This window comes from Rhinopithecus roxellana, chromosome 14 (genome assembly GCF_007565055.1).
Source record: "Rhinopithecus roxellana isolate Shanxi Qingling chromosome 14, ASM756505v1, whole genome shotgun sequence".
NCBI classification, from domain to species: domain Eukaryota; kingdom Metazoa; phylum Chordata; class Mammalia; order Primates; family Cercopithecidae; genus Rhinopithecus; species Rhinopithecus roxellana.
This window is the reverse complement of record NC_044562.1, coordinates 121693965-121937757: the sequence shown is the minus strand read 5'-3', so window position 1 is coordinate 121937757 and position 243793 is coordinate 121693965. Positions and strand designations below refer to the sequence as shown.

Sequence of the window (243793 nt, the reverse complement as noted above, 5' to 3'; positions counted from 1 at the left end):
ATGAGCCATCACACCCAGCCTCAAATATTACTTTTTCCTGTTACTGAAGTGATACATATTCATGAAAGAAAATTTGGAAAATGCAGAAAAGTAGAGAAAAGAAATGTCATCCACAGTCCCATCACTCAGAGAGAATATGTTAGTGTATTTTTGGGTACTCCAAACTCAAACCCTGAAAGATCCCTAAGACTCACCCTGAAGGTGGTCAGGGCTAGTATAGCCTTAATGAGGCCTGATCAAGAAGCCTGGTGATGTCAGGCAACTTACCCAAGCTCATCCAGGAGCAGCAGAACCAGGAAGAACCCCACGTGACACCAATCTCTGAACTCTTGTGTTGACTAAGCCATAATATCTTGCAAAAGATGGGATTACAGGCATCACAGGACTCCCTACCCTGCATTTTTTTATTTTCCCCAAAGAGGAGCTGGGTTAAGACAGGGGCCCTGACTGGCAGAATTTGCGGTTTTGAAGACCAATAACAATAGGGCTCTTTCAAAGGTTTTTTTTTTTTTTTTTTTATTTAAGTTTTTTCCCTTTAAAATTTAGATGTAATTTATACACAGAAAAATGTACAAATCTATTTATTTATTTATTTATTTATTTATTTATTTATTTTTAGACCGAGTCTCTCTCTGTTGTCCAGGCTGGAGTGCAGTGGCGTGCTCTCGGCTCACTGCAACCTCCACCTCCTGGGTTCACGCCATTCTCCTGCCTCAGCCTCCCTGGTACCTGGTACTACAGGTGCTCACTGCCAGGCCCAGCTAATTTTTGTATTTTTAGTGGAGATGAGGTTTCACCGTGTTAGCTAGGGCGGTCTCGATCTCCTGACCTGGTGATCAGCCCACCTCAGCCTCCCAAAGTGCTGGGATTACAGGCGTGAGCCACCACTCCCAGCCTTTTTTTTTTTTTTTTTTGAGATGGAGTCTTGCTCTGTCACCCAGGCTGGAGTGCAGGGGCAGGATCTCGGCTCACTGCAACCTACGCCTCCCGGGTTGAGGCGATTCTCCTGCCTCAGTCTCCTTAGTAGCTGGGACTATAGGCGCGTGCCACCATGCCCGACTAATTTTCTTTTGTATTTTTGGTAGAGGTGGTGTTTCACCACGTTGGTCAGGCTGGTCTTGAACTCCTCACCTCATGATCTGCCAGCCTCAACCTCCCAAAGTGCTGGGATAACAGGTGTGAGTCACCGTGCCTGGCCAAAAATGTACATATCTTTTTTATTTTTTGAGATGGAGTCTCTTTCTGTCGCCCAGGCTGGAGCGCAGTGGCTAGATCTCAGCTCACTGCAAGCTCCGCCTCCTGGGTTTACACCATTCTCCTGCCTCAGCCTCCCGAGTAGCTGGGACTACAGGCGCCCGCCACCTCGCCCAGCTAGTTTTTTTCTATTTTTAGTAGAGACGGGGTTTTACCGTGTTAGCCAGGATGGTCTGCGATCTCCTGACCTCGTGATCCGCCCCTTTTCGGCCTCCTAAAGTGCTGGGATTACAGGCTTGAGCCACCGCGCCTGGCCACAAATCTTAAGTATAGTGTTCAGCTTGATAAAATTTTACTTACACACACGTACCCACCATTCAGATCAATGTATAGAACATTTTCAGCACCCCAGGATTGGAGTTGCCAGGAGGCTCTCTCAAGCCTCTTTCCAGGCAGTACTCCTGCACCACCACCCCCCAACCCCTGCTAGGCTGGAATGCAGTGGCTTGATTATAGGCCAAATTTCTGGGCTCAAGTAATCCTCCTGCCTCTGCCTCGCAAAGCTCTGGGATTACCGGCATGAACCACTTCAACTGGCCAACGTTTCTTTTCCCTCTATTGCCTTAAGAAAACCCCCAACTTCTTATTTTGAATAATTTTAGACTACGAAAAAGTTACAAAGCTAGTATACCCTTCACACAATTTCTCCTAACGTTAACCATTATACATTTGTCAAAACTAAAAACTATTACCTAAACTTAAACTTTTTTTTTTTTTTTTTTTTTGAGACTGAGTCTCACTCTGTCGCCCGGGCTGGAGTGCAGTGGCCGGATCTCAGCTCACTGCAAGCTCCGCCTCCCGGGTTTACGCCATTCTCCTGCCTCAGCCTCCCGAGTAGCTGGGACTACAGGCGCCCGCCACCTCACCCGGCTAGTTTTTTGTATTTTTTAGTAGAGACGGGGTTTCACCATGTTAGCCAGGATGGTCTCGATCTTCTGACCTCGTGATCTGCCCGTCTCGGCCTCCCAAAGCGCTGGGATTACAGGCTTGAGCCACCGCGCCCGGCCTAAACTTAAACTTTTATTTGAAGTTTATATCCTAGCTACATCACCATGTTGCATATGACAGTTTCTCAGTGTTTTTCTTGCTTTTGATTACCTTGATAGTTTGAGGAGTATTGGTGAGGTGTTCTGAGGAATATCCCACAAATGAGATTTGTCTGAGGTTTATCTTTCAGTTAGACTGAGCTCACTTTTTTTTTTTTTTTTTAAATCACATCATGTCAAGGGCAAATGCAGTGACTAATCACTTTGATTTTCACGTGAAGTGCCTCGGCTGTGAAGTTACAGCCCTTTCCATACTGTGCTCTTGGAAAGGGCGTCCCCAGGCACTGGCCACACTCTGGGTGGGTGCAGACGGATTACCACACCCCTCTGGATGAGGAATTATTAGAATTCCTCTGCAAGGAAGATTATCCCTTCTCCCTCATTTATTTAATCAGGTATTTATATCAGCACGGGCTCTGGGATGTTTTATACTCTAGGTTATAACTTAATGCAATGTACTTTATATTGCTGCTCAAATTATACCAGGCGCGGTCCCCGGGAGCTCTCTGGGTAGATCCCTGAGCCCTTGGACGCCCGGTCCTTCCGTTTTTTGAGCACCTTGAGCTTCTGGCCTACAAAACGCTCCTGGCTCAGCTAGAGCTTTCTGAGCCCGGGTCCTAGAGTCGCTCATTTCTCTAAGGCTTTATTAAAATATTAAATAAAATATTAAAATATTAAATATCTCCAATTTCTCTGAACTTTATCAAAATTTTACTTTTTTTTTTTTTTGGCTGGGCGCGGTGGCTCATGCCTGTAATTATTATTTTTTTTTAGGCAGGGTCTCATACTTTTGCTCAACCTGGAGTGCAGTGACACAATCATGACTCACTGCACCCTTGACCTCCCGGGTTCTAGTGAAGCTTCCCTCTCAGCCTCTCAAGCAGCTGGGACTACAGATGCAAGCCACCACGCCAGACTAATTATTTTTATTTTTATTTTTTTGTAGAGAAAGTGTCCCACTGTGTTGCTCAGGCTGGTCTTGAACTCCTGGGCTCAAGCGATTCTCAAACAGGCCTTGGCCCTGTTTTTAGAGAGCGGTATTTAGAAATCAAGATTAGGGTGCTAACAATTTTTTTTGTTGTTGTTTTGTTTTGATTTTTATATTTTTAAGGCGGGATCTCACTCGGTAACACTTCCTTTTAGTGGAAGCGCCGACCTCCTGGGAGATCCACACCCGCTGCCTCCTCCCGCCCCGTTTCTCGGGAAACCACCCAGACACCCCGCCCCACCCGCCGGGGCCCGCCGCGCATGCGTACCGTGGCGTGACGTCAGCTCGGCGGCCAGGACGCCGGACGTGCGGCAGTCGAGGTCTAGGAGACTAGAAGCTTTTGCGGCGTCTGACAGTTGTCCGCTCTGGTTCGCAGGTGAGTGTCTCTGTTTGGTCCGGACGACCCTAGCTCCTTTCCCCTCCGGCCCGCGCCCCTCCACATTCTCCCTTAGAGCTGCCCAGCCTCGCGCTTCTCCGAGGGGACCCCGCACCGCGCCACCTCCCCAGCGTACCCACTCCGTAATTTCCCCTGAGGCGCCTGGCCACGGGTCCTCCCGCCTCCCTGGACCCCTGCCCTTCTCCAGGTCCGTCCTTTCAGCCTCCCCTAGAACAGCCCATCCGGGAGCCCTCCCATGGGCCCCCCCGTCTCTCGGGCCCCCTCCCGTCGCTTCCCGGGCGTCCCCTCTCCGGGCCTTTCCCCGAGCCCCTCCCCTCCGGCCCTGCGGACCCTCTGCCTTTCCCGACTGCGGCCTCCGCCTTGCATCCTTTCTGGCCGCTCGGGAGTGTCCCACACGTCTGACCGTCGGGACCTGCTGCGGCCCCCCCCACCTGAGGTCTTCTGGCGTCCAATCTCCACCCCTCCTGCTCCCTCTGCTCCAGGGAACTTGCCTTCTCAGTTCTCCTGCCCAGAGGTCTCCCCACCTTAAGTCCTGGGGGGCATCGAGGCTTTACCCTCGCGGTGCGGTCCGCCCCCGCTTCATTTCACCTGCTCTTGGCCTTGCAGTGTCTTTAGTCGTAAGTGCTTGGTGTACGTTATCTTACATATCTCTCTTCGTGTTTGTTTCTCTTACTCAACTAGATAGAAATCTCCGGAGGTCAGTGATTTGCGTAGGGATCCCCCCCCCCCCGCCTTGCTTAAATCTCAAATGTAGACTGGTTCACATAGAAAAGGCTTCATAAATGAGCGAATAGTAAATTTCCGATGTTTCAGGGTGGGTGGAGGAAAGGAATGAGGTGCAGTGGTCACTGTAAACATTTAGGGGAACACGGTTAATTCAAAATAATACTGACTCATGGTCTCAGCTTTTAAATTTTTAGTGCTTAGGAAAGGGTGGAACCACCACCGAAGGAGGAGGGCTGACAGCTGAGGGGAGAAATATTCCAAGGTCTTCTGTGGCCTTTGATAGAACCAGTACCAATGCAGGAAGTATCTTCTCCGAAGTCACATGAGGAATTAGGACCCGAGCTGGCCCTGTTAACTGCGTTTAGTATGGCCCTCAATATTTGTTGAATAAAAACATGTATGCGCAGACACAGCTGTGCGTCTGTGCCCATGCAGTGGGTGTGTCTGCCTAAGGACCTGTGGGTGTGTGGGAATACTGCTGTGACCGGTTCAGTTGTGCTCAAGAGTGTTCAGTAGTTTCAGAAAGTTCCTAACCGTGGGCTGGTTGGCTGGATATTGATAGGACTGGCGCTTGTCTCGGCTTCCTTTGTGCCTGGTGTTTACTCTCTGTGGTGGTGATCTCTTTACTCGATTCTTACCCATTCATACTGATCTCCCTGAGGACAAGAATCAAACTGTGTTGTAGCGTTTCCCTAATAAACAGCATAGTGTTTGGCACTTTGTAGGTGGTCAGTAAATGCTTATTGAAGAAGGCTGCAGAAAAGAACTCAGAACCTGACAGCAGTTCTTTGCTAGCATTATATTTTAAAGGCGTTGGGACATTCTGTAAGTAAATTTCCTGATATTCTCAAGGACTGAGTTGATTAAATGTGTACAGCAGTGGTATAGAGAGGACAGATACTCTTGTGTTAGTCCTTGGGAAGGTGGAGGTTTTTCTCAGCTCTTTCTGAAAGCTTTGCTAATGCTTTTCAGCTTGCATTAATATTTTTCTTTCTCCTTTTCTTTGCCTGCCTTCTTACTGTTTGTCTAAAGAAATTGAAGAATTACCTTATTAATAACAGTAACTACCAAAAACTGCAAAACACACTGTTAAAAATGCTCCCAAAGTGGGGGCTCATTGACCCCGTTGTTTTGTTGGTTGTATATTTGCTTCCACAGTGGATCATGGAAACGGAAAGTTGGACTTTCTTGCCTCTTTGCTTTCTTGGCCTGTCTACCCTTTGATGGTGCTGGTATTAGGCTTGTTGTCAAGAAGTGGTTCCCAACTGGAAAGGGCCAGTGTCACATGGGGACTGACCTCTACTTGATGATGGGTCGCGTAAGCTTCTTTCCCTTCTGTTTCCGAATGTACCTGTGACATCTCTTTGACTGTCCATGGTTGTCCTCGAAGAACAGAGATGAGTTTTCTTCCTTTTTGTTAAGGAAGCCACTTTTATAGCTAAAGAGAGCTAGAGAACTGGGATATCATGAGGAGTTGTAGACAGTTAAACCTGAATTCCAGCTTTTTGAACGAAATACTGTTATTGTAGCAGTTCTCACTTTTTTTTTCGAGACGGAGTTTCACTCTTGTTGCTTAGGCTGGAGTACAATGGCGCAATCTTGGCTCACTGCAACCTCTGCCGCCCAGGTTCAAGGGAGTCCTGCCCCCTCAAGTAGCTGGGATTACAGGCGTATGCCACCATCCTTGGCTAATTTTTTGTATTTTTAGTAGAGATGGGGTTTCACTATGTTGGTCAACCTGGTCTCGAACTTGTGACCTCAGGTGATCCACCTGCCTCGGCCTCCCAAAGTGTTGGAATTACAGTCGTGAGCCACTGCGCCTGGCCAGTTCTCACTTCTGGACAATCTACTACAGGGCTGTTTGGACATATCTCCTTTAATTGTCACAATAACCCCATGAAGTAATTGGTTGTGCCTTGTCATACAGGTAAGAAAACTAGGCTTAGACAGGTTTAGAATCTTGATCAAGGTCATACTAGTGAGTAGAAGGCAAAGTAGGCTTCAGGCTTAGAACTGTCCGATTCCAAAGGTGGTATTTTTTGTCCATCTGTTGTCTGTTTCGATTCAATGCTTTCAAGGAGATACAAATTCAAATTTAAAATAATTTAAATTGTTTAATATGGCTTATATTTTAAAGCTTTGTATAGGTTTTATTGGCATAAAAACAATGTTCTTTTGCAGCTAGTTTGCTGGTATTTTATTCTCTAGAGACCAACAGCTAGGGCTTAGTGTTTATCTGATGAGTTTTAGTTGATGCATTCCGTTTTGCTCCACTATATAAATAGTGAAATGTTGAAATACGTTATGGAGTGGTGTGAAATTCAGCATGCTAAGGCAAACAAACAGAAGTCTTCTGAGCCATTTGAGAAGCAGCTTGATGTCCTTGTTTCTTCTGGAACAGGGCTGTCCAGTCTTTCGGCTTTCTTGGGCCACATTGGAAGAAGGCCACACATAAAATACACTAACACTAATAATAGCTGATGCACTAAAAAATAAAAATTTAAAAAAATCTCATAATGTTTTAAGAAAGTTTACAAATTTGTATTGGGCTGCATTCACAGCTGTCCTGGGCTGGGGCCACGAGTCGGACGAGCTTGTTCTAGAGTATTTTAGGCAAATTTTGGTCGGGGGAAAATAAGTAAGTGAGAGTAATAATAGTAGTAAATAGTAATAATTGCTGTCAAAGCAGCTACCATTTATCGAGTTCTAGTAACTGAGGCATCATGCCAAATACTTATGTATTATTTCACCCAATTTTCTAAACATCCTGTCAAGTAGGTGGTGGGAATTCTCATTTTATAGATCAGAAAACTAGACTTGGAAAAGTAACTTGCCCAATTGAGTCAGGATTTGAACATAGGTCTTTTAACTCTAAAGCTTATACCCAAACACTAGTTTCCGTGAATTTTCAAAAGCATATGATGGGCTGGCTGCGGTGGCTTATACCTGTAATCCCAGAACTTTGGGAGGCTGAGATGGAAGACCTTGAGCCCAGGAGTTCGAGACCAGCTTGGACAACATAGTGAAACCTCGTCTCTACAGAAACAAAACAAAATGTGATCCAAATCATGCTTTATGATTTTTGGTTTCTAAAGATACTCTCTAAATTTATCTCCCCAATTTAAAGACGAAAGCAGGGCACTGTTGGAAGCTTCAAGTAGGTAGATGAATTTAGGTTGGTTTTTTGTTTTGGTATAGTTGAAGATAATTCAGGTTATTGCTGACATGTTTACATTTATCAAAATAATACATGTACATAGATTGAAAGACCAAAGAAGCCAGGTGTGGTGGCTGACGCCTGTAATCCCAGCACTTTGGGAGGCTGAGGCGGGTGGATCGCCTGAGGTCAGTAGTTTGAAACCAGCCTGGCTAACATGGTGAAACCCCGTCTCTACTAAACATACAAAAACATTAGCCGGGTGTGGTGGCGGTGCCTGTAGTGCCAGCTACTTGGGAGGCTGAGGCAGGAGAATGGCGTGAACCCGGAGGTGGAGTCTGCAGTGAGCCGAGATCGCCCCACTGCACTCCAGCCTGGGTGACAGACCGAGACTCTGTCTCAAAAAAAAAAAAAAAAATAGTATTTTATTTTTGTGGATATGGTAAAATTGCTATTGATTTATATGTAATCTTTTCACTTCTGATCATAGAAGACTTTTGCTGCCTTGTAAAACTCTTCAGTTCACCAATGAGTCAAAAACTTGTGGGAAATTTGTCAGTGACTTTTTTTCCACCCTGTAGTACTCGGTCCCTCTCCAGTCTGGACTGTTTTTTTTTTCTTTCCCCAGTCCTTCTGCACAGCTGCCTTTCTGGGAATTTCCTCCCCTGCCAGCTGAAGACAGAGTCCTACTCTGTCACCCAGGCTGGAGTGCAGTGACATGATGATTCATGGCTCACTGTGCTTCAACCTCCTGGGTTCAAGCGATCTTCCCACCTCTGTCTCCCGTGTAGGTGGGACTACAGGCATGCGCCACTATGCCCAGCTAACTTCTTAATTTTTTGTTGAGATAGTGTCTCACTGTGTTGCTGGGTTGGTCTCAAACTCCTGGGCTGAAGCGATTCTCCCACCTTGGCCTCCCAAAGTGTTGGGATTACAGACAAGAGCCACCATGCCTGGCCTTGATTAATAATTTGACTGGGTATGGAATTCTGACTTGGAAATAACTATTTTCCCTTAACATTTTGAAGGTATTGCTCTAGATGTCCTGTGCCTTGCTGATTGTTGATTCTTTATATATGCTTTTTTCTTTGGGAAGTTTTTAGGTTCTCTTCTTTGTCCCTAATGTTCCGAAATTTCAGTCATCCTGCTTACGGAGGATCTTTTAAAATTCATCATGCTGTATACTCATTGGAGCTTTTGAATCTAGAAATGTGTTATCCTGTTGCGGGAAATGGCTTTATGTTATGGTATGATTTCTCTGCTCCTTTCCTCTGTGGTTTATTTAGGAAATTCTCCTATAAGCAGAATTTTTTTTTGAGATGGAGTCTCACTGTGATGCCCAGGCTGGAGTGCAGTGGTGTGATCTCAGCTCACTGCAACCTCCGTCTCTTGGGTTCAAGTGATTCTTCTGCCTCAGCCTCCCAAGTAGCTGGGACTACAGGTGTGCGCCACCATGCCTGGCTAATTTTTGTATTTTTAGTAGAGACAAGGTTTCACCATATTGGCCAGGCTTGTCTTGAACTCCTGACCCCAAGTGATCTACCCGCCTCGGCCTCCCAAAGTGCTGTTATTAACAGGTGTGAGCCACTGTGCCCAGCCAGCAGAATATTTTATATTCCAGGCCCATCCTGTACTTTTTTTCCGTCTCTTGGTCTTTTTTTTTTTCACTCTTCATTTCAGAGAGATTTCTTTCATCTTGATCTTTTCAACTCTTGTATTGAATTTTTAATTTTGGTTATTTTTAATTGAGAGCTCTGAATATTTCTTTTTTGTTTGTTTGTTTTTTGTTTTTTTTGAAATGGAGTCTCGCTCTGTTGCCTGGGCTGGAGTGCAGTGGCACGATTGCAGCTCACTGCAACCTCTGCCTCCCTGGTTCTAGCGATTATTCTGCCTCAGCCTCCTGAGTAGCTGGGACTACAGGAGCCTGCCACCATGCCTGGCTAATTTTTGTGTTTTTAGTAGAGACAAGGTTTCACCATGTTGGCCAGGCTGGTCTCGAACTCCTGACCTCAAGTCATCCACCCGCCTTGGCCTCCTAAAGTGTTGAAATTACAGGCGTGAACCACTGTGACTGGCTGTAAAGTAATATTTTGAAAGTTTCCTTTTGTACCGAGCATTGTCTCTGATTCTTGTGAGGTATTTTTTCTTTAAAACTTTATTTTCTTTAATCTCTATCTTTTTTTTTTTTTTTTTTTTTTTTTTTGAGACGGAGTCTTGCTCTGTTGCTCAGGCTGGAGTGCAGTGGCCAATCTCAGCTCACTGCAAGCTCTGCCTCCCAGGTTTACGCCATTCTCCTCTGCCTCAGCCTCCCGAGTAGCTGGGACTACAGGCGCCCGCCACCTCGCCTGGCTAGTTTTTTGTATTTTTTTAGTAGAGATGGGGTTTCACCGTGTTAGCCAGGATGGTCTTGATCTCCTGACCTCGTGATCCGCCCGTCTCGGCCTCCCAAAGTGCTGGGATTACAGGCTTGAGCCACCGCGCCGGGCCTTTAATCTCTATCTTTTGTGGTCTAGATTTTTCTCCAATGTCTGATTGGGATACTGTGAAATGTTTATTTGGTCTTTGACCTCATTTCCTGCCTTACAACTCCTATTTAATACAATCCTTAAACTCTCCAAAATGATGTCTTTTTGTATGCTAGTGATTGATTGACGGACTGCAGGCTCCCTTCAGGATGGGGGCTGATCATCTGAAACACCCATGCAGCATTCGAGGGCTGGAACTTTCATGTCTGCTCCCCAGCCTTTGAGGAAGGAGAGAAGGGTTCAAGGTGATGTTGACCACCAGTGGCCCTTGGTTTAATCAGTCATGCTAACATAATGAAGCCTCCATAAAAACCCAAAAGGATTGGGTTCGGAGAACTTCTGGAATAGCTGAACACCTGGCGGTTCCTGGAGGGAGGGTGGTGTGCCTGGAGAGGCCTGAACACTAACACCTTGCCGTACGCCTCTCTTCGTCTGTGTCCTTGTAATACCCTTTGTAATAAACTGGTAAATGTAAGTCATTGTTTACCTGAATTTTGTGAGCTGCTCTAGCAAATTAAACACAGGGAGGTATGGGAATTCTAATAGACCTAAAGAAAGAACTAAAGCAAAACTTACTATAAATAGAGAGTTTATTTAGGCCAGATTTGAGGACAGCATCCTGGGAAGCATAGATTCAAGTTGCCCTGAATATATGCTTCGAGTAGCAACAGTTATAAGTGGGATTTTAAAGGGCAAAAATGGGGAGAGTTTCTAAGTTGAACATAAACTATTGGTTGGCTGTATATTGTTCTTTGTATCACACATTCCAGGAACATGAAGAAAATGGTTGAGGGTCACATTGTGTAACTTGTTGTAACTGTCTTGGTAATTTATCAGCTTGTCTGGAAACTACAGGAAAGGGAAGATAGAAAAAACCCCAAGTCCCTTTACACAGTTAACCCTGAGTATGGTTGGGGCTGTGGTAACTAAAGACCCGTTTTCTACACTTTGCCGGCTGTATGTTCTTCAGATTGCTCTGAGCTACTTTTCTTTCTCACTGACTTGAAGCTAGTTGATCACATGTTCCAGAGGCCCTGGCTTGCAGCTAGTGTCTGAAGGGTGGGCAGTCTTGTGGGACTGAGCCTCACGTTTGGGATCTGATGCTATCTCCAGGTAGGTAGTGTGACAATTGAATTGCAGAACACCTAGTTGGTGTTCGCTGCAGAATTTTTTGTTGTTGTTGTTGAGACTGGGTCTCACTCTTGCCCAGGCTGGAATGTAGTGGTGTGATCACGGCTCACTGCAACCTCCCCATCCCAGGCTCAAGTGGTCCTCTTACCTCAGCCCCAGAGTAGCTGGGACTACAGGTGTGCGCCACCATGGCCCGCTAATTTTTGTATGTTTTTGTATGGTTGGGGTTTCACCTTGTTGCCCAGGCTGGTCTCAAACTCCTGAGCTCAAGTGGTCCCCCCACCTTCGCCTCCTAAAGTGTTGGGATTACAGACACGTGACACTGTGCATGGGCTTGCTGCATAATTGATTTCTTGCTTGGTATGTGGGGAGAAACCCTCACGCATTTGGTCACAGAAGTCTTCTATGTTGATTGTTGTGATGTGAGAGCAGAAGAAAAATAGTATCTTTTTCCACTCAGACTGATGATGCTTGCTCTGTATTCCTGCTTCCGAGAGGTACTGAAAAGCTGATTGGAAGTCTGTGTGTTTGCTTCAAGTCTATCTCTTGGTGAGCTTCCCTGGAGGGTGTTAGGCAAAGATTGGCTTTTTCATTACAGAACACCCAGTTGTCAGTATCAGTGAACCTTTCCTCTTGGGACTCTGCCTTTGCTCAGAGCTCGAGTCTGGGAAGTAAGGAAGAAGATAAGAGAATTGGACTTGCGCGGACTATATTCCCCTTCTAAGTGTGGCCTGTCAGTTTGAGCTGTGTGTGGTGTGGCCACGCGCAGTCTCCAGAGACGACATCTTCAGGGTCAGGGAGGGTCCCTGTCTACATGGGTGGGTGCCTGGTGACCCCTTTGAAGACTTTCCATTCATTCTTCTGATTTCTCCCCCACCTTTAGAATTCTCTTACCTCCAGTTTCTGAATCTATTTTTATGCGGCAGGAGTTGGCTTGCTGTGTTTTGGCGTCTGTTACCACATGACAGAGTAGAAGTGGCCATATTTTATGTTAGTTGCCACTTGTCTGTCTTAGAACCTTCAAAATGTTGTGTCTCATCTGCTTTTGTCTGCTGCTGTTCTCTTTGTGGATTTATGCCTTGTTTTCTCCTTAACTCTCATTTTAGTTGCATTTGAGGAGGGAGTGGAGCTAGCCATCTGTGCTTCTTATAAATTCATCATTAACGCTGAAAATAGAGCAATCCCCTGCATGTCGAGCTTCACATTACTGGTGTTTCTTTTTTTTTTTTTTTTTTTTTTGAGACGGAGTTTTGCTCTTTCGCCCAAGCTGGAGTGAAGTGGTGCGATCTCGGCTCGCTGCAACCTCCTCCTCCTGGATTCAAGCGATTCTCCTGCCTCAGCCTCCCAAGTAGCTGGGATTACAGGCACCCACCACAACACCCAGTTAATTTTTGTATTTTTAGTAGAGACAGGGTTTCACCACGTTGGCCAGGCTGGTGTCGAACTCCTGACCTGGGGTGATCTGCCCACCTCAGCCTCCCAAATGCTGGGATTACAGGTGTGAGCCACCGCCCAGCTTGGTGTTTCTTTTTTTTTTTTTTTTTTTTTTTTTTTGAGACGGAGTCTCGCTCTGGCACCCAGGCTGGAGTGCTGTGGCCAGATCTCAGCTCACTGCAAGCTCCGCCTCCCGGGTTCACGCCATTCTCCTGTCTCAGCCTCCCGGGTAGCTGGGACTACAGGCGCCGCCACGTCGCCCGGCTAGTTTTTTTGTAGTTTTTAGTAGAGACGGGGTTTCACCGTGTTAGCCAGGATGGTCTCGATCTCCTGACCTCGTGATCCGCCCGTCTCGGCCTCCCAAAGTGCTGGGATTACAGGCTTGAGCCACCGCGCCCGGCCGGTGTTTCTTTTATCTTGGATCCATGTTTCAGTGCCACTCTTGTGTCTTCTCCCTTTTAAAATAAAACTCCCCTGTGAATTGTAGTGTTGAGTGACAAGAAATATTAATTCTCTAGAAATACATAGGGAGAGAGAAGAACAGAAAGCTGGATGTTTAAAGTCTGCCTTTTTTATTTTTCCCTTTGAGGCTTGGGTCCTCGGTAACCTCCAGGCGGGGCAGGCCAGCCAGATCAGGACCAGGAATTGGTCTAGGCTGATGGGGAGGTGGAAGGGAGGGGATTCCTGTGCAGTAGTGATACGTAAGTCTCTGGGAGGCTGAAGGCATGTTGGTCAAGTGACAGTGTCCAAGTGATGATACTGTCTGATCCAGGTGAAGGTACCACAGGTACCTTAGGAGGCGTCCAGTGTCGCAGAACTTTATTATATATCCCCTTATTTTCTTCTGACTTCTGGAGATTGGTGTGTAAGTGCTTGCTCAGCTGTGTAAGTCACTAAAACCGGTGTATTCCTAAAACCAACGTATTCCTTACTGTGTGAATCCATGGTTGGTTTCCCCAGGGCCATTTCTCTCCAGCAGCTTGAGTTTAGGCTGGCTCAAAGCCTGCACCTGCAGTCTCCCCTGCTATCCAGGTTTTAGTACACATGAGCTCTCGACTCAGAAGTCTAGTCTTTTTGTCTTAAAAGGGAAATCCCGCCGGGCGCGGTGGCTCACGCCTGTAATCCCAGCACTTTGGGAGGCCGAGACAGGTGGATCATGAGGTCAGGAGATCAAGACCATCCTGACTAACACGGTGAAACCCCGTCTCTACCAAAAATACAAAAATTAGCTGGGCGCTGTGGCGGGCGCCTGTAGTCCCAGCTACTCGGGAGGCTGAGGCAGGAGAATGGCGTGAACCTGGGAGGCGGAGCTTGCAGTGAGTGGAGATCGCGCCACTGCACTCCAGCCTGGGCGACAGAGCAAGACTCCGTCTCAAAAAAAAAAAAAAAAGGGAAATCCCAACATTTAGATAGTAAATGCAACAAATCACACCTACTACTAACATAGTAACCATTTGCATTGTCCAATGAGAGGCTATTACACAATTATCCAAGTGTTTCAACCGTTTTTTTTTTTTTTTAAATCAAACCCGCTGTCCTCAACTGTGTGAAATTGAACTCATACTGTTCTTAAGCTGCTAATGAAGACATACTAATGAAGACTGGGTAATTTATAAAGGAAAGAGGTTTAATTGACTCACAGTTCCACATGGCTGGGGAGGCCTCACTCTCATTGTGGAAGACAAATGATGAGCAAAGTTATGTCTTACATGGCAGTAGGCAAGAGAGCTTGTGCGAGGGAACTCCCGTTTATTAAACCATCTGATCTTGTGAGACTTACTACCGTGAGAACAGTATGGGGGAAAAACTGCCCCCAAGATTCAGTTACCGTCCCTTGGCCCCGCCCTTGACGCGGGGGGCGGGGGGGGGTTTTTTGCAATTCAAGGTGAGATTTGGGTGGGGACACAGCCAAGCCCATATCATTCTGCCCAGGTCCCTGCCAAATCTCGTGTCCTCACATTTCAAAACCAATCATGCCTTCCCAACAGTTCCCCAAAGTCTTAACTCATTTTAGCATTAACCCAGAAGTCCACAGTCCAAAGTCTCATCTGAGATAAAGCAGGTCTCTTCCACCTATGAGCCTGTAAAATCAAAAGCAAATTAGTTACTCCCTAGATACTGTGGGGGTACAGCCATTGGGTAAATACACCTGTTCCAAATGGGAGAAATTGGCCAAAACGAAGGGACTGCTGGCCCCATGCAAGTACGAAATCCAATGGGGCAGTCAAACCTTTTTTTTTTGTTTTTTGTTTTTGGAGACAGAGTTTCATTCTTGTTGCCCAGGCTGGAGTGCAATGACCCGGTCTTGGCTCACTGCAACCTCCACCTCCCAGATTCAAGCAATTCTCCTGCCTCAGCCTCCTGAGTAGCTGGGATTACAGGTGCCCACCACCATGCCCAGCTAATTTTTATATTTTTAGTAGAGACGAGGTTTCACCATGTCACTCAGGCTGGTCTCAAACTCCTGACCTGAGGCAATCCGCCTGCCTTGGCCTTCCAAAGTGCTGGGATTACAGGCGTGAGCCACTGAGCCTGGCCGGGGCAGTCAAATCTTGAAGCTCCAAAATGATCTCCCTTGACTCCATGTCTCACATCCAGGTCATGCTGATGTAAGAGGTGGGCTCCCATGGCCTTGGGCAGCTCCACCCATGTAGCTTTGCAGGGTACAGACCGCCTTTTGGCAGCTTTCACTGGCTGGCGTTGAGTGTCTGCAGCTTTCCAGGTGCAGAGTGCAAGTTGTCGGTGGATGTACCATTCTGGGGTCTGGAGGACAGTGGCCCTCTTCTCACAGCTCCAGTAGATAGTGCCCCAGTGGAGACTCTGTATGGGGGCTCCAACCCCATATTTCCCTTCCACAGTGCCCCAGTAGAGATTCTCCATGAGGGCCCCACTCCTGCAGCAAACTTCTGCCTGGACCTCCAGGCATTTCCATACAGCTTCTGAAATCTAGATGGGAGTTCCCAAACCTCAATTCTTGACTTGTGTGCACCTGCAGGATCAACACCACATGAAAGCTGTCAAGGCTTGGGGCTTGCACCCTCTGAAACCACAGCCTGAGCTGTACCTTGGCCCCGTTTAGCCACTGCAGTAGCAGCTGGGACAGGGCACCAAGTCCCGAGGCTGCACACAGTAGGGGGGCCCTGGGCCCGACCTGCAAAAACATTTTTTCCTTTTAGTCCTCCGGACCTGTGATGGCAGTGGCTGCTGCAAAGGTTTCTGACGTGCCCTGGAGACTTTTTTTTTTTTTTTGAGACGGAGTCTTGCTCTATCGCCCAGGCTGGAGTGCAGTGGCGCAATCTTGGCTCACTGCAAGCTCCGCCTCCTGAGTTCATGCCATTCTCCTGTCTCAGCCTCCTGAGTAGCTGGGACTACAGGTGCCTGCCACTTTTTTGTATTTTTAGTAGAGAATGGGTTTCACCGTGTTAGCCAGGATGGTCTCGATCTCCTGACCTCATGATCCGCCCGCCTGGGCCTCTGAAACTGCTGGGATTACAGGCGTGACCTACCAGTGAGTCACCATCCAGCCCTGCCCTGGAGACATTTTGCCTATTGTCTTGGTGGTTAACACTGGGCTTCTTACTACTTATGCAAATTTCTGCAGCAGGCTTGAATTTCTCCCCAGAAAATGGGTTTTTCTTTTCTGTTGCATCATCAGTTGGCAAATTTTCCAAACTTTTATGCTCTGCTTCCTCTTGAATGCTTTGCTGCTTAGAAATTTCTTTTGCTAGATATCCTAAATCATCTCTCTCAAGTTCAAACTTCCACAGGTCTCTAGGACAGGGACAAAATACCACCAGTCTCTTTACATAGCAATAGTGACTTTTACTCCAGTTCCCAACTAGTTCCTCATCTCCATCTGAGCCCACTGCAGCCTGGACCTTATTGTCCATATCACTGTCAGCATTTTGGTCAGAGCCACTCAACAAGTCTCTAGGAAGTTCCAAACTTTCCCACATCTTCTTGTCATCTTCTGAGCCCTCCAAACTGTTCCAACCTCTACCTTTTACCCAGTTCCAAAGTTGCTTCCACATTTTTAGTTATCTTTACAGTAGCATTCTGCTGTACTGGTACCAATTTACTGTATTAGTCTGTTCTCATGCTGCTAATAAAGATATACCCAAGACTGGGTGATTTATGAAAGAAGGAGGTGGCCAGGCGCAGTGACTCACGCCTGTAATCCCAGCACTTTGGGAGGCCGAGGCGGGCAGATCACGAGGTCAGGAGATCGAGACCATCCTGGCTAACATGGTGAAACCCCGTCTCTACTAAAAATACAAAAAATTAGCAGGGCGTGGTGGTGGGCGCCTGTAGTCCGTGCTACTCTGGAGGCTGAGACAGGAGAATGGTGTGAACCTGGGAGGTGGAGGTTGCAGTGAGCCGAGATGGTGCCACTGCAGTCTGGCCTGGGTGACGGAGCAAGACTCCATCTCAAAAAAAAAACAAAAAAAAAAAACAGGAAGGAGGTTTAGTTGACTCACAGTTCACATGGCTGGGGAGGCCTCACAATCATGGTGGAAGGCAAATGAGGAACAAAGTCATGTCTTACATAGTGGCAGGCAAGAGAACTTGTGTGGGGAACTCCCATTTACAAAACTATCAGATCTTATGAGACTTGTTCACTACCGTGAGAACAGTATGTGGGGGGAACTGCCCCCATTATTCAGTTATCTCCACCTGGCCTCACTGTTGACATGTGGGGATTATTACAATTCAGGGTGAGATTTGGGTGGGAATACAGCCAAACCATTATCAGAAGGTGTGTCTTTTTTTTTTTTTTTTTTTTTTTTTTGAGATGGAGTCTCACTCTTTTGCCAGGCTAGAGTGCAGTGGTACAATCTTGACTCACTGCAACCTCCGCCTCCCAGGTTCAAGCGATTCTTCTGCCTCAGCCTCCCAAAGTGCTGGGATTACAGGCGTGAACTACCGCGCCTGACCAGAAGGTATATCTTTTCTCTAACACATTCTACTGTAATATATCTCATTTTAGTCATCTTATACCCAAGGTGCGTTTCAGCCTTGCTTGTAATGTACTGTAATTTTTACTTTGAATTTTACACTTGTGTCACAATTTAGCCATTAAATGCTCTTTCGTCACCTGAGTGGCTTCTTGACGCTTTCTGAAGGCATTCTTGAAAGCATCTGTGCTTTTTGGTAATAAGATATCCTGCCCCTAAACTGTAACTAGCTCATTTTCAAAGAGTACTGGCTCCTTTTAGAGGAGACTAGTGTTAGAGATGAAAATCTAGGCTCTGGGAGGTACATGAGATTGTTCCACAGAATGAGGAGAGATAGGATGACATGAGATAAGAAGCTACTTGAGTCAGCAGAGGAATTACTCTTTTAAAAAGTCAAGAGTTTCTGTTGCTGATTCCAGTTTAAGTTCTTTTCTGTCTCATAATCTGATTTCCCCTTTCTCTAATAGTTTTGAGTTATTTTATTTAGGCACACGAAAGATATGTTTATAATGTCCTCTAGATGCAGACATTTCCATTTCTTTTTTCTTTTTGAATCTTACACAAGTGGCCTGAATTGATTCCCAAGTCTGCCGTTCAGTTTCTCCTTGCTGCCATCCCTTGAGACTCAACTGCCTGAAAAGTAAGAGAAACCCAGTCTTACCTCAAGGAAACACCAAATAAAACATATGCACAACATTCTTGTATTAGTCTATTCTCACACTCCTTTAAAGAACTACCTGAGACTGGGTAATTTATGAAGAAGAGAGGTTTAATCGACTCAGAGTTCTGCAGACTGTACAGGAGGCACGGCTGTGGAGGAGTCCTCAGAAAACTTACAATCATGGCAGAAGGCGAAGAGGAAGCAGGTGTGTTTTCATGTGGCAGTAGGAGAGAGTGAACACACTTATAAATAACTAGATCTCCTGAGAAATCTATCACAAGACCAGCAACAGGGATAGCTGCCCCCATGATCCAGTCACCTCCCACCAGGCCCCTCTGCCAACACTGGAGATTACAATTCAACATGAGATTTTGGGTGAGGACACAGAGCCAAACCATGTAATCTGGCAAATCAGATGTTGACCCACACAATTAGTACCAAATACTCAGAGATACCAGGAAATCTCTGGGTCCTTAAGGTTTTACTTAAAACTCTCTTTTAACTCTTTATCGGCTGGGCACAGTGGCTCATGCCTGTAATCCCAGCACAGTGGCTCATGCCTGTAATCCCAGCACTTCAGGAGGCCAAGATGGGCAGATCACCTGAGGTCAGGAGTTCGAGACCAGCCTGGTCAACATGGCGAACCCCGTTTCTACTAAAAATACAAAAATTAGCTGGGTGTGGTGGTGCGTGCTTGTAATCCCAGCCACTTGGGAAACTGAGGAAGGAGAATTGCTTGAACCCGGGAGGCGGAGGTTGTAGTGAGCCGAGATCATGCCACTGCACTCCAGCCTGGATGACCGAGTGAGACTCTGTCTCAAAAACAAAAACAAAAAAACTCTTTATCCTCATGGGTGCTAATGGTGGTAGTGTTAATAATCTTTAATAATCTTACGGCATGTAGGATTGTTGGGCTCAGATTCTTCAAGGCCTTTGAATAAATGAAGCCATTCTTAATCTCAGTGTTACACTAGTCTGACATTTTAACCGTTAGGAATGATAGGAGGCTGGGTGCAGTGGCTCATGCTTGTAATCCCAGCACTTTGAGAGGTCAGAGCACGTGGATCACTTGAGGTCAGGAGTTCGAGACCATCCTGGCCAACATGGTGAAAGCCTCTCTCCACTAAAAATGCAAAAATTAGCTGACTGTGGTGACGTCTGTAATCGCAGCTACTTGGGAGGCTGAGGCACAAGAATCGCTTGAACCTTGGAGGCGGAGGTTGCAGTGAGCTTAGATAGTGCCATTGCACTCCAGTCTGGGTGACAGAGCTAAACTGTGTCCAGAAAAAAAAAAAAGAAAAAGAAAAAGATAGCAGATGTAGCTAAATTAATATCAAGAACCATTAGAAGGCTGGCCATGGTGGCTCACACCTGTAATCCCAGCACTTTGAGAGGCTGAGGCGGGTGGATTGCCTGGCCAACATGGCGAAATCCTGTCTCTACTTAAAATACAAAAAGTAGCTGGGTGTGATGGCACACGCCTGAAATTCTAGCTACTCGGGAGACTGAGGTAGGAGAATCGCTTGAACCTGGGAGTTGGAGGCTGCAGCGAGCCGAGATCATCGCACTCCAGCCTGGGTGACAGCGCAGACAAAGAAACAAACAAAAAAACCCATTAGAAATGTAAAGAAATTCACCACAGACATTCAGGAGACTCCTTTCTGTTACTCCACATTTTTATTTTCACTGTGTCCCATAACCACCAGCGAAGTTGTATGGCTACGTTTCAGTCAGGTTTTGTATTTGTTGTGACTAGGTAGTTATCAGTACGTTTTCTAGTAATTTTTAGCCTGTTCCCATTTATTTTTTTTTCATATGAAATATACTGAGAATTCACATTATGGATGCAGGAAGCTGTAGTATGAATGTAAATATCTAGGATTTGACGTGAATGCGTACGTACTTTGCTCTCTCTTTTTTTGTGTTCTGGGTTAATAACAGCACTGCACAGATGTGATGCTGTTTACAACATTCTTTCCTTTTTGTTTCGCCTGTTTCTTCTGCTGTATTAAGCTACATGAGAGTAGCATTTTAGCCTTGTCACTGCTGTATCTTTAGTGTCTAGGACAAGACTGGACACACGTTAAGTGCTCTAAGAATATTTGTTTAATGAAAATATGATGCTGGTAGTTCTCCGCCTCAAACCCTTTTGGAAGTAAAATGATTGTTTTAGGATGTTTTAGGCTGTAAGTTGCAGGAAACCAAATTTAAACATCTTGAGTGATAAACCCATCATTCTGCTTAGTGGAAAGTCTTGGGTAAGGGTGGGTTTTGGGGGTTGGTGAAGTCAGTGGCTCAGCAGCGTGAGCTCTGCTGTCTCTGGGTCGGCTGCCCCAGCGGGTTCCTCATGGTCAGAAGGTGGCTGCCCGCACGGTGAGCCGCAGTGTTCACATCATCTGGGAGACAGGGAGACTGGCTTTTGTTCGCTGGGGATTGTGTGTTTGAGAACCTAAATGCAGTAGAGAAAGGGGAAAAATGAAAAACATTTCCTTTCTTGGTAAGGACAGAAAGGATGAATTGAAGAAAACTGCGAAGAGAGCGAGAAGCTTCAGCGTGCATGATTTTGGAGATGCTGAACTATGGGGTTACCGAGGCTTGTGGAGCTCTTTTTAAAGGTTTGGAGGAAGATGAGAATTCAGCCGTGCTCAGATATGGGGAAGGAGCTACATGAGAGACAGTTGTTCTTCTGAGGTGCCCATTTGGGCTTTTGCTTACCTTACAAACCTTAGCACCTTAAAGAAATACCTAAAAAAGCTAAAGCAGAAAAACAAAAATGGCCCATAGTCTCAGCTTCCAGATAATAACTAATGATTTCAAAAAATGAAATGGGCTAGATGTGGTGGCTCATGCCTGTAATCCCAGCACTTTGGGAGGCCGAGGGAGGTGGATCACCTGAGGTCAGGAGTTTGAGACCAGCCTGACCAATATTCTGAAACCCCATCTTTATTAAAAATATAAAAATTAGCCGGGCTTGTTGGCATGCGCCTGTAGTCCCAGCTACTCAGGGAGGCTGAGACAGGAAAATTGCTTGAACCTGGAGGGCGGAGGTTGCAGTGAGCTGAGATAGCACCACTGCATTCCAGCCTGGGCATCGCAGTGAAACTCCATCTCAAACAAAACAAAACAAAACAAACAAACATGCAAATTGTTAACTAATTTAAACAGTACAGGAAGCGGTAATGGAACCAGTTACCATCTTTGTTGTGTGACACACACAGAATCGCTGCATTGTGTTTCCAGAGACACATCCTTCACAGGTTTCAGGATTCCTCCCAGGAGGCAGCCTGTAGCACTTGCTGCTCCGCCTTGCCTGCCCGGTGATCTGTCCTGTGTGGAGGTGCCCGCTCAGCAGTCCTCCGTCGTGGGGCATGTTGGTGTGCTTCTGCAGTATATGTGATGTTGCAGCGAGTGTTTTTATATATATACGTATATACGTGTTGGTGAACCTCTGCACATAGTGAGGCAAATTCCTAGTCATGGTGAGATTGCTGGGTCAAAGTATGTGAACTATTAAAGTTTCGACAGAATTTGTCAAATTTCCCTCCGGAAAGGTTGCAGCAGTTTTCTTTCTACCTTTGCGCTTTCTCCTTGCTGGGTGTCTTGGAGGTTTTCTTTTCTACCCACCTGATAGGTACAGTAGTTAACTGTACAGCTGGAATTGTATCTGTTGAATTGAGTGGGAAATTCAGTGTCTTTTTACGAGTTTGTTGGTCCTTTGTCTTCCTTTTCTGTGAACTGCTAAATGATTGCCTTTTCTGGATGATGTGTGTGAACTTTGTAAGTGAAGGAAATAAGCTCCTTGCTGCCATATGGTTGTGAATATTTCTTCTTCTTCTGTTTCTTTTTCTTTTGAGACAGAGTCTCACTCTGTCACCCAAGCTGGAGTGTAGTGGTGTCTCGGCTCACCGCAACCTCCACCTCCTGGGTTCAAGCGATTCTCCTGCCTCAGCCTGCCGAGTAGCAAGATTACAGGTGCCCGCGACCACGCCTGGCTATTTTTTTTTTTTGAGATGGAGTCACCCAGGCTGGAGTGCAGCAGCAGCATGACCTTGGCTCACTGCAGCCTCCGCCTCCCGGGTTCAAGCGATTATCCTACCTCAGCCTCCTGAGTAGCTGGGATTACAGGCACACACCACCACACCCAGCTAATTTTTGTATTTTTAGTAGAGACGGGGTTTCAGCATGTTGGTCAGGCTGGTCTCAAACTCCTGACCTCCTGATCTGCCCACCTCGGCCTCCCAAAGTGCTAGGATTACAGGCATGAGCCACCGTGCCCGGCCAATTTTTGTATTTTTAGTAGAGACGAGGGTTCACCATGTTGGCCAGGCTGGTCTCGAACTCCTAACCTCAGGTGATCCACCCTCCTTAGCCTGAGCCACCGTGCCCAGCTGTGACTATTTCTTCTAATTTATCGGTTTTAAAGTCACATTTAGCTTTTTTTCCATACAGAAGATTTAAATTTTTATGGAATTGACTTTATGAACCTTTTTCTTGATGACTTTTGTTTTTTTTTGCCCTGACCTGGCCACTCCATGTCATTCACTGCTGACACCAGTGTAGCACCCCTGCCTGGGCCATGTGGACCCCACTGGGAACTCCAAATGTAGGCACCTGAGGGCTCCAGCAAGCCACGAGAATCCTCCATGTCCTTGACAGAGCTAAATGCTGTGTCCCTGGGGCTGCTTTATGTTTGTTGTGTGGTGTTAGACACAGGTGGGCTGGGTGCTGAGGCTGAAGGCTAGTGTGGGAGGAAGGGAGGGGGTATAGAGTGCAGGGCACATGAACCCCACTGAGGAGGTGTTTGTTAAATGCCAGGGGGGCACTGAGCTGAAATGGCCTTGGCTCTTCCTCAGCTGATCTGAAGGGGGTAAGGACAGAGACTCGGCCAGACAGGGTATTCTCTTTCTGGGTATGATTTTGAACCTGCCTGTTCTTGTTCTGTAGGTGAAGAGATGGCGTTTGTGAAGAGTGGCTGGTTGCTGCGACAGAGTGAGTACAGGATGTGCGGCCTGCGATCAGCATTGCCGAAGGGCAGTGTCTGTTTCTGTTGGCTTAAAGCCGATCATGTTTAAAAACAAATAACAAAGTTTTATGAGTGCTGTGGCCTTGAGTTTTCCCTTGGACATTCCTAGATCTCTGTGAACTGTCTTGCACACCACCAAGCTCCTCCCTGGTTGCTGAGTTGATAGGAACCAGGAAACAATGGCAGTCCCTGCTGCTTTCGCTCTCCTCACTAGCGTGCTTTATTTATTTTGTTTTACTTTATTTATTTATTTTTTTGAGACGGAGTTTCACTCTTGTTGTGGAGTGCAATGGTGCGATCTCGGCTCACCACAGCCTCCGCCTCCTGGGTTCAAGCAATTCTCTTGCCTCAGCCTCCCGAGTAGCTGGGATCACAGGCATGTGCCACCATATGTGGCTAATTTTGTATTTTTAGTAGAGAAGGGGTTTCTCCATGATGGCCAGGCTGGTCTCAAACTCCCGACCTTGGGTGATCTGCCCACTTCGGCTCCTAAAGTGTTGGGATTACAAGCGTGAGCCGCCGTGCCCAGCTACGTGCTTTATTATTAATGCTGGATCTGGAACTGCCTGGATCTAGCTGAGCCCAGCTGAGATCTGGCACAGAGGTGCTGGTCTCTCTGCCTCTGTCCTCTGGGGATTGAGCAGTGACTCAGATTCTCAGATATTGGTGTCTTCGTAATTATGTGGCTGAAGAGTTGATCTGAGGCAATGAGTTTATCTAAAACCAAAACTTTTGTGTCTCCAAAAGGACTAGAGAAGAGACTCAGTTCTTTTTTTGTGGGATTGAGATCCACTTTCCTAGGCTTATCTCCACAAACCTATCTTTCATACACTACACTGTCTGCTTATCTGTGAGGCTGTCACTCCAGGTGGGATTCATACTGTGTTTTAAAGTGGGAAGAACCAGTCTTATTTATTAAAAAAGGAGCAAGCAGAATATTCTGTTATACTAGAAAGAGTGAAGTTAAGGGAAAAGTGACTACTGTGTCATTTATGATTCTAGTCAAAAACTGAGCTGTATCACATACCATTGATTGTTCAGAGATGTGAGTTGATCTATGAGGGATACTTTCAGAAATTAGCTAAAGTCAAGTCTACCAGTGAGAATTGATGGCATACCTGAGATGGTTTATAAAAACTATTGTTTATGAATCGTTTGTGTTCCTATTAAAAAGATTTTATGTATATATTCTTAATTCTCACAACAGCTGTATGATAGGTAAGTGATACTATTTCCAGTTGAAGAAATTGAGATTCAGTGAGATTAGGTAACTTGTCTAAGTGTAAACTATGGGTGACAGACCTACATTCAAAGTCAGAACTGTGTGATTTCAACACTGACACTATATGCACCCGGAGACCGGCCTTCAGCCTGTGTGTCTGTGACTATTTCCATGGTCCCAACCTGGAGCTGAACTGTGTGCCCCCTTGTCTGTGATAGTCCTGTAGTCTTAGAATAGACAGAGGGGTCGTAATGTTAGCTTCACAAAGGAAGTCCTGGAGCCCCAAGTTTCCTAGTGTTGGGTTTTGTGGTCCCAGCCTCCCCATAGTCAGGGGACATGGGGACCCTTGCTCAGACCTTGAGGGTGTGCCCTCCTTTGCTGGCCCCTCAGATGTCCTTTGGTGTTTCTCACTAGGCTCTGCCACACCCTTGTTTGAGGGTAAGCTTTCCCTTTTCTGCCACAACTCGATGTAAGTGCTTTGTCAACATAGTGATCAGTGACCCTTTGGACAATGTTGTGCTCCCCATCAGTGCCTAGCATGGTGACGTACGTGAAATGGATGTACTTTAAATAAGTCACATAGACTTTTCCAGTATTCTGGTCCATGGGTGTTTCAGAAATGTGTATTCAGAAGACTTATCTATACATAACCCCATCCCCATACGTGTGGGTTAATTTTCCTTTTTTCCTGAAAGTAGAAATATCAATGCCAGTAAAACGAGGTGAGATGTATTAGGTTCATGGGGTTGTAGAGTAGCAGAGACACACTGTGATGTGGTCACATGTAGGCAAAGCCGTCCTCAGGACTTCTTTTCCTGCCATTGCCACATATAGTGTTGGGCCCCGGTCCTGGCCTCTGGAGGACAGCCTGATTTGGGAGTCTGCAGCCAGGGCTTTAATGGCAGGTGAGATACTTGGGCAGAACTCCGTGACCCAGTGGTTCCACCTGTCTCCGTGTTTCTGTGACTCTATTTAGTAGGCTTTTTTTGTTTGTTTGTTTGAGACAGAGTCTTGCTTTGTCACTCAGGCTGGAGTGCAATGGCATGATCTCGGCTCACTGCAACTTCTGCCTCCAGCTTCAAGCGATTTTCCTGCCTCAGCCTCCTGAGTAGCTGGGATTATAGGTGTACACCACCAGCCCGGCTAATTTTTGTATCTTTAGTAGAGACGGCATTTCACCATATTGACCAGGCTGGTCTTGAACTCCTGACCTCATGGTCCACCCGCCTTGGCCTCCCAAAGTGCTGGGATTACAGGCATGAGCCACCATGTCTGGCTTTTCTTTTTATTTTTAAGACAGGGTCTTGCCCTGTCGCCTAGGCTGGAGTGCAGTGGCGTGATAACTGCTCACTGCAGCCTTGATCTCCCAGGTTCAAGTGGTCCTCCTGCCTCAGAATCTCAAGTAGCTGGGACTGCTGGCCTGTGTTAGCATGTCTGCCTATTTTCCTCTTTGTAGGGATGGGGTCTTGCTATGCAGCCCAGGCTGGTCTCAAACTCCTGGGCTCAAGCGATCCTTCCACCTCAACCTCCCAAAGTGCTGGGATTACAGATATGAGCCATTGCGCCCAGCCTGTTTGGCAGTTTCTGCACAGCTCAGGCAGTCAATCAAATGGATGCTTGGGTATCACTTAGTGGTCAGTTGGGCAAGTGCAGTGGACACCCCTTCTGGTGAGGAGAGTGCCTGATACTGGCAGGAAAGCTGGATAGTACGTATCTGGTTGACACCAGTTGCAGGCACGGCAACATAAAGGGAAGTATATAAAATGGGATTGTGTGTGTTGGCCAAGAACGGGGTGAGGTGTACAGGAACAGAAGGTGTAGTGGGCAGTGAGTGGATGTGAGGAAGGTACAGAGATGACCGGAGCTACAACTGGCCTTTAAGTCCACTGCAGGGGTTTTCCCTTCATGCAGTCAAGGAAATTACTGTTTTTTAAAGTTAAATACCTGGTCCAAGATCACAAATGAAAGGTTGAATTCGCTCAAGCTGACAGAAATATGTGAGGTAGTAGGATGTGCACAGCGTGAGAGGCCAGGCAGGGCCTGGTCTATATCCTGCTGTGCTCATTTATCCAGTGTATGCATCAGGGGTGCCTTCCACACTGTAGGCTTCCTGTGGGAAATGGTAGGAGAGAGTATCTGTGAAAGCTCTTAAGGACAAGAAAAAATTGTGTTTTTTTTTTGAGACAGAGTCTTGCTCTGTCCCCCAGGTTGGAGGGCAGTGGTGTGATCTCGGTTCACTGCAACCTCCACCTCCTGGGTTCAAGCGATTCTCCTGCCTCAGCCTCCCTAGTAGCTGGGATTACAGGCACCTGCCACCATGCCCAGCTGATTTTTTGTAGTTTTAGTAGAGACGGGATTTCACTGTCTTGTCCAGGCTCGTCTCGAACTCCTGGCCTCAAGTGATCCGTCCGCCTCAGTCTCCCAAAGTGCTGGGATTACATGCGTGAGCCACTGCGCCTGGCCAAAGTGTGTTTCTTCAAAAGAGGTAGGTATTATTTTTATTTGCATATAGAGACTTTACAGTCCAGCATTTTCTGATCTAGCAAATGTAGACAATATTTGGAAATTTAGAAACTTGAAAAGTTTGAAAGGTTTAAAGTTTAGTACTGTATGAGAATTAAATGTTAGATATGTTTCATTTGCTGAAAAGCAAGCTTTTTTTTTTTTTTTTTTTTTAAATACCCTAATTTGAAAGTGTTGGGACTTCTAAGTTGGTTGGCAGCATTCTCTGTTGCCGGTGTGTGCTGCATGCAGCCTGCTAATGCACCAGTGGGTGGGCCCTGGGCTCAGCTTTCCCTTTCATTCTGAGGGACTGCTTTGGGTAATTCTATACCCGTGTCATTAAGGGGCCAGGGGAAGAGTTCTTTTTGTTTCTGCTGTGACTGTGTCCTTGCTCTTTTGGCTCAAAGCCAGCCTTTCAGCTGGGCATGGCGGCATGTGCCTGCAGTTGCAGCTAAACGGGAGGCTGAAGTGGGAGGATTGCTTGAGCCCAGGAGTTCAAGGCTGCAGTGAGCTATGAGCATGTTTGTGAATAGCAACTGCATTCCAACTTGGGTGAAATAATAAGACTCTGTCTCTAAAAAAAGCCCAACCTTACTATTTTTTTCCAGGTACTATTTTGAAGCGCTGGAAGAAGAACTGGTTTGATCTGTGGTCGGATGGTCACCTAATCTATTATGATGACCAGACTCGGCAGAATATCGAGGATAAGGTCCACATGCCAGTGGACTGTATCAACATCCGCACAGGGCAGGAATGTCGGGGTGAGTTGGCCTGTCTTGGCCAACTTCTGTCTTCTGCTCTTCCTCTGTCTTGGTGGGAACTGGGTCCTCTTCCTTCCCCGTTCTGCTTTCGTTAACAGATTGAAGAAGGGCTCCATCTCAGAGGGGCGGCCACAGTGGCGCCCCAGGCACTTAGATTGTGAACCACATGGTCGGGGCAAATCAATTTTCTCACCTGAGTTAAACTCACAGTCCACATCTCTTCTTCTCATGGAGAGGGAACCAGAGCGCTGGGAACCTCAAGAAGCACAGGCCACCCTAGACCGTGTTGATTTTGTACTCAGAAACTGGCTTCTGTTTGATGGTGACTGCAATCAATTGCTTAAAATCTGGGATGTCAGCCGGGTGTAGTGGCTCATGCCTGTAATCCCAGCACTGGGAGGCCGAGGTGGGTGGGTCACGAGGTCAGGAGTTCAAGACCAGCCTGGCCAAGATGGTGAAATCCCATCTCTACTAAAAATACAAAAAAATTAGCCAGGTGTGGTGGCAGGTGCCTGTAATCTCAGCTACTTGGGAGGCCGAGGCAGAGAATTGCTTGAACCCGGGAGTCAGAGGTTGCAGTGAGCCAAATACATGTTGTAGACATCATCTTGGCAGCTGGTCCTATCAGTCAGCCTAGCTATGTTCTTTCTGCTTTATTGGAAAGGCAGGGGGTTCTTTCATAGATGATTTATTGCTTGATTTATTGTCTAGTCCTTGATTTAGCGCTTGATTTATTGTCTAGTCCTTTGCTTCTCTGAGCTGGTAGTTCTTAGAAAATGTAAGAAGAAATCCTGAAAAAAGTTCTTTTCTTCTGCTTATTTTTCATAGATATTCAGCCTCCAGATGGAAAGTCAAAAGACTGCATGCTCCAGATTGTTTGTCGAGATGGGAAAACAATTAGTCTTTGTGCAGAAAGCACAGACGATTGCTTGTAAGTTTTGCTTTCTTACGTGTTTAATTTAAAAAGTATTTTCTGTTTTAACTTCTGATTACCAAAAAATGAAAAGAATGGGCGTGGAGTTCTCTTTCAGGCGTCAGAATAAGGGACTCAGTGGATGTGTGAGAGAAATGCAAGAGTCGCTTTTCCAATTCTGGTTTCTGCCTCTCTGAGACTGCCTGGGCCTATCGAATTGTGGAGGAAATGGCAGAAAGGAATAGCAGTCTCATGATGCTCTCTCTCTTTTTTTCTTTTTTCTTTTTTTTATTATTATACTTTAAGTTTTAGGGTACATGTGCACAACGTGCAGGTTTGTTATATATGTATACATGTACCATGTTGGTGTGCTGCACCCATTAACTAGTCATTTACGTTAGGTATATCTTCCAGTGCCATCCCTCCCCCCTTCCCCCACCCCAAGACAGGCCCCGGTGTGTGATGTTCCCCACCCTGTTTCCAAGTGCTCTCACTGTTCAATTCCCACCTATGAGTGAGAACATGCAGTGTTTGGTTTTTTGTCCTTGCGATAGTTTGCTCAGAATGATGGTTTCCAGCTTCATTCATGTCCCTACAAAAGACATGAACTAATCCTTTTTTTATGGCTGCATAGTATTCCATGGTGTATATGTGCCACATTTTCTTAATCCAGTCTGTCATTGATGGACATTTGGGTTGGTTCCAAGTCTTTGCTATTGTGAATAGTGCCCCAGTAAACATACATGTGTATGTATCTTTCTAGCAGCATGATTTATAATCCTTTGGGTATGTGCCCAGTAATGGGATGACTGGGTCAAATGGTATTTCTAGTTCTAGATCCTTGAGGAATCACCACACTGTCTTCCACAATGGTTGAACTAGTTTACAGTCCCACCAACAGTGTAAAAGCGTTCCTATTTCTCCACATCCTCTCCAGCACCTGTTGTTTCTTGACTTTTTAATGATCGCCATTCTAACTGGTGTGAGATGGTATCTCATTGTGGATTTGATTAGCAGTTCTCTGATGACTGGTGATGATGAACATTTTTTCATGTGTCTGTTGGCTGCATAAATGTCTTCCTTTGAGAAGTGTCTGTTCATATCCTTTGCCCACTTTTTGATGGGGTCATCATGCTCTCTTTCATTATTAGATTCACAGTGGGTAATAGGCATAGTTGAAATAAAATGACCAGAAAAGCAAGAAAGTAAAGAGTGAGGAAACTCAGTTCCTAGGGCTCCTGTCACAAATTGCTGAACACTGAGTGACGGAAATGGCAGAAATTAATTGCCTCACTGTTCCGGAGGCTGCAAGTCTGGAATCAGTGTGTCAGCAGGTCCTTGCTCCCTCTGAGATGCTGAGTAGGATCCTTTCTTGCCTCTTCCTGGCTTCTAGTGGTTTCTGGTAGTCCTTGGTGTTCCTTGGCTGGCAGCCACATCACTCTGGTTTCTGCCTCTGTTGTCACATGGCCTTCTTCTGCTGTGTCTGTGTCCAGAATTCTCTTTTCTTATAAAGGACACCAGTCATAATGGATTAAGGACCCATCTTCATTCACTGTGACCTTATCTTAATTTGATTCCATATGCAAATATCCTGTTTCCAAATAAGGTCCCATTCCAGGGTAGTGGGGATTAGGATTTATGCATATCTTTTTCATGAGGACGCAATTCAACCGTAATAGAGACCTTTGAGAAAAACGGTGAAATGGATTAGATCATCTTCCCTCAGGGGAAAACATTTCAGTGGTGCGACCAAATAAAGAAGTTTGATCTCAAGCACAAACTACAAACAGCCAAAGAAAGAAATAGATGATTCTACTAAGATGTTTTTTAATCCTACCGGAATCCCAGAAGCAGTAACTAGATGAGGTAATTAAATCTTGCAAATTTTTGGTATTACCCTGTAGTCTGGAGTGATGCTGATTAAGTGTAAGTGTAAGTTACTTTTTGGAAAGGCTAAGGAAAAAAGTCCTTGAGAATGTGATGTCCTTGGGGCCTCAGCAGAGGCTGGACGATTCTCCCAGGACTCATCATTGCAGGGCACTGAAAGACACTGAAGCTCACAGGAGTTGGGTAATTTTCTGGCTGGTGAAGTGAGCACTAGCATGGGACATTCAAAGGAATATGCTCAGAAGACAGTGTAGGACCCAGATTTTTCAGAAAAGACTTACTCTTCTCAGAAGAAATTTCCTTCTCTTCTAGCCCTCTGCCCTCATATTACAGAATGTTGATTGTGAGGGTAACACCTAGCCATCAAACTGTTGCTGGGCTGGACTGAGGTGGAACAGAGTGGAACTACCAGTTGATACCAGATTAGGTAGGAAGAGTGTCAAGGAGAAATAACTCCTACTTTATGAGAGCAAACAAGTTTTATATATCACTTCCCATGTTAAACATGAGCAGGATGTAAGGAAGTGGCTTGGCAACTATGCAGATATACCATGAAGGAAAAATAAGAAAAGGAAAATGCAAGCCTCAGGAAAAGCTCCTAGAGTGCAGGAAAATAAAACCCAAGGAACAGAAGCAGAGTCTTCAGGAATGCTTTCCTGGCCACCATATTTAAAATTACATCTCCCTGTCCCCATACACACTCACCATGTACCAGCTGTTTATCTTGTTCATCATCTGCTTTCATTAGAATATATGCTGTGTGAGGGCAGAGATTTATGTTTCTTTTCTCCTCTTTTGTGTCTGTAACCTAGAAGGTCTGTCGCTGTCAAGAGGGTGCCATTTACATTATCATCTGAGGAAAGTGGTCTTCCCTTGCATACAACCCCAAATGAAAAGTGAATCATTGGCATGGAGGGAAAGATTGGAGATACTCTCAGTGAGGGGAAAAAGATGAAAAGATCAGAGATACGTTGGAGTAAAAAAAGTTCAGAAAGATTATTGATGTTCATAAAGTATAGAACCCAAGAGAGGTAATTAGAAATTCAGGGCAAGAGAAATGTTCTGAAATAATCGAACAGAATTTGCAGACCGAAGGCCACACTAGACTCTTCCACCTGAAATGACAACAAAATCTATATAAGATACATGAATAATCCAGTATGATACCCTTTAGCAAAGTGAATGACAGTGGAATGCTGCATACAAATTCAGTTGGGGAATTTTGCAACTTAACTGCATTCCATAGAAAGCCAGAACACTTGGCTGGGCACGGTGACTCACGCTTGTAATCCCAGCACTTTGGGAGGCCAAGATGGATGGATCACCTGAGGTCAGGAGCTCGAGACCAGCCTGGCCAACATGGTGAAACTTCGTCTCTACTAAAAATACAAAAATTAGCTGGGCGTGGTGGTGGGCACCTGTAATCCCAGCTGGTCGGGAGTCTGAGGCAGGAGAATTGCTTGAACCTGGGAGGCGGAGGTTGCAGTGAGCCAAGATTGCGCCACTGCACGCCAGCCTGGGCGACAGAGCGAGACTCCATCTCAAAAAAAAGAAAAACGCAAGAACACTTGAAAATAAATGAATACATCTTTCAACTCAGGGAGATAGTAAAATGAAAATAAAGCATAAAAGGAATTGGTGAAGATAAGAGGGATAGAGTCAGTAAAAAAAGTAAGAGGTAAAGGAGTGAGGGAGTGCTCAAGAGAAGGCTTTTTTGTTTTTTGAGATGGAGTTTCGCTCTTGTCCCCCAGGCTAGAGTGCAACGGCATAATCTCCACTCATTGCTACCTCTGCCTCTTGGGTTCAAACAATTCTCCTGCCTCAGCCTCTGGAGTAGCTGGAATTACAGGCATGTGCCACCATGCCTGGCTAATTTTGTGTTTTAGTAGAAGCTTGGTTTTACCATGTTGGCCAGGCTGGGCTCGAACTCCTAACCTCAGGTGATCACCTACCTTGACCTCCCAAAGTGCTGGGATTACGGGTGTGAGCCACCGTGCCCAGGTGAGAGACCGCTTTTTGTGTATCAATTAAGAAAGCTCTTGTGATACTTAAGATTCAGATATCTAGGCCGGGCGCGGTGGCTCAAGCCTGTAATCCCAGCACTTTGGGAGGCCGAGACCGGCGGATCACGAGGTCAGGAGATCGAGACCATCCTGGCTAACACAGTGAAACCCCGTCTCTACTAAAAATACAAAAACTAGCCGGGCGAGGTGGCGGGAGCCTGTAGTCCCAGCTACTCGGGAGGCTGAGGCGGGAGAATGGCGCAAACCCGGGAGGCGGGGTTTGCAGTGAGCTGAGATCCGGCCACTGCACTCCAGTCCGGGCGACAGAGCGAGACTCCGCCTCAAAAAAAAAAAAAAAAAAAAAAAAAGATATCTAGTTTTTTTGACAATATAGTGGAAATTAGGTAGGTATAGAGATTGTTAGAATAGTTTTGCAGGGCCATTTGGCAATACCTGCTGAAATAAATTATGTTTATATCCTTTGATGTGGCATTTTCAGTCTTTGGAATTTGCCCTATGGAAATGTCTACATAAGAGTGCAAGGGTAATAGGGATGTTAATAGCGTTCTTTTCTTCTTCTTCTTCTTTTTTTTTTTCTTGAGATAGAGCCTCTGTCTGTCATCCAGGCTGGAGTCCACTGGTGTGATCTTGGCTCACTATAGCCTCGACCTCCCAGGCGCAAGCCATTCTCCCACCTCAGCCTCCCAAGTAGCTGGGACTACAGGCATGTGCCACCATGCCCAGCTAATGTTGGTCTTTTTTGTAGAGCTAGGATTTCGCTATGTTGCCCAGGCTGGTTTTGAACTCCTGGGCTCAAGTGATCTCCCTGACTTGGCCTCCCAAAGTGCTGGGATTACAGGCATGAGGCACTACATCTGGTCTCCAGCATTCTTTTTAATATTGAAAATTGCTAATAATCTAAATTTACTTGTATCATGGAATATTATATAGCTGTTAAAAAGGAAGAAGATCTGTGTGTATGCCATGAACTGACAAAGCAAGTGGCAGTGCATTTCACATTTGTTAAAAAGTAAAGTAAAAAATATAGATTATGTTTTAAATATTATATATCTATTATGGATGTAATTTTTAAAAATGTATATTCCTAGTGCATGTCTCAAGTGGTTTGGGGCAAGGCCTGAAGACCTGTTCTTTAAACAGATCTTTTCAGGAATTCTGATGCCAACTCTGATTTGAGAATCATTGAAATACTGGATTGCCTTAAATAAAGTACCCTTTTTCTTTTCTCCAGGGCCTGGAAATTTACCCTCCAGGATTCTAGGACAAACACAGTAAGTTGCTAATGGCAATCACCTATAATTTTTTTTTTTTTTTTTTTTTTTTGACAAGGTGTCACTCTTTCACCCAGGCTTGAGTGCAGTGATGCTATCTCAGCTCACTGCAGCTTCTACCTCCCGGGCTGAAATGGTCCTCCCACCTCAGCCTCCCCTTCTCCGTAGCTGGGACTATAGGCCCATGCTGCCATGCCTAGCTTATTTAGAAAAATGTTTTTGTGGAGACGAGGTCTCACTATGTTACCCATGCTGGTATCAAACTCCTGGGCTCAAGTGATCCTCCCACTTTCGCCTCTCAAAGTACTGGGATTACAGGCGTGAGCCACCACACCTGGCCACCAGTAATGTTTTCACATGGTCTTATGTAACAATTGGAGAATGGGGAAAATGGGTTTCTTGGCCATCCAGCCATGAATGGGCAGGTAGCACTGGGCAGGTGCCTTTCACCAACAGTGAGCAAGCTGGGTTTGTCAGACGTTTTTGGCAGGAAGCACCCTCCTCACACAAGCTTGCTTGTTCCTGTGTTGCTTTCTAGAAACGTTTGTATTTCTCAAAGTTCTGCAACACTTTGAATTCTGCCGTGGTTTGCAGTAAAGGCTTAGAAAGAGCTGCAGGATCCTTGTCATGCATGGGAGCTCAGTCTTGTGAAACAAACACTTTTGTGACTTGTACTTGTCTCTCGTCTTGTTTCTGGCCTTAGGAGGTCACTGAGACAGAGAACCTCATTTGTAAGAGCCTTGTAATGCCATCTTTATCTGTCAGGGATCAAGGGAGTGTTACTCTGGTCAGAGTTTTCATTCTTTAGATGGGATTTTCCCTTCCTTTATCTTTGTAAGAAAAGAAAAAGGTAGATCAAGCTTACAGAAGAATGTGTGCATGTGGGAGAAGAAAGTAAAAGGCTTAATATCCAAGCATCAGTGTTCTCTTCTTTTGTTAGCACAACACAACTTCATTCTAAGCTTACTCTATAGCCGTGGTTACCTTTTCTTCATGAAAATCCTTTTTTGGGGGTAAAATTAGTATTAACGATCCATATAGTTAAGGGCAAGCTCCACAAATGATTCTTTGTGTGAATTTTTTTTTTTTTTTTTTTTTTTTTTTGAGACAGTCTTGCTCTGTCGCCCAGGCTGGAGTGCAGTGGAGCGATCTTGGCTCACTGCAACCTTTGCCTCCCGGGTTCAAGCAGTTCTCCTTTCTCAGCCTCCTGAATAGCTGGGATTACAGGAGCACGCCACCACGCCCAGCTAGTTTTTGTATTTTGAGTAGAGATGGGGTTTCACCATGTTGGTCAGGCTGGTCTTGAACTCCTGACCTCGTGATCTGCCCACCTCGGCCTCCCAAAATGCTGGGATTACAGGCGTGAGCCATTGCACCTGGCCACATTTTTTTTTTTTAAAGAGCTAACATGTTTTTCTTTAAATTACATTGGGGAGTAATTTAATGAAGAATTTTGTTTTTTAAGGTAAAAAACAGACTGTGTATAGGACATATCTCTGATACGTTTTAGATTGTAGGGTTTTTATTTGTGAATAAAGGACTGTTGAGAGTGCTGTAACATCTTTATTTCTTTGGAGATAGAGTCTCGCCCTGTTCCCTGGGCTGGAGTGCAGTGACTCGATCTTGGCTCACTGCAGTCTAGAGCTCCCGGGCTCAAGTGATCCTTGAGATTTAGACCCTTGAGTAACTGGGGCCATAAGCACCGTGCCCAGTTAATTTCTTGTTTTTTTGTAGAGATGGGCTCTCCCTCTGTTGCCTAGGCTGGCCTTGGAACTCCTGGGCTCTAGTGATCTTCTCACTCAGCCTCCCAAAGTGTTGGGATTACAGATGTGAGCCATTGCACCTGGCCTGAAGTAACATCTTTTAAAAGGCATTGGGTAACAGTGGGGCCTCTGAGTGCCTTTCTGGCTGTGAGAGCTGTAATCCTGTTAGGGGTTGACTGAGGACCACTTCGCTCCTGCATTTAGAGGATACCAGAGTTAGGGCTGGGGGCCCCCACTGGACCGGGAAAGTTTTTCCTATTTTGCAGAGAGCTATATATCTTTTTGTCTTTTAAAATTTTTAATTTGCTAAATAAAAGGGACAATGCACAGCATCATTGAGCACACAGGTGCTGGGAAGCTGTCCTGCCCTCACCCTCTCCTCTCTCCCGCAGGCGTATGTGGGCTCTGCAGTCATGACTGATGAGACATCCGTGGTTTCCTCGCCTCCACCATACACGGCCTATGCTGCACCGGCCCCTGAGGTAGGGAGAACCCTGAGCCTTCAGGTGAGGGAAGCTTGGGGTCTCTGCTGCTGTCCTGCTTTGTTTTTTGAATGAAATTAGAAATGTACTCTAAACCTTTTCTTCTTTTAAAACAGATGATTTCTTAACAACTTTTGTTTTCATGAAATAAAGCAACTATTTTATATAGTTCAGCACATTGTAATGTGCTGTATTAATGTGTAACAAGTTTTTAAGATAGACCTAAAAATGCATCATGTTAATGATAGTTGCTTTGGGTAATGAGATTTTGATGATCTGTAGTTTATATAGAATGAATTACTCGAATTCTCCTTATAGTCAGAAAAAAATGCTATATTTTAGGGAAAATAACCCTTACAAAAATCATGTCAAATACTTTGGGATGTCCTCTTGTTGGGGTGTTTGGGGTACTGACTGAGCTGGTTTGTATGTAAGTCTGTTGTGTGGAACACGCTGCTTTTTTTTTTTTTCTTTGAGACGGAGTTTTGCTCTTCTTGCCCAGGCTGGAGTGCAGTGGCACTGTCTCGGCTCACTGCAAACTCTGCCTCCCAGGTACAAGCGGTTCTCCTGCCTCAGCCTTCCGAGTAGCTGGGATTACAGGCGCTTGCCACCATGCCCGGCTGATTTTTTGTATTTTTAGTAGAGGTGGGGTTTCACCATGATGGCCAGGCTGCTCTCGAACTCCTGACCACAGGTGATCCACCTGCCTCTGCCTCTCAAAGTGCTGGGATTACAGGCGCGAGCCACGGTGCCTGCCTGGCACTTGTAAACTTTCTAAGCTCACTTACTCTAGTTCCTTTTTCTCTAGATTCTTTGGGGTATACTACATAGGCAGTCATGTCATCTACACATAGGAACAGTTTTCTTTGTAAACTGTATGCCTTCTGTTTCCTTACCTTGTCTTATTGCCTTGGTTAGACCTTTAAATATTGTGTTAAATAGCAGTAGTGAGAGAAGACATCCTTGCCTTGTTCCTGATTTTAGGGGGGATGTATTCAATGTTTTTCTTTTTTTTTGAAACAGAGCCTCACTCTGTCGCCCAGGCTGGAGTGCAGTGGCATGATCTCGGCTTACTGCAAGCTCCACCTCCCAGGTTCACGCCATTCTCCTGCCTCAGCCTCCCGAGTGACTGGGACTACAGGCACCTGCCACCACGCCCGTCTAAATTTTTTTTTTTTTTGGCATTTTTAGTAGAGATGGGATTTCACCATGTTAGCCAGGGTGGTCTCGATCTCCTGACCTCGTGATCCACCCACCTCTGCCTCCCAGAGTTTTGGGATTATAGGCGTGAGCCACTGCATCCGGCCAATGTACTCAGTTTTAAGTATGCATTCATTTAGTATTAATGTACTGTTTAATTCAGTATTTAATTAGTATTGAATTTAGTTTTACATATGCATTTATTTATTATTTAATGCATTCATTAAGTATGCTGTTAGCTGGAGGTTTTTTATATTTATTCTTTATCAGGTTTAGGAATTCCCTTTTTCTAGTTTCCAGGAGTGTTTATCGTGACGGGGTGTCAGTTGCTTGCCTGCCTGCCTGCCTGCCTGCCTGCCTGCCTGCCTGCCTGCCTGCCTGCCTGCCTTCCTTCCTTCCTTCCTTCCTTCCTTCCTTCCTTCCTTCCTTCCTTCCTCCCCTCCCCTCCCCTTCCTTCCCCTCCCCTTCCCTCCCCTCCCCTCCCCCCCACCCAGAGATGAAGACTCACTCTCTTGCCCAGGATGGAGTGCAATGGTACTATCATTAGCTCACTTCAGCCTGGAATTCCCTGGGCTGAGGCAATCATCCTGCCTCAGCCTCCTGAGCTACCATGGCTGCAAAAAAAAATTTTTTTTTTTTGGTAGAGACAGAGTCTTACTCTGTTGCCCAGGGTAGTCTTGAACTCCTGGCCTCGAGTGATCCTCCTGCTTCGGCCTCTGAAAGTGATTTTGTTAAATACTTTTTCTACAGTAATTAATATGATTGTGAGGTTTTGTTTTTCTTTTTAGCCTGCTAATACGGTAGATTATAGTGTTTGGCTTTCACATACTGAACCAGCCTTGCATTCCCTGGAATAAAGCCTACTTGGTCATGGTGTGTGATTCTTTTTATTTATTGCTGAATTCAATTTGCTAATACTTGTTAAGGATTTTTGCCTCTATCTATATTTATGAAGGATATTGGTCTATAGTTTTCTGTCTTTGTGCTTTGTCTTATTTTATCAAGGCAATAGTGACCTTATAGAATAAAACAGAAAGTGTTTTCTGCTCTTTTCTGGGAGAAATTGTGTAGAATTGGCATTAATTCTTCTTTCATATTTGGTAGAAATCTCCAGTGAAACTATCAGGTCCTAGAGATTTCTTTTTGGGAGATTTTGAGTGACAACATCTGTTTTCCTTTTCCTTTTTTTTTTTTTTTTTTTTTTTTTTTGAGGCAGAGTCTCACTCTGTTGCCCACGCTGGAGTGGAGTGGTGCGATCTTGGCTCACTGCAAGCTCCACCTCCTGGGTTCACACCATTCTCCTGCCTCAGCCTCCCGAGTAGCTGGGACTACAGGTGCCGCCACCATGCCCGGTGAATTTTTTGTATCTTTTAGTAGAGATGGGGTTTCACCGTGTTAGCCAGGATGGTCTTGATCTCCTGACCTCGTGATCCACCCGCCTCAGCCTCCCAAAGTGCTGGGATTACAGGCGTGAGCTACCGCGCCCAGCCTCTTTTTCCTTTGTTTGGCTTAACCAACACACATCTATTTGTCCCAGTTCTGGAGGCTGAAGGCCCAAGATCGAGGTGCTGGCAGTGTTGGTTCTCCCCAGGCCCCTCCTGAGCTTGCACATGGCCTCCTCCTCCCTGTATCCTCATATGACCTTTCCCTCCAGGCCTACTGCAGATGCAGCTTTCTTAATAGTGACTGGTCTACTCATATTCTCTAGTTTGCACGGAGTAGGTTTTGATAGTTTGTAGCGTTTGTGGAATTGTTCCTTTTCTTGTAAGTTGTCTGATTTATGTGTGTGGAGTTCTTTATAGTGTTTTCTTATTATCCTTGTGATGTCTGCAGAGTCTATAGTAAAAATCCTCCAGTTCATTCTTTCCTGATACTGGTAATTTGTCTTTGCTCTTTTTGACAGTTTACTAAAGGTTTTATTAATTTTATAAATAGTTTCAAAGAAATAGCGTTTCGTTTTATTCACTTTTTCTGTTTTTCAATTTCATTGATTGTACTCTTTTATTTCCTTCCTTCTGCTTGCTCTGTGGTCTTTGGTTTTCAAAAGTTTGACTGTACTGTGTATTTGTATGGATTTCTTTGGGATTATCCTGTTTGGTATTCATTCAGCTTCTTGAATATATGGCTTGGGTTTTTGCTAACTTGGGAAAATTTTAAACCATTATTCTTTTTTTTTTTTTTGAGACGGAGTCTCTGTTGCCCAGGCTGGAGTGCAGTGGCGCGATCTCGGTTCACTGCAAGCTCCGCCTCCCGGGTTCATGCTATTCTCCTGCCTCAGCCTCCGGAGTAGCTGGGACTACAAGTGCCCGCCACCACGCCCGGCTAATTTTTTGTGTGTTTTGGTAGAGACGGGGTTTCACCGTGTTAGCTAAGATGGTCTGGATCTCCTGACCTCATGATCCGCCCGTCTCGGCCTGCCAACGTGCTGGGATTACAGGCGTGAGCCACCACGCCCGGCCTTAAACCATTATTCTTGAGTGCTTTTCCAACCTCAGCCTCCTTCTACTCCCTTTGGCACTCTTCTACTCCCTTTGGCACTCTGATGACATCCCTTTTAGTCTGATGTGTCCCAGAGATGCTCTTTTCTTTTCTTTCTTTCTTTTTTTTTTTTACTTCAATCTATTTCTCTTCTGTTGTGTTCTGATTGGGTAATTTCTACCCTTTATATTCATGTTTATGGATTCCTTCCTTTTGTCATCTCCATTATGTTTTTGGGCTCATTCGTTGAATTATTTAAATTGGTTATTGTATTAGTTCTGAAATTTTTATTTGGTTATTCTTTATATCTTGATATATAAAAAATTGAATGTATATCTCTACTTTTTACGGAGATTTTTCTGTTTTATGGTAGATATTTTATATTTTTTATTTATTTCAAGTATTTTCATAATTGCTTGTTGAAAAGTTTTTATGATAGCTGCTTTAAAAATCTTTCCAGATAATTCCAACATCTTTGCCATCTTTGTGTTTGTGTTTTTTGTTGTCTTTTCTCATTTAGTTGAGATCTTCCTGGTTCTTGGTGTGATGAATGGCTTTTGATCAAAAGCTGGACATTTTAAGTAGTGTAAGACTCTGAATCTTCTTTAAATCTCATGTGTTAGCAGACCTGCTTCTCGGGGGCTGCTTTATTGCTGCCAGGTAGAGGTGGAAGTCCAGGCTCGCCTTGAGCCTCAGTTGACACCCATGGGCCAGGTTTCTTGTCGCTGTGGAGGGAGTTGTGAATTTAGGTTCTCACTAGATCTGCACTGAGACCACCTGTCTGAGAAGAGGAGAGGCTCTTTCTTACTGCTTTCCCCAGAGCCTCCGCTGATACCATGGTTGCCACTGAGACGTCCTGAAAGGACTCACTCTCCACTTGGTCTCTGCTGACCCCATCTCAGTGGAATAGGGAGGGCACCTTGTTTCTGCTGGGTGGGAGTGGGGTTCTGGCTCCCCACATGGTCTCCGTGGGCACCACCCAGCGGGATGGGGGCGTTTTGTTTCCATCTGGCAGGGAAGAAATTCTCAGCCCCCTACTCAGTCTTACTCAACGGTGTTCTGAGGACCCACGGTGCCTTGCTGTATACAGCCTGCTGAGCACGGAAATTCAGGCTCTTCACGCTTGGCCTTTGCTGGTGTGAGGCTGAAGGTTTTTCTGTGGTGGTTCCCTGGAGTAGAGAGGTTCTTGTCTAAAAACGTTCTGTCCTGCTCGGTTGCTCCTTTCCTTCTTAGATTCTTTGTTAAAGAGAGCAGCTCTTCTCAGGGTCTTTTTGGTCTGCACTGATTGGCACTTCCAGCTTGCCACCTTCCGCATTACCCAGTGTGGGATGTGTGAAGCAAAAAGGAAACGCAGGTCCTCCCTCAGGTGCTAAAGTTCCTCGCCCGTCTGTCTTCTCCTCACTCTTCAGTCTTCTTGTGTTTGCTTTGTATATAATGTCCAGAGATTGTAGTTGTACTTAGCAGGAGGAATACAGGAAAGAATGTCTACTCCATCTTCTAGAAGTGGGAGTCTTGTCTCCTGCTTTTGTAAGATAACAGGTTTAGATCTACACACACATTTGCCTGGCTACACCTCTGTTCTCCCTGTATCAGAGCACTTGTCACAGAATGACAGTGATTGTGCAAGTATGTCTGATCTCCTCTCACCTGTGAGTATGCCAGGAAGGCCAGTCTTTTATTTCAGTATTTTTCAGCACATAGTGGTCATTCACTGCCGGTTGAGGTGGGTCCGCTGCCCATTTCTAGCCATGTCTTTTCATAGGTGTGTGCAGCCCGAAAACCATCGGTCACCTGCCCAGGTACCACACCTCAGGACACCCTCATCTTCCATATTGTGCCTGGAATTGCTGAACTTGGGCCAGAGAGGGTTCTGCTTCTAGGCTGGCTTTGCCTGGAGGATAGTGGTTTTGGTGAATCTCCTTATCACCTGGTCCAACCTTATCATTTTACAGATGGGCAAAGGAAGGCCTAGGTAGGTGACTTACTGAAGGTCAGGTTAACAGCACAACTGAATTGAAATCCAAATGTCATGCAAGTCCAGTTCTCTTCTTTTGTTGTGTTTTCTGCCTTCTTCATTCCGTAGCCTGAAAGTGGGCTCCAATTGTAGCTTTTGTTTGTTTTTTAGTAATTTTAAAACGGGGGCATAAACCACACTGTTTCATGTTTTGTTTTGTTTTGTTTTGTCTTTTTAATTGACTGTTAAATTTTATTGATTGCAACCTGGAGACCACAATTTTAGTACATTACTAGAAGTTTCACAGTTGTGTTTCTAATGGGCCTGTTTCTTTTCAGCAGGCGTACGGCTATGGGCCATACAGTGGTGCGTACCCGCCAGGAACTCAAGTTGTCTATGCTGCAAATGGGCAGGCGTATGCCGTGCCCTACCAGTACCCCTATGCAGGTAACTCAAGCCAGCCTTTCATTCCTCATTTCTGTCCATTTGCTGAGTAGACCAGACAGACCTGTAAACATTTTTATTTTTCAGTTTAAGGTTAAGTGAGCTATATTTTCTGGTTGTAGACTGCAAATCACTGTGTTACTATGCTTTAAAAAAGCCTTTGGTAGTTCCATACTGCTCTGCAAAGCTAGAGTAGGCTTGATTTTTAGAACTTTGCTAATTGTGTCTGGATTAGTTCTCAGAGAATTTCGTACTTATTGGGATTCACTTACATTGAGAAGCAGCCAGAGTAAGAGACCCGTTTTAAGGGATGAGAGGGACCTTTCAGCTGTTCTTCTGGTGAGGTCCTTGGAAAGTTATCACTACTGAGGTGATGTTCTGTTTCACAGTGGAGTAGAGGCCTGGAAAGGGCTTGTATTTATTCTAGGCTTGGAGTCTGTTCTTTCTATTCTTCACCTTACATGAAACACATAGCAGGCGTGAGTAGCTGGTGTAGGGGTATCATGTCGGGTCTCCTGGGCAAGGCGGTTGGCAGGGTGGAGGTGTGGCACAATGCTGGCCACTGCTGGGGCTGCAGTGAGGGTGGGGAGGGCAGAACTGTGGCCGATGGCCCCTGTGAAGTGAGGCTGGTCAGGCACAGTGGGCACAGCACCATAATGCAGAATGCATGGGTGGGTGGGCTGGAGCCAGAGGCTGAGCTCAGGAGAGACAGGAATGTGGGGGTTTGCAGGAGGAGGAGTAGCCTGGGCTGTGAGCAAAACTAGCATGGTGTCTTAGTGCAGAGGCAGTGGGAGGTGAGCTGGTACCAGAAGGGTGGGTCACTGGTAGTGGTGCCCAGAGAAGTCAAGGAGGCCTCTGGTTACAATCCTAGATGGTGTCCTTGTCGTTGTTGGTGGTTGCTTTGGCTTTTGATGCATTTAGCACTTAAAATGGGTTCTGGAGTAGAAATAGAGAAATTTCATACTCCTCTCTTTTGGGAATCTGAGGCACATTCACTCAACTAGCATGGACTTTGGAGGATCCTGCTTTGCTTGCCTTTTTTTCATGTCAAGTTGAAAAACCGTTAAAATAATAAGGAATTATGACAGATTAAATATTTGTCCATTGTCTTGTGAGCCTAGCACAAATACTTTTGTTTGAATTACAGTAAGTCCTCACTTAACATCAACGGTAGATTCTTGGAAACTCTGAATGTCAGTGAAACAACATGTAATGAAACTGATTTTACCACAGATTAATTGGTATAAACAAGACTTAAGTTTCTGTGGATTATTTTTGGTCACGAAAACATCACCACTTCTAATATTAACCATTGAAATTAATGTGAGGTATACATACATGTAAGTTTAATAAAGACAAGATAATTATTTACCCAGTTATTTCAGTTCATGGCCATGGGTGGCTGGACCCTCTCCCAGCAGCTCAAGGCTCAGGGTGGGAATGCACCATGGATAGGATCCTATCTCATTGCAGGGCACACTCACCCACACCCCCTCTCACTCCGACTGGGACAGTTTAGACATGCTGATTCACCTAAGGGACACATCTTTGGGATGGGAAGGAACTGAACTATCCCAAGAAAACCCATGCAAACATGGAAAAAACCTTCACACTCTACACAGGTGGTGCCCCAGAGGGGAATCAATTCTTTTCTTCTTATTAATGTTATAATGAAACTACATTAAATGAAACAGTGTTATTTGAGGACCTCCTGTACTTCCTCCATATAAAATATTTTCTCCTTATAATTATGCATTTGTATTTCTAGTCTTGTTTTTAAATTATATGTATTGAATCCCAAGTGCTATGTAATACCCATAAGTATTTTTAGTAATTGCCTATTATCATATTGGTTGATGTATTACTAAACCTTCCAGTATTGGCTGTTTTTTTCCTCTCTCTCTTTTTTTCCTTTTTTTTTTGCTATTGTAGATACTTCTTTGAACATCTTTAATCATTTTCCTTTTTGTTCTTATTGAATATGCATTAGAATATATTTCTTTTTTTTTTGAGATGGAGTTTCATTCTTGTTGCCCAGACTGGAGTGCAATGGCATGATCTCGGCTCACTACAACCTCTGCCTCCTGGGTTCAAGTGATTCTCCTGCCTCAGCCTCCCAAGTAGCTGGAATCACAGGCATGTGCCACCATACCCGGCTAATTTTGTATTTTTAGTAGAGATGGTTTCACCATGTTGACCAGTCTGGTCTCAAACTCATGACCTCAGGTGATCCGTCCGCCTTGGCCTCCCAAAGTGCTGGTATTACAGGTGTGAGCCACCCTGTCCAGCCTAGAATATAGTTCCATTTTTTCCCCCCCAACTAGAATATATCTCTATATGCAGACAGGCCCCAACTCAGGATGGTTTGACTTAATGATTTTTTGACTTTACGATGGTACAAAAACAATGTACATTTAGTAGAAACCGTACTTCAGGTACTCCTACCCCCATTCTGTTTTTCAGTCTTGGTGTAGTACTCATTCAGTTACATGAGATCTTCGACACTTGATTGTAGTAGACTTTGTGTTAGTTGATTTTCCCAGCTACAGACTAATGTTAGTGCTCTGAGCAGTTGAAGGTAGGCTGTGTTAAGGTATGATGTTCAGTAGATTAGGCATATTAAATGCATTTTGGCTATGATGTTTCAACTTACGATGAGTTTATTGGGAGGTAACCCCATTGTAAGTTGAGGAGCATCTCTATTAATGTGTCAGAAGGCATAGACATTTTTGAGGGTTCTTTTGGATATGATTTAAAAATATAAACGCTTTCAAACATAAAAAATAGGGATGATGGTATAATGAACTATCATATGTCCATCACTGGCTTCAACAGTTACCACATCGTGTCTAATCTTTTCTCTCTACCTCAGCCTCCTTTCTCTACCTCTGGATTAGTTTAAGGGACATCCCAGATTTTTAGTCATTTCAACTCTTAATATTACATTAAATCTGGATAGCATTTTACCAAGTTGATCCCAAAATGGTTTACCAACTTATAATGCTACTTGCAGTTACTGATGCCGTGGTTTATCTGTAATCCCATAAAGATTGCTTGTTGTGCTCTGAAAGTTTTGATAGCTTCAGTAGGTCTGAAGTGGAATCATTGAGTTGCTTTAGTTTATATTCCCTTTTATGAATCATTTTCCTTTTGCACATTTTTCTGTTGGGATCCCATGGGGTGGTGAGTTTTAAGCCTCAGCCTTGCCACATGAGAGCCAGCCTCTTTCTCAGCTTCCAGCCCACAGAATAGGGCAGTTGCTGCTGTTTTCTTTTTTTTTTTTTTTTTTTTTTTGAGACGGAGTCTCGCTCTGTTGCCCAGGCTGGAGTGCAGTGGCTGGATCTCCGCTCACTGCAAGCTCCGCCTCCCGGGTTCACGCCATTCTCCTGCCTCAGCCTCCCGAGTAGCTGGGACTACAGGCGCCCGCCACCACGCCCGGCTAGTTTTTTGTATTTTTTAGTAGAGACGGGGTTTCACCGTGTTAGCCAGGATGGTCTCGATCTCCTGACCTCGTGATCCGCCCGTCTCGGCCTCCCAAAGTGCTGGGATTACAGGCTTGAGCCACCGTGCCCGGCCAGCTGCTGTTTTCTTACTGTACAGAGAGCACAGATATTGCGGACGGGGTTGTTTAGGGCACTTCCGGAAATGAGTCCATCCTTGCCCTTAGCTCTCGTCAGCAGAGTAGAAGTAGCACTCTCACAGGCAGTACTCGGAATGCTTGCCGCATCAGGGGCTGGATCAGTGGGCACTATGCAGCCTGCCTCAGGGTGGTGACCAGGCAGCCCCCAGACCTGCTTGCTCTGGAAGGGTCAGGTGGGTTTGTGGTTGATACACAGCAGCTTGTGCTGACAACCAGATGGGTGCTTTGCCACCTCCATGCCATCCTGTCTGCCAGGGTCTCAGAGCCTAGAGCTAGTCCACAAGAACCCTCCTAGTCACACACAGAGCTGGTTAAGGCTTTCTGTTGAGTGTGATTGGGACCAGTGGTTGGTCAGCCAATTGAGAAAGTACAGAGTACTGTAGATGTTCTGTAAACATTGTGCTGTGATTTCACCCACTAGTGGGTGCTCGTTAGGCTCTCTCATAATGTGGGGTTAAGGTGTTTGCTTTGAGTTGGCTCCTTCGGTTGGAGTCTTCTATTTCTGTCTTGTAGAGACCATCCTCATGACACGTCATTGCACTGCAGTTTCCAGGGGTAAGTCCAAGAGCAGACTTCTAGATTTTGAGACTATAGTGCTCCCATCCTCCCATCTTTTATAGTTTTCTCAATTCCCTGATTTGATGGTAATTTGTAAAAGTACCTTCCTTTATTAGTTTTCCTGTAGTATCTTAGTTGCCGTAGAAACTGTGTCTGCCTTTTCCTCATTCACATTTTGACCATTTATGTAGTATTAGTTAAATTAGGCAATTAAAATAGTGTGACGTGGAAGCATCCACAGCTGACTCTGGCAAGGACTGAGTTCAGTGCAGGAGCAGAGCTCAGCAGGAGCCACAGGAGAGTGACCTGGTCCTGCAGCCAGCGGACCTCAGCATGACCTGCAGGGGCAGGAGAATGCAGATTTTCCAGGAGAGCTTTTCATTAGGTCAGCTCACAGGTTCCATCGTGTTACATTTGGCTAGTTGGAGTTAACATTACTGAACGTTTTAAAATGTCAGGGCTGTGAAAGTAAATGCCATAATTCCCTAGTTTTGAAATTTAAACATTGCAAAAATAATCACTTGCTTCCAATACTGTTACCTGTACGAGGTCAGCCCTTAGATTTACAGTGGTTTCATTGTACTACTCTGTGCCTTTTGATTTTTGTCATTCATCATCCTCTGTTGTATTTGAGGCATTAGTGGGTATAAATGCATACTCTAGCCAGAGTGCCTGGGTTTGTGTGCCCTTACTGTCCTTCACCATTGTGTGCCTCGGTTTGCCCATCTGCAGAATAGGGATAAGAGCGCACTCAGTTGAGTAAGAGCATTTCAGTGTACGTAGTGCTGCAAGTGGTTGGTAATGTTCACCTTTGTTATCACTGAGGGTTTCACTTCTGCTCTTCATCCACATGTGCACATCACTAGTGAGTAATTTGTTTTTTTTCTTTTCTTTTTCTTTTTTTTGGTGGGGGGACAGAGTCTCACTCTGTTGCCCAGACCCTGGATTGCAGTGGCAGGATCTCAGCTCACAGCAGCCCCCGCCTCCTAGGTTCAAGCAATTCTCATGCCTCAGCGTGGGATTACAGGCATGCGCCACTACCCCTGGCTAATTTTTTTTTTTTTTGGTAAATTTTGAAGAGACAGGGTTTCACCGTGTTGGCCAGGCTGGTCTAAAACTTCTGGCCTCAAGTGATCCACCCGCCTCAGCCTCCCAAAGTGCTGGTATTACAGGTGCCAGCCATCAAGCCTGGCCAGCCAGCCTTTGAACCATTAAAGGAATAGAGGATCAAGGAGGAAAGTTAACCCTATTAATACGTGAGCAGTTTGAAAGCTACTTAGCTACTAGGCCTTGTAGCTGTGAAGCATGGAAGAGAGCAAACAGTACATTTCCAGTTGTAAATTTTAGTCTTGCAAATTAAATATTAAATTTGTCTGTGGTTTGTTTTTTTGAAGTTTTCACCTCTTAACATAAATATTTTTTCTCCGTAAAGACATGTAGTAAAAAAGAGTAGGCTGGGCCGGGTACGGTGACTCATGCCTGTAATCCCAGCACTTTGGGAGGCCGAGGCAGGCAGATCACAAGGTCAGGAGATTGAGACCATCCGGGCTAACACGGTGAAACCCCGTCTCTACTAAAAATACAAAACATTAGCCGGGTGTGGTGACAGGCGCCTGTAGTCCCAGCTACTTGGGAGGCTGAGGCAAGAGAATGGCGTGAACCAGGGAGGCGGAGCTTGCAGTGAGCCGAGATCGAGCCACTGCACTCCAGCCTGGGCGACAGAGTGAGACTCTGTCTCAAAAAACAAAAAAAAAAAAAAAAAAGAAGAAGAAGAAGAGTAGACCGGGCGCTGTGGCTCACACCTGTAATCTCAGCACTTGGGGAGGCCGAGGTGGGTGGATCACTTGAGATCAGGAGTTTGAGACCATTCTGGCCAACATGGTGAAACCCTGTCTCCACTAAAAATACAAAAATTAGCTGAGCATGGTGGCAGGCGCCTGTAGTCCCAGTTACTCAGGAAGCTGAGGTGGGAGAATAGCTTGAACCCGGGAAGTGGAGGTTGCAGTTAGCTGAGATCACGCCACTGCATTCCAGCCTGGGCACAGAGCAAGACTCCATCTCAAAAAAAAAAAAAAGCAGGTTATATGTGCAGATTTAAGGTTTAATTTAAAAATTGGTTTGCATGCATACTAAGAAGCTAATTTGCGTTAAGTGAGCATTTCCTTTTTGGGCTTTTGTTGGGCACTGTATGTCTCCCGTGTTCCCCATTTGTCTGCCACCCAGTAAGTGTCGTGTGGAGGGCTGAAGTAGAAATCAAAGGCTGGAATGTGAAGGCTTCTTTAGGGTTCTGCTCTTTGCGGATTAGGGACCTTGGCCCTTATTGAGCTGAGGATCTTGGTTTCCTCCCAGTGCGGTTTCAGGGATGTGGGCCACACGATGTGCCTGCTGTGAAGGAGGGCTGGGGCGCCAGTGTGACAGGAGACAGCAGATCCCTTTTGTGAAAGGAGAACTGGCACTTCACGTGATGTTAAACTTCACAAACTGCTGCTTAGAGATCTGCTACTTTCCTTCTTTTTTAGGACTTTATGGACAGCAGCCTGCTAACCAAGTCATCATTCGAGAGCGGTATCGAGACAACGACAGTGACCTGGCACTGGGCATGCTGGCAGGAGCAGCCACGGGCATGGCCTTAGGGTCTCTATTTTGGGTCTTCTAGGGGCCTCAAGGTCTTGATGTGCATAGCTTCTGATAACCCTGTGTGCAATAATATGATTTGCAGGGCATTTCTGTTTGTGGCAAATGTTTTTAATAATAGTTTTAATCGTTCCTTTGAAAGTAGTGATGTCATAATTGTAACTAATCCACGTAAGTACCACAGAGAAAGGTTTGAACTGTGCTGTTGTGTTCCAACGCTGGCTCTCCGGGGCACTGGTTCTCCGGGGCACTGGCTCATTCCAAGACTGTCCTTGTGCACCTCTCGGAACACCTTATTTGAGCATACCTGTTTTGAAAGGCATTTTCTTTTTAGAGTTAGGTGTAGTGCTTAAGGGTTAATTTATTTTCATGTTATGCCAGTAATATAGTGTTGTATGCCTAATGAGTGATTGTAGCAAGAAAAGCTATAGCTTTCCATTTAACTTTTTCAAACCACAGACCAGAACTGGTTGTTTGTTACTTTAGGAGTTGTGGGTTGGTAAGCTCCCAGGTACTTCCCGGGGCCATGGTGTGAGAGCCCCTGTCCTGCCCTCTGGGGCTCCACGGGCCCCCGGCAAGGCCTACGGCTCAGGATGACGGGGCACAGCCCGCCTTTGAGAAATGATGCTTCAGAAGTCTGCCTGACTCTAGCTGCTGCTTCTCACCTTATTCTTGTATGGTTTTGGTAGCCATACTTGGAGAACGTTTCCCGCATTAGGAATTGATTTGAGCCTGCAAGTTTGAGGGCTTTATCCTTTAAAACTTGGAGAAGCCAGAACAATAACAAACAAGTGTGTGGAGGCAGATTTGCTTTATTCCAAGAGAGCTGTTTGAGTGTGTGTCTGCCTAAGCCTCCCGATAGCCTGTTGTTCTACTTGCTGAGGGAGTAATGTTAAAGGAACAGTGAGGGAGTGGAAGGAGAGCCTCAGTTAGGGCGTTCTCATTTCACGCCTTCACGGGGTTGCACTGTGTGGGAGATGCTCTCTCATCTCTCTGAAGGCCCATCCTGTGCAGAAGTGAGGCCCTGTGGCTGTTCACTGAGCACCAGGGCAGACCGTAGCTGAGCAGACTTGGGTTATGGATGGAAAATGGGGCCCAGGGACCCTCAGGACACAGGGACCGGCTCAAGGTACCACTCAGCCTGGCCAGGATCCCCAGCCTTGCTTTTGTTCTTCATCGCTTTGTGATAGAGAAGCTTAGAACATTGAATTTTGAGCCCCAAAATGTGTGAGTCTTTGGAAAAACTATTCCAGCCTTTCTGTCAAATGCTCTTATTTTCAATATTATGAAGTATGTATTTGAAATATTCACATTTCTGTTATTTCTTGTTTTTAAGCTCTGAATTATTCCAGTTTTCTGTCCTGCATGCTTTCAACAGTGTGCTTTTACAGAGGCAGTTTAGCACAGTGAATGTCCCTGCCCCACACTCCATATGGTCCTGTTGTCCTGAAAATACACTCCAGGTAGCACAGACTTGTTATTTTGCCTGGCTGGTTACACACATGCTGTCTTGCTTTGCTGCTCAGCCACCTCCCTCTGAGGCTAACTTAGGCCAACCTACCTGGGACTCCATCTGAAGTCAGACGCCAGAGAAACTGAGTGGTGACCACAGGTCTGCTTTTCTCTCTGATCTTAGGGGACTTGTTGACATGGGAATATCTGTTCCCACATGGAAGGATGTGTGTTTATCTCTCATCTCTGAATAGATGTAATGTATGACAAGTCTAGTGTCCATGGTTTAAAATGTTGCTTTGAGGATTCTCCATCCTGTATAAGAAGAATGACTTTCTTCAGATTATAATCATTATTAAAGCTGTATGTACACTTTACTTAAAAACTATTAACAGTTTTTCATGTTGCACTGGTAATTTTGAACTTGGAATTACTGGGTGAGAATTCCAGAAACCACAGAGTATTGATTTTTGCTGCCAAAATGCTATTGAGGCAGATGTCCCTGTGCTCCCTTGGCTGCTTCTGGCCGAAGGGGAGAGGTGTGGACTGAAGCTTGGGCACTTATGTGTATCCCCTCCCCAGTCCCCATCCCAGTGGGGCCAGCCTCATTAGGCAGCCATAGATGAGCCTGGAACTTGACTGTCACTAGTGACTTGATCCTGGTATGAAATGCATACTGGGGATAAGGTCGCTCAGGTATTTTATTTCTTGGCCACAACTCCCATAGATGCCAATGTTTTGATAGCCTCAGTTTCTCAACGATGTCCTTTGTTTACAGTGCTATACTTCATACAAATCAAGAAGTACTTGAGTTAGAAGAAACTTCTTATTCAGGTGTGAGTAAGCATTTTACTTCCATGTGTACTTTTAAATAATCCATACCTTGAAGAGGTTGGCCAGTGACATTATCTACATGCTGATCCGGTGGTTCTTTTCATTCCTTGAGTCACCTTCAGGGTCTTGGATATTAAAGAGGAGAGGGAGAGCTGTTCATGTTTCGGATCATCATTTGTGAACAAGGCCAGACTTAGCCCATTTTAGGTTATCCAGGACTCAAGGTAGCCAGCCATCTGGATCGTAAGAAGGTCCTGCAGTTGAGACAAAATGACCCAAGTGTATTTTCCACAAGTTTTGATCCTGTGTAATATTTCTTTTTCCTTCCCTAGTGTGTGTAGATAAAGGCATGGAATGCAGTTCCACTTTCTCCCCAGAGTTGATCTTTTTGTGATTGCTTTCCCGTCTCTAGTATTCTGTTGTGTCTAGAGAACTGATTTTTTCCTGCATATGCAGATTGTACATTTGTAAGTGAAAATGTCAATACATTAAAGCATTAACCTTAAAGCATGTTTCATTGTGACTTCTATGTCTTTAAAAAATTACTTTGTAGTAACATACTTTCAGCTTTTTCTGCTGTCATGGATCATAAGAATGCCATTTATTGAGAACCTACCAAATGCTAGAATATATCGTCACATCAGAGACAACTCACTGCATTCTTAGTGACTCTGTAAGGGAGGTATTCTCCAAGTTCCACTGGAGGGACCAAGGCCCAGAAGTTAAATAATTTACTCAGGAGCGTGCAGGTAGCAGGTCTCCACATCTGAGGTTAAAACGCCTTCTTGTTCCCTGTGCCATGTGCATATCTGATTTCCACAAACAGGAGTGGCCTGTGTAGTCACACCCTTGGGATGGCTGTGAGAAAACGGACAGTTTTTCCCACCCAGATCCCCCCTGGCAGTGTGTGTCCAATAACTTCTCCAGCATCTTTGGATACATGGCTTTGTTTTTCGTTATTTTTATTTTTTAACTTTTATTATTTTTTTTGAGACAGAGTCTCGCTCTGTCGCCCGGGCTGGAGTGCAGTGGCGCCATCTCGGCTCACTGCAAGCTCCGCCTCCTGGGTTCACGCCATTCTCCTGCCTCAGCCTCCCAAGTAGCTGGGACTACAGGCGCCGCCACCTCGCCCGGCTAATATTTTGTATTTTTAGTAGAGACGGGGTTTCACCGTGTTAGCCAGGATGGTCTCGATCTCCTGAGCTCGTGATCCACCCGCCTCAGCCTCCCACAGTGCTGGGATTACAGATGTGAGCCACCGCGCCCGGCCAGTTATTTTTGTTTTAAAAAATCATTTTAGTTCCTGAATTGCCTCCCTCTCCTCTGGGTTAGCTTTTCTGGCTGCCTCCCAGGTTGCAGACACTGGTTATGTGGTGATCCTGTTTGCCAGTTACAGTTAAGTTGGGGAAGCACCCTGGAAGCTCTCTCTCTTGCTTTTGTTTGTTTAGTGAAGAATCCTCTGATGTTTTGTCTGGAGACCATGTTTCTGGAGGGGTTGGGTTGAGGTGGTGTCATCCACACACAGACTTTCTGGCCTATCCCATCTTCTCTTGGGCTGGCCTTCCTGCTTCCTCTGGCCCCTAGGGGTTTTGTTTTGTTTTGTTTTGTTTTTTTGAGAGGAGTCTCGCTCTGTTGCCAGGCTGGAGTGCAATGGCACGATCTCAGCTCACTGCAACCTCTGACTCCAGGGTTCAAGTGATTCTCCTGCCTCAGTTTCCAGAGTAGCTGGGATTACAGGCGCACGTCGTCATGCCCAGCTAATTTTTGTATTGTTAGTAGAGACAGGGTTTCACCATGTTGGCCAGGATGGTCTCAGTCCCTTGACCTCGTGATCCGCCTGCCTGGGCCTCCCAAAATGCTGGGATTACAGGCGTGAGCCACTGCGCCCGGCCCCCTAGGGTTTGTTTTTAACTTACTTTCATGAATAGATTATACATAGCTCAAAAATTAACAACAAAAAGATACATTCAGTGAAAGGTCTTTCATCTGCCCAGTACCACTGATAGTGGTTTATCCTTAATGGGTTTCTTTATGCATTGTAAGCTAGTACAAGATGAATTTTCTTTCTTTTTTACACAAAAGTAGTATACGGTATACAACAGTGGTGCTTGAATCAATCTCAGTATGATTTTACACTACTAAGTTTTTGAGCCCCCAAAGAGCTTTTAAAATGTGATTTAGATCAGCTGGGCGCGGTGGCTCACACCTGTAATCCCAGCACTTTGGGAGGCCAAGACGGGCAGATCACGAGGTCAGGAGATTGAGACCATCCTGGCTAACATGGTGAAACCCCATCTCTACTGAAAATACAAAAAATTAGCCAGGCATAGTGGTGGGTGCCTGTAGTTCCAGCTACTCGGGAGGCTGAGGCAGGAGAATGGTGTGAACCCCGGAGGCGGAGCTTGCAGTGAGCTGAGATTGCGCCACTGCACTCCAGCCTGAGCGACAGAGCGAGACTCCGTCTCAAAAAAAAAAGAAAGTGATTTATATCAATATTATATTAGAAAATAAAATTGAGATTTAGAAAATGAAAATCCCATGGTACAGTGATATTTATTTTTATTTAATTTTTTTTTTTTTGTGAGAAAGAGTCTCGATTTGTCACCCAGGGTGAAGTGCAGTGGTGCAATCTTGGCTTACTGTATCCTCTGCCCCCAGGTTCAAGCAATTCTCCTGCCTCAGCCTCCTGAGTAGCTGGGATTACAAGCACCTGCCACCACGCCTGGCTAATTTTGTATTTTTTTTTAGTAGAGACAGGGTTTCATCATGTTGGCCAGGCTGGTCTCAAACTTCTGACCTCAGGTGATCTGCCCGCCTTGGTCTCCCAAAGTGCCAGCCACCCAGAGTGACTTTTTTTTTTTTGAGGCAGTTTGACTCTTGTTGCCCAGGCTGGAGTGCAATGGTGTGATCTGGGCTCACTGCAACCTCTGCCTCCCAGGCTCAAGCGATTCTCCTGCCTTAGCCTCCCGAGTAGCTGGGATTACAGGCGCCCGCCCCCATGCCCGGCTAATTTTTTTTTTGTATGTTTAGTAGAGATGGCATTTCATCATGTTGGCCAGGCTGGTCTCGAACTCCTGACCTCAGGTGATCTGCCCACCTCGGCCTCCCAAATCGCTGAGATCACAGGCGTGAGCCACTGTGCCTGGCCTATAGCGACATTTTAAAAGAACGTAGAAAACTTATTCTTCAAAACAGAATCAGTGAAGCATGACATTGTTTTCACATCACAGTTTTCTTTAATGCCATACTTAGTAGAAGACAGCTAGATTTTCATCTTTGCATTCGAACTGTCGTGACGCTTTTTGGTTGGGATATATGAAGGATGTACATCCTTATACTGTTGTGTAGTTGGAAAGGGAGCACCTAGCGGACCCCCTAAAAGGATCCTGGGCAGTCTCAGGGTCCTTGGGTCAGACCTTAAAAACTGCTCTGTATGCTGTTCTGTGCCTTAATTGTTCACTTAACATACCTGCTATTTCCATATCAGCGCTTAAAGAACCTGTTTATTCGTCTTATTTGTCCCATAGTTTATCCAATACCATTTTGACTTTTTCTATAGCTAACAATGCTAGGATGTACCAGTTACTCCTGGTTGGGGGCTCTTCAGTGTGGTGTGGAACTAGTCGGTGACTAAAGGTTCCTGCAGTGCAGCTCACAGCTCACCTCCAGGATCACCAGGACCTAGAAGCGGAAGTCAGCGCTGTACACACGAGGTTAACATGAGGTCAACTGCTGTAGTAAGCCACCCCAGATCAGCTGAATGCAGAAAAAGCTCTATTTCTTGTCTTGTCTTTTTCTTTTTTTGAGACAGTGTTTCTCTCTTGTTGCCCAGGGTGGTGTGCAATGGTGGGATCTTGGCTCACCGCAACCTCCACCTCACAGGTTCAAGTGATTCTCCTGCCTCAGCCTCCTGAGTAGCTGGGATTACAGGCGTGCACCACCACGCCCAGCTAACTTTGTATTTTAAGTTGAGACAGGGTTTCACCATGTTGGTCAAGCTGGTCTTAAACTCCAAACCTCAGGTGATCTGCCTGCCTCGGCCTCCCAAAGTGCTGGGATTACAGGCTTGAGCCACCACACCCGACCAAAAGGCTCTCTTTCTTGTTCAAGTCGCAGTCCATTGTGGGTTCAAAAGGGATGAGAGGCCTCTGCTCCAGGCTGTTGTTCAGGGACCAAAGCTGCTTTTCTCTCTTTGCCTTGGACTCCGCTGTGGGAACTTAACACAACCTGCTGGAAGAAAAGACAGTGAAGGCCGGGCACGGTGGCTCACACCTGTAATCCCAGCACTTTGGGAGGCTGAGGTGGGCGGATCAGGAGGTCAGGAGATCGAGACCATCCTGGCTAACACAGTGAAACCCCATCTCTACTAAAAATGCAAAAAATTAGCCGGGTGTGGTGACAGATACCTGTTGTCCCAGCTACTCGGGAGGCTGAGGCAGGAGAATGGTGTGAACTCGGGAGGCAGAGCTTGCAGTGAGCCGAGATAGCGCCACTGCACTCCAGCCTGGGCAACAGAGGGAGACTCTGTCTCAAAAAACAAACAAACAAACAAACAAACAAACAAAAAAAAAAGAGAAGACAGTGAAGACACACCCATCCTCAGCTCTGGAATGGCGCTGCCCTTCCAGTGGTGAGAGCTAATCATGTGGCCTGGGCTCAGTGCTTGAAGCCTGGGAGGTGTTGTCTGAGCTCAGGAAGAAATGGCCCTTGCCTCAGCTGCTGATAAACGCAACAGGCCATAGTTAATGACAGATCATGATTGTCAAGTATCGTCAATTCTCGGTGGAAGCTGGGTTTGTACTAACTTTCCTTTGCAGAGTTTTTACTGATTAATAAAGCCAGTGGTTGCATATTACAAGCAGATCGTTAGTTCACACAACACAAATGTCATTTGGTCACGGATAGTTTTGTTGCTGTTCAATCGTTTCTTTCCCTACTTATCAACTGGTGTGGATGGACCTAGAGAGATATTCACCCGTTCCAGGAAGGAATATGGTTCCTTCATCCATTTGTCCTTTATTAAATTAAAGTCATGCTGAGGATGACGCGTTATTGTCCCTGGTTGTCCTGCTGCCCCTTCCCTGTGAGCAGCCTGTAAGTTCCTGCCTGATGCCGAGTGCCTGTCCGTGTCATCTTGCCCACTAGAGGAACAGAGTCCAAGCCTAACGGGTGGTGTGCCGTGCCTGGGGGAAGGGGGTGTGAGTGTGTCATGTTTGAGCAGGTGCTTTAGGAAGCAGAGGGGGCTTCTGCAGCCTTCTCATCCTTTTCCCCACTGTAGGAGCTGGTCCCTCCCCTGTGGTCCCAGATAGGACTCATGGGGCAGAGCCTTCACAGCTGCCCCTCAGGGGCTCCATGTCACGGAAGGCAGGGGGAGCATTGTTTGCCGTACAGCAAAGCTGACCGGGATGAGCTGCCACCGGGTGCTGTGCCAGGTGAGGGGGCACAGCAATCAGTGAGACCGTACTTGGAGAGGGGGGAGTGGGAGCACTGCCCAGGCCGCACCAGAGTGATGGGTCCGGATAACCCCCCACTATGTGGGGGTCCAGATTACACCACACCACGTGGGGCCCCAGGGTCAGGGCTTGCCCCTCTGAGCCTTTTCATCTCTGTGAATGATGGGAGGGGAGGGGTGACGCCACGCCCATAGGGCTGGTAGAGGACTAGGTGGCCTGAGTGTGTAGGAAAGCTGAGCACGGTGCTGGGCACGCTGAGTCCTCTGGAGGTTTGACTCTTCCTCTGTTCCTTTTTTCCTGAGCTGCTCTTCTGTTATTTGTAAAACTGGGTGACAGTTGGTGTCTCCATAGCCCTCGAAGAGGAGACCACTCCCTTCTTGTTCTCATGGGCAGGGAAGGCCCTGCCACACCTGAGCTTTGCAGGTGGGAAAGGCTTCCTCTGCCCCTGCACGGAATGTAAACATGGAGTCTTGGCGTTTCTGTATTCCCAGGACCCTTTATTGGTCTTTGCATAATGCCCCACTTTTACTCTTCTTGCAGAACTTTCTCCCTTCAACCACTAACCTAAGCTGGTGGACGCGGGGGTAATGAGGCACGGTGGCAGTGATGTCTGGCCTGAGCCATCACTGGGCATTTTCCAGCTGTGTGCTCTGGGGGGCAGCTCGCCTCTGTGTTTCCCCTTTTGTTTACGACAGGTGCAGTAGGAGCACCCTGAAAGACTGTGGTGGGCATTCACTGAGTCAGCACAGACGGGAGGCACGGAGAGTGGTGCTGGGAACCTTTGTAACTACTGAGAATAAATGTTTCTCATGATGCAGGCATACAGATGAGGCGACAGACGTGGTGTGCCAGCCCTGAGGCACCTGGACAGGTCTGAGGTCCTGCCTGGCTTGGTGGTTGGCTCTGGGACCTGTGGGACCCCAGCAGGCAGGGAGCAGGCAGTGTGGGCTGGGCTGGGGCAGAGGCTACCCTGGCACCTTGCTCTCATTTTACCTGGTATTGGGGGCACAAGTTGGCCACCTTGCCAAGGTCTTGGGAATCCTGAGGACCACACTCCAGTGGCCAGGAGCAGGTTAGACATGCAGTTTCCTGGGACTTAAAGCCACAACGTCCTGAGGGAGTCTGGGGTGGCCCGAGTCTGCATTTCCACCTGCCCTCAGGTGATTCTCTGAAACCTTGACTCCTCTGGTCCTGGCCTCCAAGCCCTGCCCTTTCTGAGCCTCTGCCTTCCTCTCTCCTCTCCCTCCCTGCTCACCTAACTGACCTCCGCTGAGCTGCTGGACAGGTGTCCCCTCCTCTAGGAGGCCTCCTAGCCTTCCCTCCAGCTCAGCACAATGCTGAGAGAAGCGACACTGGATAGTATGGCCTCCTCCCCTCCTGTGGTGTGGCTGAGCCCACGGACAGTCACTGGCCAGTGGGAGGAAGGAAGGGGCCCAGCACTGGCTTTGCATGGCTCTCTGAGCGTGCCCCTGCCTGGGAACTGGGAATCAAGTCAGAGGCAACTCCTCCTGGGCCCCAGGGGAGCTGGCAGCTCCACCAGACCCTCCACTGCGGTGTCATCAGAATGACAGTTCTCAAACAGGGTCATCTCCAAAGGGCAGTGAGCTAGGTGCTCCTGTGCAGCACCCCAGGCAGGCCCTGCCCCCTTCTTTCACTAGCCTGTCAGAGGCCAGGTGAGCAGCTTGTGTGTTCCTGGCTCAGTGCCTGGGCAGGTGTGCTGGGCAGGGCCCATTCTCAGGAGCCGTCTTGCCTGCCTGGTGCAGACAAACCCAGGCTGTGACCTGCTCAACAGATGTGCAGCAGGGACCCCTAGGGAGGTCTCTGGGGCTGCACTGATTTCAAAAGGTTATCACTTCTGTGGGCACGGACGTGGATAGTGTGGGAACGTGGCCTTTCCAGCCTCGGTGGCTTCCTCTATAAGGAAGGTATAATAATAACAGTACCACCCAGTAGGCACCCGGTAGGAGCGCAGACATCCCTTCATTCCTGTCCCAGACCCATGGCTTGGTCCCGGACCAGCAGCACAGCAGCCTCCGGGAACCTCTTAGAAGTGCAGATTCTCCAGCAGTTCCGAGTTTTCCAGCAGTTTCCTGAGTCAGGGACAGCACTCAGGGTGATGCCATTGTAGGTTCAAATTTGAGGACCACTGGTCTAGAATGGACTCGCTCTCTCCCCTTCCTCCTTCCTCTCTGCCCCTTCCTGTGCTCACTCCTGCTGGCCGGCACTTCCTCCATGCAGCTGCTGGTGTCTGAGGGCCGCCACCAGGTGTCAGGGCAGCCTCAGGAATGTTCTGGCTGTCCCACCTTCCCTGCCAGCCTGGCCTCTGCTGCCTCAGGAGACGTCCTGAGAAGGGAAGCGGCATCCCGAGCTGCTCACAGGATGAACGTTTCCCTGTGCTTTTCCAACGGCTCAGGGTGAGTCATCTGGGCCCGAAGGCGGCAGATATGTCAGCATCCTGTGTGGTGGGGGCAGGGACAATCCCACAGCACCTAGTGGGATGTTGTGAGATTTAGGGGGCACGCCCAACTCCTCCTCTACTCCTGCCCTAAGTCCTCACTGTCTTATTCTGCCCTAGGAGGCTTCTCCAACCACCCTACTCTGTGCCCCATTGTGGCTCTGGCCAGGGCCTTAGACCCTCCACCCAGTCCAGTCCTCGCAGTGGGCCTCCCAGGCCTGTCCTGCTGTGCCAATGCTGAGGCCGACTTTGGGCTACTGGTCCAGGCCCTGCCCGGTCCTGTAACTACATGTCCCTAACCGCCACCACAGGCTTGGTGGGCCACAAACCTCCTCCTGAACACAGCCCACCAGGCTTTGCCCACGGTCCCCTCCCAGCTTGCCTGCTCCAGCTCCCCTGAGTTCAAAGCCAGCCCACACCTTTCCATGCAGTGGACACCCTCCCCGGCACTGGTGCAGGAGGCTGAGTAGGGCAGGCAAGGTCTCTGCCTGTAGCCACACCAACCCAGCGGCTACCCTCCCAGCGGGGCTGGGCAGAGCATCGGGAGGACTGCCCGGGTCACGGAAGGGCATATGCTGGATTCCAGGCGAGGAGCTGCTGTGCTAGGCCCCCAGGCGGGCTCAGGTGGGAGTGGCTATGGGCCATGGGCTGTGGGGGCAGCTAACAAAACAATGCCATTAAAAATGGGCAAAGGACAGGAATAGAGACGTACAAATGGCTAAGATGTATATGAGAAAATGCTCAACATCATTGATCAGGGAAATACAAATCAAAACCGCAGCGAGATATTATCTCACCTCAGTTAGAATGGGTATTATTAATAAAACAAAAAATAACAGATGCTGGTGAGAATGCAGAGAAATGGAAACTCTGCTACACTGTCAGTAGGAAAGCGAATCAGTACAAGCATGATGGAAACCAGTATAGAGAATTCTAAAAACACCGAAAAATAGAGCTACTGTATGGTCCAGCAATCTCACTGGGGGGGGGGGGGGAGGTATTCATCCAAAGGAAAAAGTTCAGTGTAACAAAGGGTAACTTGCATGCTTGTGGTTATCACAGCATTATTCACAATAGCAAAGATACAGAGTCAATGCAAGTATTCATCAGCTGATGAATGGATAGGTAAGATATGCTAAATATACACAGTAGAATACTATTTGGCATAACAAATAATGAAATCATGTCATTTTCAGAAATAAGGGTAGATCTGAAGTCATTGAGTAAAATAAGCCAGGCACAGAAGGACAAATACCACAGGTTGTCACTCACATGTGGGAGCTAAAAAAAAACTTGATCTCATGGACACAGAGAGTATGATGGCAGCTACCAGAGGCCAGGAAGATGGGGTGTGGAAGGGAGAATGAAGAGAAGTTGGCTATTGGGTACAGACCTACAGTTAGAAGAAATAAGCTGTAATGTTTGACAGCAGACTATGGTGACTAAGTAACAATATTATGTGCAAATATTCAAAGTAACCAGAATACACATTTTATGCATGTAACAAGCATTTGTATGTACCCTACAAAGAGGTAAAATATGTGTCAATAAGATAGAGAGGTTATGCCCCAGCCTGGAGAGGGGCTCCTTGGATCTGCACAGCACATCGTGCCCACCTGCATCCTCTGCTCCACTGTCCTGGTCATATCTGGGCCTTCATGCTCCGGTCCCCAAGGCAGGTGGTGCTGACTCAGGTGGCCACGCTGTGGATCTGGGTGTTGGTGGCCCCGAGGGTGTGTGCTAGAGGCTTCCTGCTCTTGTTGTTCCACTGGGACCAGATGGAGCCAGGCAGTGACAGGGTACCACTCTCTTGACCGGATCCTGGAACACAGGAGTGTCACCTGGCCCCTCCTCATCCCAACTTAGTGCCCAAAGTACCCCTGGGCCCAGCATGGCTGGGTTGGAACTCGGGATGCAGCTCAAGCCTTGTGGCATCTCTGGGTTCTCTGTCCACTGAGGGTGCCCTGGGACCCAAAGGTGCTGGGAAGAGATTGGCTTTTCCCCAGCCTGTCCTCATGCCTAGCACCGCAGACTGTCCTTCCTAGTCCATCGCCCTGGTCACATTCCCCAGGGCAGCTCAGGGCTTTGTTTAGGGATTTACCGTAGTCAGGTGCTTAATACCTGCTGAGACCTGCAAGGCCATGTGGGCAGGTGGGAGGTGCTCTTCGGTGAGCACCCCCAGCAGCCAGCAGGGCAGTCCCCTACCCAGGCGTCTGCGTGCTCCGCTTGTGTTTGACTGTTACAGCCCTTCACGCCAGGGAGAGCACCTCCCATCCCTCTTGTCAGGAAGGACACAGACAGCAGGTGCCTGAGGGCAAGGCATTTGCCAGGTAACACAGGCTGTGAGTGCTGGAGCCGGGATTTGAACCCAGATCATGGCACTCTGTATGGGGCAATGGAAGATGTGGGGATGTCCATGCAGGAAGGAAGGGCAGCCCGGTCCCACTGAGCTCAGCTGGAGGAAACTGCTCAGCCCACAGCTGAGGAGAGAGCCCAGGAGGCCAGGTTTCCCCTTGCTTCCTGGCTCGGGATCACAGAGGGACAAGGAAATTTAGTGTGTGTGTCTTTTTTCTTTTTGTTTCATTCAAAATTTAGTTTATTATCAAGCAAGAGGAGCTTATGCAGCAGGAGGGTTGAGGTGCCACTGCCCTGGTCCAGCTCAGACGCCAGCACCAGGGAGGCTCAGTGTCCTGTTCCCAGGATCTGCACAGGGGAGTGACTTTCTGCATCTCCCCATCTGTGGGAAGTGCTCCTCCAAGCCTCCTCTTGCCAGCCTGGACACAGCAGCCTGCACCTTGACCCTGTTGCATGCCAGTGGAGCAGAGCCCCCCAGGCCAGAAGCCCCACAGCTGTTGGCTCTGGCTTGGACACCGGGCAGGAGGCACTGGGGCAGGAGCTGGCTGTGATCCTGTGACCGCAAGTGCCCCCTCGCTGATGGCCTCGTGTTCTGGGTGCGGACCAAAGAGGAGCAAGTGTGGAAGGCGCCTCAGGCAGGCGCTGGGCTCAGTGGGTGTCTTGTGCTCCACAATTTTGACACTATTTGTAGCCAGCTTCCTCAGCCCGAGTTCCAAGCTGCAGCCGCTGCCACGCACAACAGCATGGCCAGGAGTGTCTTGGGAGCTTTCTTCATAGGAGGCTGTCAGTATCCTCAAGTTCCAGGCGCTCAGCCTCAGTCCTGCTTCAAGAGGCTTTTTCCCCCCACCGGAGGCTTTTCAATGCCAAAAGCTCGGCTGACTCCCGCGAAGTTTGCTGGGAACACAAGGCTGTCAGTGACATTCATGGCAACAAGACTTAACCATGCGGGTTGCACGGATCCGCCACTGTCTGTGCCACGTGCACTGGCACCACCTGAGATGCACGCCGCACGCCGCACGCCGCACGCCGCACGCCGCACGCCGCACGCCGCACGCCGCACGCCGCACGCCGCACGCCGCACGCCGCACGCCGCACGCCGCACGCCGCACGCGCGTAACGGTTTGGCTGGCCTGTAACGGTTTGCACGCGCACGCCGCACGCGCGTAACGGTTTGGCTGGCCTGTAACGGCTTGCACGCGCACGCCACACGCGCATAACGGTTTGGTTGGCCTGTAACGGCTTGTACGCGCACGCTGCACGCGCGTAACTGGTAACTGGCTGGCCTGTAGCGGCTTGCACGCGCATGCCACACGCGTAACGGTTTGGCTGGCCTGTAACGGCTTGCACACGCACGGCACGCGCGTAGCGGCTTGGCTTGGCCTTGCGTTCTTTGCTTGGCTTGGCGTTGGTTGCTTGGCCTGGCGTTGGTCGCTTGGCCTGCTGTTCCTCCTTGGACCTCCTTGGACCTCCTTGGATTGACGTTTTCTCCTTTGGGTTGACGTTTCCTCCCTAGTTCCTTTGCTGGGCTTGACCTTTTCTCTGCTGGGTTTGGCATTCCCTTGGGTGGGCTGGGTGTTTTATTGGGGGGGGGGTTTGGCCCTTCCTGGGGTGGGCGTGGGGTTGCCCCCGTGGGTGTGGGCTTTCCCCGGGTGGGCGTGGGTTTTTCCTGGGTGGGGTGGGGTGGGCTCCCCTGCTGGGGTTGGCAGGTTTTGGCTGGGATTGATCTTTCTCTTCAAACAGATCGGAAACCCGGAGTTACCTGCTAGTTGGTGAAACTAGTTGGTAGACGGGATCTGCTCGCTGCCATCAGCCTCCCCTGGCTGTTAAAAGCAGATGGTGGCTGAGGTTGGTTCCATGCCGGCTGCCTCCTCTGTGAAGAAGCCATTTGGTTTCAGGAGGAAGATGGGCAAGTGGTGCTGCCCCTGCTTCCCCTGCTGCAAGGGGAGCAGGAAGAGCAACACAGGCGCTTCTGGAGGCCAGGACAACTCTGCTATGAAGACACTCAGGAGCAAGATGGGCAAGTGGTGCTGTCACTGCCTCCCCTGCCTCAGGGGGAGCGGGAAGGTGGACGCTTCTGGAGACCAGGATGACTCCGCTGTGAACACAGTCAGGAGCAGCAAGAGCAACGGGGGCGCTTCTGGAGACCAGGATGACTCCGCTGTGAACACAGTCAGGAGCAGCAAGAGCAACGGGGGCGCTTCTGGAGACCAGGATGACTCCGCTGTGAACACAGTCAGGAGCAGCAAGAGCAACGGGGGCGCTTCTGGAGACCAGGATGACTCCGCTGTGAACACAGTCAGGAGCAGCAAGAGCAACGGGGGCGCTTCTGGAGACCAGGATGACTCCGCTGTGAACACAGTCAGGAGCAGCAAGAGCAACGTGGGTGCTTGGGAAGAATACGACGACAGTGCCTTCATGGAGCCGAGGTACCACGTCCGTCGAGAAGATCTGGACAAGCTCCACAGAGCTGCCTGGTGGGGTAAAGTCCCCAGAAAGGATCTCATCGTCATGCTCAGGGACACTGACGTGAACAAGACGGACAAGCAAAAGAGGTAACCGGGCCTGGGCTGGGAGGAGGAGGGATGTGGGGGGATGATGGGGACATACCCACCTGGTGGGGGAGGAGGGGGGCCTGGCTTTCTTGTCTCCGCAGGCCCCACACCACCCTGGGTGTGGAAACCTCAGAGAGGTCAGGGCACAGGTCCCTTTGTGAGCAGCAACACAAAAACAAAACTTGAGCTGATTTCCAATCCAATTATAATTTCCCTCACAGAACACTGACAGGTTGTTTTAAAGTGATTTAACTCGAAAAATTAAGTTGATGCAGCAGATTATTTTTAATGTACACATTTTAAAGCAATGTTCTATATATTATAGAAAAGTGTATATTGAGAACTAAGAATGAAGCCCCATAACATATCAACTTCAAGGCTAAATATTCTTCAAGTAAAATCCAGTATGGATTTTTTTTATCAGTGTACCCTATGTAAATATGTTCTTTACTGAGGAACCTTAGAAGGCAACTGAAATGGCAAGAAGGTTCGTGTGCTTGAAAAGGAAGATTGAATTTTCTGAAGATGTGAGCTTTTTCTATTTATCACTTTTACCTAAGCCAAATAAAAATAGCAGTTTTAGAGTTTTTACACATGCTGTCTTTTATTACTGTGATAAATTATTTTTTTGTAACAGAATGGAAAAAGACTTGCTTTTCCAGATATCAAAATGTGCGTGTGCTATTTCCACAAATTGTTTACAGCTGAAAAGATCAATGAGTAGAACAGAATAGGAAATCCAGAAATACCCAAATATATGTAAGAATTTAGCATTTGATAATGGTGATGTTTTGTATTATTTAAAAAAGGTAGATTGTTCATAATTCATTTTTGGAGAAAACTAGCTAGATTTTTATGTCACAAAAATAAGAGTATAGATTAAAAATTTTAAATATACAAAAGGAGAAACATACCAGAAGAAAACACAAATGCCTATTTATATATGCATATATATGTTTTTTTTGTTTTTTTTTTTGTTTTTTTTTTTTTACAGAGTCTCACTCTGTTGCCCAGGCTGGAGTGTAGTGGTGTGATCTTGGCTCACTGCAATCTCTGCCTGTTAGGTTCAAGCGATTCTCTGCTTCAGCCTACTGAGTAGCTGGGATTACAGGTGCCTGCCACCATGCCTGGCTAATTTTTTTTTATTTTTAGTAGAGATGGAGTTTCACCATCTTGGCCAGGCTGGTCTTGAATTCCTGTCCTTGTGATCCACGCACCTTGGCCTCCCAAAGTGCTGGGATTACAGGCGTGAGTCACCGTGCCCAGCCTATATATGCAGATATAATAAAATAAGCTCATTAAAATAAGCATTTTAAAATTGGGCATAGTACTTTTTAGCGTATCTACCAGTGACCTACATACGTAGGAAAACAGTGTTCCTGGTAGGAGAAGGAATTTAAGTTAGAGGAATGAAATACTGTTTTCTACTTAAGTTAGAAGAGGAATGAAAGGCCGGGTGCAGTGGCTCACGCCTGTTATCCCAGCACTTTAGGAGGCTGAGGCAGGCGGATCACAAAGTCAGGAGTTTGAGACCAGCCTGGCCAGTGTGTTGAAACCCCATCTCTGCTAAAAATACAGAAAATTAGCTGGGCATGGTGGCATGCATCTGTAATCCCAGCTACTCAGGAGGCTGAGGCAAGAGAATTGCTTGAACCAGGGAGGTGGAGGTTGCAGTGAGTCGAGATCACGCCACTACACTCCAGCCTGGGTGACAGAGTGAGAGTCCATCTCAAAAAAAAAAAAAAAAAAAGAATGAAATACTGTTTTCTATCCACAAAGTTTTTGACGATGAAGAACAGTGGTATGTATATAGTTGTTCAAAGTTTAAGTTGCTGCAGCTTTTCAAACAGACACTTTAGTGGTAAGAACCACATTTTTAAAATGTATTTTTTTTTACTTATCAATTCCATTATACTGAAATATCTTTACGAAATAGATACATCTGTTTTTCTTAGTATTGCTTAAAACAGCAGTGTATTTAGAAGAATTCATAGATTTTATGAACAAATTTTGGTGCATCCATAGGATGGAATAATAAGTAACTATTGAGGGTGTCAGTAGATACAGAGATACATTGACATGCAAAGATGTACTTTGCTATATCAAGTGAGAAAAAAATCAGTTTGTTACACATATACACAAACATAATCTGCTCTTATGTTAGCTGAAAATATGTAGAAAATATAATCAAACTTATTTCTGGGGATTTGTAAGTGAAGTTTTTCCCTTTCTCTTATCTGTGATTTCTGCAATGAACATCTGAAGTTTAGTTAAGGTTCATTAGTAATGAAATAATCCTTGGGAAGAGAAGGAATATGCTGCTTGCATAGATACAACTAATTTCTCACATTCTATTATTTATTTTTATTTCTGTGGATGGCTGTCTTCTGTGAACGTTATCCTCTTCAGAAGTAGAGGGATTCTGTTTACCTGTTCCTGTAGTTTTTATTGTATATACATTTTATTATATAATTATCTTTTCATTATATATAGGTTAACATGTGTAAAAAGTATGACTCATTTTAGTTGAGTTATATACTTATGAAAATTAAAATAGCAAATATAAATGATTATTACTATTGCAAATGTATTCTCCTACTCTACAGCAGTTTTCTTTAAAAATATTGAACTCCCAAGCTGCGTTTATCTGTTCTTTCAATCCATTTAGTCATCAGACATAAGCCAGACACCTATTATGTGGCAGGTGTATTCTACTATCTCTCAGGATCCTTCCATCTTTGAAAACTTCATGTTTACCTGCTGGGCATGAGCAAGCTGAGAGATTTAAAGTTGGAGCATTAGGACTTAATCTCAGTTGAAGCTTTTCCTCCCTCCTTTCAAACAAAAACATTTCTGAAGGTAGAAAATAATAAAAGATAACCTTTAATTGCCTTTTTGAAAATTTATAAGTCTTGGATAAAGACTGTTTTAGTTGTTTTAAGAACTAAAATGTGGTAGATAAACAGCAGGGACTACTATGCAGCCATAAAAGAAAGAACGAGAGCGTGTCCTTTGCAGGGACATGATGGTGTTGAAAGCCATTATCCTCAGCAAACTAACGTAGGAAGAGAAAACCAAATACTGCATGTTCTCACTTATAGCTGGGAGCTAAGTGATAACACACAGATACCTAGAAGGAAGGAACACACACTGGGGCCTATTAGAGGTGGAGGGTGGGAGGAGGGAAAGAAGCAGGAAATAGAATGAACGGGTACTGGGCTTAATGCCTGGGTAATGAAATCATCTGTCCAATCAACCCCCTTGGCGCACGTTTACCTGTGTAACCGGCACATCCTGCACCTGTACCCCTGAATGTAAACGTTGAGAAAAGCTCCACAAATAGTTTCATAAATGCATTTTAAAAAGAGAAAATTTATAACAGTCTTAAATCCTAATAGGAAAGATTGGAAATATTTGATGTACAGACGTTGTATAAATCTAAGTATTGAAAAAAATGAGCCCATGGTGTTTATTTGAATTTCCAGGTTTTCTTTGGCTTAAAGATTTTTGAAAACCAAAGTAATAATTAGTTTATTTTAGAAATTTGTTTTTGTTTTCACCTCAGCCTTCTTATTCCATAGTTTTTTTAAGAACTAAAATTTATCTAAATGCTGGTCATCTGACTGGAACCGCCCCAGACCTGTTATAACATACTCTACTTAATGTAAGGCACCAGGGGTTGTATGATGCCGTGTTATTTTATGTCTCAATAAGAGAATTATTTAAATGCTGCCAATTATAGTAAATCATGAATTATAAGTGGTATTTCAGTGGAGACAACATGGAGACAATGATCATCTTAGAATCACTGAAATACAACGTTACCTGTAGTCTTTAAAACATACCTGAAAGTGTAGGTATAATTGTATCATCTCACTTAATTCAAATGTCTTTTGGGTATTAGTAAAAATTATAATATCTAACAATTATTGAGCTGTTCTTTGTGTTAGGAACTATTCTATATCTTTTGCGTAGAGTCTCATTTAAGCATTACAGTGGTTTCCTGGGAGAAAGCTACTATTTTCATTCCCATTTTATTGATGAGGAAACTGAGACAGCAAAAGGCTAAGCAACAGCTGGGAAGCGACAGAGCTTCAAGTAGGGTTCCAGCCCAAGCTGAATGTCATCCAAGGGCTGTGCTCTTTCTATTCAGATAGGCTGCTCTTTCATTAATACAGCGAGTAATGAGAGGTAATAAATAGAGTGCTTTCTTCATGGGAAAATTAAATGTTTGTTTTGAAGGCAGAGTAATAGGAGGCTATTCAGTGTTTGCAATTACACGAATCATTGATGTGCCTGTAGCTAATGCACTACAATTTCCTAAAAAGTCTTCTCACTCTCCTAGGACTGCTCTACATCTGGCCTCTGCCAATGGGAATTCAGAAGTAGTAAAACTCCTGCTGGACAGACAATGTCAACTTAATGTCCTTGACAACAAAAACAGGACAGCTCTGACAAAGGTATGCAGTAGCCAACTATATCAGCGTGAGATGGGTTTGATTTCAATACATAGCATAAAAATGAGTTTTCTCCTTTAAATGTAACTGGTTGGTGAAAGCTGTGGAATGTTACTTTGAATTCCTAGCATTTATAATTTGTTTTTGGTCTAACACCGACAGGCCATACAATGCCAAGAAGATGAATGTGCGTTAATGTTGCTAGAACATGGCACTGATCCAAATATTCCAGATGAGTATGGAAATACTGCTCTACACTATGCTATCTACAATGAAGATAAATTAATGGCCAAAGCACTGCTTTTATATGGTGCTGCTATTGAATCAAAAAACAAGGTATAGATCTACCAGTTTTCTTTTCAAAATACTGAAATGCATTCATTTTAACAGTGACCTGTGTAAGGGCCAGATTTCCATATTTGGAAGCTCAAGCATAACCTGAATGAAAATATTTTGAAATGACTTAATTATCTAAGATTTTATTTTAAATATTATTACTTTCAAAGAAGCATTCGAGGGTACAGTTTTTTTTTTTTTAATGCACTTGTGGTGAATACTTTTTTTGAAAACACTGAATTGGTAAAAGGTAATACTTATTATTTTTGAATTTTTCCCTCCTAGGTTTTTTTTTTCCCTAATGAATGTAAAATAGCAAAATTTGCCCTGAAATAGGTTTTACATGCAAACTCCAAGAACACTTAAACATGTTTCAGTGAATAGAAATCCTGCTGCTTTGGCAAGTTCCTAAAAGACAGTAATAGATATGAGGTGGTGCACCTCTCAGTGGCAAGGCTTAAGATATTTCTGATTGCTCATGAGGAAGAAGTGGAAAGGGAAAAAGAGCAATCAGAAATATCAAGGCCAATTTGGAAATTAGGTAATAGAGGGAAAAGACCATGAAGAGGTTGTGTGTGCATGTGTGTGTGTGTGTGTGTGTGTGTGTTTCTATCTGTGTGTTGTTCATTTATTTGTTTCCTTTGTATGGTGAGACAAGGTTCTCTTCAATTTTAGAGAATGACAGTTTTCATTTTGGGAGAGGGAGTTAGTGAGTTGTGAACTGCCCAGAGATCAATTTTAGGAGGCTTCTGAAGAACCAGATAGGCACTGAATAGGTGGTCATGTAATGGGAAACCCTTGAGCAGAGGGAATAACAAGTAATTAACTGACTTAGTATCCTATTCTGGTAGAAATGGCCAATTAGAGTCTCAACTCTGCTTTCAAATCTAGAGTGTCTGGATGGGAAGGTAGGAGATAAGGAGCTTTAAGTAACAAGATCAAGTTGGATTTTGAGTTTACTAGACCTTGTTCTTCTCTTACCGGGGAAAATTATGTGGTGTTTTCAGCAAATGAGTCTGTCTCCTACTCTTTCCTCTTTTTGGCCAAATCTTCAAATGAGAAAGGGAATTGGTCACGTGGGTGAGAAATGAGACTGAAGTCACTGTTGTACTAGCTTCCAGCTAGAATTTTGCATCCCAGTAACCTGAGGAAAATTTTTAAATAATAAGTCTAGGCTTTTTCCTGAAGATTTTGATAGAGTAAGTCCAATAAAGCCTAGATATGTATGTTTAAAAATGTTTTCTTGAAGCCAGGCATGGTGGTGCATGGCTGTAGTCCCAGCTGCTAGGGAGGCTGAGGGGGGAGGATTGCTTGAGCTCAGGAGTTCGAGTCTAGGCTGGTCAACATAATGAGACCCTGTCTCTAACAACAATAACAACAACAACAATTTTCTCAAAATCTGGATACACACCTGCTTAAGAACCACTGAATACATAAATGTAATATGTAAATTCTTATGTCTCTGAAACTTAAGATATCTGTAGAAGAGTTGGAGTTGGATATGTTCTGATTTCTTTAAATCTTTCCTATCCAATTACATTAATCTGACTTGTTTTTTTTTTTTTTTTTTTTGAGATGTGGTCCCATTCTGTTTCCCAGTCTGGAGTGCAGCCCCGACCTCCCCAAGCCCAGATGGTCCTCCAACCTCAGTTTTTGTATTTCCCTTTTTTTTTTTTTTTTTAGTAGAGATAAAGTTTTTGCCATGTTTCTCAGGCTGGTCTTGAACTCCTGGGCTCCAGTGATTCACCTGCCTCAGCCTCCCAAAATGCTACGATTATGGGTGTGAGCCACCATTCCTGGCCTAGTCTGACTTTTATCTCTGTAGTGAGACATTAAAATGAATATTATTGGCAGTATCTATCAGCTTACAGAGTAATACCCTTTCCTTCCTACTGTCAGTTATTCGCTGCCATTCAGAAGGTCTTTAGAAATGTGTGGTGAGTAGTCTTTGAGTAAGTAGAGATGATTCTCTCGGGATTTTGTGTCTCTTTGTTATCATTCAAGTGCTTAAGTCAGTAAGTCGTTAAGAGCAGAGTTTTCTCAATTAGAGTTGTAGCAAATTCTAAACCATGTTTTTGTCAATTGAAGCTGTATTATGGACTATCCAGTGTGTCTCTTAAGTATGTAGAGCTTTGGCATAATCAGCATGGCAGTTTTAAACACTAGAAACCATGGAGTTATTAAGAATACAGATAGGAATTCTGTTAATTTAGTTTCAGTAGTCCTATGAACTGATTATCTATTTAGTTAACAATCTGGAAAAATTAAATACAGATAGATTTTAAATAAATAAATGTTGGGAAATTTTTTCAAATGGGCAGTATGAGTATTAATAGCAATTTTTATTGCACGTTGGAGCTTGAACTTTTGGTAAAACATGTGAAACTAAAGAAATATTTTACATGCAAATTATTGCTTTATACACAACAATTTATCTTAGGGTGGAGGATGTAGAGACAAAAGATCCAGCCCCTGCCCTCAAGAAGCTCTTTGTTTAGATGGGAAAAATATTATCATCCAATAATAGCATGCCAAATGCTGGGTTAGAAGTAGAGTCTTGGAAGCAGTAAATGTTGAAAGTGAGTTTTTGAGATGATCAGAGTTGATGTGGTGAGGCAGAGAAGGGGTGTTTCCAAGGGAAGGAGCAGCATGTGGGAAAGCACAGAAGATTGAGAAGGAAGCAGCTACATTTTCTTTACTTTGTATACATGTAAGTCCGTAGGATCTTATATAAAGTTTCTGCTTCAGTTGAGGAATGTGTACTTTTTTGAATTACATTTGTTTTTGCTTTATATTGTTTTACAGCATGGCCTCACACCACTGTTACTTGGTGTACATGAACAAAAACAGCAAGTGGTAAAATTTTTAATCAAGAAAAAAGCTAATTTAAATGCACTTGATAGATATGGAAGGTATAGTTATTTCTTTTAATCTGTGTGTTGTTAACTAGATTGATAGCTGTCACTCAAGTCATAAATATTAAATTAATAAGATTAATGTGTACTTATTGGGACATAGTGATCAGTATCAACACAAATCAGTCAGGTAGAAAAACAATTATTTGGACTGGGCAACATAAAGGAACAGTTTTAGTAAGATTCATCTTCTCATTGTATTGACTGATGTTCTTTGTTGTATGATGTTTTGGTTACATGATCTTATGTTAGCTAGAGGGATTTCGTATTAATGTTATGAAGTGTGAACTTTAACTTTCAGTTTACTTTATGACTCAGTATTGAACTTCTTAACCCTTTCTACCAGTTTGTAACCTCTGTGTCTTATATGCTTTTCCACTAAATATGCTGTAGTCAACATAAATAGGGGTTGAAAATTCTTTTGTCTTTTCAATGACTCTGCTTTAAGTTGCTTTCTTTGAAGAATATTAATGTTAGCTTATCCCTACATGACAATTAATTGCTATTCCCACATACTGTGGGTTCAACAGCTTTCTTCCTTTTTTATTTCCAGTGTATTTTGATGTTTTTATTTTTAATTGGCATGGAAAGAGGGAGTGAAGATAGTTTTAAGTGGATACACTTTTCCTTTCATGAAGGCAAGCTGTAGGTGGGTGATAAAGAGAAAAGAGCTAGGCTTTGGATTCACACAAGACTGAGTTTAATTCCTAGCTTTCTTACCTGCTAGGTGTGTGACCTTGGGAATGTTATTTACTACCAAATATGTTGTCATATATGAAAAGTAGGAGAATATATCCTTCAAAGTTGTGCATAATAAGTAAGAGAGATATATATGGCACTTAATTCAGTGCCTAGTACATGTTTATTGGCATCACTGACACTCCTGTGACTACTATTCTTACCATTATTATTATTACTGCTTTCAGCATGCAGAGAGCTCCTGTTTATCTTACCCCTAGCTGATTTTCTATTACAGCATATTAGTCTAGGGAAGCTGTGATGAAATCTTCACTTAAATCTTTGTCCACTTCAGATAAGTGGCCCTAACATTGTTTCTTGCCCATCAAAGGACTTTAAATTAGTAGCTTCTACTATGCAATGCCCCAGTGAGATAAGAGGTTTCCTTTTTGTCCCTTCCTTTTAGCCTTGGTGGTATTTTACAAAGATGAACACTTGAGCACCCAAGATGCTCTGTCTTTTGGTGCATGTAAATATTTGATTCTGCATGGAGAGACAGGATGTTAAATTGGTAAAATATATCAAATTAGCTTTAAAAATAACTGTATTGCAGTTCCTAAGGGAGAAATTATCTGTCATTTTAGAACTGCTCTCATACTTGCTGTACGTTGTGGATCAGCAAGCATAGTCAGCCTTCTACTTGAGCAAAATATTGATGTATCTTCTCAAGATCTATCTGGACAGACGGCCAGAGAGTATGCGGTTTCTAGTCATCATAATGTGTAAGTGTTTATGTTAAAAGGCGAGTTAATGCTGCATTGAGGTTTAAAATAATTGTAACAATTGCATCTTACATGTCAGGTGAGATGTCATAGTTCGGTTCAGGTAGTTTTAGAATGGCAGTGAGTTAGTCCCCTGCATCAGCCAGAAATCAGACATAAAGCAAGACAAGCTAGAAGTACCAGTGGGTGGAGGATTCTTTATCTCAGGACTTTTAAGACCTTTATCCTTAGAGATCCCAACATTGTTCATTTCATCCAAGTATAACACCTATGCAGGGGATAAAAAATAGTGTCACATCTTTGATTTTTCTGATTAGTTATTTGGGTCTTGAAATGTCCAATTTAGCAGAAAGTCTTGTACTGTCTTCTGGGAACTGTCTCCTACATACTCCATGAATTTTTCAAGAACCAAAGGGGTTCACTAAATCCAAGGAAGACAGTCCCTTTTATCAAGTCAGAAGGAGGAGGAAAAAAAGGACATTCCAGTCATTCTATTGTTTCCATTGTTTCTATTGCTGCATTGTTGCCACTCAAACTGGTCCTGCTGCCTGGTAATGGTTGACCTTTGACACCAAGATGCCCTTACTGATTCAGATCCCTCAAGCCTTCCTGGCAATTCATACGGTGACTTTGAAGTTACAACGTATTTTAGTTCCCATACCTATGCTTATATGCTCAGCCATTGTTCCCAAAGCACCAGCACCCTGCTCTGGCTGCTGGGCATCCTGACTTTATCTGCAAAGTGAGCAGATTGACCTTTCCCCTCACATTCAGAACCTAATGTGGAACCCACATCTTAGCCAAGAATTAGCTGAGACCTTCATGGTAAGAGATCCTTTGAGGCGGTTGTTGGTCTTTTCTCTAGCAGATATTGGATGGGCTTGTTCTAAAGGGTTAGAGGGGTTCAAATAACGTGGGAGAAAGAGATCAGTGTTTGTTTCTTCTTCTTTGCTACCAGATCTGTGCTGTGAGCCCCCTTTATATCCTGTATAGAACCTTAGGCAGGAGAAAGTCCCATATGAACCTTCCCCGAGCAGGGGCTCCCGGTTGTGGTTGGCCCCTTGAGTGATCTGTTTTACATGATAATGAAAATCATCCAATCTACTTCTATCTCTAGCTCAAGATTTTAAAATATTTTCAAATTCTACCTCATAGGAAGCCATTGAAGAGAATTCTCAGAATCTCAAGTAGGTTAGTTGGACTTAACAGAGCCAAGCCTCGTCCATGACTCATCACTAATCATGTGTAAAAGTAGGGCTTTGTGCTTGCTTCGGTGACACATATCCTAAAATTAGAACAATACAGAGAAAATTAGTGTGGCTTCTGCATAAGGAGGCAGCACAGATTTTTGAAGCATTCCATATTCTGTGCAGTCACTGAAGGTCATTTGACTATTTGCTGACTAGCTGTAAGGAAACACTGTGAAGCAAAGCAAAAGATGGGTGCCACCAAAATACTGAAATTGTGATTTGCGCTGCAAAAATAGTCATGTAAGATGGTCTATGAGATGACTTATAGCTGAATAACATGTTTGGTGCAAAATTATATTTTTAGCATGTATGTCGAAAATTAGAAAATGTCAACTTGGCAACTTCTTCATGGAAACTAAAAAAAATAAAAGTAGAGTTTTGGTCTCCCCTGCCAGCTGGCATTGAGCATCAATATAAAGCATTATCCTAACAAACATCTGGCTCAGAGTTGGAGTCTCTAGAGAGGGATCATTGGTCCAAGCCAGGTCTTAACATCCATTGGTTTTTCTACCCTTGGTGTGATTGGTCAACTCCATAATAGTGGATGGTCACATTAGCTACTTTAATGAGACATTTATGAATAAATTTAGTTACAAACTATGACATAGTTGAGATGCCCTGAATTATAAGCCATAAGGAGTAGGACAACTGAAAAGCAAAATTAACACTTAATAACATTTTCTGAAAACTACATTTGCATATTAGAACCTACGAACAAAATACACATTGGGTTTTATTTGGGATTCCAAGATAATTTTAGTCATAAAGTTTAGGAACAGATTATTCCATTGCTTTACTATTTCTCTGAGCATTTAAAAAATATCTTGTTAAATCTTTACAACAACCTAGTGCAATATGAAATAAGGCAGCAAAGTCCTCACTTTGTTGAAGAAGGCATTGAGCCTAAGAGAAGCAACTTGTCCAAGAACAAATAGCTGTTCATTATGGAGCTAGGACTTATGCAGGGCTGGAACACTTTCTATTATGTCATGATAATGTAAGCTAATTTACCGGGTCACAATGCCCTTGATTTATGAGCATTTCTCCTTACATTGTTTTCTTCTTTAATTAGAAGCTTAAAGAGAAGTTTGTAGAATGTACTCATAAGTGAATGGGGTAATACTGTTAAGTTCTGATATTATGATATTAGAAATACTCTAAGAATTTTACATTTGGTAAGTATTTTTTATATCAGTATTAAAATAGTAATTTGGTTTATTGCATTTTATACATAGAATTTGCCAATTATTTTCTGACTACAAAGAAAAACGTATGCTAAAAATCTCTTCTGAAAACAGCAATCCAGGTAAGACTTGTGATAGTGAATTACTTTAGGTCAGTTGTCCCCAACCTTTTTGGCACCAGGGACTGGTTTTGTGGAAGACAATCTTTCCATGGGCTGAGGGAAGGTGGGAGTGGTTTCAGGATTATTCAATCATGTTACATTTATTGTGCTACTTTATTTATATTATTATTATGTTGTAATATATAATGAAATAATTATACAACTTAGCATCATATAGAATCCGTGGAAGCTCTGAGCTTATTTTTCTGCAACTAGACGGTCTCATCTGGGGGCAAAGTGAGACAGTGACAGATCATCAGGCATTAGATTCTCATACGAAGCACACAACATAGATCCCTCAGATGGGCAGTTCACAACAGGGTTCCTGCTCCAATGAGTATCGAATTCTCTGACTGGTGTGACTGGAGGCAGAGTTCAGGCGGTAATATGAGCCTTGGGATGTGGCTGTAAACACAGGTGAAGCTTCCCTGGCTTGCCTGCTGCTCACCTCCTCCTGTGTGGTGTGGTTCATAATAGTCCATGGACTGGTCCCAGTCTGTGGCCTGGGAGTTGTGGACCCCTGCTCTGGGTGGTCCTACCATAAATAAAAAAGTGAAAGTAAGGAATTTTTGATCACAAGAATGCTGAAGCACAAGTCGTGTTACATATGCTTGTCCCAACAAGGTTTCAGTATTACTGACTTCATTCCTCCTCATTTGAAGTTGGAAAGAGATACATTTACTTTGTTGGAACAAGATGTGTTCTACCTGCTGGTTAATTGTCATGATAACAGTAATTTTGTTAGAACAAGATGCTCTGCTACCATTTGCCAAAAGATTGCCATAATAAATATACAAATTGCCCAACTCTAGGCTCAGCAGATTCTAATAAAAGTAGAAAAATGTTTCACAATAACAAAAACGCTAGTATGCTACTGGGTTGTGGACACCTGATACATTGCATAATCCAAACTGTATGAGGACACCTTTAGCTGTCTGCTTATGGAAGCGCTTCTGTAAGGTAGGTTTTATAAATTGCAGGAGACAAAGATGGAACAGACGTAGCTTTGATCTTTAAGGTGCTTGTAATAGAGCTGTCTCCATTTCTGTGCTTTTTCAACAGAGTTTTCAAAGAAAACATTTCTATTTATGTTTTCACTTGTCCACTTAACAAATAACTATCAAATATCTTTTAGATAATAACCATTTTTGTAATGTACAGAACACAAACAATTAAAAATACAGACAGGAGCTTGTTGTTATCATTGTCATTTTTATTATTTTACTACTTTATTCAGTGCTTACTGTGTGCTAGATGCCCACTGGAAGCTTATAATTATGATTTATTATATATTGATTATGTGCCAGACATATGTGATGAGGAATAAAAGTTTTGGGAAAAAAGCAGGTGTGATTTAAGGTAAACATGCAGAGTGAGAAGAATTTTTCTAGGTAAGAAGCAGAAGAATAATGTTTGGCAGAAGGAACAGGCGACGAGTTTGTGTGTTTGCCAGAAGGAAGGTCTAACGAGATTGCCTGTTTGGCAGAAAGAGCAGCAAGTGCAAAAGACAAGATGCTTGAGTGAACTTTGCAAGGTTTCTGAGCAGTTCACTTTTGCTAGTACCAAAAGTGTGAGATACCAGAGGTTGGGAATGAGGTGAATATTTAGCTAAGGCAAGTTTATGGTAGACTTTTTAATACTGTAGAAATGAGTAGGTCTTATCCTGTGGGCCATGGGAAATTTACCAGATAGAATGCTTTGGACTGCAAATACTGATGAGCAGTGGCTAAAACAGTAGGAACCAGAGTTGTTTTGGTTTTTCAGTGATATCTTAGGTATCCCACTTGTTCCTCTTTCAGCTGTGCTGTTGGCAGTGTTTTATTCATGTTTCCTTTCATGGTTGGCTAATCGCAGCAGCTCCAAACATCTTGTTCTCACAGCACAACACCACAAGAGCTGCTTTTCTTCACATGTGTCTTTTAAACAGGGAGAAAACTTAGAAGCATGCAAGGGGCTTCCTGTAACATTTCATTGGCTGGGTCACACCACATGCTCATTCCCAAACCAGGCACTGGGAAGGCAAATATGTGATTAGCTTAGAATAAACGTTTCTGTTTCTGAGGCTGAGGAGGGAGGGGGATTGGGATAATAAATATCCCAATAGACTTGTGTTTCTTCTGCAAGAAAGAATAAGGCATGGCTATTGCTAGGGAGCCCACAGTGTTTGCTGCAGAGGCTCATTGGAGACATTTGAGCAGGGGAATCGCAAGATTAAATTTGAGTACTAAGGCCTTCTGGTCATGGTGTAAAATGGGTTAGCAGCTTTTTCTGTAAAGGACCAGGTGGGTAATATTTGAGGTTATGTGGTCTCTGTCATATCTACTTACCCTGCTGTTGTTTGCTGTTGTTGTGTGAAAGCCACGATGATTCTATGTAAGCAAACGGGCATGACTGAGCTCCTATAAAACTTTATTTACAAAGCCATAAGGCGGATTAGATTTGGCCTGTGGCCTATGGTTTGCTGGCATTATGGAAGGGAACCAGGTAAAGAAACCAGGAGACAAAGGAAGCTTTTGCAGTAGTGAACTATAGTTTCCTTATCACACATCCTTGGACTAGTATCAGTGTATTACAAGGTTTTCACCCATCGATGGTGAAATAAAGTTCAGAATCTCAGTTACTCATTTTAATATGTTGGCCTTTTTTTGGTGTTATGCTTTTTTCATTTGTTTTGCTTAATTTTTTTCATGTAAAAAACGCATTAATAGTTGGCATTTTCTTTTAAATAAAAACCATTTTGTGAATGTTTATGTTCCCAGTGGTAGTGGGAATATAAAGCAGAGGCAGAAAAGAGGTAAAGTCAATATGATTTAGTGATAATTGAATGAGAAAGGTTTGGGGCACAGAGAGAAATGTCAGATGATTTCCAGCTTTCCAGGTTGTACACTAGTATTTAACTTGAATGTGAGGCTTTCATAATCTGCCTTCTGCCCCACTCTCCGTCTTTAGCCCTTTTCCCTGTGTGCCCTTTCTCTGGCATTACTGAGCTGCTGGTAATGCCCTGCTCACTCATCCTTCTATTGCAGGCAAATTCTTTCCCTCTTTCAGGCCTCGCTCCTGCTCTTGTTGCTGCATGGCATACTGTCACCCTTTCCTGCATCTACCCTTTTAATCTGGCTAGCCTCAATATTTCAGTCTCTGCTTAGGCATGTGTTCTAGAAAAGCCATCCCTGACATGCCTTATTTTCATTCTTTTTAAACCCTAATGCCTAGCGTGTATGTAGCAGGACTCAGTAAGAAATTTCTGAGTAAAATGTGAGTAAGACGATGTGCAGGACTATCGTCTGCAGTCTTGGAGCAGAGGGGACAGACACGTGGAGGAATAATGCACAGTTCAGGTGGTAAAGATGCAGTAGAAAAATCGCTGAAGTACTAAGGCAGCCTCAGGGAGGGAGGTGTTTATTTGGGGAAAGACATGCAGAATCAAGGAAGACTTCACATAGCATTGTTTTAAGAGATGAAAATAAGGCTGACTATGGTGGCTCATGCCTGTAATCCCAGCATTTTGGGAGGCTGGAGCGGGTAGATCACAAGGTCAGAAGATCAGGACCATCCTGGCCAATGGTGAAACCCCATCTCTACTACAAATACGAAAATTAGCTGGGTATGGTGGTGTGTGCCTGTAATCCCGGCTTGACAGGAGAATCACTTGTACCAGGGAGTCGGAGGTTGCAGTGAGCTGAGAATGCACCACTGCACTCCAGCCTGGTAACAGAGTAAGACCCCAGCTAAAAAAAAAAAAAAAGAAAAAAAGAAAAAAAAAAAATTTGTCAGAATCCTGGCGGGAAACATTTTAGATGTTAGGAAGACATTGTATACTAATAAAGGTGTCAGTCAGTAGTAATTTTGGAAATCATTTATAAGGTACTATTGCTGCAAAAAACAGGAGGCAGGAGAGACCCTGCAGGTGAAACAGGAGGATTTCATTTAGGTGCACATCAGCTCAGCAGATTTGCATCCAAAAGCTGAGCCCTGAAAAAAGGGAGGGCTTGGCTTATATAGGCAAGCTTCCAGAAGCAGAATAAAGGCAATTAATCATATAGTGACAGTTTTGCAACCTCAGCATAGCCTGTGACCTTGCAGCTGCTTTGAAGGAAAACAGGAACTTGCAAAATATACGCATTTATAAAAATAGGTATGAGTAAATGCTGAGGGGAAGGGGAGACGGGAAAGGAATTTGTTTTCTTAACCTTGCTCTGGGATGTCTGGAGCCCATACCTGTGGGCTCTGGGTTCTCAGACAGGGTCACCAAGACCTTTCCTGGGCCCTGCCGGTTGCTATCCTTAGAGTCAGAGTAGCTAAGTGCAGGAAAACTAAATTTTCTTTTCATTACATTTACTGCTTCACTGTTAGGAAGTGGAGAACAACATACCGTGTCACCTTATATGTTTCTACTGTATTTTAAAGTTGTGTTTCTGGTGGTTTTGTTCATTTCTGTTGGGTGGATGAATTTGTGAGTGAATCACATCAGGTGTCTCCCAGGTGGTTTGTTGAAGTTTTGGAGAATTATTTCCTAAGTAACTATTTCATGAAAGACTAAACCCTGAATTTATGAAATAAAATAAAATGTTGTCTTAAATCTGTTTTTATAAAGACAATAGTTTTTAACTGTTCTAAGTGGTTCATTTTAACTGAATACATGGATTTCTCAACAGAACAAGACTTAAAGCTGACATCAGAGGAAGAGTCACAAAGGCTTAAAGGCAGTGAAAATAGCCAGCCAGAGGCATGGAGACTTTTACATTTAAATTTTTGATTTAATGTTGTTTTCTTTGCTTTAATAATATTAGATAGTCCAAATGAAATTACCTTTTGGGCTAAGTTTTGAGAATCAATAGATTCTTTTTTTTAAGAATTTAAAAATAGATTCTTAAAATTTATTTTAATTCAATCTCATTAACAGAAGAATCAATGGATTCTAATTGACATTTGATATTTAACTTCAAAAACATAACCACTGTAAAATTTAAGATACTCTAATTCTGCAGTATTCTAATTTAAAATATTCTCATCTGCCTTTTTGATTAGCTTGTAGCTAATCTTTCCTTTTGGAATAGAGGCAAAAACAAGTTCCAGAACTTTGTTCTTTTATTTTTAAAACACCCTAACATGATAAAGAAAGTAACATCAATTATTGGATTATGTTATTAAGCAGTAGAATTATGAACAATGTAATCCTGATGGTCCCTGATCTGGATTCATGGTTAAGGAGCAATCATGGCCAGTGATTGAAAATCTGCAGTTTTCTATTGTCAGTCACTGATACCAAGGTTAAAGATATATTCTGCCTTGTGGTCTCTCATTGACCTCAGCGTTTCTGTTCAGGGAGGGAACCAGGTTCATAAAAGCAACCCAACTGCCTATTCCAAGAATCACATCTTGCAGAATGGGACCTTTGTGTTGGGGCACAAACATAGTAACATTCGAACTTAACTACAGTTGCAGAAAATCAGTACGGATTATTAAACAATTTTATTCACTGTCATTAGTACACATTAGAATATATTAGAACTGGACCTAAGCACATAATCTAGATACATAACACTCATATTACAGCATATAATTTCAATTAAAATTTAAGAATTTGCATTTCTTTCTGTTTAGTGTTTATTTCAGCTCCTAATAATTTAAAGCGTGCCTACAGTTCAGTTAGGAATCTTTAAAAAAGGACTTCAGTGCACTGTAGGGGCTCACTAGTTAGGGTTTCGTGAGGTAAACCCTTTTCAAGTGAGGAAGTCTTTGGAACACTACAAATCATCTGCTAATTCATTTTTGGTAGATTTTTTTTTTTTTTTTTTTTTTTTTGAGACGGAGTCTCGCTCTGTCGCCCAGGCTGGAGTGCAGTGGCCGGATCTCAGCTCACTGCAAGCTCCGCCTCCCGGGTTCACGCCATTCTCCTGCCTCAGCCTCCCGAGTAGCTGGGACTACAGGCGCCCGCCAGGTCGCCCGGCTAGTTTTTTTTTTTTGTATTTTTAGTAGAGACGGGGTTTCACCATGTTAGCCAGGATGGTCTCGATCTCCTGACCTCGTGATCCGCCCGTCTCGGCCTCCCAAAGTGCTGGGATTACAGGCTTGAGCCACCGCGCCCGGCCATTTTTGGTAGATTTAACAGATAACAAATTAAGTTTAGTCCAAACAAATTGTGAAAAGTTGTTTGCTGGTTCATGCTTTTCTTCTCCCTTTGTCTAAAGTGAATAATTTTTCACATGTTAGAAGCCAGTGATGTGGCAGTAGCTACATGTAGATTAAAAAGTTAATTCTTAATTTTAATTATTTAATTATTTTAGCAGTTAAATTTTAATTTTGATTATTTTCTTATTTTTCATTGTCCATACTTGATTACTGAAGAATAAAATTATATTAAAAACATGAATTCCAAAAGAGGAGACATCACGGAAATACAGCAAGCAGATTAACCTTCTGTTTTTGCATTTGCAGAAAATGTCTGAAGAACCAGAAATAAATAAGGATTGTGACAGAGAGGTATACCTTTATATTCAAATGTTTCTGTTGAATTAGATTTTTATGTTACATTGCTTAACAAAGTGTAGTAAATTTAGGCATACATGATCCTATCGTGTAAGTAGCATAAATCATCAGTGAAAATTTTAATATTTAACTCAGAAAGAATTCTGTATACTGAGTTTTTAAGAGATGCAAACCCTAGAGATATTCTTTCATTATTATGGAATAATCCTGAATGGTGCCTTAAAATGCTAAGTAATGCCACTTTAGGAGCTTTGGATCAGTCATTTTATCTTTCTTGGTTTTAGTCTGATTATCAATAGATAATGTGACTAAAGAAGACAATTTCTTATTCTGTGTATTTTCCAGCTGGAAAATTGTATGGCTATTGAATGTGAAATCTGGGGAGCATCTCATTTTCTGGAATTCCACGCTTGTACCTCAGCAGTTTCACTCTGCTCCTTATGTTGGGGCAAACTTTGGTTCCCGTGTTTCAGGGAGCACCATCATGTTTTCGATATCCCAGGAACCAAATGAGAAAGGAATGATCAAAGGCAGTGGGAGAAGAATATCTTAGTGCAGAAAAGGGCAATCTTCCTTTCTACTCCTGAAGCCCCACAGTGTCTCATCCTCTAAATCTGACTGTTGAATGTAAAATCTAGGTGGTAAAGACAGGAGACACATTTTGCGTCTTTGTCTTTTTTATGTGTGTGTTCCCACGAGTCAAATGGGGCAAATACATATATAAGATTCTGAAGAGTGGTTGGGAATAAAAGCATAAAATGAAGGAGGGCTCTGTTTGAATTTTGGAAAATTCTGTTTTATTCAGTCAAACAGAAATCAAGCAAACGTTTCAAAAATTTTAGTGAGATACTAATGATAATTACATCATAAAATTATATGCTAATAGTTCTGTATATATGATTAAATTTAAATGTGAAATATTTTTAATGACTAAAATAATGATTTAATAATGAACAGTTTGCTCAAGTGATAAAATCAATTGAAAAGATCCTTTCTATTCAATAAAGCGATAACCATCCTTAATATCAAACTTCCACTCAAGGTTGAAGAAGAAGTGAAGAAGCACGGAAGTAATCATGTGGGATTACCAGAAAACCTGGCTGATGGTGCTGCTGCTGGCAGTGGTGATGATGGATTAATTCCACAAAGCAAGAGCAGAACACCTGGAAGTCAGCAATTTCCTGACACTGAGAATGAAGAGTGTCACAGGTAAGCCTATGGCAACATTTAACAGGAGACAACCATGTGCTGTCAAACTAATCCTAATTTGGGCTAATATTCATGATGAACACATTTTATACTTTTACTATGATATTCAGCCTTGCCTGGTAATCAGAAAAATGAAAATCAGCAAACAATGAGTTACCATTTTTTCCGGTCATTAATTTATTTGAAAAATAGCCAGTATTGGCAAATGTGAGGGAAAAGGCATTTTCTTTTCTTTTTAGTGAACTTTTATTTTAGCTTCTTGGGCACATGTGCAGGTTTGTTATATAGGTAAACTGTATCATGGAGGTTTCAGCTACATAAGAAGCAAAATACCCAAAAGGTAGTTTTTTGGTCCTCTCCCTCCTGCCATGCTCCACCCTCAAGTAGGCCCCAGTGTCTGTTATTCTCCTCTTTGTGTCCATGAGTTCTCATTGTTTAGTTCCCACTAATGAGTAAGAATATGTGGCATTTGATTTTGTGTTCCTGCATTAGTTTGCTTAGGATAATGGCCTCCAGCTCCATCCGTGTTGCTGCAAAGGAAATGGTTTCGTTGAAAAAGACATTTCATACACTGTTAGTAAATACATTTTGAGCATTAATTTAGTGGCATATTCACACACATATATAACATAGTAAAGATATATAACACATGCAAAGGATGTTTGTATAGATATGTTACATACATACTTACCTATATATTTATTATAGCATTATTATATCAAAAAGTTGGAGCTAGTCTAATTCCTTATCAATAGGAAATAGCTCAATTTCCATACCCCCAAAATAAGGTAGTACGCAACCATTTTTTTAAAAATGAGGTTAGATCTAGAGCGTACTGATTATTTCACAATTAAAATGTATTTAAAGCATTTACTTTGATGACGCATCTTAAGATTTCTTGTTAGAATTCTTGTAATATCTGCTGTGTTGCAAATGGAAGCTACATGCTACATTGACACTGTGCCTTGTTAGCCACAAGATTGCTAGTGACTAAATTTTTTTTGTCAGTGGCCTGAGTGCTGAAATATTGGACCCTCAATCTGAATATTGCCGAGGGATTGTATGTGGGGATCTAGATTTAATATAAACATTTCAGTGTATTGGGTAAAAATTTTATTAAAATACATCAAAGGATCTTTTATCTACTGAACCAGGAGTCGTCCAGCTTTTTCTGCAAAGAGCCAGTTAGTAAATATTTTGGGCTTTGTGGACTATGTATATTTATTTTCTTGACACAGGGTCTTGCTCTGTTGCCCAGGTTGGAGTGCAGTTGTGTAATCACGGCTCACTGCAGCCTTGACTTTCTGGGCTCTAGTGATCCTCCCCTCTCAGCCTCTCTACTAGCTGGGGCCACGGGTGTGCAACGTCACACCCAGCTAATTGACTCCATGGACTGTAGAGTCAGTAAGCCTGGCTGCGTTCCAAGATACTTGACTTACAAAAACAGGCAGTGGGCTGGATTTGGCCCACAGGTGCTTATTTTCTGACCCTTGTGCGAAAAGGAAGGTGCTGCTAATGCAGTGACTCTTATTTGTAAAAGTCTCCTGCGTGTGACATTATCTTTCCTTTGAGAAAAGGATATATTTCAGTATTCATCTCACCATATTTTTCAACAGTAGCTTCATAAAAGTTTTAAAACTTCATTTATAAAATAAGATTATTTTCTGCATTTCTCCCACTTTATTCCTGTTAGTAGAACTCAGTATTTTACTGTGATCAATGACTTTGTATATTTGATGAGTATCAATTGTCCTAGAATTGGCTGATTTTTATCAAGCAAGAAATACTCTCCTTGAAACTTTTAGTATTTCTTGGTCTTTATGTGTCAGCATGAACAAAATGATAATCAGCTTATGTAATCTAGAAATGTTCAAGGGACCTTTAATATCTCAGTCTGGAATTTTTTAATGCCATATGTATATAATTTTTATAACCTTTAAAATATGTAATTGTTATATAAAATTTGAAAACTCCACCTGCTATATACAATTTGAAAACTGCTGTTTCTTGTCTATCACTTTTCCATGACTGTGGAAGAAAATTACATCATTCTCAGTCATGACTGTGTTAAGTATGATGTCCTTAAAAGAACTGTCTATACTCACGAACTCAGGTTTTCTTTCCATTCACTCTTGATCTCAATGCCAGTAAGTCTTCGGTGTCAGCACTCCTCCAAAGTTGTTTTTCTTAAGGTTATCACTACTTTCTTCTGTAATTAAATCTAGGCATTTTTTTCTTACACCTCATTTAATCTGTCAGCAATATTTGAGCCAGTGAAGGACATCTCCTCCCTAACGGCATCTTCACTAGGCTTTCAGGACCTCACCCCCTCAGGCTTTTCCTCCTGCCTTTCTAGTCCGTTCATCATGGTCTGTTTTGCTTGCTCTTCCTCATCTTTCTCCTTTTGGACGTTGTTGTTTCCCAGACCTCAGTCCTCAATCTTCTTTCTCATAACTTTTTTATTTTTTTAAGACAGAGTTTCGCTCTGTCACCCAGGCTGGAGTTCAGTGACATGATCTTGGCTCATTGCAACCTTTGCCTCCTGGGTTCCAGTGCTTCTCCTGCCTCAGCCTCCTGAGTAGCTGGGATTACAAGTGCACGCCACCATGCCTGGCTCATTTTTGTATTTTTAGTAGAGACAGGGTTTCCCCATGTTGGCCAGGCTGGTCTTAAACTCCTGACCTCAGGTGATCTGTCTGTCTGTGTTGGGATTACAGGCGTGAGCCACCGTGCCTTGCCCCTCGTGACGTTTTCTACTGTGTATATGCTAGTGATTTCCAAATGTATGTCTCCAGCTCAGGTCTCTCTCCTTAATTCCAGATCTCTCTATCAGCCCGCCTACTTGACATCTCTATTTGATTACCTATTGGGTATCACACACTTGTCAGATGCAAAATTGGGCTCCTGATGCCTTCCTGAAATCTACAGCTCATGTAGTCTTTCCTCCCCTGGTTAAGGGCAACTTTTCCAGTTGCTCTGCCAAAAACCTTGGTGTCATTCTTGACTCATCTTTCTCTCTCTCTGACACCTCACATCTAATCTCTCAGTAAATGTCAGGCCTACCTGAAGAATATATCCCGAAGCCATCTTGTACATCTGAGCCACCGTCATCTGCAGTCTAGATGACTGTCATAGACTGGGAATTGATAGTCCTGGTTTTTAAAAACTTCCCCTTTCATTAATTCTTAATTCAGTAGATGGATTTAAAACATAAGTCAAATTGTGTCATTCCTCTACCCCAGCCCTTCCAATTGCCTCCCATTTCACTCTTCGAGTATGTGGCAGAGTTCCTCCTAATAACTAAAAGGCAGTAAACCATCTGGCATGTTACCTCTCCTGCTTAAACTCCTGTTCCTTACTTCTTTTGCTCTGCTTCAGCCACACTGAACTTCTTGCTATTCCTTACCTATCCCTAGTGCTTAAAGACTCCAGGCACACCTCTGTCTGCCCTTAGAAGTTCCCTGTGTCTGGATATTCATCTAGCTTTCCATTTCTTCAGTTCTTTACTTAAAATCCCCTTTCTAAGAAGAAAAAGGGTAAAAAGAAACACATTAAGGAATAACCACTTTCTGAGGAAGAACCATGTACCAGCACAATTCCTAGTCCAGAGAAAATGAAGGAAAAGGAAACAGAGAGAACGAGGACTAGCAGAAAGGAATTACAATTGTATCACCAGGACACATCATGCTTAAGATTCAACTGGGAGCCTACCAGGGATGCTGTCTAATGTAATCAAGGGAAGGTTCAATGAAACAGTGGTTTATCATCTCTGACTTCAAACCTGTTTGTGTCTTGACATCAACTCTGTTAACATCGTCACTTTTTAGAGTCTTTGATATACAAATACAATATTCTTTGTATTAAAGAAAAATCCTCTTTCTCAGCAGGGGCTTTTCTGGCCATGCCAACTTTCCCACCACCCTCCCCATCAAACACATAAACATTTCATTTTCCTGCTTTCGTTTTTCTCCTCTAACATACTGTGTATTTTGCCTTACCTGTCTGTTGTTATTGTGTGTTTATCTCACTCTCATGAATAGGGGTTTTATTGTTCATTACCATATCCTCACTTCCTAGAAAAAGGCCTAGCATATGAGATGTAGCTGCCTAGTAAATAGTTATTGGATGAACGAGTGGAGTTTATCCGGGATATGTTGTTTGATTGAGTCTCACTTAAAAAGTGTTTGACAAGGTTCATTTTAACAATTTTGCCAGGTGATTATATGCATTTTAAAAATTCTTTTGGCACTTTATAATACACTACATTGTTTGTATTAATATTTTTTCACTTAGGGAGAAAAGCCCAATATTGTGGTTATTCACTATTCTTTTACTGGTAATCATAATAATTGCAATTATGGTAAAATGAGTCAGAGGAATTGCAGACTTTACTGGTATTTTATTTATTTAGAGACAGAGTCTTGCTCTGTCACCCAGGCTGCAGTGCAGTGGCGTGACCTCGGCTCACTGTAACCTCCGCCTCCTGGGTTCAAGCAATTCTCCTGCCTCAGCTAACTGAGGAGCTGGGATTACAGGTGCGCGCAACCATGCCCAACTAATTTTCATATTTTTAGTGGAGACGGAGTTTCACCCTGTTTGTCAGGCTGGTCTTGAATTCCTGACCTCAGGCAATCCACCTGCCTCGGCCTCCCAAGGTGTTGGGATTACAGGCGTGAGCCACCACGCCCGACCACTAGTATTTTATATTAAAAACTATTAGAGTGGTAAATTTAATGGACCACAAATTCTTTCCAAAGGATTATGGACCTTCGGTATTTGAAATAAAAAGTCAGAGTTGGAATTTTTTGCTTCCTCTAGTAAGACGTACACTGGTCAGGCACTGTTTATTCTGATGGAGCAGCTCTTGCTGCTGGGCTGTCTTTCAGAAGCAAGCTGCTCACATGGATATGGGTTGGTGAGCAAGGGCAGTGGTCATTGATGGATTGACTAGATTTTGAACTGGCTCTGGGTGGCTTCTTGTTACCATGGCTACAGGTCAGTTCTTTTCTAAGTTGAGTCAACTTTAACCAGAAATTTTCTGTTCAAAAGTTGCCTTCCATTAACTATGTTCAAAATGAAACTTTTTAATATTCCAGAATTATAGACTTACAGTTTTGGTTATGATGGATTGGTTAATAATAGCTCTCAGGATGATTTTTTTTGATACATCGTCTTAACCAGAAGAGTTCTGTGTATAATTTATTTCTTGAAAATAATTGTTTTGTTTTTGTTTTTAGTATTTTTAGAAGCTTTTGCTCAAGTCCTAACATAATCTCCAGTAGGAGATTTTAGTCTCTTTGTCAGTTCATGTATGTATACGGTAGTGATATTCTCTGTTTTTAAATTCCTTTTCTTTTCTTGTTCACTTTCTTCTCTGTACAGTAATCATGATATTGTTATACATTTTTATCTCATTAAAAAGTAGTTACAATTTTCTGCTGGCAAATCCAACTTTTTACATATTTTGACTGAATAGGTTAAAAGTGGAGAAAATTTACCAGATCATTTTATTTTCAAGTAAAATCATAACTAATAAAAATTGCCATTTTTGAATTATAAATAATGATATTTAGATATTTTAAAAGTAATGATATCCCCCCAGTAGTTTGCCTTTGTGTTTCCATGCAAATCTCATGTCAAATTGTAATTCCCAGGTGTTGAGAGAAAAGAGCAGGTGGGAGGTGATTGGATCATGGGGTCATTTGCTTCCATGTTGTTCTTGTGATCGTGAGTGAGTTCTCAGAAGAGCTGATGGTTTCTTAAGGGGCTCTTTCCCCTTCACTTCTCTCTCTCCTGCGGCCTTATGAAGAAGGTGCCTGCTTCCCCTTCATCTGCTATGGTTAAGTTTCCTGAGGCCTCCCCAGCCATGCCTAACTGTGAATCAATTAAGCCTCTTTCCTTTATGAATGACCCAGTCTCAGGTATGTATGTGTATGAATTACCCAGTCTCGGGTATATACACACAGACATATATATGATATATATATGTGATGTGAGAGAGATATATATATCCATTTTCTTTATTCCACTCATCAGTTGACGAACACTGGTTGATTCTGTATCTTTACATATTGTGAATTGTGCTGCAGTAAACATATGTATGCGGGTGTCTTTTTGAGAGTACGATTTCTTTTGTGTAGATATCCAGAAATGAGAATGCTGGATAAAATGGTAGGATCTACTTTTTTAGTTCTTTGAGAACTCCCCATACTGTTTTCCATAGATTTGTATGAATTTGTATTCCCACCAGCAGTGTATAACTGTTCTCTTTTTACCACATCCACACCAACATCTGTTGTTTTATGATTTCTAAAAGTGGCCATTGTGGCTGCAGTGAGGTGATATCTCACTGTTGTTTTATTGTACATTTCCCTGATGATTAGAGATATTTAGCATGTTTTTATATGCTTGTTCACCATTTGTACATCATCTTTTGAGAAATGTCTATTCATGTAATTTGGCCACTTTTTAATGGAATTCTTTGTATTTTTCCTGTTGATTTGTTTGAGTTTCTTGTAGGTTATAGATATTATCCTTTGTTAGATTCATAATTTTCAAATATTTTTTCCCATTGTATAGGTTGTTGGTTTACTCTGAAGATTATTTCTTTTGCTGTGCTGAAGCTTTTAGTTTAATTAGGTCTTATTTTCATTTTTGTTGCTTTTGCTTTTCGGGTCTTCATCATAAATTCTTTGCCTAGGCCAATGTTTTCAGGTCTTAGGTTTAGGCCTTTAATCCATCTTGAATTTATTCTTGTACATGGTGAGAGACAGAGATCCAGTTTCATTCTTCAACATGTGGCTATCTTTTTTCCCCAGCTCCATTTATTGAATAACATGTACTTTCTCCAGTGTATGTTTTTGTGTCCTTGCTCAGAGATCATTTGGTTGTAGTGGCTTTATTTCTGAGTTGTCTATTCTGTTCCATTGATCTATGTATCTACTTTTATACCAGTGCCACGCTGTTTTTGTTACTGTGGCCTTAGAGTATAATTTGAAGTCAGGTCATGTGATGCCAACATATTTGTTCCTTTTGCTTCGTATATCTGTTGCTATTCAGGCTCTTTTGTGGTCCTTCATAAATGTCAGCATTTTAAAATAACTCTGTGAAGAATGACATTGGTACTTTGGTAGGAATTGTATGGAATGTGTAGACAGCTTTGGGCACTATGGTCATTTTCACGATATCAGTTCTTTCAGTCCATGAACATAGGATGGATTTTCATTTGTTTGCATCATCTATTATTTTCTTCAGTGGTGTTTTCCAGTTATCTTTATAGAAGTCACTCACCTTTTTCATTAAGTATATTCCTAGATATTTCACACTTTTTTGCAGCCTTTGTAAAAGGGATTGGATTCTTGATAAGGACTCTCAGCTTGGTCGTAGTTGGTGTATAGTGGTGCTACTGATTGGTATTCATTTATTTTGTAACTTCTGAGACTTTACTGAATTCATTTATCAAATCTCGCATTACCACCTGAGCTCCTACTCCTGTTGGATTAGCGGTGGCATTAGATTGTCATAGGAGTGTGACTCGAACCCTGTTGTAAGCTGCTCATGCAGGGGATTTAGGTTCACTCCTTATGAGAATCTGATGCCTTATGATCTGTCACCATCTCCTGTCACCCCTAGATGGGACCATCTAGTTTCAGGAAAACAAGCAGAGGCTCCCACTCATTCTACATTTTGGTGAGTTGTATAATTATTTCATTATGTATGAATGATAATAGAAATAAAGTGCACAATGAATGTAATGTGCTTGAATCATCCTGGTACCATCCCCCACCTCAGGTTCCTGGAAACATTATCTTCCACAAAACCAGTCCCTGGTGCCAACATGGTTGGGGCAGCTGGGTTAACAGATGTGAGACCCTTTTGCCTTGTCTAGGCTTCATGTGCAGATACACATTGTGTGAATGACATCTGATGGCGCCATCGTGCCCTGTAGATCATTTTAGGGACACCTCCAGTATTTCATGAAAATTAAAATTTCTTCTAGTGACGAACAAAATGATACTCAGAAGCAAATTTCTGAAGAACAGAGCACTGGAATATCACAAGATGAGATTCTGACTAATAAACAAAAGCAGATAGAAGTGGCTGAAAAGAAAATGAATTCTGAGGTATTTTCTTTAGTTATTTTCAAATGTTTTTATATGTGTATATATTTAAGAAACGATGTATTTTGGAAATATAAAGGATTTTTAAGTCATATATATGTGTGAATATATTCTATATATCCTTTGTCATATGTCTACATATGTACATAGAGGATAAAGCCAGGTTCTGAGTTCAATTCCATTTGCCTGCAGCAGTCGAGTAGTGACCTTCACAATGGCCTCAATCCAAAGGAGAAGCATTTGATATTTTTCATAAGAATTGATGATCTTTCCAATATCAAAAATAAGTTTTGCTAGTAAAAACACATTTTCCAGTTTTTGGACATTAGTTTATTTTTTAAAAATATTAATAGAGAAGTGAATTGATTATTTTCACTGATAGGAAAGTCGGAAATGTATACTTGGGTCAGAGGCCACATTGTGGATGTCATTATCTTTGCTTTTGCAGAGAGGAACAGTTTGCTCCAAGAAGTTTCTCATTTCAATGCAAAGAGCTTTGAAAACAATGACATGCCGTGATACACATTTAGTGATAATTTATTGATAAGTATTTTATTCCTAGAGAAATAGTTCAGTGTATTTCCCCTATTTCACACTTACTACTGTTTCAAACATTGTAAAGAGGAAAGAAAAGTTATGGCAATGGCAAATAATCTTGTGATTTCTAAGAAAATCTCTCTAAGTTCTATCTTATTTACCATTCATATTTTGAAATAAAAGGCTTCTTTTGTATTTATGTATTTACACCAGAAGTGATTTTGTGGAGGATCACTAGAAGTAGCATCAGGAGACCTGGGGAAAATCCTGCATCTTGTATATATTTTTTGACCTCTCCTTTTAAGAATCGTGATCTTAAATGAGTTCAGTGTTGTATGTAGAAGTGCAATGCTTAGATGCAGACATGTACAGGGTAGAAGGGTACAGTGCTTAGATGCAGATGTGTACATTGTGGAAGGGTACAATGCTTAGATTTAACCGTTATGAATAAATGTAACTCTTATAACTGAGTATAAAAATATTAGAAATGTAGAATATCGGTACGTTCTTCAGTAAAAGGAACTTAAAGAACTTTAACCTCTGGGTTTCTTTTGTAACTCAGAGAAAGGCTTTTCAAATTCTGAGATTCTTTAAAATTCTCTAGTGATTTATTTTTCATAGTCTTTAAATAAATACTTAAACTTTTGGGAATTTACACTCTATTAGGTTTGAAATTTTGTCCAATTTTTTTTCCAGTTAAATATCCACTATGGGGATTCTTTCATTATACAAATGCACGTTATTTTTTAATTTCAGAAGAAATCATGTGTGTCATTCTATTGAGTGCTAATTAAAAGTTCCCTTTGTTTATTTAGCTTTCTCCTTGTCCTAAGAAAGAAAAAGATCTCTTGCATGAAAATAGTACGTTGCAGGAAGAAATTGCCATGCTAAGACTGGAGCTAGACACGATGAAACATCAGAGCCAGCTAAGAGAAGAGAAATATTTGGAGGAAATTGAAAGCATGAAAAAAGAGGATGATGATCTTTTAAAGGCTATGCAGTTGAATGAGCTCACCGTGGATGATGATACCGCCGTGCTCGTCATTGACAACGGTTCCGGCATGTGCAAGGCTGGATTTGCGGGCGATGATGCCCCCCGGGCTGTCTTCCCTTCCATCGTGGGGCACCCCAGGCACCAGGGCATAATGGGGGGCATGGGTCAGAAGGAGTCCTATGTGGGCAACGAAGCCCAGAGCAAGAGAGGCATCCTGACCCTGAAGTACCCCATGGAGCGTGGCATCATCACCAATTGGGACGACATGGAGAAGATCTGGCACCACACCTTCTACAACGAGCTGTGTGTGGCTCCCAAGGAGCACCCCATCCTGCTGACCGAGGCCCCCCTCAACCCCAAGGCCAACCGCGAGACGATGACCCAGATCATGTTTGAGACCTTCAACACCCCAGCCATGTACGTGGCCATCCAGGCCGCACTGTCCCTGTACACCTCTGGCCGTACCACTGGCATCGTGATGGACTCCGGTGACGGGGTCACCCACAGTGTGCCCATCTATGAGGGGAATGCCCTCCCCCATGCCACCCTGCGCATAGACCTGGCCGGCCGGAACCTGACTGACCACCTCATGAGGCTCCTCACGGAGCGTGGCTACAGCTTCACCACCACGGCTGAGCGGGAAATCGTGCGTGACATCAAGGAGAAGCTGTGCTATGTCGCCCTGGACTTTGAGCAGGAGATGGCCACAGTGGCCTCCAGCTCCTCCCTAGAGAAGAGCTACCAGCTGCCCGATGGCCAGGTCATCACCATCGGCAACGAGCGGTTCCGCTGCCCCGAGGCGCTCTTCCAGCCTTCCTTCCTGGGCATGGAATCCTGTGGCATCCACAAAACTACCTTCAACTCCATCATGAAGTCTGACGTGGACATCCGCAAAGACCTGTACAGCAACACAGTGCTGTCTGGCGGCACCACCATGTACCCTGGCATGGCCGACAGGATGCAGAAGGAGATCACTGCCCTGGCGCCCAGCACAATGAAGATCAAGATCATTGCTCCGCCGGAGCGCAAGTACTCCGTGTGGGTCGGTGGCTCCATCCTGGCCTCGCTGTCCACCTTCCGGCAGATGTGGATCACCAAACAGGAGTATGATGAGTCAGGCCCCTCCATTGTCCACCGCAAATGCTTCTAGGTGGACTGTGACTTAGTTGCGTTACACCCTTTCTTGACAAAACCAAACTTTGCAGAAAACAAGATGAGATTGGCATGGCTTTATTTGTTTTATTGTTTCAATTTTTTTTTTTTTAATTGGCTTGACTTAGGATTTAAAAACTGGAATGCTGAAGGTGACAGCAGTTGGTTGGAGCGAGCATCCCCCAAAGTTCTACAATGTGGCTGACGACTCTGATTTTACATTGTTCTTCTTTTCAATAGTCATTCCAAATATTGTGAGATGCATTGTTTCAGGAAGCCCCTTGCCCTCCTAAAAGCCACCCCACTTCTCTCTAAGGAGAATGGCCCAGTCCTCTCCCAAGTTCACACAGGGGAGATGATAGCATTGCTTTCGTGTAAATTACGTAATGCAAAGTTTTTAAAATCTTTGCCTTAATACTTTTTAATTTTGTTTTATTTTGAACAGTTTTCATGGCCCCCTTTTTTGTACCCCAACTCAGGGTGTATGAAGGCTTTTGGTCCCCCTGAGAGTGGCTGGAGGCAGCCAGGGCTTACCTGTACTCTGACTTGAGAAGAATTGGATGAAAGTGCACACCTTAAAAAAAATTGATTGAGGAAGCACAGTATTTCAGTACAGTGGACAACTTAGCATTTTGACAACTGAGAATAAAATGCTTAGTTCTGGACAATGTAAGACACACCAAGGAAACACTGGAAATGGAAATTCAATTATGTCATTGTGGACTGGCTCCTGGCTACTGCTCTACGTGATTGTGACCAAAGTCAGATAGCTGAAAGAGACTTCTTTCCAGAGAACAAGACATGAACAGGTTTATTTACAGAAAACAGTGAATTCTCATATATCTAACCTAAAAGATATCAGGTTCTTTCTGAACAAGTCTAATGTAGACAGTAAAATCAACAGGCTAAAAATTAAGCTCCATCAAACAAGATAAACTCTGAGAGAAAAGACAGGGCAGGCCACCATCTTTCCTGTTCAGGCAACTTAGTCATTCCAGCCTGCCCCGACCAGGGGCAGAAGAGATCCCGCAGCGCAGCGCAGCTGCTTTACCAGATCACGGCCAGACTGCTTCTGTAAGCAGGCCCCTGATCCTGTTCTACCTCACTGGACAGGACTTCCCAACTGGGGCCTCCAGCTACCTCCACCAGCATTCCTTGACCAATGGAAATTTGAAATGTTCCTGAGACAGAGCTCCCAGAGAGAGGGGCAGGCCACCTCCTTTGCTGTTTGGATGACTAGCCATTCTGGCCTGCAGGCTTTGGAGAGCCCAAGCTGACAAGGGGTGGAAAAGGTACCACAGCACAGCACAGCCACGCTATGAAAATGTGGCCAGCCTCTTGTTTACGTCAGTCACCGACCACATTTCTGGTCAGTGAGTGAAGTCTTTCAACCAGGGTCTCCGGCTACCTTGACTGCTGTTCTCTGGCTGACAGAGGTCTCAGGCCTCCCTGAGTCAGAGCTCCCAGGGGGAGGACCAGACTGTTTACTGTTTGGGTGACTCAGCCATTTCAGCCTTAGGGCTTCACAGTGTCTGAGGCAACCAGGGGCTGAAGTGAACCCCCAGCACAGCTCAGCTGCTCTACAAAAACGTGGCCAGACGTTTTTTTAGAGCAAGTCCCTGTTGTTCTTCCTCCTGACTAGGTGAAACTTCTCCACTTGCCTCCAGCCACGTCTTACAGGTGTGTTCAGATTGGCAACAGGTTCACACCTCAGTGGTATAGAGCTCCCAGAGGAAGGGGCAGGCTATCATCTTCCCTGGAAAATATGAGGCAATTAGGGATGGGAGAGGACCCCCAGCATACCACAGCAACCTTCAGAAAAGTGGCCGGACTCTCTGCTTGATGGGCAGGTCTTCCTGGCCTGGGCCTCCAGCCAGCCCACACCGGAGCTATCAAGCCAGCAGCAACTGCCAGTTCCCTGGACAGAGCTTCCAGGAGCCACTGAAATCCTTTCTGCCACGGCCTCTGCAGTGGAACTGCCCTTGCTACCCTCAGAATATCAAGGGAGCAAAGATCCTAAGTGCCATAACAACACCTCCAATAAGCTGCAGTTTACCCAACGAATAAGCCAGTCCGTCTCCCATGTGCACGACACACCCTCCACTGCTCATCACCAGACAGGGAACCCTGGCTTGGGCCCACAGCACAGACCCTCCATCCTGGGCTGATCACACTAAGTGATTGCTGACTCACATGTCTCCGGGATGGAGCGCCCAGGAGAGAAGCAAAGTGGTGGAGCAGCAAGTCAGGTGATGTGGAGCCCAGAGGGCAGGGACAGCTCTCTCTCTAGGGTCCACTTGCCCTCGTGAGACACTTTATCCTGGCACTTTAGGAATGCTGCGGTCAGACCAGCCACATCTCATGTGCAAGATTGCCCAGCAGAGATCAGATCTGAGAGTTCCCCTCTTTAAAAAGAGGACTTGCTTAAAAAAGAAGTCTGGCCACGTTTGTGTAAAGCAACTGTGCTGCGCTGGGGGTTCGCTTTTGAGAGAGTTCTCCTCTGAGACCTGATTTTGCTGTACTTGCCCTGACAGCACACGGGAGTGCAGCACACACCCCAACCTATACCAACTGCTATTGACGAAAAGAATTTTCAGCCCAGAATTTCATGTCCAGCAAAATTAAGCATCATAAGTGAAGGAGAAATAAGATCCTTTTCATACAAGCAAATGCTGAGGGAAATCAGTATCACCAGATCTACCTTATGAGAGCTCCTGAAGGAAGCACTAAATAGGGAAAGAAAAGACCACCACCAGCCACTACAAAACCGCACTGAAGTACACAGACCAGTGATGCTAAAAACCAACCACATACACAAGTCTGCAAAATAACCATCTGACAGCATGACGACAGGATCAAATCCACATGTACCATTACTAACCTTAAATGTAAATGGGCTAAATGCTCCAATTGAAAGACATGGGGGCAAGCTGGATGAAGAACCATACCCATTGGAGTACGCCGTCTTCAAGAAACCCATCTCACATGCCGTGCCATACATAGGCTCAAAATAAAGGAATGGAAAAAATCTTTCAAGCAAATGGAAAACAGAGAAAAGCAGGTGTTGCACTCCTAGTTCCTGACAAAACAGACTATACCATTAAAGATAAAAAAAGAGAAGGACATTACAAAGGTGGTCCTGACATTTGAGAAATCTCATTGTTGCTTGATACCAACCTGGGCTATCTTTATTGCCCAAACCAATAGTGTAACTTGCTGAGGTTGGGGAGCTTAACAGAGAGCCTCTGATCTCCCAAAATTTGGTTGAGATCGAAGGTTGATTTTGTTGTACAACTCTTTTCTGAAGTTTTACTCATTTCCAACAAGGAAGGCAAGTTTTCCTGCTTCCATGACGATGGAGAACAGGCACCTCCTTTCCTGAGTTTCAGCTTGCTTCTTACAGGGAAGGTGAGTGTCAGTTTTTTTCCAGCTTCTAAGATGGCAGAGAACTATGACCAGCCTGAGCCTTATTTCCAGGTAAGTAGCTGAATTAGTTTTGTCTTAAAATTTTTCCTTGATGACTAAAATGTAAGATTACCCACCAGCTGCTTTTAATTTCTCTTTAGCATTAGAACACTCAGTAATCATATGGGTTGTGCATTTGTTAGTTTTGCTGAACTCTGTTTGTGTTTGGGGTTTTATTGTTGTTGTTTCATTTTTCTCCCATCTCTTCCTGACTTGGTCAAATCTAAAGGAATGTTCCAAATTGTGGGTAGCAAGGCATCTGAATTGGCTAAATCTCCTGTGGCTTCAAAAACGACAACAATGCAACAACAATGCAAAACAAAACAAAAAGAAAAACAAAAAACCCCAAGGAAACAAAAAACAAAACAAAACAAAAAAACAAGTCGGGGTGGTCAGGTTCCCACAGCCCGAGTGGCTGCCACCTGACGGCTGATGGAGGTGAGACCTGAGGAAAAGCAGATGGCACTGGGACTGTACCGCTAGGGTTGAAAAACTGAGGTACCCTGAATGGCAGCGAATGAGGTTGGTAGCTGTTCCACCTGCTCCTGGCACACCCTTGCAGAGGGGGCTGGTTGCTCTTTGAGCCAGCTTGGCCTTGTCTGGCATGCACAAGCCTCAGGGAAACAACCGTGCTACAAATGAAACCATATAGAGGAAATGAGCAGCAGGCTCAGGAGCAGGGTGTACGCTGCCTTTGGGGTCCATGTCTCAGGTCTGCTATGGTACTGCAGGGTTTGTGGTTACCAAGAGGTAGACCACAGGCCGTCTTGAGAAGGGCTTTATGTTAAAGTGCAGAAAGCAGGCAGGATTACCACCCAGGGGACTCGGCCTTCTGAGGCCCTGGCCAGACTTAGAATTTGGGACAAGCTGACTCGGAGTATCTGTGTGTAGGTAGCTGGAGCCTGTGAATGCCAGGCAAGGCCAAGCTGGCTCAAAAAGCAACCAGCCACCTCTGCAAGGGTGCGCCTGGAGCAGGTGGACCATCAAGCAACCTCACCCCGTCAAGGAATCAGGGATGGCCAGGTTCCCACAGCCTGAGGGGCTGCCTCCTGATGGCTGATGGAGCAGAGTCCTCAGGAAAAGCAGATAGCACTGGGGCCCTACCTGTAGGGTAGAAGAGCTGATGTACCCTGACCGACAGTGAGTGAGGTTGGTGACTCATCCAGCGACTCCTGGGACACCTTGTAGAAGTGGCTGGTTGCTTTTTGAGCCAACTTGGCCTTTCCCGGCATGCAGAAGCCTCAGTGCAACATCTGTGCTACAAATGGAGCCATGTAGAGAAAACAAGCAGCAGGCTCAGGAGCAGGGTGTGCGCTGCCTTTGGGGCTCCAGTCAGTGCCTCAGGGGTCATAAGGTACTGCATGCTTGTTGGTTGCCAAGAGGCGGACCACAGGCCTTCTTGAGGAGGACTTTATGTTCCAGTGTAAAAAGCAGGCAGGATTACCACCCTGGCGACTCGGCCTTCTGTGGCCATGGTCAGACTTAGAATTTGGCACCAAGACAGGACAAGCTGACTTGGAGGAGTGAGTGGGTAGCTGGTATCTGTGGATACTAGGCAAGGCCAAGCTGGCTCAAAGACGAACCAGCCATCTCTGCAAGGGTGCGCATGGAACAGGTGGAGCAGTCAGCAACCTAGGTTACTCAAGGAAGCTGAGAAGGCTAGGTTCCCACAGCCTGAGTGGCTGCCGCCTGGCAGCTAATGGAGTTGAGACTTGAGGAAAAGCAGATGGCACTGGGACCCTACCTCTATGGTAGAAAAACTGAGGTACCCTGAACGGCAGCAAAAGAGGTTGGTAGCTGTTCCACCTGCTCCTGGCACACCCTTGCAGAGGTGGCTGATTGCTTTTTGAGCCAGCTTGGCCTTGCCTCGCATGCACAAGCCACAGTGCAACTACCGTGCTACAAATGGAACCATATAGAGGAAACGAGCAGCAGGCTCAGGAGCAGGGTGTGCGCTGCCTTTGGGGTTCCAGTCCATGTCTCAGGGCTCCTATGGAAATGCAGGCTTGTTGGTTGCCAAGAGGCAGACCACAGGCCATCTTCAGGAGGACTTTATGTTAAAGTGCAGAAAGCGGGCAGGATTACCACCCAGGGTACCTCGGCCTTCTATAGCCCTGGACAGACTTAGACTTTGGGACAAACTGATTGGGAGTAGCGTGTAAGTAGTTGGGGCCTGTGCATGCCAGGCAAGGCCAAGCTGCCTCAAAGAGCAACCAGCCACCTCTGCAAGGGTGCACCTGGAGTAGGTGCACCATCCAGCAGCCTCAGCTACTCAAGAATGCAGGAATGGCCTGGTTCCCACAACCTAAGTGGCTGCCACCTAATGGCTGATGGAGCAGAGGCCTGAGGAAAAGCAGATTGCATGTTGAACTGTTTAATCCATCTTAAGTTAATTTTTTTGTATAAAGGAGATGGCACCAGTTCCTGCCTCAGGGCTCATGTGGCACTGTAGGCCACAGAAGGCCGAGTCCACTGGGTGGTAATCTTGCCTGCTTTCTGCACTTGAACATAAAGTCCTCCTCAAGACGGCCTGTGGTCTGCCTCTTGGCCCTACTTTTAGGGTAGAAGAACTGATGTACCATGTCCATCAGCGAGTGAGGTTGGTGTCTGGTCCCCCTCTCCTGGCACACCCTTGCAGAGGTGGCTGGTTTCTCTTTGAGCCAGCGTGGCCTTGCCTGGCATGCACAAGCCTCAGTGCAACTACCGTGCTACAAATGGAGCCATGTGGAGGAAATGAGCAGCAGGCACAGGAGCAGGGTGTGCACTGCCTTTGGGGCTCCAGTCAGTGCCTCAGGCCTCGTACGGCAATGCGTACTTGTTGGTTGCGAAGAGGCGGACCACAGGCCGTCTTGAGGAGGGCTTTGTGTTCAAGTGCAGAAAGCAGGTAGGATTACCACTCAGGGGACTCGGCCTTCTGTGGCCCTGGCCAGACTTAGACTCTGGGAAAAGCTGATTTGTAGCAGTGTGTAAGTAGCTGAGGCCTGTGCATGCCAGGCAAGGCCAAGCTGGCTCAAAGAGCAACCAGCCACCTCTGCAAGGGTGCACCTACAGCAGGTGCACCATCCAGCAGCCTCAGCTACTCAAGGACGCAGGAATGGCCTGGTTCCCACAACCTGAGTGGCTGCCACCTAATGGCTGAAGGAGCAGAGGCCTGAGGAAAAGCAGATTGCATGTTGAACTGTTTAATCCACCTTAAGTTAATTTTTGTATAAGGGAGATGGCACCAGTTCATGCCTCAGGGCTCGTGTGGCACTGTAGGCCACAGAAGGCCAAGTCCACTGGGTGGTAATCTTGCCTGCTTTCTGCACTTGAACATAAAGTCCTCCTCAAGACGGCCTGTGGTCTGCCTCTTGGCCCTACTTTTAGGGTAGAAGAACTGATGTACCATGTCCATCAGCGAGTGAGGTTGGTGTCTGGTCCCCCTCTCCTGGCACACCCTTGCAGAGGTGGCTGGTTTCTCTTTGAGCCAGCGTGGCCTTGCCTGGCATGCACAAGCCTCAGTGCAACTACCGTGCTACAAATGGAGCCATGTGGAGGAAATGAGCAGCAGGCACAGGAGCAGGGTGTGCACTGCCTTTGGGGCTCCAGTCAGTGCCTCAGGCCTCGTACGGCAATGCGTACTTGTTGGTTGCGAAGAGGCGGACCACAGGCCGTCTTGAGGAGGGCTTTGTGTTCAAGTGCAGAAAGCAGGTAGGATTACCACTCAGGGGACTCGGCCTTCTGTGGCCCTGGCCAGACTTAGACTCTGGGAAAAGCTGATTTGTAGCAGTGTGTAAGTAGCTGAGGCCTGTGCATGCCAGGCAAGGCCAAGCTGGCTCAAAGAGCAACCAGCCACCTCTGCAAGGGTGCACCTACAGCAGGTGCACCATCCAGCAGCCTCAGCTACTCAAGGACGCAGGAATGGCCTGGTTCCCACAACCTGAGTGGCTGCCACCTAATGGCTGAAGGAGCAGAGGCCTGAGGAAAAGCAGATTGCATGTTGAACTGTTTAATCCACCTTAAGTTAATTTTTGTATAAGGGAGATGGCACCAGTTCATGCCTCAGGGCTCGTGTGGCACTGTAGGCCACAGAAGGCCAAGTCCACTGGGTGGTAATCTTGCCTGCTTTCTGCACTTGAACATAAAGTCCTCCTCAAGACGGCCTGTGGTCTGCCTCTTGGCCCTACTTTTAGGGTAGAAGAACTGATGTACCATGTCCATCAGCGAGTGAGGTTGGTGTCTGGTCCCCCTCTCCTGGCACACCCTTGCAGAGGTGGCTGGTTTCTCTTTGAGCCAGCGTGGCCTTGCCTGGCATGCACAAGCCTCAGTGCAACTACCGTGCTACAAATGGATCCATGTGGAGGAAATGAGCAGCAGGCACAGGAGCAGGGTGTGCACTGCCTTTGGGGCTCCAGTCAGTGCCTCACGCCTCGTACGGCAATGCGTACTTGTTGGTTGCGAAGAGGCGGACCACAGGCCGTCTTGAGGAGGGCTTTGTGTTCAAGTGCAGAAAGCAGGTAGGATTACCACTCAGGGGACTCGGCCTTCTGTGGCCCTGGCCAGACTTAGACTCTGGGAAAAGCTGATTTGTAGCAGTGTGTAAGTAGCTGAGGCCTGTGCATGCCAGGCAAGGCCAAGCTGGCTCAAAGAGCAACCAGCCACCTCTGCAAGGGTGCACCTACAGCAGGTGCACCATCCAGCAGCCTCAGCTACTCAAGGACGCAGGAATGGCCTGGTTCCCACAACCTGAGTGGCTGCCACCTAATGGCTGAAGGAGCAGAGGCCTGAGGAAAAGCAGATTGCATGTTGAACTGTTTAATCCACCTTAAGTTAATTTTTGTATAAAGGAGATGGCACCAGTTCGTGCCTCAGGGCTCGTGTGGCACTGTAGGCCACAGAAGGCCAAGTCCACTGGGTGGTAATCCTGCCTGCTTTCTGCACTTGAACATGAAATTGTCCTCAAGACAGCCTGTGGTCTACCTCTCGGCCCTACCTTTAGGGTAGAAGAACTGATGTACCATGTCCATCAGCGAGTGAGGTTGGTGGCTGCTCCATCTGCTCCTGGCACACCCTTGCAGAGGTGGCTGGTTGCTCTTTGAGCTTGCTTGGCCTTGCCTGACACACACAAGCGTCAGTGCAACTACCGTGCTACAAATGGAACCATATAGAGGAAACGAGCAGCAGGCTGAGGAACAGGGTGTGCGCTGCCTTTTGGGTTCCATTCCATGTCTCAGGGCTCCTATGGAAATGCGTGCCTGTTGGTTGCCAAGAGGCAGACCACAGGCCGTCTTGAGGAGGACTTTATGTTCAAGTGCAGAAAGCAGGCAGGATTACCACCCATGGGACTCGGCCTTCTGTGGTCCTGGCCAGACTCAGACTTTGGGACAAGCTAATTCAGAGTAGGATGTAAGTAGCTGGGGCCTGTGCATGCCAGGCAAGGCCAAGCCGGCTCAAAGCGCAACCTGCCACCTCTGCAAGCGTGCACCTGGAGCAGGTGGGCCAGCCAGCAACCTCAGCTACTCAAGGAAGCAGTGATGGCCAGGCTCCCACAGGCTGAGTGGCTTCCACCTAATGACTGATGGAGCAGAGGCCTGAGGAAACGCAGATTGCATGTTGAACTGTTTAATCCATCTTAAGTTAATTTTTGTATAAAGGAGATGGTACCAGTCCATGCCTCAGGGCTCGTATGGCACTGTAGGCCACAGAAGGCCAAGTCCACTGGGTAGTAATCCTTTCTGCTTTCTGCATTTGAGCATAAAGTCCTCCTCAAGACAGCCTGTGGTCTGCCTCTCGGCCCTACCTTTAGGGTAGAAGAACTGATGTACCATGTCCATCAGTGAGTGAGGTTGGTGGCTGCTCCACCTGCTCCTGGCACACCCTTGCAGAGGTGGCTGGTTGCTCTTTGAGCCAGCTCGGCCTTGCCTGGCATACACAAGCTTCAGTGCAACTACCGTGCTACAAATGGAGCCATGTGGAGGAAACGAGCAGCAGGCTCAGGAGCAAGGTGTGCACTGCCTTTGGGGCTCCAGTCAGTGCCTCAGGCCTCGTACAGCAATGCGTGCCTGTTGGTTGCCAAGAGGCGGACCACAGGCCATCTTGAGGAGGACTTTATGTTCAAGTGCAGAAAGCAGGCAGGATTACCACCCAGGGGACTCGGCCTTCTGTGGCCCTGGCCAGACTTAGACTCTGGGAAAAGCTGATTCAGAGGAGCGTGTAAGTAGCTGGGGCCTGTGCATGCCAGGCAAGGCCAAGCTGGCTCAAAAGAGCAACCAGCCACCTCTGCAAGGGTGCACCTGGAGCATGTGCACCATCCAGCAGCCTCAGCTACGCAAGGACGCAGGGATGGCCAGGTTCACACAGGCTGAGTGGCTTCCACCTAATGACTGATGGAGCAGAGGCCTGAGAAAAAGCAGATTGCATGTTGAACTGTTTAATCCATCTTAAGTTAATTTTTGTATAAAGGAGATGGCACAACCAGTTCATGCCTCAGGGCTCATGTGGCACTGTAGCCACAGAAGGCCGAGTCCCCTGGGTGGCAATCCTGCCTGCTTTCTGCACTTGAATGAAAAGTCCTTCTCAAGACTGCCTGTGGTCTACCTCTTGGCCTTACCTTTTGGGGTAGAAGAACTGATGTACCATGTCCATCAGCGAGTGAGGTTGGTGGTTGCTCCATCTGCTCCTGGCACACCTTGCAGAGGTGACTGGTTGCTCTTTGAGCCAGCTTGGCCTTGCCTGGCATGCACAAGCCTCAGTGCAACTACCGTGGTAAAATTGGAACCATATAGAGGAAATGAGCAGCAGGCTGAGGAGCAGGGTGTGCGCTGCCTTTGGGGTTCCAGTCCATGTCTCAGGGCTCCTATGGAACTGCAGTCTTGTTGGTTACGAAGAGGCAGACCACAGGCCGTCTTGAGGAGGACTTTATGTTCAAGTGCAGAAAGCAGGCAGAATTACCACCCATGGGACTCGGCCTTCTGTGGCCCTGGCCAGACTTAGACCCTGGGAAAAGCTGATTCGGAGCAGTGTGTAAGTAGCTGGGGCCTGTGTATGCCAGGCAAGGCCAAGCTGCCTCAAAGAGCAACCAGCCACCTCTGCAAGGGTGCACGTGGAGCAGGTGCACCATCCAGCAGCCTCAGCTACTCAAGGACGCAGGAATGGCCTGGTTCCCACAACCTGAGTGGCTGCCACCTAATGGCTGAAGGAGCAGAGGCCTGAGGAAAAGCAGATTGCATGTTGAACTGTTTAATCCATCTTAAGTTAATTTTTGTATAAAGGAGATGGCACCAGTTCATGCCTCAGGGGCTCGTGTGGCACTGTAGGCCACAGAAGGCCAAGTCCACTGGGTGGTAATCCTGCCTGCTTTCTGTACTTGAACATGAAATTGTCCTCAAGACGGCCTGTGGTCTACCTCTCGGCCCTACCTTTAGGGTAGAAGAACTGATGTACCATGTCCATCAGCGAGTGAGGTTGGTGGCTGCTCCATCTGCTCCTGGCACACCCTTGCAGAGGTGGCTGGTTGCTCTTTGAGCTTGCTTGGCCTTGCCTGACACGCACAAGCGTCAGTGCAACTACGTGCTACAAATGGAACCATATAGAGGAAACGAGCAGCAGGCTGAGGAGCAGGGTGTGCGCTGCCTTTTGGGTTCCATTCCATGTCTCAGGGCTCCTATGGAAATGCGTGCCTGTTGGTTGCCAAGAGGCAGACCACAGGCCGTCTTGAGGAGGACTTTATGTTCAAGTGCAGAAAGCAGGCAGGATTACCACCCATGGGACTCGGCCTTCTGTGGTCCTGGCCAGACTCAGACTTTGGGACAAGCTAATTCAGAGTAGGATGTAAGTAGCTGGGGCCTGTGCATGCCAGGCAAGGCCAAGCCGGCTCAAAGCGCTACTAGCCACCTCTGCAAGAGTGCACCTGGAGCAGGTGGGCCAGCCAGCAACCTCAGCTACTCATGGCCAGGTTCCCACAGGCTGAGTGGCTTCCACCTAATGACTGATGGAGCAGAGGCCTGAAGAAACACAGATGGCACGTTGAACTGTTTAATCCATCTTAAGTTAATTTTTTTGTATAAAGGGGATGGCACCAGTCCAAGCCTCAGGGCTCGTGTGGCACTGTAGGCCACAGAAGGCCGAGTCCCCTGGGTGGTAATCCTGCCTGCTTTCTGCACTTGAACATAAAGTCCTCCTGAAGACAGCCTGTGGTCTGCCTCTCGGCCCTACCTTTCGGGTAGAAGAACTGATGTACCATGTCCATCAGCAAGTGAGGTTGGTAGCTGATCTACCTGCTCCTGGCACACCCTTGCAGAGGTGGCTGGTTGCTCTGAGCCAGCTCGGCCTTGCCTGGCATACACAAGCTTCAGTGCAACTACTGTGCTACAAATGGAGCCGTGTGGAGGAAACAAGCAGCAGGCTCAGGAGCAGGGTGTGCGCTGCCTTTGGGGTTCCAGTCCATGTCTCAGGGCTCCTATGGAAATGCAGGCTTGTTGGTTGCCAAGAGGCAGACCACAGGCCATCTTGAGGAGGACTTTATGTTAAAGTGCAGAAAGCGGGCAGGATTACCACCCAGGGTACCTCGGCCTTCTATAGCCCTGGACAGACTTAGACTTTGGGACAAACTGATTGGGAGTAGCGTGTAAGTAGTTGGGGCCTGTGCATGCCAGGCAAGGCCAAGCTGCCTCAAAGAGCAACCAGCCACCTCTGCAAGGGTGCACCTGGAGTAGGTGCACCATCCAGCAGCCTCAGCTACTCAAGAATGCAGGAATGGCCTGGTTCCCACAACCTAAGTGGCTGCCACCTAATGGCTGATGGAGCAGAGGCCTGAGGAAAAGCAGATTGCATGTTGAACTGTTTAATCCATCTTAAGTTAATTTTTTTGTATAAAGGAGATGGCACCAGTTCCTGCCTCAGGGCTCATGTGGCACTGTAGGCCACAGAAGGCCGAGTCCCCTGGGTGGTAATCCTGCCTGCTTTCTGCACTTGAACATAAAGTCCTCCTGAAGACAGCCTGTGGTCTGCCTCTCGGCCCTACCTTTCGGGTAGAAGAACTGATGTACCATGTCCATCAGCAAGTGAGGTTGGTAGCTGATCTACCTGCTCCTGGCACACCCTTGCAGAGGTGGCTGGTTTCTCTTTGAGCCAGCGTGGCCTTGCCTGGCATGCACAAGCCTCAGTGCAACTACCGTGCTACAAATGGAGCCATGTGGAGGAAATGAGCAGCAGGCACAGGAGCAGGGTGTGCACTGCCTTTGGGGCTCCAGTCAGTGCCTCAGGCCTCGTACGGCAATGCGTACTTGTTGGTTGCGAAGAGGCGGACCACAGGCCGTCTTGAGGAGGGCTTTGTGTTCAAGTGCAGAAAGCAGGTAGGATTACCACTCAGGGGACTCGGCCTTCTGTGGCCCTGGCCAGACTTAGACTCTGGGAAAAGCTGATTTGTAGCAGTGTGTAAGTAGCTGAGGCCTGTGCATGCCAGGCAAGGCCAAGCTGGCTCAAAGAGCAACCAGCCACCTCTGCAAGGGTGCACCTACAGCAGGTGCACCATCCAGCAGCCTCAGCTACTCAAGGACGCAGGAATGGCCTGGTTCCCACAACCTGAGTGGCTGTCACCTGATGGAGCAGAGGCCCGAAGAAAACCAGATGGCATGTTGAACTGTTTAATCTGTCTTAATTTTTGTATAAGGGAGATGGCACCAGTTCATGCCTCAGGGCTCATGTGGCACTGTAGGCCAGAGAAAGCCGTGTCCACTGAGTGGTAATCCTGCCTGCTTTCTGCACTTGAACATAAAGTCCTCCTCAAGATGGCCTGTGGTCTGCCTCTTGGCCCTACCTTCAGGGTAGAAGAACTGATGTACCATGTCCATCAGCGAGTGAGGTTGGTAGCTGGTCCACCTGCTTCTGGCACACCCTTGCAGAGGTGGCTGGTTGCTCTTTGAGCCAACTTGGCCTTGCCTGGCATGCAGAAGCCTCAGTGAAACAACTGTGGTATAAATGGAGCCATGTAGAGGAAACGAGCAGCAGGCCCAGGGGCAGGGTGTGCGCTGCCTTTGGGATTCCAGTGAGTGCCTCAGGGGTCGGAAGGCACTGCATGCTTGTTGGTTGCCAAGAGGCGGATCACAGGCTGTTTTGAGGAGAACTTCATGTTCAAGTGCAGAAAGCAGGCAGGATTACCACCCCGGGGACTTGGACTTCTGTGGCCCTGGCGAGACATAGAATTTGGGCCAAGGCAGGGCAAGGTGACTGAGCAGCGTGTAGGTAGCTGGAGCCAGTACATGGAGGCAAGGCCAAGCTGGCTCAAAGAGCAACCAACCAACTCTGGAAGGGTGCACCTGGACCATGTAGGGGAAATGAGCAGCAGGCTCAGGAGCAGGGTGTGCCCTGCCTTTGGGGTCCATGTCTCAGGGCTCCTATGGAACTGCAGGCTTGTTGGTTGCCAAGAGGCAGACCACAGGCCGTCTTGAGGAGGACTTTATGTTCAAGTGCAGAAAGCAGGCAGGATTACTACCCAAGGGACTCGGCCTTCTATGGCCCTGGCCAGACTTAGACTCTGGGAAAAACTGATTCAGAGCAGTGTGTAAGTAGCTGGGGCCTGTGCATGCCAGGCAAGGCCAGGCTGGCTCAAAGAGCAACCAGCCACGTCTGCAAGGCTGCACCTGGAGCAGGTGCACCATCCAGCAGCCTCAGCTACTCAAGGACGCAGGAATGGCCTGGTTCCCACAACCTGAGTGGCTGCCACCTAATGGCTGAAGGAGCAGAGGCCTGAGGAAAAGCAGATTGCATGTTGAACTGTTTAATCCATCTTAAGTTAATTTTTGTATAAAGGAGATGGCACCAGTTCATGCCTCAGGGCTCGTGTGGCACTGTAGCCACAGAAGGCCAAGTCCACTGGGTGGTAATCCTGCCTGCTTTCTGTACTTGAACATGAAATTGTCCTCAAGACTGCCTGTGGTCTACCTCTTGGCCTTACCTTTAGGGTAGAAGAACTGATGTACCATGTCCATCAGCGAGTGAGGTTGGTGGCTGCTCCATCTGCTCCTGGCACACCTTGCAGAGGTGACTGGTTGCTCTTTGAGCCAGCTTGGCCTTGCCTGGCATGCACAAGCCTCAGTGCAACTACCGTGGTAAAAATGGAACCATATAGAGGAAATGAGCAGCAGGCTGAGGAGCAGGGTGTGCGCTGCCTTTGGGGTTCCAGTCCATGTCTCAGGGCTCCTATGGAACTGCAGTCTTGTTGGTTACGAAGAGGCAGACCACAGGCCGTCTTGAGGAGGACTTTATGTTCAAGTGCAGAAAGCAGGCAGAATTACCACCCATGGGACTCGGCCTTCTGTGGCCCTGGCCAGACTTAGACCCTGGGAAAAGCTGATTCGGAGCAGTGTGTAAGTAGCTGGGGCCTGTGTATGCCAGGCAAGGCCAAGCTGCCTCAAAGAGCAACCAGCCACCTCTGCAAGGGTGCACGTGGAGCAGGTGCACCATCCAGCAGCCTCAGCTACTCAAGGACGCAGGAATGGCCTGGTTCCCACAACCTGAGTGGCTGCCACCTAATGGCTGAAGGAGCAGAGGCCTGAGGAAAAGCAGATTGCATGTTGAACTGTTTAATCCATCTTAAGTTAATTTTTGTATAAAGGAGATGGCACCAGTTCATGCCTCAGGGGCTCGTGTGGCACTGTAGGCCACAGAAGGCCAAGTCCACTGGGTGGTAATCCTGCCTGCTTTCTGTACTTGAACATGAAATTGTCCTCAAGACGGCCTGTGGTCTACCTCTCGGCCCTACCTTTAGGGTAGAAGAACTGATGTACCATGTCCATCAGCGAGTGAGGTTGGTGGCTGCTCCATCTGCTCCTGGCACACCCTTGCAGAGGTGGCTGGTTGCTCTTTGAGCTTGCTTGGCCTTGCCTGACACGCACAAGCGTCAGTGCAACTACGTGCTACAAATGGAACCATATAGAGGAAACGAGCAGCAGGCTGAGGAGCAGGGTGTGCGCTGCCTTTTGGGTTCCATTCCATGTCTCAGGGCTCCTATGGAAATGCGTGCCTGTTGGTTGCCAAGAGGCAGACCACAGGCCGTCTTGAGGAGGACTTTATGTTCAAGTGCAGAAAGCAGGCAGGATTACCACCCATGGGACTCGGCCTTCTGTGGTCCTGGCCAGACTCAGACTTTGGGACAAGCTAATTCAGAGTAGGATGTAAGTAGCTGGGGCCTGTGCATGCCAGGCAAGGCCAAGCCGGCTCAAAGCGCTACTAGCCACCTCTTCAAGAGTGCACCTGGAGCAGGTGGGCCAGCCAGCAACCTCAGCTACTCATGGCCAGGTTCCCACAGGCTGAGTGGCTTCCACCTAATGACTGATGGAGCAGAGGCCTGAAGAAACACAGATGGCACGTTGAACTGTTTAATCCATCTTAAGTTAATTCTTTTGTATAAAGGGGATGGCACCAGTCCAAGCCTCAGGGCTCGTGTGGCACTGTAGGCCACAGAAGGCCGAGTCCCCTGGGTGGTAATCCTGCCTGCTTTCTGCACTTGAACATAAAGTCCTCCTGAAGACAGCCTGTGGTCTGCCTCTCGGCCCTACCTTTCGGGTAGAAGAACTGATGTACCATGTCCATCAGCAAGTGAGGTTGGTAGCTGATCTACCTGCTCCTGGCACACCCTTGCAGAGGTGGCTGGTTGCTCTTTGAGCCAGCTCGGCCTTGCCTGGCATACACAAGCTTCAGTGCAACTACCGTGCTACAAATGGAGCCATGTGGAGGAAACAAGCAGCAGGCTCAGGAGCAAGGTGTGCACTGCCTTTGGCGCTCCAGTCAGTGCCTCAGGCCTCGTACAGCAATGCGTGCCTGTTGGTTGCCAAGAGGCGGACCACAGGCCATCTTGAGGAGGGCTTTATGTTCAAGTGCAGAAAGCAGGCAGGATTACCACCCAGGGGACTCGGCCTTCTGTGGCCCTGGCCAGACTTAGACTCTGGGAAAAGCTGATTCAGAGGAGCGTGTAAGTAGCTGGGGCCTGTGCATGCCAGGCAAGGCCAAGCTGGCTCAAAAGAGCAACCAGCCACCTCTGCAAGGGTGCACCTGGAGCATGTGCACCATCCAGCAGCCTCAGCTACGCAAGGACGCAGGGATGGCCAGGTTCACACAGGCTGAGTGGCTTCCACCTAATGACTGATGGAGCAGAGGCCTGAGAAAAAGCAGATTGCATGTTGAACTGTTTAATCCATCTTAAGTTAATTTTTGTATAAAGGAGATGGCACAACCAGTTCATGCCTCAGGGCTCATGTGGCACTGTAGCCACAGAAGGCCGAGTCCCCTGGGTGGCAATCCTGCCTGCTTTCTGCACTTGAATGAAAAGTCCTTCTCAAGACTGCCTGTGGTCTACCTCTTGGCCTTACCTTTTGGGGTAGAAGAACTGATGTACCATGTCCATCAGCGAGTGAGGTTGGTGGTTGCTCCATCTGCTCCTGGCACACCTTGCAGAGGTGACTGGTTGCTCTTTGAGCCAGCTTGGCCTTGCCTGGCATGCACAAGCCTCAGTGCAACTACCGTGGTAAAAATGGAACCATATAGAGGAAATGAGCAGCAGGCTGAGGAGCAGGGTGTGCGCTGCCTTTGGGGTTCCAGTCCATGTCTCAGGGCTCCTATGGAACTGCAGTCTTGTTGGTTACGAAGAGGCAGACCACAGGCCGTCTTGAGGAGGACTTTATGTTCAAGTGCAGAAAGCAGGCAGAATTACCACCCATGGGACTCGGCCTTCTGTGGCCCTGGCCAGACTTAGACCCTGGGAAAAGCTGATTCGGAGCAGTGTGTAAGTAGCTGGGGCCTGTGTATGCCAGGCAAGGCCAAGCTGCCTCAAAGAGCAACCAGCCACCTCTGCAAGGGTGCACGTGGAGCAGGTGCACCATCCAGCAGCCTCAGCTACTCAAGGACGCAGGAATGGCCTGGTTCCCACAACCTGAGTGGCTGCCACCTAATGGCTGAAGGAGCAGAGGCCTGAGGAAAAGCAGATTGCATGTTGAACTGTTTAATCCATCTTAAGTTAATTTTTGTATAAAGGAGATGGCACCAGTTCATGCCTCAGGGGCTCGTGTGGCACTGTAGGCCACAGAAGGCCAAGTCCACTGGGTGGTAATCCTGCCTGCTTTCTGTACTTGAACATGAAATTGTCCTCAAGACGGCCTGTGGTCTACCTCTCGGCCCTACCTTTAGGGTAGAAGAACTGATGTACCATGTCCATCAGCGAGTGAGGTTGGTGGCTGCTCCATCTGCTCCTGGCACACCCTTGCAGAGGTGGCTGGTTGCTCTTTGAGCTTGCTTGGCCTTGCCTGACACGCACAAGTGTCAGTGCAACTACGTGCTACAAATGGAACCATATAGAGGAAACGAGCAGCAGGCTGAGGAGCAGGTTGTGCGCTGCCTTTTGGGTTCCATTCCATGTCTCAGGGCTCCTATGGAAATGCGTGCCTGTTGGTTGCCAAGAGGCAGACCACAGGCCGTCTTGAGGAGGACTTTATGTTCAAGTGCAGAAAGCAGGCAGGATTACCACCCATGGGACTCGGCCTTCTGTGGTCCTGGCCAGACTCAGACTTTGGGACAAGCTAATTCAGAGTAGGATGTAAGTAGCTGGGGCCTGTGCATGCCAGGCAAGGCCAAGCCGGCTCAAAGCGCTACTAGCCACCTCTGCAAGAGTGCACCTGGAGCAGGTGGGCCAGCCAGCAACCTCAGCTACTCATGGCCAGGTTCCCACAGGCTGAGTGGCTTCCACCTAATGACTGATGGAGCAGAGGCCTGAAGAAACACAGATGGCACGTTGAACTGTTTAATCCATCTTAAGTTAATTTTTTTGTATAAAGGGGATGGCACCAGTCCAAGCCTCAGGGCTCGTGTGGCACTGTAGGCCACAGAAGGCCGAGTCCCCTGGGTGGTAATCCTGCCTGCTTTCTGCACTTGAACATAAAGTCCTCCTGAAGACAGCCTGTGGTCTGCCTCTCGGCCCTACCTTTCGGGTAGAAGAACTGATGTACCATGTCCATCAGCAAGTGAGGTTGGTAGCTGATCTACCTGCTCCTGGCACACCCTTGCAGAGGTGGCTGGTTGCTCTTTGAGCCAGCTCGGCCTTGCCTGGCATACACAAGCTTCAGTGCAACTACCGTGCTACAAATGGAGCCATGTGGAGGAAACAAGCAGCAGGCTCAGGAGCAAGGTGTGCACTGCCTTTGGGGCTCCAGTCAGTGCCTCAGGCCTCATACAGCAATGCGTGCCTGTTGGTTGCCAAGAGGCGGACCACAGGCCATCTTGAGGAGGGCTTTATGTTCAAGTGCAGAAAGCAGGCAGGATTACCACCCAGGGGACTCGGCCTTCTGTGGCCCTGGCCAGACTTAGACTCTGGGAAAAGCTGATTCAGAGGAGCGTGTAAGTAGCTGGGGCCTGTGCATGCCAGGCAAGGCCAAGCTGGCTCAAAGAGCAACCAGCCACCTCTGCAAGGGTGCACCTGGAGCAGGTGCACCATCCAGCAGCCTCAGCTACTCAAGGACGCAGGAATGGCCTGGTTCCCACAACCTGAGTGGCTGCCACCTAATGGCTGAAGGAGCAGAGGCCTGAGGAAAAGCAGATTGCATGTTGAACTGTTTAATCCATCTTAAGTTAATTTTTGTATAAAGGAGATGGCACCAGTTCATGCCTCAGGGCTCGTGTGGCACTGTAGGCCACAGAAGGCCAAGTCCACTGGGTGGTAATCCTGCCTGCTTTCTGTACTTGAACATGAAATTGTCCTCAAGACTGCCTGTGGTCTACCTCTCGGCCCTACCTTTAGGGTAGAAGAACTGATGTACCATGTCCATCAGCGAGTGAGGTTGGTGGCTGCTCCATCTGCTCCTGGCACACCCTTGCAGAGGTGGCTGGTTGCTCTTTGAGCTTGCTTGGCCTTGCCTGACACGCACAAGCGTCAGTGCAACTACCGTGCTACAAATGGAACCATATAGAGGAAACGAGCAGCAGGCTGAGGAACAGGGTGTGCGCTGCCTTTTGGGTTCCATTCCATGTCTCAGGGCTCCTATGGAAATGCGTGCCTGTTGGTTGCCAAGAGGCAGACCACAGGCCGTCTTGAGGAGGACTTTTTGTTCAAGTGCAGAAAGCAGGCAGGATTACCACCCATGGGACTCGGCCTTCTGTGGTCCTGGCCAGACTCAGACTTTGGGACAAGCTAATTCAGAGTAGAATGTAAGTAGCTGGGGCCTGTGCATGCCAGGCAAGGCCAAGCCGGCTCAAAGCGCAACCTGCCACCTCTGCAAGCGTGCACCTGGAGCAGGTGGGCCAGCCAGCAACCTCAGCTACTCAAGGAAGCAGTGATGGCCAGGCTCCCACAGGCTGAGTGGCTTCCACCTAATGACTGATGGAGCAGAGGCCTGAGGAAACGCAGATTGCATGTTGAACTGTTTAATCCATCTTAAGTTAATTTTTGTATAAAGGAGATGGCACCAGTCCATGCCTCAGGGCTTGTATGGCACTGTAGGCCACAGAAGGCCAAGTCCACTGGGTAGTAATCCTTTCTGCTTTCTGCATTTGAGCATAAAGTCCTCCTCAAGACAGCCTGTGGTCTGCCTCTCGGCCCTACCTTTAGGGTAGAAGAACTGATGTACCATGTCCATCAGTGAGTGAGGTTGGTGGCTGCTCCACCTGCTCCTGGCACACCCTTGCAGAGGTGGCTGGTTGCTCTTTGAGCCAGCTCGGCCTTGCCTGGCATACACAAGCTTCAGTGCAACTACCGTGCTACAAATGGAGCCATGTGGAGGAAACGAGCAGCAGGCTCAGGAGCAAGGTGTGCACTGCCTTTGGGGCTCCAGTCAGTGCCTCAGGCCTCGTACAGCAATGCGTGCCTGTTGGTTGCCAAGAGGCGGACCACAGGCCATCTTGAGGAGGACTTTATGTTCAAGTGCAGAAAGCAGGCAGGATTACCACCCAGGGGACTCGGCCTTCTGTGGCCCTGGCCAGACTTAGACTCTGGGAAAAGCTGATTCAGAGGAGCGTGTAAGTAGCTGGGGCCTGTGCATGCCAGGCAAGGCCAAGCTGGCTCAAAGAGCAACCAGCCACCTCTGCAAGGGTGCACCTGGAGCAGGTGCACCATCCAGCAGCCTCAGCTACTCAAGGACGCAGGGATGGCCAGGTTCACACAGGCTGAGTGGCTTCCACCTAATGACTGATGGAGCAGAGGCCTGAGGAAAAGCAGACGGCACCTTGAACTGTTTAATTCATTGTAAGTTAATTTTTCATAAAGGAGATGGCAGCAGTTCATGCCTCAGGGCTCATGTGGCACTGTAGCCACAGAAGGCCGAGTCCCCTGGGTGGCAATCCTGCCTGCTTTCTGCACTTGAATGAAAAGTCCTTCTCAAGACTGCCTGTGGTCTACCTCTTGGCCTTACCTTTTGGGGTAGAAGAACTGATGTACCATGTCCATCAGCGAGTGAGGTTGGTGGCTGCTCCATCTGCTCCTGGCACACCTTGCAGAGGTGACTGGTTGCTCTTTGAGCCAGCTTGGCCTTGCCTGGCATGCACAAGCCTCAGTGCAACTACCGTGGTAAAAATGGAACCATATAGAGGAAATGAGCAGCAGGCTGAGGAGCAGGGTGTGCGCTGCCTTTGGGGTTCCAGTCCATGTCTCAGGGCTCCTATGGAACTGCAGGCTTGTTGGTTACGAAGAGGCAGACCACAGGCCGTCTTGAGGAGGACTTTATGTTCAAGTGCAGAAAGCAGGCAGAATTACCACCCATGGGACTCGGCCTTCTGTGGCCCTGGCCAGACTTAGACCCTGGGAAAAGCTGATTCGGAGCAGTGTGTAAGTAGCTGGGGCCTGTGTATGCCAGGCAAGGCCAAGCTGCCTCAAAGAGCAACCAGCCACCTCTGTAAGGGTGCACGTGGAGCAGGTGTACCATCCAGCAGCCTCAGCTACTCAAGGACGCAGGAATGGCCTGGTTCCCACAACCTGAGTGGCTGCCACCTAATGGCTGAAGGAGCAGAGGCCTGAGGAAAAGCAGATTGCATGTTGAACTGTTTAATCCATCTTAAGTTAATTTTTGTATAAAGGAGATGGCACCAGTTCATGCCTCAGGGGCTCGTGTGGCACTGTAGGCCATAGAAGGCCAAGTCCACTGGGTGGTAATCCTGCCTGCTTTCTGTACTTGAACATGAAATTGTCCTCAAGACGGCCTGTGGTCTACCTCTCGGCCCTACCTTTAGGGTAGAAGAACTGATGTACCATGTCCATCAGCGAGTGAGGTTGGTGGCTGCTCCATCTGCTCCTGGCACACCCTTGCAGAGGTGGCTGGTTGCTCTTTGAGCTTGCTTGGCCTTGCCTGACACGCACAAGCGTCAGTGCAACTACGTGCTACAAATGGAACCATATAGAGGAAACGAGCAGCAGGCTGAGGAGCAGGGTGTGCGCTGCCTTTTGGGTTCCATTCCATGTCTCAGAGCTCCTATGGAAATGCGTGCCTGTTGGTTGCCAAGAGGCAGACCACAGGCCGTCTTGAGGAGGACTTTATGTTCAAGTGCAGAAAGCAGGCAGGATTACCACCCATGGGACTCGGCCTTCTGTGGTCCTGGCCAGACTCAGACTTTGGGACAAGCTAATTCAGAGTAGGATGTAAGTAGCTGGGGCCTGTGCATGCCAGGCAAGGCCAAGCCGGCTCAAAGCGCTACTAGCCACCTCTTCAAGAGTGCACCTGGAGCAGGTGGGCCAGCCAGCAACCTCAGCTACTCATGGCCAGGTTCCCACAGGCTGAGTGGCTTCCACCTAATGACTGATGGAGCAGAGGCCTGAAGAAACACAGATGGCACGTTGAACTGTTTAATCCATCTTAAGTTAATTTTTTTGTATAAAGGGGATGGCACCAGTCCAAGCCTCAGGGCTCGTGTGGCACTGTAGGCCACAGAAGGCCGAGTCCCCTGGGTGGTAATCCTGCCTGCTTTCTGCACTTGAACATAAAGTCCTCCTGAAGACAGCCTGTGGTCTGCCTCTCGGCCCTACCTTTCGGGTAGAAGAACTGATGTACCATGTCCATCAGCAAGTGAGGTTGGTAGCTGATCTACCTGCTCCTGGCACACCCTTGCAGAGGTGGCTGGTTGCTCTTTGAGCCAGCTCGGCCTTGCCTGGCATACACAAGCTTCAGTGCAACTACCGTGCTACAAATGGAGCCATGTGGAGGAAACAAGCAGCAGGCTCAGGAGCAAGGTGTGCACTGCCTTTGGCGCTCCAGTCAGTGCCTCAGGCCTCGTACAGCAATGCGTGCCTGTTGGTTGCCAAGAGGCGGACCACAGGCCATCTTGAGGAGGGCTTTATGTTCAAGTGCAGAAAGCAGGCAGGATTACCACCCAGGGGACTCGGCCTTCTGTGGCCCTGGCCAGACTTAGACTCTGGGAAAAGCTGATTCAGAGGAGCGTGTAAGTAGCTGGGGCCTGTGCATGCCAGGCAAGGCCAAGCTGGCTCAAAAGAGCAACCAGCCACCTCTGCAAGGGTGCACCTGGAGCATGTGCACCATCCAGCAGCCTCAGCTACGCAAGGACGCAGGGATGGCCAGGTTCACACAGGCTGAGTGGCTTCCACCTAATGACTGATGGAGCAGAGGCCTGAGAAAAAGCAGATTGCATGTTGAACTGTTTAATCCATCTTAAGTTAATTTTTGTATAAAGGAGATGGCACACCAGTTCATGTCTCAGGGCTCATGTGGCACTGTAGGCCACAGAAGGCCGAGTCCCCTGGGTGGTAATCCTGCCTGCTTTCTGCACTTGAACATAAAGTCCTCCTCAAGATGGCCCGTGGTCTACCTCTCAGCCCTACCTTTAGGGTAGAAGAACTGATGTACCATGTCCATCAGCGAGTGAGGTTGGTGGTTGCTCCATCTGCTCCTGGCACACCCTTGCAGAGGTGGCTGGTTGCTGTTTGAGCTTGCTTGGCCTTGCCTGACACGCACAAGCCACAGTGCAACTACCGTGCTACAAATGGAACCATATAGAGGAAATGAGCATCAGGCTGAGGAGCAGGGTGTGCGCTGCCTTTTGGGTTCCATTTCACGTCTCAGGGCTCCTATGGAAGTGCAGGCTTGTTGGTTGCCAAGAGGCAGACCACAGGCCGTCCTGAGGAGGACTTTATTTTCAAGTGCAGAAAGCGGTCAGGATTACCACCCAGGGGACTTGGCCTTCTGTGGCCCTGGGCAGACATAGACTTTGGGACAAGCTGATTTGGAGCATCGTGTAAGTAGCTGAGGCGTGTGTATGCGAGGCAAGGCCAAGCTGGCTCAAAGAGCAACCAGCCACCTCTGCAAGGGTGCACCTGAAGCATGTGCACCATCCAGCAACCTCAGTTACTCAAGGACGCAGGAATGGCCAGGTTCCCACAACCTGAGTGGCTGCCACCTAAAGACTGATGGAGCAGAGACCTGAGGGAAAGCAGATGGTATTTTGACCCTACCTCTAGGGTAGAAAAACTGACTTACCCTAACCGGTAGCGAGTGATGTTGGTCACTCTTCCGCTGGCTCCTGGCACACCCTTGCAGAGGTGGCTGGTTGCTCTTTGAGCCAGCTTGGCTTTGCCTGGCATGCACAAGCCTCAGTGCAACAACCGTGGTACAAATGGAACCATGTAGAGGAAGTGAGCAACAGGTTCAGGAGCAGGGTGTGTGCTGCCTTTGGTGTTCTGGTTTATTCCTTAGGTCTCCTATGACAATGCAGGCTTCTTGCTTGCCAAGACGCATATCACAGGCCGTTTTGAGGAGGACTTTACGTTCAAGTGCAGAAAGCAGCCAGGATTACCACCCCAGGGACTTGGCCTTCTGTGGCCTTGGCCAGAGTTGGAATTTCGGCCAAGGCAGGTCAAGCTGACTCTGTGCAGCGTGTAGGTAGCCGGGGCCTGTGCATGCCAGGCAAGGCCAAGTTGGCTCAAAGAGCAACCAGCCACCTCTGCAAGGGTGCGCCTGGAGCAGGTGGGCAGCCACCAACCTCACCCAGTCAAGGAAGCAGGGATTGCCAGGTTCCTACAGCCTGGGGGCTGCCTTCTGATGACTGATTTAGCAGAGTCCTCAGGAAAAGCAGATAGCACTGGGCCCTACCTGTAGGGTAGAAGAACTGATGTACCCCGAGTGGAAGCGCATGAGGTTGTTGACTCATCCACCGACTCCTGGCACACCCTTGCAGAAGTGGCTCGTTGCTCTTTGAGGCAACTTGGCCCTGCCTGGCATGCAGAAGCCTCAGTGCAGCAACTGTGCTACAAATGGAGCCATGTAGAGGCAACGAGCAGCAGGCTCAGAAGCAGGGTGTGTGCTGCCTTTGGGGCTCAAGTCAGTGCCTCAGGGCTCATGTGGCAATGTGTGCTTGTTGGTTGCCAAGGGGCAGACCACAGGCCATCTTGAGTAGGACTTTGCGTTCAAGTGCAGAAAGCAGGCAGGATTACCACTCAGGGAAGTTGGCCTTCTGTGGCCCTGGCCAGACGTAGAATTTGGGACAAGCTGACTCAGAGCAGCCTGTAAGTTACTGGGGCCTGTGCATGCCTGGCAAGGCTAAGCTGGCTCAAATAGCAACCAGACACCTCTGCAAGGGTGTGCCTGGAGCAGATGGGCCAGCCAGCAACCTCACCCACTCAAGGAAGCAGGGATGTTGAGATTCCCACAGTCTGAGTGGCTGCCACCTAATGGCTGATGGAACAGAGGCCTGAGGAAATGCAGATGGCACGTTGAACTGTTTAATCCGTCTTAATTTCTGTATAAAGCAGATGGCACCAGTGCATGCCTCAGGGCTCGTGTGGCACTGTGGGCCACGGAAGGCCGAGTCCCTTGGGTGGTAATCCTGCCTGCTTTCTGCACTTGAGCATAAAGTCCTACTCAAGACGGCCTGTGGTCTGCCTCTCGCCCTACCTTTAGGGTAGAAAAACTGATGTACCATGTCCATCAGTGAGTGAGTTTGGTGGCTGGTCCACCTCCTCCTGCAGAGGTGGCTGGTTGCTCTTTGAGCTTGCTTGGCCTTGCCCGGATGCAGAAGCCTCAGTGCAACAACCGTGCTACATATGGAGCCACATGGAGGAAACGAGCAGCCGGCTCAGTAGCAGGGTGAGTGTTGCCTTTTGGTCTCCAGTTCATGCCTTAGGGCTTCTATGGCACTGCAGCCTTCTTGGTTGCGAAGATGCAGACCACAGGCCGTTTTGAGGAGGACTTTTTGTTCAAGTGCAGAAAGCAGGCAGGATTACCACCCAGGGGGCTCGGCCTTCTGTGGCCCTGGCCAGACTTAGAATTTGGGCCAAGGCAGGACAAGCTGACTCGGAGCACCGTGTAGTTAGCTGGGGCCTGTGCTTGCCGCGTAAGGCTAAGCTGGTTCTTGGAGCAATGAGTTACCTCTACAAGGGTGTGCCTAGAGCAGTTGGACCAGCCACCACCCTCACCCAGTCAAGGAAGCAGGGATGGCCAGGTTCCTATAACCTGAGTGACTTCCTCCTGATAGCTGAGGGAACAGAGGCCTCAGGTAAAGCAGATAGCACTGGGACTCTACCTGCAGGGTAGAAGTGATGTACCTCGACTTGCAGCGAGTGAGGTTGGTGGCTCATCCACCGACTCCTTGCACACCCTTGCAGAAGTGGCTGGTTGCTCTTTGAGCCAGCTTGGCCTTCCCTGGCATGCACAAGCCTCAGTGCAACAACCGTGCTACAAATGAAGCCACAGAGGAAATGAGCAGCAGACTCAGGAGCAGGGTGTGCGCTGCCTTTGGGGCTCTAGTCCATGCCTCAGGGCTCATATGGCACTTCGGGTTTCTTGGTTGCCAAGCGGCAGACCACAGGCCGTCTCGAGGAAGACTTTATGTTCAAGTGCAGAAAGTCGCCAGAATTACCCCCTGGGGGACTCAACTTCTGTGGCCGTGTCCTGACTTAGAATTTGGCCCATGGCCGCACAGGCTCACTCAGAGCAGCCTGTCAGTACCTTGTGCCTGTGCATGCCAGGCAAGGCCAAGCTGGCTCAAAGAGCAACCAGCCTCTTCTGCAAGGGTGTGCCAGGAGCCGGTGGACCAGCCACTAACCTCACCCACTCAAGGAAGCAGGGATGGCCAGGTTCACACAGCGTGAGTGGCTGCCACCTCATGGCTGATGGAGCAGAGGCCTGAGGAAAAGCAGATGGCACTGTGGCCTTACCTTTAGCGTAGGAGAACTGATGTCCCATGTCCTGCAGCGAGTGATGTTGGTGGCTGGTCTGTCTTCTGTTGGCACACCCTTGCAGAGGTGGCTGGTTGCTCTTTGAGCCAGCTTGGCCTTGCCCGGCATGTAGAAGCCTCAGTGCAACAACCGTGCTACAAATGGAGCCACACAGAAAATAAGCAGCAGGCTCAGGAGCAGGGTGTGCGCTGCCTTTGGTGCTCCAGTCCATGCCTCAGGGCTACTATGGCACTGTGGTCTTGTTGGTTGCCAAAAGGCAGACCACAGGCTGTCTTGAGGAGGACTTTATGTTAAAGTGCAGAAAGTGGGCAGGATTACCACCCAGGGGACTCGGCCTTCTGTGTTCCTGGCCAGACTTAGAATTTAGGAAAAGGCAGAACAAGCTCACTTGGAGCAGCGTGTCAGTAGCTGGGGCCTGTTTATTGCAGGCAAAGCCAAGGTGGCTCAAGAGCAACCAGCCACTTCTGCTAGGGTGGGCCTGGGGTCCGGAGGGTGGTAGCCCTCTGCATGGGGCCTGCAAGCCTGTATTTTCCTTCTGCAGTTACCTAGCAGAGGTTTCCCAAGAGGCTCTGCCTCTGCAGCATGCTTCTTCCTGGAAACAGTGGGAGGTGGTTTTCCAGGGTGGAAGCCTTCAACAATGGTTAAGCACTGTCTTCTTGATGCTGACCTCGTGATAGTGAGTTCTCATGAGATCTGGTTTTATAGCAAGGTGTGGCACCTTTTTCCTCTCAGTCTGCTCCTTCTCCTGCCACGTGAAACATCTTGCCCCTTGGCCTTCTGGTATGATCAGGAAGCACCTGAGTCTTCCCAGAAGCAGAAGCCACTGTGTTTCCTTTGCAGCCTGCAGAACCGTGAGCCAATTCAACTTTCTTTATGATCATGCAGACAGTTAGTACTGTGAACTCAAGCCATGAAATGCCTTCAAGGCCTTTTCCCCATTGTCTTGGCAATCAGTGCTCAGCTTCTTTTCATGCAAATATCTGAAGGCTGCGTGAATTTTTTCCTTGAAATTGGACTTTTCTTTTACCACATTGCCAGGCTGTGACAAAGATAGCTGATGGTGTAGAAGCAGGTTCAGAAGTGGATAAAAGACAGAGGTCGGGAGAATTGGGAGAACTTAGAAGACAGCAAGGTGAGGAAAAGTTTGGAGCACTGTAGAGAATTGTGAAATGCTTGTGATGAGAAGGCTGACAGAAGGATGGACAGTGAAGGCCAGACTTAAAAGGTCTCAGATGAAAATGAGGAATTTCCTGTTAACAAGAGCCAAGGTTCCATTTGATTGGCCTAACAGAGAACGTGGCTGCACAGTGACCCTGACCTGGAGATCTGTGAAACTATGAACTTGGGGATGATGATTTAGGATATATCTTGTGGAATAAACATCTAGGCAGCATAGCTCAAGAGGTGTCCTGTGTGCGTCGAACAGCCTGTGTTATGTATGAGCCTAAGGAATGACCTCAAGTTGGAACTTCTATTTAAACGAGAAGCGGAGCTCAAAAGTTTGGAAAATTTGCAGCCTGGCCAAGTGGTCAAAAAGAAAAGCTATTTTCTTTTTGAAAATAGGATAGCTAACAGCTAATAGCTAATAAAATAGAAAATAGCTAATGGGGAAAATTCAAGAAGGTTCAGGGTATTTGCATAAAAAGGAGCTTAGTGCAAGCAGCCAAGACAAAGGGTAAAAGGCCTTGAAGGCATTTCAGAGACCTTTGCAGTGGCCCTTGCTGTCACAGGTCCTGGGGCCTAGCAGAGACGAATGGTTTCCTGGGCCAGCTGCATGGCCCCACTTCTGTGTGCATCATAAGGACACGGCTGCCTTCATCCCTGCAGCTGGAGCTCCAGCCATGACTGAAAGATGCACAGATAGAGCTTGGGTCACTGCTTCAGAGGTGGCTCCAAGCCTTGATGTCTTCCACATAGTGTTAAGCCATTAGGTGCACAGAGCAAGAGACCAGAGGCTGGGGAGCCTCCGTCTAGACTCCAGAGGATGTACAGAAAAACCTGGGTGTGCAGGCAGGAGCCTTTCCAAGAGCCAGAGCCTCATGGAAAACCTCTACTAGGGCAGCAAAGAAGGGACATAGAGGGTTGAAGCCCCCACACAGGGAGGCTCCATTCTCCAAACCCCAGATTCATAGACCCACCACCAGCTTGCACCCTGAGTGTGGAAAAGCCACAGGCACTCAACCTCAGCCCTCTCCATGAGAGGCAGCCTTGGGTGCTGAACGCTGCAAAGCCGCAGGTGCAGATCTGTCCAAGGCCTTGGGAGCCCAGCCTCCACATCCCTGTGCCCCGGATGTGGGACAAGGATTCAGAAAGGATGATTTTGGAGCTGTCGGATTGAGTGACTGGCCTCCTGGGTAATGGATGTCCACGTATCCTGTGAATCCCATGTGTTTTGTTTTTCTTTCTGGCAATTTTTTTTTTCTGTTGCCTGGAATGCTTACCCATTGGCTGTACAATCATTGTACCTTGGAAGTAGTTAACTTGCTTTATAATTCAGAAACTCAGGGGCAGAAAGGACTGTAGCCTTGTCTCAGATGAGACTTTGGGCTTTGGACATTTGAGTAAATGCTGGAATTATTTAAGATTTGGGGGACTGTAGGGAAGGCATCATTGTATTTTGCAGTGTGAGAAAGGAGATTTGGGAGACCAGGGACAGAATAATGTGATTTGGCTCTGTGTCGCTACCAAAACTCCTGTGGAATTGTAACGGGAAAAGTTAAATGTGGGGACGGGTGGATGGTGATTTAATCATGGTGGAGGGTGGAGGTTGGAAGGTAGGGTGGTGAGGAGCATTGTGGGGATTGTGGTGGGGTTCGGGGGAAAGGCAGGGGTGGGAGGCAGATCCTTCACAAATGGTTAAATATCATCTTTTTAATGCTGTCCTTCTGAAAGTTTGCTTCATGATTTAGGGGCTTTGAGATTCAATGAATACTGGCCTGCTGGGTTTTGGATGTGCATTGGGCCTGTGGTCCCATTTGTATTATTTTTCTGGGAAATTTCTTCCCTTTGGATTGAGAAAGCTTACCCAATGTCTGTACCATCATTGTACCTTAAAAGAACTCCATTTGAAATTCAGGGACTCACAGGCAGAAGAGACTGTAGCCTTGTATCAGATAAGACTTTGGACTTTTTACATTTGAGTTAATGCTGGTACGAGTTAAGGCTTTTGGAAACATTTGAAAAGGCATGACTGTATTTTACTCTGTGAGAATGACATGAGATTCAGGGGGAGGAGGTCCAGGGCAGAATAATATGGTTTGGCTGTATTTCTCTAGAAAAGCTCATGTGGAATTGCAATCCCAAATGTTGGAGGTGGAGCCTGGTGGGAGGTGATTTAATCATGGATGGGAGGGGTGGGGTTGGAGGGAAAAAGGGGTGGGTAGGGTGGTGAGGAGTAAGCTGGCCGTAGGGTGGTGGGAGGGTGGGGGTAGTAGGAAGGAGGAGTAGCCTGCTGCAGAGGCAGAGGCTCGTGCAAAACCTCTACTAGGACAGTGCACCTGTGGCTTTGCAGGGTGTAGCCCCACGGCTGCTCTCATGGGCTGGGCTGATGTTGAGTGCCAGTAGCTTTTCCATACTGAAGGTGCGAGCTGTTGGTGGGGCTATAAATCTGGGGTTTGGAGGATGATGGCCTCCTGCATAGGGGTTCCAAGCCCATGTTTTTCTTCTGCACTGCCATAGTACAGGTTTTCCAAGAGGCTCTGCCTCTGCCTCAGGCTTCTGCCTGGAAACAGTAGGGGGTGGAGGTGGGTTGGGGAGCGGATCCTTCACCAGTGATTAAGCACCATCTTCTTGATGCTGACCTTGTGACAGTGAGTTCTCATGAACTTCCTCATAGTGTTAAGCCACTGGTTGGATGGAGCATGAGACTAGAGGCTTGGGAGCCTCTGTATAGATTTTGGAGGATGTATGGAAATGTCTGGGTGTCCAGGCAAAAGCCTTCCAAAAAGGCAGACCCTCATAAGAAACCTCTACCAGGGCAGTGCAGAAGGAAAATACGGAGTTGGAGCCCCCACACTGGAGGCCACCATCATGCAGACCCCAGATTCATAGACCCCGCAACAGCTTGTACGGTCCGTGGGTAAAAGCTACAGACACTCAACACCAGCCCAGCCCATGAAGGCAGCCCTGGGGTGTAAACCCTGCAAAGCCACAGGTGCAGAGCTGCCCGAGGCCTTGGGAGCCCAGCCCTTACCTCCGTGTGCCCTGGATGTGGGACAAGGTTTCAAAAAGGATAATGTTGGAGTTGTAGGATTGAATGACTGGCCTTCTGGGTTTGGAGTTTCAGGGACGTGTAAGTCCTTTCTGTGTTTTGTTCTTACTGGCACAAGTATTCCTTTTGGCTGGGAATGCTTACCCATTGCCTGTATAAGCATTGTACCTTGGAAGTAGTTAACTTGCTTTATATTTCAGAGGTTCATGAGTCTAAGGGTCTGCAGCCTTGTGTTGGATGAGACTTTAAGCTTTGAACATTTGTATAAATGATGAAATGATATAAGACTTTGGGGGATTGTAGGGAAGGTATCATTGTAGTTGGCAATGTGAGAAGGACATGAGATTTGGGCCAAGGACAGAATAATAAAATTTAGCTCTGTGTCCCTACCAAAAGTCATGTGGAATTGTAATGGGGAATGTTAAAGGTGGGGCCTGGTGGAAGATGATTTAATCATGGTGGAGAGTGGGGGTTGGAAGGTGGGGGATAGGGAGAATGGGGGGATTATGTTGGGGGTGAGGGGTGAAAAATGATGGTGGCAGGTGGATCCTTCACAAATGATTAAACACAATCTCCTTATTTGAGTCCTTGTGATAATGAGTTCTCTTCATGATTTTGGAGCTGTGAGACTGAATGGATACTGGCCTCTTGGGTTTTGGACTTGCATTGGGCCTGTGGTCCCATCTGTGTTATTTTGCTGGGAAATTTCTTCCCGTTGGATTGAGAAAGCTTACCCAATGGTTGTACCATCTTGTATCTTGAAGAAAAGAATGCCTTTTTAAATTCAGGGACTCATAGGCAAATAAGACTGTAGGCTTGTCTCAGATGAGACATTGCACTTTTTACATTTGAGTTAATGCTGGAATGAGTTAAGACTTTTGGCAACTTTTGAAAAGGTATGATTGTATTTTGCTCTGTGAGGACATGAGATTCGGAGGGGTCGGGGTCAGAATAATATGGACTGGCTGTGTTTCTCTACAAAATCTCATGTGAATTGTAGTCCTGAATGTTGGAGATGGGGCCTGGTGGTAGGTGATTTAATCGTGGATGGAACGGGGTTGGGGTTGGAAGGAAAAAATGTGGGTAGTGTCAGTAGGAGTGGGTTGTCAGTAGGGTGGTGAAAGGATGGTGGGTATAGGAAGGGGGAGTAGCCTGCTGCAGAGGCACAGCCTCATGGAAAATCTCTACTAGGGCAGTGCTGGCTTTGCAGGCTTTAGCCCCCATGGCTGCTCTCATGGGCTGAGCTGGTGTTGAATGCCTGTAGCTTTTCCATACTGAGGGTGCAGGCTGTTAGTGGGCTTATGAGTCTGGGGTCCGGAAGATGGTGGCCTCCTGTGTGGGGGCTCCAAGCCCATATTTTCCTTCCGCACTGCCATAGTAGAAGTTTCCCAAGAGGCTCTGCCTCTGCAGGAGGCTTCTGCCTGGAAACAGTAGGCAGTGGTGTGTGTGGTGGATCCTTCACCAATGGTTAATCTTCTTGGTGCTGATCTCCTGATAGTGAGTTCTCATGTGATCCGGTTGTATAACGGGCTGTGGCACCTCTTTCCTCTCTCTGTCTTGCTCCTGCTTCTGCCATATGAAACACTTCATTGCTGCTTGGCCTTCTGGTGTGGTTAAGAGGGTCCTGATCAGCGTGCACCTGCTCAGTGGACCTAGTCAGTTGGGACTTGGTCAGTGAGGCTTATTTAGTGGCAGCGTGGTCAGCAGGGGTCTGCTTAGAGAGGGTCTCAGGGGGATCTAGTGGTGGGGGTTTTGGTGAGTGGGGACGTATTGGCAGCCAGTTGTTTGGTGTCTGGTCAGTGCAAACCTGGGCTGTGGGGCTTGACCAGTGGAGACCTGGTTAGCTGGGGCTTAGTGGTAGCCTGGTCAGCATGGGCTGGGTCACTTGTGAGCAGGTCAAGGGGTGCTATTCAGTGGAGGACTGGTCACATGGGACCTAGTCAGCAGGGCCTGGTGGGTGTGTCCTCATCAGTGAGGCCCTTGCCAGTGGGGCCCTGGTCAGGGCAACCTGGTCAGTGGAATCTAATCGGAGGGGGCCTGGTCAGAGAGGACTTGGTCAGTGGTGACTTTTGTAGCACTGGTCTACGGGGTGACCTGGTCATCAGGGACCTGAGCAGTCGGTGCCTGTTCCATGGGGCCTACTTATTAGGGTCCCAATCAGGGGCATCTGGTCACCTCAGGCCTGGTTAGGAGGGGCCTGATCAGTGGCAGCCTGTTCCCTGGAGGCCTGGTCAGTGGGGCCTCATCTGTGGGGTCAGGCAGTGGGATCATGATCGGTGGAACCTGATAAGTGAGGCCTTGTCAGTAATGACCTAGTCAGTGAGAACTTGTTAGTAAGGACCTCGTCAGTGAGGCCTTGTCAATAAGGACCTTGTCAGTGAGACCTGGTCAGTAAGGACCTGGTCAGTGAAGCCTGGTCAGTGAGGCCTTGTCAGGGAGGCCTTGTCAGTAAGGACCTGGTCAGTGAGGCCTGGTCAGTGAGGCCTTGTCAGGGAGGCCTTGTCAATAAGGACCTGGTCAGTGAGGACTTGTCAGTAAGGACCTGGTCAGTGAGTCCTTATCAGGGAGGCCTTGTCAGTAAGGTCCTGGTCAGTGAGGCCTGGTCAGTGAGAACCTGGTCAGTGAGGCCTTGTCAGTAAGGACCTGGTCAGTGAGGCCTGGTCAGTAAGGACCTTGTCAGTGAGGCCTTGTCAGTAAGGTCCTGGTCAGTGAGGCCTTGTCAATAAGGACCTGGTCCATGAGGCCTAGTCAGTGAGGTCCTGGTCAGTGGAGTCCTGGCCATTGTGTGCCTGGTAGCGGGGGCATGATTAGTGGGGCCTGGTGATGGGAGGTCTAATCAGTGAGGGTGTGGTCAGGGAAGACCTGATGTGTGGAGTCTGGTCAGCAGGAACCTGGTCAGTGGGGACTGCTGAGCACTGCTTGGAGAAGCCAGGTGTATTGTGCGTTATCGAGGGCCCTGTGGACCAGCTGGGATGGCCCAGTGGTGCCCAACGGCCCAGTCAAAAGTGGACAAAGCAGGTGTGTGGATGGACCTGGGAGATCTTGCTCAGAGATTCTGACAGGACAAAGGTAAAGAAAGGGCCAGAGTGGCCGGAGAGATGGTCACAGTCTATGGGCTGCACAGGATGGAGGAAGCCAGAGAACAGGCAGTGTGGGCAGCTGGGGTGCAGGGAGAGGCAGGTGCATGCTGGGAGGTCAGATCCTGTGAGGGCTGTGAGGGGTCAAGTGAGGTGGGCTCCAGGTACACCCTCAGTGCAGTGGGTGGGTCTCACCCCAGGCTCCCTGAACCCCAGCCAGGTGATATGGTCACTCCCTCCGGGACTGCTCTCAGGCCCCGGCTACCCATCCTGGGCAGTGCTGTCTCATGTCAGGACTGTCAGGACTGGACTTTCTCAGATCCTGTAGAGGGCACAGCCTCCAGCCTAGGAGGGGCGGCCTCATGGTGCAGCCTGAGCTCTCCATGGGCCTGGAGCATCCCCTGCCAGCCTTGTGCTCCCTCTTCTCCCAGATCCCACTTTTCCAGTGTCAGCCAGCAGGGAGGCCCCATCCTCCCTTCCCTATGTGTCTCCTGGGCTGAAACTTGTGGCAGATTGGGTCAGGGATGGGCTTCCCTCAGGCCCATTTGGGGAGGGGACTGTCTCCCAGCCTGGTGCAGGTCCTCAGCTCCACCTTGGTTGCCTTAGAGTGAGATGGATCAGTCAGTGCCCTGAAGGTGAAGATAAGAGACTGTCCCTGCTGTTGGGAGGCTGGTCTAGGGATGGAGGACTTAACAGGTCCTTCCAGTCTATCAGGCCTGGGCAGCACTGTCTTGTCTTAGGACTCAGAAAGGCCAGTCCTGAGATGAGGCAGTGCTGCCCAGGGCGGGTGGCTGGGACCTGACAGCAGTCCCCCAGGGAGTGACCACATCACACATCCAGGGTCCGGGAAGCCTGGCCTGAGACATGCCCAGTGCACTGAAAGTGCACCTGGAGCCCACTCCACCTGATGCCTCCACAGCCCTCACAGGGTCCGACCTCCCAGCATGTTCTTGCCTCTCCCTACACCACAGCTGCCCACCTTGCCTGTTCCCTGAGTTCCTCCATCCTGTCCAGCAGGATGGGATGGACAGGGGGACAGCCTGTGTGCACATTTCGTGGCAAGTGGGAGTGACACACCATCTCTGGGAGGCACCATGGTTCCTGCCAAATCTGACCCCAGGACTCTGTCCTTGAGGTGGTTTTACCAAACCCCAAACCCAGAACTGCGGTTGTGGCTCAGGGGTCAGCACCTGCTAGTGCCAGGACACTACTGGGAGGCTGGGACCTGACCAAAGCCCATGGTGTCTCTGACCTGAGGACAGGGTGTCTTGGGACTATAAGGCCAGGCCACCAATGGCCATTTCCAGGAATCCTGGCAGCTCAGCATACTTTATCGCCTGTCATCTGAGAGCAAACGTGTAAAATCGGATGCACAGAAAAATGACTCAAAGTGCTTACTGACTACAAGAAATCTAGGAGCAGCAAGAAGGTAATGGGGAAAGGGAGGGACCTCCATGACCAGTGTCTGCAGAGCCAGGGGTACAGGCACCCAGTGCTGTGGCCTGGCACCAGCTGCCTCTCAGAGGGTGGGTGGCACACTGTCCTTACCCAGAGGACAGCAGGCTGGTCACCAGCTTTTCTACCTGTCCCGGTAAGCATCACATTGCTGGAGGAGAATTTCATCCCAGAGCTTGGACCATCCCTAGCTCAGGGGCTAGGGGTTGTCTCTTGGTGACGTAAATGAAAAAACACGGTCCAGATCAGAGTTCCTGATGTTGAACACTCATCCATTCTTTGAATCATGGGAGGGGAGGCCTGGTACTAGGTGGACCTAACCTCTTTGAGGAACCACAGAGCCCAAGGCTGGAAACCTCCAGAATCCTCCACCCCCGATCCTCCCTGGGGACCCTGTGGCCTGTCTCACCGAGCTCTCTCCCCGGGGACCCCTGTGGCCTGTCTCACCAAGCTCTCTCCCCGGGGACCCCTGTGGCCTGTCTCACTGAGCACTCTTCCATCCGTAGATGTCTCGGCTGCTCTGTGAGGGAGTTCCCTTTCAGGTGTGGGGCTGGGCATGGTCACTCTTGCTGGATGTCTAGATGGTGGAAACCAAGGGCCTAGGGAAATACCAGGTACAGCCTTTCCATGCTCATCCAGCGCAGGACAAACAGGCCAGGCAGTGTCAGGAGCCCAGGTCTCCAGCTGGAGGGAATGTCAATCCTGCAGTGGGAACGGGCCCATTGTACATCCTAGGCACAGACACCACAGGTAAGCTGGGCTTGGTACCTACCCCTCCCCGGATTCAGAAAGAAGCCAAACAAGGAGCTTTGTGCAGAATGAAGCCTCCTTCCTTCCAGAAGCACTGCTGACTGGTGGTTGCCATTTGTGGCAGTGAGCCTTTTCTTTATTCTGAGGTTGGGCTGGTTTCTCCTCTTGGCCCTGACCTACAGATTATAAAGGAGAACAGCAAGAGGTCCCCAGGAAACATCCACAGATGGCATTGGAAATAAGTCACCTTCTGAGAAGCATGTCATGTTCTAGGAAGGCTAAGGCATCAAGTAAGGCCTATGGGGTTGGAGGATCCCTGGGCAGGTGGGGCAATCCACAGCCTTGGAGTCTTCCCATGGGAATCGGGAGGTCCTGAGGCAGAGGCAGTGGTTCCACAGGAGGAGTTACAGAGCCACCAAGGGCTTTCCTGGCCCAGGGAGCAGTCAACACCATGGACTGAACACCTGCTGGGCTCAAAGTCCTGGTCCAGACTGGGGCATGTGGGGCCAGGAGGGAACTTGGAGTGGGAGACAGAGAGACAAGTGTGCTCAAAGGGCACCTGTTTCTGGAAGTAGTGTGGTCCAGAGATTTTGCCTGGGAAGGACTTCCAGGGTTTCGTATGTGTTGTGGAGCTGCTTCCTCTCCCCAGCCTCACCCTGCAGGAATGCCAGTGAATATGTTGCCGCCATCTTGGAGCTCAGTGCCCTCATAGTGTAACGGCACCAGCAGATCTGCTTGTGCACGGACTTCCTGTACTACCTCATTCCTGAGGAGCAATGCTTCTGCAGGGCCTCTGACTTGGTGCACAAGTTCAGACACCATCATCCTGGAGCAGTACCGCACCCTCACTAGCCAGGGTGTTGATGACTTCCTTGAGGCCAAGCCCACGTTCAAGGCTTCGGAGTTCATTGATGCACTTGTGCTGAGCAAGGCAGACTTCTCCGGGATCTTAATTCAGGAGGTAGAATGGAGCTTGAGATCAAGCATCTGATGAAAGAACTTGCACTTGATCTGGAGGGCTCTGGGGAGCCATGGAAGGTGCTGAATAAAGGAGTGACAGTCAGATTCGTTTTAGAGATGACTGTAGAAGGCTGCCTAGGAGTGAACAAGAGCCAGGAGACCAGGGAGGGAGCTTGTGGGACAGGTCTGGAGATGGCAAGGGAGGGATCCTGCTTGGATGAAAGGTCTTCAGGCACTGTCTCATGTTACACTCAGGTGCCCTCAGAGCTAGTATGTTGAGTCTTACCTCCAGGATGAAAATGGGAAGGAGTTGTCAGATGAGGACATAGAAATGGAGGCTGGCATATTCATGAGTGCCGGTGGTGGTCCCGGTGTGGGACTACTGTGGGAACAGGGGTCTTTCCATTCAGGGATGTGGTGGATGGACCCTACGTCACTCCATTCTGCCCTTCCTTTCCCTCCTCCCATTCTCCTAAAAGCCTCAGTGCATGGGCGCTGTTCATCCTCTGATGCTGAAGCAGCCAAGAGTCACAAGCCTGCCTGGCTGTCTCTTAGGATATGACAGCAGAGCCAGTGGCCTCTACTGGATCCTGTACAACTTCACAAAACACCCAGACACCAGGAGTGCTGCCAGCACGTGGTGCAACAGTTCTGAGGGACCACAGTCCTGAAGACATTGAATGGTGGGTGCAGGGCCTCATGGCCTGTTCCCCAGCCCCTCTCATTGGCTCTGGTCCAGGTGGTGAAGGGGGATTCACCTGCCTCAGCCTCCTGAATAGCTGGGATTACGGGCACACACCACCATGCCCAGCTAATTTTTGTATTTTTAGTAGAGACGGGGTTTCACCACGTTGGCTAGAATGATCTCAATCTCCTGACCTCGTGATCTGCCTGCCGTGGCCTCCCAAAGTGCTGGGATTACAGGTGTGAGCCACCATGCCCGGCTGGTTCTGACATTTTTAAGAAAGTTTAGGCTGATGCTATGGTAACTCAGTTATTCATGATACATGTCATCTTGTAAGTAGGAGTATTCAATATTCATGATTTTGAAGCTGTTTCAGAGTGCTATAATCACCCTACTTGACAGACTTCAGAATTCGTTGAAAATCTCTGGAAATAATTAGCAAGTTATTATCATAGGCTCTAAACAGACCTTCAAAATGCATTACAAAGTATTGGTAAAACAGATTGTCAGTCTGCCAAAAGTAGTCACTTTGATTTGATTTGCCTTGAATGAAATTTTTAAAATGTAAAGCTAAAGTCTTCAAGATCGCTGCACTGGGTTTCTATGGGACAACACTGAACAGGGCTGCCACTGAAACACCTTGGATGAGAGCCTCAAACTCCCTGAACACAGCAGCCAGCACACTACTGGGAGAATGACTGGGACTCAAAAATGTGTGCAATGAATGTACTTATGAGCTTGTTGGAGAGGAAGTAAAGAGGTTGTATGTAATTACCTCAAATTAGTACCACTACAGAGTAATCAGTACTGGTAAAGTAAAAGTAGCGCTAAAGTAGTACTAATAAAGTAGTACTAATAGCCCTACACTAGTAGTAGTAATAAAGTGGCATTGCTGTTGATTCTATCCGTCTATCTACCTACCTGTCTGGATGGGAGGGCACAGGATTTGACTGATAAGATTGGGCTTAGCAGTGAAAAGAGCTCATGCATGCTTTGAGCAGGTATGCACTCAAACTTGGTATCATGTGACTGTTCTGAATTCCAGAAGCATGGCTAAAGGGTGGAAGTTTTGTTTGACTGTGTCTCACATTTTCCTTTTGGTCTATTGTCTAACACATGTTGCTAGAATTCTTTTTACTCTGACCACCTTTTATGTGCAGACAACGCCGTTATTGATGAGATCACACCCAAGCAGATCGGAAATTGGCCCAATACTTAAACCTACACCAAGGCCTTGGGAGAAATGGTGGTGCAGCAGGAAAGCAGGAACCTAACCATCGCCATCATAAGGCCCTCCATTGTGGGAGCAACGTGGCATAAGCCTTTCCCAGTAAGCCCACTTACCTGGATTCTGTGTTTTGCTTTCAAACTAAGGTTTTTCTAGCCCAATTATTTTCTGATATCTTTCTTCTTCTTCTCAGGATTTATAGCTAAGTGCGACCAATCAAATATGAACCCATTATACTAGGGCAAAATCCCACTTTGGGATCATGAGGCTCTTCTGGCAGTTACCCTATCTTAGAGTTGGATGGAGATCTTAAATTAGCTTCTAACTACTCTAGTCTCAAAATTCCCATGGGTGATGTTTTTATATCTTGGCTTTCCCACTATAGCTTAAACAGACCAGAATGTTCTTGATGGCCAACTTGGTAGTATTGCAACTAACTGCCAGGGTAAACAAGAGTCACAAAGCTCACAGAAGGATCTCAGTTTGGGAATAGTAATTTTTTTTTTTTTAACCTCAGTATACTGCTGTGTCCTTCTGAAAGTACTTTGAATTATACTGTCTTCTTCAAAGCAAGTCTGTGAATCTTTGGGGGCAGATAAATTCCAGCTCCACCACTTACTGGCAATGCAACATTTTTGAGTTGTTCTTTCCATAAAACAGGACAGATACTACTTTGGAGAGTTGGTTTAATGAGACAATGTATGAGGAGAGGAGTGCTCAGACTCTACTAAAAGGTGGGTCCCTTCTAAAAAGGCTCAATTAATATTAGTCCCTTCATCTTCTCCTCCCATATCTCTCGTCTCCCATTATACACATTTCAACTTTTATACTGTAAGGTAAAGAGACATAATAAGGTCAGCTGAATGGCTTGGGGCTTAGGAAACAAACTCAAAAAGACATTTCCCTCTAACTACTCCTAAGCATAATCTTTCCTGTAACATCTTTAAGCAAGTCAGCACACATTACTGCCAATCATGTTTTCAACGTTCTCCTAAAGAGGCTAAAATCAGGACGAGGTGGAGAAGTATGGTTGGTGAATTGTTTAGCAGATCATGATGTAAGGACAAGATCCACTGTAGCCCTTAAGATGTCATAAAACACCGCAAAACCATTCGTGGCTCCTGCTATGAACAGCAATCCTGGCCAAATTTTAATTATTGGACAAAGTGCAGAAAATAGCCAATGCTTTGCCATTGATCTTTGGGATCTTAATAATACTGAATTAGATAGTTCTATTAGCTGGGGTCTCAGTGCCCTTGTTTGAAATTTATTGAGATTAGACTGCAGATGTTCCAAGATAACAATTTTCTAAAATGTGTAACCAATGGAAATCTTCTTTCTTTTAGGGTTGGGTTGATAATCTAAATGGACCTAGCCGACTCATTATTGTGGTATGTATAGGGATGAAGAAATAACTCTGAAATGTAGTGGAGGAATAGTAACACAATTCTTAGTGCTGGCTTAGTTTCATTGATCCAAAAACGTAAATGCTACTTTACTATCAATTGAAGCATATTATTTCAACTATTCTGGTTATAATATGAAGGCAGGATGAAATTATTTTTATTCTTTTAGAATTTTTTATCAGGAAAACAGGTAAAGTGTTATCAATTACTATTTAAGAGTTCTATTTTGAAAAGTCTTTGAGAATTAAGGATTTAAAAAAAAAAAAACAAAAAACTTTTTTAAACTTAAAAATAAAACCAGCAAAAGTGTTATAAAAATGAAGCAAGTAGCCCAAAAAATGCCCACCTGCCACTCTATGTACACTAACGCAATATTTGTCACAGTTTTGCACAATATTATAAAAAATATCACAGACAGTACAAATTAAGGCCCTTATTTCTCATAGGACATCAAGCCTTATGACCTGGTGGGGTGGGAGGGAAGATGCCACTTAATTATTGCACCATTTTGAGAAACAGAACTCGCCAAGGCGAATAGTGGTCTTTTCCCACCTGGCCTTCAGTCACTGATGGGGGCTGGGGCGGTGGCGTCCTCTTCAGACCCTCCATAGCCACACTGTGCCCTGCCCTCTTCTCTGGGTGCAATAAATACCAGTCACAGTTTGGGAGGGGGCCGTGCGCAGGTGGGCGGGGGCGTCTGGGCTGCATGTGCAGGGCTCCTGTACAGGGCAAGGTGGGCGGAGCGCGAGAAAGCGTGGTGGCACCAGTGGCCCTGAAATGGCCAGTGGCCCCTGTGCTTGGGGTGGTGGAGCCATAGCTTGTCTGAGTGAGCAGCTTCCAGCTGCATCCATCCCAGTGGCAGTGGTCGGGCTTGTCACTTGTGTGCTGCGCAGATGTGCCTTCAGGTGAGATTTCTTGCTGTGGGGCTTGCTCTAGCCGCACAGGCATACATGGTGGTGCCTTTCCCAGGCCAGGAGCGGCCGCTACTCTTGGGCTTGGCCTCCAGCAGCTCCAGTGGGGACGCCGGCGCCACCACGAGGAGACCGCGGACGACTGGAAGTGCCAGGTCTAGGCCCAGGGCTGTGGCGGCAGCGCTGAAGCTACCGAAGACGGGCGGGGGCGGGGCGGGGTTGGGGAGCTGGGAGAGGGGTCGCCTCATGAAGGCTGGGTTGGGTGTCCTAAGCCAGGGCCACGGAAGGGCAGCGGGCAGGAGGGGCGCGGGCCAGTAGGGGCTGAGGGGCGGGTGTCGGGGGCGGCGGGCGGGGGGACCCGGAACTTCGCATGCATGAAGCCGCCGGCCCAGGGCGCCCTCGTGTTTGAGGCCGCGAGGTCCACGGGTTAACGCGGGTGCGCCGCCCTAGCCGCCGCTGTCCGCTTCAGGGGGCTGGGCCTTGACCAGGCGGCCCGGCAGCGCCAGTTGAAAGCGGTTTAACAGGAAGGGCGCCGTGGCTCAGGCCTGTAATCCCAGCACTTTGGGAGGCCGAGGCGGGCGGATCACGGGGTCGGGAGATCGAGACCATCCTGGCTAACGCGGTGAAACCGTAAACACACACACAAATTAGCCGGGCGCGGTGGCGGGCGCGTGTAGCCTGTAGTCCCAGCTGCTCGGGAGGCTGAGGCAGGAGAATGGCGTGAACCCAGGAGGCGGAGCTTGCAGTGAGCCGAGATCGCGCCACTGCACTCCAGCCTGGGCGACAGAGCGAGACTCCATCTCAGAAGGAAAAAAAAGAAAAAAAAAAAAAAAGACTAGGTTGACCTGTCTCTACTAAAAATACAAAAGAAAAGTTAGCTGGGCATAGTGGCACGTGCCTGTAGTCCCAGCTACTTGGGAGGCTATGGCAGGAGAATCTCTTGAGCCCTGGAGGTGGAGATTGCAGTGAGCCGAGATCGCGCCAGTGCACTCCAGCCTGGCGACAGAGCAAGGTTCCATCAAAAAAAGAAAGAAAGAAAGAAAGAAACCGGCTGAGCAGCGCGGGCCATCCGGCAGCCGCGGGTCCAGCTCCGGTCGCAGCAGCTGGGACCCACACCAGGCCATTCGCTGGGCCGCCATAGGGCAGCTGCGTGCAGTGTTTGGGTAGTAGGATGCAGACAGCGGGGTCGCGGGGGCTTCGGGGTGTCCTCTGCCCCAGGCCGTCCAGCCCTGTGGACCTAATGAAGTCCGGCACGCCACGTGTTGAGGTAGTGGTGGGTGACCCTCGGCGCGAGGTCAGCGCTCCTGCAGGCGGCGCTCACGGTACGGGCTGGCGAAAGTGGAGACGGACCGCAGGATGGATTCACTTGGCCACTGGGCCGGGAGCTGGGAAGAGAGACACCGGTGAGTGGCTGCCCGGTCGGGCTGGTCGGGACGCGGGCAGGCGAGCATGGTTCTGCCAAGGATTTTGCTTTGTTTATCACAAGATGGGGGTATTTCCTCCTTTCTGCAGTTAATAATTGCATGAATTAGTGCAGTGAATTGAGGATGCAGTAAAAATAATATCTTCAACTACCAATATTGGAGCAAATTTTTCAAATACAAATATCAGTGAATATAGGAAAGGACTTTTTTTATTATTACTATACTTTAAGTTCTAGGGTACATGTGCACAACATGCAGGTTTGTTACATGGGTACACATGTGCCAGCAACACCTTTTCAATAATGTCTTACAAGGAGAAACGTGGCTCCTCTAGGTAAACAGCTCTCAGTGCGCACCTCCCTGAAGTCCAGATGGATCTGGTAGAGCTGTGGGGTTCACAGCTCACACTGAGACATTTAGGGCCTAAATGCCACTTTACTTTTTTGTACAATGAGTAGGAAATCAGTGATCTAAATGAGTTTAAATCTTATTAGGGATTCGAACTGCGCTTAAGACTCTGTCTCTATTCCTCCCAGAGCTAGGTTCAACATGAATTAAAATACAAATATGAGACAATGAATTATGATAGTGACAAAGACCTTCCTTTGAACTTCAGATTTTTCCAGCAGCCCCTTTCTTTCTGTTTCCCACCTGCCTTCAACTCTTTCTCCTAAAAAAGTTCAGTTGGGGTGAATGTTTGGTGACTTAGAACATCATTATTTTAACATGATCCCAAAGCGGTTTTCATTATATGCAAAGCTGCGTATTTATTTACATTTTAAAAAAATGTTCTAAATTGGTTTCTTATGTCCAAAAGAAGGGGACCTAGTTATAAGAAAATAGAATTGAGTAAGGTAAGAAAGTGCTATTCATTTCAAATCAAAGTGGGAAACATGCAAAGCAGAATCAACTTCATAAACTTAACAAATTATTAACATAAATAATTCGCAACTCCTGTATCTATATAACGTCAGTGATCTGTGAGGTGAACTGAGATTCTGAATAAAAAGTAAATAATAAGGCCATTTTTCTGAGCCAAAAAAGTTTTTGTCTTATTAATTGTGGAATTTCACCAATTAATTTTTTTTCAAATAAAACTTCTTAAACTTTTAGTGCCTACTATTGCTTGTGGGTTAATAAACCCTAGCAGAAAACAAAATCATCAAGGAAATGGTAAACATTAATGGGAAATTTGTATAACCTTAATTCTTAACGTGTCTTATTAATTAATTTTAAAAATGTGAAGGTATATTCTTGGTGTTTGGTAATTAACTAAGTTTATTAACCTCTCACAAATATGAGGAATTTTATTCCCTAAAGGAACGTGAGGAACACTAGTAGTTCAAGAAAATGCTGAAGGTGCGCTTGGCTGGGAAGCTAGGATAGGCTGATGAAGTCAGACTTAGTGTAGGAACCTGGTAAGCGATGGATCGATGTTAGCTGTCTTCACTTATTGCACTAGTATAATCAGTTTGATGATACATATTTTAGCCCCAGTTGTTACTTAAGACCTGGTTTCATATTTTATGTTCTTTTTCCTGTGCAGGCTGGGAAAGGGTTTCTTCTGGCCATAAAAGCTACTCCAGTGGCTGTGGGAGACTAAATTCCAATTCCATTGGATACAGCCATCAATCTCCGGCTAGCTGTAGGATGGTGTGCTGCAGTTCACAGGTGTGGATGCTCAAGTGGGCTTTCAAAGATTTCATGAGGGGGAGGGTTCATCTATTAGGCACATTTTCCAAATATAGGCATTTCATTGTACAAAACACCAAATGTGAGAGGGTGTTCATTTCAATATTTTATAGAGTTCCTAATATGCCATCATATATACATTGAGTTGTTTTCAAAATACAGTTTAGTACTTGGCTACTCATAAAGTAATAAAACATTTAAATCAACCATAAAATTCTTGATAATCAAAAGGCTTTTCTTTCTATTGGTAGTTTAACATTCAGCTTTCTTTTTTAGGGCAAAGGAGATAGAAGTGGATGAAATGAGAGAATATTTTTTTTAATTGAACTCTGGTTAATGCCAAAAGTGTTCAATCACTATGTGTGGGGAAGTTTCCTGGTACAAAGGAAAAAAAAAAACAGGTTGTTCATACATTTGGCTGCGTTAATAAGTGGTAAACAGAATTAAATTTTTCTTACGTGAACTCACACATATGTGCTTCATAATATATCACTCCTATTTAACACATGTCTTTCACACACGCACCCCCCAACACACACCCTTTTGCTAGTCTTCTTCCAGTTTGCTTATTAACCCAAAGAAAGAAAAAAATACGGAAGCCTTCTTGCATAGGTTGCCTTAATCAGATGAATTATGGAATCAACTCTATCTCCCTCATTTTTCTTTCATTAGTTTTCCATTCTGTTGTATTTATTTAATTTTTATTTTATTTTCCAGACCTAAGTCAATGTTAGTCTACCACTGTACATCTGGTAACCTCAATCCCTGCAGTTGGGGCAAAATGGGTAAGTACTTTAGCCATGTATCTGCATAATTACTAGTGTCTGATACAGAGAAAAAATAGACAAAGTGTGTCATGGAGCTTAGAGCCTACATGGGGAGAAAGACAAAAAGTAAATAAAGAGACAAAATAATGAGAAATTGTAAATCTGTGGTAGTTAACTAGACGGTACTGTGGTTACCAAGGAAAGGAGTCACTGGGAACTCATACATGATTGTAAGCAGTAGGGGGTCCATTGGCTATAAAGATTTTAAAAAACAATGATGAAATAAAGCAAAAGTTGGCAGTTATAAAGAATCTCAGTGATAAAATGCTGAAATACTCCGCCCTGCTGGGGCAGTGGGTCCTATACACACCCCTTCCCTTCTTGATACATCACTGAGAATGCAACGTGATCAATGACCAATGAGATGTAGAAAGTCGAATGGTCTTATTCCTTCCTTATTGAGTCTGTAATACTGATCATTAATTTATGCAATTTGCCTCTCTTGGGTGTGCATTAACTACTCTACTAGTGATTTGTAAAAGTGAATAGGAATCACTATGGGAGAATAAAAGCAACATCCAGATCCCTTAGACCCTGGGACCAAGGTCTTGGGTGATGCTGAGGAAACTATATTTTTAATAAGCATCTAGATGATTCTTGATGCTTGGGGAAATGCTCTTTGAGAAACCCTGTACTATACAAATGATTAATTTGTCTGAATGTAAGGGATTTAATCTGTTCAATGTACAAAAACCATGGAAATCAATTTGAGTACAACTTAAACATCTAATGATGGTAGAAGATAAAAATAGGGAATTTTGCTGTTCTGTAGGATTTCTTAGTACCTGCTAACACACCCCTTCTGTCCCTGTTACATAGATGACACTAGCTCTTCATATTCCAATGGTAAGCCATGGTACCACACTGAGAGTTCTATTGCAAGGCAGCTGGACACCGTGGCTCATTTATATATTGTGGCTTTGAATTGAAAAATAATTTTCCAGGAATGAAAAATACCTGGCATGCATGTTTCCTCTACCTCTCTCACACCTATAGCAAACATTGTAGGCTGATATGACATTGGTTATCCCTGTGCCAAGCCTCTGTTCTGGATTCTCTTCTAACACAGCGTTTCTGGAAGCTATTACTAATTAATTTGATGTTGCATTCAAATTAAACTCATTTGTGTTTCCTATCAGGGACTCTTAGGAGGGATAAAAATGCTTCCTACTAGGAGCAGTAGGCATGTTAACAGGAGGCTGAGCATATATAGTCTCAGGTGATATTACAAGGAGTGATAGATAGCTGGGTGGGTGAACATGGGCTATCTCGCCATAGAATTGTCTCCTTTAGTGTCCCTTAAGAAGAGTTTTTAATCTCCTGCATATAGGTCTTAAGCATCTTTTATCAGATTTTTACCTAGGGCCTAGGTAACTGATGCTTTTTTTCTTTTTTTACTAATTTAAATGTCTTTTGTAAAAATATATTTTCTAATTGTTTGTGGATGATGTCAAATGCAATTGATTTTTGTATATTGACCTTGTATTCAGCTATCTTGCTAAACTTATTGCTAGAAATTGTATAAAATTTCCTCTTGATTTCCTATGTAGACAGTTACTAAATCTGCAAAAATACCAGTATTATCCCCATTTTTTCAAGCCTTAGGTCTTTATTTTTCTTGTTGATGGCGCCATCTCGGCTCAATGCAAGCTCTGCCTCCTGGGTTCATTCACGCCATTCTCCTGCCTCAGCCTCTGAGTAGCTGGGACTACAGGCATCCGCCACCACACCTGACTAATTTTTTGTATTTTTAGTAGAGACAGGGTTTCACCATGTTAGCCAGGATGGTCTCGATCTCCTGATCTCATGATCCACCTGCCGTGGCCTCTCAAAGTGCTGGGATTACAGGCATGAGCCACCACGCTCAGTCTTCTTGTTGAACTTCTACTATAATGGTGAATACAAATGGCTATAGTGCGTATTGTTGTCTTGCTGCTAATTTTAAGCAGAAGACTTCAAATATTAAACTCTCCTGACATTTTTAGGATAAACCCAACTTGGTCATGCCGTGTTATCTTTTTTTTATATGTTGTTTAATTCAGTTTGCTAATCATATAGTTCCCTTGTTTTTTCTATTCTCTGAAAGTGCTTGTGTAATAGTGGAGTAATCTGTTCCTCAAAAACTTGGGAAAAGCACCTTTAAATTATCTGGATTTATAATTTTTTGTGAGAAGATTTTTTATTGCTTCAGTGTCTTTAATAGTTAAAGAATTTTGCAGGCTTCATTTTCTGCTGGAATCGGTTTTAGTTATATTTGTCTCTTTTTCTAAGATTTTGTCTGTTTTAAAATGTATTTACATTGTTTTCATATTATATTAATATTTTTGTCCTAAACTGTATCTGTAATTATGCTTCTGTTTTAATTCATAATATTTGTGTGTCTTATCTTTTCTTAGCTAGTCTCTAAAGGGTCTATTTTATTTCTTTTTTTCAAAGGACCAACTTCTTCTGGCTTTATTGACTTCTCTTCTCTTCTCTTCTCTTCTCTTCTCTTCTCTTCTCTTCTCTTCTCGTCTCGTCTCGTCTCGTCTCGTCTCGTCTCTTTTTTGATGGAGTCTCACTCTTGTTGCCCAGGCTGGAGTACAATGGCATGATCTTGGCTCACCACAACCTCTGCCTCCCAGGTTCAAGCAGTTCGTCTGCCTCAACCTCCTGAGTAGAGTAGCTGGGATTACAGACATGCACCACCATGCCCGGCTAATTTTGTATTTTTAGTAGAGATGGGGTTTCTCCATGTTGGTCAGGCTGGTCTCGAACTCCCGACCTCAGGTGATCCACCCACCTCAGCCTCCAAAAGTGCTGGGATTACAGGCATGAGCCACTGAGTCCAGCCTATTGACTCTTTATTATGCTGCTGTGTTTTCTGTTGCGTAGATGTATTGCCTTATCTCTTTTTTCCCCTTCCTCCTGTTTTCTTTGATTATGTTTTTCTTCTCTTTAACTTAGAAATATAACCCACAATTATTCGGCTTGTCTAATACATGCATTCGTGGCTTGTATTTCCCTCAAATGCCACTTTGGCTGTATCCCACACATTTTGTTGTATAATGTTTATGTTATCATTACTCTCTAATCCTTAAACAGTTTTCATTTGAATTTCTTCTTTGACCTATGAGGATGTAGGGTGCGGTTTTCCATTGCCAAATTACATTTTCTACAGGTGCATGAGTTTCTACTTGTCCCTCACATCAGAAAAATGGTAGCTTCATGGTTAAAAGTCTTGGGCTTTGGGACCTGATAGATTTGGATTCAAATCCTAGCTCATTCACTCACTCCTGTATTCATTAAATAGGCATTATTCTTGGTGCTGAGGATGTATCACTAAACAGAAATCCGTGCTCAAATAGCTGTTATATGCTACAATGGTCCCACCATTCAGTAGACTCCATTGCTTATTAGTTGTATCAGTTTGAAAAAGCCTCTCAGTTTCTCCCTGTATATCCATTTTCTTATCTGCGAGTGACAATAATAATTATTATATTCTAGGGAGCTCTTGGGAGAATGTAGGGAGATAAACTGCTTCGTACAGTGGTTAGAACAGTGAACATTTTAGTAAACGCCTGCTATCACCATATGGACAGCTTTCTCAGAAAGCCTTTCCTAACCCAGCCCTACCCCTCCCCTTCCTGGCACCCAGACAGAGCTAGATGCTTCTTTTGTATTCCTCCAGAGCGTATTGTACTGGCCTCTAGCAGAATACTCAAGCAAAGTATTGTAATCATGAATTGTCCACATCTCCCACCAGATTGCCAATTCTTTAAAGACCAGGAATATGTCATATGTAATTTTTTTACCTCAGCATCTACCACAGTGCCTGGCAAGTGTTAAATGCTACATAAATATATTTGAAATGACTAAAGGAAGGATTGACATAGATTTAGGAAAGGAAAGTAATTGTATGTTGCTGAGATATTTATTCATTCATTTAGTCAAAAAATGTTTATTAGTCACTGAGTCAGCCACTCTTTAAGGTACTGTATAGGTTCAAACAATGCAGACAAAATTTCATTCTGGTACTTAAATCTTAGAAAGGAGAAATATACATCAGATATGGTTGAGTGCAGAAAAATAAAAGAGATTAAAGAAGTAAATAGTGTTGTGGGAAGGCTGCTATTTGATATGTGATGGCCAAAGAAAGTCTCTCCGATAAGGTGTCTTCTTAGTAGAGACCTGAAATAAATGAGAGGGCAAATCAGAAGGACATGTGGATGAAATATCCCAAGTTGAAGAAACAGTAAGTGCTAAAGTTCTTTAATCATATTCAAGGACAGCAAGGAGGCCAGTATGGCTGCAGCAGAAGCACTGAGAGGGAGAGCGGTAAGAGATGAAGTCAGAGTGGTGGGCAGAGAGAGAGGATGCAGAGAGTGCAAAGCCTTGCAGACCATGGCTTTGCCTCTAAATGAGAAGACATTCCATTGAAGGGCTCTGAATGGAGAAGTTCCTATAATATACTCTGAGTTACATTTTACAAGAATCACTCTGGCGGCTACATGGAGGTCCACCTGGGGATCCAGGGGTAGTGGCAGAGACCACTTCGGACAGTATTGCAACATTCCAGGCTACAGTAGTGGTTTTGATCAGAGAGAGAGCAGGTGGAAATTATGATTCTGGGTATTTTTCAAACAGAGAGCTGATAGATTTTGTTCAATTGTGTGTGGGTTGTTAAAGAAAGAGAAGAATCAAGGATAACCCCAAAGTTTTTGGCTGAACTACTAAACAAATTGAATCACCATTTGGTCAGAGGTAGAAGCCTGGTGAAACAGCAAGTTTGTGTACGTATTGGGAAGGGGGTGGTTAGCAGTGGGTGTATCAGGAGGCCCATTTTAGAGCCGTTAAATGTGAATGTCTATTACACCTCCAGTTGGAAATGTTGAACAAGTATATGGATATACAGATCAGAATGTCAGTGTGGAGATCAGAATCTCTTATGCTATCAACCTGTACATAACTTTTTTATTTACCACCATCTTTTTAAAGTATAAATCCCTATGGACCAGATGATTCTTGAGAATCTTCTCTGAAGAGGAGCTATATTTTTCAGATAGATTTTTAGCTGGCATTTTTAAAGTAGGGCAATAATCATATTACTGTAATAACTGACATCATAATTGAATAATGAGCTTAGGCATATGCTTTGCAACAACCTACATACCTTAAATAAAACTGAATTCAAATGAGTATCTTTTCGAAAGAACTACTGAATTCACAAATGTACGTAAAAAGTTCTTAATTAAGTTTACTCTAAGTAATAATATAAAAAGAAAAACACTATTATGAATAAAACCCTGGATACCAGAGTGGACGACTGAGTCTGACATATTCCCAGAGAAATATTGAAAGTAAACTAACACAAGAAAATATTGCCTTTAGAATTTTTTAGTTAAACTTTTAATAAAGATTGAAATAAAATGTTAAGAAACTTTCTAAATTGTTCTGAAAGTAATGGTCCAGCCAGGGAAATAAAGTTTCTAGCCTCTGCCTTGGGGCTTTCAGAATAGATTAGATAACCTTAGAATTAAATGCAGATTTATGTTTTTTCTGAACAGTACCCCCTTATATTGACTACATGCGTTTCCCCAGGAATTTGTTTTAGAGTAGATGTTTCAAATAAAGGATCCAATTCTTAACCCATTCACATTGTTTCATTTTGCAGATAACCACTTGCCTAGCATAAAAATCTTTATATTGTTCTCAGAAATTGATTCTTGACTCTACACAGCAAATCCTTTGTCTTTATTGCTGTGACCCATTACAAATACCTTCCACTATGATGGTTTATATTCTCCTATTCTCCTCTAGCGCTCTCTCTCTTTTTTTCCCCAGGATTCCAGGTCTCGCCAACCTTTGAAATTCCAATTACATTTGAGAGAGCTTTTAGGAGGCCATACGCTGATTTCACCACCAGCAACTTCACAACCCAGTACTGGAATGCCATCAGCCACCAGGCCCCTGCCATCATCTATGACTTCTATCTGTGGCTCACTGGAAGGAAACTCAGGTGAGAAGCTGAGTCAATGGCTTTGAGAGTGTCACTGCATATGGGAGATTAAGGCCCCAAAGTCTTTAGTGCTTCCTTCAGCCAAGGATTAAAGGAGACGACTGAATCTGACCCATATATACAGATTGAACACACCTACTCTGAAAATCCAAAATCTGAAATTCTCCAAAATCCAAAATGTTCTGAGTGCTGACATGACACCACAAGGGGAAAATTCCACACATCTTACCTCATGTGATGGGTCACAGTCAAAACACATTCAAAACTTAGTTTCATGCATAAAAGCATTTAAAATATTGTATAAAGATTACCTTCAGGTTATGTGTATATGGCTAAGTGTGTATGAAACATAAATGAATTTTGTGTTTAGACGCGGGTCCCATTCCCAAGATATCTCATTATATATAAGCAAATATTCCAAAATCTGAAAACAGTCGAAACCCAAAACACTTCTGACCCAAGCATTTCAGATAAAGGATACTCAGCCTGTGTAAGTTTTGAACAAACAAAGCAGTCATAGTGAGAAGCCACAAAAGCCTCCTACATTAAAAATGCTCCAGCATAATAAAGGAAGGTAAATGTAAAAGAGCTTGCCTGATGAATTCAGCAAGTGATCATTCACCCAAAAAGAAAAGCAACTGAGGCTCTGTGACTAGGGTTTTTCAAATAGGTATATCATCTTAAATATACAATAATGATGGCAACCTCACTTACTGGGAGCTTACTCATGGGGCTAAGGAGGATGCATGATGATCCCATTTTTGTTGTCGAAGCTACTGAAGGAAGATATCCTCATCAACCCAATTTTACAAATGGAGAAATAGAAGCTAAGGGAAGAATCTGAAGTAGTCTCAAAGGAAGTGACAGGAAGGATGTGGAGAAAGCAGAGTGTCAAAGTCAGTATTCAGGACCAGATTTACTGCCACCTAGAGATGAATGAAGACATTAGAGGGAACACAGTGTGCTGATGCTACGTCAGCCGTCACCACCTAGCTGTGTGACATATGACATAGTCTTTCTCTGTCTCACTTGAATAATAATATGTGTCGGAGGAGACATTATTGTAATTGCCTAAAGCAATTCTTGGGATCAAGAATCAGAAGCATGAACAGTATTGCCCTCTGTGTTAGCCCCTTTATGAGGGAGGGAGTCGTCTTCAGCATGTTGAATTGTCATCTTTATTAGCAGTGCAAATGACTAAAACTTAGCCAATGTAGAGTTTATCCAAATTTTTTCAGACCTCATTTGGAGCTCATAACTCAGTTCTTGAGCAAAGGGAGAAGAAAACATTGTGATTGTGGGGAAAATGTTTGTATGGGACTTATTAAGTAAAGATAGGAAAAGAAGAACACCCAAATATTATAGGCAGAAATGCTAAAGGTTTTAAAATGTATCAGGATTGGAAGAAGGCCTGGATAAAGAAAAAAGTTCAGTCAGGAAAGAGAAACACGAAGGAAGAGACACAATAAAAGTCATTATGTATTCTGTGAGAAGTCAGACAGTAAGATTTGTGGGAAATGGGTTGGTTTGTTGTATGGTATGTATTTTAGCAATAATCTTTATGGCAGAGAAAGCTAAAATCCTTTAGCTTGTGTGAATGATCACTTGCTGAATTCCTCAAGGTAGGCATGGTGAAGGAGGGTGTAGAGGAGACACAGGTACAATGAACTGACCTAGATATAAAGCCTTACTATACACTCAGCTAGAAATAGTGATTCTGAGGATACACTATGACATGATTATGTCATTATGTGTATGGTAGTGATGGGGATGATAGAAGGAAGAACTGATGGCATATTTTCACTCCCCCTCAAAATCAGTTAAATATTGGGACACTAACCATCCAGGTCTAGAAGAGTCACATGCCATAGCCATGGTATTGCGCATCATTCATCTTGCTTTCTTTGAGAATAAGAAGATCAGTAAATAGTCCAGAAGTGGCAAGCTTTGTCCAGGCCTGTGTGTGAACCCAGTGTTTTGTTTAGAAATAGAAAAAGTAAGTTCATTGCTATAGCATAACACAAAATTTGCTTAAGTGGTGGTCAGAAAATCCTTGAATGCTGCTTAATGTGACAAGGTTGGTAAAATCCTTTGTGCAACACTCTTACTCCCTGAATGTTTTGCTGTGCCAGGGCCTGTGCATGCCAGACAAGGCCAAGCCAGCTCAAAGAACAACCAGCCACCTCTGCCACCTGCCACCTCTGCAAACTCCCACTTCCGGCTGGCAGGATTTGTTTTGCATCCTTTGAAGAGTCAAGGAGGCACCAGGGCATAAGTCTACTCACTTATATCTGTTTGTCTGGAATGTAACCCATGTTTGTTTGTACAATAAATTGATCTTGAATGAAAACTGAGTGGTCATTGTCATTGATCTTTGAACCCAGATTAACCTTTTGGTCATGCCTAGTCTAAGAGAAAGGAGATATTCTCATCAATAAATACAGAGCCCAGCTATGTCAGTGAAGATCTCAAGTGCACAGATAGTAGTATAGGGAAGAGTCAGAGGCCAAAAAGACAGGGATGGCAGACATTGAACAGAGGAGAGTGTGGTGTTTGCCTTTGCATCAACTGAGATTATGGAATGACACCTGAGGCTTGGGGACAGCACCTGCAAGATACCAATAAAGTGTTCTAAGAACATCTGTGAAGTGAGAAAATTTGAATTACTGTTGTTCTTGTGGTTATGATTGTATTTATGGTTGTTACTTCATTCATATTAATCACCTATGTGCCCAAGTGTAATCATGGAGTTAGATTTTTCCCAGATTTTTTTATTAGACTCAAGAATTCCCATAGACAAAGGCAATATCACTATCCTATTTATACATTTCTTCTCTCAGTTCTGCAGAGGCAAAATGTAGAGTCCAATATTTTAGATAAGTTATGCAATAAGGGCTGGTTTGGATTATCTAACTGGTACATGAGGCCCAGTGTGATAGTTTACTCCAGAGGAAATTGGCACCTGTATATAATTGTAGTTAAGTTGATCCCTTGATATCAGAAAAGTTTCTGCTATGCAGTCCTTTTTGGTGATTTCTTAATATATATCCTCATTTTAGACAGTACCAGTGGCCATAGATGTACTTGGCAGCAGAATATTACAGATGGTAAACCTTGAGTCTATGTTTTAGTAGCAAGAGCCTTTGGAGTCTTGTGCTTCCCTTGTAGACATCTTCTTAACATCTACATTCTATCTTTTGTCTACTGTTGTTACTGCTACTAGTTCCATATAAATTCTAATTTTCATTTGGGATATACATTTTTGTTATTTGTAAGCTCCCCCTTTTTCATTTTTTCACCCCATTTTCAGACTGTTCTAAAATCAGAAAGGAAATTCTCCTCCATGAGCATGTATATATTTTTGGCTCTTGGAACTTGAGATGATGCAAGTAAGTATAAGCACCTTTTCCAGATAAGGCATGTGAAGTGATTTACATTTCATAATATGATCATTTCTGATTGACCTTATGTATTATGACCAGCCATAGAGATGGCTGTAAAGAATTAACAACATCAAACAACGTGAAGTTGTTCATTGCATGTGTATCAGAACATTGCCGAGATAAAGCCAGATGGAGTCATTAATTTCACCAGCTAGTTATTTCCTTGCTGCAGTACCAAAGATTGTCATTTTTGAATTAAAGCCTCTGGTTTTTCTGACTCATCTTTCATTGTTGATCATGGCAAGTGAATAATTAATGAATGTATATGTTTAGGTTATGAGGAATTTAAAACACAGCCTAAGAATTGTAATGTTGATTGCTTTTAAATGTTGTAATGGTTTTGAGTCTGCTAATGATTCCTTAATTACATACTTGCTTTTCTTAGAAAATCAACTCCTTTCATTATTAGTGATTAATTTTCTCTTAAATAGTTAACTTCATATTTTAATAAATCACTATGCCTGGGATTCCATTAGATATTTGAAAAGATTAAGTTAGTTTTTTTACCCAGGTAACATATACAATGGCTCAAGATTTGTGTTGTTTGATCTCACAATTTAAAAAAATACACATTAAGCACCATGGAAATCCCAACAACTTCGGCAAGAAAGAGTATTTGTTAGTTTCTTTGCTTGATAAATATGTGGACTAAATTAAATGGAATATCTTAATTCAGGTTTTGCTTCATGAGACTGATTAAGTGAACGTAGGCCTAGTGCTTTGAAAATTGGCCTGTTGTAGAAGATTGATATTCTGATAGCCTAAAGAAAAACCATTTCTTATAAAATATATATATTTTGGAAAATGTGATATTTCTCAGAAAACTGCTGAAATGAATTATTTATCTTTCCATCTTTATCTTTAATTCTATTACTTTCAAAGATCTAAAGCTTTCACTTGAAAATTAGGCTTTTGGAAAAAAAGACATTGAAACTAGTATTAAATTATATTTCATTGAGGTAATGAATATGAAGATTCATTTGCATAATCTTGTCATTTTTTTTTAAAGTGAAAAATATTTATTAAGATCAAAGGAATCAGATACAATTATAATGAATCATTGCAAAAAGACATCTTTCCCAATAAGAATGTGATGGTCTAATACAGATTGAAAATATATAAAGCAAAAACTATTAGAACTGTAAGAAAATAACAAAAAAATTTAGTGATTTTCATATACTAGTCAATTTTTTCTCAGATCAATTAAATAATAATTATGAATAGAGATTTCAATATATTTACTTATATGATTTAATAAATAGTTAATAAGCTTTTTTCTCTCTAAAGCTAAGAATATATATATATTTATTTATTTATTTATTTATTTATTTTTTGAGACAGAGTCTCGCTCTGTCGCCCGGGCTGGAATGCAGTGGCCGGATCTCAGCTCACTGCAAGCTCCGCCTCCCGGGTTTATGCCATTCTCCTGCCTCAGCCTCCCGAGTAGCTGGGACTACAGGCGCCGCCACCTCGTCCGGCTAGTTTTTTGTATTTTTTAGTAGAGACGGGGTTTCACCGTGTTAGCCAGGATGGTCTCGATCTCCTGACCTCGTGATCCGCCCGTCTCGGCCTCCCAAAGTGCTGGGATTACAGGCTTGAGCCACCGCGCCCGGCCATATTTATTATATTTTAAGTTCTAGGGTACATGTGTACAACGTGCAGGTTTGTTACATGTGTACACATGTGCCATGTTGGTGTGCTGCACACATTAACTCGTCATTTACATTAGGTATATCTCCTAATGCTAGCCCTCTTCCCTTACCCCCTCCCCACAATAGGACCCGGTGTGTGATGCTCCCCTTCCTGTGTCCAAGTGATCTCATTGTTCAGTTCCCACCTATGAGTGAGAACATGCGGTATTTGGTTTTCTGTTCTTTGGATAGTTTGCTGAGAATGATGGTTGCCAGCTGCATCCATGTCCCTACAAAGGACATGAACTCATCCTTTTTTATGGCTGCATAGTATTCCATGGTGTATATGTGCCACATTTTCTTAATCCAGTCTGTCACTGATGGACATTTGGGTTGATTTCAAGTCTTTGCTATTGTGAATAGTGCCGCAATAAACATACGTGTGCATGTGTCTTTATAGCAGCATGACTTATAATCCTTTGGGTATATCCCCAGTAATGGGATGGCTGGGTCGAATGGTATTTCTAGTTCTAGATCCTTGAGGAATTGCCACACTGTTTTCCACAATAGTTGAGCTAGTTTACAGTCCTACCAACAGTGTAAAGGTGTTCCTATTTCTCCATATCCTCTCCAGTACCTGTTGTTTCCTGATTTTTAATGATTGCCATTCTAACTGGTATGAGATGGTATCTCATTGTGGTTTTGATTTGCATTTCTCTGATGGCGAGTGATGATGAGCATTTTTTCATATGTCAGTTGGCTGCATAAATGTCTTCTTTTGAGAAGTGTCTGTTCATATCCTTTGTCCAGTTTTTGATGGGGGTTTTTTTTCTTGTAAATTTGCTTGAGTTCTTCGTAGGTTCTGGATATTAGCCCTTTGTCAGACGAGTAGATTGCAAAAATGTTCTCCCATTCTGTAGGTTGCCTGTTCACTCTGATGGTAGTTTCTTTTGCTGTGCAGAAGCTCTTGAGTTTAATCAGATCCCATTTGTCAATTTTGGCTTTTGTTGTCATTGCTTTTGGTGTTTTAGACTTGAAGTCCTTGCCCAGCCAGGCCTATGTCCTGAATGGTATTACCTAGATTTTCTTCTAGGGTTTTTATGGTTTTAGGTCTAACATTGAAGTCTCTAATCCATCTTGAATTAATTTTCGTGTAAGGAATAAGGAAAGGATCCAGTTTCCGCTTTCTACTTATGGCTAGCCAATTTTCCCAGCACCATTTATTAAATAGGGAATCCTTTCCCCATTTCTTGTTTTTGTCAGGTTTGTCAAAGATCAGATGGCTGTAGATGTGTGGTATTATTTCTGAGGACTCTGTTCTGTTCCATTGGTCTATATCTCTGCTTTGGTAACAGTACCATGCTGTTTTGGTTACTGTAGCCTTGTAGTATAGTTTGAAGTCAGGTAGCGTGATGCCTCCAGCTTTGTTCTTTTGGCTTAGGATTGTCTTGGCAATATGGGGTCTTTTTTGGTTCCATATGAACTTTAAAGCAGTTTTTCCAATTCTGTAAAGAATGAATCTATAAATTACCTTGGGCAGTATGGCCATTTTCACAGTATTGATTCTTCCTGTTCATAAGCATGGTATATTCTTCCATTTGTTTGTGTCCTCTTTTATTTCACTGAGCAGTGGTTTGTAGTTCTCCTTGAAGAGGTCCTTTACATCCTTGTAAGTTGGATTCCTAGGTATTTTATTCTCTTTGAAGCTATTGTGAATGGGAGTTCATTCATGATTTGGCTCTCTGTCTGTTAGTGGTGTATAAGAATGCTTGTGATTTTTGCATATCGATTTTGTATCCTGAGACTTTGCTGAAGTTGCTTATCAGCTTAAGGAGATTTTGGGCTGAGACAATGGGATTTTCTAAATATACAATCATGTCATCTGCAAACAGGGACAATTTAACTTCTTCATTTCCTAACTGAATGCCCTTTATTTCTTTCTATTGCCTGATTGTCCTAGCCAGAACTTCCAACACTATGTTGAATAGGAGAGGTGAGAGAGGGCACCCCTGTCTTGTGCCGGTTTTCAAAGGGAATGTTTCCAGTTTTTGCCCATTCAGTATGATATTGGCTGTGGGTTTGTCATAAATAGCTCTTATTATTTTGAGATATGTTCCATCAATACCGAATTTATTGAGTTTTTAGCATGAAGGGCTGTTGAATTTTGTCAAAGGCCTTTTCTGCATCTATTGAGATAATCATGTGGTTTTTGTCTTTGGTTCTGTTTATATGCTGGATTACGTTTATTGATTTGCATATGTTGAATCAGTTTTGCATCCCAGGGATGAAGCCCGCTTGATCATGGTGGATAAACTTTTTGATGTGCTGCTAGATTTGGTTTGCCAGTATTTTATTGAGGATTTTTTCATCGATATTCATCAGGGATATTGTTCTAAAATCCTCTTTTTTGATTATATCTCTGTCAGGCTTTGGTATCAGCATGATATTGGCCTCGTAAAATGAGTTAGGGAGGATTCCCTCTTTTTATATTGATTGGAATAGTTTCAGAAGGAATGGTACCAACTCCTCCTTGTACCTCTGGTAGAATTTGGCTGTGAATCCGTCTGGTCCTGGACTTTTTTTATTGGTGGCTATTAATTATTGCCTCAATTTCAGAGCCTGCTATTGGTCTATTCAGGGATTCAACTTCTTCCTTGTTTAGTCTTGGGAGAGTGTAAGTGTCCAGGAAATTATCCATTTCTTCTAGGTTTTCTAGTTTATTAGCATAGAGGTGTTTATAGTATTCTCTGATGGTAGTTTGTATTTCTGTGGGGTTGGTGGTGATATCCCCTTTATCATTTTTTATTGTGTCTATTTGATTCTTCTCTCTTTTCTTCTTTATTAGTCTTGCTAGTGGTCTATCAATTTTGTTGATCTTTTCGAAAAACCAGCTCCTGGATTCATTGATTTTTTGGAGGGTTTTTTGTGTCTCTGTCTCCTTCAGTTCTGCTCTGATCTTAGTTATTTCTTGCCTTCTGCTAGGTTTTGAATGTGTTTGCTCTTGCTTCTCTAGTTCTTTTAATTGTGATGTTAGGTTATCAATTTTAGATCTTTCCTGCTTTCTCTTGTGGGCATTTAGTGCTATAAATTTCCCTCTACACATTGCTTTAAATGTGTCCCAGAGATTCTGGTATGTTGTATGTTTGTTCTCATTGGTTTCAAAGAACATCTTTATTTCTGCCTTCATTTCGTTATGTACCCAGTAGTCATTCAGGAGCAGGTTCAGTTTCCATGTAGTTGAGTGGTTTTGATTGAATTTCTTAGTCCTGAGTTCTAGTTTGATTGCACTGTGGTCTGAGAGACAGTTTGTTATAATTTCTGTTCTTTTATATTTGCTGAGGAGTGCTTTACTTCCAACTATGTGGTCAATTTTAGAATAAGTGCAATGTGGTGCTGAGAAGAATGTATATTCTGTTGATTTGGGGTGGAGAGTTCTGTAGATGTCTATTAGGTCCTCTTGGTGCAGAGTTGAGTTCAATTCCTGGATATCCTTGTTAACTTTCTGTCTCGTTGATCTGTCTAATGTTGACAGTGGGGTGTTAAAGTCTCCCATTATTATTGTATGGGAGTCTAAGTCTCTTTGTAAGTCTCTAAGGGCTTGCTTTATGAATCTGGGTGCTCCTGTATTGGGTGCATATATATTTAAGATAGTTAGCTCTTCCTGATGAATTGATCCCTTTACCATTATGTAATGGCCTTCTTTGTCTCTTTTGATCTTTGATGGTTTAAAGTCTGTTTTATCAGAGACTAGGATTGCAACCCTTGGTTTTTTTGGTTTTCCATTTGCTTGGTAGATCTTCTTCCATCCCTTTATTTTGAGCCTATGTGTGTCTCTGCATGTGAGATGGGTCTCCTGAATACAGCAAACTGATGGGTCTTGACTCTTTATCCAATTTGCCAGTCTGTGTCTTTTAATTGGACCATTTAGTCCATTTGCATTTAAGGTTAATATTGTTATGTGCGAACTTGGTCCTGTCATTATGATATTAGCTGGTTATTTTGCTTGCTAGTTGATGCAGTTTCTTCCTAGCATCGATGGACTTTACATTTTGACATGTTTTTGCAATGGCTGGTACCTGTTGTTCCTTTCCATGTTTAGTGCTTCCTTCAGGATCTCTTGTAGGGAAGGCCTGTGATGACAAAATCTCTAAGCATTTGCTTGTCTGTAAAGGATTTTATTTCTCCTTCACTTATGAAACTTAGTTTGGCTGGATATGAAATTTTGGGTTGAAAATTCTTTTCTTTAAGAATGTTGAATATTGGCCCCCACTCTCTTCTGGCTTGGAGAGTTTCTGCTGAGAGATCTGCTGTTAGTCTGATGGGCTTCCCTTTGTGGGTAACCCGACCTTTCTCTCTGGCTGCCCTTAACATTTTTTCCTTTGTTTCAACTTTGGTGAATCTGACAATTATGTGTCTTGGAGTTGCTCTTCTCGAGTATCTTTGTGGCGTTCTCTGTATTTCCTGAATTTGGATATTGGCCTGCCTTACTAGGTTGGGGAAGTTCTCCTGGATGATATCCTGCAGAGTGTTTTCCAACTTGGTTCCATTTTCCCCGTCACTTTCAGGCACACCAATCAGACGTAGATTTGGTCGTTTCACATAATCCCATACTTCTTGGAGGCTTTGTTCATTTCTTTTTACTCTTTTTTCTCCACACTTCTCTTCTCGCTTCATTTCATTCATTTGATCTTCAATTGCTGACACTCTTTTTTCCAGTTGATTGAGTCGGTTACTGAAGCTTGTGCATTTGTCACGTAGTTCTCTTGTTATGGTTTTCATCTCTATCAGTTCTTTTAAGGTCTTCTCTGCATTGATTATTCTAGTTATCCATTCATCCATTCTTTTTTCAAGGTTTTTAGTTTCTTTGCACTGGTTACGTAGTTCCTCCTTTAGCTCTGAGAAGTTTGATTGACTGAAGCCTTCTTCTCTCAACTCGTCAAAGTCATTTTCCATCCAGCTTTGTTCCGTTGCTGGCGATGAGCTGCATTCCTTTGGAGGGGGAGATGTGCTCAGATTTTTTGAATTTCCGGCTTTTCTGCACTGCTTTTTCCCATCTTTGTGGTTTTATCTGCCTTTGGTCTTTGATGATGGTGACGTACTGAGGGGGTTTTGGTGTGGGTGTCCTTTCTGTTTGTTAGTTTTCCTTCTTACAGTCAGGACACTCAGCTGTAGGTCTGTTGGAGTTTGCTTGAGGTCTACTCCAGACCCTGTTTACCTGGGTATCAGCAGCGGGGGCTGCAGAAGATAGAATATTGCTGAACAGCGAGTGTTGCTGTCTGATTCTTGCTCTGGAAGCTTCGTCTCAGGGGTGTACCACACCGTGTGAGGTGTGAGGTGTCGGTCTGCACCTAGTGGGGGATGTCTCCCAGTTAGGCTACTCAGGGTTCAGGGACCCACTTGAGCAAGCAGTCTGTCCGTTCTCAGATCTCAACCTCTGTGCCGGGAGATCCACTGCTCTCTTCAAAGCTGTCAGACAGGGGCATTTACCTCTGCCGAGGTTTCTGCTGCTTTTTGTTTAGCTATGCGTTGTCCCCAGAGGAGAAGTCTACAGAGGCAGGCCAGTCTCCTTGAGCTGTGGTGGGCTCCACCCAATTGGAGCTTCCTGGTGGCTTTGTTTACCCACTAAAGCCTCAGCAATGGCGGTCGCCCCTCCCCCAGCCTCACTGCCGCCTTGCAGTTAGATCTCAGAGTGCTGTGCTAGCAATGAAGGAGGCTCCGTGGGCATGGGACCCTCCGGGCCAGGTGTGGGATATAATCTCCTGGTGTGCCGTTTGCTAAGACACTTGGTAAAGCGCAGTATTAGGATGGGAGTTACCTGATTTTCCAGGTGTTGTGTGTCTCAGGTTCCCTTGGCTAGGAAAAGGGATTCCCTTCCCCCTTGCACTTCCTAGGTGAGGCGATGCCTTGCCCTGCTTCAGCTCTCACTGGCTGGGCTGCACCGGTGGACCAGCGCCAACGGTCTGACACACCCCAGTGAGATGAACCCAGTACCTCAGTTGAAAATGCAGAAATCACCTGTCTTCTGTGTTGCTCGCGCTGGGAGCTGGAGGGTGGAGCTGTTCCTATTTGGCCATCTTGGGCACGCCCCAAGAATATATATCAATCTTGTGATCTTTTAAAGTAGTTTTTTGTGCTTTTAAAAATAACTCTATAATGGTCTGTGTGTATATCAGTTTTTACAATAATTTGTCAAAACTTTGACTGATACCAGTGTGCATGAAGAATCAAGTGCAGTCTGAATTAGCACAATGCAAATAAAAAACTGACCTTTTATTTTTCTCACAAAATTATATCTAACAGAAACCTTATGTAAAATAAAGAATTTTTAAGTGCTTATAAATTAATAACAAAATCATACATAATGTCAGTGGAGGAGAAAAATTAAGGATTTTATATCACAGTAAAATGCATTTCTAAATTGACTTAGTATTGTTATAAAACATATTCTTGAATATTGTATCAGAATTTATCACCACTATTGAAGTCAAAATAAAGATGGATCTCTAAATTATACAATTTATTTGGGAATCACCGAATTGTAGTTTTGAACAAAATTGAAAGCCACGGTGGTCTTCTGTATTTCTGAAGGACAAAGAGAAGATTGGGGGTTTACTAGCAAGAAAAATGCTACACATTGTTTTGAAAGAAAGCTTACAGACCCTAGAGAATATTTTGGGAGCTGGTCAAACAAGCCTAATGCGAGACACATCTTTTGAGACTTCCCAGGACCCCAACTAGAAAATCCCTTAGTCAATTTTAGGTTAAAAAGACTTAAATTTGAATTTGATTCTGGGGAAGTTTGTCATTTTTTTGGGTGCAAAAAGCCTAAAAATATTTAATTAAAGTAGAATTACATATCCTTGAGAGATAATGATCACTTATTTAACCAGAGTAATAATGGAAAGACTTCAAAACTAATTCAAAAATTACATAGTCAAGAGAAAAAAAAAATACTTAGACCTGTATTAGAGATGACTTAGTTTTTTCAGGTGGTCAAAACCCAAATAAAGACGGCCCAAACCACAAGAGGCTATCTTAAAACATAAAATATGTGCTTGTTAAGTGGATTACTTAGAGAGAGAGAGAGAGAGAGAGAAACCTTTTGTAGTAGGACCATTTCTCTTTGTATATGCCCTTTTGAGTAAGCTGGAAATTAAACCCCATGAAAAACTACTTTAATTCAATTAGAGGCTGGAAGAGTGTGTGTCTAAGATTATAAGTAAACCATATTATGGAATAATGATACACACACACACACACACACACACACACACACAAGTAGTACCTCCAGGTGGAATGGATGGCTTTTAGAAAAAGTAAGAGCATGTGAAATTTCCTGGTTACAAAGAACAATTTGGATACATCAGGAAAAGCCAAGAGTACGGAATTAATCTATACTGGAAAAACACTGTTTTTCCAGGTTTTTTTGAGACAAACATTCTCAGTGTCAGGTTGTAATACCAGATTGTGAAGTGGGGGAAAATGCAATAGGAACTGACAAAAAAAAAATGAGAGTCACCACTTTAGTTGAGCAAAAAGATGTACTGTTTTAAGAAGAGAAGAAAGAAGAGCAGAAGGCATTGATGTATTAACTGCAAATTACACGTAGTGAGATGCATAAAAAGCCAAACCCTTGAGATAAAAATCTGAAAAACATTAAGGGGAGAACTCTACCTCCTGAAATGAAGTGATCATTTATTTTTCTTTATTTCTTCTTCTTCTAAAAAGAAGATATATGTACAGAATGTGCAGGTTTGTTGCACAGGTATACGTGTGCCATGGTGGACTGCTGTAGCTATTGATCCATCCCCTAAGTTCCCTTCCCTCACCCCATCCCCTAACAGATCCTGGTGTATGTTGTTCCCCTCTCTGTGTCCATGTGTTCTCAATGTTCAACTCCCACTGAATGAGAACATGCTTGTCTAGGTTTCTGTTCTTGTGTTAGTTTGCTGACGTTGATGGCTTCCAGCTTCATCTATGTCCCTGCAAAGGACATGCTCTCATTCATTTTTCATGGCTGCATAGTATTCCATGGTGTATATGTAACATATTTTCTTTATTCAGTCTATCATTGATGGGCATTTGGGTTGGTTCCATGTCTTTGCTATTGTAAATTGTGCTGCAATAAGTAGAATGATTTATATTCCTTTGGGTATATACCCAGTAATGGGATTGCAGGGTCAAATGGTATTTCTGGTTTCAGATACTTGGGGAATCACCATGCTGTCTTCCACGATGATTAAACTAATGTATATCCCCACCAACAGTACAAAAGCATTCCTGTTTCTCCACAGCCTCGCCAGCATCTATTGTATCCTGACTTTATCACCATTCTGACTGGCATGAGATGATATCTCATTGTGGTTTTGATTTGCATTTCTCTGATGATCAGTGATGTTGAGCTTTCTTTCATAATGTTTGTTGGCCAACTTCTTTTGAGAAGTGTCTGTTCATATCCTTTGCCCACTTTTTAATGATATTGTTGCTCATATTAACTTTGAAACTGAAAATTCAAAATAAAGACAAGGAACATAAAATTATATTTTTAAGTTATAGGTATGAACTATTTTTGAAAGGAAAGAAACCTCTAGATTATATATATATATGTATGTGTATATATTTATATGTATGTGTGTATATATGTGTGCGTATATATTGCTTTCAACAAGAAAATTATTAGAGTCAAAATAGTACCATCTCCAGATGTTTTTATTTAGCTTGGTATCTAAAATCATTCAGGTGACCCATTCCCATGTTTGGAAAATTTTTAAAATTTGTTGTCTACATCTATGGTATTCAGTATAGTAGCCACTAGCTATATATGGTTCTTTAACTTTTAATCAGTTATAATTAAATGAAATTTAAAATTCAGTTCTTCCATCATACTAGCTACATTCCAAGTGCTCATTAGACACACTTGGCTAGTGGCTACTTTATCGGACAGGGCAGGTACAGAACATTTCCATTATCACAGAATATTTAACCAGAAAGCATTGATCTAAATGGTTTTTTTTTTTTTTTTTTTTTTTTTTTTTTTTTTTTTTTACTGGAGTGCAGTGGTGTAATCTCAGCTCACTGCAACCTCTGCCTCACAGGTTCAAGCTACCTCAGCCTCCCAAGTAGCTGGGATTATAGGCGCCCACCACCACACCCCGCTAATTGTTTTATTTTTAGTAGAGACAGGATTTCACCATCTTGGCCGGGCTGGTCCTGAACTCCTGACCTCATGATCCACCAGCCTCAGCCTCCCAAAGTGCTGGGATTATAGGCATGAGCCACTGCGCCAGGCTAAGTATCTTAAAGAGAAAGTTTATATTATGATTCAGGTTTCCATGTTGCCCACCCTTTTTATTAATCTTATAGACACTTATTATGTCTTAAGTGCATGAGAAGTGCAGAGAGTGTAAAGACAAAAATGATGTAGCCACATCAAGTGGTGGAGACAGATGTTTAAAACATGATTGCGACCAAACATGAATTCTCCAGGGAGAGGAGAGCAAAGGACAATGAAGGCAGAAAGAATCAGGCTTGCAAATCCATGAATGGTGTGATGTGTTTGGGAAACTCTGGGTAATTTATTTAGCCCTAGACAAGTAAAAATAAGGACTAGAAAGGTATGCTGAGGCCAGATCTTGAAAGATTTCAAATAACTGCAGTCAGGTTACATTCCATTGAATGAAAACCCAGTTGAAACTGGTTTAAAACACAAAGGTGGTGTACTGATTATACAATAGAAAAAATCCAGCACTAGAGTGGTGAGCAGCTGTGATTCAACTAGAGCTCTGGCTGCCTTGGTCTTTGAGTCTCTCAACTCTGCCACTTTGTTCTGGTTTTATCTTCATGATGAGTAAGATGTTTCTGTAGCTTCAAGCTTTACACGCATATATGGCAATCTTTGGATGAAGAGAGGCTGGCCCTCTCCAAGATTTTCTCCCAAGATTGATGAAACTTGTTTTCTAAAAACCCTCAGCAAATTTCCCTCCATCACATCAGCCTAGTTAAGGTTGCCTGTCCATTTCTGGCCAGCCCCTGTGACCTGAGGTTATGCCCATGTACTAATTTGTTGAGAAACCTCAGACGTAAGCCAATCACTGTCTAGAGGATAAGAGTACATGGAGATCAATCAGCTTTTCTTTGAAGCTGGGGTGAGAGTATGTGTTTCTGAGGCAAGGAGGCTACTGGAGAAGGGCGAATACCTGAGTGATAATTCAGAACTCATCAATAGATAGAAGAATGGGTGTTGGGGGTTAGCATCCTGAGTGGAACATGGTTTCTGGAGTCAAAGAGACTGAGATGGTGCCCTTTATCCACCACTGGGTGGTGTGACTTTATGTAGCTGAGCCTCAATTTCCAAATGGAGATGATAGTGGTCATTATCTTTGGTACCGTTGTGAGATGTAAAGGAGTTAACATAGGAAAGGCACTTAGAATAGTGCCTGACCCACAGTAAACGCTCAGCAAATACTAGCTTTAAATTCATACTCAAATATGTGAGGGAGTTTGAGCTTTATCTTTTAGAGCCTGACATTGAAGTTCTTTTGTATCTTGAAGCTGGATGATTTCCTGCTACTTAAATCATAATAAAAAATTAGAACTCCAGTGATGCTGATGGTGACAGGAAATGTGAATTAGTTGAGTAGTTGGGACAGAAATCGCATGGCCGGCAAAGCTGAGAATATTATCTGGCCCTTTACAGAAGTTTGCCAACTCCTGAAATAGAGGACCAGAAAAATGCCTTCTGATATAAAACACCTAAGCATGTTAAGCCCAGGTGCAGTGGCTCACCCCTGTAATCCCAGCACTTTGGGAGGCCAAGGTAGCTGAATCCCCCCACCTCAACCTCCCAAGTAGTTCGATATCAGCCTGGCCAACATGGTGAAACCCTGTCTCTACCAAAAATACAAAAATTAGCTGAGCATGGTGGCAGTTGCCTGTAATCCCAGCTACTTGGGAGGCTGAGGCAGGAGAATGGTTTGAAGCCAGGAGGCAGAGGCTGCAGTGAACCGAGATCATACCACTGCACTCCAGCCTGGGCAACAGAGTGAAACTCTGTCTCAAATAAAATAAAAGATCGATAAAACATGTTTTTACAAAATAGTTTTAACGCATAGCTGAAATTGAGGCAAAATAAGGAAATTCCTAAGTGTCCCAAAATAACAAGAAAGTACACACCTACACACAGAGTGAGAGAAGTTGAACAAGCACACAAACAAATACGACAAATGTGTATTGAGAGCCAAATATATGTCAGGTACATATTGCTCTGTGCCTGGGGAACAGGGGCAATAAGGTAGAAAATAAAACAGACATGGGATTAACCTCACAGATCTTAAAGTCCAGTGAGGTAGACAAGTTTTATAAGAAATAAATGTATATTAAATATTTTGAAAAGTACTGTGAAGAAAAAGCAAGACGCTTTGAAATAGAATAACAAGTGACACCTGCTTTAGGATTATGTGCCTGAAAAAGGACTCCAGAAATAGTGCCACTGGAACTCGGGAAGAGTTAACATATACACGAAAATGTGAGAGACCATTTCTTTTAGGCAGAAGCCTAGGCTCTGCCAACTTTGCTTGATTCTATCTGACTATATAAGACAACAAGTTATAGAAGTATAATAATGCCTTTGCTGCAAAACCAGAAATGGATACTTAAGAAGAAATTTTCACATCTCATGAAATGTGCATTTTGATGCTGTAGTAATTGTTCCAATTTAAAACATGCATTTATACATATTTTCTTCGTCTTTTCTTTTATTCTTCTTTTTTTCTTTTGAGACAGTTTCTCCCTCTGGTTCTCAGGTTGGAGTGCAGTTCGCAATCAACTCACTGTAACCTCTCAAATTCCTGGGTTCAAGGGATTCTCTTGTCTCAGCCTCCTGAGTTGCTGGGAATGCAGGCCCAGCCTCAGCTGGCTAGTTTTCATATTTTTTGTAGAGACGAGGTCTCACTATCTTGCTTAGCAGGCTGGTCTCAAATGTGTTGTCTCAAGCAATCCTCCTGCCTCAGCCTCTTAAAAGTGCTGGGATTACAAATGTGAGCCACCACACCTGGTTTATACATATTTCAATAGTTTTATTATAACAGTAAAGTCCCTTTGGGACAGAGGACAGCCTTTTTTTTTTTTTTTAATTATTGAAACATCAGTTTTGCTCTTATCACCAATGCTGGAGGGCAGTACATGACCATGGTTCACTGCAGCCTCAACCTCTTGGGCTCATATGATCCTCCCACCTCAGCCTCCCAAGTAGCTGGGACCACAGGTGTGTGACACCATGCCCGGCTACTTTTTTTTTTTCTTCTTCTTTTTGTAGACATGGTGTTCTCACTACATGTTACAGGCTAGTCTCGAACTCCTGGTTTTAAGCAATTTTCTAGTGTCAGCCTCACAAAGTGCCGGGATTACAGGTATGAGCCACCACACCTGGCTAGACAACAGACTTTTAATAATAAAAGAAAAGTTCTTTTTATTCTAAGGTTGACTTTAGGAGCCTGTCTAAAGTAAAGGTGGGCAGATGAGACTGATTGCTTACAGAAAGCTAGCTTTGTGTGCTGAACTTGATACTATTAGAGGTTTCTTGAAAGATCTGGGGAAAAAAGTTTAAAATTGCAACTGGAAGATATTTGCTAGACTAGAAATGGAGAGTCCTAAGCACTCAGGAATTCAGCAAATTGCTGCTGGTTGGGTTTCTATTTTTATTTTTTGGATTTAAGATACCCTCAAACTCTAGTTATTTCTGAATTGAAGATGACCAATTGATGGGTATGTTTTGTGTTAGTAAAATCAAAAAGCTTATTAATTTATATTCCACATTAACAAAACCCATAAAGAAATTCTCGTTTGCCTTTGTAACCCACATGTCAGCTTGGGTATCCCTGCCCTTTAATAAAATGTAATTAATGACATTCCCCAAGAATAGTTGAGGATTCTCAAGTGGCTAATTGTTCATGGTCATCTCTGCTGTTGCTGGGGATGAATCAGTTTTCTTTATGAATCATTTTCATTTTGCTTGGGCTCCATAACAAGTTGATCCAGACCAGGTCAAGGCCCCGTTCTTCATTTGTCATAAATTTAGAATTAAACAACAAAAAGAACACGTGCCTAGGCCTGCCTAACACTCATAGGACCTGCCTTTACCTCCTACACAATGGACTCCCAATCTTTCAATAGGTCATCCTCTACCCTGTTAACTGAAGTTTTCTGTGTTTATTTTTCTCATCTTTTAAATCTTCCATTTATTGTAATTTGGGAGAAAATGAAGTCACTGAGTTAATTCATTTTGCTGAGTTTAGTACACAAATTCTAGGCAACATTTCACAGATCTGGCTCTTTCATGATGTAATAAATATGGGCTTTTGTAAACTGTTTTCCTCTTTTTGGTCTCACAGCTATGTTTTGGATGATTAAAGTTGCTGAAGGTCTAAACACTCAATAGCAGGTTACTAGTAGGTTTTGTTCTTATATCTGCACTGGGCGGTAGCATAGGGCAGTAGAAAGAACACTGAAGCTCAAATATTACTATCTCCTCAATCAGAGAAGTAGAGCTTGGTGGAGAGACCATAGCCTAGTTAGCTAACCCATATGAGTCTTGTTTTTATTATGCATAAACTGGATCTGATAATAATAGCTGCTTCACAGGGATTTGCAAAGATAAAATGTGATCCCAGGTATAAAATAATGTTTTACATTGTGCAATACAAATTTTAGTTTTGTTATGAGTAACCTCACATTTCTTTTACCCAGGTATGTTCTTTTGTTCATTACCCCTAAGCAAGACTCTCTACATTGCTTGCATCAGTTTCACACTCTTTGCAAGGATGTATACATTCCTACATTTTCTTTTCTACAGTTAGTCATCATTTCATTAGAAAGACATTTAAGTATTCACATTTATATTATAACATTTAATTTTTGTTGTTTTGCCCATTTCAAAACAAACATGTTTGTTTTTAAGTTAATAATGTTAAAAACTCAGCTTATAAAATTGAAAGTTGCTAGGAGTGGTGACTCATGCCTGTAATCCAATTATATATATACATATAGATATAATCTCTTCTATAATTGGTTTCCATTGTCATATATGCCTATTTTAAATTTTATCTTATTTTTTAAGAGATGGGTCTTACTATGTTGCCCAGGCTGGCCTTGAGCACCCATGCTCAAGTGATCCTCCTGCCTTAGCCTCCCAAGTAGCTGGGACTACAGGTGTGCCACTGCACTGGACGAACATATGTCTATTTGTCTATATTTATACGTATAAACTTACCCATCCATTAATATTAGTGCATAGAATTATATTACGTAGATGTGCCTTAATGTATTTAAGAAATCCTCCTTCTGAGGGACTTTTAAGTCTCTACTTTTTTACCATTATAAGCAATACAGCAATGAACACGAATTTCATGTATTTGTCCCACTTTGGTATTTGTTCCCTTAGAAAAAAATTCCAAGATCTGGAATTTGAAGATTAAAGAATGAATACTTTTGGCTAGGTGTGGGGGCTTACACCTGTACTTCCAGCACTTTGGGAGGCTGAGGCTGGTGGATCACCTGAGGTCAGGAATTTGAGACCAGCCTGGCCAACATGGTGAAACCCTATCTTCACTAAAAATGCAAAAAAAAAAAAAAAAAAAAAAAAATTAGCTGGGCGTGGTAGCAGGCACCTGTAATCTCAGCTACTCAGGAGGCTGAGGCAAGAGAATCGCTTGAATCCGGGAGGCGGAGTTTGCAGTGAGCTGAGATCGCACCACTGCACTTTAGCCTGGGCGACAGAGCAAGACTCCATCTGAAAAAAAAAAAAAAGAATGAACTTTTAATTATGATACATATCGCCATATTGCCTTCAAAACTGTGGGACTAATTTATGCTTCTAAGCGAAGAATACGATAGTGCCCATTTCCCCACAATCTCACCAGCTTTCTAATGGGCCGTCTGTCCTTTGCTTACCTTTTTATAGGCACTCCTTGTTTTTTCTGATCTTCAGTACTTTGTCATTTAGATGTTTTGCAAATATCCTCTCTCATGGTCTTTTTATTCTGTTGGGCCTTTTGATAAACAGAAGTTTATGAATGTAGTCAATTTTATTCATTTATTTGTATTAAAGTTATATTCTTTTACAGTATCTTCTAACAGTTTTAGAAATTTTTTCTTTCATATTTAAGTTTTCAATCTACCTAGAGCTTATTTTTTGTAAGAGAGAGGTTTCCAACTTTACCTTTTCCATCTGGATGCCCAATTATCCCAGAGCTATTTATTGAGACATTCAGTCTTCATTGATGTGCCCTGTCTTTACTTACATGTATGGATCTGTTTCTCAACACTATTCTGTTCCATTGGCCTGTTTATCCTCGGGCTAACAAAACACTGTCTTAATTGCAGCAGCTTTATAATCATTGCTATCTGATAAAGCTTGTCCTCTCATCTTGTGTAATAGAATTGCCTTTTCCTACACCTTTGCATGTTCTATGCATTGTCCCATGCTACAAAAATGAAAAATAAAGCTGTTGAACACTGACATATTGTCATTATTTTCTTTTGTTTCCCTTAAGGTCTAGAAAGCATCACATAATTCTATTATTTAGTCTTCTGAACGATGAAATGGTCTGTCTCCATTTATTTAGATCTCCTTTAATAAATCTATAATTTTAAGAGGTTTTACACATTGTTGTTAGATTAATTTCCAGTTACTTCTACCTTGAGATGCTATTATAAATGACTTTTTTAAAAAGATGGGGTCTCACTATGTTGCCTAGGCTGGTGTCAAACTCCTGGGCTCAAGCAATTCGCCTGTGTCAGCCTCCCAAAGTGCTGGAATTACAGGCCTGAGACACTGCACCCACTTTTTTTTTTTTTTTTTTTTTGAGATGGCATCTAGTTCTGTCACCCAGGCTGGAGTTCAGTGGCATGATCTCGGTTCACTTTTTTTCAATCTCTAATTGTTTGATGGTAGTTTTTATGAATATAGTCAATTTTTTATATTGACCTTATACCCAGCAACCTTACTAAATAAATTTATTAATTCTAATGGTTGTAGATTATTTTCAGTTTTTCAGGTATAAAACTGTCCAGAAATACAGTTTTATTTCTTTCTTTCAATTGTGAATGCCTTTTATTTATGTTTCTTCCCTTATTCCACTGGCTAGAACTTCCACCAGTGCTGACTAGAAGTGTGCCCTGTTCTTGACCTCAAAGGAAAACTTTCAACATTTTGCATCGTGTTTATTCTAGAGTTTTGTAGATCTCCTCTATCAAAATTAGGAAGTTCCACTATATTTCTAACTTTGCTGAGAACTTTTATTAAAAATGGATGTTGGGTGTGGACACAGGTGGCCCACACCTGCAATCCCAGCACTTTGGGAGGCTGAGGCGGGAGAATCAGTTGAAGCCAGGAGTTCAAGACCAGCCTGGGCAACAAAACAAGACACTGTCTCTACAAAAACAAACAAACAAACAAACAAAAAAACTAGCCAGGCATGGTGGTGCACGCCTGTGACGATCCCAGCTACTTGGGAGGCTGAGGTGGGAGGATAAGTTTAGCCAGGAGTTAGAGGCTGCAGTGAGCTATAATTGTAGCTGTACGCTCCACTGTAGGTGACAGAGTGAGATCCTCATCTCTGAGAGGGTGGAAGAAGAATGGATATTGGAATTTATCAAATGCCACTTCTGCATTTATGAAGATATTCATATGATCTTTCTCCTTTAATCTGTTCTTACATATATTGTTTTTAAAGTTTGTTATAAATAAAAGTCATCCAAATGAGACTTATTTATATACAGATGAGACTGTAGCAAGCCATTCACTTCCATTGGGTCTTTTTTTTTGCACTTCGTTTTAGGCAGTTGAATTTGAATGATGATATAAGCAGGTGTTTATCATGAGTGTGGACCAGGCTCCTTCCTGAGCACTTTGTATGTATTATCCTATAAATCGTCTCAACACTCAGTGAGATAGTTACTGCCATTCCTGTTTTTCAGATGAGAAAACTGATTTGGAGAGATACTGAGTGATTTGCCCAGGTCACAGCTGGTGGGTAGCCACGCTAGGATTTAAATCTGGTCTATCTTCAAAACATTTGATCTGAAGCCATACCAGTGCTTTTTACTCCATCCACTCATCAGAATCACATGAGAAACAGTCCTATAATACTGTGCCCCAGAGAGTAGCCAGACTGGTTCTCAAGAAATAGTGTACCATCCAAAATACATGTATTAGAAAAGAAGAAAGAAGAAAAACAATCCAAGATAAGAAGCCAGAGAAAAGCAGCAAAATAAACCCAATGAAAGTAGTGGAAGATATAATTTGATATATAATTTGATTGCAGAGTGCCTTCCCTGATGCTGCAGCCAGAAGTGATCCTTCCCTCCACCCGGCCCCCGGGACACTGTGCTGTGTAGTGTGCAGAGTCTGATGGCACTGCTAGATTGCTTTTTCAGCTCAGGGCCACAGCTTAAATGGCTTTACCTTTCCCCTCAGCACCTGTCCCACTACTTTGCACACAGGTGCTCTGTGTTTATTGAACAAAGGAGAGAAACTGATTTCACTTTCACTTGTTCATTATCACTCCAATTTTTATGTGAAAATGGCAAAACCCATCTGGGGTACACTCATCTCAAAAGAAAAGCCCAAGACTGCCTTTGACTGGTACCACCTTTTTTGTGGGTTCCTTGGTGAGAAACCTTTATCTTTTTCACACTTTTCTCTTCTTGATCACTTCTCCAAAAGTGTCCCTTTCCAGCTCTGATTTATTCAAAACATACAAACCTTCCTGTTTAGCGATTCCAGCCCATGGATTATCCGGCTAGTTACTACCTCTTCTGTTCACTTGGTTATACTTTATTATTGCTCACAGGTTGGGGAGGCAGAATAACTCTGTCACCACTAGGAGCCATTAGGGCTTCTTCCCTGGAGGACTGCCTGCGTGCTCTCTGGGGACTAGTCCTCATTTCCCTTCTGTGGTACAGTGGGGCAAGTTATTCATATTAGGCAAACATTTATGAGAAACAACCCTTCCCCAAAATAGAGCCCCCAAGTAAAGCACAAGCCTGAAAGATTATGAACTATGAATTGTCTCTAGTGGATATAAATTTCTGCAAATATATCTCAGTCTCTCCCTCTTTTCTCTGGTGATTAAGAAGTTGGTTTTTGGTAAGGAAATGGATTTTTGACCATAGAGTTAGGCATCATGGAAATTCAAACTCAATTTCTTAACAACTGGTCTTCTCCAAAGAGAAATAATGACAGTAATAGTGGTGCTGGGAACAATATGGAATATTATTGAATGAAATGGATTAAGTTGAATAAAATGCTGCAAATTATCTCTAGTTGAATGCTTTTCTTGTATTTGTCAGTTTTGACATATTCATGCACATTCAATTCTTTTTCTCAAATAGACTTTACTAGGGAACTGTTTATACACTTCAGATCTCAGTTTGTTTTTCACTGATGAAGAAATGCAAAGCATTGTGGTTGTCAGGTACATGTGTATTACATTTGTAGATCTGTCCATGCCCTACTTACCTCCTCCATGTACAGTGAATCACTAGGGTAGACATGAGCGTCTCCTTTTCATTGTAGGATTGTCTCCTTCTTGTTTTTGTTTTTATTCAGCATTGGATAAAGTCTATGCACTAAGTAAGGAGTGTTCTGGCATTTTTTTAATACACAAAGTCCAGTGTGCATCACTTAACAATGGGGATGCATTCTGAGAAATGCATTATTAGGTGAATGCATCATTGTGCAGATATCATAGGGTGTACTCACAAACCTAGATGGCGGGGCTGACTACACACTTAGGCTATATGGTACAGTCTGTTGCCCCTAGGCTACAAACCTGTACAGCATATAGAGTAGTACTGAATACTGAAGGTAACCATAACACAATGGTAAGTATTTATGTACCTAGTTTTTCTTTAGGATGGGATTAAAAAAAAACCAGACAAGCAGGACGGACATGGTGGGTCACACCCATAATCCCAGCACTTTAGGAGGCCGAGGTGGGTGGATCACCTGAGCTCAGGAGCTTGAGACCGGCCTGGCCAACATGGTGAAGCCCTGTTTCTACTAAAAATACAAAAATTTTTAGCCAGGCATGGTGGTGAGTGCCTGTAATCCCAGCTACTTGGGAGACTGAGGCAGGAGAAGGGCTTCAACCCGGGAGGCAGAACTTGCAGTGAGCAGAGATTATGCCACTTCACTCCAGCCTGGGCAACAGAGCAAGACTCCGTCTCAAAAAAAACAAAACAAACAAACAAAAATAGCCAAACATGGAACCATTTTTACTGTACATATGGAACCAGTGTCATATGTGCTGTCTGTCATTGATCAAAACGCCAATATGCAGGCATGCCTGATAAAATCCTATCATCTTATTTGGGGTATTATCATGGCTTAGATGCAAAGGGGGATCTAATGAGCAAATGGTGCAGATCATTTCTTTCACAGACCTATAAACACCTCAGCAAGGTGAAGTAACTTGCCCATTATCACACAGAGAGGCATGATTCTGGGCCTCGTGTTGCCCACCTCCCCCATCACCCAGGAATTTAGTAGTAAGTCTGTGAAGTAACAAATTTAAAAATGGGGACATCTTGGTTTTGTGTGGTAGTCATGGTGGTGATATGGGAGAAACAGCTTTATGTTGATTTTGGATAAGAAAAGGCCAGAGGCATCTTGCTGGAAGCAAACGTGGAAAGAAACCAGGCTACGCTGTTTTCTTACCCACCCTCAGGTTTCCAAAGCACATAGAGTTGGGAGAAATAAAAAAGAAAGAACAAAAAAAACAAAACAACCCCCCCCCAAAAATAAACTAATGACCTCAGAACTTAATAGCAGGCCCAATTTATAAACTGACAGTGTTTCCTACATTCAACATGTTTATGACTCCATGCAATCTAAGCATGATTTATAAGCCACAGTGTTAACATAAGCCTGGGTTAGGTTTCAGAGGTTATATTCCAGATGTGTAAAGAGGCTTTTTAGCAAAACAACTTGCCATCTCAGAGAGCCCTTGTATCTTTACACTGAGGGTCTGAGAACATGAAAGAGAAGTCAGGGAACCTGCAATTAAGGTCAGAGAGCACACTGCAATCACATTTTTATCTTGCTAGGGCCCTTTCTGGAGTCTCATTAATTAAAGCTCTTAGTTTAGCAACCTGGGTTGTGAATATTCTTCCTTCCCTTTCTTGTCAGCACAGTGAAAAAAATGTTAGCAAGGTAGCTGTGTAATACACTTTAAGACCATGGACACATTCTCTCTGACAGACTCCTTGTCCACAACAAATTGTGAATTATATTTCCATTTTCTTCCACACTGGATAATAAGAGTCTTTAATGTTCTCCTCTTCTTGAAGAGGAGATTTGTGCTCTAATTCCACAGTAAACATTTAAAAATCCTACTCAAAATACTGTATTTCCAATTTCTGCGAAGCATTTTAAGATGGCCTCTAAGCTTTTACAAAGGATTAAGTACATCAATTACCTCATTTCTATTTGTAGTAAGTCATAATGCTGGATTAAGAGAAATACTTTTAGTATACAACGAATACTGTTCAGTTACACCGGTGCTGGAGGAAATGGAAAAGTAATATTTAAAAGTAAGAAAGAAAAATGCTGTTCAGAGAAATATTCATGAATGAACTTTTACTTACTTTTTCCTTGTATTAATACATTGCACAGGATGAAATTGGTGAAATCTTAACATGGTTGTAAATGAGAGGAATGGCATCTGTCATAGAAGGTAGGGAAGAGTTACCTAAATCTCAAGCACATAGGGGCCACCTCCACGACTGTAATCATGTCTACAATACATCTGAATTTATTATTTATGATTTAAAAGCAATTCACTTTTTTTCTTGTTTTTTAGACTGAGTCTCACCTGTTGCCCAGGCTGGAGTGCAGTGGTACAATCTTGGCTCGCTGCAATCTCCACCTCCCAGGTTCAAGCGATTCTCCTGCCTCAGCCTCTCAAATAGCTGGGATTACAGGCGCCCGCCACCATGCCTGGCTAATTTTTGTATTTTTAGTAGAGACGGGGTTTCACCATGTTGGCCAGGCTGGTCTCAAACTCCTGACCACAAATGAGCCGCCGCCTCAGCCTCGCAAAGTGCGGGAATTACAGGCATGAGCTACCGCACCTGGCCAGCAATTCACTTTAAAAAAACATTTCCTAAACAAGAATAATTATGAAATTCTAGACTTGGTTTGTTCATTATATTTTTTTCTAATGCATATGAAAAGAAAGGATAATTATTCCCTAAAATCACCACGCGCACTAGTGATACATCTGAAACACTTCAAATCAGAAAGTATTACCCTACTAGTTGAGACTGAAGCATGGGATTTAACCTGGAGCTCTAGCCACAGCATTTTAGACAAGTTTGTCACCTTTCTGGACCTTGATTTCATCATTAAAGAATTGAAATACCACCCCAAACCTGTTAGAACTAATACACAAATTCAGTAAAGTTGAAAGATACAAAGTCAAAATGCAAAAATCAGTAGCATTTTCATACACTAACAACAAAATATCAAAAAAAACCAACCAAACAAACAAAAAAAGCAAGCAAGCAAGCAATCCCATTTATAGTGGTTAAAAAGAAGTTAAATACCTAGGAGTACATTTATCCAAGGAAGTGAAAGATCTCTACACTGAAAACTCTGAAACTTTGATGAAAGGAACTGAGGACACAGATAAATGGAAAGACATGCCATGTTGATGTATTGAAAGATTTAACATTGTTTAAATATCCATACTACCCAAAGCGATCTACAGATTCAATGCCATCCCCATCATAATTCCAATGATAGAGCAGGGTGCAGTGGCTCACGCCTGTAATCCCACACTGTGGGAGGCTGAGGTTGGTGGATCACCTGAGGTCAGGAGTTTGGGACCAGCCTGACCAACATGGAGAAACCCTGTCTCTACTAAAAGTACAAGATTAGCCAAGCGCAGTGGCCCCTGCCTGTAATCCCAACGACTCAGGAGGCTAAGACAGGAGAATCACCTGAACCCAGGAGGCAGAGGTTGCAGTGAGCCGAGATGGTGCCATTGCACTCCAGCCTGGGCAACAAGGGTGAAACTCCATCTCAGAATAATAATAATAATAATAACAACAACAACAACAATTCTGACGATATTTTTTCTCAGAAATTAAAAAAAGATCCTAAAATTTGTATGGCACTTTGGGAGGCTGAGGCAGGCAGATCACTTGAGGTCAGGAGTTTGAGACCAACTTGGCCAACATAGTGAAAGGCTGTCTGTACTAAAAACACAAAAATTAGCCCAGCATGGTGGTGCCCGCTTGTAATCCCAGCTCCTTGGGAGGCTGAGGCAGGAGAATCGCTTGAACCCTGGTGGTGGAGGGAGAGAAAGAAAAGAAAAAGAAGAGAAAATAAGAGAATAGAGGAGGGAAGGAGGGATGGTGGAGGGAGGGAAGGAAAGAAGGAGAAAGAAAAAAAGAAAGAAAGAAAAAGAGAAAGAGAAAGGAAGGAGGAAGGAAGGAAGGAAGACAAAGCAAAGAAAGAAAGAAACTTCGTAAACTATAACACGTAAAGCACGAGTACAGTTTTCTTGGAAGGTTTGTGATGGCCCACATTGCAGCCTGTGCTCCTCAAACTTGACCACATGGATGGATAGACCACTTTGAGTAGCAAAGTAGAGAAAATTTAGAACTAGAAATCACATGCTTCAGCCTTGATTTCTGAGGCTTAGGGTTGGTTTCTATATGTACCAACACGGTCAATAAAAAAAACTGCTAGGCAACTGTTCCTGGGGGCTTAGTAGTTAATATAAGTACTATTTGGAGTCATAACACAATCAGGCAAAGAGGATTGTTCCAGGGATGAAAATGCTGATGGAATTAGCCAACTGACCCATCCGCATACTCCTCCCTCCTGGAGAAGAAAAATTAGGGATTAGGTCTTTTGAAAGTAAAAAGGACTCAATACTTTTCAAATATTTATTTTGTTCTGGAAACTGATATAAAATATCCCAAATACACAACTGCTTTTTGAGGTGACCATTATCCCCATTTTATAGCTGAAGATACTATAAAATATTACAAAGATGAAGATACTGGCCAGGTACAGTGGCTCACACCTGTAATCCCAGCACTTCAGGAAGCTGAGGCAGGAGGATCGCTTGAGCCCAGGAGTTCAAGAACAGCCTGGGGCAACATGGCCAGACCCAGTCTCTACAAAAAATTAGCCAGGCATGGTGGTACATGCCTGTGACCCTCCCTGCTAAGATCTTCAAAATCAACCCTAAACAAATAGTGGAAGGACAAGAGAGAGACACGTGGATTCCTAACACGAAGCGGGGAAATTAGGGAATTTCTCATTACCCCCTCCGAGGCTGAAGACTACTGAAATTAGTGTGGGGATGGGGAGGGCTGATGGCTGTACCCAGGCAGCATGAAGAACAGGTTGGGCAGCCTTTACATTCTGCTCTTGTTCCCTCAAGTTGCCTTGAGAGAGACAGTCATCAGCCTGACCTTCAGCATGACAGTTAACAGTGCCCAGAGCAGTGTCCACCTATATCAGCAACACAAACTCTGCGGGGGGCATCGGATTCACAGAAATAGATCCAGACAGCCCTCAGGTAGTTCCCCCGCAGAAACAAGACCCTGAGGGCCCTCAGGTAGTTCCCCCGCAGAAACAAGACCCTGAGGGCCCTCAGGTAGTTCCCCCGCAGAAACAGACACTGAGGGCCCTCAGGTAGTTCCCCCGCAGAAACAGACACTGAGGGCCCTCAGGTAGTTCCCCCGCAGAAACAAGACACTGAGGGCCCTCAGGTAGTTCCCCCGCAGAAACAGACACTGAGGGCCCTCAGGTAGTTCCCCCGCAGAAACAAGACACTGAGGGCCCTCAGGTAGTTCCCCCGCAGAGACAGACACTGAGGGCCCTCAGGTAGTTCCCCCGCAGAGACAGACACTGAGGGCCCTCAGGTAGTTCCCCCGCAGAGACAGACACTGAGGGCCCTCAGGTAGTTCCCCCGCAGAGACAGACACTGAGGGCCCTCAGGTAGTTCCCCCGCAGAGACAGACACTGAGGGCCCTCAGGTAGTTCCCCCGCAGAGACAGACACTGAGGGCCCTCAGGTAGTTCCCCCGCAGAAACAGACCCGGAGGGCCCTCAGGTAGTTCCTCCACAGAGATAGACCCGGACGGGGACGGTCCTCAGGTAGGTCCTGCGCAGAAACAGACCGGGGCGGCCCTCAGGTAGTTTCCCCGCAGAAACAAGACACTGAGGGCCCTCAGGTAGTTCCCCCGCAGAAACAAGACACTGAGGGCCTCAGGTAGTTCCCCCGCAGAGACAGACACTGAGGGCCCTCAGGTAGTTCCCCCGCAGAGACAGACACTGAGGGCCCTCAGGTAGTTCCCCCGCAGAGACAGACAGGGAGGGCCCTCAGGTTGTTCCCCCGCAGAGACAGACACGGATGGCCCTCAGGTAGTTCCCCTGCAGAGACAGACACTGAGGGCCCTCAGGTAGTTCCCCCGCAGAAACAAGACACTGAGGGCCCTCAGGTAGTTCCCCCGCAGAGACAGACACTGAGGGCCCTCAGGTAGTTCCCCCGCAGAAACAAGACACTGAGGGCCCTCAGGTAGTTCCCCCGCAGAAACAGACACTGAGGGCCCTCAGGTAGTTCCCCCGCAGAGACAGACACTGAGGGCCCTCAGGTAGTTCCCCCGCAGAGACAGACAGGGAGGGCCCTCAGGTTGTTCCCCCGCAGAGACAGACACTGATGGCCCTCAGGTAGTTCCCCTGCAGAGACAGACACTGAGGGCCCTCAGGTAGTTCCCCCGCAGAAACAAGACACTGAGGGCCCTCAGGTAGTTCCCCCGCAGAGACAGACACTGAGGGCCCTCAGGTAGTTCCCCCGCAGAGACAGACACTGAGGGCCCTCAGGTAGTTCCCCCGCAGAAACAGACCCGGAGGGCCCTCAGGTAGTTCCCCCGCAGAGACAGACACTGAGGGCCCTCAGGTAGTTCCCCCGCAGAAACAGACCCGGAGGGCCCTCAGGTAGTTCCTCCACAGAGATAGACCCGGACGGGGACGGTCCTCAGGTAGGTCCTGCGCAGAAACAGACCGGGGCGGCCCTCAGGTAGTTTCCCCGCAGAAACAAGACACTGAGGGCCCTCAGGTAGTTCCCCCGCAGAGACAGACACTGAGGGCCCTCAGGTAGTTCCCCCGCAGAGACAGACACTGAGGGCCCTCAGGTAGTTCCCCCGCAGAGACAGACAGGGAGGGCCCTCAGGTAGTTCCCCCGCAGAGACAGACACTGAGGGCCCTCAGGTAGTTCCCCCGCAGAGACAGACACTGAGGGCCCTCAGGTAGTTCCCCCGCAGAAACAAGACACTGAGGGCCCTCAGGTAGTTCCCCCGCAGAGACAGACACTGAGGGCCCTCAGGTAGTTCCCCCGCAGAGACAGACAGGGAGGGCCCTCAGGTTGTTCCCCCGCAGAGACAGACACTGATGGCCCTCAGGTAGTTCCCCTGCAGAGACAGACACTGAGGGCCCTCAGGTAGTTCCCCCGCAGAAACAAGACACTGAGGGCCCTCAGGTAGTTCCCCCGCAGAGACAGACACTGAGGGCCCTCAGGTAGTTCCCCCGCAGAGACAGACACTGAGGGCCCTCAGGTAGTTCCCCCGCAGAAACAGACCCGGAGGGCCCTCAGGTAGTTCCCCCGCAGAGACAGACACTGAGGGCCCTCAGGTAGTTCCCCCGCAGAAACAGACCCGGAGGGCCCTCAGGTAGTTCCTCCACAGAGATAGACCCGGACGGGGACGGTCCTCAGGTAGGTCCTGCGCAGAAACAGACCGGGGCGGCCCTCAGGTAGTTTCCCCGCAGAAACAAGACACTGAGGGCCCTCAGGTAGTTCCCCCGCAGAGACAGACACTGAGGGCCCTCAGGTAGTTCCCCCGCAGAGACAGACACTGAGGGCCCTCAGGTAGTTCCCCCGCAGAGACAGACAGGGAGGGCCCTCAGGTAGTTCCCCCGCAGAGACAGACACTGAGGGCCCTCAGGTAGTTCCCCCGCAGAGACAGACACTGAGGGCCCTCAGGTAGTTCCCCCGCAGAAACAAGACACTGAGGGCCCTCAGGTAGTTCCCCTGCAGAGACAGACACTGAGGGCCCTCAGGTAGTTCCCCCGCAGAAAGAAGACACTGAGGGCCCTCAGGTAGTTCCCCCGCAGAGACAGACACTGAGGGCCCTCAGGTAGTTCCCCCGCAGAGACAGACACTGAGGGCCCTCAGGTAGTTCCCCCGCAGAGACAGACACTGAGGGCCCTCAGGTAGTTCCCCCGCAGAAACAGACCCGGAGGGCCCTCAGGTAGTTCCCCCGCAGAGACAGACACTGAGGGCCCTCAGGTAGTTCCCCCGCAGAGACAGACACTGAGGGCCCTCAGGTAGTTCCCCCGCAGAGACAGACACTGAGGGCCCTCAGGTAGTTCCCCCGCAGAAAGAAGACACTGAGGGCCCTCAGGTAGTTCCCCCGCAGAGACAGACACTGAGGGCCCTCAGGTAGTTCCCCCGCAGAAACAAGACACTGAGGGCCCTCAGGTAGTTCCCCCGCAGAGACAGACACTGAGGGCCCTCAGCTAGTTCCCCCGCAGAGACAGACACTGAGGGCCCTCAGGTAGTTCCCCCGCAGAAACAAGACACTGAGGGCCCTCAGGTAGTTCCCCCGCAGAAACATACACTGAGGGCCCTCAGGTAGTTCCCCCGCAGAGACAGACACTGAGGGCCCTCAGGTAGTTCCCCCGCAGAGACAGACACTGAGGGCCCTCAGGTAGTTCCCCCGCAGAAACAGACCCGGAGGGCCCTCAGGTAGTTCCTCCACAGAGATAGACCCGGACGGGGACGGTCCTCAGGTAGGTCCTGCGCAGAAACAGACCGGGGCGGCCCTCAGGTAGTTTCCCCGCAGAAACAAGACACTGAGGGCCCTCAGGTAGTTCCCCCGCAGAAACAAGACACTGAGGGCCCTCAGGTAGTTCCCCCGCAGAGACAGACACTGAGGGCCCTCAGGTAGTTCCCCCGCAGAAACAAGACACTGAGGGCCCTCAGGTAGTTCCCCCGCAGAGACAGACACTGAGGGCCCTCAGGTAGTTCCCCCACAGAGATAGACACTGAGGGCCCTCAGGTAGTTCCCCTGCAGAAACAGAGCCGGACGGCCCTCAGGTAGTTTCTGCGCAGAAACAGACCGGGGCGGCCCTCAGGTAGTTCCCCCGCAGAAACAGACACTGAGGGCCCTCAGGTAGTTCCCCCACAGAGATAGACACTGAGGGCCCTCAGGTAGTTCCCCCGCAGAAACAGAGCCGGACGGCCCTCAGGTAGTTCCTGCGCAGAAACAGACCCGGAGGGCCCTCAGGTAGTTCCCCCACAGAGATAGACCCGGAGGGCGCTCAGGTAGCTCCCCCGCAGTAACTTGGACTAGTCCTCTTTTACTTCTTCTTAGTATGGGTGACAGTTTCTATATAATGAACCTCTTTCATTCAGCCTCCTCCTGATTTCATCACCGTATTCTGGGAAGTGTGGTTTTGGCACTATGGATTGGATTTGGAGTGAGGTGGGAAGAAATGAGATAGTTTTGATTGAAAGTAAAATAATACGACTTATTCTTCGTCCTCATGTGAGATATGTCACTCCACAACTACTAGACTTTCTTTTGTGAAGAAATGCACAGAAATAAATTCTGTCTATGTGTCTCTTGAAAGGTAAGGTCTATATATTTTTCTTATAGTTTTTGCTAACTTCTATTATATTACTGAGGAATAGGATTGTGGCAAAGGGATAGGAGCAGCTGTTAAAAGATTTTTACTTTTTACTTTGAACTGTGCAAAAAATGTTAAACTAACATAAGCTCAATTTTCAGTTCATAAAAAGCTAATTTGGAAAAAATCCATATGTTCCGTTAAAACATATTCTGTACATGTGACTAACAGTGCTGAGGCCATTGACTTTGCTCAATAAATATTTGCTTGATTGAGTAAATAAATGCATGAATGACTTTTTAATTCCTACAAGTTATGAAAGAAAGGAACAACAATGAAACTGTTTCATGGAATTCTGAAAAAGATTACAGTAGCTGAAAACAAAGAACATGGCATAGGTAAAGTGTCCCAGAGATCAGAGAAAGCCTGGATTCCTTCCAAAGTCAGACCAGGAATGCCAGAACACCTGCAGGGCAAGAACAGGTCAGAGTTTAGGCTTGAAGCCAAGAGGCTCTAGGCAAGAGCAGAGCCTCAGTTGGGCAGTGGCCACAGGCAAGACCCTGGGACTTACAGCTAAAGTTGGAAGACCTAAGCCGGGTAGGGGCCAATAATCAAGCCTCACATATAAAAATTGATGGCAGAATAAAGGAAAAGTGTGAAATTCCTGGATTCAAGATCTGATTATATTTAATCACTTTGGTAATTTTGAGATGAGTTATACCAAAGAATCCCTTTGTGATATTTTGGGGAATGTGTAAACTTTTAGGAAAATGTACTTTGTTGTTACTTCCAGTGTAGACTTTCTCTGCCTCAGTTAAAATCAACAAATATTTAGCCATCTGCCATGTAAACATCTTTGCATTCATTGTCTTCCATTAATAGAATATTACTTTTCTAGGCAACATTTCCTCATCAAAATCAGGGTGTAGACGGTGTAAGACAGCAGGCAGTCCTTTTACCTCCTGATGGTAACACACAGTAAGCTGTGCTCATAGCTCTTCATGAGGTTGCGCAGGTTCCAAAATGTCACTGAGAGCATCACTCTTCTCTCCCGAGTGTTGACTATGAACTTCACCTTTGATTGGATGTGTAAATACCTGGGCAATCCATAATATAATGCTAGAGATTTTTGCTGCACAGCAGCATGAAGCTCTAGCTGCTGATGCCCTGTTAGTGTTGGTATGTACTAGTGTGCATATGAGCATGTATTTGTGGTAGGAATGTGGTAAGACTAATGAAGAAAACTCTCAGTTCAAACATTTGTCTTGTGGTCAATTATAGTGCAAGAAAAGGCAAAGGAATGGAATTGTTCAAACATGTAGAATTCCAGAATGATAAGACAAATCTACCAATTAAACTAGTATTATCTCTAGTAGGTTACCTTAGCAGGTAGAGTTTCTTGGACAGGTAGGAAAATACGGAGATGTTTCTTTTGTTTCTCCATACATGTAATGCTCTGTAGATCCTGTGTCATTTATGCTGTGTCTTAGGAAAGATGTTTCAGATAGTTATATAAACGGGTTTACTTGTTTGTGTGATATATGAAGAAATCTTTTGGGAACCTGAGCAGGATTTGTTCCTAAAGCAAAGACCCCTACATCCTAGAATCTCCATTTTCAACTTTGCAACTGTTTTCTACAAACTAGTTCATTCCTTGTATGTTCTAACTTCCTCACATAGACAGAAGTAAGGGTCTCGCAAATGCTCAGAATCCAATGGCATCATATATAACTTGGACTAGATGATGGTACATTTAGGTGGATTTGTACAAATGGAATGGTTAGACTTAAAGGATGAGGATTAATGGATTGATAACTTTTATCGAGAAGATCTTATGATATACCATGATGCCTTTTGGCAGATTTTCAGATGCCGTAAAGCAGAGTGAGAGCAAATATACTTCACATCAAATCAGAAACCTCTAAAGTCAGAGAGTCTAATATAATACATTTGAATTTATAAGGTTACATAATACCATACATAGAAAATATAGGAACATTAAAACATCTCACAAATACAACTGTATGTATTTATCGAGGATATATACCTATCCAAGAATTTATATCAAATAAATGTGAGTGGATGCCTGCAGGAAAGAACGTGAGTGGGAATCCTGAGATAAATGAACATTAACACAATAAACTAAACCAAAAGAGGGGCACTGTAGGGTTTAATGAAGAATATAAACATCAAAACTTTTTGCACATGTGTTCCCAAGGGAAAAGAGATAGAAAAAGAAAAATAAATGAATTTACTAGTAATTAATATTAAGCCCAAAAGGATGTCCCCTCTCATCATTCATTTTCTACATCATACTGGGAATTATAACTAATATAAGACAAAAATATAGCATAAAAATATATTGATTGGGAAGGAAGATTTAAAACTGTGTTTGTTCACAGACAACATGATTTCTATGTAGAAACTGAATATTCCTTCTTATTTCTTTTATCATTGTTATTCATTTCACATACATATAAGATATATAAGTATGCACATATGTGTAATTTAATATGTATTTTCTATTATTAATTATCTTAGATCAATAATGGGAAAAGTAAAATTCTAATTTTATCTTTAAAAATCTAGCTAGAAAGTCATTCTTTTTTGTTATGTGAATGAAAATCACTTTGAGATTTTAGTTGTTTGTAGCTTGGGCTATCAGTGTGTGTGGCTGCCAAACAACGCTATCTCTTGCTACATGAAAGGAAGCATAATGACCAGAAGAGGAGAGATGGTGAGATACTCTACTCTACTCATAAATCACACCTGGTAATGATCATCAGTCTGGTTGCAGAAACAGACCCGGACGGCCCTCAGGTAGCTCCTCCACAGAGATAGACCCGGAGGGCCCTCAGGTAGTTCCCCCACAGAAATAGACAGGGACAGCCCTCAGGTAGTTCCCCCACAGTGCTTCCTCCCAAATCACCAGGACTGTAGTCTGTCTTATTTCCCCCTAAGGGTTTACAAGTGAAAACTCCAGCCAAAGGAGTGACTAGTGGACTGGCCTCAGATGGGGATTCACCAAGGGGTCTGTGATCCCTGGATTCTCAGTCCTCACATCGCCAACGCAGATGAGGCTGGCCATGGCCCCTCCCAGTAGGTAGGATCAAACATTTTCCCAAGGGAAAACGAGCCCACAGCCAAATAACTGGACAGTTGAGGAGGAAAAGTCTACACAAGCAGCACGTATCATCTGATCACACATGTTGAAGCAGAAGGACCCAAAATCTAAAACTGCTCCTTAAATAGGAGAAAAGGTTAGCAATATGCAGCAAGAAGAAGACATCATAAAAAAAACTAAGTGAAAATATTAGGTAGAAAAAATAAAATAGTTAAAGAATTTGATAAATGGAAATTTATCAACTTTGACAAATGAAATAGAATGGATATAGTTGAAGAAAGAATATACGAACACAAGATTGTGGCAGTCTCACAATAAGACTGAAACATATGAAATAGAGAAGAAAAGCTTGGAAATGTGGATGATAAACATAAAAGTGCAAACACCTGAGCAATAATTTCAGCTGGTGTAAGACGTAAAAATAGAACGGAAGAAATACTTGAACAAATATGGAGATACATTTCCAAAAAATAGACCTTATCTGAAAGGGCTTATAAAGAGCCAACAAGAGATAAGGAAAAATCAGTTCCTAGGTACAACTATAAAACTTAAAAATAATAAGTAAAAAATAATAATATAGGAAAATAATGAGGAGACTGGGCACAGTGGTTTATGCCTGTAATCCCAACACTTTGGGAGGCCATGGCGGGAGGATCACTTGAGACCAGGAGTTCAAGACAAGCCTGAACAACATTTTGAGACCCTATCTATCTCTACAAAAAAATTAAATAAAAATTAGCTAGTATGGTGGCACTTACCTGTAGTCCTAGCTACTTGGGAGGCTGAGGCAGGAGGATCACTTTAGCCCAGGAGGTCAAGGCTGCAGTGAGCTGTGATTATGCACCACTGCACTCCAGCCTGGGCCAGAGAGTGAGACCCTCTCTCAAAATAATAATAATAATAAAGACAAGGAGAAAGCTCTAAAAGCTTCCAGAGGGAGAACAGATCATCTCCAAATGAATGACACTGAGATAGACATCAAGTAGCTACGTGAGATGCTAGAAGACTGTAGTATAATGGTTAACTGTAACTACATATTAGTTATAAAGTATTAGGAGACAGTAATTTTGAAGGTAGAATTTTATTTTATTTATTTATTTATTTATTTATTTATTTATTTATTTATTTAGAGACGGAGTCTCAATCTGTTGCCCAGGCTGGAGTGCAGTGATGTAATCTTGGCTCGCAGCAACCTCCACCTCCTTGGTTCAAGTGATTCTCCTGCCTCAGCCTCCTGAGTAGCTGGGATTACAGGCACTTGCCACCATGCCCAGTTAATTTTTGTATTTTTAGTGGAGAGGGGGTTTCACCATGTTGGCTAGGCTGGTCTCAAACTCCCAACCTCAGGTGATCCACCTGCCTCAGCCTCCCAAAGTGCTGTGATTACCGATGTAAGCCACTGCACTGGTCTTGAAGGTAGAATTTTATATTCAGCCACATTATCATACAAATGGGAGAGAGTGATGGGAAGAATCACCTGCATTCAAGGGCTCAGAGCACTTGCCACACACAGACCCACATTAAAAACACTTTCGGAGGAATACCTCAAAAAATGAAAGGAAAAAACCCAGGCAATGCTTCAGAAGGCATACAGGAAGAAGAGAGTAGAGAGTCATCAAAGAAAAATTAAAAGAGAGATAGTAGTGCTTTCAAAACAACCCTGGTTTAAAATCATACTTGTTCTATACAACTTCCATAGTGGCACATGTATGTGTGTATGAGTGTTGGGGGGAAGAAATTAAGTGGGCATGAGAGTAATGCTGAACCAGTTGCATTATTTTATTATATTTTTATTATTATTTTTTGAGAGGGAGTCTCACTCTATTACCCAGGCTGGAGTACAGCGGCGTGATATTGGCTCACAGCAGCCTCCACCTCCTGGGTTGCAGAGATTCTCTTGCCTCAGCGTCCGGGGTAGTTGGGATTATAAGCACATGCCACCACGCCCAGCTAACTTTTGTATTTTTAGTAGAGATGGGGTTTTACCACATTGGCCAGGCTGGTCTTGAACTCCTGACCTCAAGTGATTCACCCACCTCGGCTTCCCAAAGTGCTGGGATTATAGGCGTGAGTCACCGTGCCTGGCCTGTACTGGCTGCATTAGTAAGGGAAATACAGATGCTAATAAATGTAAGAAAGCAATTGGAATAAACATGAAATGAGGAATTCGATGCAACTACCATAAGAATAAAAATAGAATCTATGTATAATTGTTTCTATTTAGAAAAAATTATTTTTCCTTTGCATCTTGACAATTTTTCAACAAGAGCTGAGTTGCCCACATTCCATGTTGCTCTCTTGGAGTGGAAAGAAATCTGTCTTCAAGACAGCATGAGAGCCAACTGGAATCTGCATGGTATGTGAACAAGACAGGTAACAGTAGAAAAAAAAAGCCCAGGCTGGGCGCGGTGGCTCAAGCCTGTAATCCCAGTACTTTGAGAGGCCGAGATGGGGGGATCACGAGGTCAGGAGATCGAGACCATCCTGGTTAACACAGTGAAACCCCGTCTCTACTAAAAAAATACAAAAAAGCTAGCCGGGCGAGGTGGTGGGCGCCTGTAGTCCCAGCTACTCAGGAGGCTGAGGCAGGAGAATGGCATAAACCCAGGAGGCGGAACTTGCAGTGAGCCAAGATCCAGCCACTGCACTCCAGCCTGGGTGACAGAGCGAGACTCCGTCTCAAAAAAAAAAAAAAAGCCCAGGCGGGCCACTTAGCATAGCTCATCTTGGATGCCTCCAAAAATCTCTTAATGTTGCTCGACTTAGCTAGAATTGCATTAAACGACACAGGATAAGAGATGAAATCGTGTTTGAGCTCTGCTTGCAATCAGAATGCTGGAAGGGACGACAGAAATCTCCTCCCTCAACTCCCGCCATGGAGGGAACTAGGGCGTGTGAGGGAAGGCAACTACCAATGTCACACAGCTAGCTAATTTGGTGGCAGACCTAGGTCCCTGGACACCTCGATATTTCACCAAGCTGTCTGTCAGCAGTGTTGGATGAAACATCCAAAGTAATGTTCTCAACAGCATGCCTCACCTCCCAAATATTTCATATATATTATCCAAGGATGATGTATTAAGAGTGAGAATAGTATCTATGATTGTTAACTGCCTTAAACTCCCACATCCTGTTCATGTTACTGGCACCTGCCTTTGATACCGTATCCATAGCAATGTGCAAATATTGTAAACGCTCTGCTGACCCGGGGGTTTCTTGCCGTTGGCTAAAGGTACAGCATTAATACGTTGCACATGTACACAGAATGGCAGTAGTTACAGCATTTGTGAAGCTTTAACATCTGCACAGCCAGAAAGCTTGTGGGGTGTGTGTTCTGCCTGTCAGAGTATTTCCTAGGAAACTGAAAATAAATACATTATGAAATTTCAATTTTCAGTGTGTCACTAGTGTTGTTCTGGTGTCCTGTCACGCCTGCTGCAAAACACACTTTGACCAGGGAGGGATGTCTTATGAATTCCCATTATATCATTTGAATCTGCAGGAGTGCCACAGAATTGCTTCTGTGTTAATAACCGGAAGATCAAATATGAATTAAAAACTCACTATGGGCCGGGTGTTATGTTAAGAGTCTTGCTTGCATTCTTTAATTTAATTCTCACTTTAAGCCCTAGGAAGTAGGTGCTGCTAACCCATTTTTCCCAGTTAGACAACTGGGGCCAGCCAGGTGCCGTGGCTCACGCCTGTAATCCCAACACTTTGGGAGGCCATGGTGGGCAGATCACCTGAGGTCAGGAGTTCAAGACTGTCTCTACTAAAAATACAAAAATTAGCCAGGGATGGTGGTGCACGCCTGTAGCCCCAGGTACTCGGGAGGCTAAGGCAGGAAAATTGCTTGGACCTGGGAGGTGGAAGTTGCAATGAGCCAAGATCGTGCCACTGCACTCCAGCCTGGGCGACAGAGTAAGACTCCATCCCCCTGCCCCCACCAAAAAAAGAGAAAACTGGGGCCCAATGAATTAAGTACCTTTAAGTACCTCATTTACTGTCAGAACCAGTGAGTGTAAAAAACAAAAACAAAAACAAAAAAACTTAGTGAGTGGTAGGAACCAAACCTAGATTTCAAGGCCTGCATTTATACCATGTGTTCACAGCCTAACTATTGTAAATTGCAGAGGTGACCGTAGCATAAAATCACTCCCCGTTATTAATCTATTCCCAGTGAAATAGGTTTTCCTGTTGCTACGGTTTGAATGTGTCCCCGAAAATTCATGTGTTGGGAACTTTGTTCCCAATGCAGCAGTGTTGAGAAGTGGGCCGTTTGGGGGTGATAAGGTCCTTCATGAATGGATTCATTCATTCATGGATTCATGGATTCATGGACTAATAAGGGACAGTGTTAGCTACCACAAGAGTGAGTCTGTTATAAAAGCCAAATTGTTTGCCCCCATTGAAGTACAGAAAAAAAAAAAAAAAGGAAAAAGAAAAGCCAGTTTGGCCATCTGTCCTGAGCCTCCTCACCATGTGATGCCCTGCCCTGAGCCTCCTTGCCATGCAATGCCCTGCACTGCCTTGGGACTCTGCAGAGGCCCCATTGGCAAGAAGGCCCTGACTAGATGTGACCCTTCAACCTCGGGCTTCCCAGACTCCAGAACTGTAAAAAATAAATGTCTTTTATTTGTAAAGTACCCAGTCTCAGGTATTCAGTCATAGCAACAGAAAACAGAAACCTGTGAAAGACATATTTAAAATGGACTCTACCATTTCATTTCTTATGTGGAAATTATTACATTTCTACCTCATGAGTCTTCTGTTTTCTCACCATAAGGAGTTAATTTAAGAGGAGGAGGAAGTCGGGCGCACCATCTCAGCTCACTGTAACCTCTGCCTCCCAGGTCCAGGCAATTCTCATGCCTCAGCCTCCAAGTGGCTGGGATTACAGGCATGCACCATCGTGCCTAGTTAATTTTTGTATTTTTGGTAGAGACAGGGTTTCACCATGTTGCCCAGGCTGGTCTCGAACTCCTGACCTCAGGTGATCCACCTGCTTCAGCCTCCCAAAGTGCTGGGATTACAGGCATGAGCCACCATGCCTGGCCTCATTTCACCTCTTGAACTTGGGTTTTCTCATAAGGTAGTTACACTTGATTTATAAGGTTCCTCTCAGCTTTAAAATTCCATAAAATTCCAGAAGCACTATCTACTAGTGAAACAATTCACTGGGAGAAGCAGTGAGTCCCCTGTCGCTGGAAGCATTCAAGCAGAGTGAGAATAATCAGTTATCTGATATGCAGTACAGAGAATTCCTACATTAGGTAGGAGGTTAATATTTGATTTCAATAATTAAGCCAATGATAAAAAATAGCATTGAGTGTGTAATATGTGCCCAGCACTGTTCTAAGCATTTACACATGTCTCATTTGATCCTTTTAGTAACTGCAAGGGGAGTGGGTGCTATCCCCATTGTACAAAGGATACTCAGATCAGGGCAGCACTAACCAGATATCTCACAGCTAGAGAGAGATGGAGGTTGGAAATCAGGTTGCTGTGGCCCCCAGCAAGTCCTAATCACCACCCAATTCTGTCAGCAGCCTCGGGGTTCTGGGATGGGCACGTCTTCCTGCTGGCCTGGGATCTGGGTGCAAGGTGACGTGCCTGCCTCCTACCCATCTCCCTCTGAGGCAGGGAATTGAGCATGGAATGCAGACGGCGGGCTTGCCAACAAGGCCGCTTTCCCACAGCCTGTAGCAGAAAGGGGCTGCCTTCTGCTGCGTGGGCCGCAAATGCTCTGAGCCCTTCACGGGCAGCCTTATTTTACAGAAGGCGAAAACTAACACCCAGAAACGGCAAGCTACCTACCCAAAGTTACAGAACAAACAAGTGGCACAGTTGGGAAACAGCCGCCTGGAGTCCTCACTTCCAGGCCAGTGCCTGATGTTCTGTTTTGTTTTTATCTAAATCACATTACTGCCGTCGCTTACATCGGACAGTCCCTCAGTTTTCTGTTCTGAATATACATATTGACTCATGCATCAATACAGCAAATTGGAGATTCCCAAGAGTGGCAGCGATTCAAAACGAAACTCTCTGCCTATGATGTTCTAAGAATTATAATCTAACCTCACCCCTGTGCCACAAGAAACTCATCTCTTGTCGGTCCTGAATCCACACCTCTGCTCCTTTGAGGCAAGTTTACTCACTAACATTGACCCCCAGTTACATACTAACCTTTGCCGTCGCTGTCACCCAGCAGAATTTCCTCTGCAGTCCTCTCTGCTTATCTGGCCTGCTGGGAACTCAGGATCAAACAGCACTGAGAATTCAACAATTGTTTCTTTCCTCTTCTTTTTTTTTTTCCTCAAGATCTGCTTTTAGGAGAAGAAATCATTTCAACACTGCATTATAAATGAACTTATACCTCAGACAGAAACGAGCAACCCTATTCCCCACATAAGCTTTTTTTTTGGTTTTGTTTTGGACACGGAGTTTCACTCTGTTACCCAGGCTGGAGTGTAGTGGTGCCATCTTGACTCACTACAACCTCCACCTCCCACGTTCAAGTGATTCTCCTGCTTCAACCTGCCAAGTAGCTGGGATTACAGGAGACTGCCACCATGCCCGGCTAATTTTTGTATTTTTCAGTAGAGACAGGGTTTCACCATGTTGGTCAGGCTGGTCTCGAACTCCTGGCCTTATTATTATTACTATTATTATTTGAGAAGGAGTTTCACTCTTGGTTGCCCAGGCTTCAGTGCAATGGCATGATGTCGGCTCACTGCAACCTCTACCTCCCGGGTTCAAGCAATTCTCCTGCCCCAGCCTCCAGAGTAGCTGAGATTACGGTGCCGGCCACCACGCCTGGCCTATTTTTGTATTTTTAGTAGGCACAGGGTTTCACCGCGTTGAGCAGTCTGGTCTTGAACTCCTAATCTCAGGTGATCCACTTGCCTCGGTCTCCCAAAGTGTTGGATTACAGGCATCAGCCACCGTGCCTGGCCTATTTTTATTTTTTAAGACAGAGTCTTGCCCTGTTGCCCAGGGTCGAGTGCAGTGGCGCAATCTTGGCTCACTCCAACCTCCACCTCTTGGGTTCAAGCGATTCTCCTGCCTCAGCCTCCCAAGAAGCTGGGATTACAGGCGTGTGCCACCACACCTGGCTAATTTTTGTAATTTTAGTGAAGACAGAGTTTTGCCATGTTGCCCAGGCTGGTCTCCAACTCCTGACCTCAAGTGATCCACCCGCCTTGGCCTCCCAAAGTGCTGGGATTACAGGTGTGAGCCACCGGCCCGACCCTTGCTTCTTTTTTAATATGCTACCAAGAGTTTACATCTTTGGGTCTGTTAATGAACGTGTTTCTTTTTGCCACTTGGAGAAGTTATACCGCAAGGGATTCATATGGCTGCAGAGGGTTGTGTCACTGTGCATTCATGAGCTTTGCTTGTCTGCTATACATTAAGTGACAGTCACAGTTACAAGTATCCAACTTCCAGTGTTCTCTATGAAACAGAATTTGCTTTACTTAAAAGTTATCATTAATGTGAGTGATTGACACTATACTTTGGAGCAATAGTTTCAGAGAAATACAACTGTGTGTGTACTTCTGTTTTGTTGTTTTGTTTTGTTTTGTTTTTTGAGACAGAGTCTCACTCTGTCTCCAAGGCTGGAGTGCAGTGGCGCAATCTCAGCTCACTGAAACCTCTGCCTCGCGGGTTCCAGCGATTCTCCTCTCTCAGCCTTCCTAGTAGCTGAGATTACAGGCGCCCACCACCACACAGGGTTAATTTTTAGTAAAGATGGGGTTTCACCATGTTGGCCAGGCTGGTCTAGTACTTCTGACCTCAGGTGATCCACCCACCTTGGCCTCCCAAAGTGCTGGGATTACAGGCGTGAGCCCCTGCCCCTGGCTATACTTCTGTTTTTTAAGTCCTGTAGCTTTGTCTTAAAGCAGCAGTACTCAGATTAGGTTTGGGGCAGGGGGTTTGGGAATTTGTTTTTGGTTGGTTTGTTTGGTGAAACCTCTTTACACACTTCCAACATAATGAGGACATCAAAGAACTTTTTTGTGGATTATAGCTATTAGAGTTTACTGTTAAACATTTAAACATAACTTTCTAAAAAACTATTTTTTCATTCCTCTCAGCACATACCTATAAAACAATAATAATAATAATAATAATAATAATAATTATTATTATTATTATTTTTTTTTTGAGATGGCATCTCGCTCTGTCACTGAGGCTGGAGTCCAGTGGCGGGATCTCGGCTCACTGAACTAAAGATCTCCTCTGTTCAAGCTATTCTCATGCCTCAGCCTCCTAAGTAGCTGGGACTACAGGCACCTGCCACCACACCTGCCTAATTTTTGTATTTTTATTAGAGATGGGGTTTCACCATGTTGGCCAGGTTGATTTTGAACTCCTGACCTCAAGTGATCCATCCACGTGGGCCTCCCAAAGCGCTGGGATTACAGGCATGAGTCACCACAACTGGACGCTATAAAACATAACTTTTAAGAAAAGTTATTTAATGATTCATTTAAAAATAGCAACAATGAATGAAGGACAGTAAATACACCTCAGCAGTACTATGAAATTAGTTCTGACCTCATGGGCCCCTTGAGATTGGTCCTAAAGCAAAGGGTGAGTTTACTGTAGAATGCAAAAGAGCATGCTGACATGAATTTTTTTTTTTTTTTGAGATGGAGTCTAGCTTTCTTGCCCAGGCTGGAGTGCAGTGGCATGGCTCACTGCAACCTCCACCACCCATGTTCAAACAATTCTCCTGTCTCAGCCCCCCGAGTAGCTGGGATTACAGGCATGCACCACCATACCCAGCTAATTTTTGTATTTTTAGTAGCGATGAGGATTCACCATTTTGGCCAGGCTGGTATTTTATATACTTGAGTCTGAAATATGTTAAACGCTATGACATGTGTTTAAGGTCTCATAAACGTTTGCTTTTATAACACCATACACTTTATCATACAAAATATATATAGTATATAATATTTTATAATACATAATGCATACAAAATACATCATACGCATTTTAACACTATTAAATTTACTAAAATTCTTTTAAAAATTTGTTTAATATTCATGGTCTTGTTTCCTTGGTTTACTGTTGTTGTCTTCACCTATACTATGAAGGGTTATTCTTTTTTTTTCCATGTAAATCTACCTAGATAGTAAAGATTCAGTGTTTTACTGGAATAATTTTTTGATTTTCATGTTTACAATCATGTTATTTTCTATCTTTATTTTTATTTTAATTTATTTTTTGGAGGGTTTCTTTTTCTTCTCTCTCTCTCTTTTTTTTTTTGAGACAGAGTTTCACTCTTGTTGCTCAGGCTGGAGTGCAGTGACGCGATCTCGGCTCACTGCAACCTCAGCCTCCTGGGTTCAAGCGATTCTCCTGCCTCAGCCTCCTGAGTAGCTGGGATTATAGGTGTCGCCACCATGCCCAGCTAATTTTTTGTATTTTTAGTAGAGACGGGATTTCACCATGTTGGCCAGGCTGGTTTTGAACTTCTGATCTCCGTTGATTCACCTGCCTCAGCCTCCCAAAATGTTGGGATTACAGGAGTGAGCCATTGTGCCCTGCCTGTTTAATTTATTTTTTATTTTTATTTTTTGAGATGGAGTCTCCCTCTGTCGCCCAGGCTGGAGTGCAGTGGTGTGATCTCAGCTCACTGCAACCTCTGCCTCCCAGGTTCAAGTGATTCTTCTGCCTCAGCCTCCCGAGTAGCTGGGATTACAGGCGTGTGCCACCATGACTGGTTAATTTTTGTGTTTTTAGTAGAGACGGGGTTTCACCATATTGACCAGGATGGTTTTGAACTCCTGATCTCATGATCCACCTGCCTCGGCCCAGCAGACTGCTGGGATTACAGGCATGAACCACCACACCCAGCTGCCCGGCCTATTTTTAAATGTTGTATTGTTCCTTACAAATGGGTAGGCAAGTATTATTTCTCAGACACCTGTGATCCTACATTAAGTGTTCAAATCTCCTGATAAGTTTGGATTCTGCATTCCACAAATTCCTAAATGTGAAATAAAATAAAAAGGAATGATGGCTGAGCTTTCCCAGAAATACCATTGAAAAATCACAAAGGATTTGAAAAGAGAGGTGCCAGAAATAAACAGGTGTATTTGATATGTTACTATTGTTGGATTACACGGGAATAGATGAGATTATTTTTTATCAAAAGAGAGGGAAAGTGTAGGAAAAATTTTCTTTCAATGGAAACTTAAGTATTGCCTATAGTCCACTTTTTCACATTATCTGCTTTTGATTCCATGGGAGTTATTTTGCAGCTTGTAAAATGTAGATAACTGATAGAAATGAAAAATAATTCTTGGCTCTAGACCTGTGCATTTAGTCCTACCAGTAGAGGTTCGGCTGACTTCCTTTCCTCCCTTGGAAGAAGCTGGCTTGAGTTCTGTCGGTGCATTTCTTTCAACTTTCCTGTGCTCCATATAAATATAGCTTTTTCGACTTCTCCTTTGAGTCAGTTATAATCTGCCATTTGAGAGTCATGATTTTATTTTATTTTATTTATTTATTTTTTGAGACAGGGTCTTGATCTATCACCCAGGCTTGAGTGCAGTGATGCAAGCTTGGCTCACTGCAGCCTTGACCTCCTGGGCTCAAGTGATTCTCTGAACTCAGCCTCCTGAGTAGCTAGAACTACACACTTGAGCCACCATGCCTGGCTAATTATTATCATTATTTTGTAGAGGGCGGTTGCACTATATTGCCCAAGCTGGTCTTGAACTCCTGGCCTTCAGCGATCTTCCCACCTCAGTCTCCCAAAATGCTGCTATTATAGGCATGAGCCGCCACTCCAGGATGATGATGTTATCCTTTTTAATAAATGTATCTTTTAACAATGAGGATAATGGAAGAAATGATGGAAGCCTATTGCATTAGAATGTAATTCTCTTCCTTAATCATTGTTGCGAATACCTGGAGGGCAGTAACTGAAAGACCATTAGCTTGTATTAACCTTCAACAGCTCTGGAATATGGCCCCATCTCCTACCTAGGGTAGCCCCTGGCAAGTTACCTTCCTCCCCTACACCTATGCAGCCTCTTAGTTGGGTGGGGCTAAAATAATCTCTTCCCTCCCTACACCAGCAGGTGGGACTGCATCAAGAGTCCTGGGCCTGAAAAAAAAAAGAAAGAAAAAGAAAAGAAAAGAGAAAGAAAGAAGAGAAAAGAAATGAAAGGAAAAGAAAAGAAAAGAAAAAAAGAAAAACGAAATAAAAAGGAAAAAAAAGAACAAGAAAAAGAAAAAAAATCAAACTTATGAAAAGCAGGGGGAAGCCAAGTGCGGAGGCTCATGCCTTTAATCCCAGCACTTTGGGAGGCCGAGGTGGGTGGATCACTTTAGGTCAGGAGTTCAAGACCAGCCTGGTCAACATGGTGAAACCCCATCTCTACTAAAAAATACAAAAATTAGCCGAGTGTGGTGGCATATGCCTGTAATCCCAGCTACTTGGGAGGCTGAGGCAGGAGAATCACTTGAACCCAGGAGATGGAGGCTGCAGTGAGCCGAGATTGCCATTGAACCTCAGCCTGGGCAACAGAGTGAGACTCCATCTCAAAAAAAAAAAAAAAAAAAAAAAAAGGAAAGAAGGAGAAATAAAAGACAATTAAACAGGAGTCCCAGTCCTGGAAGGAAAATATCAATTCTAGTCTGGAAGGGAAGAGAAGCAGAGCAGGTTTAGAGGTTAGTCCTATTCTATTCATTTGATGGGGTCCCTGCAGCAGCTGAGTTGAAATGAAGATAAAATGAGGCTTAGAGCAAGGAGATGAATATTTTTAAAAACTTTGTATCGATGGATAATGTATATACATTTTAAGAATTAAACACACCCGTGAAGCCAGCACCCAGACCAAATGACTGAACATCACGAGAAAAACCCCCCTCGTTTCTCTTGCAGGAAATTGATACTGAGTTCTTGTGACATGGATTAATTTTGCCTGGTTTGTGTTTTATATAAATGGTATTATACAGCATTTTTTGAGAAAATGTCTTTCATCACTTGTATTTTCATCCATAATGTTGCATGTAGTGGTCGGTCATTCATTCTTTAGTCTGGTGTCAATGGGAATTTGAGTAGTTTCCAGCTTAGGACTATGGTAATAGTGCAGCTATGATCAGTCTTCTTTTCTTTTTTTTTTTCTTTCTTTCCTTCCTTCCTTCCTTCCTTCCTTCCTTCCTTCCTTCCTTCCTTCCTTCCTTCCTTCCTTCCTTCCTTCCTTCCTTCCTTCCTTCCTTCCTTCCTTCTTTCCTTCCTTCCCTCCTTTCTTCTTTTCTTCCTTCCTTCCTCCCTCCCTCCCTCCCTTTCTCTCTCTCTCTCTTTCTTTCTTTGTCTTTCTTTCTACAGAGTCTCACTCTGTTTGCCAGGCTGGAGTGCAGTGGTACAATCTCGGCTCCCTTCAGTCTCTTTGACTCCCAGGCTCAAGCCATCCTCCTACCTTAGCCTCCCAAGTAGCTGGGACTACAGGCACAAACCACCACACCCAGCTACTTTTTGTATTTTTAGTAGAGACAAGGTTTCACCATGTTGGCCAGCCTGGCCTCAAACTCCTGACCTCAAGTGATCCTCCCGCCTCAGCCTCCTAAAGTGTTGGGATTAGAGGCGTGAGCCACCACACTCAGCTTGATCATTCTTGTCCATGTTTTTTTATGACCATGCATTTCTGCTAGGTGTATGCCTAGGAATGGAATTGCCAGGTCATATTTATTTCTATATCTGTCAATCTGTAAATACATTAAAAATCAGGAGCTCATGCTGATGCCTCTGGTTCTAATGTAACACAACAGGGTTCACTTTGCCCTTCCCTTTTTATTTGTAGTTCTTTCTTTGACAGTGAGAAGCCTACCTCCCACTAAATACAATATATTTACTTATTTGCTGAATCTCAGAATACCCATCATACGGTTTCAGAGTTGGTAACCCATATTTCCTAGCTCTGTCTGCTGAGAGGGCCTAGATGCAGTGACACCCCAGTAACAATGAGGACATCCAGCACCCAGATCTTAGTTTCTAAATACCATTCCCTCAAAAAACGAAGCAGAGTTCTTTGGAGAAATGATTAAGTACAGGGCAGGGTCAGTGAAATTGTAAAATAATCCTGGAACATCTTGTGTCAGAAAGGAAGTGCTCAAAATAGAATAAGGGCATTTCAAACAAACACAAGGGGTAACTTGAAGATGCTTACATTGGCCGTACCTAGGACAATTGCAACAATGATACAAATGATGTTGGTCATGGATTATCATTGGTAGAATAAACTAAATATCCACGAGTCTATACTGAAATAATTGCATAAGTAATTGGGAGAAAAGGGACAGCTCTTCCTTACTACTGAATTACAATTAATAAATGGAGAAGGAATTATGAAAGTAGAAAAATCACCTGTTGGTAAACACAGTGGTAATGAATATTACAGACAAGAATCACCAATGAATGCCAAAATTGGTGGGTGAAAGTACGATGATCAACAAGATATTTACATAGTGTCCAAGATAGCTCCTCATAAGATACTCATCAAGTTCAAAAGGAAAAATAGGATTTTACAATGGAGAAATTGTTGCCACATCATGTCTCAAAGTTAACATGTCCCGTAATGGGATGAGGCAATATCACATGTGCCTCCTGACATAATGCATGGGGAAGGGTATAAGCTTGCTTCTGTGGTGTTCTCACCAAAAACACAAAACCTTATTCTCATTGTGAGAAAGCACCAGACAAACTCAAGTTGGAGGACATTCTACAAAATAATTGGCCAGTACTCTTCAAGAGTGTCACGGTTATGAAAGACAAAAATACCCTGGATGTTTCAAAACTGTCAAAATCATGAGAGGAGGAGAAAGACTGAGCAGCTGTTCTGGATTGAAGGGTCCTACTGAGACACGGCAGGGGAGTGCCACGTGCAGCCCTGGATTGCATTCTGGAGCAGAAAAATGATGTTAGTGGGGCTACTGGCAACACTAAATAAAGTCTGTAGATTCACAGACAGTATTGCATTAATGTTCATTTCCTGGCTTTGATAATTCTGTAGCTATGTGAGATGTTAATATTTGGGGAGGCTGGTGAAGGTTATATGAGAATTTGCTGTACTCTTTTTGTAAACTCAAAATTATTTCCAAGGAAAAAGACTTGAAAAGAAAAAGAAAGAGGGAATTAGATGGGATTGTGTAATTCTTCAGCCAAAAACCCTGCTGGCACCTCTGCCTACAGCATGAAGGGTTACTCTTTTGAGAGTAGTATTCAAGGCCCTCCATAATCTGACCAAAATTTCCCCCAGATTTACTGCCCGCTCTCCTGTCACCCACTCATCTCCATTAATCTCCATGGCATGCTGGATGCACTGCTTAGAAAACTCTTACTCATGTTCAGAGACCCTGTCGTGGGGCCTTTACTTTACACCCCCTTCAGGAAGCAGAGTTAGCTGCCGGCTCTTCCTTGGTCACCAGTCATCTGTCTTGGAAACGTTGATCCTCCTCCAGAGCCTCTGCAGGCCTAGCTGGTATTGCTCACAACCCTTTTGTGCCCTCAGGAGACTTATAACTCGCAAGTACATACAGTGAAAAAAAAACCCCAAAAACAACAACAACAACAACAACAACAACAAAACCATAGTGACAGGCCCAGGAAAGCAGGTTACAGGCAGGGAGCAAGAGAGTTCACATTCTGCTGTGACGGTAGATGTTATTATTACTCCCTTCACGTTGGTGAGGCTCAGGGAGAGGAGGTGAACTGCCTGAAGCTACACTACCAGTAAGGACAAAGTCACAATTTGAACTCAATTCCTCTGCCTCCCTTACTGAGAGATACAAACTCAGAAATGCTCTGGACAGTCAGCCAAGCAATATCTTTAGACAGTTTATATTTTACTCCGACTCTCACCTCAAGAAGCGAAAATAAGATCATCCCCTAGGGGGCACTGCAGAGAAAATTTTCAAAGAGCTCAAGGGAAATGCCAAGCCACTTCTACCCGCCGAACCCACAGGGAATTCAGGAATCATAGCTTGATGCATTTTCAGGAAATAGCCATGGATTTCACAATGAACTGAACTGACACTTAGCAATATGAATCTGCCGCAAAAACATCTCAAAACCGAGTACGTGGATACCAGGCACAATGGGTGGCTGAGTTCTTTTGCTGGGGCCTCAATTTAGGCCAGTTTCCTCCTCTTCTAAATGTAGATTTATCAATTCAAAAGACACTGGTTGGAAAACTGCTATTGCTAAGATCTGGGATAAGCACAGAACCCATCGCATAGGGTAGCAGCCAAGATTAACTGAAAAATAGGCTATATAACCGTGGAATACTACTCAGCCATAAAAAGGAAGAAAATAATGGCATTAGCAGCAGCCTGGATGAAGGTGGAGACCATTATTCTAAGTGAAGTAACCAGGAATGAAAAACCGAAGATCATATGTTCTCACTTATAAGTGGGAGCTAAGCTCTGAGGATGTAATTCATAGGAATGCTATAATGGACTTGGGGACTGGGGAAAGGGAGTGTGGGAGGGGGTGAGGGATAGAATACTACACATTGAATACAGTGCACACTGCTCAGGCGACGGGTGCACCAAAATTTCAGAAATTGCCACTAAATAACTCACCCATGTTGACTGGGTGTGGTGGCTCACACCCATAATCCCAGCACTTTGGGAGGCCAAGGTGGGTGAATCATTTGAGGTCAGGAGTTTGAGACCAGCCTGGCCAACATGGTGAAACTCTGTCTCTACTAAAAATATAAAAATTAGCTGGGCGATAATAGCGCATGCCTGTAATCCCAGCTACTCCGGAGGCTGAAGCAGGAGAATCGCTTGAGCCTGGGAGGCAGAGGTTGTGGGGAGCTGAGATCATGCCACTGCACTCCAGTCTGGGCAACACAGTGAGACCTAAGATTATGGGAGGAAAAAAAAAAAAAGAGAGAAAAGAACTTCATATCCTTTGCAGGGACATGGATGAAGCTGGAAACCATCATTCTCAGCAAACTAATACAAGAATAGAAAATCAAACACCACATATTCTCACTCATAAATGGGAGTTGAACAATGAGAACACATGGACACAGGGAGGGGAACATCACACACAGGGGCCTGTCAGGAGGTAGGGGGCTGGGAGAGGTATAGCATTAGGAGAAATACCTAATGTAGATGACAGGTTGATGGGTGCAGCAAACCACTATGGCATGTGTATACCTATGGAACAAACCTGCACGTTCTGCACATGTATCCCAGAGCTTAAAGTATAATTAAAAAAAAAAAAAAAAGAACTTATCTATGTAACCAAAAACCACCTGTTCCAAAACTATTGAAACATATGTAGTTAAAATAAAAAAGATCTACTATTTGATGGCAAAACAGGGTGATTATAGTCAACAATAATGTATTGTACATTTTTATGTTTTTTCCTTTTTATTTTTACTGTACGTTTTCTATGTACACTTAAAAGTAACTAAAAGAGGCTGGGATAGGTGGCTCACGCCTGTAATCCCAACACTTTGGGAGGCCGAGGTGGGCTGATCACGAGGGCAGGAGATCGAGACCATCCTGGCTAACACAGTGAAACACCATCTCTACTAAAAATACAAAAAAAATTAGACGGGCGTGGTGGTGGGTGGCTGTGGTCCCAGCTACTTAGGAGGCTGAGGCAGGAGAATGGCGTGAACCTGGGAGGCAGAGCTTGAGTGAGCTGAGATTGTGCCACTGCACTCCAGCCTGGGTGACAGAGTGAGACTCTTTCTCAAAAAAAAAAAAAAAAAAAAAAGAGTAACTAAAAGAGTACAATTGGAATGTTTGTAACACAAAGAAATGATAAATGCTTGAGGTGATAGATACCCCATTTACCCTGATGTAATTATTACACATTGTATGCTCACATCAAAACATCTCATGTGCCGCATAAATTTATACATCTACTATGTAACCATAAAAATTAAAAATATTTTAATCAGAAAAGATAAATCTATAATAAAATTTTTACAAATAAAAAAAAGCAAAAAACAAAACAGGCTATGTAGATGTAGTTACTTCACACCAGGTTGGACATGAAGTCAAAATCATTAATGTTGGCTGTTAGAACTGTACTATTGGTATTATAACTGTTAATATTATTATTATTGGCCGGGCGCGGTGGCTCACGCCTGTAATCCCAGCACTTTGGGAGGCCGAGACGGGCGGATCACGAGGTCAGGAGATCGAGACCATCCTGGCTAACATGGTGAAACCCCGTCTCTACTAAAAATACAAAAAACTAGCCGGGCGACCTGGCGGGCGCCTGTAGTCCCAGCTACTTGGGAGGCTGAGGCAGGAGAATGGCGTGAACCCGGGAGGCGGAGCTTGCAGTGAGCTGAGATCCGGCCACTGCACTCCAGCCTGGGCGACAGAGCAAGACTCCGTCTCAAAAAAAAAAAAAAAAAAAAAAAAAAAAAAAAAAAAAAAAAATTATTATTATTATTATTATTGAGACGGAGTCTTGCTCTGTCGCCTGACTGGAGTGCAGTGGCACAATCTCTGCTCACTGCAGCCTCTGCCTCCCGGGTTCAAGTGATTTTCCTGCCTCAGCCTTCGGAGTAGCTGGGATTACAGGTGTGCACTACCACATTGGGCTCATTTAAAAAAATATTTTTGGTAGAGACGGGGTTTCACCATATTGGCCAGGCTGGTTTCGAACTCCTGACCTGAAGTGATCCACCTGCCTTGGTCTCCCAAAGTGCTGGGATTACAAGATGAGCCACTGCGCCCAGCCAATATTATTATTATTTATTATTACTATTTTTTGAGACAGTCTTGCTCTGTCACCCAGGCTGGAGTGCAGTGGTGCAATCTCAGCTGACTGCAACCTCCGCTTCCTGGGTTTAAGCAATTCTTGTGCGTCAGCCTCCCAAGTAGCTGGGATTACAGGTGTGTGCCAACCACACCTGGCTAATCGTTATATTTTTTGGTATTATTATTATTATTTTCTTAGTAGAGATAAGGTTTCACCATGTTCGCCAGGCTGGTCTCAAACTCCTGATTTCGGGTGATCTGCCCACCTCTGCCTCCCAAAGTGCTGGGATTACAGGTGTGAGCCACCATGCCCGGTCATAACTCTTAGTATTACACCTCTATCCTCACTCTACACTTGGCTTCTCCCTGTACCAAGTAGACCTTCCCATCTTCCTACATCTTCTCCTACCTGGGAGGATTCAGGGCCACATGTAAGAAAGGGGGCAGATTAAAGGGGGTGCGCTTATTGCAGCACAGTTCATAATTCCCAAGGTACAGAATCACCTTAAGTGCCTTGAGCAATGAGTGGATAACGAAAATGTGGTATATATACACCATGGACTACTACTCAGCCATAAAAAGGAATGAAATAATGTCTTTTGAAGCAACTTGGATGGAGTTGGAGACCATTATTCTAAGTGAAGTAAGTCAGGAATGGAAAACCAAATACCATATGTTCTTACTTACAAGTGAGAGCTAAGCTATGAGGACACAGAGACATACAGAGTGATATAATGAAACCTGGAAACTCAGAAGTGGGAGGATGGGCGGGGAGTCTAGGATAAAAAACTACATATTGGATACGATGAACACTACTTGGGTGGTGCGTGCACTAAAATCTCAGAATTCACCATTATACAATTCATTCATATAACTAAATATAACTTGTACCCCCAAAGCTACTGAAACTTTATAAAATTAATTACAATTTTAAAAGAAACAGCTCTCTTTCTGCCTCCACTGCCGCCATGGCACCTGTGAAAAAGCTTGTGGTGAAGGGGGGCCAAAAGAAGAAGCAGGTTCTGAAGTTCACTCTTGATTGCACCCACCCCATGGAAGATGGAATCATGGACGCTGCCAATTTCCAGCAGTTTTTGCAAGAGATGATCAAAGTGAACTGAAAAGCTGGGAAACTTGGTGGAGGGGTGGTGACCATAGAAAGTAGCAAGAGCAAGATCACCGTGACATCTGAGGTGCCTTTTTCCAAAAGTTATTTGAAATATGACACCAAAAATTTTTGAAGAATAATCTACATGATTGGTTTGCATAGCTGCTAACAGCAAAGAGAGTTATGAATTACGTTACTTCCAAATTAACCAGGACGAGGAAGAGGAGGAAGACGAGGATTGAATTTCATTTATCTGTAATGTTTTGTACGAGTTCTTGAATAAAACTTGCAAACCAAAAAAAAAGGAAAAAAAAGAAACAAAAACTTCCGTTTTCTTTTTTTGAGACGGGTCTCACTCTGTCACCCAGGCTGGCATGCAGCAGTGTAATCATAGTTTACTGCAGCCTTAACTTCCCGAGCTCCTGCCATCCTTCCACCTCAGCCTCCTGAGTAGCTGGGACTACAGGTGTGTGCCACCACACCTGGCTAATTTTTAATTTTTTTATAGAGACAGGGTATTGCTATGTTGTCCAGGCTGGTCTTGAACTCCTGAACTCAAGCCATCCTCCTACCTCAGCCGCCTGAAGTGCTAGGATTACAGGAGTGAGTCACTGCATCCAACCTCAAAAAACTTAAATCTCAACCCATCGAGTCGCCCCCTCCTTTTCCTTCCCCTAACAGAGACATCCACATTCACACTTCACTGGCTCACTTTCTCCGGCTGTAACTTCTGTGCCTTGGGTTAGTAGCCCCTGTCCATCTGTGCAGAGAGTGGGCTAGCCTTGCCCAGCGCTCACTGAGAGCTCCCCCGGCATGGGTCTTCCTGGTATCTCTGGAAATCCTCTCTTGTGACAAAGGGAGAAGAGAAGGAGGCTTTGTACAGCTCAGGCCCTCCCAGCCACTGAGGCTCTTTTAATCGGGCTGTCCTCTCACCCCGCTTCTCTCCCCAGAGAGATGACCAGCCCCTAATTCCTGTTTCCTTTGGTGCATTGTCTTTGGGTATGGGTTGGGAGAGCAAGCCCCTGTCAGACTCCCCACCACTTGTGCCCCAGCCCAGCCAGGCCGGGAGGACCTATGCACATCCTAGAGCATCGCCAGTGGAGGCAGCACGGGTGCCTGGAGCAAATCCCCAAATCCCTAACTAATCTCTGTGTGCCCTGGGCCACCTCCTAACTTCTCCAAGCCTCACATTCTCCATGCTTCCATGGCCCGGTCAGGTCCTATTATAATCTGCGTGGATCATGAGGCCTCGCCAGGGTCACGGGAGCATTAAGTGAAAGAGAAACGTCTGCACATTAGGGCCCTTCATTCATGCAGGTGGTTATGAGCGTTCTCCCCCAACTGCACAGGGCTTGCCCCTCTGTGCCCCCCCCCATATCCCATTTGTCCCTTTCTCACCTCCATGCTTCTCCAGATTCTCTATTTAGTGCCTTTCCTGGGACTTGAGAGTCAAGAGGCCTGATCATGCTGAGGACCATGAGCTTTGGAATCAGATCTACCTAGCTTCCAAACTGCAATCTGCCACCCTCTACCCTTGAATCAAATACATTTAATAGATCTTATTTTTTAAAACAGGGATAAGGGTATCTACTTGATAGGTTTACTGATGCAAGGATTAAATAGCATAATGCATATACAGCCTTAGCACAATACCAGGTTCAGAGAAGTTTAGCAAACAATAGAATAATAATAAATAATAAGAGGTATTATTAGATCCAGGTGGCTACCCCCTTGCTTTGCAACCTGGCATATGGTTGGCATATTTCTCTAGTTTCTGCCACTGATGCCAGTCTCTCCTATCTTTAATTTCACTGGCCACTTTAGAGAATATTGGAAGGAGGAGGTTTGTTAACTGGGTCCGTACTATCATTTTGCCCAGGAGTTTCCCTTTACATGTTTGGGCTGGTTTCTGTTGGTACAAGGAAATAAATTGATTTCCAAACACTTATCTTAAATTTTGTTTTTCTTTTCTTTTTTCTTTTTTTTTTTTGAGACAAAGCCTCACTCTGTCACCCAGGCTGGAGTGCAGTGGCACGATCTTGGCTCACTGAAACCTCCGCCCTCTGGGTTCAAGCAATTCTCCTGCCTCACCCTCCCTAGTAGCTGGGATTACAGGCATGTGCTATCATGCCTGGCTAATTTTTTGTATTTTTAGCAGAGATGGAGTTTCACCATGTTGAACAGGCTGATCTCAAACTCCTAACCTCAGGTGATCCACCCACGTTGGCCTACCAAAGTGCTGGGATTACAGGCTTGAGACACTGCACCCAGCCAAGATTTAATGTTATGACTGAGGTAAACATGAATGGAAGCAAATTTTCAAAATATCTATGATTTGATCTCATGTGTATACATTTGGTCTGAATGTACATTAGATAGATGGGGAGTGCATAGATGTGGAACAGGCAGAACCTACCAAGCCAAGGGGACTGGACCTGAATTGTTGGACAGAGGGAATTCGTAACAGAAAACACTTCCATGTTTTACTCTGTATACTTAATTACTTTGTGCTCTACCACAACAAGAATGTATTGTATATGTTTTTTTTTCCTTAATCTTAAATTCAAAATATAAGGTAGCCCACTGGCTCTGAGCTACAAGAATCCTTATGGGTTTGGCAGTTCTTTGACAACTTCCCACCTGGCTAAACTATCAAGGAATGTCCTACCACCCGCACGAGAAATTCTTGGCATTCCTGAAATAAATTCTTCTTCTAAGCCAGCCCATGTGGGCATCATAATCTCCTTGAAGGCTTTAGGAAGATTTAGATCTGAGTCTGTCTCAGATTCTTGGGCTCAGAACCAGAATTTCTTCATCTGAGACTATTAGCTTGCTCGGGAGGAGGGAGTGAGAACTGGATCACTGGTTAGCGTAGTGACTGTTTTGGACAATTGCACAGCCACAGCCAGGAACACAGAAGGCAGAGAGGCAGCCTTGATGTGCAACGGCTCCAGTGAACCCCAGTGGGGACCCCTGATGGACAAAGTCCTTCTGCTAGGCTTAGTGATGAAAGCGTTCCTCTTACAGCCAGACAAGGCCCTCAGGGCCCTGCAGCAGAGAAGTTAGAGCTGCAGCTTTTTTTGCTTGGTGTTTTCACTAAAACTTAATTTCTTGTTGCACTTGTTGGATGGGCGTGTCCCTTAGGGGAAGTTTCCACTACTGTGCGCTAAACTTTGGACTGCTTGTACCATCTTACTTGTCCCCTCATTAATAATGAATTAAATACAATCTTTAGTATATGCTAATTTCATATCTTTACGCGAGTCACGATTTTACCTTTTTTTTTTTTTTTTCGAAAAGTACCTTTTCACATTGCTATCACTCCCTTACGGGAGCAGTGAGTTTCTGGGTCTCCCTCTTAGGGCCAGACACTGTTCCGTGTAATTAGAATTAATTTCTTGTTCTTGGTAGCCAGAGAAACGCTTCCACACTCCCAGGAGACGGGGTTTCAGATCTTGTGCCATGGCTGAGGCTGATGCTGAGGAAGACACTTCTCTCCGAGTCTCAGTCTGCCTGCCTGTGAAACGGGCTCATAACAAACCCCTGACCCCAGCCTCAGTCGCCTTGAGCCTGTGACCTCGCCCAACCCCTCCCCTTCCTCCCGGGCCCCCAGGAGGCGCGGGGACTCCGGGGGCGGACCCTTACTCTGGAGACGACCGGGTGGCACGTTGGTGCCTCAGCTCCCGGGGGTTTCTGGGCTCCGCGCTGCCCACGGGGTACCCAGGAGCGTCTGGAGTAGGTGGGTTCTCTGGAACCAGAAAGCTCAGAGCCGCCCAGGAATTCTGGCTCGGACTGAGGGCGTTTCCTCCCGGGCCGGCAGGACGGGATCTGGCGGCTGCTTGCAGAGGCAGCGCTGCGCTCGGCCGGGTCGGCACCTTGCGGCTCCCGCTCTGCGCACTGGCCGGGCTGGCCCTGCTCAGCGCCGCGGGCGCTTTGGCCAGTGAGTGGGGCGCGGGGCGCGGCAGGGGACACGGAGCCGGGGAGATCTGCAGATGGCGAGGAAGGAATGAGTAAGAGAGAGGGACAGAGAGAGGGCTGGACACAGCAGCGAGATGGAGAGAGGCAGGTGCAGGGCGGGAGGGATGGAGAGAAAGATGGTGAGAGGAAACAGACTCAGAAAAAGGCAAAGAAGTAGAGCAATGGAGGGGTAAAGGAGAGAGGGAAGAATCAACAGTGAAAAGGAAAAAAGGAGAGGCCGAGACAGAAAGAGGCTTTCCCTGAACAGATATGAACTAAGATAGAAAGAAAAAGGAGTCTGAGAGACAAAAAAGAAGGAAAGAGAAACAGTGACTAAATTGGCAAGGGGTGGAGGGAGAGAGGATATTGAAGAAAAGAGAAAGATTTCAGAGAGACCAAAAAGAAGAGAGAGAGAAACTCGATGCCCGGAGTAGAGCTGGCGAGAGAGGAGCCAGGATCTGGGGTGGGAGGTCACAGCTGCTGGGTGGGGCAGCCGCGGAGGCCAGCTCCCTCTCAGAGGGCCTGCGGAGGCTCAGGCCTGGCCTTACAGGACATTGCTTAAGAAGCCAGACTCCAAAGGGTGTGTGACCCAGGCCAGACCAGCACAGCCTTAAGGAGTCAGGCAGGCGAGCCCAGGAGAGAGGCCACCAATTCACCTGCCAGGTGGCCTCAGGTGGTTCTGCAGTAGGCGAAGTCAGCCTCCCGGTTTCCAGGGAGCTTCTCTGGGGAACTGAACTGTTTTGGGTGGAGATGGGGGACTGGGTGGAGGTGGAGAGCTGTGCGGGAGGGAGAGGCTGTCTGGATACTCTCCTAACTGGGTTCCTTGCCTTTCACTGTCCCCTTTCTTCCCCCCACCTCCCCCCTCAGCTTAATGCTGTCCCCTCACAGGTGAGGCTTAGACAGGGTGACTCATGTCAAGTGACTTACTAGACTGCAGTGTGGGGCAGTACACAGATGCTATTCCAGTATCCTGCACATGGCACAGGACTTTACAGTTTACCAGCCACAACCCCATTTAGCCAGGGATGGCTAGAGCTCATTCCAGTTGCCCAGGTGAGGGGAAAGCTCAGATCTCCCGGTGGTGCCAAGGCAGAGTCCTCACAAAGCATCCAGGCCTCCTGCCCCCTCGGTCATTGCCCCGACCTTGGCAGAAGTGCCCTGTGCTAAGATAGAAGCCCCTAGCGCCTTTCAGGGTCCGGTGAACTGTGGGATTAAGCACTTGGGGAAAGGATCCAGACCAGCCCTTGGGATCCCCTGCCTTGGGTGAGTCCCTTCTCCTTTCTGGTGCTGTTTCTTCCTCTATACATTGGGGAGAATGATACCCCACAGGGTTGGCCTCAGGGATTAGATGAGAGAGGAAGTGCCCAGCAGGGAACATGCATCAAACACATTCTCTCAGATGACTCCATTGATCTCTCTGAGCCTCAGTTTACCCACCTGTTAAGATGACCACCAATGGCTTCCTCACAAGCTGCATAAGGAGTGGCTGGAACTCTGCCCAGCATAGAGTACAGGCCCCAGTACACACCCTCCCATCCGCCTCTCCTTTACTCCCTCCCAGCTCAGCCCCAGGCTCCAGGGCTAAGCATACAAAGCAGCACCTGTGCTTCTCCCAGAGGGAGGAGGGAGCAGCCTGCCCACAAGTGGCTACTTTTGGTGCCCCTTTTAGCCACAACTTGCACAGAGACTTTAATTTAAACTCACTTTTAAACGTTATTTTTCTTTCTGATTATGCATGCTTATTGCTACAGATTAAGAAGAAAAGGAGTTTGGGAGGCTAAGGCAGGCAGATCACGAGGTCAGGATATCGAGACCGGCCTGGCTAACGTGGTGAAACCCTGTCTCTACTAAAAATACAAAAAATTAGCCGGGCCTGGTAGCACAAGCCTGTAGTCCCAGCTACTCAGGAGGCTGAGGCAGGAGAATCATTTGAACCTGGAAGGCAGAGGGTGCAGTGAGTCGAGATCACACCACCACACTCTGGCCTGGGTGACAGAGCAAGACTCCATCTCAAAGAAAAAAAAGAAGAAAGAGGAAAGTATTCATGTATTAGTGTAATTTCACATTGACCTCCTACATTTTTGTGCATATTCGTTCAGCTTTTAGATGATATATCCTAAGTTTTGACTGAAAACTTTTGGATACAAAATAATAGTATATGAAAGAAAGATATAATGTACTTATCAATCCTGCTTCAACAAGTATCAGTTCATAGGCAGTTTTTATGGTTTTTTTGTTTTGTTTTTTTTTTTTTTGTTTTTTTTTGAGACAGAGTCTCGCTGTGTCGCCTAGGCTGGAGTGTAGTGGCGCGATCTCGGCTCACTGCAAGCTCCGCCTCCCAGGTTCACGCCATTCTCCTGCCTCAGCCTCCCGAGTAGCTGGGACTACAGGCGCCCACCACAACGCTCGCCTAATTTTTTGTATTTTTAGTAGAGACGGGGTTTCACTGTGTTAGCCAGGATGGTCTCCATCTCCTGACCTCGTGATCTGCTTGCCTCAGCCTCCCAAAGTGCTGGGATGACAGGCATGAGCCCCCCGCCCGGCCCATGGGCAGTTTTATCTGATCTATAGTCTCCACCCTCTTTCCCCTCTCTAGATTATTTTAAAGGAAATCCGGACATTGTATATTTTCTTTCTTTTTTTTTTTTGAGACAGGGTCTCATTCTGTCACCCATGCTAGAATGCAGTGGTGCAATCTCAGCTCACTGCAACCTCCACCTTCTGAGTTCAAGTGATTCTCCTGCCTCAGCCTCCTGAGTAGCTGGTACTACAGGCATGCGCCACCACACCTGACTAATTTTGGTATTTTTAGTAGAGACAGGGTTTCACCATGTTGGCCAGGCTGGTCTTGAACTCCTGGGCTCGAGTGATCCACCTGCCTCAGCCTCTCAGTGTGTTGGGATTACAGGTGTGAGCCACAACGCCTGGCCTGGTATCATGTATTTTCATCTGTAAATATTTCCTTGTGTACCTCTAAGAGATAAGCACTCTTTCAATAAACATAACTGCAATGCCATGATCATACTCCCAAAACAGTGTGTGATTGAATATCATTAAATATTCAATCACTGTTCAAATGTCCTTGATTGTGTCATATCTTTTTACAATTCATTTGTTTGATCCAAATAAGATTACATACACTGCATTTGGTCAATATGTCTGTTAGGTCTCTTTAAATATGTAAATCTTCTCTCCCCCTTTTTTACTTAATTTTTGTTGTTGAAGAAACTTAAGTTTGTCCTGTAAAGTTTTCCACATTTAGATTTTGCTAATTGCATCCCTTTGATGTCATTTAAATACCTCCACCCCTTGTATTTTCTTTTTTTTTTTTTTTTTTGAAATGGAGTCTCGCTCTTTCGCCCAGGCTGGAGTGCAGTGGACAGATCTTAGCTCACTGCAAGCCCCGCCTCCCAGGTTTATGCCATTCTCCTGCCTCAGCCTCCCGTGTAGCTGGGACTACAGGTGCCCGCCATCTCCCCCGGCTAGTTTTTTGTATTTTTTAGTAGAGACGGAGTTTCACCGTGTTAGCCAGGATGGTCTCGATCTCCTGACCTCGTGATCCGCCCGTCTCGACCTCCCAAAGTGCTGGGATTGCAGGCTTGAGCCACCGTGCCTGGCCCACCCCTTGTATTTTCTATAAATTGAGAGGTATCTCTAGCATGTCAGACTTCCAACCTTGTGTTTTGTTTTGTTTTGTTTGAGACAGAGTTCTGTCATCCAGGCTGGAGTGCAGTGGTGTGATCTCGGCTCACCACAACCTCTGCCTCCCAGGTTCAAGCAATTCTCGTGCCTCAGGCTCATGAGTAGCTGGGATTACAGGTGCGCACCCCCACGCCCGGCTAATTTTTGCAATTTTTTTTAGTAGAGACGGGGGCAGGGGAGTTTCGCCATGTTGGCCAGGCTGGTCTCGAACTCCTGACATCAAGTGATCAGCCTGCCTCAGCCTCCCAAAGTGCTGGGATACAGGCGTGAGCCACCACGCCGGGCCCTAGGCTTCTTTTAGCAGCACTCAGAGCAACCTTTATCCCTGATGGCTAAAAGACCATGAGCCACCACGGCCGGCCCACATTTTGGAGTTTTTTTATAGAAACACTTAAAGAATAGTGTTCTGCTGCTTTCAAAAATAATAAAAACCCATGGATGATTTTGAATGAATCATACATTTTAATACAAATATTGGATGTGGTAAATTTATTATTCTATTATATTGAATGTGATCAAATATAATTAACCCCCAGGTGGCCAGGGTTGCTTTTCAAAGCAGAGTGTGACTTTGACAATTCAGAAGATAGAGTGGCACCTTTCACAGATGCCCGAGGAAATGTTTCTCATCACCCAGCATGCAGAAACCATCTGCGACGTGACCCTTTCTTACTGCTTGGGTCCAGATACAAAAGATTCTCCCTGTAAGGCCTGGAAGTAGAGGGAGCAGTACTTCCGCCTCGGAGGATGGGACCCAGGGGCCACGTCTCTTTAATGGGGGCAGCCAGCCCAGCCCAGCCCTCCCCTGGGGCCTCCAGGCTCCACAGCAGCCTGTTCTGCCAGCACAGGAAGCCCCGCCCATGGCCACCATCCAGGGTGCACATCAGGCCTTGAGCAGGAGCCGAGCAGGAGCCAGGCAGGAGCCAGGCAGGAGAAAACAACGCGGCATCCAAGGAGGTCCATTTCCCAACTGGCAGGGCCTGGGAGAGCAGGAGGAAAGGAAGGAAGGAGCCCTGTGGAGCCACAGCCTTGGCTGCTCAGGGTTAATCATCATAATCCTTCAGCCTTTTCCGCTCCCCTTGTCTGAGCCACTGACAGCCCCGTGGGTGCATGTGCGTGTCTACTAATTTTTTTTTTTACAAGCCATGGTCTTTCTCTGTCGCCCAGGCTGGAGTGCAGTGGTGCAATTGTAGCTGACTGTAGTCTCAAACTCCTGGGCTCAAGCGATTCTCCCACCTCAGCTTTCCAAATACCTGAGACTACAAGCATAAGCCACTAATCCTGGCTAGTTTTAAAATTTTTTTTTTGTTTGTTTTTTTGGTAGAGACAGAGTCTCACTATGTTGCCCAGGGTGGCCTCAAACTTCTGGCTTCAAGCGATCCTCCTGCCTCAGCCTCCTAAAGCTCTGGGATTACAGGTGTGAACCACTGAGCCCAGCTCCTGTAGCTAATTTTTGAGGCCTCTTCTGCAGCCACCGAAAGACAGAGAAGAATCAAGGATGAGCTACATGGGGGAGTCAGGGCCTCCAGCCTACCCTACTCCATTTTATGGAGGAGGCAGCAGAGGCTCAGGGAGGAGAAGAAACTTTCTCACAATCCCACAATCATTAGTGGCTGAACCAGACTGAGAACAGGGGTCTCCAGCATGCTTTCTGCCATGATGCATTCAAGTTAGCGCTGTGGTGAGGACCCCGGTGCAGAGGGAGCAGGCAGTACAACGTCAGGCCCTGCCCCAGGCTTGCTCTCTCAGATGCACTCCGTGGAGACCCCAGTGAGCTCATGGACAGCTGTTCCAGGGTGCACAGAGCACAGTTTTGTCCAGTTATGAAGGATTCATGCTGAGCCATGTGGGGATCGACCTTAGCCCGGCCTTTTCCCTGCAGGGGTTTTGGAGCCAAGTTAGACCTAGTCACAGATACGTAGAGAACAGAGTATTTTAGGCCAGTGGAGAGGAGCTGGCTTTGGTTGCTCTTGACTTCCAAGGCAGCCAGACTCCCACTTGGCTGGCAGGTCACACTGCGTCCTACTGGCCTGAGCCTGGGGGAAGCGTGTGAGGGGAGAGTGGCTAGGGTCTGGGAGAGGGCAGGTGAGCCTCAGGAGAAAGCCTTGGCCAAAGGCCTCTGGACAGAGGCAGCAGAGGGTGTATGTATCCACAGACTCATGACCACAGGCCCTCCCCCAGGTCGGCCACTCTGTGGGTGAGAACAGCTCCTCCAGCCCCCTCAGAGTGTTTCCTCTCCAAGCCGAGCAGCCCAGTTTCAGCTGAGCCACTGAGTTAAAATTTGGAGTCCCAGACTGGGTGCGGTGGATCGCGCCTATAATCCCAGCACGTTGGGGGGCCGAGGCGGGTGGATCACTTGAGCCCAGGAGTTCGAGCTTAGCCTGGGCAACATAGTGAAACCCCATCTCTACAAAAAATACAAAACTTAGCCAGGAGTGGTAGTGTGTGCCTATAGTCCCAGCTACTCTGGAGGCTGAGGTGGGAGAATTGCTCGAACCCGGGAAGCAGAGGTTGCCGTGAGTCATGATCGTGCCACTGCACTTCAGCCCGGGTGACAGAGTGAAACCCTATCTAAAAAAAAAAAAAAAAGAAAAAGAAAAAACAAAGGAATCCTTTCCCATAGCCTCCTCTAGACCTGCTCCTGCCTCTCAAGGACCTTCTCAGAATGTGGGGCCAGGACAGAGCATCGCCCCCAGGGGCCTCTCTGAATATTTTACATGGATGCCTGCAGCCCACAATGGCTGCTGCTTTCTGCTGACAACTCCATCAGACAGCCAACTTTTGTTACGGAGCATTTTAAACCATGCACACAACAGTAGAGAATCGCTGAATGTGCCCCCAAGTGCTCATCACCCAGCTTCAGCAATTAGCTACTCTCAGCCCATCCTGTTTGCTCTAAACATCCACGCATGCCTCTCCCCCTTCCCCACCCAGGCCTGGATTATTTGGAAGTAAATCCAAGACAGCATAGCATTTCCTCTGGAAATATTTCAGTATGGGTCGTTAAAGGACTTGCCTTAAAAAAATAGCCAAAGCGCCATTGTAATGTCCTCCTCCCTCCCCAGATTCAGCAATAACACCATTATCTTTCGAAGAGTCTTTTCTAAGTTCAGTGGAGGGAAATAATGAAAAGGAGAATTTGAAAAACAGATTGTTCTCCACAAAAGATGCTCAGGGTAGAAGGACGTTTTGTCCCTTGTCTTGTTCTCATCCCTGAGTGGAAGAACTGAGAGCTAGATAGAGTTGGAATCAGAAAATCACAGGGCAGGGGGGCCCCACCTTGCTGAGATGAAGAGGTCAGGGTGCCTGAGGTCCAGGCGTTTGCAGATGGTGTGACCTTGGGTAAATCACTCGGCCTCAGAGTTACGCATCCATCACCAGCTCCGTCCCATCTCAAGACCTGCCCCACTTCTAGATAACTGCAGAAGACCCCATGGTCAACCCATCCAACACCAAGGCCTTATAGCTACAAACACTGCACGTGGAGAGATCAGTTCTGTAACTCTCTCCCCGCACTGAGCTTTGGATGCCCACATCCATGGCCACAGCCTTGATGCTGTCACTATCTGAAGCTGCTCTACCTCTAAAAGCTAAAATTGCAATATTCTTTACCTCTTGTTCCTCCTGTGATTCCTAAGACCTCCAGTCTCTTCAGCCCCCATTTCTCCCAATTTATTGGCCCTCTTCTTGGCCTCATTTCTTTCCTTATCCCAGCTGGATTCCAGGGCTCCTCTCCTAAACCCCCGGCTGGCCAAATCTCAGTTCCTTGGCCCCTTGCCTCCACCACATCCATCCTGCAGACTCCGAGGTTTCAACTCCATCTGGCCATCTGTCTTTGCCACTCTGCACCCAGACTGTGGAGCACTGCTGTGGGAGGACTCGTGCTTCCAAGATTCCTGTTGATGTCAGCTCATTCTGCATGGTTCTCCTCCACTGCATCCCTCATTCTGCACATCCTCTTTTGAAGCCCTGTCTGTATTCAAGTCCCTTACCTAGTGGTGCACTGATGGACTGGCTCTCAAAAAAAAAAAAAAAAGAAAAGAAAAAAAAAGGAGGGCGTGTTGTTGATTTCTGTGGTGTAAGTATTCTCATCATGGCCACAGTTTTTTTTTTTTTTTTTTTTTTTTTACTTAAAACTTTTTTCTTTTTAGAGATGGGGGGGTCTCACTATATTAATCAGCCTGGTCTCGAACTCCTGGCCTCAAGCGATCCTCCCACTCGGCCTCCCAAAGTGGTAGGATTACAGGTACGAGTTACCATTTCCAGACACCATGGTCACTACTTTAATGTCTGTGTTTAGCAACCTAGTCATAGAATTCTTGACAGTTTCACATCTAGCCCTCCTTGCTACGTGATCTCCATCTCACTGCACAGAGTAAATAGAGGCTACCAGTAAAATGGGAGCTCACTCCACTTTTTGGCCCTCTAGTTAGATGGTTTACCCTTGTCTATTTTTGCTGCATTCCCTCTGTCTTCCTTCCAGATGCAGTCCCACGCGCTCTGGATCCAGGGCCTCCCATCAATTCAGGAAGTGCGTTCCTTGGGTTCTCTCGTCTTCCTCCTGTCCCTCAGGCTGTAAGCATGGTTGTGTTTTCCAATACTTAAAAAAACAAAACAAAACAAAAACCAAATGACAGCCATAAATGCTTCTCTAGACCTTGCGATCCAATCTCCCTTCCTTCACAGCCAAGCTTTGTGAAATTTTCCAGAATCCAAGTTTCTACCCTCAACCTCACCTTCCCTTCTCAAGTCACAGTAATCCAAACTCTGCTTTGCCTCCACTCCTGAAAGTGCTGGGGTGAAATTTAGCAGGGCCTTTCCTGTGCTCTCTTTCCAGTCTTTATCTTGCTAGACCTCCCTGCTGCTTTCGGCCATGCTGACCCATTTCATCCCCTATAGAGTCTGTAAAGCTCTTGGCTTCTCTTGACTGCTGGGGCAGTACCCTCCTTCCTGAATGTCAGTGTTCTCCAAGGTTCCAGCCAACCCTGATGCCCCACAGGCATCTTGGGGTTACCAACTCTGAAACTCGAGCATGGAATCAGGGATCTCACTCTTCTGCTGTGAGGGTTGATGGTGCCTGGAAGAGCTAACTCAAGGAGAACCATGCTGAATCAAGAGTTGAGTGGCTTGAATGGCAGATCCTCTGCTTGTGAGTAGTGACTTTGGACTCATCCTTTCACCCTTCTGTGCATCAGTTTTCCTACGTGTAGATTGGCCATAACAGCAGGTTGTTGGAGAGGTTAAGTTAGCACCCTACATGGTGCATGGTAAGCACTCATCACATGCCAGCTCTTACTAACGGGTTCCCAGTGCCAGTGCTGCTACTGAAATACCTCCTCTCATTTTCTTCCTCACTATTCCTACAGCTACTTGGGAGGCAGAGGCAGGAGAATCGCTTGAACCCGGGAGGCAGAGGTTGGAGTGAGCCGAGATTGCGCCATTGCACTCCAGCCTTGGCAACAGAGCTAGACTCCATCAAAAACAAAACAAAACAACAACAGCGAAAAAACAAGCATCAGAACCGGTTTATTAAAGCCTCTGGGTTAAAGCTCCGCCCCCATGGCTTCATTTCCAGGACTTCCCTCTCCAGTCTCTCTCCTGCCCACCCTGTATCTCCAGCCACTGCAGGCTCCCTGCAGGGTTTGCACAGTGAGCCATGCTCTTTCAGGCCTCTCCATTGTTGCAGGTGCCATTCTTCCTAGCTGAAGCCTGCCCTCCCTTCCTCCCTGGGCTTCACCTCTTTGAGAAGGTCCATCTGGGTCTGTAGGTGACTGTGCCTGTAGAGACTGTGGGATTGAGATGGCTGACACTCATACACTAACCCCCACCTGGGCCATCCTCTGCTTGCTCTTGAGTTTGCTTTGAGGACTGGCCTCACTTTAGCCCAGTGTTTACTTAAGTCTCTGGCATTATGGAAAACTAAGGGTCCCACAGTGACAAGACTTGTTTTCCCACAGCTGCAGAACCCTTCAGCCCTCCCTGAGGAGACTCAGCTCAGAGCACAGCTTGGGACAGACACATGGCTGTGCAATGCCATCTAGATGTCATGGAGGAGGTAACAGCGTGGTTTGGAAGGACATGCAGATTCAGGACCACCTTCTAGGATAGTGTTTTTATGGGCAGATGCAAGCTTGCTTTGGAATGTCAGGACATCTGGGCCAATCCTGCCCTGGGGCCACCTTGTCCAACATCACCCTCCCATCTAGGCTGCCAGGCTGGCGAACCCCCAGTGGATCCTGCCTCCCCTAAGGCCTTACTTACCCCCACCCTGACATTTCAGCATCATTACTGGATGGGAAGGTGGAAATCCAGTCACTGTTTTGTTACATAGCCACGATTCCTAACTTGTGGGGGAAAAGTTTACATCTTTATTATCACAAGCCTTTAACTGAAATTGAGCATTCCCGTTCATCATACAGACAGCAAGCCACGGTGTTAACAGTACTATAGCTTTGTCATCAACAGAAATTCAGATAATTTCATCTTCTTCTAGTTATGAATATCTCAACATAACATTTATATCTTTCATTATGTCAAAATTTCAGTTGTTGTTAGGCCTGATGCTAAATCACGTGAGTTAGTGAGTTAATAAATACTTTTTTTTTTTTTTTTTGAGGCAGAGTCTCTCTCTGTCGACCAGGCTGGAGTGCAGTGGTGCAGTCTCAGCTCACTGCAACTTCCAACTCCCAGGCTCAAGCAATCCTCCCACCTCAGCCTCCCAAGTAGCTGGGACTACGGCACAGATACCACCATGCCTGGCTAATTTTTGTATATTTTTGTAGAAGTGAGGTTTTGCTATGTTTCCCAGGCTGGTCTCAAACTCCTAAGCTCAAGCCATCCACCCACCTCGGCCTCCCAAACTGCTGGGATTACAGGCATGAGCCACTGTGCCCAGTCAATACATATATTATATCCAATTTTTAAAATTTTGTTTTTGACAGGGTCTTGCTCTGTCACCCAGGCTAAAGTGCATGGTACAATCTCGGCTCACTGCCACCTCCGCCTCCCAGGTTCCAGTGATTCTCATGCCTCAACTTCCTGAGTAGCTGGGACCACAGGCATGCACCACCATGCCCGGCTAATTTTTTGTATTTTTGGTAGAGATGGGGTTTCACCATATGGCCAGGCTGGTCTCAAACTCCTGACCTCAAGTGATCTGCCTGCCTTGGCCTCCCAAAGTGCTGGGATTGTATACAGGCGTGAGTCACCATGCTGGGCCAAAAAGTTTGTTTGTTTGTTTGTTTATTTATTTATTTAATTTATTTATTTTTAGGCAGAGTCTCACTCTGTCACCCAGGCTGGAGTGCAATGGCATGATCTCGGCTCACTGCAACCTCCACCTCCCGGTTCAAGTGATTCTCTTGCCTCGGCCTCCCGAGTAGCTGGGACTACAGATGCGCATCACCTTGCCAGGCTTCTTTTTGTATTTTTAGTAGAGACAGGGTTTCACCATGTTGACCAGGCTGATCTCAATCTCCTGACCTCTGGATCCCCCCACCTCGGCCTCCCAAAGTGTTGGGATTACAGGCGTGAGCCACCACGCCTGGCCTAATACTTGAATTATATTTTATTGCAATTGGTGCCCTTGGTAATTCTATATGTTTTATTTTTTGCATTTAAGGCATTATTCTGAGAAGAGGTCCCTAGGCTTCACTACACGGCTAGTAGGGTCCATGGCATACACAGGGAAAAACCATTAAGAACCGTGAGTAAATTTCAAAATCCCAGACCTGTCATTTGGCAGAGACACCACCAGGGAGCGGAATAACAAAAGGAATGTGAGTTCCAGGCTGTGACGTCCAAAAGGGAGAAGGTTATCTACAGGCGCTTCATCCAAACCTGTGACTGAGTGCCAAAAAGGAAGGAGCCTTAGAGAGCGAGCCCCGTAGGATATTGTCATCTGGGGAAACTGAGGCAGGTAGGGGCAGAGCCTGAGGAAAACCCAGGTCCTGCAGCGCCCAGTCCTTTCCCACTGCACCCCACTGGACCTCCAGCTGCTCCTTGGGACCTGGCTGATAAAGCAGAACGTGGCTCCTCCTGTCCTGGACGTTACCCACCTTCTCACTGTAGATGGTAGAGAAGACCACGGATCACCTGGGGACACCTGCTGGAACCTGCCCCGGGCTGCCTTCAGCCCCGCCCCCGACCTCCTCGGAGAGGGTGAGCAATGCGGGTGGCAGAGGACAGCCTCTGGGCAGCTGTCATCTGGCGCTGGGCAGGCGAGACAGGGGCGGCTGCTACACCGCATAGGGGAGCCCGGAGAGCAGGGAGGGTCCCAGCGCCCCCGCAGACGGAAGCGGGACGGCGTCATCCCCGCTCCCCTGCCTTACCACCCCGCCTCCCGCCACACACCGCCCCCCAACCCCCCCTACCCCCACCCCCCACAACGGTCGCTGCTTCCCAGTGTCAGATGAGGTTCTGGAAGAGCCGGCCCTAGATGCCCTCTCAGCACAGCCCCGGCGCGAAGCTGCCTGCTTCACTGGCCTTCTCAGCGCCTTTCATTCCCCCCTGAGGAGCCACTCCTGTTCCACCCCAAAACCGTGGCAGGGAAGACAGGTCCCCCCACTGATCAGGCAGGAACAGAGTTGCACTCTGTTCTCTCCTTGAGCCCTGTGTCCCGTGCGCAGGAGTTCCCGGGGGCTGGGGAGGGGAGGGAAGGAACAGCTGGACACCACGGGGGCGGGTACCCTGCAGCACCCCAGCTTGCTCAGTGGAGGCCGCTGCTTTCTTTCAGATGGCTTCTGAGCCCCGGAGCTGGAGCCCAGCAGCTGGAGGTGGTACACCTGCCAGGCAGCACCCTCTGAGAGCCAGCCCTGGTCTCTCACCCTCCTTCTTCAGCTTCGTGTGAAATAAAAGCTACTGTTTTGGTCTCCTCTGTGTCTGCTGACAGAGTAACCCGTTTAACTACAGCCCCTTCTCCCTCCACTTCCATGCCTGGGGGAGGCCGGCAACCCCCTCCAGGCTCAGATCTGGGGACACGCCCACTCCCCCTTTCTGTGCTTTAGCACTCCTTATTTATAGGGGCAGATGGAGCAGGAGTTCATTCACAGAGGTGGGGTCCCTTCGAGTGGCCTTCTTCTCAAAATGTGGCCATAAGTGAGAAGCAAGGGGATCAGGGGCTCAGGAACCACCCAGACTCCTTAATCCAAATCTGCATTGCAATAAGACCCCCAGGGAATTTATGTGTCCATTAAAGAGGTTTGTTGTTGTTTTAAAAAAACTTTTCTATGAAGTGAAATTCGATGTAAAATGCATCATTGTAACCATTTTAAATTGTACCAGGCTGAGGGCAGTGGCTTACCTCTATAATCCTAGCATGTTGGGAGGCCAAGGTAGGAGGATCACTTGAACCCAGGAGTTTGAGACCAGCCTGGACAACATGGTGAAACCCCATCCCTACAAAAAATCCAAAAATTAGCTGGGCATGGTGGCATGGTGGTGCATGCCTGTAGTCCAAGCTACTCAGGAGGCTGGGGTGGGAGGATCACCTGAGTCCTGGAGGTCAAGTCTGCAGTGAGCCATGATTGTGCCACGGCACTTCAACCAGGGTGACAGAGTGAGACCTTGTCTCAAAAATAAATAAATAAAATAAATAAGCAAACCGTACAAATGCAGTGACTTCCAGTACATTCAGAAGTTGTGCAGTCATACCACCAGTTCCAGAACATTGTTCTCATTCTAGAAAGAAACTCTGTACCTATTAAGAAGTCACATCCCATTCCTGTCCCCCCGCCCCCCGCCATGCCCCTGGAAACCACTGATCTCTGTCTCCATGAACTTGCCTATTCCGGACATTTTAAATACAGTAGTCCCGCTTTATCTGTGGTTTCACCTTCCATGGTTTCAGTTACCTGAAGTCAACCACAGTCCTAAAATATTAAACTCCAGAAATAAACAGTATATGAGTTTTCAATCACACATCATTCTAAGTGGCGTGATGAAATCTCTCGCCATCCCACTTCGTCCCACCCTGGACATGAACGCTCCCTTCGTCCAGCATGGTCCATGCTGTCTACACTTCCTGCCTGTTAGTCACTTAGCAGCCTTCTCAGTTACCAGATCAATGGCCACAGTTTCACAGTGCTTGTGTTCCAGCAACACTTCATTCACTTAATCAAGACCCGAAGTGCAAGAACAGAGCTGCTGCATATGGTTGTTGTTCTTCACGCAACTGTCCCTTCACAGAAGCTGGCATATTGTTCTAATTTTTCTATTTTATTCTTAGCTATTGTTGCTAATCTCTTATGCTGCCTAATTTATAAATTAAGCTTCATAGGTATGCATGCATAGGAATAAACATAGTTTCACAGGATTAGATACTATTGTGGTTTCAGGGATCCCCTAGTGGTGTTGAAATTTATCCACTGAAGATCACGGGGTACTACTGTAAATAGAATCATACAATATGTAGCCTAGCTGTATCTGGCTTCTTTCTCTGAGCACGGCATTTTCAAGGGCCGTCTGTATTCTAGCATGTATCAGTACTTCCTTCCTTCTTATGGATGAATAATGTTTCATTGTGTGAATATACCACATTCTATTCTTTTTCTTTTTTTAGACAGAGTCTCACTCTGTCACCCATGCTGGAGTGTAGTGGCATGATCTTGGCTCATTGCAACCTCTGACCCCTGGGTTCAGGCGATTCTCCTGCCTCAGCCTCCTGAGTAGCTGGAATTACAGGTGCACGCCACCATGCCCGGCTAATTTTTGTGTTTTTAGTAGAGATGGGGTTTCATCGTGTTGGTCAGGCTGATCTTGAACTCCTGGCTTCTTGATCCACCTGCCTCAGCCTCCCAAAGCGCTGGAATTGCAGTCATGAGCCACGGCACCTGGCCCACAGTTTATTCATTTATTCATCAACTGATGGGCATTTGGGTTGTTTGGACTTTTTGGCTATTATGAATATTGGAGAATGTTCCATGTGTGCTCGATAAGAACGTGTACCCTGCTGCTATTGAGTGAAATATTCTGTAAATGTTTGTTAGGTTCTCTAAGTCTATAGCTTTGTTCAGGTGCACTGTTTACTTATTGATTTTCTGTCTGGATGTCCTTCTATCCATTATTGACAGGGAAATATTAAAGTTTTCTACCATCATTGTATATATGTTTATTTTTCTTTTCATGTCTTTCAATGTTTGCTTTACGTATTTAAATGTACTGATGTCAGGTGCATATATGTTTATGATTGCTATCTCTTCCTGATGAATTTATCCTTTTACCATTTTAAAATGTCTTTCTTTGTCTCTTGTGATAGTTTTAGGCTTAGAGTGCATTTTTGTCTGCTCTAAGTATGCCCATCCCCACTCTGTTTTATTTAACATTTGTATGCATCTCTTTATTTTCCATCCCTTCATTTTCAGCTGATAAGTGCCCATAAACATGAAGTAAGTGTCTTGTACACAGCAAATAGTAGAGTCATTTAAAAAAATCCATTCAGCTACTATATGGCTTTTGATTGGGGGAGTTTAGTGCACTTCTATTTAAAATAATTATTGCTAGGGAAGGACTTGCTATTGACATTTTGTTAAACATTTTTTAGTCTGTGTGGTTTTCTTTTTCTTTTTCTTTTTGTCTCTGTTGTTGTCTTTGTGTTTCATTGATTTTTTTGTAGTGATATGTTTTAATTCCTTTCTCTTTTCTATTGTATATCTTCGATAGGTATTTATGATTATCATGAGGCTTATATAAAACATATATATAACTGTCTATTTTAAGCTGATAACAACACAATTTTGCTTGCATTAAAAACCCCATGTTTACTTCTTCCCACCCCACACTTTGTTTTTGATGTCATAATTTACAGATTTATATTGTGTCTACTCACACTTTATGTAGTTATAGTTATTCCTAATAGTTTTGTCTAATTTTTGTACTGAAATTAAATGTGATTTTTATACCACCTTTATAGTATTACAGCATTCTGTATTTGTCTATGTATTTGCTTTTTCCAGTGAGTTTTATGCTTTTATTTGCTTTATGTTGCTGTTTAGCATCTTCCTTTAAGCATTTCTCGTAAGGCAGATCTAGTGGTGATGGTTTCCTTCAGGTTTTGTTTGCTGGTGAGTATCTCCTGTTCATTTTTGAAAGGTAAGTTTTCTGGATATAATATTTTCCGTTGGCACCATTTTTCTTTCAATGTTTTAAATATATTACCTTACTTCTTTCTGACCTGCTAGGTTTCTGCTGAGAGACCCACTGATAGTCTCATGAAGGTTCCCTTGTATATGAGGAGTTGCTTTTTCCTTACTGCTTTCAAAATTCTCTTTGACTTTTGAAAATTTGGTTATAAATTTATCTCAGATTTGTTTGGGTTCTTCGTATTTTGGATCCTTTGGGATTCATGAACCTGGAAGTCCATTTCTCTTTTGAGGAGTTTTCAACCTTTCTTCAAGTGAGAGGAAAGGAACTTCCCTTCGCCTATTTCGGACATTCCTTCACTCCTTCCTTCCCCCGTCCCTTCCCTTCCCTTAAATACCTCCCCTCCCTCACATCCATCCCCTCCCTCCCTAACCGCCTCCCGCCCCTCCCATCCCCTCCCTCCCTCCTCCTCCCTCCCCCCTCCTCCCTTTCTTCCTTTCTTTCTTTCTTCTTTCTTTCTTTCTTTCTTTCTTTCTTTCTTTCTTCTTTCTTTCTTTCTTTCTTTCTTTCTTTCTTTCTTTCTTCTTTCTTTCTTTCTTCCTCTCCATCTCTTCTTTCTTTCTTTCCTTCTCTTTCTTTCCATTTTTCTTTCTTTCTCTCTCTCTCTTTCTGTCTCTTTCTTTCCCCTTCTCTCCCCTTCCCTTCCCTTCCTCTTTTCTCTCTCTTTCTGTCCATTGCAAGGATGCAACAGGCAGCAGAGCAGAAAACGGGCTATCTGCCCATATATTGTTTTCTTGATTTTGTTTAATTCATTGAGGTTCTGTAGGATGATTATTTTGAATTCTTTGTTAGACAATTCATAGATCTCCATTTCTTCAGGGTTGGTTATTGGATATTAATTTTTTCCTTTTGGTCATGTCATATTTCCCTAATTCTTTATGTTCCTTGTAGTAGTTTTGCCTGGTTTTGTGCATTTGAAGATACAGACACCTTTCCCATTCTTTGTGGACTGGTTTTGAGAGGGAAATAACTTTACCAATCAGCCTGGCTACAGATTCCAGGAACTTCTCAAATCTTGTATAAGAATGTGTATGCTCCACTCCTCTCCTTCCTTCCTGGTAGAGAAGTTTCTGGATTGTGCACTTTCTCCCAGTCTTACAAAGCCATGCCAGTTGCAATTAGCTGCCCACTCCATTCATTTGCTTTTAGCTTTAATCATGTGTTTAAATTATGCCAGTTCTTCCAGAGCTCTGGGTGAGGTGGGATAGAAAGTGCTTCCTTGGTTAGCACCTCAAAATACCGGGAACAATAAATACATACTCCACTCACTTTTCCTTTCTCACTGATGGAGAAGTCATACTTTCTGCAGGCCCTGAACTATGCTGGTTTCAGGGAAGGGCTGACACAAGTTAGATATAATTGCTCTTGTCACCCATTTCAATGTGGCTGTTCTCTCTCTCTCTCTCTCTTTTTTCAGATTCTGGACTTGTCATAAAGGTATTTTGCTTTGTATATCATTGTTAAGTTGGTGCTTGCATGGGAGGATGAGGACTGGGACCTCCTGTTTCACCATATTGTTGACATCACTGCCCTACATTTCTTAACCTTTCTCTTATATTTGTCATCTCTTGATCTCTATTCTCATTGAGCTTTTCAGGTCTTCCTGTTTAGTGTTTCTCTCTTCAAACATATTTAATTTGCTATTAAACCCATCTTTCTGGATTTTTAATCCAAAAGCTATGTTTTTAATTTCAGAGAGTTATATTTGAATACATTTCAAAACTGCATGTACTTCTATAAAATTGTGTCATCTTGATGTTCTTGAATCCTTGTTGCCTGGTCCTATGTAAATGTTAACACTTAGCCCCCTAATTAACTGGTACTAATACCTTCCCACTCTACGAATGGCATCATGGCATCAGCTTATATACTTCAGGGTGTAGATTTTAGTTTTTCTTTGTTTCTGTCTCCAAAGATTTTTAAAAAATTTCTTATAAGCTTAGCTATTTATGTAATATTTGTTATCCTTAACCCAGTATTTCTTGGTGTTTGTATTTGAAGAGGTTTGGGGTCATTTGAGTCCATCATCTTTTTTTTTTTTGAGATGGAGTCTCACTCTGTCACCCAGGCTGGAGTGCAGTGGCATGATCTCTGTTCACTGCAACCTCTGTCTCGTGGGTTCAAGTGATTCTCCTGCCTCAGCCTCCTGAGTAGCTGGGATTATAGGCACATGTCACCACACCTGGTTAATTTTTTTGTATTTTTAGTAGAGATGGGGTTTTACTATGTTGGCCAGGCTGGTCTCGAACTCCTGACCTCAAGTGATCCTCCCACCTCAGCCTCCTAAAATGCTGGGATTACAGGTATGAGCCACTGCACATGGCTAAGTCCACCATCTTATAGGACCTGGAAATCAGTTTATTCTATTTATGTGAGGAAATTGAGGCCATAGTGGGAAAGTGGCTTGGCCAAGACCAACAAGCACGTCAGTTACAGAGCTTGAATAAGAGCTCATATTGCCTAATATAGTGGGTCTGTCAGGATGATCGAGGTCCCTATCCTGCCAGCATCATCCTCCCAGGCTTCCCTACCAAGCTAGAAATAGGCAACGCAATTCTCCTCTATTAACCTACATGAAACACCTAGCATCAATGTGTCCCCCAGGATACCAGAAAGTGGTGAAGGTGCGGATTTTGGATGCTTTCCCTGCAGAACACAAAACAAGTCTCTGAGCTGAGCTTAGCTTAGTGCTAAAGGCTGACATGAACCTTCTAGATTGGCCGAGTGGTGACGGCATCAGAGAGAGAGCTGCTGGCTGCCTGCCCCTGCTCCTGCCAGAAGATTCTCTTGGTCTCTTCCAGTCTCCATGCCCTGGCTGCCATGCTCAGTGTCCTCTTCTGTGGGGGGAATACCTGCTCCTCATTTACTTGGGCGTCTGAATTTATGGCCTCTCAAAGTGGGCAAGACACAACACGATAGATGTTCTCATTGGCAATGCAATTAGAGACTGTCACCTCATGTGCCGGCCAGGGGAGCCCTTCTGCCAGCCCATAAAGGGGATGGAGAGGTGCTTCAGGGATATGAAATTATCTCTCTTGAAACATATAAATTAACTGATGTTTACGCTTGTGCTCATTTAAGCTCCAAGGAAGACTTGCTTAAAAAGCAGCCACATAAATTGTGGAAGAGGAAGAGGGAAGATTAATTGAAATATTAAATCAACTTTATGGGTGTGCAGGAGAATGCATTTCAAGTGCATTTGTCACGAGCTCACTGAAGCAGCACCATTTAGGATGCTGATTTACAAATAGGAAGGGGAATGGCTGGGACATAGGAGTGCTTCCATGTGCTACCAAATTAGAGGAATCATACGAAAAAGAGTGTTCTTTGGCACTTGTCTGAAGGTAGAATCTGGTGAAGTCCTGCCCTTCTCAGTTTTCTTGTTCTGAAGCGACAGGGGACTGTGCTCTGGACAGTGGGACGTGCAGGCCAGGTAATAGCAGGGCTCCCAGAGGTGTTATTTCAGTGTGTGAGACCACAGAGAGGCCTGGTGGTAGATGGGGGTTACATATGCACCTCTCCCTGTGCCAATGTCCCCTCTACATTTTCCACCCAAAACTTAAGGTGCTGTAACATGCTAGTCTGGTAATTAATTTATTATCTGTCTCCTGTTAGTAGAATGTAAGCTCTGTGAGGGACAAGCTTTTGTCTGTTTCATACCCTGTTCTGCCACCTGTCCTAGAATAACGTGCCACAGGTAGATGCTCCATGAGCGTTTGTTGATGGAATGACTGAGCCCTGTTTCAGGCTGGTGAAACCTGCCGTCTGTCACTGTGCCTGGCTGCCCTGTGTGTCTGTCACTGTGCCTGGCTGCCCTGTGTGTCTGTCACTGTGCCTGGCTGCCCTGTGTGTCTGTCACTGTGCCTGGCTGCCCTGTGTGTCTGTCACTGTGCCTGGCTGCCCTGTGTGTCTGTCACTGTGCCTGGCTGCCCTGTGTGTCTGTCACTGTGCCTGGTTGCCCTGTGTGTCTGTCACTGTGCCTGGTTGCCCTGTGTGTCTGTCACTGTGCCTGGTTGCCCTGTGTGTCTGTCACTGTGTCTGGTTGCCCTGCTGTCTGTCACTGTGCCTGATTGCCCTGCTGTCTATCACTTGACTGGTTGCCCTGTCTGTCACTGTGCCTGGTTGCCCTGCTTTCTGTCACTGTGCCTGGTTGCCCTGCTGTCTATCACTGTGCCTGATTGCCCTGGTGTCTGTCACTGTGCCTGGTTGCCCTGCTGTCTATCACTTGACTGGTTGCCCTGTCTGTCTGTCACTGTGCCTGGTTGCCCTGGTGTCTGTCACTGTGCCTGGTTGCCCTGGTGTCTATCACTGTGCCTGATTGCCCTGGTGTCTGTCACTTGACTGGTTGCCCTGTCTGTCTGTCACTGTGCCTGGTTGCCCTGGTGTCTGTCACTGTGCCTGGTTGCCCTGTCTGTCACTGTGCCTGATTGCCCTGGTGTCTGTCACTGTGCCTGGTTGCCCTGCTGTCTGTCACTGTGTCTGGTTGCCCTGGTGTCTGTCACTGTGCCTGGTTGCCCTGTCTGTCTGTCACTGTGCCTGGTTGCCCTGGTGTCTGTCACTGTGCCTGGTTGCCCTGGTGTCTGTCACTGTGCCTGGTTGCCCTGTCTGTCTGTCACTGTGCCTGGTTGCCCTGGTGTCTGTCACTGTGCCTGGTTGCCCTGGTGTCTGTCACTGTGCCTGGTTGCCCTGTGTATCTGTCACTGTGCCTGGTTGCCCTGGTGTCTGTCACTGTGCCTGGTTGCCCTGGTGTCTGTCACTGTGCCTGGTTGCCCTGGTGTCTGTCACTGTGCCTGGTTGCCCTGTCTGTCACTGTGCCTGGTTGCCCTGGTGTCTGTCACTGTGCCTGGTTGCCCTGGTGTCTGTCACTGTGCCTGGTTGCCCTGGTGTCTGTCACTGTGCCTGGTTGCCCTGGTGTCTGTCACTGTGCCTGGTTGCCCTGGTGTCTGTCACTGTGCCTGGTTGCCCTGTGTGTCTGTCACTGTGCCTGACTGCCCTGGTGTCTGTCACTGTGCCTGGTTGCCCTGCTGTCTGTCACTGTGCCTGGTTGCCCTGCTGTCTGTCACTGTGCCTGGTTGCCCTGGTGTCTGTCACTGTGCCTGACTGCCCTGGTGTCTGTCACTGTGCCTGACTGCCCTGGTGTCTGTCACTGTGCCTGACTGCCCTGGTGTCTGTCACTGTGCCTGATTGCCCTGGTGTCTGTCACTGTGCCAGGTTGCCCTTCTGTCTGTCACTGTGCCTGGTTGTTCTGTCTGTCACTGTGCCTCATTGTTCTGTCACTGTGCCTGGTTGCCCTGTGTATCTGTCACTGTGCCTGGTTACCCTGTGTATCTGTCACTGTGCCTGGTTGCCCTGTGTATCTGTCACTGTGCCTGGTTGCCCTGTGTATCTGTCACTGTGCCTGGTTGCCCTGTGTATCTGTCACTGTGCCTGGTTGCCCTGTGTATCTGTCACTGTGCCTGGTTGCCCTGTGTATCTGTCACTGTGCCTGGTTATTCCGTCTGTCACTGTGCCTGGTTGTTCTGTCACTGTGGCTGGTTGCCGTGTGTGTCTGTCACTGTGCCTGGCTGTTCAGTCTGTCACTGTGCCTGGCTTGGCATGTCTCCTCCCACTCTGAGGCCAGGGTGCTGCTGTGTCCCCATGGGTGACCCTACGCTGCTGACTTCCCTCCTTCAGGGCAAGTGTGAGAGCAGCCTTCTTAGTGGGCTCGAGCAGACACGTCCAGCACAGTCTGGGGTGCCCAGTGTTTGTAGGAGCTGTCTGGGAGCTTCAGCTGCCCCGCCCCTGGAGACTCTGTGGTCTGGGAAGAAGCTGAGCGTGGCTAACCCCCTCCCACTGGGATCAGGGGGTGCCTGGTCCCACCTCACTCATTGTCCAGGCAAACTGGAGGGAATCCCAGGGTCAGTTTAGGAAAATCCTGCTTGTTGCACCACATTTTACACTGTGGAAAGTGAGCCACAGGGCATTGGATAATTTCCTCAAAGTTATGTGGCTTCCAAATGGCAGATGTAACCCCAGGTTTGACTCCCCAAACCAGCCATCCTGTCTGTCCAGGCTCCCCCAAGTTGCTAAGCAATCTTGTTGGGTTGACCATAAAGGAGAGAGATCCTGAACCCGCCCCCCAGGCTACCTCCAGAGGCCTCCAGGTCACTTGGAGTCTGGACTGACAGGTAGTCAAGGCCCTCGCAGACGTGGACGGCGGGGAAATGGAAGGGCTGGCCTCTGTCGGGGTCTGCTCTGGGCTGGGGGCTGTTCTGGTGCCCTCTCCCTTGGTCCTGACTGTGTTTACAGCTGGGGCTCAGACACGAGGACACGTGCTCCGGCTCTCAAAGTGAGAGGTGTGGGCCTGGCGTGTCAGGCCCCTGCCCTGAGCGGCCTCTGTATGGGGCCTGCCCGCCGCACTTCCACTGTCTCTGGTGGTTCCCAGAGAGCTTGTGGCTTCCAGAGTTTTCACGTCACTTGATCTCTTGTGCTGGAGCCCAAGATTCTGCTACCCGAGACTGCCTGGCTCACCTCGCGCCACCCACCATGGCTGTGTGAATATCAGGGAGGCCACCTTACTCTCTGCCTTGCACACCATGGCCAGTGCCCCTGTGCAGCCGCCACATGTGTCCTGCTGTCCTGTGACTGGCCTCTGGTAGTTTGGGGCTGTAGCCTCAGCCGGCCTTGGCACCATGGGAACGGAGGTCTGGCTGCAGGAACAGAGCCATGGGCCAGATCCTCCCCTGCTGCAGCCTGCCCTCCGCACAGAGGTGGGGTAAATGCCGACGGAGTGAACTGGAGCTCATAGAAATGGACAACACATGTGTGTGAATCCACGTGCACATGCGCCCACATGGAGACACATATACCCCTGTGATCAAACTCATGCTCAGACTTCCTGCGTGACACACACCCACACACACACAAACACGCGTGCGCACACACACACACACGTCCCTCTGTGATCAAACCCATGCTCAGACTTCCTGCGTGGCACACATCCCTCCCCCACACACACAAACACACCCACACCCACACACACACATCACTCCCCCACACATCCACACACAAACACACACCCACACACCCACACCCACACACACACGCCCCCCTGTGATCAAACCTATGCTCAGACTTCCTGCGTGGCGTGTGCATGCACACCCACACACCCACACACACACAACCACACACAACCCCACACACACCCACCACCCACACACACACAACCACACACAAACACACACACCCACCACACCCCACACACAAACACACCCACACACACAAACACACCCCCACAAACACACCCACACCCACAAACACACCCACATACCCACACACAACCACACAAAACACATACACACACCCACACACCCCATGCCACACTCACAAACACATCCACACACACCCCCACACACACCCCCCACACACCCCCACACACCCACACACACACACTCCCCTACACCCACACCCACCACACACGCACAGCCACACCCACCCACACACACCCACACACACACACACACACAGCCACACACACAGCCACACACACAGAGCTACACACCCACACACACCCCACACACCCGCACCCACACACCCACACTGTCACACACCCACACACCACACACCCACATGGATGTGTGGCAAAAGCAGGACTTCATGGTAACGATCTTTATCCGCTGACTTGATTCCTTCCCTGTGGAAATAGGTCAGACTTTATCTGATGAGCGATTGAGCAAAACTCCACTGAACTCTGGGCGCACAAGTGGACTCGGCCTCGTCTGGGAGAGACCCCAGGGCGCTCCCTGGCCAAGTGTCCTCTGCGGTGTCGGGGCCTCCACTCCTGCTCCTGCCGCCCTGCTCTCCAGATTCCTGCTGCATCCTGCCCAGCTGTGACCCTTCCCACCAGCACAGCCTGCACATCCCTCAGCGCCTCCTCTGTGCCCTCACCCTGGGCCGGCCCTGCCTGTGTCCTGGGCTGTGCCCTTCTGAGAAGGCGCCCTGCACTCTGGCGCTGTCCCTTTCCTGCAGACAGGACCGGCCTGGCTGGGGTGACCGAGTTCTGGGAAAATCGTCATCCCACTCTGCTTCAGTTTAACTTCCTGTAAGAAGGAGTTAGTGACCCTCCATCAGCGGGAATGACCTGAAACAATGGTGTGGAGAACCACAGCGCCTGCTAGGCCTCAGGCCTCAGGAAGGTGCTGATCCTTGTGGGATGCTGGGTTGTCCCTTCGCCCCACTTCTCTCCTCCCCTGCCCTGCCCTGCCCTAGGGAGAGACCCTCTGCACACGCCCTGGGGCTCCCTTGCCCATTGGCTTCCTGCTGGGTCTGGCCGGCAGGAGGCACAGGCAGGGGATGAGGGTGGGCATTCCCTCCCCGTCCCCTCCCTGCCGGGCTCCGTTTCTCGGTGCTTCCTTGCCTGGACCCTCCCTGCCGCCCGAGGGTGGTAAGAGGCCCCCACTGTGGCTGCCCCGCAGGGTCCACCCATGCCTCAGTGTCGACCTTTCCCTTGAGCCAACCAGGGTGAATTCTGTTTCCTGTGGCCACGCTGAATGCTGGGTGTGCCCGAGAGCGGGCGCTCCGGCAGGGAGGCTGGGGCCTGGGAAGGGGAGGGATCCTCAATGACCCGGCTGCGGTGGGGGTCAGAAAAGAAGACTGACGTCTTCTCAGCTTCCCCCGTATGCCAGGCACCACAACAGGGCATGACAGACATCCCCAAGTTATCCTCACACTGGCCCCTGTGCTTTTTCTGGATGGGGCAGGAGGCTATGAGAAGCTGGTAACTGCCCAGGCAGTACCATGGAGGCCAGGTCTGTCCACCGCAGACCTCAACCATGCTGCGTGCTGTCAGGGGAAGGGCTGGGCGATGGCCAGGGACCACAACTTACTGCAAGGTGTGGACAAGCGACACCCTGTTCAGATTCCAGCTGCCACGACTTACTGCAAGGTTGGACAAGGGGCACCCTGTTCGGACTCCAGTTGCCTCGCCAGCAGAGGGAAGACAGATCCCACCGTGGGAGACCCCTCTGCTTGAACACTTCCAGTGGGACTCCCTCTGCTCCTGGGGACACTGGTCTGTCTCCTGCAGGGATTCTCCCACCGCCTTCCTTGTTAGGGTTGATCCTGCCACAGAGCAAGCCCAGTCCCTTCTTTCTCGGCCCTTCAGAACTTCCTGGCTGCAGAACCCAGCCTAGCACAGCAAGTGGAACCTTTGGGGCTTCCTTCCCAGTCCTCTCAGGACCTGTGAGTACAGGGCTCCAGCCCATGCCACACTTCCGCCCAGTGCTCAGCTACGGGGTCCTGCCTGACCTCGTGCCTCGGATCCAAGGCACCCTGTAGAGTGGTGCTTCTCACTCAGCGGACAGACAGACACCACATGCGGGCAAAGGGTGACCCCAGCGTCGGTGCAGGGCGGGGCCACACACACCAGGCATGGCCCAGGACCTGCCCTTCAAAGTTGGAGTTTCCTTCCAATCAAAGGAAAGAGGGTGTATGTGGTCTGGGATTCTCAGGCAACTGGGGAGACCCGCTTCAGCAGTGGTGCCAGGACGGGGCCTCTCCAGTAGGTGTCTCTATAGGGTCAGGCCTGGGACAGCCATGCCTTTCCATCGCTTGCCTGAGGTGCATGAAACAGGCCGTGGCAAGGCCACGGGCCCCCGCCTCCCCAGGTTTCTTGTTTCTCTTCATCTTTGCATGAGGTTTGTTTGCATGTGTTTGGCTGTGATAACTGAGACTGAGACCAGGACTTGGGGAAGACTTCACAGGGCAGGGAAGGCCCCCATCCTGAGTGGTTCCTGTGTCACCTGGGACCAGGAGCCCCTGAGGCTGAGACCTCCCGGTCCCATGGCAGTACTGCCTCCTCTGTCCATGGCCACCTGTCCCTGCCCACCATGCGATGAGTTGTGATGATGAGCGGTGGAGACAGAAAGAAGCTAAGCTGGATCCAGAGATTATGACATTGTGGTGGGAGAGGGGATTTTTTGCCTTTGTAATCCTTAGATCATACCCCTTTGGTCAAGGCATAGGACGCCCAGTTTGTCCCTGTGGTGCTGGTAGGCCTCAGTGGCACAGGTGGGCTTGGGGTGCCTCTGAGCTGGAAGACATCACCCCCGGGGGATTCCAAGACCCCATGGGTCCAGACCTGCCATGGTATCCAAGAAGTGAAAACTGAGGAGCTGAGCAGCTGGTCCTGTGGGGCCCTGTGGACTGTGCCACCTACAACACCCCTCAGGGGTCTCGCCTGTCACTCCTGGAAAGGTCTTATCCTGCTGCACAATTCACAGAGCTTCAGACAATGCCTGTGGGCTTGGTCTCAGGAGCTGGAGAAGGATTTTCTGTGTGGAGCTTGCAGGCTGTGTCTTAGGAGTTCCCAGACTGGCAGGAGGGCAGGCACGGCAGTTGGGGCTCTGAGCCTTCCATGCCCACGTCATCCAGGCCCATGCCGCTTTCACCTGTTGGGTATGGGGTGTTCCCTTTTCAGACTTCATTTGGAAAAGGTATCCACAGCTAAAAGCACCTAGGAGCACTGTGGACCCCGGGAAGGCTGTAGCCTGCTTTTTGGCATGGCGTCCCTTCTCCTGGCCACACTCCATGTGCCTCCTGGGCCACGTTGCCCTGAGGGTAAGAACCTGAAGCATCTCAGGCTCTGGCTGGCCCAGGCTGGAGTTCCTGCTTCTCCGCCATCTCCCGCCCTTCCTGTCCTGCAGCCCCATAGTGGGCTGGGCTTGGGAGGACCCTCATGGGGGGCGAGGGTGGACAGTGGGGAGGGGATTTGAACACTGTAGAGAACCTTGCTTTGGAGGACCTTTGGGCCCCATCTGTGGATAAATGTGGAAAAGGTTGTTTCATGAGTTTAATAATCATATCAGAATCATTTTTCTGTGTAGCCAAAACTGTCTGCATCTGGAGCTTCCTGTAAAATATAGGTATCTGGAGGCAGGCCTTTTTATATTTGTGAATATTTCTGTATCACCTTGTGACAACCTCATAAATATTGTTGAAGGATGGCGGCTTGCCTCTGAAAATCCTTTCCACTGTGGCAAATGGTCCTGCTCTGGACAAGCACAGACAGCAGGGGTGGAGCGTGAGCAGGCCCCGGGGCCAAGGCTAGCCCTGGGGAGGGACTCGCTGAGGCTGGCGGGGTTGCAGAGGGCCAGGCTGAGCTCTGGAGATGGGTGGTCAAGCTTCATCTGGCTGCTGCAAGGCTCCCCCAGGGTACCTCTGGCACCTCTCAGTGGGCACCAGGCCTTCACCATCTTCATCTCACAGAGGTGAGGCAGGGGCTGGAGGAGGCTGGGTATCGGGCCTGGTGACCCCATGTATGAGCAGCTGGGAGCTCAGCAGAGCCAGATGGCCCTGGGTGTGAGTGTCCACCCCAAGGAGCAGAGAGGAGTCTGCTGCTGGGCACGGCAAGTTTCCTCAGGGCACCAGGCTGCACTCAGGGCTTCACTCTGGCCATGAGGCCACAGCGCTGAGCCCCTGCTCTGAGCTGTCGCAGCTTGATCGCCTGTGTGTTCCTGCTAGGGTTGCTGGAGAGCTCAAGGAGGCGGTTCCAGCCACTTGATGCTGGTGGAGTAGGAGCCGCTCACCTGAGGCCTGCAGCTGCTGCTGTCCGGGCACAGTAGGTGACCCTGTTGCACCCCTCTGGTCTCCTCCCTGGCCTCCCAGGTGTCCTGCAGGGTCTGACTCGGACTCCTCTGACCGTGACCCTCTTCAGGCGTCCACGCCGCTCTCTGTGCATGCTTAGCTGGGGTGGGGCGTGGTGGTGAATGTGCTGGGGGCTGGAGCTTTACCCATGATTTCATCCTATTTCCGCCACAAACCCACGAAGGGGGCTGTTGTCCCGTTTTCCACATGAATATATTGAGGATGAGAGACAGGAAGGTCCTTGCCCAAAGTCACAGAATTTGATGCGTGTCCCTTTTCCCTCCAGGCTGTATAATGATTGCATCACATTACTTGCATATTGTCCTGTGCTGTGCTGTAGTGTTCGTCCTGCTCACTCCTGTACTGTACTGTGTGCTGTGACGTTGTACTGTGTCGCGCTGGACCATGTTGTACTCACTGTGTTGTGCCATGCTGCACTACACTGTACGATATTATGTTACACTGTGTTGTGTTGTACTCCGTCGTACTGTGCTGTTGTGTTGCATTATACTGCGTTGTGTAACTGCCTGTCATGCACACAGTAGGAGTTAGGACCTTTTTAAATTGATATAAATCGAGGCTGCATTCCATGTGTGTTAAAGTAGCATCATCAGTGACCATCTGGCCTGTTGGGTCTGGAATGAAAGCCACACTTTAGGGCACATAACTAGCACAGCGTGGTGCTTTGCACTTCTCTTTTAGGGGATAAAGACTCATTTGTGGGGTCTCTGAGAGGCCAGGTCCTGCCATCTCTCACACTTGCCTGGAGGCAACGAGCCCTTGTGATTAGGAGGAAAGAAAGTGACTTTGTCTTTATTAACCTGCTCACGTCCATCTCTGTCTAGGGAGGTGGGGTGGATTCATGTCCTGCGCTCAGGGAGAAGTACACATGCGCATGCACACACACGTTTGTGTTCACCTGGGCGTTGTCAAGCAACCAAGGGTAGTGACGATCCCACAAAATCCCCGGGGAAGCTGTCCGCTTCAAGAGGTGGCTCATGCCCTCGTGCAGATGGTGGCTCCTCTCTCTGGCTCACCCCTTTTGAGGGGGCCCCCTTTCCTCAAAGCAAAGGGCTTTGCCTTCCAAATGGATTTTGTACCCTGACTGCTCAGCTGCCACCCAGCATCCCCTGGTCCACCTTCTCCTCTGCCTCCCCTTTTGCCCCAGGTGTCTGTGTGGATAAGCCCTCAGGTCAGGCCTGCCCTGGCCCCCTGGATCTGCCTCCCCACTTTGCCTCCTGCCCCAGTGTGCCCCTGTCGGCTCCAGCCACTATGGTCCCTTCTCAGTCACCTCAGTCACACATGCGGGGGCACATACCCGCTGTCCCCCAGGCCATTGTCCTTGCTCTGTGTCCACCAACCCTTTCCACCCCTGCATTCTCTCACACTCTCTGCTCCAATCTTGGCTCAGTGTCACCTTGTCAGAGAGCACTGATCTACAGATGCCTCCATCTCTCTCCACCCTGCTCATTTATCACCACCAGACAGGAGATGATATACTTCCTTATTTACCATCTGTCTTTCCAGCCTGCCCGCCCCTCCTGCGGGCTCTGCCTACCGTTGCATCCCTCGGACTGACGCCAGGCACAGACAGGAGAAGGGCAGAGGCAGGGAGTCCAGGGGACTGAGAGGTCTCTGGACAGGCCTATCTCAGTGCGGAACTTTGGTCCTGAGGCCTTGCAGGAACCTCCACCCTGGGGATGGCCCTGGGCAGACAGATGAAAGTGGAGGCGGGAGTGCTCACCAGCCTGGGTCACCACAGTAACTATGGGCCCACTCTAGTGTCTCAGGAGTTAGGATGACGCTTAGGGAGATGCAGGACCTGCCCACGCTCTTCCCCTCGGGCAGGCACGGGGGAGGGAAGCACAGCGTGGCAAAGCCTTGCAATCCCAGGCTCTCCTGCCGGCTGGGGCCTCTGGTGTGACACTGGGGTCCCACTTATTTATTCAATACATGCTCACAGACAACACAGGGCCAGTGGCCAGGAATGCAAATGTGCAAATATTACTGTTGTCAGGAAGGGTGAGCAGGACTTGGCAGGGCAGTGACAGCAGGAGAGGAGCTGTTTCCTCTGCAGCCCAGTGCCCTGGCCAGCTCAGTGCAAGTCTCCTGTGGAATGGGCAGCCTGCACGTGGCTGAGCTCATGTGAAATGAGAACTCCCTGGGAAACTGAGGAAGACCCACGTATCCGGGCAGGGGCCAGAGCGCAGGACGCCCAGCAAGGCCGGCCCCAGAGCCTAGGGGCATACAGCACAGGAGAGCGGCAAACAGCGCAAGCATTGCCCTCACGTGGGGACCCTGGTGTAAAGAGAGGCGACCCAAAGTTTCTGACAGCTTCTGGTAGAAGCAACATCTGGCCTGGGTGGTCCTCTGAGGGCCCAGGGGGCTGTGGTTTTGAAAGCTAGAGCGTTTCTCTAACTCCCACCCTCAGGGAACTGTGAGCCTTCTCTGAAAAAGCCAGGGCCTCAGGACCACCATTCATGTCTTCCCGATCCCCTCCTCCTCTTTCCAGCTAACTCCCACTTGCTCCTTGAGACTTGGGAAAGGTGCCACCTCCCCCAGGAAGCCATCCCTGATTCCAGCCTGAGCCCAGGAGGTAACTCTCCTCTGGGTCTCATGGACCCTGGGCTTGCTTCTATTTTGAGCACTTGGACACCAAATAGCACAGACCTGTCTTTCTACTAGACAAGCAGGCAGCCTCTGCATCTCCGCTCCCCTGGCCAGACCGGATCCCTGGAGCAAGGAGGGTTGGATATACCTTCCATAGTGGAGAAAGCAGGAGGTCGCATGGAGGTGGTCGCTTTGGTCTTGCCCTCAGAGGAGTGGGACTGGATGCAGGGATTGAAGCTGGGATGCCGTGACCAGATTGGTCATGAAAGGGCCCTCCGCTGAGGGTGGAGTCTGGGCCAGGGGCCACGGGTGAAGGCACCAGGGTGGGGGTGGGCCGTGGAGATGGACCTTGGCCTGGGCTGGGTGGGAGAGTGTGTGGAATTGCTCCTGCCTCTTTGGTTGGAGGTGCTGGTTGCCTGACAGGGCGATTTGCTAAGGTGGGGAACGTGGAGGAAGACCATTATTTGGGGGGAATTTTCAGCCATTCTTTCTTTTGCCTGATGTTCTCAGATGTTCAGATGTTCAGATGTTGCCAGATGTTCTTCTGAGTCTCTCTCCCCTTTACCAGGTTAATTCTCTCATCTCATCCTTCAGATTTCAGTGTGGAGGTCAATTCCTCAGGGAGACCCTCCAGCTCCATCCTTCCTGTGGGCAGACGTTTCCCCTGCCAGGCGCTCCCATGCTGGGGGCTTCCCTCTCGAAACCGAAGTCATGCCTTTGTGCACTTGCTCCACGTCTGTCTTCTCTTCAGATGGTGAGAGCTCTGACGACCGAGTCCAAAGGTGGCTGGAAGGTAGGAGGGTGCCTTTCTTTGAGGACTGCTTCCCAGCATCAAGGTGAGCTCACATGGCACTGGCCTGCACTGCCTTTGCTCTGAGTCAGCATTCTCCCTGCAGACTCCCATTGTGCACCTTCTATGGGGGTCGTTATAGTGGCTCATAGCACCCAGGGGCTGGGGGTTATGGGCCACACTGAAAGTTTGGTAAGATTTTTTGGGAATGTACCTGGATTGGTGAGAGTGGCATAGTCACAGGTAGACCCAAACAGGTAATGCCTTAGTAAAACAGAAGTTTATTTCTTGGTCACCTGGCTCTCCTGGGCTGCTGGCCCCATCTCCTGGGCTGCTGGCCCCATCTGTAGGGCCTCTCTTTTCCATGGCGTTGTTCAGGGACCACGCTGATGAAAGCTCTGGCATTATAAGCACTGGCTTCCAAGGGGAAGAGTGTGTGGGAGACTTCCAGGGCCCGTCCAAGCTCAGTCACTCACTCTTACCTGCAGGGAGCCTGGGACACCGCCTGGCTGCACGCCCGGGAGGAGCATGTGGGGAGGGATGACTGCAGTGACCACTTTAGAGATGTGGGATAGGAGTTGCCATGGTGTTGCTGTTTATGATGGTGGAACATGGGAAATGACATCACGCCCAACAGTGAAAGACCAGAAGAAAGATTCATGGGTTTTGAGAATTGTTAAGGAAGTAGGAATATGGTATTATAAACAACTAACTCAAAAATCAGGTTACAAAACTGAATATTCCATATAATTTCACTTGAGAAATAAAGAAATGTGTTGAGTGGCTCACCGTGGTTTTCTCTGGGTAGGAAAATTATGGAGAGCTTTTGTTTCTTTTTCATCCTTTCTTCTATTTGCTAATTTTCTGCAATGAATACAGATTTATAATCAGAAAAATGACAGAAGATGATACGCTGATTTACAAAAAGCAGGCGTGAAAGCGCATCCCCCCTCACGTCTCTAATGGATCTGGTGAGTGTGTATTGATTTTTGTGTTGGGCTGATTATGGAGCCCTGCAGCAGCCTGGAGGAACTGAATTAGTTGTCGGTGCGGCAGGCCCAGCTGCAGACAGCCGGTGTCTTCCTGCACCTCACACTTCTTTGCTCTGGGAGGTCCCAAGTTTCTGCTCTGAGTCTCATGGAAAGGAGAGGTTGGGCTCACCCCGCACGCCTAGGCCTCTGGGGGAGGATGAGGGGTAGGTCCTGAGGGGTTCTGACCCACCCAGACCCCTGCCTTGGCATCCAGGCACCCTCGCTGCCCTGGGAAGGCCGTGGAGCGAGTGTGCCCCTGATGCTTTGACTCCACAGGCCAACGCCGGAACCATGTTTGCTTGTTTATTGATTCAACCAACGAGGAGGCAGTGTCGGGGGGAAGCATGTGGCTGGCATGGCTGAATGGACATGAGGAGGCTCTGGCTGCAAAGCCCTGGGGAAAAGTTGGCTTCACCCCACTGGGCTGATGGCAGCTCCAGCTTTTTTCCTGAGGAACAGGCCTGTGGAGGGCACTGCCCGCCCCTCCCCCCGACTGTGGCCTGCAGCTGCTGTGATGGGAGCCCCAGCCTGTGGCACCTGGGCTTTGTGGGTGGTTTTCTGCTGGAAGCAGGTCCTACTGATCACCAAGATGTGGAAGAATTAGGGCCCAGGGTCCAGAGAGACTGACTGGGAAGCCCAGCTCTCCAGGCGGAGGCGCAACGGCAATGGGAGGATGTGGGTGAGTCAGGGAGCAGCCCAGGCCCTCTGTGTACCAAGGGCTGTGCAGTGCCCGGCACCAACAAAGCACATCACCATCGCTATTTCAGGAAGCTTCACGCCAGAGCCTGGGGAAAGACTGTGACTCTCCGTTTTATATAAGCAGAAGCCAAGGCTTAGAGGATTTAGGTGGGAGTGAGGGGCCTAGGATATGGGTTGGCCAGGGAGCAGGTGGGTTTGGTCCCAGACTCCTGTGTCTAGCTCTCATTGCGTGTACCCTGGCCCGGGACTGGCCTTTCCACAGGAACCAGCAGAGAACTTTCCAGAGGCAAGGCCCTGGGTGCTGGGGCAGGTGCCAGGCGGGCTCTGGGGAGGGAGTGCAGAGGTGGGGAGGAGGAGGTGACTGTAGCCACATCACACGTGTCTGGTGGGTCCCAAAGGGAAGGGGCGAGGACAGATAGGAGCAGACACTAGTGCAACAGGACAAGGACACACCAAGTTCAGCCCCAGGGAGGGAGGGCCCAGGGCAGGGACAAGGCCCTCCATGCTGCCTAGTGTGGAAACAGATGCCTAGGGCTGGGCAGAGTGGGTCCTCAGTCCCCCTGAATTGTCCTTCCTCCTCAGGATTCCGGGAGCGCTCCTGTGCCTGTGTCTGGTTAGGCCCACCCTAACCCCCAGTTACAAATCTGTCTGATGTCACCATGTCCGGGACATGAGCAGGCCTGCTAGTGGGGAAGGCTGGGCCCTTCAGGGCTGGCTGTGGCCATATTGTCATTGGCTTGGTTTACTCTGGGTGCGTGTGGCCACAGCAGGCTCTCACTACAGGGATTTCTATTTCTAGCCTCGTGCTTTATTAGATTAAGGAAAACTTTGTCCCTTGATAAAGGGATTCCGGGCCTCAGCCAGCAAGTAGGGGAATGACGGAGGGATGAGGGCAACAGCATACACTTTTTGAATGAGGCCTTCTTGGTCATTTCAAAACTGCAGCATAGGTAGTGATCTTGAAACCGTGCTCGATGGATGCTTACCATGAACCAGCAGTTTCCCTGAAGTATCTCAGTTGATACCACAAATGCTCATCTTTCTGATGAAGGAGAACACTTGTGAGCCCAAGCCACAGCCTGATCCTAGCTGGTCAGAGCCAATTCTTGCTGGCAGCATTGGGCACCTGGCCTGCGGCCTCCCCTCCCCTCTGCTGTCCTCACTGTGTGAGCAGAAACTCAGGCATTAGTTTGTACCACCCATGCTGGGCTGCACTTCTTCACCTAGCTCCATGCTGTGCAAGTCTTGCCCCATCCCCAGCCCCAGCCCCACTCTGGTGGCTTGGTCGGTGCCTCCTGCATCTGGCTGGGTTAGGGTCCAGCCTGCAATCAACTCTGGCCAAGGAGACCTGGGGTGGCTGCTGGGGCTCTGGGAAAGTGCTTAGCTTTGAGCAAGGGACCTTAGCTCTGAGCAGGGATCTCAAGGCAGAGGACAGCCTCTCTGCTTCAGGGTAGATGTGGCCAGCTCCTACCTGACAATGCCACACTCAGCAGTGGGCAGAGCCAAGAGCACATGGTTGCGGGGGTGACAGTGGGAGTAGGAGGAGGTGTAGCAGGAGTGCTGCACTCCAGCCAGCCATGGAGGCCTGGTTATAGAAGCTTACCCGTGCCCTCGCCCTTGCTGTTAGTGGTGAGGTTGGACTTCACTGTGCTTTGGCTCTCTGCTGAAGTCACTCTACGCTAACTGAGACAGCCCCAGCTCTGCATTGGGTATCTTTACAGCGGAATTGATTTAAGTTTGCTTCACTCATGATGTGATACATAGTTTTTATTCCAGAATGTGGGCTCAGATGGTCCAGCAAATCCCTGTGTGGTCTTCATACAATTCCAAGTTTAAGATCTCTCTAATTATACTTTTGTATGAGGATCTAAACATTCTGGAGACTTCCTGGATCTGTAAGTCACGATTCTGGGGTCTAGAGTTGGAAAATACAGTTTAGTCTCTGTGATTAATTGTATATGTCAACTTGACTGGGCCATGGGGTGCCCAGATATTTGCTCAAACATTATTCTGGGAGGGTGATTCTGGATGAGATTAATTTGAATTCTTAGACTGAATAAAGCAGATGGTCTTCCCTATGTGGGTGGATCTTGTCTAATCAGTTGAGGTCCAGATAGAATGAAAGGGTGGAGTAAGGGAGCATTCTCTTCCTCTCTGCCTGTGTTATTTTTGTTGATATATCAGATGTACATATTTTTGGGGTGCCTGTGATAATTTGATACATTTCTATAATCAGTTAAGGGTAATTGGGCTATTCATCATCTTAAATATTTATCTTTTTTAATGCTGGGAACATTCAAATTATTACCTTCTGGTTATTTTGAAATGCATGATTCATTAGTGTTAACTACAGTAATCTTACTGATCTATTGACCACCAGGTCTCACTTCACTTATCTAAATATATATTTGCAGCCATTAATCAACCTTACTTAATCCCTGCTGCCCTCTACCATTCCTGGCCTCTGATAACTACCAATATACTTTTTATCTTCTTGAGAACCTCCCCCTACTTTTTTTCTTAGCTCCCACATATGGGTGAGAACATGTGATATTTGTTTTTCTGTGCCTGGCTTAGTTCACTTAACATACTGACCTCCAGTTCCACCTATGTTGTTGCAAATAACAGGATTTCGTTCTTTTTAATGACTGAATAATATTCCGTTGTGTTTATATATCACATTTTCTTTACATATTCACCTACTGATGGACATTTAGATTGATTACATGTTTTGGCGATTGTGAGTCGTGCTGCAATAAACATGAGGGTGCAGATATTGATTTCCTTTCTTTTGGATGTACACACAATAGTGCACAATAGTGGAATTGCTGAATCATATGGTAATTCTATTTTTACTTTTTTGAGAAACCTCCATACTGTTTACCACAGTGGCTGTACTAATTTACATTCCCAGCAATAGCATATGAGGGTTCTCCTTTCTCCACATCCTTGCCAGCATGTTATTTTTTGTCTTTTTGATAATAATTGGGGTGAGATGATGTCTCATTGTGGTTTTGGTTTGCATTTCTCTGATGATTACTGATATTGAGCATTTTTCATATGTGCGGTGGCCATTATACAAATGCCTTCTTTTGAGAAATGTCTATTTCAGATCTTTTGCCCATTTTTACATTTTTTTTTTTTTACTGTTGTTTGAGCACCTTATATATTCTGGTTATTAATCCCTTGTCAGATGGATAGTTTGCAAATTTTTATCCCATTCTGTAGGTTGTCTCTTCACTTTGTTGTTTCCTTTGATGGCTTTTCAACTTGATATAATCCCATTTGTCCATTTTTGCTTTTGTTGCCTGTGCTTTTGAGCTCCAGATCAACATCCTGGAGCATTTCTACAAAGTTTTCTTTTAGTAGTTTCATAGTTTCAGATCTCAGATGTAAGCCTTTAATCCATTTTGATTTGATTTTTGTATGTAGTGAGAGATAGGAGTCTAGTTTCATTCTTCTGCATATGGCTATCCAGTTTTCCCAGCACCATTTATTGAAGAGACTGCTCTTTTCTCACTGTATGTTCTTAGTGCCTTTGTCAAAAAATGAATTGGCCATAAATGTGTGGGTTTATATCATGGTTCTGTATTCTGTTCCATTGATTTCTGTGTCTGTTTTAATGCCACTACCATGCTGATTTGGTTACTATAGCTTTGTAGTATAATTTGAAGTCAGGTAATGTGATGCCTCCAGCTTTTTTTTCCCCTCAGGATTGCTGTGGCTATTCAGGGCCTTTTGTGGTTCCATATAGATTTTAGGATTACCAATATAGGATTGCTTTCTATATTTGTGTGAAGAATACCATTGGTATTTTGATAGACATTACATTAAATCTGTAAACTGTTTTGGGTAATATTGTTGTTTTAACAATATTAATTCTTTCAATCCATGATCATGGACTATCTTTCCACTTTTTTGTGTCCTATTCAATTTCTTTAATCAATGTTTTATAGTTAATCTTGCATAATATTTCACATTATTTCATTGATCTTTTATAATTTTTAAAGTTTCACTTTCAGTTATTTCTGCTCTGATCTTTATTATTTCTTTCCTTCTACTAATTTTGGGTTTGGTTTTTGCGATTCTAGTTTCCTGAGGTGCATCATTAGGTTGCTTATTTGACGTTTGTTTACATTTTTGATGTAGGTGTTTATTGCTATACATTTCCCTGTTTGTACAGCTTTGCTGTCTCCCACGGATTTTGGTGTATTTCCACTGTCATTTGATTTTTGGAATTTTTTTTTTTTTTTGAGACAAAGTCTCGCTCTTGTCCCCCAGGCTGGAGTGCAATGGTGCGATCTTGGCTCACTGCAACCTCCACTTCCTGTGTTCAAGTGATTCTCCTGCCTCAGCCTCCCGAGTAGCTGGGATTACAGGTGCCTGCCACCACGCCCAGCTAATTTTTCTGTTGTTAGTAGAGACGGGGTTTCACCATGTTGGCCAAGCTTGTCTCGAACTCCTGACCTCAGGTGACCTGCCCTTCTCGGCCTCCCATAGTGCTGGGATTACAGGCGTGAGCCACCGCGCCTGGCCTTTGGAAATTTTTTACTTTCCCTCTTGATTTCCTTGCTGACCCATTGGCCATTCAGGAGCATGTTGTCTATTTCTATGTGTTTGTGTCTTTTCCGAGGTTCTTCCGGTCATGGATTTCCAGTTTATTCCACTGTGGTGAAAAAGATACTTGATATGGCTGGGGTGTGGTGGTGCACGTCTGTAATCCCAGCTACTCAGGAGGCTGACACAGGAGAATGACTTGAACCCGAGAGGTGAAGGTTGCAGTGAGCTGAGATCATGCCACTGCACTCCAGCCTGGGCAATAGAGCAAGACTTTGTCTCAGAAAAAAAAAACAAAAGATGCTTGATGTGATTTCTAGATTTTTGAATTTGTATAGAGGTGTTTTCTGGGCTAAAATATGGTCCATTCTGGAAAATATTACAGGTGTGATGAAGAGAATGTGTATTCTGCAGCAATTGGGTAAAATGTTCTATGAATGTTAGTTAGGCTTATTTGGTCTAGTGTGTAGTTTAACTCTAGTGTTTCTTTGTGAATATTCTGTCTGGATGTCTGCCCATTACTGAGAGTAGGAGACTGAAGTCCCCTACTGCTACTGTATTGCAGTCTCTCTTCCTTTAGATCTATTAGCGTTTGTTTTATATAATTGGGTGCTTTGGTGTTAGGTGCATAGATATTTATAATTATTATATCATCTCGATGAATTGACCCCTTTACCATTATATAGTGATCTTTTTTGTTTCTTCTTACAGCCTTTGACTTGTAGTCTATTTTTATCTGATGTAAATGTAGCTGCTCCTGCTCTTTTCTGGTTTCTATTTTTATTGATTAAATTTTTCTATACCTTCACTTCCAGTCTATGTGTGTCTTTATAGTGGAGGGGGGTTCTTTTATACAGCATATAGTTGGATCTTGTTTCTTTATTTGTTCAGCCATTTTGTGTCTTTTAAAAAATTTTATATTTGGAAGCTACTCTCCAGTGTGAACTGTGTCTTAATTAGAGAACTGAGTCCATTTACATTCGGTGCTATCATTGGTAAGTAAGAATTTACCACTGCCACTTCGTTGCTTGTTGTCTGGTTGTTTTGTAATTTCTGTCTTCCTTTCTTCCTTTTGTGACTAAGTAATTTTTCTCTGGTAGCGTGTTTTAATTCATTGGTTTTTTTTTTTTTTTTTTTTTTTTAGTAATCTATTATGTGTTTTTGCATTGCGGTTACCATGAGGCTTACAAAAAACACTTTATAGATATAAAGAGTTATTTTAAAGAGATGACAACCTATCTTAAATCACAAAAAATGGAAATAAAAAAACAAAAAATTCCTCTACAGTTTAACTCCCTCCTATCCATGTTTTTACTTTTGGTTGTCTCAATTTAATTATTTTTATATTGCCTATCTCTTAATGGTTGCTATTAAGCTATTATTGTTCTGATAGATTTGTCATTTAGGCTTCATACTAGAGATGAGTGGATTGCACACCATAATTACAGTACTGCAGTATTCTAGGGTTCCTGAGGATACACTGAGAATTCCCAACTGATGACAGTGGACCAGAGGGTGATCCCATTTTAATTTAACTTCTCTAACACCATGTTTCCATCATTGTTTCTAGGATGCCTTTTCTCTGAGTTCCATCTCACAGGCTGATCTTTTAAATAGACCTCATTCCTCCAATTTCCTGCAGTCATGAAGTTAGACATTTCTGGGATTCTGTCTCCTATAATGCAATGTTTCATGAATGCCATTAAGGTGCTTCTACTGGGAGTCGAATCTGCCTTTGGATGGAGTCCTTTCCTGTGGAAACTTGCGTGAGTCTCTCCACAATCTCTCATTCCCTAACATGGATTTATTTAACTGACCTCTGTTTTTATGAAACACATTTTTAATGAAATTGGAAGAAAAACTCTTAGGCGGTTGATAGCTCTGTTCTCTTTTGATGTCAATTTCTCCTGCCTCTGAGTTGCTGCAAATCCAACCATCTCATGAAGCTCTTTCCCCTCCCTGTGGCACTGAGAAGAGGCCATCTTGGGAGGGCAGGGAGGATTCAGTGCTCGTGGTGGTCCATGGTCATGCTCATGGTCATGGTAATGGTCATGGTCATGCTGGGAGAAACTAGGTCTTGCAATTGTGCTGTGGGTTTTCAGAAAATAGCTCTCTTGGGCGTGAAGGGGCCAAGAGATACATGGAGCCAGCTGTGGGTGATGGGCGTGGTGTCAGACCCAAGGTGCCCACACATCTCTGGGGATCTCGTTGAGGAGCAGCTGCTGACTCACCAGATCTGGGTGGGATCAGGGATTTTGCATTCCTGACCAGCTCCCAGGTGTGACCAGTGCTGCT

The 243793-nt window shown here is 45.8% G+C and overlaps 2 protein-coding genes, 1 non-coding gene and 2 pseudogenes across 22 annotated transcripts; all 5 read left to right on the top strand.

Annotated features, from left to right (window-relative positions):
• The first annotated feature begins 3524 nt into the window (after positions 1-3524).
• On the top strand, positions 3525-49171 carry PLEKHB2 (pleckstrin homology domain containing B2). Of its 9 annotated transcripts, none has more exons than XM_030916748.1 (9): positions 3576-3664; positions 20777-20889; positions 23219-23263; positions 27630-27782; positions 28611-28713; positions 33838-33877; positions 36033-36146; positions 42096-42201; positions 48916-49171. In XM_030916748.1, the coding sequence occupies exons 2-9, from the start codon at positions 20832-20834 to the stop codon at positions 49050-49052; spliced, it is 756 nt and encodes a 251-aa protein (XP_030772608.1). In that variant the 5' UTR covers positions 3576-3664; positions 20777-20831; the 3' UTR covers positions 49053-49171. The 9 variants fall into 9 exon arrangements, with proteins under 9 accessions (XP_030772615.1, XP_030772611.1, XP_030772614.1 ...); XM_030916746.1 differs by having other exon boundaries at positions 42093-42201; XM_030916750.1 differs by having other exon boundaries at positions 3577-3664; positions 36033-36122.
• Positions 49172-63266: 14095 nt separating this feature from the next.
• Positions 63267-135879, top strand: LOC104677008 (actin, cytoplasmic 1-like). 11 transcript variants are annotated; one of them, XM_030916744.1, is made up of 16 exons: positions 63267-64131; positions 68477-68591; positions 68751-68924; positions 71730-71836; positions 73162-73299; positions 75785-75855; positions 80550-80620; positions 82333-82377; positions 83426-83592; positions 91592-91715; positions 93065-97803; positions 130669-132129; positions 133292-133461; positions 134020-134093; positions 134706-134750; positions 135735-135879. In XM_030916744.1, the coding sequence occupies exons 1-11, from the start codon at positions 63413-63415 to the stop codon at positions 94391-94393; spliced, it is 3060 nt and encodes a 1019-aa protein (XP_030772604.1). In that variant the 5' UTR covers positions 63267-63412; the 3' UTR covers positions 94394-97803; positions 130669-132129; positions 133292-133461; positions 134020-134093; positions 134706-134750; positions 135735-135879. The 11 variants fall into 11 exon arrangements, 9 of the variants coding, with proteins under 9 accessions (XP_030772604.1, XP_030772596.1, XP_030772598.1 ...); XM_030916736.1 differs by lacking the exons at positions 71730-71836; positions 73162-73299; positions 75785-75855; positions 80550-80620 and adding an exon at positions 91225-91281 and having other exon boundaries at positions 130669-130776; positions 131136-132129; XM_030916738.1 differs by lacking the exons at positions 71730-71836; positions 73162-73299; positions 75785-75855; positions 80550-80620 and adding an exon at positions 91225-91281 and having other exon boundaries at positions 130669-131447; positions 132002-132129.
• LOC115893326 lies at positions 74561-74667 on the top strand. Its single transcript, XR_004053343.1, has one exon. It is a non-coding gene; the product is annotated as a U6 spliceosomal RNA (small nuclear RNA).
• A 740-nt stretch (positions 135880-136619) lies between the features above and the next one.
• LOC104677694 lies at positions 136620-147742 on the top strand (annotated as a pseudogene). Its single transcript, XR_004053228.1, has 5 exons — positions 136620-137079; positions 138647-138771; positions 139510-139577; positions 145443-145617; positions 146391-147742. The product of XR_004053228.1 is annotated as a putative inactive fatty acyl-CoA reductase 2-like protein (transcript).
• Positions 147743-200252: 52510 nt separating this feature from the next.
• On the top strand, positions 200253-200634 carry LOC104672930 (annotated as a pseudogene).
• Positions 200635-243793: the final 43159 nt, after the last annotated feature.

Excerpts from the sequence above, each read along its gene's own strand:
- PLEKHB2 (XM_030916746.1), top strand. The coding sequence starts at position 20,832 with ATGATTTTGGAGATGCTGAACTATGGGGTTACCGAGGCTTGTGGAGCT. Across the intron at positions 28,714-33,837 it reads GAAAGCACAGACGATTGCTT|GGCCTGGAAATTTACCCTCC; the intron begins GTAAGTTTTGCT and ends TCTTTTCTCCAG. Across the intron at positions 33,878-36,032 it reads AGGATTCTAGGACAAACACA|GCGTATGTGGGCTCTGCAGT; the intron begins GTAAGTTGCTAA and ends TCTCTCCCGCAG.
- LOC104677008 (XM_030916744.1), top strand. The coding sequence starts at position 63,413 with ATGGTGGCTGAGGTTGGTTCCATGCCGGCTGCCTCCTCTGTGAAGAAG. Across the intron at positions 73,300-75,784 it reads GTTTCTAGTCATCATAATGT|AATTTGCCAATTATTTTCTG; the intron begins GTAAGTGTTTAT and ends TTTTATACATAG. Across the intron at positions 82,378-83,425 it reads ATAAGGATTGTGACAGAGAG|GTTGAAGAAGAAGTGAAGAA; the intron begins GTATACCTTTAT and ends CTTCCACTCAAG.